The sequence below is a fragment of the Taudactylus pleione genome, unplaced genomic scaffold (assembly GCF_031769625.1).
Source record: "Taudactylus pleione unplaced genomic scaffold, aTauple2 ptg000817l, whole genome shotgun sequence".
Lineage (NCBI taxonomy): Eukaryota > Metazoa > Chordata > Amphibia > Anura > Myobatrachidae > Taudactylus > Taudactylus pleione.
In genome coordinates, this window is record NW_028285219.1 from 563,318 (window position 1) to 851,675 (window position 288,358).

The following is a 288,358-nucleotide window of genomic DNA, read 5'->3' on the forward strand; positions in this document are numbered from 1 at the left end:
CAGCCCAGCCAGCCCTAACTCCCACCCTCCCTCTTCACTGTCCACAGCCGAGTGAGAAAATGGCGCCGACGCGGGTACCTTATATAGGATCCAAAACCCGCGAGACCCGGAAGGCGGGATGATAACGTTTTGCCTCGATTTCAGATCCGAGTCAGGCGGGAAAAGTCGAGCCTGACTCGGATCGGCCTCGGATCGGGGGGGTTCGGATTTCAGAAATCCGAACCCGCTCACCCCTAGTTTGAACGATGAATGATGCACGTTCCCGATGGTCAGATAACGATATCTGACATCTGATGTGTTTGCAGTCAGTTTTGGACGATTCCAAGTCAAAATCGTTCGTAGTTCAAACCGTTTGCAAAATCGTTCAATCATTCACAGTGGCGTAACTAGGGCAGGGCCAGCAGGGTGCGTGTCCTGAGCACCGTTGGACCGGCGGCGTGGGGAGGCGCCGCCGGCCACGGTACCGGCCCGCCCACCCTAGTTAGCCAGTGTAGCGCCGACCGCAATGAGTGCGGTCAGCGCTACACATTTACACAGGACCGGTGCTAGGCTTCCAGCGCCTGTCCTGTGCTTCACACCTGAGCCCGTTCCCTCCCCCTGAGCGCTTGCCCAATAGCGCTAGGAGGCGGGCTCAGGCTGTGCATAACACACGCATCGCCGCCAGCGCTGGCGGCGATGCGTGTGTTAAACAGCAGCCAATGAGAGTCAGATAGACTCTCATTGACTGCTGCAGCACCCACTGCAAGAGCCGGACTTCAGTCCGGCTCCTGCAGTGGGTAATGGGACTGACTTCATGACGTCTGTCCCATAATGCTGAGCGCGCCAGCCCGGGCGGGAGCGGCGTCGCGAGCAGGACCAGGAGCAGAGATTCAGGTAAGTATATTTTTATATATATATATATTTATTTTTTAACCTATCTGCACAACGGGGGAGGAGGGTGGCTACTACTGGGGGAACCTCTACTGGGGGAGGGGTGGCTACTACTGGGGGCGCCATTGGGAGGACCTCTACTGGTGGGGGGCTACTCTACTGGGGACTACTACTTGGGGGGGAACTGCCACTGGGGGCATTATAAAAGGGGCCTACTACTAGAGGCACTGCACTCGGGGGACCACTACTGGGGGCAATAATAGGAAGGGCCACTACAGGGGGCACTGGATAGGGGGGATCATTACAGGGTGCCTGCATAAGGGGACCACTACTGGGAAAACTGCATGGGGGGGACTACTGCTGGGGGCATTATATAAAGGGCACTGCATAGGGGGGGACTACTACTGGGGGCACCATATAAAGGGCACTGCATAAGGGGATACCGCTACTGGGCGCACTGCATTGTGGGGACTGCTACTGGGGGCACTGCATAAGGGGGAACACTACGTGGGGCACTGCATTTGGGGGGCCACTACTGGGGGTACTGAGTAAGGGGAACTAATTGGGGGCTGTATAAGGAGGACCACTACTGGGGATACTGTATAAGGGGCACTACTATGGGCCTTCATAAGAGGGACCACAACTGCATACTGGGGGTACTGTATAAGGGGTACTACTGGGGTTAAGGTGCATATGGATAGGAATGTTCAGCGTGAAAATAAAGGGTTGTGTCATGTTGACACGCCCCATTTTTAAGTGACCACGCCCATTTTTTTTCAGCGCGCGCCTTCGATGCGCGCACATCTCGAGGTGTTGGGGGGGGTCCCTTTTCAAATTTGCCCTGGGCTCCAAATACCCTAGTTACGCCACTGATCATTCATCTGACACATCTGACCATGTGTATGCTCCATAAAACTAGTGGTGTTATTCTGTGTCTTGGGAGACACAGGCAAGAGGCTGACCCATGACAGGCAAACACGGAAACACATGTTCGCTCTCTGTTCAGAGTTACTTCCAGACGTGTGCAGAGGCATTGAAAGCTTTCTCAGGACGGTGATAACAGAATAAAATCCTTAAATAAACTATAGTAATATACACTACTATTTGAATAAAGATTTCTTTTTAATACGTAAATGTTTTTTTTAAATTTTTTCCCATTTTTAAAATAAATGTAATCAATTGTAAAGATTTTTGTATTTTTTTCAAGTGGAGACACAGATGACACATGCACACAATTGGAGAGTCTGGCCCAGAAAAGCGGTTAGTGATCTCTTACTAGTCCAGGCCAGGCCAGTCATTGCAAGAAAGAATCACTGACATGACAAAAATGTTTGTTAAATTGTGGTTAGAAATGTATTTTTTCCTTCCATGATCAATGGTGATAACTCCCCTCCACCATAAAAAAAAAAAAAAGTATAGTCGATACCAAAAAGGATATTTTTATAAAAGTTCCATTATGTGCTTAAATGTAATTTTCATCTTAGGAGGAGATTTCAGCTACCACCCTCTGCCCCTTCATCTATACAATGTACAGATTACAAAACAAAAGCAAACAGTGGGAGGGTTAGCTTGGATGGTATTCTTATAATGAGGCAATCTGATTCAATTGCCTTACACAGCAGATTTTATAATCATTTATTTTTGCGGTTTTACTTCATGGTCATATTGGACTTCATGGTCCCACCACCATAGGTTGTACCAGAGCCATAACTAGACTTGTTGGTGCCCTGTGCCAGAGAGAGCATTGGCGCCCCCCTCCCCCCATTTTTTAAATAGGAACGTAAGATAGTGCACCTGAAAAAGAGCCATGACTCATGTGGAAGGGCCAGGGAAGGCCAGGTTATGCTGGGGATAAAAGAAGAGCTAGCTACAAGTGAGAATGATAATAAACAGGAATATTGACAGGCCCAAACAGCACCCCGTGCCCTGCGGTGCCCTGGTCGCACCACCCTAGTTACGGCCCTGGGTTGTACCTGAGAAGTCAGTGCTGTACTACAGACATGGGGTAGTGTGTTCCACTCTCCTGGGAATGCACTAAGTGACGAGAAGGTTAATGCAGTCATAAAAAATAAATACAAATACAAGAATAAGGCTTGCAAAATATTTTATTAGAAATGATAAGAATAGTTAAAGAAGATACATATGTGCTGTCTGCACAGCTATCAAAATCTCTAAGTCCCATAATGGGGAGGAGCCTCTACTAGACTTAGGTCACTACATAAGTTCCCCATGTCAGAGTGTATGTACTGTGTAATGTACCATGTTTCAGTGTTTCTATCTCTATATCAGCATGGGTATAATAAAGCTGAGCTAGCAAAACCCTAGATAAAATCAAAATCACAAGTATAAGGAAAACACTATATATATATATATATATATTTAATTATACTTAGAGGGTATATACATAAAAAAATCATTCAATTACAGTGTAGCAGTGATATAAAACATAAAAGAAGAAATAAAATGATGGCTTAGAATAACAAAACACAATTTTGTTTAGTTTTTAGAGCTTTTAATGAGAGATATACAGTGGGTATATCCTGATTTCTTGTTTGCCTGTTACATCGCTATATTACTACATTTATTGCTTTGGATTGCTAATTTGAAAGCCATACTGTAATCTCCCAAGAGAATGAGCTGATATCTAGAAGCCCACTGAGGACAACATGAAGGGTGCTCAGGGTAATTGGAGATATTGCACTATGAGTCCAATGTACCAATGTTTTCATTCTCTAGAGGGGTTACTTCTCACCTCGGCTGGTAATACTTCATTGTAGAATCTGGAATATAGTATTTTCAGGCATTCCCATCATTTAAACACCATCAAATGTCAAAATGTTCCTTCACAACACCTTCTTCTACAACCAGCCTGCATACATTATGGTTTGTCTCCACTAATATGGGGCACTACATGTTGTATAGCTTCAGTTGCTCCTTCAAATCTCCTTCTGACATCATCCCAAAGGTCTCACGATTGCTCTCCATCATCTTAAAAATGGCACCCAGCTGTTCCCTCTGTACCCTGGCAAGGAGAACACACAACATGTCTACCTGGAATCATTTAAACTACATATAGAAGAAACTCCCACCTTACCTTGCAGAGCTTGCAATCTAACTTTGGTGTACTGGACACAGTCACCTCTTAATCAGCAAAGAGATGGTAAGTCTCTATTGCCTGGATAATATAAATTACACAGGAGAGAACATGGGGCATTCTTAATTTTTGCAACTGGCAAGCTTTTGGTTGAATACCATTTATAAAGTGTACCCATCTACAGCATACAGTTGAGTCAGCCATTTTGTAGGCTAAACAATTATTCCGCCTACCAATCCACTGACAACTAGTGACATTACAGAGTTCTAAAATTGCAGATGTTTCCAGTAAATGTTCAGCATTCTTGTGAATAATAGTTTAGCCCCAAAAAAATGCCGGCTTCCACCGTTTAGCTGACAAAGGTATATCTTCATGCTAGACACTTTCATGATTCAATGGGAACATTTATGTAAACTTGTGCAAAGATATTTATGCAGAAAAGGTTAAGTTCCCCACAACAAGCAATCAGAATCAAGCTGTCACTTTTCTTGTTCACAAAATAAAACACAAAATAAAAGCAAATGACTGATTGGCTACTGTGGCAAATGCCACCTTTTCTTCAGTAACCTGTGGAACAGTTTTGAAAAATGTCCAGCTATATTTTTTAATGAATCCTTGCTATATATGTTACAACTTGCATCGGTTATTATAAAATTAGTGTAGATCAGGACTATGTAAAGGCAGCTAGAGCAGCAAACATTGCAGTAAAGGCATTCAGCATGATACAGTATAACCGGTGTATAAAGTAGTGTGAATGGTGTTATAGAGGGAAAGATGTGTAAGATGTAGTGCTGATGATGCAAGACGGCAGTTAGTGAAGGCATTGAAGCACTTATATTCTGCAGAGGATTTTACTACCTAAAACATTACAAAGCCCAGCTAGGCAATTCTATAGCATTCAGCTTGCCAAAGAAATAGTGACATCAGTTCACACCAGGCTCCAGGGTCAATGAGACTGAAAGAATCTACCATTTAAATGTGCTGTGCCTGTCATGCCATTCAAAGATTATGTTTAAGTATTAAGCTACAATGTATACAGTATGTCAACATAAGGCATAATTTGCATAGTTTTAAAACCGGATATTGCACAGAAGGATAAATCCTGTCAAAGCTTTTTTAAAATGCAGGTATGCAATATAAACCCCTCTAAGATGAATAATGCACGCCAGAGGGTCTTGCACAATCCATTTGGCCTAGCTGACATTTCTCTATCAAGCGCTAGGTCATATAATACTGCGTTAATAGAAAGAGTGATTCAACCATTCACAATGTATGTCTCCTACAGACGTGAGGTGAGCAGGCCCAGTCCCGCTGCAGTACAGGACTATGTAAGATCAATCATTGTGCTTAGTGATCCCATCTTCCTTACAGCTATATCAATAATAGATTTTCTTTTATTTTCAGGTGTTCTCCTATAGAAGTGATTCATATTTTTGCATTTCTGACATAGTATTGTTGGGGTGGGCAGATCTGATCTTTTCAGTAAATCTCTTTAGCTGGACTGTAAGGGTAACTTCTTATAATCTTCAAGTCTGTAGAGAGACAAAAAAAAAAGGGAATGACTAGTTTCATATGAAATCTCTCATTCAGGAGAAATTGGTAAATGGACACGTGGGGCTTCCTAACTCTTCTAAGTGGTACACTCATATTTGTTTTCAGTGCTGGATTAAGGTTTGTGGGGGGCCCAGGTCAACCAACTTGTGGAGGCCACCACCAATAAAATTGTCAATATGATACTGTATGCTGACGATGTTATTAAAAAGTATTATGTGAAAAATAAAATATTCACAGCACCAAACGTGTTAAGCACACTGCAGTGACCCCCAGTTCACATCATGCCACACAAAAACCTCAGTTCACATATGTCAAAGTGCCCGCCCCTCCCCATGCTAGTGACGTAGCTTTATGTGGGGGCATCTCCCTGTGTGTGTGGGCCCCTTTGCGACCTCCCCAGCTACCCTGTTGTTAATCTGGCACTGGTTGCCTTTAGAGGATACCTCCATATTTTATTAAATGAGCAAGTAAACCCAGTTATGTACAACAATACAAAGAAAGCATTTCTAATATGAGATAAATAGTTTACCTAAAACATGTTTATATCTCTGCAGGGTGCACTACTGCTACTAATACTTGGCACAAGCAGAATGTACGAAAACGCTGCCCTATTTTCTTTCACAACTCTACAATTGTGTGTCAAAAGATTTGGATTGCCTAGAAGCCAGGTACAGAACTATAGTGATTGCAGGAATTATGCGGCTATGGGTCCTAGAGGGAATGGGTGTGTAATGCCGGCTGTCGGGATGCCTCCTGTCAGAATACCGACAGCGGCATCCCGATGGTTGGTATCCCCGACAGGTGTTGGTTAAACATATTTACCCTCCCCCCTTTCACCATAACACTCCCTTCTTGTAGCCTCACCCTCCCCACCCCGCACCCTAACCCTCCTTGTTAGTGCCTAAACCTAACCCTTCCCCCTTTGTGCATAAACCTAACCCTCCCCCTTCGTGCCTATCCCTCCCCACCCCGCACCCAACCCTTCCCGTTAGTGCCTAAACCTAACCCTCCCCCTTTAGTGCCTAACCCTCCCCAGGGGTGCCTAACCCTCCCCCCTAGGGGTGCCTAACCCTAACATCCCCCCGAGGCTAAGGCTAAGGGCACCCCAGACTTACCTAGGTCGAGATGACGTCCTTCGGCATTCCGGTGTCAGGATTAAGATAGGCGCCGGTATTTTGACGCCTACCTTGAGTCCATTGTCGGGATTTCCCTGTCTGTATCGAGACCAGCGGCATCGCGGCCGTCGATCTCATTACTACATCCAGTCATAGAGGCAGTGTCGGACTGGGACATGAAGGGAATACAGTGGTAGAGGCCCATGCTTAAGGGGTGTGGTCATGCATCAGAGGGGGTGTGGCCAGCCACTATAGGTGCTTGGCTAACCATTAAGCAAATCTTGGTGTAGTTCCTATAGAAGGGAACCAAGCCCCCATGTTGATCAGTGGTTCTGCTCCTCCAGGTAACTATGGGCCAAATGTAATAGGGTGAGAGTTTAGTGAGGGTTTAGCAGTAAGCACTTTTTAAACTCGGCCAATGTAATAAAGTATGAGAACATGCAAACTTGCATGTTTTTAGACTCAAAAAAACTCTCACAATTTAAGCCCTCATCCAGATGTTTTCCAATTTTGAAAAAAAATTTGACCAATGTGATAGTGTCACTACTAAACTCTAACATTTTCTAATCTCTCACTCTATTTGGCCCTGAATGTCGGTGCCCACACACATAGTGATATTTTACACGATCTGGCCGATTCCGACGAATCGTGACGACAGATCGTGTAAAATATGGCCAAATCGTGAGGAAATCGTGTGTCCTAACTCACGATCACGATGCGCGTCCCCGCTGGTCGCACATCGCATCGTCAGATCTGCCGTGCAATAGGGCAGATCTGACAATCTGGGACAAAATGCACTTGGAAAAAAAAAAAAAGTTAAGATGCACGATAGATCTTAAGTCAGATTGGATGCTTTTTACTCCAAATCGTGTGTAGGAGCTGCCGGGGAGCTGCCGGGGGAGAGTTCAGGGGAAATCGCACACATCGTGGGATCGTGTGCAGATCGGTATGTGTGTGGGCACCTTAATAGAGTAACAGTCTATAAATTTAGGTCTTGAACCTGACACCTCGAAGAGGGGCAGAGTAAGAACTGTGGAGGAGTATTTTGAAAATCCAAAAGACGCCTTGTTTTTTTTTGCTGTGATGTCTTATGCAGGGACAGTGGTTCTTGTAGGATGGATGGATGGATATGACAGACAGAGATAGATATGAGATAGATAGATAGATAGATAGATAGATAGATAGATAGATATGACATACATAGATAGATAGATAGATAGATAGATAGATATGACAGACAGATATAGATAGATAGATACATAGATAGATAGATAGATAGATAGATACTGTAGATATGACAGACAGAGATAGATATAGATAGATAGATAGATAGATAGATAGATAGATAGATAGATAGATAGATAGATAGATAGATAGATAATGATAGATAGATAGATATGACAGAGATAGATAGATAGATAGATAGATAGATAGATAGATAGATATCACTATGTATGCAGTATTGTGAATCTTGGAAAGTTGTAGATCAGTAGATTTGCCTTTTATATACTATATAACACTTCCAAAATTTAGCTCTCGAAGAGTTCAAACAGTAAACTCCTCACCTTCTCTGCAAATTTTTCTAAAGGTATGATTATATTTAATTGTGTAATGCAAGATTTTCCCTATCTTTGCAAAACCAGAGATCATTCAGAGGGGAGGCTTGTCCTGTTTTTTTCTGGAGTAGGTACTGGCACCAATGGTACAGTGGGATGTACTTAGGTGACCGCCGAATGGGATGCTAGCGCAGGAATCACAACATCAGTTGAGATACTGACGCCGGAATCTCGACAGCCAGCAACCCGAATGTATAGTATAGCGGGCCGGGTTAGCTGTTAGCCGTGTGGGAAGGGTGTGTCACTCGGAGGAGGCGTGGCTTGACCAGGCACCGGGATCGCTACTTACAGCGCTGTAGATGGTATCCGAAAAGATCCTGGCACCGTCGCCATCCAGGTGAAGGTGCATGTCAATAAATTACTAAAACAAAGGTGTCCTGTATTTATTATTTATTTAAATATTTTCTTAACAGAAGGACTACAGGTCCAGGGCTGGTTACTAATGTTGGGGGGAACCCTATGCATTTTTTTAAATCAACCTTTTCTTTAGTCTGCACAGATCATACTATGCACTGTAGCTCTGCCCCTTATTATGCAAATTTGTGTGTGAGTGACAGACAATTTTCAGAACACTGGGCCTGATTCAGACCCGCTCAAGAGCGCTGAGCACTCGCAAGCGGGTCGATGTTGGCCCAGTGCGCATACGCACGAGGGAGCCGGCTCCGTCGTGCGCATGCGCGAGACCCGGATAGCTCCGGGTCTCGCTACAAAGGGGGCGTGCTGTCGATGGTGAGTGACAGCACGCCCCCTTGGTGGGCGTGCTGGGGGCGTGGCTGGCCAGACAGAGGCGTTCCCATGGGAACGCCTACCGTCTGGGGCCGGCCCCACTGACATCACAAGTGATGTCAGTGGGAGTGCTCTCGGCTCTGATAGAGCCGAAAGCACTCCAGGGCTTGCGGCAGGCGAGACCTTAGCACAAGGGTCTCGTCGCAAGCCCGATGGTCACGATGGTCTTGACCATCACGACCATCTTTTTGGCTGCTCGCTATAGCTGTGGGTGGTCACCCACAGCTATGCGAGCGGCCAGGAGGCCACTCAAAAAAAACAGAGGGACGGCCCTGATTCAGAGCGAGCGCTCTGTCAGAGCGTCCGGCTCTGAATCAGGGCCTCTGGGGGTCATTCAGACCCGCTCGCGAGCGCAGGAAGCTCGCAAGCGGGTCGATGGTGCAGAATTGCGCATGTGCACGACAGAGAGAGCTCCGTTGTGCGCATGCGCGAGACCCAAATAACGACGGCCAAGCCGTCGTTATGGGTCTCGCACCAAAGGGGGCATGCTGTCGATGGTGAGTGACAGCACGCCCCCTTTGGTGGGCGTGCCGGGGGCGTGGCTGCCAGATGGAGGCGTTCCCATGGGAACGCCTACCGTCTGAGTCCGGCCCCACTGACATCAGTAGTGATGTCAGTGGGAGTGATTTTGGCTCTGATAGAGCCAAAATCACTCCAGGGCTTGCGGTCACCGAGACCCTACCGCAGGGTCTCGTTGCAAGCCCGATGGTCACGATGGTCTTGACCATCGCGACCATCATCATGGACGCTCGCTATAGCTGTGGGTGGTAACCCACAGCTATGCGAGCGTCCATGAGGCCGCTCCAAGTTGAGGGAGGAGGGCCCTGATTCAGAGCGAGAGCTCTGGTCAGAGCGTCCGGCTCTGAATCAGGCCCTCTGTTTCATCAGATACAGATTGGAGGTCTACTGAAAAATTGTTCTACTGAACAAGTGTGTACGCATATATTGGATGTAGAACATACTTGCCTACTTTTGAAAACTAGCTTGAGGGAGATTGTAGATGAGGGGTGGGGAACTTTTTTTCTACCGAGTGCCATTTTGATATGTATAACATTATTTGCAAGCACGGTACAAACCACGCCCCCTCTGTGTGATGTCAGACAGGGACGGGGCCACAATTGTCTGTGATTACAGCAATGCCCTGTGCATCCTCAGCATGCTCCGGGGAGCTGTCAGGGCAGTGGTGTGACCATCTGAAGCGTCCTAAGGACCAGTGGCGTAACTAGGGGGGGTCGGGCAGGGCGCGTGCCGTGGGCATCGTGGGACCGGCGGGGCGGGGGGGCGCCGCCGGCCACGGTCCGGCCCGCCCTAGTTAGCCACCAGAGTAGCTCCGACCGCAGTGAGTGCGGTCAGCGCTACACATTTACACAGGACTGGCGCTAGGCTTCCAGCGCCGGTCCTGTGCTGCACACCTGAGCCCGTTCCCTCACCCTGAGCGCTTGCCCAATAGCGCTAGGAGGCGGGCTCAGGCTGTGCGTAACACACGCATCGCTGCCAGCGCTGGCAGCGATGCGTGTGTTAAACATCAGCCAATGAGAGTCAGCTAGACTCTCATTGACTGCTGCAGCACCCACTGCAAGAGCCGGGCTTCCATTCTGGCTCCTGCAGTGGATAATGGGACAGACGTCATGACATCATGACGTCTCTCCCATAATGCTGACCGCGCCAGCCCGGGAGGACTGGCGGGAGGCGGCGGGAGCGGGGCCTACTACTAGGGGAACTGCACTGGGGGGACCACAACTGGGGGCAATAATAGGAAGGACCACTACAGGGACCACTGGATATGGGGGGGTCACTACTGGGGGGCCTGCATCAGGGGGACCACTAGTGGGATCACTGCATGAGAGGGGGGGTACTACTGCTGGGGGCACTATATAAGGGGCTTACTGCTAGGGGCACTGCACTGGGGGGACCACTACAGGGGGCACTAGATAGGGGGGATCACTACTGGGTGCCTGCATAAGAGGGACCACTACTGGGAAAACTGCTTTGGGGGGGGGACTACTACTGGGGGCACTATATAAAGGGCACTGCATAAGGGGATACCACTACTGGGCGCACTGCATTGTGGGGACTGCTATTGGGGACACTGCATAAGAGGGAACACTACATAGGGCACTGCATTTGGGGGGACCATTACTGGGTTCACTGAGTAAGGGGAACTAATTGGGGGCTGTATAAGGGGGACCACTACTGGGGATACTGTATGAGGGGCACTACTATGAGCCTGCATAAGAGGGACCACAACTGCATACTGGGGGTACTGTATAAGGGGTACTACTGGGGTTAAGGTGCAACTGCATATGGATAGGAATGTTCAGCGTGAAAATAAAGGGGTGTGTCATGTTGACACTCCCCATTTTTAAGTGAACACGCTCATTTTTTCCTGCACGCGCCTTCGGCGCGCGCACATATCGGGGTGATGAGGGGGGGGCTCCCTTTTCAAATTTGCCCTGGGCTCCAAATACCCTAGTTACACCACTGCTAAGGACGCTCCAGACGGCATTGCTGCATAGATTCTGACTGCAGGATACCATTCTAGGCACCCTGCTAGCCAGATGAGGCTAGCAGAAAACAGGTCCATGGGCCAGACCAAATTATTCCGGCGCCGATATCCTGACAACAGTCAGATTACCGGCTCCAGCATCCTGACCGCCGGCATCCCAACGGTATGTATTGGGGATAGGGGGAAAGGATTAGGCTGCTTTTGGGGCGATATATCGTACAATGTACTGCATAGTGTGTACCCATCTTAAGGAAATAATGAAAATATCCACTACATGTTGACATGTTATGGAATTTTAAAAAAGTAAAATATAAGATACAAGCAGTGAGTGCCAGAGAGTAAGTCGTGTGTACGAGATATATATATATATATATATATATATGTGTTTGTGCATATGCTATACATACAATGTATATATATAGATAGATAGATAGATAGATAGATAGATAGATAGATAGATAGATAGATAGATAGATATATCGAATATGTCTGCCGGAAGCACTCCAAAAATGTTCAGTAGGCACTGGTGCTCGCTTCAATTACATGACATCACTCCAAAATAAGGAAGGGAACTCAGAGACTTTTAAATGCATAAAAATAGGTGAAATGTATTCAGCAATGTTTCAGGGTGCGACCCCCTTTCTCAAGCCATCACCAACAGCATAACAACCTGTTGGTGATGGCTTGAGAAAGGGGGTTGCACTCCAAAACGTTGCTGAATACATTTCACCTATTTTTATGCATTTAAAAGTCTCTGAGTTCCCTTCCTTATTTTGGAGTGATATATACATATAAAAAATACACAAACAGCGAGTGCGTGTGTGTGCTTGTATGACATATATAAATATATATATATATGTACAGTGTGTGTACACACACATATACAGTATGTATATATATATATATATATATATACACATATATATATATATACATATATATACACACACACACACACACACACACACACAGTGCATCCGGCTTCACTGTTTCCACATTTTGTTATGTTACGGCCTTATTCCAAAATGGAATAATTTCATTTTTGTCCTCAAAATTCTACACACAATACCCCATAATGACAACTTGTAAAAAGTTTTTTGAGATTTTTGCAAATGTACGGTAATTTAAAAAAAAACTAAGAAATCACACGTACATAAGTATTCACAACATTTGCTCAATACCTTGTTGATGCACCTTTGGCAGCAATTACAGCCTCAAGTCTTTTTGAATATGATGCCACAAGCTTGGCACACTTATCTCTGGGCTGTTTAGCCCATTCCTCTTTGCAGCACCTCTCAAGCTCCATCAAGTTGGATGGGAAGTGTCGGTGCACAGACATTTTCAGATCTCTTCAGAGATGTTCAATCGGACTCAAGTCTAGGCTCTGGCTGGGCCACTCAAGGACATTCACAGAGTTGTCCTGAAGCCACTCCTTTGATATCGTGGCTGTGTGCTTAGGGTCGTTGTCCTGCTGAAAGATGAACAGTCACCCCAGTCTGAGGTCAAGAGCGCTCTGGAGCAGGTTTTCATCCAGGATTTCTCTGTACATTGCTGCATTCATCTTACCCTCTATCCCAGTTCCTGCCGCTGAAAAACATCCCCACAGCATGATGCTGCTACCACCATGCTTCACTGTAGGGATGGTATTGGCCTGGTGATGAGCGGTGCCTGGTTTGCTCCAAACATAACGCCTGGCATTCCAGCCAGAGAGTTCAATCTTTTTCTCATCAGACCAGAGAGTCCTTCAGGTGCATTTTGGCAAACTCCAGGTGGGCTGCCATGTACTTTTTACTAAGGAGTGGCTTCCGTCTGGCCACTCTAATTTACAGGCCTGATTGGTGGATTGCTGCAGAGATGGTTGTCCTTCTGGAAGGTTCTCCTCTCTCCATGTAGGAATGCTGTAGCTCTGACAGAGTGACCATCGGGTTCTTGGTCACTTCCCTGACTATGGCCCTTCTCCCCCAATCGCCCAGTTTAGATGGCCAGCCAACTCTAGGAAAAGTCCTGGTGGTTCCGAACTTCTTCCATTTATGGATGATGGAGGCCACTGTGCTCATTGGGACCTTCAAAGCAGCAGATATTTTTCTGTACCCTTCCCAGGATTTGTGCCTCGAGACAATCCTGTCTCAGAGGTCTACAGACAATTCCTTGGACTTCATGCTTGGTTTGTGCTCTCACATGCACTGTCAAGTGTGGGACCTTATATAGACAGGTGTATGCCTTTCAAAATCATGTCCATTCAACTGAATTTACCACAGGTGGACTCCAATTAACCTGTAGGAACATCTCAAGGATGATCAGTGGAAACAGGATGCACCTGAGCTCTATTTGAGCTTCCCGGCAAAGGTCGTGAATACTTATGCACATGTGATTTTTTAAGGTGCTTACACATGTAACGATTTTTTTAATGATTTGTCATTAACGACGTTGTTATCGTTCAATCGTTCAAAAAATCGTTCAGTTGCTGAGTTATAACGATGAACGATAATCGTTCAAGCGCGCTCCCATTTGCAGTTTGTAGTTCATCGTCCATTTCAGACTGTCCAACATAACGATTTTCATTAAGGGAAGGAACATTTTCGTTCATCATTGTAAAAATCGTTCATTACACTTCAAAATATTGTTCACTTTTTGAAGGGAAAAATCTGACAGAAAATCGTTGGTTACAAAATCGTTACTTGTGTGTTTAGTGGTTTCTTTTTAATTCAATTTGCAAAAATCTAAAAAAAAAAAACTTTTTACACATGTGTGTAGAATTTTGAGGACAAAAATTTATTTATTCCATTTTGGAATAAGGCTGTAACATAACAAAATGTGGAAAAAGTGAAGCGATGTGAATACTTCTTACTCAGCAGAGTGCAGTCTCCCTTTTCCTAGTTGCACCTTATGTCACAGGCAGAAGATCAGTGTTGGAGGCTGGCTACAGGGGTGGGGGGTGGACACTAGCTACAGGGGTTTACGCTTCGGCCAGCTACAGGGACCATAGATGGGGGGAGTGTTGGATTGGCTAGCTATAGGGATGCTCACAGCAGGGGGGTGGGGGAGCCTGGAGACTATCTACATCAGCTAATACTGACTATATCAGCTCACGCTGAAGGGAGGGGGGGTAGATTGGCTGCACACTGCGGGGGGGGTATGTAGGCTGTGTACATCAGATAACAGTCACACTGTGGGGGGGGGAGAAGCTGGCTGGTTGGCTGGCTACAGTTTCTCACAGAGTGTCACTGAATTGGGGAGGTGCTGAGCAGGCAGCGGTGCCGCAATGCTGTGATGATTAATCCCTGGGCAGTGGCAAACGCAGGATTTCTAGAGGGGGGTTTCCAAATACTTGATTTTAGAGTGAGTGTGGCCAGTCCATGAAGAGGGCATAATTATCACTTAATCAGCTTTATTATACATCATACAAAGTTTATTGTGTCATAATTCCAGCATATACAGGATCAGCGATCACAGTATGCCATTAAATGCAGCAGTAGGGCCATCCTGTCTGAGCTGAATATTTTTATTTCAAATGTGGGCCCCATTCCCGAGCACTGGAACTAATCCGGGCAGAAGAACCTAGCAGTGCCTTGAACATAACTGTACATATTGGTATCATCATACACTGGATAGTGTATTATTATATGGTATTAATAATTAACCCTATTGATGGTCTATAGCAGTGCTCCCCTAACAGTGCATGTTTTTACAGATCTCCATATTGGTGCACAGGTGTATTTATTACCGGCTGACACAAAAGATCCACAGGTGGTGCTAATTATTCCATTTGTTATGCTGAGAAGAACATGCAGCAGTAATATAATTCTATATCACTATTTATATAATGGACATGGTGTGGCCTGTGGAGAGGGGTCTCCAGGCAACCGGAACCCTCCCTGCGTTTGCCTATGCTGGGTGGCAGCTAATTGCTGGGGTCAGCCCCAGTTAGGTCTTGGCACATTACTAGGTCCCGTCCTCCCGTGGTAGAGGGCGGGGTTTAGAGTAAGTGTGGCTGGACTAATAAAAAAAAGAGGTTACCTTTCCCCTGAGGAGAGGTTTAAATGCACAGGTGCAACAAGTGCTTCCAGGCTGCCGGGCCAGCCCAAACGCTTTTAAGGAGCCCAGTGCAGGGGACATACTCCCCCATGTAAGGCAATGAGACTGCGTGCTGGGCCAGGGATAGGCGGCTACCACTATCCAAAACCCTGCGTGACCGGTGAAATTATGTCACGTCCTTAAGTGCAGGCCCCGAACCCAACCAACTAAAACATGCGCAGTGCTGACTGCTGAGATTGGATGAGGCAGTGGGGAAATCTGGGGGATCCCACATACTTTCCGGGGTAGCGGGAGCTCCCAGCTTATACCGGGAGGCTCCCGTGGAATGCGGGAGGGTAAGCAAGCATGGTGTAGAATCTGCGAGCAGGTCTGCAGAAGGATTGTATAAACAGTCTGTTCTGGAGTCTGATCTCCTGAGTATTGGACAAGTGTGTACCCTGTTTAACAAGAAGCTGAAATCTCAGTGAGTACACAACCTGTTGGCTGTGACCAGTGAGCAACCTGGAGCTGATCATTACGCTCCATCACTCAGTTCCATCCCATGTTGTGTTTGTTTACATCACATGAGCGGATCGGAGACAGCCCCAGCTGGTAAGTAGATTGGCGTTGTTCATTATAACCTGTACTCACTCACATTGTATTTATATGAGTTATATAATTATAGTAAAAGTAGGTTTGTCTCCATTTATTACTGATGACCATTACCACTGTGATTTTGTATTGTTATCCATTACTAAATAGAATGTTTCTGATCATTTGCATCAGCTGCTAATCAGCAGCCATCTTGGAAGGACGGTATAAAAGAGGATTTGGGCCAGTATAACATCACCTTTGAAAAAGCTGTGATTGCACATAGCAAAACGCGTCAAGCACTGGCATACCTACGCACCACCATCTTCAGCTCAGCAGGAGCCCACCTTATCCTGTCTCCATTGGCACATCATTCTCTCTTCAATACCGGCTGAACAGACCCATGCTCCAGAGGACACTATATTGCAAGACATTGCCAGTATTGCTAAAGGTACCCCATATTACTCCACACAGATCTGATAACTATACCATACATGCTGGATATAATCAGTACCATAAATACCAGGAGACTGCTTTAATTACTGATATTCACTTCATGGGCCATTCTTCAGTCACATGTCTTACCACTTGGAACTGAATGAATACTAGCATGGATGGGGTTGCTGCTGTCGCAAACTTTAATGTGATGCAATTTTTTATTTACACGTAGATATGTGTTTTATTATAACTTTATTTTAGGTTACTATATTTGTGTTTTTACAATTCTCATGCTGGCTATACGTGCTACAATTATCGGGGCGATCCGCCATGATATCGGCGGATTGCCCTGATAATTGTAGCGTGTGGGGGGGGCGACCGAGGGTTAAATATTGCTCGGTCGGGCATGCCAGATTGTCCAGCATGCCCGTCCGATGCGATATTTCCCGTTAAACTGTCGCCCGCATCGGGCAATGTATGCCCAGCCGCGGCCGACAGACAGACATTTCCTGTGTTCCTTCCTACGGACGGAACAGGGAAATGTCTCCTCCCACGGGGGCGGAGCGCAGATGTCTGCCGAATACACTGTGAGAGAAATCTCACAGTGTATGCTAGCGACATCTGCGGCTGGCAGCCGTCCAGATAAAATGTCTGTCGGTCTGACAGGCATTTTATCTGGCCGTGTATGCCCAGCATTAGATTTAAAATATTGGTATTGATTTTATTTATATTTCTGTCATTATTTGTTGTGCTGTAATTGCTATTTTGTTTACATTTGATTTTAGAGCCGGTGTGGCAATTCCATGAAGAGGACATAATTAGCACTTACCCAGCTTTAATATGTATCATACAAAGTGTAGTGTATATCATAATTCCAACATAGATAGGACTAGCGATCACAGTAAGCCATTAGATGCGACAGTAAGGCCATCCTGTCTAAGCTTTATGTTTGGGCAACATTCCAGAGTATGGGAGCAAACTGGGAGCCTGGGGGAACAGCAGAACAACCTAGCACTCCCCTGGACATATATGTATATATTAGTTTCTTTATGCACTGGATAACAGTATTAATAATTAACCCTATAGATGGTCTATAGCTGTTAAACCATAACAGTGCATGTTTTGCAAATCTCCTAGTTGGTACACAGGTGAATTAATTACTGGCTAACATATGTAAAAAGATCCACAGTGGGTGCTAATTATTTCATTTGTGATACTGAGGAAAACATGCAGCACTAGTAATATTCTCTGATTTTGTATTTCTATTTTGGTCATGGTATGGGTTGGGGAGGGGGGTTTCCAGGCAACCGGAGCGCTCCCCAGCCCCCCCCCCCGCATTTGCCTTTGCATTGTAGTGATGCCAGTGCACATTATGTCAAACAGTGTCACCAGCTCACATTATGCCACACACGAGGTGGGGACTAACCAGCTCCTACCTGAAGGGTACTTGCCTACTCTTATGGAATGGCAGGGAGACTCCTGAAAATCGGGTGGCTCTTCTGGCTGCCCGGAAGATTAGGCGAATCTCTTGGAGCCAGCCAGCCACTTGCTGAATGAAGCGGCGGTTCGGCCGGCCAATCACACAATTCACGCTGAATTACGTCATCGTGGCCCCGTCCCCCACTTCACAGTGCCGTTAATCGAGGTATTGTGTAGCAGTGGGCAGGGCAATGATGACGCAATCACATCATCCATGCCACTCCGCGCTGAGCCGACCTGTGTGCCCCCTCCTTGGAGCTCAATTCTGGCCCCCCCATCTTAACTAAGGTCGGAAACAAGGAGAAGCTTACTCTTCGACAGTGCTGGGCTTACTGATTAGCTCAACTGTGTCTGTGTCTGTGAATGTGAAACAGGATTGAGGGCAATGGATCATATCAGTGTGGAGCTTTACTGAGAGGGAGAGACAAAGATGGCTACTGACAATTCCCGCTTTTCAGGCCCGGACAATGGGCCAGATCCAATTTCTAAGCAGGCAATTTCGGAAACTTGGTTAGACAACTATATGAGCTGGGTCCGGGTCCCCCTAAACCTCTGGGTCCCATAGCAATAGTACCACTTGCACCCACTATAGCTACGCCCATGAAATAGAGTGCATGAGAGAACTTGATTGTAAGGACAGGTTTGTACAGTGGGTTTTTACGGGATGCCGGCGCACACATGACCGGCGGTCAGAAAGCTGACGCTGGAATCTCGATTGGTTTGCAATACTAACACGTGGAGGCAAGTTGTCTAACCCTTTCCTTAACCTTACCCCTACCCTCCCGCAGCCTAACTCTAACCCTCCCCTCCTGCAGCCTAACCCTACCCCTAGTGCCTAACCCCCCCCAACCCTAATACTTAACGTCGGGGTGTCAGCGGTCAGGATACCGGTGCCATGATTCTGACCCCTGACGGGATTCCGGCGCCGGCATTCTGAGCACCGGCATTCTGGCCGTCGGGATGCCCACTACATCCCGTTACAGCACTGTTATATTATCAGGATATTATGGAAAGCTATGCAGAGCTAGCACCTCACAATGAGCTTACAGGTGTGCACTCCTGCATTACAATCATGGCTATTAAAATCCTGAACTCTTAAGGGGGAAATATGCTATATATCTGCTTGCACTGTACAGATTTTTTAGACTGCAGTAATAAGTGTTAATAGGAGGACATGAGTACAGAAATATCTGTTAATCATTCCAAGCCAGAGGTTTGTGGGCCTCATTCAGAGGCGGTCGGAGGATGTAAGCGGTCGCTCAGAAACTGGGCGGCCGCTTGCATCCTGACCGGCCGCCTCTGTTTCGGTCGTTAGGCTGTGGGTTATCACCACCCCCCGCGGCCCGCCTTCCAAACGGGGCGAGCTGTCAATCAACATCGACAGCTCGCCCCCTTTGGAAAGAGACCCGCTACGACTGGCGCTGTCGGTCGTAGCGGGTCTCACGCATGCGCACGAAGGAGCCGGCTCCCTCGTGCGCATGCGCACTAGACAAACATCGAGGCGGCCGTGCGGTCGTAGACCGTACGGCCGTCTCTGAATAAAGCCCATTGTCCTTAGAATACATACCCACTGGCATTTGGATGTGTTTTACATCATGCATTTTTAATGCATGCATTCTGCTGTAATACTAAAAGAAACATTGTTCTAAGAACAACCCCATTTGCATTTTTACTAGCGTTGCATTGCATTTATCAGAACTCTATTTGTTCCATTTCCGTACATTTGAAGCTACACAATAAATTATAAAACACTAGTAAAAACGCATATCAGACATCAGTGGGTATGTGGCCTTAATATGGTGTTTTTCTGGGCTTGTGCCCTGATAAAATATAAATTAAAAGTGCACAATCACCTAACTCTGTACAATTATGTTATCAAGTAGAAAAATCCTTTGTGTATTGAACTGGGTTACATCACCAAGCAATAGCGTGAGTGTTTGTGGGTAAATCAGTGGAAGTGTCAAAACTGTTCTATTCTCCATGCATTGCATTAGTTTGCACATTGCATTATGGGTAGTAATGATCACATTGGATTAGCTTGCACAGTGCATTATGGGTAATGATCTGAGGGTAATTTTATGGTTAGGTCTAGAACAAGGTGCTGTACAGGACCTCTGACGTCACAACCACATGACCCAAAAGGGGGAGGGGCAAGGTTCAGAACTGGGGCCAAAAGTGACCCCTTGCAGACTCGCTTCGCTTGCCACACTTTGGGCACGTTGGCTCGCTTCGCTTGCCACAGGTTTATATTTCACCTCTGTGACCACATGGATAGTAACACTGGTAGCTGACCGGCCCTGCCGTAGCAGTCACGTGGTTGTGACGTCAGAGGTCCTTTCTCCAACTTGGATCTAGCAACAACCGTAATTTTACTCCTGGCATGATTTTCTACATCAAACACTCAAGTGCAATTAATAATTACAGCAAGTGAGTCACTACAATACCTTGTGTGTAAATAGGGAGGGTTGCACGGGAATCTGGCATTGAAGGGGTAAAGATTCTCCTATAAATTGTTTTACAGACCAGTATTTTCAAACCATTAATTAGTTACTGCTTATTGGACTTATGAAATACTGATGAAACAAAACAATTAAATTATTTGCAGTTAAGTGTACCAAACACATGAGGGAGACAAAGTTCCACTTAAACATATTCACCGGACGAAAGCATTAGTGCAGTATTGCAGCAGAACCAGAAGGACTGGATACCGGCCATGGAACATACAGTACCAGGGATTATTTTATGCAGAAATGGGTAACTTTTTGCAATTTTTAGAATAAACTGGTCTATATGACCATCAAAAGTGTTTGTAACTGTTTGTCTGTAGTAGAAGCTCTGTACTGGGTTTCTGTGTCAAGAGTTTTTTATTATGCATGTGTGAGGTATATATTATATATATATATATATATATATATATATATATATATATACACACAAGAATGTTAGGAGAATTTGTATGAAGGATGTACATTTTTTTTTTGTTAAAAGTACATTTTTAAAAGGAATTATTATGCAAGATTGAACTAAAAATTACATTTACATATTTTTGTATTAAATGTCTATTTGTGTTCTAGGGTGTAATAAAGGTATATTATAAACTGCAGTACAAATTATTATTTTTTTAATTCATTTGTATTTGACATGAACTAAATGACCAAATGAATGTGCATAAAAACACCACTGCAAATATTTATCACTAGCAGAAGAGAACCTTTAACCCTTTCTTTGCATAAGGTATAGTAGTGATGGGCATTAATGGAGGGTGGAGGGATACAGGGTTATATAACATACAGGTTAATGAATTTTACTAGAATCTAAATACTAACACATGGGGGGGGTAGCATCTTACCACATGTAACAGTGCGTGGGCACTGTACGTGTTACAGGGATGTAAGATCAGAGGTCAACTCAATCCTGAAAGGCAAATGCATGATGCTATAAAAAAAAAGCTGTGCATCACATGTGATACACACGTTACATAAATGTTATATGGGCATCTCAGTAATGTAATATGTTCCCTGTTTACCTGCCATATTGTCCCATTGGAGACAGACATTTTGTTGGTTAAATAAAGAATGCAGCCTATTAAGTATCTTGAAAGCAGTGACATCACTGAGACATGCAACATTTTATAATATGAATATTGGTCCAGGACACAAAAGGTCTGCCTCCAGCTGGTGACAATATAATAAGTGTCCCTGTGTTATGTAGAAATATGTCTGATACATGAATCTATTTGCTGCTAGGACAATTACACTCAGCTAAATGAAGTATTTTTTATCAAAAGGAGCATTTATATACGTGTATGTAAATAAAATATATTTTTGTCTGTGTGTCTTATGTTAAGGTCTGTTCTCTTGTTTTACTTCAGCTAAAGTGTAATAAAAAAAAAAAACAACAACCTGGCATACATTTTTATATGGTCATTTGTCACCACCAATGTCAGTCATACCCTGGGTGTATAGTATCTGTTCCACAAAACATATATCTTCTTTTGCACGGCTTACCAAGTCACATATATATATATATATATATATATATATATGTTTTTTTAAATAAATAACTCCTTCAATAACCAATAGTTGATTGCAAGCTCTAGCATTATGCAAACTTTAAAAAAAGGATATACTAACTAGCAATATTAACAGCAATGTAATGATTAAACATATTCTGTTTCTGGGCACAAACCTTACTGATGTGCAAATAGCTGAAAAAAACCCACATTATTTTATTAATGTACACTGTAAATTGCAGAGGGACACTTATTACTGTATTCTGTTTTACAGGATGATGACACGTGACTGGTTGGTTGTCTAAGCCGGGTACTTCTAAGCAGTATTTCACATGTCTGCTGCCAATAGCAATAAATGTATATCGGTCCAATCATATCGCACAAGGGCTTCTGGGACATAGCAGTCTTACCTCTGTTCTTCCTCTAGCTCATCCTTTGTGAACATTTTCTCATAATCACTACCTCGCAGTTTTCCTGGTAAATATTTAACAGAGAAATCCTCGTCATCTGAAAGTAATAATAGGAAAAAAGTAATAGTACCATACTACCATGGAACATACCAAATCAAGATAGTACATTGAAATATGATAATAGATATCACCGCTTCACTAAATCAACTCCTGAAATGTCCACATTACAAATAGTTTTAATTGGATTTAAAACCCTACTTCGTGATTTAATTGCAATATAACATGTCAAGGTATGGCCATATTCTTCTTCATTTAACATTTGCTAGGAGCTCAGCTAACTTTAGCCTATAGGAGCACAAGATGGGAAAACCCTTTTGAAGAACCATTCTTGCAGTGAAGCCTTGCATACGGGTGTTAGCATGCAGAGGGGCTGGTGACAACAACATGTAGTGTTTATTGTCCTTTAATAGCTACATATCTGATTGGTCTTTGCTAAATATTCTCTACTAAAAAAAGAAAAAAATGTAATTAACATCTTCCTACAATTCTTCTTTTGAAGTCCTGAAATACGGTTGTTTTGCAATAGTCTTTGTTTTCAGTCCTCAGAGATTATAACACATATAGCCTTGTGATGCACTGCTTCAGCATATGAGTTGTTTGGAATCACCCCAATGATGGTGTGAGTGCAAGTCCAGATAGTAAGTATGACGGCTGCGGAAGTAATAACAGTGGGCGGGATAGGCTTCCCCATGCAGTTGCATGGATTTTCAGTATACACGGACGGATTCTTGCATTAACATAACGAAGTTACTGTAAGTAAAATGCTACGGCTGAAGGGAAAAGCGGACGCACAAAGGTACAACTTAGAATCAGGCCCTATGTAGCTAACTAGGGTTCACTTTAAGAGAAAGAAGCTGTCTGCAATATTGGCTTTAGTTGTTGCAGCAGTATTGATCTGCCAATGATTAATAAAGGAGGTACTGAATACTACTGACACTTTCTCCTGGACACAGCCCAACGTAGATTACAATGGGTTGTGTCCAGAAAGTATACTGGTTTTTGGTGACTGTGTGTTTAACTTTGTGTGTAATTATATTGTATAGCAGAGGTTCCCAAACAGGGTGCACTTGTAGGGGTGCCACGGGTTGGTGGTCCATTACCAAATCAAATTATTTCTGGTCCATTTGATTGGCAAAACCAGTGCTGGTGGCTGCCAGTAATAAAGTTTGTGGAAAAACCCCATCCACCAACACATAACTGAACCTCAGGGTGATAAGTCAACACAATTTACTTAATTTAATATATTTTTTCAGAATTTCTCAATGAGAAACTTCTGGCCTAGGGGTGCTGTGAATTAAATGCTGATACTCTAGGGCGAAAAAGTTTGGGAAACACTGCTGTATAGAATAGACATCTAGATCTTAAGTCTTTTGTAGACTGTACAAGATACAACAAAACAAAGTTCAAGCAGGTTGCAGGAAAATGTTTAATTGGGCTGGGCTGGGCTGGCAGGCAGGGCCGGACTGGGACTAAAAATAGGCCCTGGCATTTAAAGCACACAGGCCCACCTCACGTCAGCACTTGGCTCCTGGCATAGACTCCTCCGCTTACTATCCTGACTCCTCCCACTTCTTAGTCTATGCTATTACAAATATAATTAACATTAGAGCAACACACAAGTGTTCATCATTCTCTGTATTAAAATACACACAACTTGGCTCATCCTGCAGGGGATTCATACATGTGCCATAGTCAGACATTCGGGGGTCTTTTTACTAAGCAGTGTTAGGAGACAGAGTGAAAAGTGATAAGGTGCCAGCCAATCAGCTCCCATCTGTCATCTCACAGGCTGTGTTTGAAAAATGACAGTTGGGAGCTGATTGGCTGGCACCTAATCACTTTTCACTCTGTCTCCTAACACTGTTTAGTAAATAGACCCCTTGGTATTCAGTTGGTTTTGTTAGGTATGATGTCACGATGCAGAAGTGTCTTACATAAACTCCACCCGCTGAGAGAGGAAAATTAAAAAGTAGGTGAGTATGGGCTATGCCCTTCGTCTTCTCATTTTTGAGCTGCCATATAAAGGGCCCTAACTAGACATTTTTGCTCCCTGGACGTCCTGTCCTTAAAAATCCTTATTTCCCGCCAGGATACCGAAGTTAGTATCGGGGTGTTAGGGGGGAGGTTAGGTTTAGGGTGTGGGGTCAGGAACTAGGGGGAGGGTTAGGGTTAGGCACTAAGGGGGAAGGGTTAGGGTTAGGCACTAGGGGGAGAGTTAGGGTTAGGCACTAAGGGGGAAGGGTTAGGCACTAGGGGGAGGGTTAGGGTTAGGCACTAAGGGGGAAGGGTTAGGTACTAAGGGGGAAGGGTTAGGGTTAGGCACTAGGGGGAAGGGTTAGGCACTAAGGGGGAAGGGTTAGGCACTAGGTGGAGGGTTAGGCACTAAGGGGGAAGGGTTAGGCACTAGGGGGAGGATTAGGGTTAGGCACTAAGGGGGAAGGTTAGGGTTAGGCACTAAGGGGGAAGGGTTAGGTTTAGGCACTAAGGGGGAGGTTAGGGTTAGGCACTAAGGGGGGAGGGTTAGGGTTAGGCACTAAGGAGGGAGGGTTAGGGTTAGGCACTAGGGGGAGGGTTAGGGTAAGGCACTAAGGGGGAAGGGTTAGGATTAGGCACCAGGGAGGTTAGGGTTAGGCACCAAAGAGAGGGGGTTAGGCTAGGGAGAGGCGGTTATGTTTACCCTTTCAAGGTGCCGGTGTCGGGATTCTAACAGCCGGGATCCCGAGCGCCGGCATCTCATATCGATTCCTCCTAAAGACCCAATAAAAAATGTCCTAAACAGATGTTAAAAAATAGTTGCCCAGCTCATCTTTCTGTTTTGTGCTTTTGTAAGATGATTACTGGTATGGTGTTCTGTGGATCCTATGTTTATGGATTTAACTCAGTTCGTCAGTAGTCAACTCTAATTCACAAAGTCCCTCAAAAAAAAAAAAGTAACTCTGCAGTGTAAATCACTTACCGTATATACTCGAGTATAAGTCGACCCGAATATAAGCCGAGGTACCTAATTTTACCACGAAAAACTGGGAAAACTTATTGACTCGAGTATAAGCCTAGGGTGGGAAATGCAGCAGCTACTGGTAGTAATCCCCCCCTGGTACTGTCCCCAGTAGTAATCCCCCCCTGGTAGTGCCCCCAGTAGTAATCCCCCCCTGGTAGTGCCCCCAGTAGTAATATCCCCCCCTGGTAGTGCCCCCAGTAGTAATACCCCCCCTGGTAGTGCCCCAGTAGCAATATCCCCCCCTGGTAGAGCCCCCAGTATTAACCCCCCCTGGTAGTGCCCCCAGTAGCAACATCCCCCCCTTGTAGTGCTCCCAGTATTAATCCCCCCCCCTGGTAGTGCCCCCAGTAGCAATATCCCCCCCTGGTAGTGCCCCCATTACTAACCCCCCCTGGTAGTGCCCCCAGTAGCAACATCCCCCCTGGTAGTGCCCCCAGTATTCCCCCCCTCCCTGGTAGTGCCCCCAGTAGCAACAAACCCCCCCTGGTAGTTCCCCCATTATTAATCCCCCCCCTCTGGTAGTGCCCCCAGTAGCGATATCCCCCCCCCTGGTAGTACCCCCCCAGTAGAAAGAAATGTAAAAAAAACAAACTTACCTGTAACCCCGCTCCTGGTCCCGACGCTGCTACAGGCTCCTCCGCCGCTTTGCATAATGGGAGAGACGTCGTCATGACGACGTCTCTCCCATTACCCACTGCGGGAGCCGGAAGATGGCTCCCGCAGTGGGAGCAGCAGTAGCCGCTGAGAGTCTGACAGACTCTCAGCGGCTGCTGATTATACCAAACACATAGCTGCCGGCTCCGGCGGCTGTGTGTTTGGCAGTGTGTAGTGCTGACCGAACTCCGTCCGGTCAGCGCTACACACGCGGTGCAGGCTGTGTCACAGTGACACAGTCTGCACCGTGGCCCGCATGGTACGCTACTCAGCAGCGTACCATGCGGGCATGACTCGAGTATAAGCCGAGGGGGTGCTTTTTCAGCACAAAAAATGTGCTGAAAAACTCGGCTTATACTCGAGTATATACGGTAAACGAAAAACGTAATCACACACAATTCCTATAGCAGAGTGTTCAGGATAAAAGGTTGCTTTGTGCTGTAAATGGCCTAACAGAGGGTGATGTCTGGCAGAGTATGACAGGAGAGAGGATGACAGGAGAGAGAGGTGACGGGGGATGTTGATGCCAGAGAAAGGCAGAAGGTGGCAGGGAGAAGGTGACAGGAGAGACAGTAAGTGACAGGGAGAGGGTGATGGGGATAGGCAGTAGGTGACCCCAGGGACAGGGTGACAGGCAGTCGGTGAGAGGGCACAGGCAGCAGGTGACAGGGAGAGGCAGTGGGTGATATATGGGGGGGGCACTTGACTGGGTGGGAAGGGGGCAATGAGATGGTGAAATGTGAAAAAATACCGGGGAAAGCCCTGTGATAATAACGCCACCTGGAGGTGGCATTATCCAGGGTCTCCCCCGGTTACCGGACTCCTGCTCTGCTCTAATGGACAGAGCAGAGCCCGGACCCAGCCCCAGTGATCAGCTGTGTGGGCTAAACAGACCATACGCTGATACACTGCCAAAAAAAAAAAAAAAAAAACGTAAAAAAAAATAAACTTACCTGAGTCCAGGGATCGTGATCGGGGCTCCGGTGATGTCTTGCCTCCGGTCAGCTGGTCTCCCATCTTGCACTGGGGCCTGGTCGTCACCTGACCGTGTCCCAGTGCAGGATGGGATGTCAGCTGACCGGAGCCACGGAGGACCGATCACTGCAGGTAAGTGTAATTAAGGGAGGGGGGGTCGGTGGGCAGGGGGATCGTGGGGGGTCCACGATCGCGGGGCTGGGGCTTAGTGGCAGCCGCATGCGTGGGCACTTGTCACGGTATTTTTTGCGAGAATACTGTGATACTGTGATACTGTGCGGAGGGGATTCGCAGGGACAGCGCTTTATCGCAAGCTCTGTCCCTGCAAGGGATTTTTAGTAAATCCCTGTGATATTGCCTAAATTCGCAATGCGAAATCAGTCACAAATATCACACTACAATCTGCATTCAAAATACGGATTGTAGTAAATAGAGCCCTTTGACCTGTTGTTTATTATACTGAATGTAGTACCTGTTATAACCTGCAGGTGTCATGGTTGTTGTAGCAGTTTATAACATGGACTAAAATGTCACTAGCAGCATCTCTAGAAAGTGCGCAAATATATCCTATGTATATGATTCAAACATTGTGCCCGGGAAAAGAGTACACTCTATCACACTGCTCAGCAGTGACCCGCCATTATAAGGGCTTCCCTGGAAATGAAAACCTGGCAGATTTTCTTTATACAGTAGATGTATAGGAGGTCTGTTTATGGGACTGTCCTGTGAAAAGGAGGTGACTGTGCAGTTGGTAAGAAAACAAGTCAGATGTTAAAGGGATGGACATCGGAAGCCCACCATCAAATGATGGCTGGGCTTCCACCATCAAAACTTTCGTTGCAATGGGAAGTAACCATCGCATCAAAAGTATTAGAATAAAAAAAAATTAATTTGAATAGTTTTTATTTTATCTAAAAGGGTATTGTACACATACGCAATAGCCCTATTTCAGGGCTGGCAGAGGACGGCAATAGGGGCGGGACAGCACTGGTGGCTGGACGAGGTGGGATCGGGGGCGGGACAGCACTGGTGGCTGGACGAGGTGGGATCGGGGGCGGGACAAGATGCCCGATGTTGAGAGCTGCAGGCAGTGACAGTGCAGCTCTCAGCATTAAATAAAAGAAAAAAACATCACACCACCATTGAATAATTACCCTTCGAAGGCGGCAAACATCGGAATGCTGCCATTGAATGGTAAAAGCACTAACATCACAAGAAACACATTGATGGTCTGCAAACATCGACCATTGATGTCCATCCTAGGTCTTATCTCAGTAACCAAACTCTACAGAGTCATTTATTTCCAGCCACAACACTGATAAACAGCCTATTGTGTACTGTAGAAGAGCTCTATTTATAGGGTCACTGATTCTAATCCAGACACCTACAGTGCAAGCAAAGACAAAGCTTCCATTGAGCTTCGTCCCATTAGCCGGATGACTGGGCATACCCACTAAGAGGACTTGTGGCCATTTACTTTCTCATCAGAATCTCCTGGCTGTCTCTCTTGGGTCAGAGCTGCCAATTATCAAACACATATACACTCATCTAATCCCTTTCCCTCAATCTCAGGCATGACAGGTATGCAGCAAGGACTTGTGTGTCCAGACACTGCATTCCAAAAATGGCAACAATTCAGGAATTGCAAACTTTCATCTGTGCCTCCCAGCTGGCTGTGCTATTTTGTAAATGCACTGCTAACCACACCTCTCATGGAAATGGAGTCAAAATTAAACGTTGGACTTTGTAGATATCTACATTAAAGCTTTACAGCATGGGAAGATTGTGCAATTTATAAGAATGACTGGTCATTGAACAGTGAAAAATAAATGTATTATTTACGTTACAGCTATAGCAAAGTGGGATAGACAAGACAGACAGACACACACACACACACACACACACACACCACAGTGCTCACTCTACATGTACAGTACACGTATCTCCAGACACACACTGTAATCACAGTGCTCACTCTACATGTACAGTACACATATCTCCAGACACACACAGTAATCACAGTGCTCACTAGAAAAGGAACAGTACATGTATCTCCAAACACACACTGTAATCACAGTTCTCACTCTACATGTACAGCACACGCATCTCCAGACACACACAGTAATCACAGTGCTCACTCTACATGTACAGCACACGCATCTCCAGACACACACACAGTAATTACAGTTCTCACTCTACATGTACAGCACACCTATCTCCAGACACACACACAGTAATCACAATGCTCACTCTACAAGTACAGCACATGCATCTCCAGACTAACACACAGTAATCACAGTGCTCACTCTACATGTACAGTACACGTATCTCCAGACACACACTGTAATCACAGTGCTCACTCTACATGTACAGCACACCTATCTCCAGACACACACAGTAATCACAGTGCTCACTCTACATGTACAGTACACGTATCTCCAGACACACACTGTAATCACAGTGCTCACTCTACATGTACAGCACACCTATCTCCAGACACACACAGTAATCACAGTGCTCACTCTACATGTACAGCACACCTATCTCCAGACACACACAGTAATCACAGTGCTCACTCTACATGTACAGCACACCTATCTCCAGACACACACAGTAATCACAGTGCTCACTAGAAAAGGAACAGTACATGTATCTCCAAACACACACTGTAATCACAGTTCTCACTCTACATGTACAGCACTCGCATCTCCAGACACACACAGTAATCACAGTGCTCACTCTACATGTACAGCACACGCATCTCCAGACACACACAGTAATCACAGTGCTCACTCTACATGTACAGCACACGCATCTCCAGACACACACACAGTAATTACAGTTCTCACTCTACATGTACAGCACACCTATCTCCAGACACACACACAGTAATCACAATGCTCACTCTACAAGTACAGCACATGCATCTCCAGACACACACAGTAATCACAGTGCTCACTAGAAAAGGAACAGCACATGTATCTCCAAACACACACTGTAATTACAGTTCTCACTCTACATGTACAGCCCACGCATCTCCAGACACACACATTAATCAGAGTGCTCACTCTACACGTACAGTACACGCATCTCCAGACACACATAGTAATCACAGTGCTCACTCTACATGTACAGCACACGCATCTCCAGACACACACAGTAATCACAGTGCTCACTCTACATGTACAGCACACCTATCTCCAGACACACACAGTAATCACAGTGCTCACTCTACATGTACAGCACACCTATCTCCAGACACACACAGTAATCACAGTGCTCACTAGAAAAGGAACAGCACATGTATCTCCAAACACACACTGTAATTACAGTTCTCACTCTACATGTACAGCCCACGCATCTCCAGACACACACATTAATCAGAGTGCTCACTCTACACGTACAGTACACGCATCTCCAGACACACATAGTAATCACAGTGCTCACTCTACATGTACAGCACACGCATCTCCAGACACACATAGTAATCACAGTGCTCACTCTACATGTACAGCCCACGCATCTCCAGACACACATATTACTCAGAGTGCTCACTCTACACGTACAGTACACGCATCTCCAGACACACATAGTAATCACAGTGCTCACTCTACATGTACAGCACACGCATCTCCAGACACACACACAGTAATTACAATGCTCACTCTACATGTACAGCACACACACAGTAATTACAGTGCTCACTCTACATGTACAGCACACGCATCTCCAGACACACATAGTAATCACAGTGCTCACTCTACATGTACAGCACACGCATCTCCAGACACACACAGTAATCACAGTGCTCACTAGAAAAGGAACAGTACATGTATCTCCAAACACACACTGTAATCACAGTTCTCACTCTACATGTACAGCACACGCATCTCCAGACACACACAGTAATCACAGTGCTCACTCTACATGTACAGCACACGCATCTCCAGACACACACACAGTAATTACAGTTCTCACTCTACATGTACAGCACACCTATCTCCAGACACACACACAGTAATCACAATGCTCACTCTACAAGTACAGCACATGCATCTCCAGACTAACACACAGTAATCACAGTGCTCACTCTACATGTACAGTACACGTATCTCCAGACACACACTGTAATCACAGTGCTCACTCTACATGTACAGCACACCTATCTCCAGACACACACAGTAATCACAGTGCTCACTCTACATGTACAGTACACGTATCTCCAGACACACACTGTAATCACAGTGCTCACTCTACATGTACAGCACACCTATCTCCAGACACACACAGTAATCACAGTGCTCACTCTACATGTACAGCACACCTATCTCCAGACACACACAGTAATCACAGTGCTCACTCTACATGTACAGCACACCTATCTCCAGACACACACAGTAATCACAGTGCTCACTAGAAAAGGAACAGTACATGTATCTCCAAACACACACTGTAATCACAGTTCTCACTCTACATGTACAGCACTCGCATCTCCAGACACACACAGTAATCACAGTGCTCACTCTACATGTACAGCACACGCATCTCCAGACACACACAGTAATCACAGTGCTCACTCTACATGTACAGCACACGCATCTCCAGACACACACACAGTAATTACAGTTCTCACTCTACATGTACAGCACACCTATCTCCAGACACACACACAGTAATCACAATGCTCACTCTACAAGTACAGCACATGCATCTCCAGACACACACAGTAATCACAGTGCTCACTAGAAAAGGAACAGCACATGTATCTCCAAACACACACTGTAATTACAGTTCTCACTCTACATGTACAGCCCACGCATCTCCAGACACACACATTAATCAGAGTGCTCACTCTACACGTACAGTACACGCATCTCCAGACACACATAGTAATCACAGTGCTCACTCTACATGTACAGCACACGCATCTCCAGACACACACAGTAATCACAGTGCTCACTCTACATGTACAGCACACCTATCTCCAGACACACACAGTAATCACAGTGCTCACTCTACATGTACAGCACACCTATCTCCAGACACACACAGTAATCACAGTGCTCACTAGAAAAGGAACAGCACATGTATCTCCAAACACACACTGTAATTACAGTTCTCACTCTACATGTACAGCCCACGCATCTCCAGACACACACATTAATCAGAGTGCTCACTCTACACGTACAGTACACGCATCTCCAGACACACATAGTAATCACAGTGCTCACTCTACATGTACAGCACACGCATCTCCAGACACACATAGTAATCACAGTGCTCACTCTACATGTACAGCCCACGCATCTCCAGACACACATATTACTCAGAGTGCTCACTCTACACGTACAGTACACGCATCTCCAGACACACATAGTAATCACAGTGCTCACTCTACATGTACAGCACACGCATCTCCAGACACACACACAGTAATTACAATGCTCACTCTACATGTACAGCACACACACAGTAATTACAGTGCTCACTCTACATGTACAGCACACGCATCTCCAGACACACATAGTAATCACAGTGCTCACTCTACATGTACAGCACACGCATCTCCAGACACACACAGTAATCACAGTGCTCACTCTACATGTACAGCACACCTATCTCCAGACACACACAGTAATCACAGTGCTCACTCTACATGTACAGCACACCTATCTCCAGACACACACAGTAATCACAGTGCTCACTAGAAAAGGAACAGCACATGTATCTCCAAACACACACTGTAATTACAGTTCTCACTCTACATGTACAGCCCACGCATCTCCAGACACACACATTAATCAGAGTGCTCACTCTACATGTACAGCACACGCATCTCCAGACACACATAGTAATCACAGTGCTCACTCTACATGTACAGCACACGCATCTCCAGACACACATAGTAATCACAGTGCTCACTCTACATGTACAGCCCACGCATCTCCAGACACACATATTACTCAGAGTGCTCACTCTACACGTACAGTACACGCATCTCCAGACACACATAGTAATCACAGTGCTCACTCTACATGTACAGCACACGCATCTCCAGACACACACACAGTAATTACAATGCTCACTCTACATGTACAGCACACACACAGTAATTACAGTGCTCACTCTACATGTACAGCACACGCATCTCCAGACACACATAGTAATCACAGTGCTCACTCTACATGTACAGCACACGCATCTCCAGACACACACAGTAATCACAGTGCTCACTCTACATGTACAGCACACCTATCTCCAGACACACACAGTAATCACAGTGCTCACTCTACATGTACAGCACACCTATCTCCAGACACACACAGTAATCACAGTGCTCACTAGAAAAGGAACAGCACATGTATCTCCAAACACACACTGTAATTACAGTTCTCACTCTACATGTACAGCCCACGCATCTCCAGACACACACATTAATCAGAGTGCTCACTCTACACGTACAGTACACGCATCTCCAGACACACATAGTAATCACAGTGCTCACTCTACATGTACAGCACACGCATCTCCAGACACACATAGTAATCACAGTGCTCACTCTACATGTACAGCCCACGCATCTCCAGACACACATATTACTCAGAGTGCTCACTCTACACGTACAGTACACGCATCTCCAGACACACATAGTAATCACAGTGCTCACTCTACATGTACAGCACACGCATCTCCAGACACACACACAGTAATTACAATGCTCACTCTACATGTACAGCACACACACAGTAATTACAGTGCTCACTCTACATGTACAGCACACATATCTCCAGACACACACAGTAATCACATTAAAGCCCCGATTACTTAAACATATCTTTGTGCAACCCCCCTTTTATCACTAAAGGGTCACCAGGTTACTACCACCTTTGTTACTCCTAATGTACCCACCCTTAGCATTCCTTTAAGCGGTGTACATCCCCATTGTCAGTGCCTCCACCCAGATTAATTATTTTAAATGTCAAAAGGGCTTACATGGAAAAACCCAGTGATAGAATATATAGTGTCAGTATAAGTTTTCTTTGACTACCATGTATGCTGCGTATATATATATATGTACATACAAATATTCGACCACCTGTTATTTCTTTTTTTTCAGGTCTCTCAATTCTCCACTGGTGACGCTGTTCCAGTTCCTAAAAGGTAAGTACTATGCACTACTCTTGAATAGGTTAACACTTTGGCCCTCATTCAGAGCCGCTCGTTAGCGGCAGTACGCTCGTTCCGAGCGATGTTTGCACATCTGCGCATGCGTACGGTTTTTAGTACGCATGCGCGAACCAGTCAGTGCGGCCGAAAATCGTTGGTACGCAATATAGCGAGTGCCTGCTATTTTGAGTGACAGAATGAGGCGTATGTGGGTGGTAACAGGGGAAGGTGCTTGAAAATGGGGAGTGGAGATCCGAACGCAGGCGTGCTTAAAGGTCAAAACGGGCGTTTTATGGGTGTGCATATTTAAAACAGCAGCGTCATTGACCACGTCACTGGGTTATTTTATAGCCAGAACTGCTCGCAAATTTGTGGTAGCAAACACCAACCACAAGAATAGCGAGCAGTTCATACGCTGGTCGATGTACTCGATTAATCTAATAAATAGCGGACATGACGTAGGATGCGAGCGGCCAGGGGGCGTTTTTAACAAATAAACGAGCGTATGTTTTGCTCGCTCGTTCAGACTTAGAGGTGTGAACAGACTGCAATGTGCGTACGGATCATTTGAATAGCCACCCCTTGTTTTTAAACGAGCGACCACAAATAGCGAACGGCTCTGAATGAGGGCCTTTGTATTATGTAATTCATGAAGCGAAATAACGCATATCATGACATGTTGCATAACAAACACAATATACTTTGTTTCCATATGCAAATGGAATATTCAATTACAATATAATCACTTAATTCTGAATAATATGCCCAACACTTAGCCTTTGCCTATGAGTCTGTTAGCGTAGAGAATACTGAGTGCTTAAAGGTCCAGAACCCTAGAGCATAAGTCCTGTTGTACTTAACAAAGTAAAAGGAAGTTCATATATTTATTCCAGTTCAAGCCTGTATTCTCTAAGTGCTGGGGTGAATAATATTGTATATTGACACTGACAAGTATTATAACAACTTACATGTGAGTCTTAAAAAATGCCTCATCCTTACAGCTAGAACCAGTGCCTCATCCTTACAGCTAGAATATGCTGTTTTCAGATAGTTATAGTAAGACTATATATCCAATATCTATATCCTATACTGTAATCCTCAGGTATAAGTTAAATTGCAGTATTATGTATTTAATTGTATCCTTCCCTCTCTTCTTTCCCTTATGCTGAAAGCTATCTCCTTTGGATATAATAAAATGTCTCATATAGACACTATGAATTCCTCTTTTTTTCCTTTTCTGTTCTTCCCTGAATGTAATCTAAAGATTACTGTAATGTTCCTTGAATGGCATATACTTCTTATTACCACTGCCACTATTTAGAGCATCATCCACACAGCTGACATGCGCTGAAACTCTCTCTCCATATGAGTGTCAGTACCACAACCAAGTATGTACTCCTTGTGGACAGAGTATATGGCATATTACTGCTCTTCTGTCCTCAACAGCGGTCTCTATATATGGGCCATATGTAGCTGTGTAGGTGCCAAGTACTATTTACTCACAGTCACCTCAACGTTGCTGCTTGTATAAGCGCTGCTCCTGCTTTCTCCTTGTCACCGCTGCTACCTCAGCACTGATCCCCCTGTCAGTGCTGCTGCTGCCGTCCTTTACACTGACACGGCCCCGCCTCCTGGCTCTCTCTCTCTCCCACTGGCTGCCGTCCTTTAGACTGACACGGCCCCGCCTCCTGGCTCTCTCTCTCTCTCTCTCTCTCTCCCACTGGCTGCCGTCCTTTACACTGAGACGGCCCCGCCTCCTGGCTCTCTCTCTCTCCCACTGGCTGCCGTCCTTTACACTGACACGGCCCCGCCTCCTGGCTCTCTCTCTCTCCCACTGGCTGCCATCCTTTACACTGAGACGGCCCCGCCTCCTGCCTCTCTCTCTCTCCCACTGGCTGCCGTCCTTTACACTGACACGGCCCCACCTCCTGGCTCTCTCTCTCTCCCACTGGCTGCCGTCCTTTACACTGAGACGGCCCCGTCTCCTGGCTCTCTCTCTCTCCCACTGGCTGCCGTCCTTTACATTGAAACGGCCCCGCCTCCTGGCTCTCTCTCTCCCACTGGCTGCCAGCCGAGCTCTCATGAGCCAAAGGAGGAGGCTTGTAGCTGACATCCTCCCTGTAACTACGGAGGTGCTGCCCAGCACAGCGGGGACTCACCAGGCACTGTCACCCACACTGGCCACTCCCTGATCAGCGCGGGTCCCTCCGCTCCTCTCCGCCGCCGGGACCACCTCCCGCAATGCCGCCTCTCCTGCAAGACAGGGTGAGTACCCCTGTCTCACCTTCTTCCCCAGCTCCGGCTGGGCTCCATCTCCGGCTCTGCCCCCCTGCGCCCAGCAGCATATTGCTGCTCACTGGCTGCCCGGGTCACAGGAGGGCAGGCACTGGAGGGAGGGATCAGGAGACTGCCCCTCAGCTGCTGCTAACAGCTGTTATATATCCTCCCTCTCACCGGATCCTTTTTTCCTGACAGGAACCAATTCACTCCCATCTATATTACTCCGCCCCCTTCTGCAACTATCACCAATGTCTGTGAAATGTATATCTGCAGCATGAAGCACCAAAGTCCACTGACATCATAGATATCTAACATGCACAGGGTACATACATTTCCACATATTTACTTATATTTACATCACATCACATATATCCCTACAGTATATTTAACATTTACCTCATAAATGGCATTTTGCTGTAAATAGATGAATGAAAATATATACCTGTTTCAATTGTATATATGAATTATATTTATATGTAATATATCTCCGTAACCCTAACCACGGTTACATTTGCAAATATATTTAACAAAGATCTCTGGATTTTTAATAATTATCATGTAGTAGTCAAATCTTATTGCTGGTATTTTTATTTTGCAGTGTTCTGGGGAAACATTTTTGTTTTCATTTTTTCTAGTCTATAATATGCAAAATTCCAGACACACACAGTAATCACAATTCTCACACAATGTACATCATGCACATCTCCAGCCACAGATACAGTAATCACAATGCTCACTATCAGCTATTTAGTGATAGCTGATAGTGCTGATAGCTAATTAGCTGATAGTGCTAATAGCTAATTAGTGATACTATAGCAGGGATGGGGAACCTCAGACCCGGGGGCCGTATAAGGCCTCTGGAAGCAATTGGTCTGGCCCTCTGAGCTTTTTTCTGCTAACTTCACTTCTAGAATGGCACCCTGTAGCCAAAACCTATGCAGCAGGGCGGCCTGGAGGGTCTTTAGGACGCTTCAGATGGTCACACCACTGCCCTTACAGCTCCCCGAAGCATTCTCAGGGTGCTCCGGCCATTGCTGTAATCACTGGCGATTGTGGCCCCGCCCCTGTGTGACATCACATGGAGGGGGTGTGGCCTGCACCAAATAATGTTATATATATCAAAATGGCCCTCAGCAGAAAAAGGTTCCCCGCCCCTGTACTATAGCTACCTATTTTATAATGCACAGGGTAGAGTCCTAAATTGGGCCTATATGGGTGTGGTGTAATTGGTAATTGTATTATTTTGTGGGATAATTTTGGGTCTGACTTACATGTGAACTCCCATTATTTGGGAACATACTGAGTACTGGAACTACTGCATCCAGCACTATTTCTTTCCAGAAGTTTTTTTAAAAATAGATAGAATCCAGATAAATACATATTCTAACTGTACATTGTGACATGTCAAAGTGCATGTTTACTTGCTCTAATTTGCTTTACTCCCACCTCTGAATCAGGTTCTAAATGTACACATTTATACAGAAAGGATATAGAGAGCATTCTAGTAACATTTACAAATAGAGAGTATTCTAGTAACATTTACACAGAGGACAAGGCCTAATATACAATTATGAGAGCATTCTAGTAGCCGATATTCAGTATACTATACAGAGTATTCTAGGAAGTCACCAGTGACCGATTGCACCTAGGGGCTGCGGGACTGCAGCCCCCCCAGTAAAATCCACCCCCCGCAGGGACTGCCTAGTCTAGCAGAGTGGTAGTGACTTCTCATTGGAAGCACACCCTGCTGATCACAGCCAGACAGGCAGTCCCAAGGGGAGGTGTTTACTCTCCCTGGGGCTGCCAGCCCAGACTTTAATAGCAGAGAAAGTGCTTCCCATGGGAAGCCACTCCTCTGCTATTACGACAGCCCTATTTGGCTCATAGGGGCTGCAGCTGATGCAGCCCCTAAAAGCCAGCCTGTCTGTTAGCAGCTCAGCTCCGGGCTTAAGCCACGCCTCTTATTTAGCCTCCGCCCCTCCCAGCAGCCAGACTTAAGCCCCACCTCCCGATGACATCAGCTGTCAATCACCGGGTTGGCAAGGGAGGAGAGGGCTGCATAGACTGCAGCCTATGATGTGCAGAACCCCTGCAGCTGCCACTGGAAGTCACTATATAATACAGCATTTGATAAACATATAATAGAAATAACATTCTGATGACATCTATAAAGTACAGACAGCATTCTTGTGACAACTAGTCAAAACAAAATCGATACTAGAGCCCACTACCCAATCCAAATCCTGTTCTGAAGGTTACTACATACTTGCCTACTTTTGAAAAAGCCTTTCAGGGAGATTGTGAAAGTAACACCTATGAGCACGGCGGTAAAGTGGGCGTGTACTGCTACATCTGGGAGGCGTGTCATAACATTGATTTACATCCACATGTAAATGAGCCCCAAAGCAGTCAGTAAGATCTACTTGTTGATGAAAACACACTGATACTTCTCAGAAAATACATGTAACCATAGGGAACATTGGCCCTGATTCAGACCCACTCGCGAGCAGCTGTCCGCTCGCAAGTGGGTCGATGTTCTGCACTGAGCATGCGCACGACGGAGGGAGCTCCGTCGTGCGCATGCGCCAGACGCGAAGAGCGAAGGAAAGTCCTTCGCTCGTTGTGTCTGATCAAAGGGGGCGTGCTGTCGATGTTGATTGACAGCACGCCCCCTTTGGTGGGCGTGCCGGGGGCGTGCCTCCCTGACGGGGGCGTTCCCACGGGAACGCCTCCAGTCAGAAGCCGGCCCACTGATATCACTAGTGATGTCAGTAGGAGTGATTTTGGCTCTGATAGAGCCAAAATCACTCCGGGGCTTGCGGTTGAAAACCTCAACCGCAGGCTCCGGCTCGCAGTTTCGATGGTTGCGATGGTCACGACCATCGCGGCCATCAAACTGCACGCTCGTATAGGCTGTGGGTGGTGACCCACAGCTATACGAGCGTCCAGGAGGACGCTCCATTTTTATGGAGGGCGGCCCTCATTCAGAGCGTGCGCTCTGCTCAGAGCGTACGGCTCTGGATGAGGGCCATTGTGCCTTATAACCAATGCAGGGAAATTATACTAATGATCCCATTTGAATGTATATATCTCTGTTTTATCTTTTATATAACAGTGTCATAATGGGGGTAAGGTGAAATGAGGGAGATTGGTAGACTCTTCAGGGAGACAGGGAGATTGCTGCTATTTCAGGGAGTCTCCCTGACAATGAGCTAGAGTTGGCAAGTATGGGTTACTATAAAATGCAGACCCCAAATCTCTAGTTACTTTACAATACAGGCCCACTAAATCTCTGCTGGTGTTACATTGCAATACTGTGATACCTTTGGCTTTATAAAGCAGATAATCTCAAAATGGGATGGGTACGGGATCCCTGCGATCAGAATCCCTGTCGTACGGTATCCTAACCCTCCCCTTCTTCCTACTCTAACCCTCCCTCCCCGATGCCTGAACCTAGCCTCCCCCCTTAGTCCCTAAACTTAACCTCCCCCTCCCTGCACCCTAAACCCAACCCTCCCCCCTTAGTGCCTAACCCTAACCCTCTCCCCACCCCAGCGCCGGGATTCTGACAGGTGGCGGGATTCTGGCGCCGGCATCCTGACTGCCAGAATCACGGCGGTCAGGATATTGCCCGCATCCCCCTCAAAATAGCTGTTAGTCTTACTATACAGACCTGAGGTTTCTGGAAGCTTTATAAAGCAACCATTCGCCCCCATCCCATCTCTGAATAAGTCTCCAGATCTCCAGTAGTGACTCAAACAAGTTACTCAGCCTTCCTGCAATCCATTCCGGTCTCCTGTTGTGCTGGACAACAGGTTTGGCTGTTCTGAGATGTTATCATATACACTAGATAGCTTTCTGCACTCTGATTGGTGGATAATTTCAGTCATCCATCCTCCCCAAACCCCCGCTCTGATTGGTGAATGACCAGCATATTCATAATTCAGTGTGCCAGGAGCTGTCTACTGGGTAAGACAGAATGAGTAAGTTCTCTCTTAGGGGCATATTTATTACAATCTGCATTTTTAATGTGGTTTGTGTGATCATTTCGCAATGCAGTATTTTTTTTTTGCAAGTAATATTAAAGATTTTAATATACAAATCTTTTAGCACAAAAGTAAACCATAATATCCATTATCCATGACCATATGCATATAAAATCAACCAGAATAATACAATTTACATACCATATGGATCAAATATATCCACAACCCAATAACATAATCTTACATAATCCATAATTTAGCAAAGTGCTAAAATAAAATAATTATCTAATATAACAAAAACAAAATAATAAAATAAGATAAAAATAAGGTAAGATTAAAATAAATATAAAAAACAAGAAAAAGAATGAGAACAAGACAAGGGTGGAGTGGAGGGAAGAGAGAGAGTATCCACCGGGAACCTAAGGACCAAGAAACCGGTGTGAGATGATCAAGGGCATGTGGAAATCAGAGTTATGAGACTCACATCAAGGATTTATAGCGTGCAGATTCGTAAAACTCCAACCAGTAGAACCATACCTTCAGGTAATACTTGAACTGGTCAGTAGAGGACAGTATATTATCATCCATTGAACTATATATTTCGATCCTATGAAACTAATCAACTAAAGTCGGGGGGAGATGGACTTCCATCGCACAGGCAGCACTATTAAGATATTTCAAAAGGGATTTTTTTATATGCAGATAAGTTTCTGGAGCCAGAATTCGGGCCCATCTGGGACATCTGATTCCAATGCAACAGAGACCACCCCATCCCAGAAAGGCCTCAGAACCAGACATGACCACCAGATGTAAAGGGGATTACCCAAGTCTTTGCCACATTTCCAAAAATTCGCCGATACCCCATGGTACATTTTGGATAAAACTGATGGACAGCAGTACCAACGAGAGATTACTTTAAAATGGGTCTCAATAGTTAGTATGTTGGTAGAGCTACTCCAGGATTTAAAAAAAACAGATGCACACTGAGTATCGCTTATATTTATACCTAGCTCTCTCCCATTTTTTAGTAAAATTAGGTAATGAGGACAAACGGGTCACATGGGTGGGGGAAGATGATGACATAACCAATTGCTCAGAGGACAAAAGGTTACGGGTCCCTGAGGAGGAGACATTTTGTGAATGGAGAAAATGTTTAACCTTAAGGTATCGCCAGATCTCCTTGCTGGGTAACTGCCACCAACGCAATTAAGTATTTTTATGGGGGTGCAGTTATTAAACCTACAGCCAGCGTCCCGGCAGACTAAATCCCGGCGCCAGAATGCCACTACCCGGAGGGAAGACCGGCGGTGGAATACTGACAGTAGTGGACATGCTGGTGTCAGAATACCGACAGCCGGGATGCTGATCGTAAGTATAGCGGGGCTGGATAGGTCTTATCCGCAGGGGGAGGGTTAGGTTTAGGTGTCACGAGGGGGGTGGTTATGCTAGGGGGGGGTTAGGCACCAGGGAGGTGGGTTAGGATTAGGCACCAAGGGGGGAGGATTAGGTTTAGGCACTAACGGGGAGGGTTAGGGTGGCGGGGGAGGGGTTAGTATTGGGATGCAAGAACAGAGGGTTAGGGGGAGAAGGGGAGGATTACCATACTTACCGGACCCTTGTCGGGATCCTGAGCATCAGGATGCCACTGTCGGTATATTGATGGCAGACATCCCGACTGCCGGGATTTCATACCAATTCCATTTTTATGTACTGCATGAATTTACCATTGCTGAGGTGCCAGGACAGAGATGGCGAGAAACCCATTTCCCGTCAAAGAGTTAGAAGCAAAGTGACAGCCAGTATAATGCAGTTTGAGCTGATGGGGGAATCCCGCTCCAAAGAAAAATAATAGCAGCCCATGGGCTATTATGGAGTAACGCCATCTGAAGATGCCCTAAGTAAGCTACCAGGACCAAGCTCTAAAAAACTTCACATTCCGAAGCTTGGTAAATTTCACAATTTATCGACCCTATAGAAACCTATGGGGCCTGCTTTTGCTATTGAAAAAGAAGGGACCGCAGAAGATTCAAAAGATTGCCGTGGTTCAAAAAAGTTTGGGAACCACTGGCCTACACATTGCACCCAGCAACACTCACCTGCATCGTCTGCTTCACTTATCTTCAGGACTTTATCACTTTCTGTATCAAAGTCTTCTTCCTGCAGCAGAAATATAAACAGTATTTAAGTATTTATTATGCTTTATTCATACATCGACAGCATAGTGTGATGTACAGTACACTTAGTGAATCATAATACAAATGGCATGAAATAAAAGGTAAAGATGGTTCTGCCCAAATGAGCTTACAATCAAAGCAAAATATAAAACAACTGACATAAATGGAAGTGTGTGTCTCCATTTATGCCGGGTATACACTTGGCTGACAGACCAATTTAGTGTGTATGCAGGTCTACATACAGTGTTACCGACTGACTGATATGTCTGGTCTTAGGAAGCAGTAGTGATGTCATTGTTGGCCAGTGGCGTGCGGTGAGGTCATTGGCTGGGGAGGCACACATGGAGATGGATCTGAACGCTGGGAGACAGTCTCACCCCTTACTTACTGTAACTCTCCCATCACTACACTAAGCTTCAGTGTCCATTGATTCTCCTATCTGCATCACTATGTCTTTTCTTGCTGCAGCTGACTGAGTTCCGATCTCTAACACTGCAGTGCACTTCCTGGTCACATGACACATCCAAGATGTCCATCAGTGCTCAAGGCACGCCTCCTCCTACTCAGAGGCATGCCTCTATTAGCTCTTTCTGTGCAGCTTACTGCCCGTGGTGTGGCCCCGCCCCCAACTCTACAAGCAGAGTCTGACTATACAGAAGTGAGGCTGAGCTGTTGCTGCCTCATCTCTCGTTTCCCTGCAGTCCCAAGGAGCGCCACAAAGCTGGTGAGTTTTAACTATAAAAATGATTTCAATAAACAAAGAAAATGTTTATAAGTTATAAATATCTTCTTTGTATTATGCTAATCATTTTTATATCAAACTGCACCTCCCTGTTTTTGGCGGTTCCTGCGGCCGGCGTATGGGTTGGTAGGTCAGTCTTCGAAGACAGTGGCTGTGTTCTTGGACGCAGCTTCACTGGCTTCGGCAGCGTGACTTCACCGGACATCCTGAGTCACCTGAGGGTTACTCAGATGACCGATGTTCATGCAGCTGAACCGATGCTACATCTTCAGATGCAGCAGCGGACCACAGAAGCCGGCAGGGGGCGTTTTTTTACTTAAGACGCCACCTGTGGCTTTTGCATAATTTAACACAGCCACTGCGACTGCGTACAAAGCCATAGCAGCTGTGCTATTATGTCCACCTCTGAATCAGCCCCAATGTCTTTCCCTTAGATATCCATGCCAACATCACATCACATCACTGTTTGGTGTGAAATAATAGCAAGTCCAGGCTCTGCCAAATATGCCCCAATAATCGCTCTTCTTCAACCATAGTGTACAAACTATTTAAGCAAATGGGCCTAAGCATGATTACGATGTTATTTACTATTACTGTATTTACTATTTTCAAACCTGTGCAAATTACAATAGCTGTTGTATTTCTCATTTATGCAAAGTCTTTTACTTTAATAGTACCAGTGTGTAACTTGCATCCTGTGCCGTTTGTTTTCTACTATGCAGGTCACTACAGTATATAATCATCTACCTTTCCTATAAATTGCCCTTCATCCCTGCCCCACTGTAATATCATTACTCTTATTATTCCATTCATATTGTACAAATTGTTTCTTGCCTGGGTCATTGAATAGTGACCCTGCCCCAGTCATGTCACTTTGTTCTACTTGTATTGTTCTCTGCTTTTATCTGTTACTTTCTTCAGGCTCCAGTGGTCGCTCTTGATTATTTACATGTAGCAGTCATGCCACAAAACTGTTTTGATACTTTGAATAGGGAAAAATGTGCTGTCACGGTTCGTCAAAAACATTCAAAGACTGGGCACTGCACACTGACATACTGTAAAAGTCTGTGCCACATCACATAGGTCAGTGGTTCCCAAACTGTGCGCCGTGGCACCCAGGGGGACCTCGGGAAACTTGCAAGGGTGCCTCAGGTTGGTGGTCCAGCACCAAATCAAATGATTTAAGGTCAATTTCATTTAAATATGTGAACAAACAGAAGAGCAAACCTGTCCACCACATAACTGAACCTAAGTATAACAGATAAGCACAATTTACTTCACTTTACTACTTTACAACAAAAAATTCTGAATCTCTCAATAACAAACTTAAACTAGGGGTGCCGTGAAAACAATGATGATACTCTAGGGTGCCGTGATTCAAAAAAGTTTGGGAACCACTGACATAGGTTATTCAGAAGCAATGCTGTAAGCAAAGTGTGCCACCTGCATACAAATCACAATAAAACAGATCATAGTGAAAATTAAGTAGTTGCATTATTGAAGAGTTTTGCTTTTCTTACAGCACAGTACTTCTTCCATTACAGCTGCTAATCAGGTAGAGATTTCAAAATGGATGTAAGTGTATCATACTTACCAACTCCCCCTGATTGTCAGGGAGACTCCCTGAAATAGTAGCAATCAGGGGCGTAACTAGGTATATGAAGGCCCCATAGCACAGGTTTGTAAGGGCCCCTATGAACCACACAATGGTGAAAAATTTATATAACACATGTAACTTTGACAAGGAAGATGGGCACCCCTTGCACCTATGGTAGTTACGCCCATGACTCCCTGAAGAGCCCAGCAATCTCCCTAATTGCACCTTACCCCTATTAGCTGTTACATATTTATATATACATATATATATATATATATATATATATATATATACCATCGCCGGAATCTCGACACCCGGCATAATGCCAATGACGATATGCCGAAGGAGATCAGGATACTGGCATCGGCATCCCGAACGCAGGAATCCCGAACGGCCAGGGTACTTACCAGCCCAGTCGGGATCTTCACTGTTCGGGCTTCCGGCGTCTGTATTGAATAGCCGCCAGCATCTCATACCCATTCCATTCAAATGATATAATCAGTGCCATTTCCCTGCATAAGGCATCCCTGTGGCTACAGGCATTTTCTGTAAAGTATCAGTGTGTTTTCATCAACAAGTAGATCTTACTAATTGCTTTGGGGCTCATTTACATTTGGATGTAAGTCAGATTCATGGCGCGCCTCTCAGATGAAGCAGTACACGCCCACTTTACTGCCGCACTCATAGGTAGCGCTTTCACATTCTCCCTGAAATGCTTTTTCAAAAGTAAGCAAGTATTAAGTGTATATTAAGCACCCATTTGTCACATTGACATTTATGAATATACATATCTCATACATAGGAGCTGATTTGCAGCTTATGATTAAAATAACTTATAATTTGTCACTCCAGTGTGTCAGGCCATACATAATATTACATTTAATTAACTGTATGTACTGTCTTCTAGGTAATGTTCTTTATCTGGGCTACATCATCATCATCTTGGATTCATTATCCAAATCCTAAAATTTAATGTAGGAGTTATTAATTTGGGTGTTTCCCACACACCACCCAGTTCTTACTCACTGTACAACTAGCTAATTAATTCATATGCCGCCTTATGTTTGTCTTCCATTTATGTGAAGGGTGCTAAAAATGACTTAAGCACGTAAGATGACTTTTCAAAAGAGTGGTGCTCAATATAATATTTAAATAATTAAGATTTAATAGTGTCGGGGTTTGGAAATGGAATGAATTTCAATTATTGCAAAGTAAGTCTACATAGAGAATAATGTTTTGACACATGCTTTCTTCTAGTACAGTACTGTCCACATTTTTTGTGATAGAGGATCACATTTCTGGACTGAAAATAAATGGGTGAAGATACCATGAGGAACCAAACTGTATGAACAATAGGTAGCATGGAAAGTGCAGTGTGCAAGGCACAAATGTATATACTCAATGTGTGGTTTGGCAGTAAAAGACAACTAAGATTTAAAAAAAAAAAAAAACAACACATGGAATTTAAAAAAAGTAAATGTTGAGTCTACCCCGTAGCTGGAGCCCCAGCAAATCACTTCAGTAACCCAAATTTAGTGGGAGGACCAGTCACACAAACTGCAACTTGTGATTGGTCCTTCCTACTCACTCCCCTTGTAACTTTACATTTTTGGACAGAGCTGTAAAGGCACCCACACAAAGAGCAATATAGCGGCCGATCCGATGGATTGGAACGATATTGCAGCTATATTGTTCCGTGTGTGGGCATAATATCGGCCACGTGAGGTCGTCCGTTGCTCCTCCAGATCTTTCTGTCTGCACAAGAGATCTGGAGAATCGACGTTCGATCTCATGCTAGTCTGTGCGGTGGGGAGGGGGGCCGGCATATTTGGCTGTCGGGCAGCAGATCGCTCCGTGTGTGGGGACCGCCCTATATGTCGGCCGTCGGATCATGCATCGCATCGCTGGGTACACATCACACAGTGTATGGGGCCCTTAAAAACAGAGGTGTGTGAACCATGGCTGAACAGAGCAGCCCTCAAGGCTCAGGCTAGAGAGAGGAGCACCATAATACTATCCTTTACTAGGTTTTTAAAGCTGTAAATATGCTTAATATATTTATGAGCAGACCACTGTTAACATACAGTATGTGTACATGTAAAGGGGCCCATACATCTAGCTGCTATCACGGTAATTCCCCGTTCTGCTTATGGCGAGTTTGGGGAATCAGGGATATTTAACAAGTTAAACATTCTCGATTCCCCGATCCCTACCTGATAAATGGTAAGAATCGGCAAGTCTGGGATTTTAACATTTTGAATTTCCCTGATTCGTCAACAGATCACCGATCGTCGATGTCCGCAGATCATATCAGCAGAACGGGGAATTGGGGCCGTAGATGTATAGCCGCATTAGATGCTTTTTGTCTTGGTACATAGGTTTTTCTTTTAAATACGTTTGGAATATATAGTTTAAATGCCTGAAGGGTGGTATTTGTGGAACTGGGAGAATCTACATGTTCTTTTTGCTTCCAATTTTGTTGCACCACCTATGGCACTGTGCTGCGCAAGTCTTGCTTTTTGCAGGTGCATTCAATTTTACTATCAGTATGTAGAAAAACAAGAATATGTTGAATAACAAAAATATGTATAATAATTATATCGTAGGAAACTCAATGTAAGTAATAGTGTAGGGATTATTCGTAAAGGTTTGCCCTATAGTGGCAGCCATAGTGAGCCATTGTCTGACCTCACAGAAAGTAGTTAGTCTCTTGTCATTAGAATTAGCTTGCAGAGAAGATTTAAATGGTTTAATCTATTCCAGTCTGTAATCTGTTTATTTCCTCTGGCAGGTCCCAGCCATACTACATACTGTACAAAGCACGATAAGCCTGGGTTCCAATGCAAAGATCTTTTATGTGACAGGAACATTGAAAATGCACACTGCTATTCTGATAGGATTATTGTACCAAAGGAGCACACGTGAGAAGTATAATGACACCAGCACAGAGAATAGGAGAAGGGAGTCTGATCTCTAGGTAAACTAGTACTAGTCTAGAAGAGACAGGTTACTGATATCAGCAGATTTGTAGATGTAGATGACACAATGGGTCAATAACTATTTATTGCATATTGTAGCAAAAAAAGGGAAGACTCTGAACCATGGTGAGTCAAAAGCAAGTGAGGATCTTTGCCTTGTAAGGCCAGATTTCTGCTGCAGTGACTCATTTGGGAATGAGAGATGCATTAACCCCTCAAACGCAGCAACACACAAAGATCCAACTGAGACTACTATGTTAACCCTTTTCTACTGTAATGTCTCACTGGGTGTGAAATGTAGGTCACTACTGCTGTGATTTAATTGAAATAGACTGTACTAGTTTTTTGCACTGCACCAATGCAGAAGGAGGGGATATATTCACCAACACAACAAAATACATTCGCTGCATAAATAATAAAGTGAAATGCATAAGCTTTGTGGCTTCTTGCAGAAGGAAAATGGGTCTGACTGAAGCTATCTGAGTTTATTTATTCTAATTATGTACTAAATTTTATGGAAAACAATAAAGCAGCACTGCAAAAAACTTAGTGAACACATCAAAGATTAGGATCCAAAAATAGCAGCTGTTTAGGAGTTCCCAACTTACACAAGAATGATGGGAAACATCTGTTGTTGAAGTGCAATAAAAAAAACAACAACAAATAACATTCGTGGTAATAAACATAGCTACCTACAGGTATTGCCTGCAGTAACTACTATCTGGGAGGGGGGTGTTAGATCCAATTATTGTCTTCACAATTTTAGTTCCACCAAGCAGTGGATTCTTACATCCGCTTTCAATTTATGTTTCTAGATTTATTTTAATATTTGTGTTGTCTCCATAATGAAATATCTTGTTTAGTAAATAATATTGTCATAGTAGATTATTTCATAGAAAAAAGGAATTATCATTCAGTTCACACGCTTGTAAAAGTCACTTTATCCAGGTAATAAAAATAGGATTTATGGGCCTATGAATCAAAGCTTGATGAGAGATAAAATTGTGAGAGAAAAAGTATTAACCAATCAGCTCCTTTCATTTTTCAAACACAACCTATAAAATGTAAGTTAGAAGCTGATTGGTTGGTGATTTATATCTCACAATTTTATCTCTCATCAAGCTTTGATACATAGGGCCTTAAGTACTAGATAAACCTTATATGCATTAATGTGGATTTGTGGTATATACCCCTTCATGTTCCTCCTTTTGATGGGCCGAATAAAGAGACTTTTGCCTGAATGTACACCATACTTGCCGACATTCAGCACCCTCCTTCCGGGGGGGGCGTGGCTGGGTGATGATGAAGTATTGGGGGCAGGGCGGGGACGTGACTGTGAGATCGCATCATCATGGCCTCGTCCCCTCTTCACAATGCTGAAATTAACGACATTGTGAAGCAGGGGGCGGGGCCAGGATGACGCAATTCATTTCTATCGTTACTGCGGGAGGCCTGTCTACTTTTCTGGGGGTCTGGGAGCGGCACACGATATTCGGGAGGCTCCCGGCCAAATCGGGAGGGTAGGTAAGCCTGATGCAAACACTTTATTCCCAGGGTGGAGAAACCGGAGAGCGCATCAGATCACAGCAGAAGGTAAAGCTGGCCACACAAGCTGCAATGTCATTGGAGATATCAGCCAATCGCTTAGTACATTGAGATACAACGAGGGTAACTGCTATCACAATTGAATCATATCCACTTGGGCTACCCATGTGATATTTCACAGCGGATAAAGATTTAAATGACGGTACAACATACATGCCTAATTTTGAAAAAGTATTTCAGGGAGAATGTGAAAGCAACATCTATGAGCGTGGTGGTGAAGTGGACGCGTACTGCTACATCTGAGTGTGCCATAAAATGTATTTACATCCAAATCTAAATGAGACCCAAAGCAGTTAGTAAGATCTCCTTGTTGATCAAAACACACTGATACTTTTCAGGACTTGCTCATGTATTGTGTATTACAAGAGGTTCCATATAAGTGGCCAAGAGAAACCTTATATGAAAATGCATTTAGCCATAGGGATCATTGTGCCCTATAACCAATGCAGGTAAATGGCACTGATTATACTATTTGAATGTATATATACGCAGGGGCAGAACTAGTGGCGGTGCAGCTGGTGCCTTCAGGCCCGCCAAGAGCCGTGGCGGGCCCCGGTAATAGGGGGCGTGGCCTAATAGCAGGAGGTGTGGCCATGCCCCCTTGCCGATAGGAAAAAAAAAGCGGTGCTTTGGTGCAGGGGCCCATGGCCATCTGCATCCGACAGCACCGCTGCCCGCCGACCCGGTTCCCATTAAGTAAATGGTTGAAGCCGGAGCGGGCCCGCTTCGGCCGCTCCGGCTCCAACATGACAGACACCCCAACGCGCACCGTGTCACCGTGTTTTGACACGGTGCGCGTGGAGAACGAGGCTGACATGCTGGGACTGAGGGGGGAGAGTGAGGCTGACATGCTGGGGGGAGAATGAGGCTGACATGCTAGGGGGGAGAATGAGGCTGACATGCTGGAGGAGGAGAATGAGGCTGACATGCTGGGGGGGGGAGAATGAGGCTGACATGCTGGGGGGGGAGAATGAGGCTGACATGCTGGGGGGGGAGAATGAGGCTGACATGCTGGGGGGGAGAATGAGGCTGACATGCTGGGGGGGGAGAATGAGGCTGACATGCTGGGGGGGGAGAATGAGGCTGACATGCTGGGGGGGAGAATGAGGCTGACATGCTGGGGCTGGGGGGGAGAATGAGGCTGACTTGTTGGGGCTGGGGGGGAGAATGAGGCTGACTTGTTGGGGCTGGGGGGGAGAATGAGGCTGACATGCTGGGAGGGAGAATGAGACTGACACACTGGGGTTGGGTGGGGGAATGAGGCTGACATGCTGGGTTGGGTGGGGAGAATGAGGCTGACATGCTGGGGCTGGGGGGGAGAATGAGGCTGACACACTGGGGTTGGGTGGGGGGAATGAGGCTGACATGCTGGGGTTGGGTGGGGGGAATGAGGCTGACATGCTGGAGTTGGGTGGGGGGAATGAAGCTGACATGCTGGGACTGGTGGGGGAGAGAATGAGGCTGACATGCTGGGGGTATTGGGGCAGGAATGGGCGGGGGGGGGACCAATGCATATTCTTGCACCTGGGCCCACCACTCTCTAGTTCCGCCACTGTATATACGTATCTCTGATCCCCCCACCCACCCTAAGTATATAACCGCTACATAATGGGGGTAAGGTGCAACCAGGGAGTTTGCTAGACTCTTCAGGGAGTCAGGGAGATTGCTACAATTTCAGGGGGTCTCCCTGACAGGGAGAGTTGGCAAGTATGCCGTACAACAGTAAGAACTTATAGGTATGAGTGTGACTGTAACACATATGCCAAATAAGGCATCTCTACAACACCATGGTTATGTAATGTTATATCTTGTGAAACAGCTGTATTCATTATGACCAGCCAACAAAGCAGATGTATCAAACATGGCTTTTTGCCATCTAATTTGACACCACCCAGTGTTTACAGATTCTGCTGGCTTCTAATCTCTCAGCTTCTGAGGAAGTAACTGTATTATTAAACACTGATTAGTGGATGTACTAACTTTTGCTCTATATATGTTTAAATGCTTAACAATTTTATTTTAAATAAAGGCTGCAATATGCTCAAATAATAATTATATAATGTGCATTTTGTACGGTCTGCATGTAGGAGAAATCGTTGCATAGTTTCAGATCCTCTATAAAATGTTCTTATTTTGCCCTTAATACTTTTGCAGTTTGAGAAGCCGGTGATGCCTCACAGTACGAAGGGAATGGGTTACTGGGTAGGAATGTGGACAGGAAATGAGACTGCTCCTGTGTATGAGACCAAAATTCCAAAGCCAGAGGGCAGAATTTAACATCATAAACTAGGCCAGACAGACTGACATAAGGGGCAGAACACTAACAACACAAGTGAACTTAGGAAGGTGAGAGACAGAGAGCTATACAAACACATTTCAATCTGTTACACATTCCACTATTCTCCAGATGTACAAACAGAGACAAGTGCAGATATAAACAGACTGGACATTCAGAAAAAAATCACACAGTACAATCTGCACAAACAAACATGTATTCACTTGGGTGAACAAAATAAAAAGTAAATATTTTTGTACTTCCTAAAGTAAAATACTTCTGATAGATTAAACTACACCACCTTTTATTCCCTGTGAACACTACTGCTCCACTGCAACTCCATTCCTCCACACCAAGTGCTGTATAATACATTTATAATTACATTTACAGCTGTGTAGGAGGTGCACCCCATTAGGACTGGATGAACTGACCGTTGTGACATCATTTTGTCCAGTAACAAAACATATTGAAAATCCACTTACACAGCCAGTCAGCCAGGGCGGGTACAGACAACTATGCACTGTCTGGATGCCAGTTACACGCTGGCACCATTAGTCCATCTGCAGCCATTTTAAGTGGGCCCTTTTGTGCTACCCACTAGTTAAAAATAAAATGAACTTAGACATGAAACATGGAATGCTTTTAGTGAACATTTTTACTCACCTAACATCGTTTAAGATATCTTGGAAGCGCCATTTAAAATGGAATCAACTCAAAGTGCCCATGGGACATCCCACCAGCTTGTACAAATAAAGGGGTATTCCAACTGGCATATATCTGCCATGTGAGTTGGGAATATGCCCATTAGAAGCAATACAAGCTCTTTGGTCTAGGCAATGAAGTTGAACGTTACATACTATATTTAGCATGTTGTTACTTTCTGTCTGTAACTGAAAGGGTATTGTATCTACAGTCTTACCTTACTGTCCTCCTCTTCCTGACTAGATTGGCTGGATGGGGTCCTCTCTTTGGCTGCACACTCATCTTTCTCTATCTCCTTCACTTTTGCCTCTGGCAACTCCTCAACTGTCCCAACATCTTCCACTTGGATTGCCTCCCTTTCAGTCCTCTTACTCCCTTCATCCTCTGCTACATTATCCTTGTTGACTTTCTCTTCTTTTTCTAAAGGTTCTGTCACTCTCTCCTCCTCCTCCTCCTCCTCTTCTTCTTCTTCTTGGACTACCTCAGACGGCTGCTTTCCTCCTGCAGAGTAGAGTTTGATTAAAACGGTGGCTAAGATGACTGCTAGTGCAGTGAAAACCAGAGGAATTGTAATTGAGAAGTCCACGTCTTGATCCATGCTGATTGGGAAGAGAAGGCTTTTGTTCTCTCTTCTGGCAGAAGCTGCTGTACAGACTAATCCTCTCTCTCTCCTCCCAGCTATCCATCCACAACACAGCTGTCATTGCACTGGCCCTTCCTCTTCCTTTAGGATCCATCACACTCCAACTCTCCGCCTACCCATAGTGTGCTGCTGTGTAACAAGACAGGCAGTACAAACCCATCAAGTCTTCTTGCACGTCTTATTAAAACCTGAAGTGCACTGCATTATTTTTAACCTAAGTGGTTTTATTGACTTTGTTAGCCTTTACATGTGCTGAAAAGCTCTTTTAACTCAAGCATCAGCTACTTTTAATTGTACTTAGACTTTTTAGACATCAAACAGCCAGCCAAACTTCAGATACCCTATTTATGATAATTATTCTGCTTTATGTAACAGCAACATCATACAGCAACGCACAATTAAAGAACAGGATTATGACACATCAGTCTACATTTTTAAGATAAGTTAAAATATTATATGGTCAGCTTTATATAACAAGCTGGCATTAAACATTATTCATGGAAGTGGCCAAACCATGAAAATACAGTACATGATTTTTTGTTAATTGTGCTTTTTTTTTTTTATGGGAGAAAGACAGAAATGTAAGAGGAATTTGTATGTTATGTTCAAACACTGCATTAACAAATGTGAACTATATAATCTATAACTCTCTACTAAACACTATTCCCTTGTAGCTGCTGTAATGTTGAGAAAATAAAAAATAAGGTTAAAAAGGCAGAAGCAAACAAAACTTGTCATTGCAATAGCCATGCCTTTATCAACCTAGTAATAGATGTAGCCAACGAGGAGGGCTACTTCCTCTTTCTATACAGAATAGTGACTTTTATGGCAGCACATCAATCTGCATAGGTACAATTCAGGGCAGGGGTGTGTGAAGCACATAGACCAGACATTTGCCATGGCTTGGATGTGTATTATTTGTTCCCAGTTATTTATATAGCGCACACATATTCCGCAACGCTTTACAGAGAATAGTTGGTAATCAGTCCCTGCCCCAATGGAGCTTACAATCTATGTTCTCTATCACATCCGCACACACATACACACTAGGGTTAATGTTTGTTGGGAGTCAATTAACCTACCAGTATATTTTTGGAGTATGGGAGGAAACCGGAGTACCCGAAAGGAAGCCACGCAAGCACAGGGAGTATATACAAATTCCACACAGGTAGGGCTGTGGTCGGAATCGAACCCACGACCTCAGTGCTGTGAGGCAGTAATGCTAACCATTACACATTCTGTGCTGCCCATATATGATATATACATCAACATATATATTTATTGGTTGCCTCACAATATTGGGAAAACAACTGTAGGTCATGTAACATCAGACATAGGATATGTTTTCTCTATAGAAATATATATCCACACATAATTTAACAAAAATATGAAATAAATAAAAATATATATATATTTATTTATTCTGACAGGGTCAGCATTATTCCACATGAAGTGAACATGAAGTGAATATGGAATGACCAGATGTCTCAGGTTTGGCAGAGCAAAGGCAGTAGGACTGAAGGGTCCAGTTCAGTTGTTGCCTCAATCAGAGTCTGGAAAGGCAGCAGATTACAGACACCTATGTGAGGCTGGTGAAAGAGCTGCAGAGACACTGGGACACTGATCCTGACGGTGAAGTAGTCGCCCAGGTTATAAGCCCGGGGGTGACTAGTGTTAGGGATCCTGGACCTGTGAGTCCACTAAAAGAACTGTATCACTGTTTGGAAGATTCTGTTTACCAGCCTGTAACATCTTGCCTATGAAAACTGCACTGTCCTGTATTCCTGCCTGTGATGAGAAAATAAACATCTGTTGGATTTTACCAGGTCTATGTATTCTTGTCAAATTTGGCACCCAAATCCTTGCTGGATACTACGCAGCAAGAGCCCAGATACAGTGACCGGATCCACCCACAGCGGAAGTGAGACACATTGCAGGATGCTACCCGCTGCACAGCGGCTTGATGAGTCTGAGTAGCATTACTAGCAGCTGGGTAGGTGAGTGTGGCAGGCCAGCCATAAAACAGCAATTGTTCATAGTGCTAATCTGTCCATGTGTATATGCTAATAAAAAAAACTCTTAATTCCTGTGTATGTGGCTAAAAAAGTGGGAGGCACATATAGAAACCGTTGTAATTCCTACACCGTTCACCTGATTTGGATGTAATTACCCTCAAATTAAATCTGAAAGTCTGCAGTTAAAGAACATCTTGTTTGTTTCATTTCAAAGCCATTGTGGTGGTGAATAGAGGCCAAAATATGAAAATTCTGTCAATGTCCCAATATTTATGCACCTGACTGTAGTTCTTGGTTTACCATGGTTAACTCTACATAACCCTCATATTGATTGGACTTGTTCTCAAATTCTTTCTTGGAGTCCTAAATGCAAATTAAATTGTTTGATTCCTGTGGTACCATTGGCTGAAGTGAAAGTAGCAGCCTTATCATGAATTTGCTGATGTATTTTCTGAGCAGGCGGCAGACGAACTTCCACCGCATCGTCCCTGGAATTGCCCTATTGAACTTATTCCTAGTAAAATGCCACCCAAAGGTCAAGTATACCCTCTCTGTTCCTGAGACTCAAGCCATGTCAGAATATGTGCAAGATAACCTACGAAAGGGGTTTATCAGGCCTTCTTCATCTCCCGCTGGAGTGGGCTTCTTTTTTGTAAAGAAAAAAGAAGGTGGTCTTCGTCCATGTATCAACTTTAGAGGTCTAAATGAGATCACGGTAAAAAATAAATATCCTTTGCCTCTCATTACAGAATTGTTTGACAGAGTTAAGGGGTATCGACTGTTTACTAAACTTGATCTAAAGGGAGCTTACAACTTCATCAGAGTTAAAGAGGGTGATGAGTGGAAAACTGCATTTAATACGCGAGATGGCCATGATGAGAACCTCATCATGCCTTTTGGTTTATGTAATGATCCTGCGGTGTTCCAGGAGTTTGTGAATGAAATTTTCCGAGATATACTTTATCAGTTTGTTATTGTTTATCTTGATGATATTTTGCATTTTTCCAGGAATCTTTCTGATCATCGTACCCATATTAAAGAGGTATTAAGTCGTCTTCGAGCTAATAAGCTTCATGGTAAGATCTCCAAGTGTGTTTTTGAAGTCCCAGTGATACCCTTTTTGAGGTATATCATTTCCGGTTCTGAACTTCAGATGGACCCTGAGAAGTTAAAGGCTATTCAAGATTGGGTTTTGCCCACTTCATTAAAGTCTATTCAGAGATTTTTAGGCTTTGCCAATTATTACAGAAAGTTTATCAAAGCATTTTCAACGATTGTAGCTCCAATTACTGCTATGACAAAAAGGGGCTAATCCCAAAGTGTGGTCCCCAGAGGCATTGGATGCCTTTCAGACTCTCAAAGATGCATTTTCCACGGCCCCCATTCTACTTCAACCTGATGTTGAGAAGCCATTTATGCTAGAAGTGGTTGCCTAGTTCTGAGAGTAATTACTCCATCGGGGACCAAGAGTTGTTAGCTATTAAGTTAGCTTTGGAGGAATGGAGATATTTATTAGAAGGCGCAAAGCACCCTGTTACTATTTTTACAGACCATAAAAATTTGTTGTATTTGAAAACTGCCCATTGTCTGAACCCACGACAAGCTCGTTGGGCACTCTTTTTTCTCGTTTTGATTTTGTCCTCAGGTATCGTCCAGGTTCATTGAATTAAAAGGCAGATGCACTTTCACGCTCAATGTTGGAAGAGAAAGAACAAAATGAGGATCAAAGGTACCCTATAATAAACCCTTTGGCTTTTTCTTCAATTTCCATCTCTCCTGATCCTCCTCCTGGGAAGATATTTGTGGCACCAGAGTTAGAGGTAAACTTCTTTCCTGGGCTCATAATTCTCGTTTCTCTGGACATCAAGGGGTTCATAAAATGTACTAATTTTTGCAACGTTCCTATTGGTGGTTTTCCATGAAAAAAGATGTCCAAGAGTTTATACGTTCTTGTTATAAGTGTATACAACAAAAGTCCTCCCGGCAGTCTACAGCTGGTCCTCTCCATCCACTACCCATTCCCACCCAACCATGGACCCATCTTTCCATGGATTTTATTACAGATCTTCCTGAGTCTAGGGGGTGTACAGTTATTTGGATAGTAGTGGATCGTTTTACCAAGATGGCTCATTTTTGTCCTTTGGCTCGAATTCCATCAGCCCCCAAATTAGCACAAATATTTATCAAAGAGATATTTTGTCTTCATGGACTTCCTTCTGAGATAGTGTCTGATCGGGGTGTCCAGTTTGTTGCTCGGTTTTGGAGGGCTTTATGTTCAACATTGCAAATTAAATTACAGTTTTCTTCTGCATATCACCCTCAGTCAAATGGACAAACCGAAAGAGTGAACCAGGAGTTGGAGACCTTCTTGAGAATGTATATTTCTTCTTCTCAAGATGATTGGATGGATTTCTTACCTTGGGCTGAGTTTGCTTATAACTTTCATTATTCGTCTGCTACAGGTGTAAGACCTTGTTTCACGAATTCTGGTCGGCATCCTCGAGTTCCTGAGCTTCAGTCAATTCCTACAGTGGATGTTCTAGCAGCCAAAGCTACCCTCCAACATTTTTTGGGAATTTGGAGACAGGTACATAAGTGTCTTAGGAAAGCCTCTCATAATTATAAGGTCTTTGCTATTAGAAAACGTTCGGCTGTTCCTAAATACTCTGTTGGAGATTGTGTCTGGTTGTCTACTAGAAATCTTTGACTTAAAGTACCTACTATGAAGTTTGCTCCCCGGTATATTGGTCCTTTTCATATTATAAAAATGATCAACCCAGTGGCATGTAAGTTACAGTTACCTCCAACTATGCGTGTACCTAACTCCTTTCATGTCTCCTTGCTTAGACCATTGATTCTTAATCGATTTCATGACAGTTTGCCTAAAGTATCTCCCATAACAACTGCTCGAGGTGTGGAGTTTGAGATCGATAAGATTCTGGATTCACATAAGCAAAATCAATTCCAATACCTTGTAGACTGGAAGGGTTACGGCCCGGAGGAGAGATCTTGGATTAAAGACTCTGATGTCCATGCTCCTAAGTTGATACGTAATTTTCATGCTAAATTCCCTTTAAAACCTGGTGGGTGTTCGGAGACCACCCAAAAACGGGGGGGGGGGGGGGGGGAAGGGGTACTGTCAGGACTGCGACTATTTCAGTACATAAAGATAGATTACTTTTTCCAAAGTTCCTTTGTGGTCGTTGGAGGAGCTATCCTGCTTGCTGGTGTTCTTCACATACAGGGAATAGAGAGTTAAAGTGATCATCTGTTTCCAAGGTGTTGTCAGGTTGTGGGATTCCTAGGTTGCTCATTATTTCAAACCTGATTCCATTTGGGTCACATGTTCTGAACTTCCTATGGATCACGGACCTCTAGTATAAAGCCTGTTACTAAATGTGTCTCAGTGTCTGTGCAACGTTACTTTCAGGTCCTTCTTGGACTCCTGCCAGATCCCTGCTGTGCCTGTGGGTTGCTGTGAACTTTGCTATATCTCGGCTCATGTTCCAGCTAAACTTCTGATGCCAGTTACCAGCCGCACTACAGAGCTCAGCATAGCCATTGCCTAAGTATTGCTTTCTGCTCCACTGCTGTGGTTTCACCTTTTGCTGCACTATTTACTTTGCCTATTGCCTTTCATTCCTGGGGACATCGAAACCATCTTCATTACAGTTGTCAACTGCACCGTTACAGTTATCATCACTGCATCGCAGGTCTCAACCCCGCTCCAGATTCTAGTTACACCGCAGGGCTCAACCCTGTTCCCGGGAACCACACCGCTTCACAGGGCTCAACCCTGCTTCAACCTCATCGCATCACAGGGCTCAACCCTGCTCCGACCTCACCGCATCACAGGGCTCAACCCTGCTCCGACCTCACCGCTTCACAGGGCTCAACCCTGCTCCGACCTCATCGCATCACAGGGCTCAACCCTGCTCTGACCTCATCGCACCACAGGGCTCAACCCTGCTTCGACCTCATTGCAATCACATGGCTCAACCCTACTTCAACCTCACAGCATCACAAGGCTCAACCCTGCTCCGTCTTTCACCGAATCACAGGGCTCACTCTGCTCCGGATCTCCATCACTACAGGGTTCCACCCAGGTGAAGCTCCTCGATACCATCCTGAGGTGTTAGCCTCATACTGGACTCGGGGTTCCTTACCATATTAACTTTTCTGTGTTAAAGACTATATGGGGGGTTTTCTCCTATACTCATTATTGTTTATGTGAACCTCAGTGTTGTTGAGACTTTATGTGAGACGTTGCTATTATATTTCTCCTGTGAATAAATTCTATTTACTTTTATTCCGTGCTATCGAGATTTCATGAAAAGGTCATTCCTAAAGCCACCTCAGTTTATTGTGCCTAGTAGGCCTGCCTCCTCCCAGGAGTCTCAAGTGTTGGCAGCCGTGACAATGGTGATGTAATAGAATGCCCCGGAGTGCACCTCCCGATAGTGATAAAAGGGCGATCTCTGAAGGTGGTAGCCGCAGTAGCCACCAGACCACCCTACCCACTTATCCTAGGTCGGGACTTTCCATTATTACAAGAGGTGGTTACATGGCATGATGACAGAAGAAGATCCACATCAGAGGTGTCCCAGGAGCCAAGCTCTGCTGTGTCCCAAAGTTTGGTGGCTGTAACACCCTCCCTGGCCAGTGAGCAGCAGGAGGGGAGTGAGACTGAGGCACAGTGGGTGCCTATTTGCAAGGAAGTGTCTTTGCAGGACTTTGGCCAAGACCAACAGAATTATGGGAACTTGATAAATGCATTTGAATATGTTGTACAGATAAATGGTAGAGTAATCATGGCTTTACCAGCAGAGGGTGTATAATATTTTGCATTGAAAAATGATTTGTTGTATCGTGTAACATATTTGCAGGGTAAGAGAGTAGACCAATTGTTGGTTCCTCGGAAACACAAGCAGCTGGTATTGAGGGTGGCTCATACAAATTGTGAGGCGGCCATTTGGTGGAGGAGAAAACTCTCCAGCGTATTCAGTTAAGATTGTTCTAGCCCAGCATTCATGCAGCAGTAAAAAAAATACTGTCAGGAATGTCCAGTGTGTCAGAAGACAGCACCCCGGCCAGGGTTTCAGGCACCCTTGGTTCCACTCCCTGTCATTTCTGTACCTTTTGAGAGAATTGGTATGGATCTGATAGTGCCGGTGGAAAAATCTGCTTGTGGGCATCAATACATATTAGTGGTAGTAGATTATGCCACAAGGTACCCAGAGGCCAACCCGCTACGTAACATGAAAGCTATCACTATTGCCCAGGTGTTATTGATGCTATATACCCGTCTGGGAATACCAAAAGAGGTCCTGACGTATCACGGCACCACTTTTGTATCTAAATTGATGAAAGATTTGTGCCAGCTGTTAAGGGTAGATAGGATTACCACCTAAGTCTATCACCCGCAAACAGATGGCCTAGTGGAACGCTTTAACCAGACCCTTAAACAGATGATAAAGAGGGCGGTGTCACAAGAAAAGCGAGATTGGGATCTACTCCTGCCTTATTTGATGTTTGCAGTTCGTGAGGTGCCCCAATCCTCCATGGGGTTCAGTCCCTTCGAACTCCTCTATGGGAGGCAAGCTAGAGGGATTTTAGATGTGTTAAAAGAAGGGAGAGAGCAACAGCCATGCCAAGATCCTAATATCGTTCAGTTTGTGTCCCAATTATATGGCAGGTTACGGCAGATTGAGCCACTGCTGAACGAGCATATGGACAGAGCTTAACAGCGTCAGAAATGCAATTATGACGTTACCACAGTCAACCGGTCTTTCAAACCAGGAGACAAGGTACTGGTGCTTGTGTCTACTACTGAGAGCAAATTGTATGCTCAATGGCGAGGTCCTTATGAGATCATAGAGGCGGTGGGACCTGTAAACTACAGAGTACGACAGGAGGGTAGAAGGAAGGAGGCACAAATTTACCATATAAATCTATTAAAACACTGGAAAGTGCCAGTCAGCCCTCTTTAGTGGCAAAAAAATACCCCAGACTGTCAGGTACCCGTGGAAGTCACCCTCCGTTTTAGCCAAAAACAGGAAGTGGTGAGCTTAGTAGCACGAAACCAAGATGTATTCTCTGCTATTCTGGGAAAGACCCAAATCATACAGCATGATATTGTTACTCCTCCCGGGGTGATAATAAAGCACAGACCCTATCGCATAGCTGAGGCAGCGGTAAAACGAGAGGTGGAGGAGATGCTGCACTTAGGGGTCATAGAGGAGTCAAACAGTGAATGCAATAACCCCATTGTCTTAGTGCCTAAGCCTTCGGGGGCTTTAAGATTCTGTAATGACTTTCGCAATTTAAATAAAAGTTTCTCAGTTTGACTCCTACCTTATGCCCTGGGTTGACGAGCTGGTGGAGAATCTAGCAAAAAGGGTCTCCGGCAACTTTCCAGAGAGCTATGAACAGGTTGCTGCGACCTCACATGGATGATGCAGCTGCATATCTAGATGACATAGTCATCTTTATCCCTGATTGGGAGTCACACCTTCCAAGAGTAGAAGCAGTGTTGCAATCTTTACGGGCACATGGGTTTACTGCTAATCCCGAGAAGTGTGCCATTGGAATGGTGGAGGCAAAATATTTGGGATATGTTGTAGGCAGAGGGCAGGTAAAACCTCAGCCCAGTAAGGTGGAGGCGGTCCTCACATGGCCTAAACCCAAATGTAAATCCCAGCTCAGAACATTCCTTGGCCTAGTAGGTTACTACCCCAAATTCATTCGTGATTTTGCCACTAGGGCAGCACCATTAACTGAGTGTCTAAAAAAAACAGTTCCTAGACAAAATAGTGTGGTCTAGATCAGCAGAAACTGCATGCCAAGATTTGAGGCATGCCTTCTGTGCAGAACCTGTTTTCAGGCTCCTGATTTCAAGAAGAAATTTATACTGCAGACAGATGCCTCAGGAACAGGATTGGGAGCAGTCTTTTCCCAAGTGGTAGAAGGGGAAGAGAAACCCATTCTCTACCTCAGTCGGAAATTGCTGCCCAGAGAGCGCAAGTACTCCACTGTGGAGCAAGAGTGCTTGGCAATCTAGAGGGCAGTAGACTCGTTAAAATATTATTTGTTGTGGCGGGAATTTTTGTTGGTTACAGGTCATGCCCTTTACAGTGGATGCACACGAACAAAGTGAATGCTCATGTAACCCACTGTTTTTTTCTTTGTAGCCATTTAAATTTGAGGTACAGCATCGTCCAGGGAAACAGCACCTCAATGCTGATGCCCTTTCCAGAAAATTTGTTGGGCCCGATCCTCCAAACAGTCCTATGGTGAAACTAGGGGAGGTGGGGGAAGGGGGTGAAGATTACGAAGTTTGGAAAATGGTAGAATGTTGTGTGCCCAGACGGATGGTACAAATAGATGTGGGCGAGGCAGGTAACTCGTCTGAAAGTTTCTTAGCGCTTCCAGGGTGGTTGAAGCTAAGTGGGGAGGAGTGCAACAGGGCTAGCATTATTCCACATGAAGTGAATGTGGAATGTACAGATGTCTGAGGTTTGGCAGAGCAAATGCAGTAAGACTGAAGGGTCCAGTTCAGGTGTTGCCTCAATCAGAGTCTGGAAAGGCAGCTGATTACAGACACCTGTATGAGGCTGGTAAAGCTGCAGACACACTGGGAAACTGATCCTGACAGTGAAGTAGTCGCCCAGGTTATAGGCCTGGGGGTGACTAGTGTTAGGGATTCTGGACCTGTGAGTTCGCTAAAAGAACTGTATTACTGTTTGGAAGATTCTGTGTACCAGCCTGTAACATCTTGCCTGTGAAAACTGCACTGTCCTGTATTCCTGCCTGTGGTGAGAAAATAAACATCTGTTGGATTTTACCCGGTCTATGTGATTCTTGTCACTACTTATGTGTATATATATATATATATATATATATATATATATATATATATATATACACACACAGTCAGGTCCATAAATATTGGGACATTGACAGAATTTTCAGATTTTGTCTTCTATTCACCACCACAATGGCTTTGAAATGAAACAAACAAGATGTGATTTAACTGCAGACTTTCAGATTTAATTTGAGGGTAATTACATCCAAATCAGGTGAACGGTGTAGGAATTACAACTGTCGTCATTCTGAAGACAGTTACATAAACTGAAACGTTAACTTACCCTCACTAGCAGTGTCTGGAAGTATTGTCCGTGAGTGCCGCACCTGTTTGAACTGTATGTGTAATATATATATATATATATATATATATATATATATATATATATATATATATATATTTACAGCCACAGCATATATATTTTTATGCATGTGAGTAAGCTCATTACAAAAGACAAGGCCATGCTATTGGACTTTAATCTTTTGTGATATGTTAACAAAGGAACCTTCTATAAAGCCGTAAATTATAATATTAGACACCAACTTACTTGTACAAATGGTCCTATTATCTTCTGCCCATATGGCCTGATTTATGACGCTAGACTTAACACTAGCAGAGTTGTACAGTCAGCCGCAATTACATGCACAGAACTAAGGGCCTGATTCAGTGATTGTAGGTTAATCCGATGATTAACGTACATCTCCAATGTTGGGGGGCCTGCTCCTGCACAGGACCCATTCTCTGCATGTGCAGAACGGGTCCTGTGATTTCGTTCACAGACCCCCCTCCCCACACAAGCACATCCACAGCATGATTTACATGCTGCGGCGTTTGGGGGGCCATTGGCCGCAGTGCTGGAATCGCACATGCAGCAAGGAGGTATCCGACACACCTTCTGCATTTGCATCTGAGATGGACAAAATTGAAAAGCCTCAGTGCACGCCTCTGCAAATCCGTTCATCTCTAAATCAGGCCCTGAGGATTTTCACCCCCATGGCAAGTTGTATACACCTATGTGAGCACACCATACCTTCCCCCTCAGGATTGGTTTCATCGCCCTCATCATTATCAGCCCTATCCTTGGGGCAAGAGATCCATCTGAAATCAGATGGTTCACCCAGTTAGGCACCTTCAGCCACAAGTGGAGATATGACTGAATCGTGTACAATTCCAAATTGTCTGTAGATGTGTGCGCTCCACACCGGAGCATGCGCAAATGCTGAAATATTATAATATATATTAAAAAAATGAATAATAAAAAAGGCTTTCCAATACCACTGATACCAGGCCCAGTTACATATCTACTCCAGTTTCATTCTATTGGCCAGTTGGTTACATAGCTGGGTACACAGAAGTTTCATCAGTGACACATCTTCCCTCAATCGATGTTATCGGGCTGCTGCCAGCATTAATTTTATAAGCTATGACTTTAAACCTATTTGTCGCAGGAGCTTTATTTTACAGTGGGCCATTTGACTATTTCTTTATTTTTACAGTATATGTTAACTCAATAATGTATTATTAGCTTTAATCCTGTGGTTTATATCTAAGAAATAACCGACCCTGATGCATCTCGGCTGTCACCATGGGCGTGTTTATAATGGGTGCAGTGTGTGCGGGGCACACGGGCCCCTGGGTGCAGGTGGGGCCCGCACCGCACATCCATATTATACTTACCTCTCCGGAGTCCCACGTCGGTGATGGTGTCGGCACTGTAAAAACACCTGGCAAATGTCCGCAGCCATTTTGCGCATGCACAGTACAGGGAAAATGGCCGCCGCAGCCATTTTCCTGGTGATCTGCGCATGCGCTATAGACTCTGGGCACACTCTAGTGCCCAGAGTCTATCAGTGCGGCGTTGGTTGCCGGACTGAGAGGAGGGGCCTGTGACGGAGAATGCACACGGTCCCCCTCCTCTTGAAATGCCCCTGGCTGACACTGTAGAGGTTATCATTGGTTACACCAACAGTTGTAAACATTGCTTTGCCTGGATAAAAGATCTAACAAAATGTAAGGAATTATGTATCTAAGCAGTCTTGTAAGGTTGTGGTACATTTTGTTGATATCCATCATGGTGACACTGATGAAATGTCAACAGGATTAGAATGTCCACAAAACATTCGGGTTGGTTGAGTGGTGACTTACCCAGTCCAGCGGTCTGCTGCTGAGGAATTCGTTCTAATATTGCCACACTTTCGGGCTGTGAGTATCTCTAGCCCTCCCATTAGTGCCTAACCGGAATACTTCAGTCCCTACAGAATGTTGACATTTCACATCATTCATTTATTTTTTTATTACTTAGTCTTTTTTTCTTTCTTTGGAATCTGGGGGAAAACATACCTCAGATTGAAATCTCATCTTGTTGGGAATGGATCTACTGCTTCTGCATAGTTGTTAATGTAGAATGAATACAACTTACTATACAAATAACTGTCACCAGTGATATCACTGTTGCAGGAGGAAGCAGGAAGGCAGCCCAGAAGCAATACAGTGACACGGTCTGTCTCCATCTGCAGGTCTGCACTATTGAGGCAAAGGCATATAAGGGCACTACTTACTGTGGGGGACAATGGCATATAGATAGGGGCAGTTGGAGACAGTTTGTAATTAATAAAAACAAGGAAATATTTCTTATAATAACAGTATCTATTATAAATGCATGTTTTCAGTTCTCCTCACAAGTGAAATAATTAGCTCCACCTGTGGATCTTTTAAAATGTGTCAGTCAGTAATAAATACACCTGTGTTCCTGCATTATTGAAACCATGTACTGTTAAGCTGGCCACACACTAGACCACAGGTTCTCAAACTCGGGCCTCAGGACCCCAAACAGTGCATGTTTTCCATGTCTCCACACTGAATCAAGTGAAATAATTAGCTCCACCTGTGGACCTTTTAAAATGTGTCATTGAGTAATGAGTACACCTGTGCACCTGCTGGGTGACCTGCAAAACGTGAACTGTGTGGGGTCCTGAGGACCAAGTTTGAGAACCACTGCACTAGACCAACTTACATCCAACTAGTTGATTGGTTGGAATGAAAATCCGGTAACGTATGGGAGTAAATGATGATCAGCAATTTGCTCCCAAACGCCAGAAAATGGACAAAAACTGTTATTTGAACAAATTGTTTAGATCAAACATTTAACAAACTTGTCTAACGACCATTTTCATCTGTTTTCTGGCATTTAGGAGCAAATTGCTGATCATCATTTACTCCCATACGTTACCAGATTTTCATTCCAACCAATCAACTAGTTGGATGGTTGGATGAAAGTTGGTCTAGTGTGTGGCCAGCTTTAGTGTGTCCCACGGACTGGATTTGAGAAGTACTGCAATAGAGAAATGGGGTGGTTTAGGAAGAACAATAATGCATGCTGTGTTAAAAACAGGAGGGGTAGCTTAACAATTTATTATAAAAGAATTAAAAAAGGCAGATAGATAGGAAGTGACACTTGGAGATAAATCTTGTAAAAACTCTGCACTCAAAACATCAGGGCCCAATGTTTTCCCAATAGGCATAGGGGCAAATTCAGCCTTTAACGGGGGTGAAAAAGGGAGGTAGCATGGGGCTTATTTAACTGAGGCTATTCAATTAGCCTCCCTTTTTCACCCAAGCCCCTTTTTAAGTCCATGATAATTACACCAACCTATCCATTAACCGGGTGTTTTCACCCATTAACTACACAGCAATCGGAGATTTCTTTTCACGTCAGGAGGACCAAAAAGAAATCTCTGATAAGCGTGGCTAATTGAATATGGGTTGGCTTTCAATTAGCACCCATTCAGTTTGCAGGTCTAATTGAATTCCTCCCAAAGTCTTAATAAGAGGAGTTGTACCTTTAGGAGCAGTTCAAGTTGGAATCAAATTTGAGTGTAGTTTACCTGATCAATTGCCCAATGAAAATACTTTTCTGACAATCTAAACCTAACAAAATTCACTGAGAGCATAAATCATATAACTCTTTGACATCTTTATAATCCTTGTCGGTCAAGCCAGTGAGATGCTGCAATCAATTTGAATAAATGGCGCTACTACAGCACTAGAAGTCTGGAACCTTTGTAACAGAACCTTTTTTTATGTTATGAACAACATGGGCAAAGATCTAAGAACAGGTATAACAGCTGTCCAAAATACATTTCTATCATGTGTATGAATGTATATTAGCATCAATATAGTTTTGAAAATGTTGGAACCTACAATTAAACAGGGAGCTAATAGGAGAGGTCACCTTGAGGGCAAACTAGATAGGGGTGCAGCCAGAGATCATGATATTATCAATGACAGAGTCTTAAACTCTATAAAGCATGCTGGTAGAAAGTAACAAACCAATAGTCTATTCTAGTAAAGGTACAATAAGAATGTGAATAAAACAAGAATTTTTCAGAGATGGGGTGTTGGTAGCACCATGGGCCAAATAACTGATGACAGATTATTTTATTGATTGCTATGACTTCCTAGAACTGGAAACATACTTTGAATGACAACAACATTCCTCAGATATCTTATGTCAGCTGAGCTATGTGTTTATGCCACAGTCACACACTTGCTGTTGGACTGTCTGATGACTACAGTGGGCAACTCATCCGGGCTTGCTTGCAATTCATAATCGTGATTTCTGAAACACTTTTCTACCACCAGTGTGTCTACCTTTGACCACCGTTGGCGATCTCACCATGGTTCTCGGAATCAATTGACGTGGAATATTGACACCTCAGGGCCACTCTGACAGAAAGCAGTTTTTAAGATGCCGCTTAGGAAATATTGCCCAGGGACCAAGGCTTTGATGGCATGAGTCCTAGTAATCTTAAACCGATCTCAGTTGTGTCCCTGTGACTTGCTTTTAGTTATAGTTGCAACTTCTTGAATAAATACATAGCTTACAAATGTTTTCCTTTGTAAGGGGTCTAGACAAATATCTATATATTTTAGTATCTGGCGACTCTTGTCCTTGTTGATCAACTAACCAAAGATGCTGTTTTCAGAACTTGTACAATCTGTGTTGTTACCTGGGCTGCCTCTTTGGCATTTATCAGAATATCATCCAAGTTACACCATATCTGAATTGCATATGGTCTAACCTTGCATTGTTTTGTGAAAATCCGTAAAGTTGTTGATAATCTCAAAGTAAGATTCTATTTTAAAAATGCTGATTTATGCCAAGAACTCAGGAAATTTTTCATGTGATGGTGAAATTCATATATGAAGTTATGTATAACTCTCTGTACAGCACTGCGAAATATGTGTGCGCTATATAAATAACTGGTAATAAATAATGCATCAATGAGGGTGATGCTCACCTTTCAACTCCTGGTTTAGCAATAGGTGCACTGTCCAATATAGTCAATCTTTCTTGGTTTTAATGGATCTATGTATCCTACCAAGTGGTGGACATTCATGAATAACATAACTGTTGTCAAGACCGGTATATTTTTAGTTGTTAAAATTCATTCTTCTTAACATTTCTTTTATTCATCAGAGCAATAATGCATTACACAGCATATATTAAAACAAAAGAAATAACAAATATACATCTATACCCTTAATGGGTCATTGTTCTAAGTAATCAGAAAAATATTTCCATCAAAAGGCAAAAGCAAAAAATGGCACATAATATCCAGAGCATCCATTCTTCTTAAAATTTGGTGATTCTGCCTTTTACAATTGTATCCAGGAAAATTTAAAAGAAAATTTGGAAGATGATTTAGGGGCATATGTATCAAAGCTTGATGTGAGATAAAATTGTGAGATATACTGTATATCACCAACCATTCAGCTTTTAACTTACATTTTTTAAACACAGCTTGCAAAAAGTAAGTTAGAAGCCGGTTGGTTGGTGATATATATCTCACATCAAGCTTTGATACATATGCCCCTAAGACTCTGTTTACCTCTATGCAACTGAAATACTTTGTTTGAGGTTCTTGTGTGGCATGGTCTGTTGCAGTTTCTTTCAGAGGTAGGCATTGTTTGGACACTGAAACCTCTCACTGTAGAGACTACCCCTGAAAAGGCAACCACAATATGTTCTTTAGTTGGGCCAGTCCTATGGCAACCACACCCACTTAAATTTGAAATGAGAGCCACAATTTTCTCAAAAAATGTACTCCTTCGAACAGAGGCAATATAAACCTATTTTTTATAATAATGCCATCCATAAACCCATTTCTAAAGCTTGAGGGGGGGGGGGGGGGGGTTACCACAACAGATTGTATCTGTCTCAAATAAACATGCAAAGAGTAACTGAGTTTATTTGAGACATAAACATGCAAAGAGTAACTGAGCTTATGTCTCAGATAAACTCAGTTATTCTTTGCATGTTTTGCTGTTACCATCCTTAAGAGTTAATTTTTGTTAACACGGGCCTGATTCACTACGGAACGCAACTGCAATAGCGATTATGCATGCAGTTCAACTGCGATAGTATACTAATCCATTGCGATCGCGATCCCGTCACAGCACTACATAAGGATACCCACTTTACTTCGCACTAGGGGTGTGCACTGGCCACTTTTCGTGTTTTGGATCTGGATTGGTATTGCAAAAACCACCCCTCCGTGTTTTGGGTCTGTATTTAAAAAAAAAAAAAAAAACAGCATAAAAACAGCTAAAAATCAGGATTTTTATTTTGTTCTGTTCCTACGCTATTATTAACCTCGATAACATTAATTTCCAGTTTATTCTAATCACCTTGCACAATATTGTTTTTAGGCCAAAAGGTTGCACTGAGGTAGCTGGATGACAATGCTAAGCAACATAAGTGGGCGGCGCAAACACGTGGCCCATCTAGGAGTGACACTGCAGTGGCAGACAGCATGGCAGTTTTAAAAACTAGGCCCCAAAAAGTACATAATGCAAAGAACAAAAAGAGGTGCAAGATGGAATTGTCCTTGGCCCCTCCAACCCACCCTTATGTTGTATAAACAGGACATGCACACTTTAACAAACCAATCATTTCAGCACCAGGGTTTGCCACACGACTGTGGCTGAAATTATTGGACTGTCTGATATGCCTACTTGGATGCTGCCACCGATATAATCCTCCACCATACTGTCAATGGTGACAGTATCATATGCAGTGACAGTAGATATGTCAGAAATTGTTGGTAGGTCCTTCAGTCCGGACCAGATGTCCAAACTTGGTCCTGCCTACCAGCGGGTTGCTTAGGATATCCAAGTTGTTTCCTGGCAGCCCCAGTTGTGGGAGAAAACAAAGGTGCTGTTGACGTGTCACGTTCCGCTTCAGCTAACAGCGTTTTCACCAGCAGGTCTTGTGCCCGCCGGCAAGAGAAACACCACGTAGGCAATAAACCTAGGATCGAGCAAGGTGACCAAAATGTAGTGGTCTGATTTCAACAGATTGACCACCCTCGATTCCTGGCAAAGCAAATGAAGGGCTTTATCCACAAGTCCCACATACCGAGCGGAATCGCTCCATCTTAGCTCCTCCTTCACTTTCTCCAGCTGCTTCTGCAAAAGCCTGATGAGGGGAATGACCTGACTCAAGCTGGCAGTGTCTGAACTGACTTCACATGTGGCAAGTTCGAAGGGCTGGAGAACCTTGCACAACACTGAAATCATTCCACTCTGCGCTTGAGTCAGGTGCATACCTCCTCCTTTGCCTATGTCATAGGTGGATGTCTAGGCTTGAATGGCCTTTTGCTGCTCCTCCATCCTCTGAAGCATATAGAGGGTTGAGTTCCATCGCGTCACAACCTCTTGCTTCAGGTAATGGCAGGGCAGGTTCAAGAGTGTTTGTTGGCGCTCCAGTCTTCGGCACGCAGTCGCTGAATGGTGAAAGTGGGCAGAAATTTTTCGGGCCACCCAAAGCGTTTCATGCATGCCCTTGTCGTTTTTCAGGAAACTATGCACCAACAAATTTATTGTGTGAGCAAAGCATCGGACGTGCTGGAATTTGCCCAGATGTAATGCCCGCACAATATTGGTGGCGTTGTCAGATATCACAAATCCCCAGGAGTGTCTAAGTGGGGTAAGCATTGGGCAATGATTTCCCTCAGTTTCTCTAAGAGGTTGTCGGCGGTGTGCCTCTTACTGAAACCGGTGATACACAGTGTAGCCTGCCTTGGAACAAGCTGGCGTTTCTGAGATGCTGCTACTGGTGACGCTGTTGTTGCTGCGTAAGGCGATACATCTACCCAGTGGTCTGTCAGTCATATGGTCCTTAGTCTGCACAGTTCCACTTGTTCCTTGGCTAAGTGGATTGGGTACAACCGCATTTTTTAGGACACTTTTTCTGACGTCTCTGTACATTCTCAGTATCGCCTGCCTAGTGAAGTGGAATCTAGACGGGATTTGGTACCGGGAACACACTACCTCCATCAATTGTCTAAATCCCACTGCAGTAATGGCCTCAGTTATCCGCTTTGCAACAGGATGACTGCTGTCGTGCTTCATCCTCCTCGTTAAGGACTGTTGGAGGGTCAATTGCTTAGTAAAAGAAGTAGTGGTGTTCCAACTTCCTCTCTGGGATGAACGACTCCCAGCAGCAAGAGCAGCACTAGGCGTAGCAATGCAGGATCCTCCAGAGGAATCCCGGAGAGGAGTCAGTCATGCCAGTGACATGGCCTGCAGGACTACGTCCGATCCTGACTGAGGAGGAAATTGACAAGGAGGGAGTTGACGTTGTGGTTTGCAGGCGCTTGGATACAACAGGACAAAGGGATTTAGGTGTCCCTGGACTGCTTATGGTCTTAGCCACAGTTTCTGAACTTGGCAGTCACACTTTATGAACGTGCTGCAGGTAACATATAAGGGAGGATGTTCCTAGGTGGTTAATGGCCTTAGCCCTACTTATTACACCTTTACATATGCAACATATGGCAAGACAGGAGTTGTCTGGATTTGGACTGAAATATTTCCAGACCAAAGAGGTGGAATGTTTGGTTTTCTGCTCAGGCATGACGATGGGCTTTCTCATCCCACGGACAACAAATGTCTCCCCCGGTGCCTAATTTAAACAAACCACATCACCATCAGAATCCTCCTCATCAACTTCCTCTAAAGTGCCAGTTACACTAATATCCTCATCCTGTTGTACTTCAACAGTGACATCTTCAATTTGAATGTCAAAAACTGGACTGTAGGTGCTCCTTCCAGCACTTGCAGAGGGCACGCAAATGGTGGAAGGAGCCAACTCTTCCCGTCCAGTGTTGGGAAGGCCAGACTTCGCAAACGCCCCCACACTTGGACTCTCCTTGGGGATTTGTGATATCTTCTTAGAACGCACAGTTCTTTGCTGTGCTTATGCCAGCTTAACTCTTAATTTTTCTAGCAGGAGGAGGGGAGCTTCCATTGTCATGTGAAGCTGAACCACTAGTCATGAACATAGGGAAGGACCTTAGCCGTTCCTTGCCACTCCGTGTCGTAAATGGCATATTGGCAAGTTTACGTTTCTCCTCAGACAATTTAAATATATTTTTTTAAGGTCATTTACTGAACTTTGGCTTTTTGGATTTTACATGCCCTCTACTATGACATTAGGCATAGGCCTTGGCAGACGACGCTGATTGTATTTCATCGTCTATGTCAGTGGTTCTCAAACTCAGTCCTTAGGACCCCACACAGGTCACATTTTCCAGATCACCCAGCAGGTGCACAGATGTAGTCATTACTCACTGACATTTTAATAGATCCACAGGTGGAGCTAATTATTTCACTCGTGATTCTGTGAGACCTGCAAAACATGCACTGTTTGGTGTCCTGTGGACCGAGTTTGAGAACCTGTGGTCTATGTCATGACTAGTGGCAGCAGTTTCAGCACTAGGAGGAAGTGGTTCTTGCTCTTCCCCTATTTTATTTTTATCCTCCAATTTTTTGTTCTCCATTATTTTATGGAGTGAATAGCCCCTGTAAATATTATTTGTAAGAGCGTACCCCTACAGCAGACAGGGCAGCCCCTGGACAACACAGCACGACAGCCAGCCAGCCCCTATGGACAGGACAACAGCCAGCCGCTATATGGACAAGGACAACAGTAGCCAGCCCCTATGTATTGTATATGAAATTATGAATATATGATTGTAAAACAGTAGCCAGTCCCTATGGTCAGCAACAGCTCCCTCTTCACAGTAGCCAGCCGTACTTTATTTTATTTATTTTTTATAATAGACTAGGCTGTCTAACACACTGAGCTCCCAGCTCCCTCCTAACTCACAACCGGAATGAAAAATGGCGGCGATCGCGGGACCTTTATAGAATCCAAAACCCGCGAGAATCCGACAGCGGGATGGTGACGTTTTGCTCGATGTCAGTTCCGAGCCAGGCGGGAAACCCAGAGTCTGACTGTTCCCGGCTCGGGTCAGGGGGGCTCGGATTTCAGAAATCCGAACGCGTTCACCCCTACTTAGCACACATTCATAATGTTTAGCAAGACTGCGAAACCACCGATACAAATGCAGCCTCACATGCACAAGCTCTGACCTTACTCAGGAATTGCTAACTTCATCACACGTTATGAGACCTCAGGCTGCATGGGCCATCACAGTGGATAATCTATGCACGTCCCTGCAACGGCATCTGAGCGTAGTGGCATGTCTGTGTTTCGCCAACCACCCTTCCATCACCTCCCACAAACGGCACTACCTGTCAAACACTCTGCAATGGGTCTGCGTAGTCACTCGATTGCAGTCCCCATCGCAATGGCTGGTTTGCACACTGCGACGCAGTACACACATATCGTCACATTGCGTGCATATTAGCAACTGCGTTCCTTGCTGAGTCAAGCCCACTGTCCAGTATTTCCGGTCCATTGCTGCAGATGCGCAGGGCTCTAGCCATTTATACTGTCAGCTTTCATTTTTCCGTCAGTGGTATTGCAAACTATCCTTCAAATACTTTTTTTTGAAAGTCTAACAATAGATGAATCTGCCTTATGAGGCACAGCCCCCAAAAGAGGATTCCTTCATTCACTGGGAAACAGATCCTGTATGACTCAATCTGGTTGCATCCGTTTGTCACTTGCCTAAGTATCTTTAATTGCATTGTGTATTGGAAAGGATATCCAATAGCAATTTTTCAGCAACTTCTTTCATTTCTATTGATTTAACAAGGCAGTCTACAAGATCGGATTTGAAATTGTTTTCTGCAATCTCTTGTGATTTACCATCCGAATAATCAAATGTCAGATTCTTATTGCGTTAAGATGTCACAATTGGAGCCAACTTCCTGTGTTTAAGTTTGCCATAGAACAGGATTTTTTTAGACTACAGTATATCTGCCAACAACTCACTTCAGTGAAAAAAAAAAAAAGTCTGCCAATTTAGTTTTCATCCACATGATCATTTCTACCACAAGGAGGTACACAACTTGCAGACTGCACAAGCGAGAGCCATTTTTTCAGGATTTTCTAATGGCTTTGTAGTATGGGATGATCTGCCCATTACAGATAAGCATTCCAAAACCCTATCTACAGAAAGTGTCAAAGTCAAATAATTGGATATGATCACTTGCAATTATTATCTGACGATCTAATCGTCTATGGTCTGACGATGGGTTACCACGACGCTACTTTGATTCGGTGCAATCTGATGCGCACAAATGCAAATCCACCACACACACATACACTGATGTACATAACGCACACACAAACTTATATGCATACACAGAGACGCTCATATGTGTATCCACATGCGTACACATAGACGCTCACATACTACACATACATACGAACACTTCCTATTTCAATATACAGACATACATATGCAAACGCATATGAATAAAATGGTTCCCACACAGTATAAGTTAATAACAAGTGTTATTAAAGGTTTAGTTTGTTGATAATTATGATATAAAATGTACTTAAGTAAGATCTAAGGTTTAGAATATAGTGGACATGTCATGTTTGGTATCATACTAAATCCCTGTTTATTTGCAGACTCCCGTATCTATCGGCAAAGTCGCATCTTGCGTCCGCTAGTTATGGATGATAGGGATTTATTGCATAGATTGTTATTACCTATCTGCAGTCTTGTAGCTAGTTTTAACCAGTTGTTCGGCGGGAAACTACACAATGTGACCATTTGAGGACTAAGCCATACCCTTGATAACACCGTATGAACCGACCAATGATCAGATTATCCAGAAGCAAGAACCAATGGAAACTTGTCAACTAGTCCCTCTGAACTCTGTAAGGTATATAGGCTGTGTCCCGATCCCAGTGTTCAGACATCCTCTTTGATGAACACAGGCTTCTGAATTGATGACTGTATACTGGGACCAGTGCGGATGCGTATGTATCAGCTTGTACTATTTTATTGCTTTTTACTCTAATTGGTTACAAAGCACAAAAAGTTATTTATGTAAAGAAAAAGTAACTCAATGAAAGATTTAATACACGATTGGACTGGAAAGCAATTATTGCTTAAGCGACTTACACCGCTAAATAGCGACTATTAGGAATCAATAAAATATACTAAAAACAAACGGGTTGGGAACGGGATGCCAGCGGTCAGAATCCAGACGTCGACACCCGCAGTTAGTATCCTAACCCTAAACCTCCCTCCACAGCCTAAACCTAACATCGCCCCCCCTGCAGCCTAACCCTAAATCTTCCCCCCACCCCCACAGCGTAACCCTGACCTTCCCTCTAACCATAATACTTGCCGTTGGGATGCCAGCATCCCACCAGTCTGGATATAAACTACATCTCCAAGGAACAACATCCCCCAGGCTTGCTCAGAATTGTGGGCTTGGAAACTTTTCACCTATATGCTGCCGCAGGAGAAATGGAAACTATACACTGCAGGGCTTAATATATCACTGTCTATTGTGGTACATCACAATTATCACATATGTACATAACATGAACATTGCAGTTACAAAGTGTAGGTCCCAACAGCTTCCTCAAACACGAGTACTGCTGTGCAAGGCCGGTTTGCTTCTGAAGAGAGCCCTCTCCTGGCAACTGGACCACATTTACCAAGGCATTGGGGCAGATGAATGGTAAATGTATTTGCAGTAACTGCGCACGTTATGTGCAGCAGTTACCACTTCCCTGCATGTACCTAATAGGGTGCCGATCAGGATTCGGAAGTTGTGGCACTAGCCATTCAGGCATGTGCATATAAGTATTTTGCCAGCTTTATCTGTCGCTGGCGCACACAGAACACTGGCCCTGGCTGTCGGAATATGCACAAAAAATAGTGTTTTTTTTTTTCTTCCCAAAAGTTGCTATAGATACTGTCAGTCGAAGGTGCCGCTGGAAAGTTTAGACCTGCGCATGCGCAGAATCACTGCAAGCACCAGTCAGAATTGCCAGAAAGATGAGTTAACTCTCTCCCTCATCAGGAGCTTTATTTAAATTACAATTCATTGATATTTGGCCCTGTTTCGTCTTGATAATGAGCAAAGCAGGGCCTCTATTTAACGATCTTTACAATCAAGGATAAGAGCATTAACCAATATAGTAATGCACAATACAAAACACCTCTAACTTATGGGCTTACATCAAGTAGATGCTTATTGGCTGTTTGAGATCGGACTCAGGCCCCATTCTGCTCCAAATGGTGATCCTCAGCATCTGTTTTAGGAACCGGGAACACAATTAAACTATTCTATCTCCAGCCTGGACTTCTGTATCTGGCACCTGCCTATAACAGTGCACAGTGAACTCATCAGCTCCTTTGACCTCCAATATCAACTCTATGCTGATAATACTCAGATCTACCTTACCTCCCCAGACCCTTTCCCCCGCTCTCCTCACTCATATCTCCAACTGTCTCTCTGCTATCTCTTCCTGGATGTCCCAGTGATTTTTTAAACTTAGCGGGCGGGCTGCAGCAAAGGTCGAAATGCAGTCAAACCACAAAAATGCATGTTTGACCGCATTTCTCATATGCACCAAGAACCGAAATGTGGGCCTATGGGCTTCTATCAGGAGAGTGGATCCAACCAGATCCCTCCCAGCACCCCCCGCGGCATGCACAGAAGGGCGCCAGAGGGGCTTCTAGGTCATAGACCCGGAAGTCCCTCCATCGCAAAGAGCCGCTCTTACTGAGAGCCACCGGTGTTACCAACGCTGGCATGCATGCGGAGAGCAGCGGGATGCATCGCATCCCGTCCAATACTGAGCTGATCATCTTTCAAAGGTCCTGCATAACCTCACTTCCCACTATTTAATTGTAAATTGATGGCACAACTATCTCCTCTAGTCCCAAAGTGTGCTGTCTTGGAGTTATCCTGGACTCTTCCCTCTCATTCAAACCACACATTCAGCACCTTTTGCAGTCCTGCTGTTTCCATCTCAAAAATATTTCCAAGAGCAGACCCTCTCAGGATGCTACTAAAACCCTTATATACTCACTGGTCATCTCCAGATTCGATCTGTCCTCGCTGCTCGGCTCATCTTCCTCTTCAAACATTCTAACATCTGCCTCCCCTTGCACCTTCAGAGCCCAATTAAAGGTGCTTACACTCACTTTCAACGCTCTCACCCATTCCTCTCCCATTTACATCTCTGACCTCATGTCCCTTCACTCTCCCGCCTGCCTTCTTCGCTCAACAAATGCTCATTTCCTCTTTTGCCAACTGATTACTTCCTTCCACTTCCGCCTCCAAGATTTTGCCCGAGCTGCTCCCTACCACTGGAACGCTCTCCCTCTTCCTATCAAACACTCCACCTCTCTACAAATCTTCAAACAGGCTCTCAAGACCCACTACTTCATCAAAGCTTTCCAGCTCTCATCCTAACCCGCTGCTACTTGCTCGCTCTATCTACCCCATTTGTGTCACACCTGTTTGTCTACCCCATCCGTTTAGAATGTAAGCTCTCACGAGCAGGGCCCTCTTCCCTCTTGTGCTACTCCTTACTTAGACACCGAAGTGAGGAGTAGATGACAGTATAACAGCTGGTTGCTTACGCCCTGTTGCTTATTTGAGTGTTATGATCACTAATGCAGCAATGTATATAAACCTTGTCCTGCACTGTATTGTACTATAAGTCACTTGTTGCTTGTTCACTTATTTGTCTATGTACTTTGTAAGGCGCTGCGGAACACTTGTGGCACCATATAAATAAAAGGATAACAATGATAACAACATGAACACACAGAACACAGACATGCTTGTTGAATTTCACAACCAAGTCTGCTCCTAGGGATTGCAGACTGGCATTCCCCTGCAGCCGGGTCCACGGCTTTTCTAAACAAATGGAGGATCGCCGGGACCCAAGAAGTATAGAAGCCCCAATACTACAGAAAGGAACAGGAAATGCATTATCCACTATCTGAGGGCATTTTCATCTAGCATGTTTCAGTCTATCCTAAAAAGACATTATAATGGCTGCATTTGAGGATTGAAAAGAAAATGGTTTCTGCAATTATCTGGTATTTCCAAAGATAAATGTTCTTGCATTACTAAAGTCGACGATATCTTGTGATTGTGCGCACTCACATAATATGAACCAAGCAGCCAATAACAGCCTTGAGTTCTGTTAATGTGGTCAGAAACCGATGTTTTAGGTGAAATGGTGACTGTACATAGCACTTAAAATGAAAGGTGTAAAGATAAATGCAGAAGCATAGACTTCCTTTTTGGTTTAGAAAACATATTGTGTGTAGAAGAGATTAACAATATGTAGTACTGACCATTCCAAATTCATCTTTCAATGACGTACAGTACAGATAGAGAACATCAGCCCTGCTGCATGACAGATGCAAAATATCTGAAAAATAAAGTTAATATCGTGCAATGTGCCACCTAAACAACCGCACAATAGGTTATCTGCTGGGTGCTTTGGAAACCTTTTGCACATTTCAGCAGGACAATCACACAGTTTGTACAGAGAAATGATTGACTGGTCACGATCCTCTGAACAGACATCATTTGGATAACAATGATGGTTGTTTAGTGTGTATGAATGATATAATTTGTGCACGATTGGTCGGTAGTTACATTGTTCAAGTGTGTACCCCACATAAGAAAAGAAAAGCTGCCGAGATCTATTACACATCACTACTGCCTGTTTGTAAGTAATTATGGATCCAGTGTAACCGGTTCCTCGATTGGAGTTGCATTAATTCTACAAAGACTAGTAATAGGAAGGCCTGAGACAAGCTCCACTGGTTAAAGTGAGCTGGAATAAAAAAATTATAATATTAATAATAAAAAAAGACAGACATCAAACTGGTTTGCTTGTAGAACCTATAACTGCATCATACCTTACATAAAAGTTATGGCAGCTCATCCAAAATCCAGGTTGCAGTAAGTCTACTAATATTTGTCCCTCTGATGAAATAGTAAAAACTAAAAAATTGAAATACCAGGCAGCAACAGCCCTTAGTGTAACTCCCCTTCCCATACAGCCCCCTTCCCTCTCCCACCACCAAAAACAAACTGCACTCAGCTTTGACTACACCAACTTTATTTTTATTAGAAAAGCATATTTAAAAAAATAATAATTACACTAATTAAGGAAAGGGAGATTAAGATAACAATGAACAGACTGTAGTTTAAAATACACATTTCTTATTTGTTGTTATAACTAATGAAGACACATATGGCTGGGATCCAGTAAAATTCGTATACTTTGCCACTCAGAAAATATCTGGGCTTATCCAGCTGCAGCAAGAGGATTCCTCCATTCCTGGAGGGTAGTTAGTTCTGTAAGTGTAACATTTTTGATCTTCTAGGGGACTTATTAAAAGTTCAACACTGCAGCCAGCAGCTGAAACAGTTTTGTTTGCAAAGATCAAGAGGAAGATATTTTATCATTCGGTTTATATTTTCAATGAGTAAAGAGGTTAATTACACCTCAACATATACTGTATATATCCATACCAAGCACTGAAGTAGATCTATATCCGTATACTATCATCTCCTATGTCAAGGGCTGTTCTAACCTATATGGACTGAGTAGATCTAGGACCTCCTCTGAACTTCTGCATGTAAAGAACTGTGAATTAATATTTGTCCAATAACATCTATTCATAACCATGTATCCTCCTTAGTGGCATAAGAAGCTACATGTCATCTTTATATATTACTAATATTCCCCAATGCAAGATTGTATGTTATAGTATATTTATATTTGCCAGTAGGCTCCACACATGAACTAGACAAACACATAACTTAATGGCTGAAAGAAGCGCTGTCTAAAAACATTACTAACAATTTTAAAAGGGAAAATATCAAAATGTTTTATTACTGTGTTATATAAAATGTATTCGAACAGCTTTGTCTGCATATGTTTGCCAACTATAAAGAGAATTTTCCACCAGCAAAACAATCTTCATAAACAGTAAGGCACCACCTAGTGGTTAGGTTTTACTGCACTTTACCGATATTGCAACAAATCCTTTTTTTAAGCAATCAAGTACCCTTTCTCCTAATCAGAAATAAATCATTCAATGTATGGATTCCTAATTCTAAATTAGTAAATGGACTTCTTGCAAAAAAAAAAAAAAAAAAGTGTATAAATGTCTCCAAGCTTATATATAAAGTACTCAACCCCAGAAAGAATTCAGCTGAAAGAACTCTGGGGAGGATGTACTAAACCTTGGAGAGTGATAAAGTACCAACCAATCAGCTCCTAACTCATTTTTCAAACAGCCTGTAACATGGCAGTTAGGAGCTGATTGGCTGGTACTTTATCACTCTCCAAGGTTTAGTACATCCTCCCCTCAGTCTATATTATAAAATTTAGTGAGTAGACAGGAACTAAGAACTCTGGAATCACATCTTGAACAGACACTTAAGACACTTCTGTTAGCTCTAGATTACTAGGGGCAGCTCTGTAAGTCATTCCGGGGCACACCACAAGTGCACATCATTTTTTCCAATGCTTCAACAGAGAGCTCACTATGGGACTAACACAAAAATCTCAAATGTTGGAGGGGAACGTTTATTTTCCTCTGGAGGCAACCAAATAAAGTTTGACTGAATTTTATACTAAATGCAAGGAGAAAAGATTTTGTAAGAAATCCAGTTAGAGACCAAGGACAATCAAGGAAATGAGCAAGTAGAACATTCTGTCCCAGCTTCAACCTTCCCTATGCTCATTCTCTGCAGGACATAGGAGTTACAATCTAGGTTCATACAGTAAGCAGCCTGGAATCAGCACTGAGAAATCCATGTACACTACATTACCTCTTACTTTGCTGCACATGATGTTGGATTAGGGCAATTTTTTCCACAATGATTTTTTTTTTTCAAACTATAGATTTGGGCATATTCACTCCCCAGGTATTCAACCATCTAAGACCAACTGGGTTTTTTGTGCCTCTAGCAGTTGCCATCTGAAAGAATCACTAAAAATGTGTGCGCGTGTATAATATTCTATATATAGATTTATTACACACACACGCATTTAAAGTATTTCATGTGCAGTTTATTATATAAAATGATGGCACTTTATTACTCTGCAGGTTCCTAGCAGCAGGTTAGGGAAGTCCGAATGAACAATTCTTCCTAGCGAGATCACATACAGAAGCCATTGCTGTCGTAGTGGTTCTGTCACCTGGAAGAGCTCCGTTCTTTGCTGACGCAGTCATCATGTGTGGTGCTGTCTCCATTACCCATCTCACTGCATGTTCTCCTCTTTTTCTTTCGGTGGGACATAGTCTCTGCTCCAGAGCTCGATTCATCCTGCGTGTACAGTAATATTAAAATACTGCATGGTCGTATACTCTGGCAAGAATGTGAACATTAGTTTGCTTGGAAATACTTAAAATAACAAAGATATGAAATATATATATAGCAGCTGCATGCTGAATCTGCTAATCATGTTACTTTCACTTCATGCAATTTGTAGCTGCAGGACTTAGCTTTACCAGACATCTGTCAGCGCAAATCAACTCACTGCCCAAAAACTACTTTGTACATATGTCAAGTCTGGTAATGCTAATAATCATGAATTGCCAAGTAACTAAAACCTACTCCAACTCCTCCTATGGTTGATAAAATAATTGCTCTTGCAGAGTTTTATCCAAGTAGATCCCATTCATAAACCTCACCTCAGAGCCAGATTCTGAAGAACTGGAGGAAGAGGAACTGGAGGAGTCACTGGAAGAGTCTGATGCAATTCCTGTAGATTCCTGCAAATCCACAGTATCCGCCAACGCAGCGAGCTCAGGACGTTCCTGCTTTAAGATCCTATGAAGATGAAAATGTTGGAAAAGGATAAATATTATTTATGTCACATAAATTACCCCTTGTTAGAGGTCAGGACATACCAGAGCACATTAGAACCAACACCTAGGTGGTAGATTAGTGGATGTTCTGGACAATCAATCAAAAAATGGCTCAAAGGGAGCAAATCAGACAGTATAGCTCAGATTCCAATAAGTGTAAAAAGAAAGCTACTGAGGGCAGTTGTAAATAGTCCACTGGATTCAAAATAATGAACTTGTAAGGAAGTTTGTTCCAGGTAAATTAATTGTTTGAAAAAGGAGAGCTACGGTAAAACGTACCCTTGTTAACTCTTTCTTCGAAGTCCACAGGGGAGACAATTGGGTGTAGGTGGGACTTGGAGTACCGGACACCAACAGCAAAGCTTTTCAATCCCAAGATGCTCAGGTCCTTTGCCCTATACCCCGCCCACAGCCTGAGGACAACTTGTTTTGTTAACAAGCCCAAGGCAGGAGCAGGGTAGGAGAGAAGGAAGACTGGTACACTGAAGAATCACACACACACACACACACACACACACTCACAGGGAAGGAAACAAATGACCAAGAGAAGAAACCCATAGAAGCCAGGTGTGCCAGGGCTAGTGCCCTGTGGAACCTATGGGCTTTGAAGAAAGAGTTAACAAGTGTAAAATTTGCCATAACTCTTTTTCAGGTTCCATAGGGCTCCACAGGGGAGACAATGGGGGATGTCCCAAAGCAGTAGTTCAAGGGTGGGGAGGAGAACGCGGCGCCCGAAGGAAGCATCCCGAGAGGCAAATGTATCAAAGGCATAGAACCTAAGAGAAAGGTGTGGGACAGAAGACCACGTGGCTGCCTTGCATAACTTTTTCCAGTTGATCAGCCAACCATGTGTTTGTAGAAAGGCAATGGTTACCTGTAGATGGCGGTGAAGAAATTCTGGGGAGCTGGCCAACAGCAAGAGATTGTCTAAGTATGGGAGCAGTCTTATCCTTTGACGACGAAGATAGACCACCATAACTGCCATGATTGTGGTAAAGTCCAGAGGAGCCGTTGAAAGGCCAAAAGGCAGAGCCTGAAATTGGTAATGTTGCTGTAGTATAGCAAACTGGAGATATTGTTGATGAGAAGGCGCTATAGGTACATGTAGGTAAGCATCCTGAATGTCCAGAGACACCATAAAGTCCCCAGGCTCCATAGCCAGAATAATACAGTGGAGGGTTTCCATACGAAAACATGGGTACCCTAATAAGCTTGTTCAGAGACTTGAGGTTAAGCCGATGACACCCGTTGGGCTTCTGAACCCAGAAAAGGGTTGAATAATAGCCCTTCCCTCGCTGTGAGGAGGGGACCGGAATTATTACTCCTGAGAGCAGTAAGGACTGAATGGCCTTTTGGAGCAGCAGGGCCTTGCTTGGGTCCGATGGAGGCCCTGTACAAAAACTGCTGGGGGGGAGGCAGGGAGAGGCCCAGCCCATCAGGCTGAAGGCTTGTCCTCAGATTTGGTAGGTGGACGTCTAGTAGCCCCGTCTGTTTGGTCCTAGGCTTGGATGCCTTAGTTGATGCCTGATGCCTTGGAAAGGGATGACCTTTAGCATTTCCTTGAGGATGAAAGGACCGAAAGGATGACATCCGGGGCTTCACATTATATGCAGAGGGCAGAAGACAGTCTTGGAAGCTGCCAAGGTAGTCACAATTTTGTCCAATTCTGGGCCAAATAGGATATCCCCGGAATAAGGCAGAGACTCTAATGCCTTTTTAGAGTCAGAATATGCCTTCCATGAGCGGAGCCAAACAATACGGCCGGCTACTACAGAAGTGGCAGATGCGTTGGAGGCTAGGAGAGCCGTATCCATAGCTGCTTCACCCAAATAGGAGGCTGCATCTCTAATGTGAGATACGTAGGACAGCTGTTCCCTTGAAGCATCAGAGGGAACATGTCTCTTTTGGGGCCTCTGCCCAACTCTCAATGGCTTTTGCCACCCAGGCCGTAGCCCTAGCAGGACGAGTAATAGCTCATGTAAGAGTACATAGATTTGAGACAAGCATCCATCCTTCTATCCGTAGTCTCCTTCAAGGAGGTTGCAGTATGGATAGGTAAGATAGCATTCTTGACCGGACGTGTCACGTGGGAATTCACTGCTGGGGGAACTTCCCATTTAGTGCAATCAGTAGCGGGAAGAGGGTAAAAGGAACGTAAACGTTTAGGCAGCTGAAATCTTTTACTGGGCATATTTCATGCCTCACTCATATGAGTGACACGCCCCCTGGACGCCGGGACCTGCGGGCAGACACAGGTGATGGTTGTTCAGTGTGTACTAACAACCATCATCTGCAGATATATCTGTATAGTGTGTACCCACCTTTAGTAGGTTTACTAGGTAAGGGTCTCTCCTTTTGCAACATTTTTTGAAAAGCTGTAGAGGTATCCTCCAGACTCTGCACTGAGGTAGAAAGTACGTCTACCGATGGGGAAGGCAAAGGAGCTGCAGGGAGTACCTGCTGTGGCCATACCACAGGGGGAGCTACCACAGTGACCATTAGGTGATACGCAATTTTTGCTAGCACCTGTGAAAAAGTAGCCCAGAGTGGGTCCTGAGGAGAGGACGCCAGGGCTGATGGACCCGGGGCAGGATAACAAGATGCACAAAGACCATCCTGAATGAGCAAGACTTACAAGACACCAGACTGAGAGCAGCAGGTTTTTTATTATTCATGCCTCTGCCAGACATAGCTGCAAGAATAATGTAACACACAGACACAGTGCAGTGAGCAACCCAGATGTATGTGTGTAACATGGCACAGTGTAGTGCGCAACAGCAGTATATAGTATGTGATAGCCCTCACAAATTAAGGGAGATGTGAGGTACAATGAACCCCCTATACTTTAGTTTGCCAGGGTTATAGTAGAATAAAGGGAAAGGTATAAGCTGACAGTAATAGAAAAAAAAGAAAATAGACAGCAGTGCTAGCACAAGTCACATACAGATGCAGAATAAACAATATACCTGCAGTGGGCACTAAAATCAACTACAAAGACCACAGTGGCTGGTAAGATATATGACTGTATAAACCTGGCCCTTTGGAGAGGTAAGCAAGGATACTGGACCCAGCTTCCCAGGAGACCTGATTGCAGAAAATGGCTGCCGTCTCAGAGCGGGCGGAGGGTGAGGGAGGAGCAGCAAGACCGCAGCGGAAGGGCGCCCTGAGCTGGGGGAGGGGCTGCAGGGAGAGCGCCTTCTCCCTTATGTTTACATTAACCACCGGATCCCCTGGCTTTAAATTGGGTCCTGCGCCAGTGCTTGTATCGCATTCGTGGTCTAGTGGAGTGCCGGGCGAACCGGTGTCCACATCAGCGCCTCCGGTCTGTCTCCCAAGACTGGAAGCAAGACTGCGCATTAGACGCGGGTCCCCACCTTACCTGTCCCCTTGAGTCCTGGCTGCAGTCTGGGGAGCCTTGCTAGCTAGGTCCTCCTCAGAGCCCCGCCAGGAGTAACAAGCCAAGGGCTGGTGTCACGGCGCCGTAGAGGGGTGATGGAGCAACAGTACAAATGTCCAAAGGACTGTCTCGTGCTGCTACTCAGCAGTAAAATAAATGAAAATAAAATCATAAAAATAAGCTTGGGCTACTTAATAGCAGCCCCACTGTTAAAATGGTGAACCAGATCCTGCTGGACACCAACGAAACAGAGTTGTCCTCAGGCTGTGGGCGGGGTATAGGGGGAAGAACCGAAGCATCCTGGGATGGAAAAGCTTTGCTGTTGGTGTCCGGTCCTGTAAGTCCCACCTACACCCCATTGACTCCCCTGTGGAGCCCTATGGACCCTGAAGAAGAAAAATATTTTACTACAATGCAAAAGCATAAGCTGTAGACCATGTGTCTCCACAACATCACACCATGGATACCATAGCAAATGCAGTATCAAATAAAATGAAAGCCAGAAACCTCTGACGTTGCCTTTACTCATAGAGCCTTGAAAGTTAGAATATTCTGTAACTCCTTTTTTAAGAATGGATATGCCTTTCTCACCTATACCATTTTCTTGAAAGTTTAGGTCTCCCTCTCACAGTCTTGTGCCAAACCACTGGGAAGTTGGTACAGCTGGCAAAGTTTTGGGTAATAGCGATAGCAGTGTCCACGTTCAGTACAACATGCCACCAACCACCTAAGGAGAACAGAATTTTTTTTCATAACTTCACTGGTCTTTAACTCAGTGATAAACCTCAATAGTAGCGTAATTGATTATCCCATTAAGGAATGATAGGCATATGGTGCAGATTGTAGGACAGATGTATCTTAAAGTGTCAGGAAAATTATTCAACACAGAAAAGTATTACACATCATATTCTTCATTGAGTCTAGCTAGCGGGGAAGTAGACATCTGAAGGAACTATTTCCTAAAGTACATGAAAGAAAGGAGCGGAAGAGAGGGAGAGACACAGACAGACTGAGATAAGAGATGTGCCTTAAAATAAAATATTAACAGTTTTACAGAAGAGCGTTGACACGGATATACTGGGCTTCACTACACATACGCTGTCTCCAGTACATGATCAGGAGAGCAGAAGGGGGACCTTCAGAAAGATGGTCCAGAATATACCGGCCGGCCGCTATAGGGCTCAGTGGTGTGGAGTTTGTATATTCTCCCTGTGCTTGCGTGGGTTTCCTCCAGGTACTCTGGTTTCCTCCCACACTCCAAAAAATATACTGGTAGGCTGGCTCCCAATAAATTAACCCTGGTGTGTTTGTGGTTGGAAATATAGATTGTAAGCTCCACTGGGGCAGGGACTGATGTGAATGGCCAAATATTCTCTGTAAAGCGCGGCGGAATAGGTGTGCGCTATATAAATAACTGGTAATAAATAATGATGTGTACTGCCCCTGCTGATATACACAACTTTCCTGGCAACAAGTAGAAACTACCAACAGGAGATGCACAAGAATATGTTACCCTTGCAAGGAATACATGAAGACTTTAGTTTTATTTAAAATAAAATGAATTCACCTGGCACAAATACAGTCTCCCCAGGCTTCTGCAAGATCTCCAATGGTTTGAATTCAGGAGGCCAGGTGGGAAGCAATGTACGAGGGTAAATCACATTAAACCAGGTGATGGCTTCATCCTGCTGATTACCGCCTTCATCCCGTGTTACTTTGATCAGCTCACGTGGGGTATTGGTGGGAAAGAGGCACCAACGCTTGTGCCCGTGGACGAGGGAGTTCCAAGCACTGGTTCCTAGTGGATCAATGTGAATTCCTGTTCCAGAACGGGGAGGACCCATCACAAACCATCTGTAATAAAAAATATATTTATGCTACTGTATATTTGCAGTTGCCATCTAAAATTCTAAGGACCTGAGGTCTCCACAAGGAACAAATAAAAAGTGCAAAATGTTGTTGAAGTAGAGAAAACACTGATGCAAGTGTTCTTCACTTGCTCAGTCATCCCCATTTACATAGTCAGGTACAACGATTACACTAGTGACCGCCCTCAGTACTACGAGAACATTAAGGGTGCAGTACTGCAGCTCCCTCACACAAGAGGTTTTCATTATGTTTGTTTCTGGAGAACAATCTGCAGAAAAAAAATATTACAGTATGAAAGTCTACAACGGGAGAATGGATTACTCAGTCTCCCCTCTAAAGCACCAGCAAACCTGAATAACCCCCTACGATGGAAACATGCATCCAGATTTTTTTTTTGTGAGCATAGTCTACAAAAGTGTTATAGCGGGGAGACATCCAAGTTCTAACTTTTAAAATTAGTCCCAGTTATAATGACGTGACAATGGACCTAATTCAGAGAGATGTAAGCAAAGCAAATTAAGTTTAAATATCTGCGCAAGTGCAGGTCTTTTTCTGCGACTACAGTCGCAGTGCCCCTAATTCGCAGCATGACTGACATGATTTGAAGGCGGCGCTGGGCTGCATTGTCCATTTTCAGGGAGTGCCAAGGCCAGTGTCTGCATTTTCTGACGCAGATTAACTGGCCCCGGAAGCGTCAACAGCCTGGCCATCCCGAGTAACATGAGGGTTACTCAGATGGGCGATGTTCACGCAAACATTCCGAAGCTGCGTCTGGACGCAGCACCGGATCACCAAAGAGGATCTGAAATGAAGACCTGCCATCCAGGAAAGTCAACTGTACAGCTAAGATAGTTGCACTGAGAGAAGATTACACTGTGCTGGAGGTGATGGGGCTAAATGGAAGGGGCCTCCAAAGTTCTGCCAATGGGCTACACAGAAATGTATACTAGCAGAACCCCCTTTGAACAGACACATATGCCAGGTTATCATCCAATAGCTGCTGTTATATAACAGTATGTCACTGCATAAGGGTTTATTTTAGGGATGTGCAGACTCGGAGAGGTTCGAATTTGCACTCCAAAAATCGGGTCTCAGAAAGAGGCAAAACGTCATCTTTCATGGACAAACAATCATGCCTTGACAAAAATCCATGGAAGATGATGTTTGTCCATGAAAGATGACGTTTTGCCTCTTTCTGAGACCCGATTTTTGGAGGGAAAAATCCGAACTCGGCGTGCAAATTCAAACCTATCCGAGCCTACACATCCCTAGTTTATTCACACATGCTATACAACCCGTAATTCCGCCCAAGCACATACATGAAATTTTATACAGATCTACTCATACAATTACCCATAAAATCTACATGGATATATCATTGCTGCTCCAAATTCCCCCCCCCACACACACACACACACACCAGCCAGACCTCCTACTACACCCAGTCTGGAGCCCACAAAATAAGATGACCATGTTGTGCAGACAGCACTGCTCTATATACTCCTACTACATGTGCTGTGTGTCAATCCCTGTATTGAGCAGTGGTGATCACAGAAGCTGGCTACTCCCATCAGGTTCAGTCATAAATGCTGCTTTACATATTGTGGTGAGAGGGATTGTCCACAATCTGGTGAAATCAGCTCCCTCCAAGGGTTCTGCTTTAGCAGTGGAGGTGTGGAATTCCAGAGTTTCACATTTACACAGACCCAGCTGGAATAATCACTGGAGCACAGGAAGGGTTTAAGACTTTCACACACCAAGGGCTTTATTCAGAGGCGGCCGTACGGTCTACGACCGCCTCGATGTTTGTCTAGTGCGCATGCGTGAGACCCGCTACGACCGACAGCGCCGGTCGTAGCGGGTCTCTTTCCAAAGGGGGCGAGCTGTCGATGTTGATTGACAGCTCGCCCCGTTTGGAAGGCGGGCCGGGGGGTGGCAGCCCAAACGGAGGCGTTCCCATGGGAACGCCTGCCGTTTGGGGGAGGCCCCACTGACATCACTAGTGATGTCAGTGGAGAGCTTCCGGCTCTGACAGAGCCAGAAGCTCTCCGGGGCTTACGACAAGTGAGACCCTACCCTAGGGTCTCGTCGTAAGCTCCGATGGTCGCGATGGTCAATGACCATCGCGACCATCACCCTAGCGGTCGTTAGAGCTGTGGGTGTTAACCCACAGCCTAACGACTGAAACAGAGGCGGCCGGTCAGGATGCAAGCGGCCGCCCAGTTTCTGAGCGACCGCTTGCATCCTCCGACCACCTCTGAATGAGGGCCCAAGTACCTACCTGTCTGGAGTCCTCATTTCAATACCCCATGTTACTGTATAAAGTAGAGAATGTAGTGTAGGAGCCACAGGGGAAACGCTCGCTGGATTGTTTATTGCCCATTACTGTATAACAATGCTCGCCGAAGTGCGTTACTACATTTCTGCAAGATGAATTGTCTTCTGCATACAAAGATTGGTCTTGATGAGTGCCAAGGCATCAGACTGTAAATACTTGTGTCGCTATAATTGTGGGGGGGGCAGGGTCCTTTACCTGCCATGCAATATTGATTTATGGACGACCGCTCTTATTTCATTAAAAACAAACATATTGAGTTTATTGTGTTAAACACATATAAATTTATTTCTGAAGGCTAATGAATTATAGAATTATATCCCTACCTGTATGGCGGCCTGCGTTTCTCACCCGCAAATTGGAAGAGGTCATCGCGAAAATACTTTGGAACATCATAATCTTCTAGTAATTTTCTTCTTTTAGGGTGTTCCCCATAGCTGCTATCAAAGATGTACAGTGGACTATCGTCCCGGGTACCCTCCATATACTCAATGTAATATTTCATCTTCATCTTAACAGAATACCCATCATTGTCTTCTCCACATTTGAACTTCTGATTGCGGTACTTGCGTTTCAGCCTCTCTAAGGTCCATTTCTCTTGAGCTGGCCAACCTAGTGTGCCATTGACAATCACTACTGGCTTATATGGCTTTTCAAAGCGCTCAATAAATTCTTCTGTGGTCAGCTGCGTAGCATCCACACGTTCTACATTATCCTGTAGGATAAAAGAGGGGAAAAAAATAGATTTTCATTAATACTGTTTTACCATTAAAGCACAAGGAAGAGTTCCTATTTAATATTGTGCCTATTTTGCCAATACTGCTTCCTAGCATTTTCCTCAAAAACAAACACTATTTTCATGTTTTTGGTGAAGATCAACAAGGCTACATCATGAATGGTTCAGCTTACATGATGATAGAAGAAACAAGTACTTCAAGACCAATAAATCTAAATGCATTTGACTATAAATGGTGCAGTACTCCTACGCCCACTGTGTTTTTAACACAATTTAAGGCTAAAAAAAAAAGGGCCTTTGGTAATTGTTGACGAGGACAAATACTCACGAAGCAATGTTCTGCCAATGCTTAATGGTTCCAAGGTTTGTCTCCTCTCTGCTACAAAGGAATAAAAAGGCAAGTAGCAGTAGCACAGAGAAGAGCATAACTGGACTGTTTGAGTCTTCATAGGATCGGCAAGTTTGCAGTAACGACTCATTATACTACAGATAAGGAACATATTGAACGCCATCAAAATCTTAACTGAGCAACAGAGTTCAACTGCTAGGAAGCAGTGACATCCCTGGAAGAACTGGGGCGGGATGCACCAAACGGAAAATGTGGTAAAACCCCCCGTTTACCGCATTTTCCGTATGCAGCAATCTCCTGGCCGACGGGCTGCGATGCGGAGGGTGGCGTTACCCTATAGAATCCTATGGGCTTCTACCGCATCGCACTGGTATGAGGGATGTGTCCGGATCCCTCCCAGCATGCCCCGCGGCCGTCCCGTCACTGCAGATGGACTCCCGGGTCATAAACCTGGAAGTCCAATGTGCAAGAGAGATCGCAAAGGACAGCTCTTATCTGAAGAGCTGTCCTTTGCTGTACAGATCGCATATGTTAGTGCATATGCAATGTGTAGAATAGCGATGTCCGGCGGTAAGGATTACTGCATCCCGCCCCTGATCTCAAGTAATATCACTAGTTCCCACGTTGAGCTATAGTCTTCCTACATGTACGGGACAATAATGCACCTCCTCTGCCTACGATTAGGTACTTGGTATTGCTATACCTAAGCTGCTCCCTTCCCATTTTCATGCAATACATTCTGTCTTACCCTTTTGCTGTCGAGCGTTTTTGTCACCCCTGTGCTGAGACCATTTTTCAACGTTAGCATTCGTTAAATTCCAACATCAACAGAACCGATTTTTATGTGGTAACCAATCAAATATACCTTTTCTTTTTCATACAGGAGACTTTGTATCCTCAGAAACTACCACTAGTATTTCTGCTCATTCTAAGGAGAGTTACACACACACACACAAACAGTTTTGTCCGGATGGCAAAAAAAAATATCATTTTTTTCCTGTGGATCAGTCCCTTACACAAGCAACGGATTTGTGCAATGTGTAATGTTATTGTCATGGGTTTGAATCTCTTTTCAATCTGTTAAACTGAAAACAGTGGACAGCAGCCGTTCTAGCCAGTGGTTATCACGACTGTATCACGGCGACCGTGCAGTGTGAAAGCCCTAATGTATTTGTAACTTCCACTGAAATGAAACAACGGAAAAAAAAAACAAGGAACAAATCCGTTGTGTGATAAATAGCCCTAATGGAGGGTACACACGATCAGATTATCTGGAAGATATGATCGATAACGATTGTAAAAATCGTTATATCGTTCATATTGTTGACATGTATCGACGAACGATGCACGTGCCCGCATGTCAGATATCTGAAATAAACTGTGTTTGCAGTCAGATTTGGACAATATCATTAATTTAAATACTGTCAGAAATCGTTCATCGTTATTGATGACCTAGCAAATCTGACCGTATGTGTATGCACCATAACACAGTGGTCCTCAGGACCCCACACAGGTCACGTTTTCCAGGTCACCCAGCAGAAGCACAGGTGTATTCATTACTCAATGACACATTTTAAAAAATCACTTTTGATGCTGTGAGGAGACCTGGAAAACATTTAAGTTTGAGAACTTGTGTTCCAACACATCGCTGAAAGTGTGTACACATTGCACAGATATATCTGCAGATGATGGTCGCTCATACACACTGAACGACCATCTGCTTCTGGCCGCGTCCGCCCCCCTCCCCTCGGCCTGGGCTGCATGTGTACGGGTGGTTGGCAGACTGTCCGTACACACTGCCCGATGGACAGTTATGTCTGCCATCAGCTGTGCAGCACAGCCGTCGCGATATGTCTGTGATCGACGTTGTTCACAGACATATCGCTGGTACACACTGGCCGACGGGCACCAGATATATTGGCCGAACACTTGTTCGGCCAATATATCTGTCAGTGTGTACCCAGCTTTATTCACACATCTAATAAAAAGTAACCACAGACGCCATAAAGAGTATGTAGTAGCCTAGCAGGCCCTACCATTTTTTAAAATAGACAACTTACACATTGAATGAGTGGACCCTTTTTTTTATTTAACACAAGTTGGGGAATGTTTTGGGTGTTCTAAGCAGGGTGTCCTCATGTGTGTGCGGTCAGTTTGAGGGAGATAGGGCCCCCATCTATGGGAAAAAAAAATTCTGTAGATTTTATGGGGGCCACATAATCGGAAAGAGGGCACTCCCTTCTTTTATATGTGGGTGCCTCCACACTATGTAAGTTTAAGCATGGTAGTGCTCTCAACAATATATGGAAAATGCCTATTTTCCGTACTGCAGGGTGATAGGTCTGGTGTACACCAGGCAATAGCTACTAGTGGGCCCTGTAATGTGAAAGAGATGACTGGCCGCTTTCAAATATGTGTGCAGGTAGCATTATGGGAGTGATAGAAAAAAGAAAAATTAAAGAAAATGGTGTGGGGAACAAAATATTTGTCCTTCCATCTCCCCCACCATATAACCTAGAAAGATGGGTGTTCCCTTATTTGAAAGAGGGGAGCTTCCTCCTTTAAATAGTGTGCCAACATAAGTTTGTCTAGTGATAACACTGATCGCCAGTCATTAACCCCCTACAGTACAGAAAAATTAATGTAGTCTAGGCATGGGGGAAGATATCCCCAAATCTGGCTTCCAATAATGGGCACCTATTTTACAAGAGTGGAAACCCCTCTTTCAAATGATGGAGCCCCTTAGTACTTATTGTTTGGTCATCACTGGACAACATTACCCCACACTACGGAAAACATACTTTTACATACAACAGTGCTGCTTGGCGTGCATGTCTGCACCGGTGTCACTTCTGCACTCAGTCCCAGCAGCTGCAGGGAGTCACATCGGTCATGTGGACAAGGTAATATTTGAGAGAGGTCACTCTACCCGCTGCTGTGGAGGACGAGAGAGGTTCGACCTCTGCACAGTGGGTGCATATGCAAGGATGAGCCCCACTTGTCCTGTGCAGAGAAGGAGTTAATGCAGTGTTGGCAAATCTGTCCTAAGCCTTTCATATAGACAAGACTACAATTATGGCTAAATTATTTATTGGAGTAGCAGACATAGGGGAGTTGTCACATTTGAAGACTGTGCCACAGTTATTGTGATGTGCCATAGGGATCGGTATTGTCTCCTGTCCTTTTAAAACTTATTAATAACCAAGCAGATGGCCTAGAAAGTAGGCTGCCCATATTTGCTGATGAAAATAATCTATATTGTATTATTAACATGGAGCAGGATATTAACGTCATACATCCCATGAAATATCATATGATCTTTAAGCTAGATAAAGGTAGCATTACGCCCACAGGTCACAGTTATAACTATGCTACCCCTACCTAGACATTAAACGGAATACAATTGGTGGAATCTGAGATGGTAAATGACTTGGGACTACTGGATGACAGAAAGTGTATAAACACACAGGTCCAGAATATGAAACAAAACCTTGGGATGCACAAATTGGGGACAAATGTAAGTGCTACAAACAATATTGCCATTGTAGAAGTCACTAAACTACATCTCTAATATAGGGCACAGTTGTGAGCAAACCACTCCAAGAAAGACAAAAGGAGAACCAAATGGCAGCAGAGACAGGCAAACTCATTTATGAAGAGAATACTAAATTATGAAGACAGGCAAGAAAAACTAGTTTGGATGACCCCAGGAAATATAGGCAACAATTTGCAGTGTTCTCCATTTGCACGTCCCTCATTGTAGAAAAAATTAACTTTACATAGTTTGAAAATCTACTTATAACTATACGCAGACCGATAAACAGCAGCGATTACTGCTCTGAACAGACAAATGTATTTTCTCCTTGGTATAGTGTTAACACAAACCTGAATGCTCCAGACTGAACTGTCAAAGGTTCTACTTTTGTGTAAAGGTTAATCATTAGCAGCACCTGACTCGTTACGTTGTTTATTGATATGTACATATAAAAGGAGTGGTTACTTTTCACACATGGCTTTATCATTTTTGCCTTTTTTTCCCCTTGAATAATGGCAAAAGTAAAATCTGTTATGGCTAAAGCTGCATACACACGTAATGATTTTGTAACCGATTGTTTATCTGTCAGATTTTCCCTTGAAAAGTGAACGATTTTTTGAAGTGTAATGAACAATTTTTACAACGATGAACGAAAAATGTACCTTCCCTTGATGAAAATAGTTATATGACAGTCTGAAATGAACTACAAGCGGGAACGCGCTTGAACGATTTTCGTTTATTTTTATAACTCAGAAACTGAATGATTTTTTGAACGATTACGACGTCGTTATAGTTAAATCGTTCAAAAAATCATTACGTGCATATGCACCTTTAGTTGTAACATGATGATTATATTGAGTAGATGTTAGTATATCCTGATATGTAAAAACAGAGGTTTGAAGGCAGATGTATTTTCTTTTACACACAGAAAACATGGAGCATGTAAATGTCACCAAATGCCTAGGAATTAATCAATTAAAAGAAAAAATTATGACATTGAATGACACCTAGAGATGCCTACAGGTGTCTGATATGGTTGCGTATCAAAAACAGATGTAAGTAATGGTGGACCATTCTACCTAACCCATGGGTCAACCATTAAATATACTGAGACTTTGGTTTCATTAGCCAAAATTATTAGGATATTTAAGCCTGGTACACACTGTGCAGATCAGATAAATGAGGCTTTCCTCGGAGCGATTATCTGATCAATGTGCACACCGTACATACCAAGCTATTTTTAGCTCAATGGGCGGAATTCAATTGATTTTGCGGCCCGCATCTCCCGTCTAAAGTGACAGGAGATCGCGGGCCGCTATTAAATAGGTGCCAACCAATTAACAGCCTCTTTTTTACTGCTTTGGTGACCTTTATATCGTATAGACCACAGGTACTCAAACTGGGTCCTCGGGATGCCAAACAGTACATGTTTTCCAGGTCTCCTCACAGAATCACAAGTGAAATCGTTAGCTCCACCTGTGAATCTTTTAAAATGTGTCAGTGAGTAATGAGTACACCTGTGCACCTGCTGGGTGACCTGGAAAATGTGACCTGTGTGGGGTCCTGAGGGCTGAGTTTGAGAACAGACCAACTATATTCCAATATCTAGTGTGCTGGTGTTGTGTTTATTTTTGTTCACATAACTATCAATGGCACTATGGGTAATTTTCCCAGCAGTTCTTAATGCATAACTATTGTCAGTGTATAAATGTACCCCATAGGTATTCACATAGGACTCAAGTACTCTATAGTAAGAGCATAAAACACCATCAATATCAGAACACTGCTTATAAATAGGAGCTACTGGGAACCCATGAATAGTATATGGGGCAAACACTCTTGTGCAACACAGGGCAATGTAAAGGCTGTAACCATAGAAGAAGCACGTTCCCTGACATATATGATGTGATTGTCACTATGCACCAGTCTCGTCGGCCCCTGCCTGCAGTATATTACATGCTGGCCAGCACGGCCCCCACCGACGCATAACGCTATGTTCTATGGATGGGAGCTCTCACCGGCACGCTGCCCGGGCTCAGGCGATACACCTCTATATAGTTATGCCGGCTCCAGTCCTGCGAGTCCTTCAACTCAGGTCGAGCGCTCCGCTTCGCCTCCTTTATTCGCTTCTTACTCTTGTGGTTCATCCCCGGTGTCTGCGGGCAGTATCACCCTGTATTCCGGTCACCCCCACCGCTCACCAGAGCCCTCGCAGTCGCATCCCGCCCACATGTCTCTATGCCCTGTTCCTATTGGCTGAGAGAGACCAGGAAGTAAGGCGCCCTACTGCACGCTTTGTCTTTATTACGTATACATTATGCGTGGGGCAGGAGGGGAGCTGCTGTCACGACTAATTGGTTCTAAACACCATGGAATAATGATGGCATCTAACTTCTTATCAACCCGAAGTTGTTCGAATGTTTAATTCGGTACATATATCCTGACACCACAATTCTCCTGACTGTGTAGTCAGTGACGACAAAAAAAACCTGTAGATCCTCTACCAAGATGGCCGCCAGGTTCCACCACAGAAGATCGCGCCATTAAAGTGCGACAGTATGGGGGCCCACGTGCAACAGTCCTGCCCATGGTGGTGTGATGGCCGGGTCTAGAGATGAACGGAGAACGAGAGCCTCGAATCGTGGTCAGGGAGTATGTCTTCCAGCAGCAGGAGGAGAGAGATGAGGACCGAGCGGAACCCGGGGGGCTCACGCTCCTCATCCCCGAGGTGCTTGTTCTCATACTGGCACATGGTGCGCCATGGCTTACGTGCAGAGCTGCAGGATGCGCATTAACCCAGTGACTGCTGGGGACCAAACTAGCCTTGTTCCTTGGGAGGGGGGTGGGGTCTAAAATACTTTGTCATTAGTGGCCAAATGCACTGAATCTCTAATTGCTGATGATCAGATATCTTTAGTGACAATTTTGAGAATAGTCTACTGGAGTATTAAGCATTCACTTTGTATCAATTGTAGTTTAAAGTCTGTTTTTCCAGTGTTCCCCAATATAAGGAACAGCAAGACACTGCAATTTTAAAATGTGTAAGTGGGTATACAATTTTGGAGGAACATTAAAAGGCATAAACTGATGACCAATTTTCCAGATTAGTCTAATAGTTATTTAAATACTGTTTTCTTGTTGAAGAAGAATCTCAAACAAAAACAGTGCTTGTCTTTAATTTGGCAAAGGGTATAATTATGTTCTAAATAGACTACGTTCAGTTCATTGGACTAGTGTCATCCTTTTAAATAGTGCAAACATATTTTGCTGTGCTGTAATATAAATAAAACACCATGAAAAACATGAACCCAAAGTGGAGAGGGATGCTATTAATTAAGGAATGCAGAAATGGCAGTTTACTTTTCAGGTCTGGTGCAGCCACTACTAGGTAAACATTAGAAGTGTCTGGCCATCATCTCTCTGTAACCTTTCCCTTCCCCATCCAAGTCCACTTTCACCACATGCAATCTCAGCACACTTCCTATAGTCCTATTTTCTTTCTCACTTGACGTACATTTCCCCCATCTACACACTAACTTGCCTTGACCAGGCTCTATCGATTTACAAGTCACCCACTACCTCCAAAAATGTTCTTGCAATGCTGAGTGACACTGAGGAAGTCACACTCTCTGCCGACTTCATAATTTCAAATTCATCGTATGCTCTACCTCTACCATCAATCTTTTTAAATACATTAAATATAAAAAGTAATGTGACTATGTTTCCTCTCTTTGCAACCTTCAGCACACTCCTCTACCACCTCCTCTGTTACCTTCTCCCCTCAGTGCCCTTGATTTTGCACCTTTTTTACATCCAAAATTGATGCTAGACACAAGAACTTCTCCCGTCAGTCTCTTCCTGCCCATCTTCTCTTATCGTGAACAGCATGTCCACTCTGTCTTCCTCCTTTATCACTGAGGATGAAGTCTATGCCCTTCTCTCATCCTCTACCCCCTCTGCCTTCACCACTGGCCCCATTCCCTTACTCCTCCTCTGCTCCCTGCCTCCAGATGCCTGCTCACACCTTTCTCCCCTCTTTAATAGGTTCCTCTCATATGGCACTTGGCCCTCCTCACTCAAGTATACTCTTGTCACACCCATAATCAAAAAACCCTCTTGACCCTGACTCTCCTACTATGGTCCTATCACTCGCCTTCCATTTGCCTCTATGATCCTTAAGAGATTTGTCTACAGCACCTTCACTAATTTTCTCTTCTCCCACTCTTGACATACTCCAATCTGGTTTCTACTCCATCCACTCTACAGAAAGTGCTCCCTTTTCTCTTTATATCTTCTCCCTTGGAGATCTCATCAACTTCTTTGGCCTCCATTACCAACTATATACATTGACATTTTAATCTACATCTTTTCCCCTGGCCCCACTCAAACTCTCCCCTATTTCTCTCTCCCTCTCCCTCTCCCTCTCCCTCTCCCTCTCTCTCTCTCCCTCTCTCTCCCTCTCCCCTATGTCCCAGGGATTTTGCAAACTCAGCATGTGTAAAACCGCACTTCTTATTCCCTGCCTCCCCATTCAGGACTCTCTCACCTGCCCCACTCTCACTATCCGCTGAAATTTACCTCTCTCCTCTCTGTAAAGTGCTTCAATGGCTCCCCATTCACCACAGAATACAGTTTAAACTCCACACCCTCACATAAAAAAGACCTCAGTTGTGCCACTTCCTCCTAAATTTCCAACCTCATGTCCACACTCCCTCCCTCCCGTCCTCTCTTTTTCTCACCTCCAGTCTGATAACCTCCTCTCATTCCCACATCCAAGATTTTTACCATGCTGCCTCCATGCGCAGGAACTAACTCTAGCAGACTATCGGTAAGCCTCCACATCTTCAAACTTCCCTCAAGACTCACTACTTCACGTAAGTCTATCAGCCATCATAACTCTTAAGTACTTCTGACCATCCACCTGCCCTCACTTCCAGTTCATCCTCCTGGTTACCCTTTCCCACATTCTCTCCTCCTAGGATTGTCCCTGTCACGAGTGTGCACCTGTTCTTCCCTCTGGTGACATTGATCCACACTGTCCACTCACTTATTGGGTACAGGATCTTTAATTGCTGTTTGCTCCCTATTCCACAATGAGCGATCCATCATTGCTTGCTTTGCAAGCCTTTGTGAGTCACTCTATCCTACCCTCTACCCCCAATGTCATTGGTTTATTTGGGTTATGGCTACCCTTTGTATTTTTGCAATAATTATATAATTTATTTTTCATTGTACGGTGCTATGGACATCTTGTGGTATCCTATAAATCAGTGGTTCCTAAATTGGATGCCGTGCATTGGTGGTCCGGGACCAAATCAAATTATTTATGGTCTATGTGATGGGCAAGACCGAGGTGGTAGCTGCTAATAATAGAATATGGGAATTCCAACCATATTCACCACCACATAAACGGACCCAAGGATGACATATAAGCCCAATTTGCTCAATGTAATGTTTGCAGATTTTCTTGATAAGAAACTTTTGGCCTAGGGGTGCTGTGAAAAGAATTCTGCTACTTTATGATGCTGTGATTCAAAAAAGTTTTGAATGAATGCTACAAATTAAAAGTTAATAAGTCACAGGCCAAAATGTTTTTACTGTTCCAGCTTAGAAAATGGTGTTGAACTGGACAATGCTCCTTAGGCCCGTATTCAACTTGAGGCGAAAAGTCTGGATCCGCGATACTTTTTTCCCGATTACGTCCTTTTCGTATGTTTTGCTTTTACACTGTATTCAATTTGAATGACTCTCTGCCTAGGCGGACAGTCAACGCAATGTACTAGGCGAAAAAGCTTTGCTTATGAAGAGCAGGCGGAAAAAAGTGCAGGTTTGGGGTGCAACGTTGCGGGAACCCCCGTGCAGCCTTCAGACAGTCCCCCAAAGGTAAACTGTGTAAAAAATAAAAAACTTAAGGACACTCCAAAAATGTCTTTGAAAAAGGGGGCGAAAAAAAAAAAAGTTGGGGTACAAAGTAAAAAACTAGCGAACTTGACTCTGAAGGGGTCCCCAAGTATGCCCCAAGTGTTTTTTTTGATGGCAGGTGGATTTTTCAAGTTTTTTTCAACTTCACTTTAGCAACTTTTAAACATGCTGACCCCCATTTTCAAGTACCCCAAATTTGCTGGGATAAGTTATTTTCAGGAAAAAATACTCCTGGCTACTTTTCTTCACCACTTATAGAAAAACGCTATTTAGCAGCTATTGAGCCCGTTTAAAAACACCAGATACATTCAGCAAGCCAAACCATAGTGAACCCCCATGTCACAGCATCTTTTGGGGGGTGTCAGGCTGATTTCCCCAATTCCGACAGTACTTTCCGCCTGTTCAATTGTCGCTTGATCCCGTTTTCGCATACTTTTCAAATTGAATTACGGGGTAAAGTGGGCACGCGCGCGATACTTTTCCGCCTACAAATCAGGTGACGTAGGCGAAAAGTCCGGGCCGCAAAAAAGTGTTGTGGCTCGGCTCAAATTGAATACGGCTCTTAGACAGTAGATTTTGAAATAATTTTTCCTTGATTCTTATGACCGCAAAATTAATATAACTAGCTACTAGGCATAATCCCAATAATCTCTTGTCTACCAATATAAAGTTTCTGCTAAATGTAAATTACCCTCCAATGTTATGGGATTTAGAAAGTAACATTGAATATGTCCTATATGTTACTTCTGTGTCTACAGGTTTTTATTATTAGATACAGTTAATAAGTTCATAGGTGTTTTTATAATGGGTGCAGGGTGCGCAATGCACACTGACCCCTAGGTTCAGGGGGACTTTGCACAACTCACACTGCAACCAAAGTATTCTTACATCCCGATGCGTATCATTAGCCCCACTACAAAGTACTGACACCCGACATACCGAACGAAGGTCTAGCCGCGTGGGGGGAGGGTTAGGTTTAGGGACCCCCGGGGGGGACTTGGGGTGAGGCACCCCCTGGGAGGGGTAGGGTAGGGAAAGGGGGGAGTTAGATGTGGATAGACAAGGAATAAAAAAACAAAAACACTTGCTATAGATAACGTGCCGACATCGAGAACAAATAAACTATAAATCTACCACCTATCATTTTTTCAATATGCGTGAAGTGGGAGCCCCCGAATTAATGCACTTAAATAGTATAATACCGCTTTAATATAACATCAATCTCATATAAAAGCCAACACCGACATTACAAATAAAAGCATGAAATCCTGAAGTAGAGAGACTGCATGCCTACCAGATTGAAGGTAAAGTCCAGTGTGATCAGGATTAGCCAGATGGAATCAGCCTGCTAATTTGTACCTTTTTTTTTTTTTTTTTTACTTTTTTTTTTATCTTTATCCCCTCCAATGTTATTGTATCATTGCAGTGATGGGTGACACTTTTAGAAGGAGACCTTAGAGGCAGCTTTTTCCATGTGTACTTGTTTAGAGACCAGTTCACTTTTGTCATAAGAGCACTCCATTCATCCCACAAATAAAGTTTTAGCTTTTGAAGCGGACCTTGCCTTATGGCATAGCTACAGATTTGTCACAATAGAAGCAATCTGAAGTTTGCCCTTTAACAGTGTTTATTCTGTTTATGATCTGATCTTCTAGGTGCTGGATGCTGAGTATGGAATGTATGTTTGGCCCAGTGCACTGGTTCTTGCACAGTACGTTTGGTTTCACCGAACATTGCTGACTGGCAGGAGAGTATTGGAGGTAATTCATGCCATCACTTCTGTGTTTATTCTTTTATAACTATTTTATTTCTAAATACTGGTTTTAGAATACGGTTAAATGGTACACACAGTGCTTGTCATGTAAAAAAAACAACAAAAAACAATATATACATATCACTAATATAATAAGAACGTTGTGTCTGTTTGTTCCAAGTTGATGAAAAAAATTGCTGAACTGATTTTCATGAAAACTACATCATTTAGTAGTGGAAACTCCTAGAAATAACCTGCACTTTGTTTTATCTCAATCCGTCAAGTTTAAGGCTGAGCAAAAACAAATTTATTGACATCATCGGCGATGTGGCACCATGTGCGTGGCCGGTAAGTGGTGAGGAGTGCTCTGAGCCAGTGTTTACTTGACTAGGATAGTCTACATAGCAGTCCGTGCACAGGGCACACAGTGACATTGATGTGAGTTGTATACAAAGCAATACAACTAGAACACCTCAAATAAAAAAATGTTAGCAGAAGCGATTTCATCACGTAGGAAGCCAGCCGTGGGCAACAGCATGTGCCATCAGGCAAATACTAAGCCTCCCGGTACTTTAGGGACAAACTATTCTTCAGTAGCAGAAGTCCCATTAACAGCCATGTGTTTGCATCATCTGAGGTGTAAGTGTCTCAAGTTGCGGGATTTACAGATGGTGTAAACTGACTTGGCCAAATGCTGAAAAGCTTTGCATTTTGGCATTTGGTACATAAGGCTGATAATAATGGGGACTGCAATCTGCAGTGCTAATTGGCCCTCTGCTGGAGATTTCTGTGAAATCTCCATTACACTATTAGTACATAGCAACGGGATGTAGTTGTGGCCGCCGGTCTCAATACCGACATCAGAATCCCAACAAGGGATTTAACAAAGGCGTCAAAAAAACGGCGCCTATCTTAATCCCGACGCTGGACCGAACGAGGTAAGTTTGTGCGCCCTTAGCGTTAGCCACGGGGGAGGGTTAGCTTTAGGGAGCGTAGCACGGTTAGGGATAGGTTTTGGGGAGGGTTAGGTCCAGGCACCCCCAGGGGGTGGGTAAGGGTTAAGCACCCCTTGGTCAAGGTTAGAGTACTTACCTGCCCTGTCGGGATCTTCTCCCTTCGGGATATGAACCCGCCGGGACTGCATACCAATTCCCATAGCAACAATTCGCAAAATTATGCAGAAATGGCAGTTTCTACATAATTTAATATTAAAAAAAAAAGCTTGATAAATAGGCCTTTAAGCCTGTATAAATATGTTCCCAAATAATAGACAAGTGACTGGAAATTTGTTCAATTGTACATGTATGATCACACAGATAGGACCGACTAATCCTATGGATATTCAATACACAAAAAAAATGTGTAGGCATATAATGTAGTTCACTTTAATTCTCTTGTTTGCTAAGTAATTCACACATCAGAAGCAATTTAATTTGTCATTTTTATCACGATAAGCCAGAGGTTCCCAAACTCTGTCCTCAAGGCACCCTAACAGTCCAGGTTTTAAGGAAATTCATGCTTGACCACAGGTGACTTAATTAGTACCGAAGTCAATTTGATTTAACCACCTGTGCTCAATCATGGATATCCCTACAACCTGAACTGTTGGGGTGCCTTGAGGACCACGTTTGGGAATCTCTGCACTAAGCTCTTCTATACTTCACGAATATCCACAAAAGCGTTTTGTCTTTGCCAAACTTGCAGAATATAACAAATACCTCCTTTTAATATTTTATCAAAGATTAATTTCTCCTCTTTCCCTAACTTGTGCACTGAACAGCAATGAAGCATCTACAAAATGCCAAACCGAGTCTGATACAGCTAAAATAAAGCGACACTACCAACTTCTCTCCAACCATGACACTCTTCTTTGCTGCTATTCACGTGGAAAATATTTTATAGATATTTAAAGGACGCCGCGCAAAATAGATTTCTTCTCTAAAGGACTTAGGAGAAGTTCTGTGGCTGAATCCCAGTCCGTTATCTAATAACTGTTTTACTAGAAGCTGGAATGGTGGAGCAGCCGGATGAAATTCAAATATTCATCAAGAGGAAGAGTGCACCAATGTGGATCACTGTGACATTTGTCTAAGCAGGTGGCTGATCCGTGCATATTCTCCGTTGAAAAAGTACTTGGAATTTCATCTAGCGGTTCCATCTTTCCAGTTACTAATAAGCTTGTTAGTTGGCAGCTTATGTACAAGTGTATATTGGTCCCTTATACTTCAGGTTACCTGCATAAAGTTGACATTAATTAGTGACTTTATGTCAGGCTCCATATAAGCATTTGTTTATGCACGTTTTCTTTTTGTAGGTTGGTGCGGGCGTGAGCCTCCCTGGTGTTGTGGCTGCTAAATGCGGTGCTGATGTTGTATTGTCAGATTCAGCAGCCCTGCCACAATGTTTAGAAAACTGTCACAGAAGTTGCGTACAGAATAATCTGGATGGAATACCGGTTATTGGGCTGACGTGGGGTGAGATATCACCGGATCTCCTTACCCTCCCTCCTATTGATATTGTTTTGGGATCTGATGTTTTCTATGAACCAAAAGGTAATGTAGGACACTTGGAATTCATCCAATATGCTAAACAATAATGTATTTACATGTTCATTTCTTTATAGATTTTGAGGACATTTTAGTAACTCTGCGTTTCTTAATGGAAAGAAACCCCAAAGCTACATTCTGGACCACTTACCAAGTTAGAAGGTATTTTATAGGCCAAATAAATGTGATTTTAAATATGCATTTATCTCAATCTGGTCTTCAACTAATAACTGGAAAAATATGGCATTATGAAGCTGTAACACACCACCATAATGACAGCCTAATATACTGGAGTTTTCAGAAGGGCTCATTTACTAATATTTAATTTAGGTGCATAATGAGCACTAACCAGGGCCACCATTTGTACATTTGCTTTCTTTGTATAACTTGCGCAAGACAGATTACAGCTAATTGTTTGTCTACTGTAGTTTAGTGCACATTTTGCATCCAAATCCAGTATTCATAAGTAAGCGATAGTGTTAACTGTAACCTACCTGCGTGCTTCGTTTTCATGACTGCGGCACCTTCATCTGACCCTATGGAATGCAGCATAACACTAGAGACAGACTGGTGCCTTTTGGGAATTGTTCTGCCCAAAATGTGGTGTTTTAAAGCTGTTAATGCTTACACTTATATAGTACCCGGCGTTGCCCTGGTTTAAATCTTCAAGCTATTAAGTTTTATTATGTGATGTTGTTCAAATGCATCCAGTCGAAAGCCCAGAACACGTTCCATGGGTCAAAGTTTTGCCCGGCGCACTCCGAAGTGTGGTCCGACCGGGACCCCAACCACTCCATTAGGCATCCCAGACCATTTGCCACCCCTCTGTGAAGTTTTCATCAAAATCCATCCAGTGGAAGGCCGAGAACAGGCTCCCTGGGTCAAATTTCTGCCCAGCGTACACGGGACCCTAACCCCCCCCTAAAATCTGGCCAGGATCCAACTGGACCACATCGCAATGGTTTCATCCTAATCGGCCAGGATCCAACTGGACCACATCGCAATGGTTTCATCCCAATCAGTGCAGGGGTGTCCGAATGCATAACTGGACAAAAATACAAATGACTAATACAGACCAATGACTTATGCTGGGCATACACTATACAGTTATCTGTCAGATATTTCTCCAATCTGGTTGGTTGACATGAAAACCTGGTAATGTATGGGAGCAAATGACAATCAACCATTTGCTCACAAACACTGGAAAACAGACAAAAATGGTTGTTCAGACAAATTGGTTAAAACACACGAATTTAAACAATTTTTTTTTTGTCCGTTTTCCAGTGTTTAAGACCATACGATCGACTGTCATTTGCTCTCATACATTACCAGGTTTTCATTCCAACCAGCCAGCTTGGACAGATATTTGGCAGATAATTGTATAGTGTATGTAAATGACTTGTTTAGAAAGAGAAACATGTCATACATGCAGAAAAATATTTAATTGATTGTATGTATTTAATATTGTGAAACTTGTGCACACAGCTCAGCGAATGCAGTGGTATTTCTGTAGTTTTGTTTTTGCATTGTCTTTTTTTTTTTTTTTGACTGCTAGTAATTGTTAGGTGGGGAACAAAAATGGACAGCACAGAATAATATGGCGCACAACAGTGCCCTGGATGAGATTTGGGCACTGTTAATGCACAGTTTCCCAAACTTCGCAATTACAGTCCAGGTTTTAAGAATATCCATGCTTGAGTAAAGGTGGTTACAGAAAATTGACTGAGGTACTATTTAAGTCACCTATGCTGAAGCATGGATAGCCTTAAAACCTGGTCTGTAATGGCGGAGTTTGGAGACCTCTGTTAATGTATACCTAAAGATAACATTGACCAATCCACTTTTACATTCATTTACACCAGTTACTTAAGTGAGCAAGGGGATAAATGATCCTGGCTAGGTAATCAACAGTATTACTGGCCAGGTCTTCGTGGTGTAATAATATCAGTATTTCTTCTTCAGGGTCCATAGGCTCCACAGGGAGACCTTGGGGTGTAGGTGATAGATCTGGAATCCGGGCACCACGCAGTTAAAAGCTTTCAGCTCCCAGGATGCACTTTGTCCACTCTCCGTATACCATGAGCCAGAGGTACCTCCGTTTTGTTCGTGCCCGGCCGGAGTTGGTCACCATAATGCAGGGGGCAGCCCTTATGCTTGTTGTTTTTATTTATTTCGCTTTAATTTTACTTCACTAGAGCGCGCAGTACCAGACTGTTCGTGGGATGTCTGCGATGCCAGTACTGATCTGGGGATCTCTGCGGGCATTCTGGGGGTCAACGCTAGCCAAGGCCCTCGGGGAGGACCCGGACTGCAGCCGGACACTAAGGGGACAGGTAAGGTGGGTCACCGCTCGCGGAGAGATTGCTGAGGCCTCTAACCTGACTCACCGCTGCAAGAGGCGGAGACTAGGTCAAATATTAATATTCCTGCCTTGGTGCGTGCTGTCAGATCCATATTGGTGATAGAGGATGACGAGCCAGCCCCTCAGTCTAAACACCCTCAGTTTAAACGGGTCAAGGTGACTTCGGCAGTATTCCCTCTATCAGATCAGGTAGTAGATAACATGGCTGCTGCCTGGCAATCATCTGGTAAGAGGTATCAGCCTCAAAAACTTTTGGCTTCATGTTACCCATTTCCTGAGGCTCATTGTAAAAATTGGGAATCACTACCCTGCGGTGGATTCTCATGTTACACGTGTCATAAAAAGTGCTACACTACCTATGCCTTCCATTGCTTCCTTAAAGGATCCTACAGATACAGTGCCTTTGCATTTTTCATGTTTTGCCACACAACCTGGAATTAAAATGGATTGTTTGAAGGTGTACATCATTTCATTCACAGAACATGCCGACAACTGTGAAGTTGTGTTTTTTTTATATTGTGAATTAAACAACATTTAGGACAACATAACAAAACTTCAGCGTGCATAATTCTTCAGCCCCCTAAAGTAAGTACTGTGTCGAGCCACCTTTTGCGGCAAATACAGCTGCAAGTCTCTTTGGATAAGTCTCTATGAGCTTGACACATCTTGCCCCTGGGATTTTTGCCCATTCCTCAAGGCAAAACTGCTCCAGCTCCTTCATGTTGGATGGTTTCCGCTTGTGAACAACAATCTTCAAGTCTGACCACAGATTCTCAATTGGATTGAGATCTGGGCTTTGACTAGGCCATTCCAACACATTTACATGTTTCCCCTTAAACCACTCGAGTGTTGCTTTAGCAGTATGCTTCGGGTCATTGTCCTGCTGGAAGGTGAACCTCCGTCCCAGTCTCAAATCACAGGCAAATCACAGCAGCATCCATCTTTCCCTCGACTTGAATCAGTTTCCCAGTCCCTGCTGCTGAAAAACATCCCCACAGCATGATGCTGCCACCACCATGTTTCACTGTGGGGATGGTGTTCATCTTGGGGTGATGGGATGTGTTGGGTTTTCGCCAGACATAGCGTTTTCCTTGGTGGCTGAAAAGTAAAATTTTAGTCTCATCTGACCAGAGCACCTTCCTCCATACATTTGGGGAGTCGCCCACATGCCTTTTGGCAAACTCAAATTGTGTCGTCTTGGTGATTAAAAATTAGTAATGGCTTTTTTCTGGCCACTTTTCCATAAAGCCCAGCTCTATGGAGTGTACGGCTTATTGTGGTCACATGCACAGATACACAAGTCTCTACTGTGGAACTCTGCAGCTCCTTCAGGGTTACCTTTTGGTCTCTGTGCTGCCTCTCTGATTAATGCCCTCCTTGCCCGGTGTGTGAGTTTTGGTGGGCGGCCCTCTCTTGGCAGGTTTGTTGTGGTACCATGTTCTTTCCATTTGATGATGGATTTGATGGTGCTCTGGAGAATCGTCAAAGATTTGGAATTTTTTTTTTTTATAACACAACCCAGAATTGTACTTCTCAACAACTTTGTCCCTGACTTGTTTGGAGAGCTCCTTGGTCTTCATGGTGTGATGCCTCTTGCTTAGTGGTGTTGCAGCCTCTGGGGCCTTTCAGAAAAGATGTGTTTATACTGACAGATCATGTGACACTTAGATTTCACACAAGTGGACTTCATTTCACTAATTATGTGACTTCTGATGGTAATTGGTTGCACCAGAACTTTTGAGAGGCTTCATAGCGAAGGGGGTGATTACATATGCACATGCCAATTTTCAGAATTTTATTTATAAAGATTCTTCTTTTTTTTTTTTTTATATATATAATTTTTCTCATTTCACTTCACCAAATTAGACTATTGTGCAGATCCATCACATAATTATTATTATTTTTTTTTAATCTGAATTTTAACAGGTTGTAATGTAACAAAAAAGGTATAAAGCCATGGGGGATGAACAATTTTACAAGGGAAGATGGAAACTTGCCTGAAATCGATACTCTTTCAGGAACTGTTGCCCGCCCATCCATGGCTATCTCATGGGTAGCTAGCGTTATAGAGAGCTGGGCTGATGCACTTGAGGACTCCTTCCCCTCGGAAGCTCCTGAGAATAAAGTGTCATTGGTTGGCCACATTATGGATGCGGCTGCATATATTGGTGACGCTGCTCTGGATGCCATTCTACTGACCTCCAGAGTCGCGGCCGTGTCTGCTCGCCGTTCCCTGTGTCTGCGGTCTTGGAGGGCGGATGCTGATTCTAAGGAAGGCCTCAGGAGATCTTGTTTGGTCCAGACCTGGACAAGATTGTTGACACAGTGGCAGCATCGAAATCTGCGTTTCTGTCTTCAGCATCTGCCCCTTCAAAGTCTCGAACTTCTTTCGGTCCTTTTGTCCCCAAGGAAAATCCAGAGCAGTCCTTTCCTAGACAGTCAACTGCCAAGAAAGCTGCCAAACCTAAGAAACAGGCCTGAAGCACAAGATGCCCTGCTTCCAAACCAAAGGATAAACCCTCAGCCTGACGGGGCGGGCCTGCCTCCAGAGTGGGAGACCGACTTCTTCCGTTCCGCCAGTGCTGGTGTCAAACCACCAAGGACGCTTGGGTAAGAGAAGTGGTCTCTCACGGATACGCCCTCTCATTCCTTCTAAGACCTCCCCACCAGTTTTTCTGCACAGGCCCTTCTTCAGAAATGAACAATGTCTTACAGATCCAGAAGGCCGTACAGTCCTTGCTGTGGGCAGGGATAATTGTGCCAGTCCCACTATCCCAGCAAGCGACTGGTTATTCTACTCCTTCTGGTACAGAAGCCGAATGGGTCTCATCGGCTTATCCTCAACCTCAAATCCCTGAACAAATTCCTCAGGGTTCCCAAGTTCAGGATGGAAAACCTACGCTCCATCATACTGGCTATGGAACCTGGGGATTTTATGGTATCACGGGATATTTAGGACGCATACCTACATGTCCCTATAACGCCCTCTCACCAGCGTTCTCTCTGGTTTGCTATACTACAGCAACACTGCCAGTTCTTTGGCCTGGCCACAACTCCAAGGGTGTTTACCAAAGTTATGGCTATCATGGCGGCCCATCTGCGGAATCAGGGTATCCGGCTAGTACCCTACCTGTACGACCTTCTCCTGTTGGCAGGTTCTCCAGGAGTGCTTCCCCACCACCTGCTACTGACAATTGCCTTTCTACAGGCGCACGGGTAGCTAATCAATTGGAAGTCCTCCCTGAATCCCTCACAGAGGATGATGCATCTGGGGGCCCTACTGGATTCTCAACAGCAGAGAATCTTTATGACTTCAGACAAGATCTCCACATTTCAACTACGAATACGCAGATACCTCCACAGTCGCCGGGCTGTCAATTCACTCGACGATGCAGGTTCTGGGATCCATGGTGTCCACCTTCGACATGGTGGAATATGCTCAATTTCATACCAGGCCTCTGCAGGGGCTGATCCTCTACAGATGGAACAGATTGCCCCACCGGATCAAAGCTCAGACAATAGTGCTCTCTCCAGAGATGCGTCTGTCTGTCTTGGTGGTTACTGACGTCTCGTCTAACCAAGGGTCGGCCCTTTTGTATCCCGGACTGCGTACTCCTAACAATGGACGCCAGTCTCCGGGGCTGGGGCGCAGTGGCCGGTCCGCACTCTTTTCAGCAGTCGAAGCAACACTCCCAATCAACTTATTGGAACTTCGGACCGTGTACAGGACCTTCAAGATTGCCAAACACATACTTCACGGAAAACGCGTGCAGGTTCAGTCCGACAACTCCACCACGGTAGCTTACATCAACCATCAAGGAGGCACTCTAAGTCGGGCAGCAATGATAGAAGTGTCACGCATTCTGACATCTCATCTCCCGGCCATTTCGTCAGTGTTCATTCCTGGAGTTCTCAATTGGGAAGCGGACTTCCTCAGCTGTCACTATGTGCATCCAGGGGAATGGTCTCTTCACCAAGAGGTGTTTCAACTCCTAGTGGACAAATGGGGCCTCCCAGAGGTGGACCTCATGGCCCCCCGACACAGTCACAAATTACCAGTGTACGGGTCAAGAACAAGAGATGCCGAGGCAATTTTGGTGGACACACTGTCAGTGAAATGGACCTTCCAGTTTGCGTACCGGTTTCCTCCAGTCTCCCTTCTTCCTCGAGTTCTGCGGAAGTTCAGACAAGACTGAAGCACTGTCCTGCTGGTGGCTCCAGCCTGTTCCAGGTGTCATTGGTACGCAGATATTCTGAGTCTCTCCATCGACACGCAGTTCCTATTGCCTCAACGTCTGGACCTGTTATCTCAGGGTCCTTGCCTTTTACCAGGACCTTGATCATCTGTCTTTGATGGCGTGGCTCTTGAGATATCCCTCCTAAGGTTCAAAGGATTCTCTCGCTATGTCGTCAACATGATGCTTAGAGTGGTTAAACTAGCTTCTGCTAAGATCTACCACAGAGTGTGGCATACAGATATCCAGTGTTGTCATCCCAGAAATTATGACCCTGAGGTGTTTCGGATTTCCAGAGTCCTGGCCTTTCTACAAACTGGATTGGACCTCTGCCTTCGCCTGGCCTCGTTGAAAGTGCATGTCTCTGCTCTGTCAGTATGGTTTCAACAAAGACTTGCTCTGCTACCAGATATTCACACCTTCCTCGAGGGTGTCCTCCCTTTGTCCCACCCAGTGGCGCTGTGGGATTTGGCAGTAGTTCTTAGGGCCCTCCAGGGTCCTCCATTTAAACCACTAGATTCGGTGGAACTCAGCTGTTAACCACTTAAGACTTTCTTCTGGCGATTGCATCTGCCAGGAGAGTGGTTAGAGTTGGGGGCGCTCTCCTGTCGCTCCCCTTTTCTGATATTTCACCAGGACAGGGCTGTGCTTCGGATTCGCCCTGAGTTCCTTCCTAAAGTTGTTTCTAGTTTGCATATTAATGAGGAAATTATAGTCCCGGCCTTTCAATCACCGGACTTCTCTTTGATAAAGTTGTGGTTCTAACACAGCGAAACGTGTCAGAACCTGGTTGTGTTTCCTCTCCACCACTTTTTTTATGCCAAAGGAGTGCTATCTATATGGTTTATTGGCCTACCATTGGAATTATACCAGCTCATCGCCATACCCGTGCCCAGGGGCCCCGACCTTTTGCAGAGGCCTGTCAGCACTGCTAATTAGGACCCCTTATTCAAGTTGGACATTGGACTTGGTAATTATTTTGTCTGGATTTATCCTAAACAATTGAGTACACTCTTGGAATTCTATTTAACCTATTAGCACCCATGGAACATTTTTATATGGTGGATTGGATGATGCATCTTTAATTGTGTCTATATTGATTTTATTGTTACATGTTTACATGTTACTAAATTATATTTTTGTGTAAATGTCAGATTAGCGCTGTGATTTGTGTATTTTTTTCTCGGCAGGTGAGGCCTCTTTGGATGTGGTCCGTGTACTCCAGGCTTTATGTGGACCGTACCAGTTCCCTCCATAAATTGGATTCCTTATTTGTGCTTTATGGATTTCACAAGAAAGGATGGCCAGCCAATAAACAAACATTGGCTAGATGGCTTCGTATGACTCTCAGAGGCTTACACCCAGGAAGGCCTTCCTGTTCCGGCTTCTGTTAATGCTCAATCCACTCTGTCTGTGGGTCCCTCATGGGCAGCTCAGCGTGGCGTCGCGGCTGTTCAGCTGTGTAAGGCAGCCACGTGGTCTTCTGTCCAGACCTTTCTATGGTTCTATGTCTTTGATACCTTCGCCTCTCAGGATGCTTTCTTGGGGTGCCGTATTCTCCTCTCAGCACAGGAGCGTCCCCCATCCTTAAAAGGACTGCTTTGGGACATCCCCACGGTCTCCCTGTGGCGCCTATGGGCGCTGAAGAAGAAAATGAGTTATGGTAAGAACTTACCTTTTGTTAACTCTTTCTTCAAAGTCCATAGGGTACACAGGGCACCTGGTTTCATATGGGCTATGTTGCTGGTCACCGGTTTTTCGTCTCCTTCTTTGTGAGAAAGTGATTCTTGAGTGTACCAGTCTTCCTTCTCTCTTATCCTCCTCCGGCATTTGGCTGATTACAAACTGAGGTGCCTCTGGCTTGGGGGCAAGGTATAGGGAGAGACTAAAGCATCAAGCTTTTAACTGTGTGGTGCCCGGATACCAGATCCATCCCCTACACCCCAAGGTCTCCCTGTGGACCCTATGGAATTTGAAGAAAGAGAGTTAACAAAGGTAAGTTCTTACCATAACTCTCATTTTGTCCACAGTGCTAACTGGTCAATCGAGGCTCTGCTCTACAAATGGAAACTTAAGTGTTCAGACATTCCACTGAAGATGTTTAACGCTGACAGAGAATGTTTGTCAGGATCCAAACTTCCAGGGAGGCACAGTATTCAGATGCTGATTATCACACTAAATACAGACCCCTCCAGCTGATCAAATGGAATATCAGCTGGAAAGGTCATTTTCAAAGCTATTCTTCTTTAACATGAGCAGTTGCAAATTGTTGGTTTTGTTTTAAGGATTATTAAAGAAATGCTCAGATGATCTTGTTGCTTATTCTGAGGATCCCTAATGAACATCTGACACAATGTTTCATCTAAAAAAGACAAAAGTCCAATGGATTTTTCAGTTAGTTGGGTCTTGCTGAACCAATGAAGACGAGTCTATAGATCGACAGTAAAAAGGTTGACAATGTCAAGATAGACATCAGATGTTAGACAGTCAATAGGTTGAAATGTGCAGATGGTCGACACATTTTTTTCTGGGTTAGGCACTTACCATGACGAACAGGAGGGAGTGTTAGGCATTATAAGGGATGGTTAGGGTCAAGGGGAGGGTTTGGGTGATTAGGGTTAGAAAAAAAAAAAAAAAAAGGTGTCAACCCTTTCGAGCTGCTTACATTTTGAAATTTACTGTGTCAACCTTTTGTCCCTATTGACCACCTTCACAACTGGTGTCTGTCTAGACATTGTCGGCCTTTTCTTTTGTTTTTTTAACTATCTTTCAGTCCACTCCCATTCAGTAGAGAAGTGATCCTGCAGACTCAAACTGTAAAAACTTTGTTTTCCCTCCTTCGGCTTACTATTTGCTTGTATAAGCCCTTATGCCCTTGGCATTTTTCAGGCATATTCTTATATCTGGCAAGGTTGTTCATTTTGTCTGCCAGTGATGTGATATGACACAACTAACACACTAGTTTTAATCCTACTGCTACCAGGGATCCTGTCAGAATTGTTCAATAGGAGGCTGAACTTTGTTTTGCATTCTGCAGCATGACGGCGTTAGCAACATCCCCCATTGGCCTGGAGTAGGGCTGACGGGCGGTCGTTAACGACCCGCGGGAGCGTGCATATAATACTAGACTATGTACCTGATGTGTCGCTCTGATCCACGGGATCAGGATGACATCGTCTAGTGTGTACCGACGTTTAAAGATGGAATCATTAACATAATCCTAGACCAGCGCAACGTCAACCATGACGCCTAGTCATTGCTGTCCTGAATGAGTGTGGGGAGAGATCCCCCTAATAACTCCCATGGCGGCGTGGCTTCAGTAATTTAGATAAGATTTCTAGCTGGATTGGATTTCTGATTATTCATGGGCTGTCAGCTTACCTCTCCCCTGCATGGCAAAATTCAGCAGTCCATCTCTGGTAATCTGTTCTGGCTAGTCTGAGAGCTTTGGGAAGATCAAAGTGGATCCCACTTCACCTAACACAAGAGCAAAATTACCTTATGATCTGGACTATGGGATGAAATGTATCAAACCTTCTATAGCGTGGACAAGTAGAGATGTTATCCATGGATAACCAATCTGCTTCAAGCTAGCTTTATCAAGTACGGTCTATAAATTAATAGATAGAAGCTGATTGGTTGCTACGAGTAGCTTCCCAAGTTTTGATGATATCTCCCCCTATATCGTAACTCTTAGTAGCCATTGTTGGAGAGAATGGGCCCCGAGCTGACCGACGCTTTCAGCGCAAACTGGCCTATGGCAAGTGGCAGTAGACACGTTTCTAGTCAGTGGCCGACTCAGCTTCTTTCTTCCAATTTGCTAGATGTCCTGTTATCCACAGGTGATGCTAGCTCTTTTCTGGAACATGTTTTGGAATCTAGCTGTGTCTAGTAAACCCACCTGGAGACATTTATGAACAATACAACACTGTAAACACAGTATGTAATGTAACACGATCAGAATAGTGCACAACTGGAGACACACACACACGGCTGGTTCAATAAATAAGGTAATGTCTCATTATGTACATTTATTCAACTTGTACGTATAATCAATAGTATGGCCTTGGTACCAATTATTTTTCCACATAGTCCCCATACTTGTCTAAGCATTTGTTCCACTAAGGCATCGATCCCGGCATAGAAGAAATTAGTGTCAAGCACCTGAAGCCAAGACATGATGGCTTGCTGAACAAGCCATGAACAGGTCTTATTGAACCACACTTGTGTATGTGTATAATTAAGCCCTAGAATGCACACAATTTCCCTTGAATAATAGGTCCCACTTATACCTTATAAAGTCAGGGCTTTGACCCTTTTACCTGGGTTGTTGATCCTGGGTCACAGCTCCTAGACCAGTGTTGGCTAACCTTGACACTCCAGCTGTTATGGAACTACATAACCCAGCTTGCACTGCTAGTTTTGCTATTAAGGCATGCTGGGATATATAGTTCCACAACAGCTGGAGTGTCAAGGTTAGCCAACACTGTCCTAGACCTTTCACACTGCACCTTGGTACTGGGTTGACCCTTTTCACACAGAACCCATTTTTTGCTCCACCAAATGAGTCATTAGAAGTGAACATTTTGTGACAGGCTCACAAAGATTAGTCATGATAGTGCCAGCACTCCTGAACCACCAATGAGATCCTAAAAAGGGTTGAATAACCTGGTTAAACCTTTAACACTGCAGCCTACCTGGGTTGACTTGTTTTCCCCCACGCGAATATCCTGAAGGGTGGTATTAGTCAGCTTCAGACTATGTCTCAGTTACTTCAAAGCTTACCTATGCGTAATGATTTTACTCCATATTGCTGTGATAAGTACACTTTTTTTTTCATATCAATGTCAGAACTACACCATTATGTGCTTGTTGAACATCTCATTTCAAAACCATGGGCATCCATATGGAGTTGTATCTTTGCTTCTGTAACAGCCTTAATTCTTCTGGTAAGAATTTCCATTTTTTTTGGGACATGACCGAGGAGATATCTTCGAATCCATTTTGCATTGAGCAGAGTTCAGGTACTGAAGATACTGTCTTTCCTAGTCACTGTCCAGCTAATACTTTTCTTTAATTTTAAGTATACATTTCATTGTCATGATGATATTATTCCACTATTGTTTGTAATTGTTTTATTGTTAATTACAATATTTGTGTATGTGACACTTGATGCTCCAATAAAATAAAAAAAAAAAAATACATTTACATTGGCGTAACTCTGGCAATGCAGTAAGAGTGCATGCTTTAAGAAAATTTCTATTGGTGCAGAATATATTAAGACAGCCATATGCTGTGCAATTCTAGGCTGATTGGGCAACTAATTGCAGTGTATGGTCACAACCATGGCAAATCTTCCAGCCTGCGTAACAGCTGCAGTAATTGGGTGTGTGGATCAGACAGATAGACCAATCTGGCAGTGCCAGATTGGTCTGTCTGATTGTAAGGTGCTGCAGAAAAGGATAATAAAGTACATAAATAATTTGACAAGCAACTTATAGTACAAAACATAGGACATTGATAATATACATTGCTACATTAGTGACCATAGCACCTAGATATACAACAGAGCATAAGCACCCAAGAAGTAGATTAAAGTAAGGAAGCACAAGAGGGGAGAGGGCCCTGCTTGTAAGAGCTTACATGCTAAAGGTTGGGTTGTGCAGTGCCTTCTCCCTGGGGTGGAAGGGGTTGCAAGCACTGGCTCCTGCCATTCACTTTCTGTATTTGCTTGAATCTTGCTTAGGGCAGGCAAGTCCTCAGACACATAGCTACAGTCCATAACACTGTCAGGGTATTACAGTGTAACATATCACAGCATAAACTAGAAGGGGATATTATGTCAGTCTTTGCTACCTGTGTGCTTCATTTCACAGGGTACATACCAGCATTTAGATTGCAACTCCTTATTTTTCAAATAGCTAAGTGGGAACAATTCTTCATAACCTTTAGGTCTAATGGAGAGGTTTATTTCAGTGTATGGGCTAGCATTAGTAGTTGCCAATTATTGGGATGTGGGCAGTGTTATTTTTTTCCTGCTCAACGTTGGAACCGTGCTTTGCTGTATGCATGTACGTATAAAACTGAAGTCTGCATTTATCCGAGAACTTCCCTTTACCTGGAACTGGGCTGTCCATCACAGCCTATGATTCCACTGTCTGATGTGCCCAATCAATTGATATTTTCAGATTGGTCACCTGCATACACTGTACAAATATCTGGCCAATATCAGGTAGCTTGACCCCACACAGTTGACGTTTTGCAGGTGTAATCATTACTCAATGACATTTTAAAAAGGTCCACAGGTAGAGCGAATTATTTCACTTAATTCAGTGTGGAGACATGGAAAACATGCACTGTTTGGGGTCCTGAGGACAAGAGTTTCAGAACCTGTGGTCTAATACACAGGTCCTCAGGACCCAGACAGTTTTAGAGTTGATGGTAAGTGCAATGTTCTTTACAGCATCTGGTCTCAATACTTAAAGGACTGTCAATAAAACTTCCATTATGCACAATCACTTTGGCAATAAATAACCTTTTGAAACAATTTTTCACCCCTAATAGAAGTGTTGTCATTCAATTGTGGTGCCTCATAATGGATATTATAGCTTCTGTTTAGAAAAGTTGTACAGCTATGCATCACATCTGTAATATGTATAGAACTACTACTGTTTAGTAAGTTTTATAATTTTGATCTCTTGGCCACAGGCCTGAATAGATTTGGTGTAATTTTTACAATTTTCTGTCAGATATCTGTCTTATCTGGCTACTTGGAATGAAAACCTGTAATAAGAGTAAATGATTGTTTTAAACCAAAAAAAAAAAGTTCAAACTTGTGCTTCAACCAATTTGAGCCATTTTTGGCTACCTTCCAGTGTGTGAGTAAATGGATGATTGCCATTTGCTTCCATACATTACCAGGTTTTCCATCCAACCAGCCAGATATTTGACTAACTGCATATAAAATAAACAAAAGATCAAAGCACGGGTACAAATTCAAAAACTAGCAAGATTGGGGGGGGGGGGGGGGGTTTCCAAAGTATGCCCCAGGTTTTTTATGGTTTAGCAGATTGCTGAAGATGTACCCCAATTTGATGGGAGTTATTTTCACACAAGAACCAAAAGCTGTTCACCATTTGTGCAAAGACTGTTTGGCACCTATTGAGCCCATTTAAAAACACCAAATACCTTCAGCAGGGCAATTCAGGGGATACCCATAGTGATCCCCATGTCAGCATATTTTGGGGGGTGTCAGGTTGATTCCCCAAAAATGACCACTTTTCTCCAATTTGGAATTCAATGAGGGGACGAGCGCAATTTTCACGCAGAAACGCTGCAAGGAGTCCAGCAGCGGACTTTTCGCTCCTAATTGAATATGGGCCTAAGTAGGATAAACAAATGTCTTAAGACATTTGCTTATCCCCCCTACTTACAAACCCTGAGTGCTGCCATAATTTCATAGTGCATATGTATGCATATGTATCACTGCCAGGTGGCGAATGGTGTATAAAAACAAGTGTCAAATATTTATAGCATTTGCTTCTACTAACAGAAATATTTTTAACTTGAATGGGAAAACTATTTGTTTCACACCTAAAGTGGTATAAAACTGCCTTTGCTACTGTGAGTTTCTAATCATGCTGTGTTAAGAGTGCAAGACATCCTATTACACTTCATCAGGGCTACACAAGTCAATTTACTGTTCTTCCTAAACCTTAAGGTTTCTTTTAGACTTATTTTCCCCCAGAAATATGGTGTTAAAAATTAAGATAGGAGCCCCATACTTAAGCTTTTTTTATACAGCACCTCAACAAATTGTAGAATGTTTTCCTTAGAGTGTCAAAGAAAAATATGAATATTAATTTGTGGTTATAGAACAAACTTACCTACAAGATGTACATTGTATCTACAAACTCAAAATCAGTCTTTTTAAAGAAATTTTTTTTATTAACTACATAAACAGTGGTTATAGTACAGAATGTTTGAGCCAAATATTTGAATCAGTACATACAAAGGAATGACACCTGCATGACATAGAAATAATCAGATTTATCAGGTACTGAAAAATAAAGGTGTTTATCATCAGATGTGCTCACTGTATGCTCCATTATTTTATGCATGGCCCGGGCGACTGGACGTGCAGTTGTCAGGCATTCTAACAAACTGGACAGCCATTTGTTTTTCTGCGTTACACAGGAGCAATCAGGAGAAAACAGGAAACAGCCAAGCACTCTGCACTGCAACACGCCACCTTAACAGCTAACCAGCATTACTCAACTGCTACACAACTGCGCCTAGTGCACAAAAATACACAAGAGAAAAGATTAGAGTTGTGGTCAAACAAAAACACTCCCTTGAAACATTGTTACATGAGCATTTTATACAATATACAGTTGCATTTAGGTAGCACCCATTAAAATGCAGTTACATACATAACCTTTGTTTCAGAGTGAAAATTTTATGATTAATGAAGTTTCATATGTCCAAGCACAGGCAACTACAGTTAAGTGAAACATTGACATACCATCCAACAATCCCTTGAGAGTTGAAAGACCCTTTATTAAACAGACAAATTACCTCAAATATCCAAAGAAATCGGTTGTCGTTCACTAAATTACAAGAAATTTGAATAACAGCAACAAAATGGCACATAAAATATAAAGTCTGCCACACAAGGCGCAACTTAAACAGGTAAAATTTTAGAACAAAAATCATACAAATAACCACCTTATCGGTAGGCTGTTGCTTGCTCCATGAATGTTTGAGGGGTATACATCTACTGAACGATCATCACAGACATGTCCAGTGTGTTGAATTCTTTATGATGACTCTGGAGGTGGTGAGAATAAAAGAAATAAGGGACAATTAGGACCTGAATTAAACAGCAGTCTTAAAACTACAGTACACACAAGTAGAGTTACCAGACACTTCACATTGATCTGGGCAGGGGTAACACTCTGAACTGCAGGATTACCAGCAAGTGTAGTCATCCTATGTTGTGGTAAATAAGATGTGAATTACATTTGGCATTTTATTAATGCACTCCTTATGTGGTTTGTACATTAACGTAGGGATTCTGGAGGCATTTGTAATTAAACTCAATGCACAGCTGAAAGACCAAACAGTTGAGATTAAAGACACACTATCCTTGAAAGGGAGTCCCTAAGACTTATTAACCTGTTCAAGTTAGGCAAAGGTAATTTCTGACGATGTGTTATTTTACCTGCTTGAAGGCATGATAAACCAATTAATGTGTTCAGTAAGGTTACAAAACTAAATCCCTTGCATGGTTCAGATGAAATTTCACTTGAAATAAGAATTGCTGCTTCACCCTCACAGTACTTGAGCCTGACTAAAAAGGAGTAACATGAAACAGTGTCTGACAGATTCCAGGATAGTGCATCTTTAACAACAGACACAAACCTGCTCCATTACACGCCCACAGAAACTGCTCCCTGGAGGATCAGGAAAAACCACTTAATATCTGCAATACAGCTCACTACTCCTTAAGCAACTGGAGCCCGCAGCTTTGAGGGGAAAATGCAGATATTGGTTTAAACAGTCAGCAAATGGATACCCCAAACAGAAAACATTTTAAAATACCACATAACACCCAGCAACCACCTGCTAGTGGTTACAGTAACTGAAACCTGGCAAATAAAGATTGTCCCAAAAACGGGTGGTTTTAAACGACTGAGAACATTACAAGTTTGTTTAGAAATCTTTAAGTCAATCCTAAATTAAAAGCCCAAAGTTCAGACCCTTCGCAGAGCACGTGCTCAAGCACATTACCTTAGGCCTAAGACGACACTGCTCCTTCCTCTTCTGGAGACTTGGGGGGAGTTGGGGACCTTGATCTGGACTTTGAGTTCTTTGGTGGAGGAGTAGTATTCCTAGTTCTAGACCTGGAGCGAGACCGTGATCTGGATACAGATGAAGACTTGGACTTTGACCTCCGGGCAGAGCGGGATTTGGAAGTGGAGCGTGACCGGGACCTGGTGCGGGAACGAGACTTGGAGCGGCTGTAACGTGATCGACTGCGTGACCTTGATCGACTCTTGCTTCTGGATCTGCTGCGTCGTCTTCGCCTTGGACTGAAATAAATAAAGCACACCAATTACAGAAACCAAAGTTAATCTAGGTTATACCTTTATAGTAGTGGACATCAAAAGGTCAGTATTGAATTGTTTCTGCCATTGCATAATCCAATTGATGGTATTTTACCATTGTTCAGGAACCATTGATTGCACATGCAAAGGAGACTCATAATCTGTTAGTAGATTAGTAGAGCTCCTGCTAGGCTAGCAAGCAGGCACTGTGTACAAATCTGAGAGGCTGTATAAGTGAATAGCTGAGGGGTAACCATCACGTCTGCACTAGTCATAAGTGGCAAACACAATGCTGCACTGCACACTGTTCATAAGTGGAGAACAATGCAATGCTGCCACTGAATTTCTAATTTCCTCTGAAAAAGATATCAGTTGTCCTTAACCATTGTCCATTCTTACTTTGCAGTACTATAGATACAATAATAATCTATAAAGTACCACATATTGATTTGGAGACTAGATTCAGGGGGTATGAGTAGTGCCAAAGGGTACCTTCCAGCCTGATAAGTTTCCCCAACCCTTAGGGTACAAAATTAAATAAGATTCTCCAGCTCTGGGAGGGTACAAACAAAACGTGTCAGACACATGTTTCATAATTGTACTCCCAGAGCTGGAGAATCCTTATTTTGCTTTCTAAAATTCTCTTCTCCTTATGGATCCTAGTTAGGGGGAAAAAAAAAAAGTGCACAGCTATTCATACTGTTCTGTAACCATACGTATAACATTACACCTACATTTTACTACCCTAACAAGCAAATTTATATCCACTGGAATAAAGACAATATTCGATTAAGTTCAGAGCAATCCCAAAGTAGCAACAGAAATCTGACCAAAGACAAAGGGGACTCACTGGCATAGGGCGCAGACACTAGTCTGATAGTGACTGCCCTAGTATGCAGCGTCATTCGCAGACAACATCTAAACAGTTAACCATCGTTACTAAATAGTAAAATGCAGAAAAATCAAGATGCCCAACTTGACCTGATATGCTGTACGCATCAGAACACATACCAAACACATGTATCCGCACATTCATTGCTACACAGCATTTACAAGAACATACATCATGAAATCATCCTTTACCTACACATCTACCACAGATCGGTGAAACATACAAAGGCCAACTATAAAGAGCAGTAATGCTATAGAAGCGGGAGATTGCATATGGAAAGTGAAGGCGGCGCCATCTTTGACGACCCGCATGGTCATCTAGGAAAAGGCCGCGTCCCGCTATCAGGCAACTCAGCGAGCGGAGACCCAAGCACAGGGCCCGGGGGTGGCAGCGTGCGGCGGAGACCCAAGCACAGGGCCCGGGGGTGGCAGAGACCCAAGCACAGGGCCCGGGGGTGGCATCATGAGGTTTAAGAGCAGCAGTAACACACCCGGGTGCAGCACCAACACTCACCTCCTACTCCTGCGGTCGTAGTTGCCGTATCTGCGGGGCGGGGGTCCTCGGCGCCCATGATGGGAGTCGGGTGGGCGGCCATAGCGGGCCATCTGCACCCTCAGCTCCCGGCCATCTAACACTGCCCCATCCATGGCGTCCATCGCGTCCTCTGCATCTCGCTTGTCGTGGAAACGGACAAAGGCGAAGCCGCGGCTCTCCTTGGTGTAGCGATCCCGGGGGATATAGACATCGCCCACACGGCCGTACTTCTCGAACACGCGGCGCAGGGTATCCGGGGACGTCCGGTACGTTAGGTTATCTACTTTGAGAGAAGTCATGCCTTCCACGTCTGGTGGAGGCCGACCGTAGCTCATAGTGGTCGTTCTACCAAATTAAGACACCGAGTTATCGGTGTAATGGACTTTGCGCCGCGGGAGGAACCGCTCACACGCCGTCCTGCTTCCCCGTCTCCGCCTTTTAGCGGCTGCCAGCCCTAAAATGAAATGAGAAAGACAGAGTTGACCGAGCCCCTTGCTTATAACAGAAGGCTCTGCTACAAAATGGCGGCGGCTGTTAAGGTAGGCTTGTCGCTTTCCCACCCTCTCTTCGGAGCCAATCAGGACATTAGAAACTGCTCTGTGCGGGCGCATCATTGGCTACCTACAGTGTAGCTCCGCCCATCCCAGGCTCATCTGCTGATAAGATGGCGGATACTTCTTGCCTCATGTCGTAGATAATCTGCATTCCCGCCACAGAGCGGCAGCCGGTTTGCTGTATTTGCATAGTACTTGGCGCCTCCAGGAAGTATATTTATTCCGAAAATATTATAACATATATATTTCCTGAAAGGGCCGATGAAGCAAGCAGTGATGTGCTAACGAGCATTAAGAAAAATTATACGAGTATACATGGACAATAGCTGAAGAAATACAGCGTGTATCAGTATTTACATAGGTTCTTGTGAATGTTATACTTTAATAGTGCTATAACAGTAAGATAACTGGTAGTTGAATGCCATGTCATGGTCAGCTATGTAACAATTAGCAATCCTTTCAGAAGTAGAATCTTCCTGAGGTTTATGCCCAATAGTGCAGGATAGCAGAAGTTTTAGGGAAGTCCATTTTTTCGCCTAAAGGGGAAAATTTATTTAAAATCACAGAAGTGCAGTAATATTTCAATGACCAGCGCAGCAGGTATAATAATTTTTTACATGGTTAGATTATTCCTTCTATGTACTTAGTGTAACTTGCAGGGACAGCGATAACCCTTGCCCTGCAAATTGCATCCTGGGGGTATCGGAGGAGTCTCACATTTTTTAAGGACTCCGTCCCACCTGGGAAATTGACACTGGGCCTGATTCAGAGTTCTATGCTAGTTCTGCTGCTGTGTACGTGTATACAGAAGATATGCAAAAATATGCTAATGTTGCAGACGCCAGGATTTGAACGGAGATGCCAACAGGTGCCACCACAAATCCAAGCAACGCCGTACTAATATAAAGCTGCATGCGCAGTGACTATGGGCGGTATTACTTGTATCGCCCCCCCCTACGCGACCGACAGGAGCTATTCAATTGCTAAAATGGGCGAAAAGTGACTTGGTTGGGCGGCCAAAAAGCACTTTTCGCGCCCAGCACTGTAGGCGGGGGTAGCTGTTTTATGCGGCTAAACCTGACCACTATGGGCATGATCAGCACGAAAATGGGCATCAATTGAGTAGCGTCCCGCGATCTGTCACTTTAGACGGGAGATCGGGCGCGCTTAAACAATTGAATACCGCCCTTTGGTTGCGCAAAATGGCCACCTGAACTCAGACGCTGGAGACATGTTTTGTACATACAGTCGCGACATGCCTTCATTTTTGGCAGCACACCCCATTACCCCCTTAACTATTAATTACTCTGAATAAAAAGTCGCTGCTTACGACTACGGTAATGGACTTTGACTTGTCTAGTGCGACTCAGACGATGAATAATTACTCAACTGTGAATACATCCGCATAACGTACAACTCTGAGTCAGGCTCCCTGTGCATGTGCACAGTGTCAGTTTCTGGAGGCTGCAGCAGAGGCTTTGCAAGAACCATTTCCTCCGAATATGCCTCTATAGGCATAATGTAGTTTACATAATCTGAGGAGAACACTCAAAGCCATAAATTGACACTATAAAATAAAAGCTGAGCGGTGATCTTCAAATGTAATGCAGCTCGGTATCCGGATAACAGATCGACAATAAAAATGCAGACAGTCAATAGGTCGACATCAAATGGAAATAAGTTGACAGTGCAAAATGTCGACATGGATAAAAGGTCGACAAGTTCAAATGGTTTACACGTTACGTTTTTTTTTTTTCCAATAGTTTTAGGGGTTAGGCACTTTGGGGAGGTTTAGGCTGCTGGAGGGGACGATTAGGGTTAGGAACTAGGAGGAGGGTTAGGTTTAGGCGCTAGGGGCAGGTTTAGGCACTATGGGGAGGGTTAGTATTAGGGTTAAATAAAAAAAAATATATGTCAACCATTTGTGTGTCGACCTTTTGCACAGTTGCCCTTTTGTACCCGTTGACCATTTGTTGTCTACCTTTTTATTGTCAATCTTTTATAACACACCCTGGAGCCCAGGCATGAGAAAACCGCCTCCTGGTTGGTGACAATGGGGGACATGTATCAAGTCTTTTAAAGAGTGGACAAGTGAAGCAGTTGCTTATAGCAAACAATCAGCTTTTACTTATTATTTTATAGGGGCAGATTCAAAGTTGCGGGCTTTACCACGTGGCTTTAGATCTTAGGTTAAGTACCCTCAGCTATTCAATTACTGCCCGTGACTAGCCCTGAGGGTTCACTTAATGCAGATTTTTTTTACTCACAGCTTCGGAGGCTGCAAGGAAAAAATTAGCAGTAAGTGGTAGTCGCAAGCTTACTATGGCCAGTAATTGAATACCTCCGACACTTAACCTGGGGTCTAAAGCTATTTGCGGGCTAACTGTGGGCAATAATTGAATTAGCTTCGGGCTGTACTTGTTATACAGCCGCGAGCCCCCCCCCACTCTCACCTCTGGTGATCGGTGCTCCGGTCAGCTGGTCTCCCGGCCTGCACTGTGACCCCGATCAGCTGTTCTATGCAGCAACTAACCAGGTTCACGGCTTTGCTCTGCCTGTAAGGCCAGTTTCACATTTGCTGGTTTTGGCGGGCCGGGAAAGAACCTGGCGGTAGCCAGCCGGGATTTTTCAGGTACTCAGTGCCTTTCACAAGCAGCGGCTTTTTTGCCCGCTTTTAATGTGTTTTGTTTCTTTTTCTATTGGGCATGCGCAGCAGCAACTGCTGCTGCACAAGCCTGGCCGGTACAAGCCCATGTGTGCGAAAGGAAACATTGTTTCCTTTATACCACTGGCGTGCAGGGACGGCACGGGCATGGCATGGCAACCGTCCTGCACAGTGGATACTCCCGGCTGTTACACGGCAACCGTGCCGTGCCTGGCCCTTCTGAAAGGATTCCACCTCTTCTCTGTTCAGGGGCGTATCTACCCATTGGCCAGGATGGCACTCGCCAGGGGCGCCGACCAAAGGGGGGGCGCCGCCCAGCAGTGCCACCAGTAGCCAAGGAGTGGAAAAGTCCCTCTGCCCCACAAGTGTAGGGCAGACCGCAGTGAGAGCGTCATACAGACTCTCATTAGCTGCTGCGTCGTCCGCGGAGGGAGCCGGCTGGAGCTCACTCATGAGCTCCGTGTTCCGGCTCCCCCCGCAGCATGTGATACGTCATGACGTCTCTCCCATGCAGGAGAAGAGCGGGCCGGGACTCGGGCAGCGGCGGTTGCGTCAGGAGCGGGGACCAGGTAAGTTGAATTTGTTTTTGTTCTTTGTGTGTGTGTGTGTAAGCCTGGCACTACAGGGGGGGGGGGCACTGAAATAGGGGGTGTCCGCTACTGGGGCAATTTATGGGGGGGTGCCCGCTACTGTATTGGGGTGGCCACTACTGGGGCAATTTATGGGGGGTGGCCACTACTGGGAGCACTGTATAGGGGTGGTCACTACTGGGAGCAATGTATGGGGGTGGCCACTACTGGGGGCACTATAGGGGGGTCTACAGCTGGGGGCACTGTATAGGGGACTACTACTGGGGGAACTGTATAGGGGTGGCCACTACTGGGGCTCTGTATAGGGGGACTACAACTGGGGGCACTGTATAGGGGAATACTACTGGGGGCACTGTATAGGGGGGCTACTACTTGGGGCAATGCAGCATAGGGGGGATTACTACTGGGGGCACTGTATAGGGGGGCTACTACTGAGGGCACTGTATAGGGGGACTAATACCTGGGGACCAATGCAGCATAGGGGGGATTACTACTGGGGGCACTGTATACGGGGGACTACTACTGGGGGCACTGTATAGGAGGAACTACTACTGGGGGCAATGCAGCATAGGGGGGATTACTACTGGGGGCACTGTATAGGGGGACTACTACTGGGGGCAATGCAGCATAGGGGGGATTACTACTGTGGCACTGCATAAGGGGGGTAGGGGGGTGCCAGTACATTACATTGCCAGGGGCACTTGAATCCCTAGAAACACCCCTGTCCCTGTTATCTGGTTTTCAAACCCGGCAAAAAGATCAAAACCGGCAAGTGTGAAACTAGCCTTAAGCTGGCCACACACTAGACCAACTTACATCCAACCAGCCAACTTGTTGATTGGTTGGAATGAAAATCTGGTATGGAATTAAAGCAAATGACAATCAGCAATTTGCTCCCAAACGCCAGAAAATTAACAAAAACTGTTGTTTGAACAAATTGTTTAGATCAAACATTTAACAAACTTGTCTGACAACCATTTTCATCTGTTTTCTGGCATTTAGGAGCAATTGCTGATCATCATTTACTCCCATTCCTTACCAGATTTTCATTCCAACCAATCAACAAGTTGGCTGGTTGGATGTAAGTTGGTCTAGTGTGTGGCCAGCTTAAGAGTAGAGCAGGAGTCATGGAAAACCCTAGATAACACCATCTCCAGGTGGCATTATTAACACAGGGCTTCCCCCAGTATTTTTTTTCACATTTTATTTTTAGTAACTCTGGCCAGATCACATTTCCCATTACAATTATGAGAAATGCGATCTGCTTACTAAAAATATGTTATAATTAGGGTTTGGAGAAGAATTTTATGAATTCTACTCCAATTGCCCTTTAGTGATTTATGTGAAACTAAAATAATGTGTGAAACATCACCCTTGTTAATAAATAGAGCCCTAAGGGGTATATTCAGCAATAGTGACGATGTTGCCCAAAATATTATATGGCAACATCGTCACAATTTTTTTTTCAATTATTGAAATTTATCGAAGCTATTCAGCAATATTTTGAGCAGGGACAGCGGTTACAGTAATACACTGTCCCTGCAATGTTACAGAAGGCATTGTTATCGGTTTCTGAGCATGCTCAGTCATGCGCTCAGGAACAGTGTCCATCCATGCTATGAGGTGACGGCCGACGGGTAAGTCCAAATACTGCCTGTCCAAATTCATTGACGTGTACACAGGCTTTATATTAGTCTGTATACATGTATATTTATGTGCTGTTATATTTAACATTTATATATGTTAAATATAATAGCACATAAATATACATGTATACAGGCTAATATAAAGCCTGTGTACACATCAATCTATTTAGGCAGGTTTGACAGGCTGGAGATATACTTACCCTCGGCGGTCACGGCAAAGCAAGGACGGAGACTGGGCAGTTTTCGGGGAATTTAATGTATTTTCTTCATATAACGCCAGTCGGAGATGGCGTTATATAAAGTAATGATTTTTCAAGTAATTTAAGGCTTTTTGCTTTGCTGAATAACAAAAAGCACTGCAGAGATCAATGCATACATGCCTACCCTTACAGATATCGGGGGAGGGTCCCGATTTTTCGGGTAACCCCCTGCACCCCCAGAAGGGTAAGCACTTCTCCTGCATTCTGCCCACTTCCTAATGAAGTGGGCAGAATCCGGAGAATTTTCTTGCGGACCGGCAGGTCTGCAAGTAGGGGGCATGACCTAATGACGTGATTCTAAGAGAATTACGGAGTTTGGCCCCACCCTCTTAACTAAATATGCACCATTCGCGGCAAATTTCAGTAAGGGGGCGGGGCTAGAAGACGCAAATTATCCGCCCCCAACAACTCCCACCTGCTTCTTCTCCTGGGGAGGAAAAGTCAAATGTCGGCAAGTATGGGTCAATGGCTGATCCCTACAGTGCGGTACTCTGCGAGATGGGAATTAATGGAAAAGATAATTGCGTTTAACCCATTACTGAATAGTGAATTTACATAAAATACATGCGGAAAATATGATTTCCGCATTTTTTATGTAAAAAATACATTGCTGAATAGACCCCAATATGTGAAAGAGTGTGAAAAAGTCAGATTTCTTTGGTGATTTTGCTGAAGGATTGGTGGGTGTGTACAGACGATATATCTGTGAACTATGTTGTTCACAAACATATCACATCTGATCTGCAGCACAGCCGATGCCGATATATCAGCACGTCTGGCTGTGTGTACGGGCGACCCGCCGCCCGCCGTACACTTGCTGCAGGGATCGCTGGTGACTGACGTCTACCCCAGTTGTGATGTCAGCGCAGACGCATCAGCCGAACGATTGGTAAGTGTGTATGCACTTACCAATCGTAAGAGGTCGACAGGTCGGCTTGGTGAGTACCCAACTTAAGTATAAACTTACAAACAAGCAATGATCACCTTTATATAGTGGTTATTATGAGGACACACATGCAGAAAAAACAGATAAAAAAATGTAGCTTATTGTTCTTTTGAAATAATTGAATCCCTGTGCCATACAGCAGTATAAACATCTGTGACAATATATTAATGAAAACTTGGAATTAATATTTTCTTTGCACTCTACACAAAAGAATTTACAGGGTAACTCAGATTCAGATAGCAAACTCTTGAATTGACCACATGGATATTATCATTGTTAATGGTACATTGTGAGCCTAGTGTTTTTAAAAACTACTACAAGCGTTAAAAGAATAACTGAAGTAATATGCAGATTTCAGTGCAGTTATATGAGATAAATAAAATAGCAAAGCCATTTGCAAGGCGTGTCAAAAGTCTGCAGTGCCGCACAGTCAGTAAATGGCTGATTTATCAATATCCAGATACTTAGTGCAATATTAATAACCATGATCACATTGGAGTATGCGATATTAGCCGTGGAATGTATTAAATTGCACATGCAGGGAAGGGCTCTGAAGTGACCACATCAGCAGTCTCTTCACTCCTCTATCAAGACTACTGGCTACTGTAGCCTATAGGATACAGCAGCACAACACCAAATGCCATAAGCTGCGGGGCCCAATCTCCGGAGTGCGGAGCATTCCAGAGCTTGCTAAGTCCGACAGCATCATAGGATGGAGGTTGCGGCTGCTGCCATACCTCCATAATACATCTGAGAATACTTAATATTTGCGGGTATCCCCCGAAAAGGGGTGTTATCTGGGAATATGCCGCAAATACTTAATGATAAATGGGCCCCTAGATCTCACTTATGTGCACTGCCTTGATCCCCCTTGACAACATATCCTGTAATACCTTAAGTCTATTTGAAGCTAGCAGACTAGATGGATAAGGTTGGTTTTTGGCGTAATACATTTGTAAGTTATGCAACCTGCATGAACTGCAGCCAAAACAATTACCCATATACCTTTTCAAAATATTTGTTGGTTAAGGGGTCTTAAGGTGCCTACACACTTAGCGATATTTTATACGATTTGCCCGATTCCGACTCATCGTGATGACAAATCGTGTAAAATATGCCCAAATCGTGAGTGTCCACTCATGATCACGATGCCGATGCGCGTCCCCGCAGGTCGTACATCGCATCTTCAGATCTGCTGTGCTGTAGGGCAGATCTGACAAACTCAGTCACGATGCACTGGAATAGTTAGGAGGCACGATAGATCGTTTGTCACATTGGACAGTTTTTAACACCAAATCGTGCCCACGACTGCCAGGGAGCTGCTGGGGAGAGTTCAAGGGGAAATCGGACATGATATCGCATTGTGACCACATCGCCAAGTGTGTAGGCACCTATAGCATCTTTCAATGGCTCCTGGACAAAAGACATAGGGCTAAATGTACTAGCCTGTGGACTGCAGGCATCGATGAATTCTATCCGAGACTACCGAATGTTTTAAAGTAGCCATCATTTAAAAGGCAAGGTGGAATACAGTACGCAAGAGTGCGCACCGGAAATGAGCATGCGCAGCCTAGTTCAGACTACTGTATAGAATTAATATACAAGGGGGTTTCAAATATAAATATATATTTATATGATATAAAGATGTACGGCACTCCGTTTGTAGAAAAACACCAATGTGTTTATTAGGCTTAAATCATAGCCAAAGACAGTTGCTATCTTTGGAGCTATGCTTTAAGCCTAATGAACACATTGGTGTTTCTTTACAAACGTTGGAATGTCGTGCATCTTTATACCATATATTATTGACTTCTCTGGCTCCCTTTATTGATGTACCTGCTGAGTGGAGTGACAAACTACTCACCATATATATATATATATATATACACATATATATATTTTTAGATTTAACTGCGCAGTTAATCCGCACAATGGTTAACGTAATCCCGGATAATCTGGGTTCTACTGTACAACATATGCATATGAGTCTGACAATGGGTGCTTCTTGCTCCATTCATTGTGTAGTAATGCAAGTTTATCCTGTTGTGAAAAAAAAAACACATTGTCTAGGTAAAAAAATAAGAACAAAAGTTTATCTGCAGAGAACAGAGAGAAAATACTGGATCCTAACTATTATTAAGGGGGAAGTGTATGACAGTAAAGCCGGGTACACACGGGAGCAATACCGGGTCGACATGCCGTTTCGTAACGACATGTTGTCTATATTGCTCAGTGTATACGCATGATAGCGCGCTGCCACGGTTGCCAGGCTTGATGTGCTGCACATCAAACCTAGCGATATCGCTAGCGGCCAGTGCAGTTAATGAATGGCATAATGGCGATCGTTACGTCGTTCATTAATGTCGCCCATTGTGGACGAACAATCACAGACCCTCCAACACGTGTCTCATCAATGACCTAGTTCAACACAGGTGACTGCAATCATACATTAGGTGGGAAGTCCAGGAGCAGAGAGTTTTGTTCCTTATGGAACGGGTCATGTCGGAGGGTAGGCAATCACTGTTCAAAGGCATTTGTTCCAATGTCGGAACGTCGCTCCAGTGTGTACCCAGCCTATAAATTAACTGGAAGGAGAAGGGCATTAACCCCATAAGTATGTTGCTATGATGAATACCAGGAAATAAAAATTCAAGTTGTCAAGTCTGTAGCCGTGTTGCGCATTCCCCAGCCCTGGCTATGAATACCCCACATAGTTGTGCAGCATTTTAGTAATGCTAACAGTAGCAAATGAACACTTTTTGTTTTTAGTGTTGATTTCATCTGTGAGGCTGTGAGTAGATTTGTATCTAACAAAAAAGAAAATCCCACACGTTAATATGTTTGTGGAGATGAACGAGTTAAACCTTTCGGCATGATGATGTGGCACTGGCAACAAGCAGTGATTCCTGGGAGATGTAGTACCAGCATCAGTGACCAGACAGTGAAGCTGTAGTTCTTTGTGCCTTTCAGCAGTCAGCAGACATTGTATTATAGCGCCTACGTCTCCTGCAGTAACCTGAATATAGCAGACACTGTACTGCCCTACAGATTATCTGCAGGAATTGTGTGTACGTCCTACAGCGCAGATACATAGGTAGGGTTGTCGTTTTCACTAAAGGTGCTGCTAAATAGCCCCTCCTCTTCCTAAACTGCTGTATGCTCTGGTGTCATCATTTGACTCTATTTCCCAATATGCTCTGGGAGGAAGATCCTCCTCTAGTAGCAGCTGACTGTCTGACTCTATCTATGCTAGAGGAAGTAGTGTGAGTGGTCTCTGTCTGGTTACAGATCAGCTGACTAGAGATCGTCCCGTGTTCCCATCATCAGCCCGGCAGGCACACTTCCACTTTCCAGATGCTCTGTGCTATGGGCCAGGGATGCAGAAGCTGAACCACCTGCAAAGAAGGTAGGGATGAAGCAGCGAAGCTTCATATAACATAAGTTTGATTTCACGTGTTGTGCAGTATCAGGAAATGGTCCCTTCTATGGAAATACAGGTTTCTGCTCTCGCTGTCATTATCTTCATTAGACTGACTTGTCATTCTGTCATCGCCCCACCCACATTTACAGTTAGAATTTCCAAGTTAAATGCAATTATTTATTTAACTTTATTATTTAGCGCATGCAACCCCTTTTTGTTTTGTTTGCTTCCCAGCCCCCCTCACACCCAATAAATATGTAATAAACTGCATTTTCAAATAAATTTTGTTCTGTTCTTCAGGAGCAATGCTAATTATCAAACTTTTTTTTTTTTCTTTACTTTTATTCTTGGCACACATAGGAGAGTTTCTGAAGTTCAGTGTTTGAGTAATCAGAGTTCGAATTTGTAGAAAAAAAAAAATCAGCAAATTTTGTCACTTATGTTTGTACAAATATCTAATTTGCCAGGATTTAATTATTTTACTAGCGAAACACGAATAGTAACAATGTTGCCCTTTTAAATTTTGGACAAAAACAGAATCGGAAGCTCTGGGTTTCTGGAATTCTGACGCTTAGTAAATAAACCCTAAGCTGTGATAAGGCCAAAACATTTCACTGTATCCTGAATAGGGAAAAAACATGACCTGCCTCAGATTCAGTGCATAGACCATAACAAAAATAGTCAAAAATTCCCTTTTGGATGTTCTTGCAGATTCTTTTAAAATAGTCATTCTGTGGTCAATGTAATAGTTTGATAGATGGAATCTTTTGTTGATGTGTGTAATAAAAATTGCACTATATTATGGCAGCCTGTGTGTGTCACTTTCTCCTCTCCCCTTTTATTCCAGTCACTGCCGTATGAAGACTGTTCTTTTATGTTTTAAGATTGTCCATAACAAATTTAAATTTGGGATTTCATTGAGAACTTCTATAGTAATTAAGTTTTCAGTTTGAGGCCAGGAAGGTGTTACATTGTGCAAACGCATTTCTTTATCTTGACTGACCACCTTCTTGTATCCTGTGTGAATATTCATACTGAGATTAAGCATACGAATAGTTTTTTGTTACACTGCAGACTGCTGTTTACATCCAATTTTGCATAATGTGTTGCTGCCAGTGCTACCCACTGATGTATTAATGAATCAATTTTAATATCAAATATGTCAGACCAAACATCTTGGTGCCAGGCAGTGCTGGTTTTAGACCAAGTGGAGCCCGGGAAAGAAACTTTGTTTGGCACCTCTTCCCCCCCCCCCCCCCTCCCCCCTCCCCAACATACAAAAATTTACATATCTTAGTTTAAGCATATCGATACCTGTGCAAGTCGTGTTGCGGGTCACTCGTATTGGATCTTTGCCTTTTTTTTTGGTCCAAATTGCGTTCTTTTTCCTGTGTTTTGCATCATAATTCAATAATAGTGCCCTAAGAACTTGGGATTAGTATTTTTAGTGACCCCTCTGTATCCTACATTACATTACTGACCCCTACATACCCTACATTACTGACCCCTCTCTACCCGCCACTACATTACTGACTCCTCTATGCCTGCCACTACTAGTGTTCACTCTAGGGAAGGCAGGGGGAAGCGTAGCTAAGGGCACTATGAAAAAGGGATGTGGCCACTCAAAAAGGGTGTGTGGCCTTGAGATGCCCCCTTTTCATTACTGTAGGGGGTTTGCTCAGCACTCAGAGATGCTGGGCTGCCCCTAAGCTCTCCCTGCAGTGTGAATAGATGCAGCCCACATGCTCTGAACACACCCCCTCCCTCTCATCCTCCTCTGTGTGCTTACAGCCCAGGCAGTTCAGATGCTGCACTGGGAACACAGCAGTCTTAATTACTGTTAGAGAGGGGGGTCTGAGGCATATCCCCCCCTTTTAATCTGGCTCTGGGACCAGAGGGCCTGATAAAGCAGAGAAGAGGCAGGCACAGACCAGGAGGGTAAGCAGAGGAGAGGCAGCAGCTGAGCAGCTGCGGGACGAAGACTGGGTACACACTAGACGATGTCTACTCAGCCCGACCTCGGCAGTGACGGGACCCGGCATACACACTTGCCGATGTGGGCAGCGACGGCGGGGCCCATTCTGCAACATGGCCCTCGCTAACGATATCCCCTGTCGGCCCTGCATGTTGCTGATGGTGCGCAGGGGCGTGCATAGTCTGCGACATAAAGGGTACACACTAGACCATGTGCCCGATATGTTGCTCTGATCCGCCGAATCGGACGACAAATCGTCTAGTGTGTACCCACCATAATTAGTGTTTATTCTAGCACCCTGCACCTGTCACAAGACTGGTGTGCTTTGGCACAGTGGTTGAAAAACGCTGCTATAATGGGTGTAGGGTGTGATGTGCACACAAGTCTAGGGGGATCCACACCGCACACCCTGCACCCATTTATTAAATAATTACCTTTCCGGAGTTCCACGTGGGCGGTACCATCGCTCTACAAATCGCCTGGTAAATGGCTGCCGCTGCCATTTTCTCGGTGTTTTGTGCAGGCTCAATAGGGAAATCACTGGGAAAATGGCTGCCGCGCCATTTCCCCAGAGACCTGCACATGCGCAGTAGACTCTGGCATTACACTAGAGTCTACTCTGGTGCCCGGAGTCCGCTATGCTCAGTTATCTGCCAGCTGCCGGACAGAGAAGAGGGGGTCCCTGACAGACTGAGCACAGGCCCCCTCCTCTCTTAATATGCCCCTGGGTACACACACTTATCATCTTTTTCTCTGTTTTATCAGAATTTTAGAGCATTGTATTTGTATTCATTTTCATGTCCACTGTAACACACATGTCCAAGAAAAACATTGGAAAATGTTATGTTACACACTGTTATGTAATAGTATTATGCTGAATTGTAAAACAAATGTTTTGGTTCTCTCCTACAGTTGGTGACTATAAAGTTTGTATCCAGTTTTATTGAATCAATTTGATCTGATTTAAAAATCAAAAATGACTCCAGAACAGAAGAAGTTTTTAAACATTTTCATTCTGGGCTTCGCCTTCATGTTTATGTTTACCGCCTTTCAGACATGCGGCAATGTTGCGGTAAGTCTTCTGGAAGCTTCAACACTCAGTGACATTTTGTCTGAATAGCTTCATAGTGACTGTAACACTAATGATGTACTTGAATTACTTGTATGTCCTGTTTTGGCAAGTATCCTTTCCAAAGGCATCAACAGCTTTTTATTATTATTCCATTCTGCAAAAGTGTCGCTATCCTCAGCTGAGGAGAAGTAATGTGTTAACACGTATACAATTTATTAAATTTGTCAAAAATAATAAGGGAGAGGGTGGAGAAGGAAGTAATTGTCTTTTGAAAGTGACATGTACTGTACGTAATTCTGATTGTTTCTCTCAATAGCTGGAAAGAGTATGGCAGGGGCACCCTAACAGTCCAGGGTTTAAGGATATCCATGTTTGTGCAAATATGGTTTAATCGCACTGACTGAGTTATTAATTACGTCACCTGTGCTTAAGGATGAATATCCTGAAAACCTGGACTGTTAGGGTGCCTTGAGGACCGAGTTTGGGTATCACTGGTCTATGGAATACCTTGATTTTTGTCAGAGTAGATTGTTAAAAAATAGAAACAAATGCATTTCCAAAAAGTTTATGGAGAAGGTAGAAATCTGAAAAGTTTGTGTGCAGAAAATAAACTCTAATCATGGATCCCATAAACTTACTTCTAATTGTTGGAGCACAAATGGGGGTTCTTAGCACTCATTAATGCTGTGGGGTATGTTTATGTGTGTGTGGAGATGGTTTGTTGGCTTATGGGTGGTATGTAATTTGGGGATGACAATTGCCTGCATATTGGGGAGAATATGACGAATATAGTGCAGAATGACAATAAGATGTGGAAATGAATTTGTATTGAGGCTCATATTGTAAGTTCCTAAGCTAGAATATCAGTCATAGTGGGGCGATTCAATTGCGGCACATGCCCACTGCTGGGCGTCTATGCGAATAAGCGCCCGATGGAGCAATTCAATTGTTTCTCCGTTCGGACGCCCATTCGCATTTACTATGCCAACAAGGCTAAACCCGTCTAAAGAAGTGGTTAGGGCGCCCAAACCACCATTGGGACGCCCAAAAAAGTGACTTTAGACACAGCAAAAGAATTTCACCGCTTGCAGATGGTACAAAACGTAACTGCCAGGCTATTAACAAACCAGCCCCGTTCCAGCCACATAACACCCACTCTCTACTCCCTTCACTGGCTGCCTGTCAGATTGCAAATTGTTTTCAAGATTGGCTTACTAACTTACATAGCCCTACATGACCATGGCCCAAGGTACCTAAAGCAGCTTCTGATTCCTTACCGTCCCACTCGATTACTGCGATCTGTTGATGAAGGACTATTAACAGTACCTAGAATCTCCCGGAATTCGTCTGGGGGTCGAGCTTTCGGTTTTGGGGCTCCAACCTTATGGAACTCACTTCCCCGCACAGTTCGAGAGGCCTCCACTCTAGAATCCTTCAAAATAGACTCAACACTTACCTATTCACCCAAGCATTTCACTAATGTCCCTTTTTTAAGCTTATTATGTATTTTGTACTGTAAAGGCAAATGTAAAGCACTTTGAGTCCTTTAGGAGAAAAGCGATATATAAATAAAATTATTATATTTATTATTATTATTAATATTTCTTGTCACACCTTAGCAGGCTGCGAGAAGGAATGTGTCCCCTCACAGCTTTAGACGTCCGAATGGAGCAACAATTGAATTGCTCCGTCGGGCGCCTATTCGCATAGACGCCCAGCAAGGGGCACGCCGCAATTGAATCGCCTCCATAGTGCTTTAATCCTAGTTCTCTCATAGAGCTTTTGGTTTTTGCCCATATGAATGACTGACAGCAGTCTCTTGGAGTGTCACCTAGTTTCAAAGGACCTTGTTAACATTAATTTCCTTCTGGAGGAAACTCCAAGATACTGTTAATCAGCCATATAGACAAAAACCAAAATCTATGGGAGAACTGGGATTATTAGTGCACTGTGAGATTCCACCACATTCCAGTTATGGGACTTATAATATAAGCCTTAATATAAACTGAATTGATCCATCTACTATTGTTACATGTTTCTTTCAATTCTGCACCTACACTTAATCATATTCCCTTTCTCCGAATATACAGACAATAGTCATCCCACAATTAGATACCACCCACAAGATACACACACCCATTATCCAACAAACCAATATGTACCCTTAAACATATCCCACAGCATAAGTGAGTACCCGAAACCCCCATTTTTGTTCATAAATATGATTAATAGAGACCTGTTACCCCTACACTCCTCAGCTGCTCCTAGCAACCTATCTTTCCCCCACCTTACATAACAAGGCACCTGAGAAGTACATGAGAAGAATTATTAATTTATTTTCCTAATAGTAGCTTTTATTTGTCAATGCACTGCCTGCATGGTGACAAAATACTTGAGTGGATGTGATGTAATTTGTCGTGTCTGCAGTGTGTAATACACACATTCATTTTTTTCAATATCCCTTTTTAGAGCAGCGTACATGTACTATACAGTGGAACATTAGCATAATACAACCATGTTCTGAACAGCAGATAACCTCCATTCTTTCCAGCCAATAGCCGTTGTAAAGATACCTAGCAAATAGTGACCATCATCATATCCAGCAAGTTTTTCCCTCTGACGTATCAGAGCAGGCTGGACAAATCCCAAAAACTAGGTTACAAATGGGACCTAAAGCCGTACTGCTGACACTTGTTTTCTATTGTCCTTTACTATTAATGTCGGTAGATGGATATCTTCCTTGGCTCCTTAAAAAAATCATGCCTGTCTTGGATTTCACTGACTGGTTCATGATTCTACTTTCGTTTGTCCATCTCTAAATGAGGATGATTAATAATACTAAAATCTATTTTAATTTAAGAGATTTGCGCCTCTGCCTTTGCAGGTAATGTTGTGAAATGTAAATTCTTCCAGGTTATATATGTTATCTATTGTCTTAAGCTGGTTACACACCTTTGCGACAACTCGGCTGATCTGGTTAAATGCTCCCAATCAGCGGGGTAGTATGTACCTAGCTGGACCCCCTGTGACCCTGCTTACACTGAGATAGAAATAGTTCAGTGGGTACGTTCCTCTATGGTAAGGGGCCAAACCGGTCCTCAGGGACTCCTAAAGCTGGGTACACACTAGACAATATGTCACCCGATCCGACGGATTGGGCTGACATATCATCCATGTCGACCATGCGTACTCTAGCGGGGTTGTTCATCGCATCACCAGATCGAGCCTACATGCTACTCAGTCTATCAATTTGACGAACGACCCTATGCTTGCGGAGACGGCTGGTGAACAACATATCTTGTGGTCCTTCACAGATCATGCAGTGTCAATTGACTGCACGATATGTTGTTCATCGCATCGTGCGTTGGCCGGGTACACACATTGTCTAGTGTGTGCCCAGCATTAGTTCTTTTTTTCCAGACCACCAGTGGTAGTAGAATGTGTCAGTTAGGAATGTAATGTAGCACATCTTTGAAAATGTGACAGTTATACCACTTTTAGACATAGCAAGATTCCCGAGTTTTTGCTGGGGCTCGGCCAACCTACCTGGGTCTCGCTTATGTCTGAAAGGCACTGCCACTGCTTTTGACGAGGGTTTTTTCCAGGACTCATGTTCCGGGTAGGCAATCCGGGTTATGTGTGAATGGTGCGACCTGGGCTTTACTCCAAGGTCGCCCATAGAAGCTCCTGATTGGTCAGCCAGAGCTGAAAGATGCATGCTGATGAGAGAGAGAGAGAGACGCTGCACACACGCCGAGGAGAACAGTGCCAGTGACAGTTGTGAGAGTGGGTGGAGAACAGTGCCAGTGACAGTGGGCGGAGGAGGCCGGCTTATGTCTGAAAGAGGTCTACTCAGGAATTACCCGGATCTCAGGTGTAGTGTGAAAGGGGGTCTCCAGCAAGAACCCAGGATTTTGCAGAGGTGAAAAACCCGAGTCTGAGCAGGGAAATTCCCAGGTTGTATGTCTGAAAGTGGTATTCGTAATGACTACATTTAACCCCCCTTTACCCTCTAAAGGGTCACCAGGTTACTAACTCCTTTGTTACTTCTAATGTACCTACCCTTACCCTCTATTGGTGGTGTACGTCCCCATTGTCAGTGCCTCCACCCAGGTTAATTATTTTGAATGTCAAAAGGGCTCACCTGGGAAAACCCAGTGATAGAATATATAGTGTATAGATAATGTGTAATCACATACAATACTGTATCATTTCACTTCACATTTACCACCAATGTCTTCTCCTTCCATGGATTCCGCAGTAATGGATCTCCCACCGTAATCACTCCAGGTAAGTAAACACACAGTAGTTAAAAAACATTAAAGTTACGCTTATAAGGAATATAAGTAAAGGATCTTCACTTGTACTTTGCATATAAACTGCTGTTAATATACAGAGGATAAACACAACTCCATGTATTACCTCAATACATTGCTTAATATACAAAACCCTTAAACTTAAACAATGTTATAACATTAGTTAGGAGACTATATTTATAAATAGTTCCAATCCAGAGTTTATAGTCCCGGTTCAGTTTCTGAAGTGTAGATATTGTCTTTGTTAATTATCCTTATGGGGCTTTTCCTCTAGCAAGCCTTCACTTTTCCTTGGTCGTATTATAGACTTTGTCATGCCATAGATTAGTATAACTGGACTCCCCTCCACAATATATCTAAGTCCATATAATGTGCTTATGCTGGTACCGTGGTAAGTATATAAGCCTTGCAATATCAACAAATATAGTCCTGTGGGGTTATTCCATCACAGTCACAATGAACATAACTATTCATACTCCAAAATAATTATATTTATGCAGCAGTCCTGCCAATGCAAAAACCCGAGTTTGGTGCTGTGTGCTGTGGATTATAAGTGTAACTGGCACTATGTTAGATAGTAGATGCATACACCAACTCCCCCTGACTTATATCTGCCTCAGGCTGCAAATTCTTCCTGTATTCCCTGAGGGAAGAGCTTTTTTTCCTAAATCCCAGTCTCTTATAGATATTGAGTTATCTATCCCTTTTGGTCCCTCCTCTTTGCTGCCTCAGCTTGCTAGTAAGTGGGTTATATGATTAGGCAGAAATTAAGCCTTTGAGTAATGTCTGAGGGGCAGCTGGTGATTATTGTGAGTGTGGTGCTTGTATTTGTACTCACACCCCTGCGGTATAGAGATACAGCCTCCGGGCTGTCCTTTGTAGTGGGAGCTGCTGCTTGCTTCAGCCTCTGCAGTCAGCCTGAATTCAGGCTGATTTGCCTGCCCAGGACCCGCCTCTCAGACCTCCATCACAGGGGGACTCCTGACAGCCACCTCCTGGCCAACTGTAGCCGGCGCCTGCTCCATGACGCCGGCAGTCCCACTGCGACCATTGGCCTGCTGTCTGAGCCAGCCGCCTCCTCTCACCAGGGATCACCCAGATCGGTGCGGGTCCACCTTCCACGACGCCGCCTCTCTGGCATCATCGGCAAGACAGGGTGGGTGCCACTGTTCCACCTTCTTCCCCAGTTCCGGCTCTGCCCCCCTGCGCCCGGCAGCTCATAGCTGCTCACTGGCTGCCCGGGTCACAGGAGGGCAGGCACTGAAGGGAGGGATCAGGAGACTGCCTCTCAGCTGCTACTAACAGCTGTTCTATATCCTCCCCCTCACCGGATCCTATTTTCCTGACATTAACCGATTCACTCCCATCTATATTACTCCGCCCCCTTCTGCAACTATCACCAATGTCTGTGAAATGTATATCTGCAGCATGAAGCACCAAAGTCCACTGACATCATAGATATCTAACATGCACAGGGTACATACATTTCCACATATTTACTTATATTTACATCACATCTATCCCTACAGTATATTTAACATTTACCTCATAATGGCATTTTGCTGTAAATAGAGGAATGAAAATATATACCTGTTTCAATTGTATATATGAATTATCTCCGTAACCCTAACCAGGGTTACATACACCTGTGCACCAGCTAGGTGGTCTGGAAAACGTGAACTGTTAGAGGTCCTCGAGGACTGGATTCTCCACCCCTGCTGTATGAGATTGGGAGTTTGACATCTAAAATATTATACAGCACATAAGATGCGACCTCTCGATTTGATAGTTGCAGGAGTGTTTTTTAGCCATTTATCGGCTACTGCTCCTGCATATACACCTATGCAATTGCTAGGTCAATCATCTGATATCGAGTGATCAGCCCGACGATTGTAGATGTGTACCCAGCTTTAAATGTAGATAAACTTTTAACATAAATGTATTTTGTTGAAGCTGTTTGGCTAACTTGCAGTAATTGTTATTATTTTTTATATTTATGTAATGCTAGCATATTTCCTTGTACTTTACAATGATCTTTTTCCCCCCCACAGCAAACAGTGATCGCCAGCTTGAACAGCACAGAATTTCATGGCAGTGGTTACACAAGGTACGCGGAAGTTAATTATTTGGATTGGTTTATAAAGAGTAGGCACTCCATACAGGAGTGTGTTTGATTGTATGTGGTGCCGATGAACATTACTAGAAATAACAGTAGAGCTACTCCGCCTTTTGTGTTTATGGTGTATAATGTGTGTTGTTGCAATTGAAACTTGTTGAAATCATGAGCATTCCAGCAGCACATACTGTAGCTCAAGACTGAATTGGAGTATAAAATACACAGATCAGCCATAACATAAAAACCACTGAAAACTGAAGTGAATAAATTAATTATCTTGCTATAATGGCACCTGTCAAGGGGTGGGGTATATTAGGCAGCAAGTGAACACTCAGATCTTGAAATCCACCTCTGAATCAGGCTTTGAGTGTCCTGCTTAATGTCTATTCAATAAAACACTTTCGTTCCTACCAATGTGAGTGCTGGTCCTTCCTTCTCCTTTTGATCTGGTGAGTGTCTCATTATGGACCTTGCACCGGCATTCTTCATTACTATTTCATTATGGTGTGCTGCCCCTTACAAATTTATATATCTCTATCTGTCTGTCTATTATCTGTCTCTCTCTCACTCTAATTTTGAACATTCTTTTAATTCAGAGAAAAGTATTATTTTACAAGCACATGTCTTGTTACCAAGTTAAAGTGCTCTCAGATATTAGGTCTGTTCCAAATGTATTACTTGATAAAGACCAACTTACTCCACTGTTTTTTTTTTTTGTAAGTACATCAAAACAGGATGAGTTTGTATATAGCTGACATCAGCTTTTCCTGCTTCCTTGTGACTAGTGGCTGTCCTTCCATGTCACCTGACCAGTAGAAATCCACAATGCAGAATCTGCTATATGCCAATACTAACATGGATTATATGTTCAGAAATTATACAGAGAGCTGCCTCTGTATTCATATTTATTAAGGTGAATGGGAGCTGCATAGTGCTGATGAAGGCAGTGGCACCATGTAACAAGAGTTAAATATTTGATTCTTTTTATTCATTATTTATCTATTAAGTTATGTATATAACGCAAGCGCACACATATTGCGCAGCACTTTACAGAGAATATTTGGCCATTCACATCAGTCCCTGCCCCAGTGGAGCTTACAATCTGTTCCTTACCACATACGCACACATATACACACTAAGGTTCATTTTTGTTGGGGGGCCAATTAACCTACCAGTATATTTTTAGAGTGTGGGAGGAAACCGGAGTACCTGGAAGAAACCCACACAAGCACAGGAAGAATATACAAACTCCACACAGTCCCTATTACCAAGCAATTACATTTAATCGACTTTCTTCATACCTTTTTAAAGCAATGGTTTTTAACCTTTTTTAGTGCTTTTACCCCTTCAGTTTTCATATTTTTTCTTGTACTGGGAAAAAAAAACATCCCTACCTGAATGAACAATTCACCGAAAACTAAATGAAAATCACCCATTCATCCCAAACCGATTATCAAGAAAAGACAGACAATCACTCAATATCAAATAGTCGTGTGTATGGACTTGCCGCATACCGGGTCTCGTCGTCGGCGATGTTGTGCTGGGTACACATCGCTAAGTGTGTACCCAGCATTACTGTCACATGGCACACGAGCTACACAAAAACATACAGTAACCATCAACTCTGCAGTCTAAACTAGCAGAGTGCAGAAACACTGTACCCCTGCCTTAGAGTATTCTTGTTTAATTCAGCAAGCTAAATACAAGAAATCTATTGAATTAAATCCTATTTTATCTCTGGTGTTTAAGTGACTGCTGTTTGAATCTGTAAATATTTTAAGATGAGAACGGGAGAAGTCTAGAAATGTGAGTTTTGTGTTTAGAATAATATTATAATAACTTTAGTTATACAGTGCTTTTCTCCATTAGGACTCAAGGTGCTTAACAGCTAATATGAACATAGAGGTTTAGATAAAAAAAAAAAATAAATACGGAAACTATGAACATGATACAGAGGTTTAGATTCACATGAAAAACGGAAACCATGAAGATAATACAAAGGTGTGGCAGCTATTTTGGGTCTTCAATTGTAAGGATGCTACCTACGAAGGACCCAGGTGAGGCAGCCATTTTAGGCACACTACATAGGGTTACACTGGGCAGAATAGGCAATTGGCATATAATGGGGGAGATAAAAAAAAAATACTAGGCAAGATCCTTGCAAAATCATCATAACAATACATTGTTCATTCTACACAACAGAGTACCAGACGACGCAGCCATGTTGGGCGCACTACATTGGCTACAATGTGCGATTAGCAATACATGGAAATAAGACATACAAGGATAAAAGGACCAGTGACTAACAAGATGCCCACCTCATAGTTCAATGGGTTGTTCATTCTGCCCTTGAAAGTACCAGACAAGGCAGCCATCTAGGGCACACTACATAGGTTACAGTGGACAGGATGAGCAATTCATAGAGGTATAACATGCAGTGGGAAAATCTAACAAACGTTATGTTGAAGTGGGCAAAGATGCTGGGTAAGTGGGTTTGGGAAGAAGGGAGACTGGAGGAATGTTGGGACGGTAAGGGGAGACATGCAAATCAGTCAGTATATCACACATAAAAGTACAAAGTAATAAAAAAAATAACATGCCATATTTCAAAATGTGTAAAGACCGAATAAAGTAGTCAAATTACCATGTGAGGTTGCAGGAGGTGGAATTGAGTAGTAGCATGCAGGGGTTGTAATGCTTGAGAACTTTTGGTATTTTTAAGATTAGAGATTTTGGGGGGGGGGAACAATTTAAACTCCATTTATAACTATGTATCTTTTGGAATGACATCCTAATGCTGGGTACACACTGGCCGATATATTGGCCGATCAATTGATCAGCCAATATATTGTGCCTCCATCGGCCAGTGTGTACAGACGATATGTCTGTGAACAACGTTGTTCACAGACATATCGCATTGGCTGTGCTGCACAGCCAATGACCAGATATGTCTGCAAACATATCTGTCCATCGGCAAGTGTGTACGGGCGATCAGCGACCATCCATAGCAGCCCAGCACACGCTGCTGTGTGCTGGGCTGCACTGGAAGACTGTCCGAGGCTGCTAAAGCATCAGCCCGAGCAGTCTCCTATGCCAAAGGGGGGAGCGATCACGCTGATCGCGCCCCCCCATTGGCTGTGCGCCGGGCTGAGGGGCACACAGCGCCCGCCACCCCAGTGCGCAGTGCCGCGTCGCAGATGTGGGGGGGTTTCCCCAAAGGGGGCGTGGCCACGCATTCCACAAGTAGGCGACGGCCCCTACCCGCCTCCAGTCCGGCCCGAGCTGCTGCAGCATTTAGATGAAGGTCGTTCAGTGGGTATGAACGACCATCATCTGCAAATATATCTGCAGATCACTCGATCTGCAGATATATCTGTCAGGTGTGTACCCACCTTTTAGAATGCAGCTTTCACAACAGCAGACCAGGGCCCGATTGAAGGTATTGAAATTCATTATCCTGAATACTACACACTGTATCAGCCAGCACATGGGAGGGTGTGCTTGATCAGTATGAGTCAGCAGTCTAATTAACAGAGGAGAGGGGTGCATTGGAAACAGGAATACAGTTGCAGACCAACAAACATTCTTGGGGTGTGAAAAGTGTATAAAAAATAATGTGTACAGTATATGACATACCTGTGTTTTTCTTCACAGCATGGCTATCATATATGGAGTGTTTTCAGCCTCCAATCTTATAGCTCCTTCTGTGGTTGCATTGATTGGTTGTCAGCTGTCCATGTTCTTTAGTGGAATATTTTATAGGTGAGTAATGGCATTTAAAAAGGTACAGTCATACTAGGTGCAATATAATGAGAGGATCATCCACACAATCATTCACTCTCTGGAATTAGGAGTATCATACATGTCTTAGCCTAGAAGGAGCGTATATAGGTCACGGAAGCTGTATGATTTACCGCCGGACCCATGCCCGGCGGTTGGAATCCCGACAGCGGCCTCCCGGCAGACGAGGAAATCCCGATCGTCAAAGATAAGTATATACTAACCTATCTCTACCCCCTAACCCTTCCTTGGCGGTGCCTGGCTCCCCCCCCCCCCCCACCGCCTAAACCTAAGTCCCCCGGGGGGGGTGTCTAACCCTAAGTCCGCCCCGGAGGTGCCTAACGCTAACCCCAGCACCCCCTAGCCTAAACCTAACCTCCTGAGGTGTGCCTAACCCTAAGTCCCCCCGGGAACCCTAAACCTAACCCTCCCTCCCCCCCCCCCCCCCTACCCCACGGCTATCCTCGCCCGGCGTCCCTTTGATCGGGATGCCGGGCGTTGGGCTCCTGGCGTATGTCTTATGACAGGCATCGGCATATCGACGCCTGTCTTTAGACCCTTGCCTGGATATGACAGCCGGCTTCCCGACTGCATACCATAGGTCACTGCAGGTATCTTCATTACAGCCACATATTGCTCAAATGCAGCAAACATGGTTTCCAGCCTAATGGGGCATTTTATATGATTTTTTTTTTTTTTTAACATAACAAAGTTATAAAAAAGAGATGTCCAGATTGGTCTAAGTTCTGCCTGATCTCCCACATTCCAGGAGGCAGCTTTCAGTTAAGCTTCACAGGGGGGGAAATAATCCTGCTGTACACCATAATCTTGTTGTCATAAATGTAGAATTATAAATCTTGCTTTTTGCTAACTATGGCTGCCATAACTCTGTTGATTTTTAAAGCTATAACTTTATCACACAGACTAGATCTGACCTTTGGGGGATCAGGTAAAATAGGTTAATCTTGCTAGGCACAATTAGTGGGTTTGGCCAATGATTACACACATCGATCAATTAAACCATTCATGGCCATCTTTTGTGGTCAAAATTTAAATTGTGTGTCCAAGTTTAATTAAAGATCACTCAAACCTTCAAAACTAGAGTATCGTGCCAGACAAATTTAATCCAGCAGTAGCTTTCTACCTAAATTAAAACCGCTTTTTCACCTGTTGTGGCTTCCAGTTTGGTCACATGCAGTTGGCTAAATCTGATAAATCCAGGGTTTCAGCACTTGAGCCATGGACCATGGGGGGCCTTCTGACCAGATTTTACATCCGTTTATTTATATTTTTAATGTTTTATCAAAGCATTTTTTTTTTATTTGTTGAAAGTAGAACAAAACTGAAACTGTAATTAATTATCTTGGTTTTCCTGCCACTGTGTGTTTTTATTAAAATGTATTTGTTTTTCTTTCTTTTCTTTCAGCGCTTATATTGCAATGTTTATACAGCCATTCACATGGTCATTTTACACTTTATCAGTTTTAATCGGGATCGCAGCTGCTGGTAAGTTTTTGTTTTTCTACTTTTTAAACTACTTTGCTTATCATAAAAGTAATAAAGGGAATGTTTATAGTATAGAGGCCCTGATTCAGAGCCGCTCGTAAGCGGCCGCTCATTCGTTCTGACCGATGTTCGCACATCTGCGCATGCGTACGGATTTTAATACGCATGCGCGAACCAGTCAGTGCGGCCGAAAATCGTTTGTTCGTTATATAGCGAATGCCTGCTATTTTGAGTGACAGAAAGAGGCGTATGTGGGTGGTAACAGGGGAAGGTGCTTGAAAACGGGGGAGTGGAGATCCGAACGCAGGCGTCCTTAAAGGTCAAAACGGGCGTTTTAAGGGAGTGCATAATTAATACAGCAGCGTCATTGACCACGTAACTTGTTTTTTTATTTACTCAGAACTGCTCGCAAAATAGCGGTTGAAAAAACCAGCCACAAGAATAGCGAGCAGTTCATACGCTGTTCGATGTACTCGATTTAATCTAATAAATAGCGGACGTATGGTGCGAGCGGCAAGGGGGCGTATTTTTCAAAATTACAACTGCAAGTTTTGCACGCTCGTTCAGACTTAGAGGCGTGAACAGACCGCAATTAGCAAACGGTTCATTTGAATAGCCACCCCTTGTTTTAGAACGAACGACCACAAATAGCGAGCGGCTCTGAATGAGGGCCAGAGTCAGTATAACATTGCCATACAAACCTTTTTTCTTTATCTATAATACGCCACTTGGAACAAGTGTTGAGATTCTGAAATGATAGGCATGCAAGAAGAAGGTTATGACCCTTACATTACATATGCTGAAATGTAACAGGCTTAAAACTAGAAAAAAGTGTTGTACTTGCAACAGCATTACAAAGTCTTGCATTGCAAAGCAGCTCACACCTGGTTATTTCTGAATCACTCTGGTACATGTTAATGAGCACATACAGGCATATTGCGATCCTCTGACCAAGTTTACCAACTGCTAATGATCTGATTGTTTAAAATATATTTTGGTGCCTGAGATGGCTGACCAATTGATTGTTATTGCCATTGTATTCAGTATCCTAGTGGATGTACAGGAATATAGTCTATGTGAACATTTAAGGAGCTTTTCTCTTTCATCCATGGGAGACCTTGCTATATAGAGTGGTATGGATGGATATTGTCAAAATGTCGACAGGCAACGTGTTGATATGCTGACAATTTCAACATTAGTGTTAGGCTGTGTGTGTGTGCGGGGGGGGGGCGGGTTAGAGCTGGACACTAAAGGGAGGGTTAAAGGTAGGTGTTGGGGATAGTGGAAAAATGCTTATCGGAATCCCGGAGGATCGGACGTCTGATTCGGAAGTGATGATTACATGACTGCCAAGACCTGGAAGCCGCGCTGCAGCCACCCGGAGAATGCAAGTAGATGTTACAATGTCAACATATCGTCATTGCATTCTCCAAGTCCACAATTCACAACAGTCTACATGATGAATGTCGTCGGCATTATGACAATGTTAACACGATGAATGTTGACATATCATACACCTGCACTAGTGACTTCAGTGCATAGTCTCCTTTTAGGGACAGCTTTAGGATGTTCCCAGTGGTCCAGCGTCGCCATGGCTGAATGACAAAGTGGGATTTTTATACTTATGTTAAATCATTTTCTCTGAAACCATTGGGGATTAATGGACACTGTATGCTCTTTTGTTCTTGTTTCTGTTATTGTTCATTGCTTTGGTTTTTTCCCACTATTCTCATTGGAGAGTATTGATCACTCCTCTTTTATTCTGCTCTTCTGGTTCTTGTCCTTTGTTAGAAAAATATTGAACTCCCAGGCATCCAGTATATGGGTATACTGGCATAAAGTAAGCAAACCTTGACCTTTTGGCCAGTAAATTGAAAGAGCCTATGCCCCTGCACTGCACTCTATATTCCAATGTCCCATAATGTATTGAGAGAGAGAGGATTTTAACAAGTAAAAAAATTCCATTATCACAATGGAAGATGTTTTAGATAAAGTTATGATCTTGAAAACATACAGCAGACTTCCTGTCTGTAATCCAACTGAAGAAACTGCAGTAAGCCTTGTTGATCACCATTTTGGTGATAATAGTTCAGGGCAAGCTATTATTATTATTATCTATGTGGCAAATGTAAATACCGCTTAAGTTCTGTAACTTAAGCGGTATTTACATTTGCCATTTAGTTATGAGGACTTCCTACATGTGTAGTTATGAATATTTATATAGAAATATAAATGAGGACTTCCTACATGTGTAGTTATGAGGACTTCCTACATGTGTAGTTATAGCCAACTCTGAGCAGGCGTATAAAACATTACATATACAGGTTTAAGCTGGCCTTACACTGAACGAAAATTGTTCAGCTCAGCTGATGAACTGTTCACTGTATGGAAATCGACAATAATCATTTACAGCCTGAAGATTGAAAACGGTCTGGATCGTTTGGTTTGGTTATCAAACCAGTCTGATCCTCTAGACCAGTGGTTCTCAAACTCGGTCCTCAGGACCCCCACACAGTTCACGTTTCCCAGGTCACCCAGCAGGAGCACAGGTGTATTCATTACTCTCTGACACATTTTGAAAGATCCACAGGTGAAGCTAATTATTTCACTTGTGATTGTGAGGAGACCTGGAAAACATGCACTGTGTGGGGTCCTGAGGACCGAGTTTGAGAACCTGTGCTCTAGACCATCATTTAGCCAACTGCACTCAGTGAAAGGAGATTGCCTCCATACATCTTGCAGTATATGGAGTCGCTCCCATTATTGAGCCATCGCTCCTCTTCATGCGTCTGCCGTGTTGTCTGTACTAATCGTGCAGTCAATGGCCGGCTTTATTTACAGTTCTCTTTCAGCTTATTAGGTGTTGTCTTTCTAGTTATATAAAATATATATAATTATATACATGTTTATCAGCTGGCTTCTTTAATATGTATGTGCCCCAAAGCAAAAAAAACCAATGCTAACAGCTGACATTTCTTTAGATTAAGTGACTTGATAAAACATTTCTCCAGACACCAGGACTGTTAAACACCTATTTTCTTATGACTGTGACTTAAATAGCAAGCAGAGCACAGTATCACAGTATATGTTGTTAACAGCCAGGATAGCATCAAGATATGTTGGTGTGACTAAACAATTGGAAAATTCCTCATATGTTCCTGGAAAACCAACAATTTATAAAAATGCATTTTCTTCTTCAGGGTCCATAGGCTCCACAGGGAGACCTTGTGGTATAGCTGGATCTGGATCCACGGGCACAACACAGTTAAAGCTTTAGCTCCCAGGATGCACTGGGTCCATCCTCCTCTATACCCCGCCCCCGAGCCACAGGTATCTCAGTTTCAGTTGGTGCCCGGCCGGAGTAGGGTCACTGTTTGCACAGGGGGGCTGCTTAGCAGCCCCTAAGTTAATTTTTTGAGTTTAATATTTTTTATCTTTACACTCAGAGTGGCAGCATTGGACGTCCACGCTACCGCTCCTTCACCCCGCCAGCGCTGTGACGCCAGTACAGATGTGGGGATCACAGCGGGACCCCAGAGTCTTTACTAGCCGGGCTCTGGGGGATCCCTGGACTGTGGCCGGATCGACGGGGATAAGGTAAGGCGCGCGGGTCGCCGCTGCGGTGACCCACGTGTACAATCTGCAGTCCTCAGCCTCCGGTCTCTGGGGAGAGACCGGAGGTGCTTGTAGTGGCGACAGGCTCCCCCCTCTTCTGAGACATGGCCTGCGCGTCAACTAGACCACCAGGGAAATATGGCGGTAAGCGGAAGCCGGCATCCCAGGAGTTAATGTCTGGCCAGGGGAGGCAGCCTTCCCTGTTTAGCGGCTCCTCCCCTCAGCTCAGCGCGCCTTTCCTCTTGGGTCTGGCAACGCTGTGCTGCTCTCCTCCTGCGGCCACACCTCCAGTGAGCTCTCCGGTGGCCATATTTCCCTGGCACATAGCAGATCTCTTGGGCAGCGCGTGGACCGGTCCCCCTGTGTACCTCTCCCCTGGTAGGACAGTGTACACAGCACTATAGCCCTCCCAGACACTGAATCTGGGCAGGTTGAATGTAGTGGCAAGGTGTAGTGAGTATTACTTTCTGCATTGTATGTGACTTTTGCTAGTGCTGACTGTCTGTGCTTTACTTCTAAATACTGTCAGTCTATACCTATCCCTTTTATTTTTCCTACAGCCCTGGTAGGTGTGGGTGGGAAGGGCTTTTCTTGGACCTCATTTGCATAAATTCATGTATTTGTGAGGTCGGTCACAAACGGTTGCGTGCTACACGGTGCCATATCTGTGGGCTTGTGTTCTGCATGCTTGTGGGTACGCCAGGAGTAAATCGCTGTACTTCCCTATTGTGCTGGTATATATCTGTATACATACAAATATTTTATCATGTCTGACGAGGAAGTTGAGCGCTCCGTGGCTCCCACTCTGTTATCCTGCAGACGCTGCGTCGCAGGTGTGGTGCCAGCAGTTACCTGGTCCCTCTAACCCCCCAATTTCGGGACAGGAACCACCTTGGCCTGTGTTTTCTCAGATGCTGGCTTCCATAGCGGACCGTCTGGCGGTCCCGAATGCACTCTCCCCTAGGGGGTTTACTCCAACCAGCCATCCCCCTTTCTCAGGGTATGCCGCATCTTTTGCAGTCTCCCTCTGGGTCTGAAGCTGTTATTCCATATGCGGGGGTACCCATGTATATTCAGTCCCCTCCAGTGACGCAGCAGTCCGTCATTCCTTTTCAGGGCCAACCACCATGAGTGGATGTACTCTCAAGTTCAGTTCAGAGTTTGGCGGCCTCATCTTCGGCCTTTCAAACTATGCTACGAAGTGACAAGCCTCAGAAGGCGCCTAAACGCCCTGTTGTGTCATTGTGTCGCCCTATTTGCGCAAGTATCAGACTCTGAGGCGTCCTCTGATGAGGGGCAGGTGCCTGAAGACTCTGACTCGGATTCCCCTATCCGGGAGGTGGAAACTAGATCTTACATTAATGTACCGGCATTGGTAAGGGCAGTGCGGTCTATTCTTGATATAGAGGAGGACGCACCGGCCCCTAACTCCAAGTATTCAAATTTCAAACAGACAAAAGTGACTTCGGCTGCTTTTCACCTTTCTGATCAGCTAACTGATCATATGGCGGAGGCCTGGCAATCGCCTAGTAAGAGGTCCCAGCCACAGAAACGTTTAATGTCTAGTTATCCGTTTCCGGCAAGTCATTGCAAAAAGTGGGAAACCCCGCCTGCGGTAGATTCTCATGTTACGCTTAATCGAGAGTGCTACCTTACCTATGCCGTCCATTTCATCTCTAAAGAATCCCACAGACAGGAAAGTGGAGGCTTGTTTAAAATCAATTTATTCCCTCCCAGGGGCAGTAGCCCGTCCGTCCATGGCCATCTCCTGGGTGGCTAAAGCCATTGAGAGCTGGGCCAATGTACTGGAAGATACCTTTCCTGAGGATGCTCCAGAGATGCAGAGAACTTTAGTGGGACAGATGAGGGATGCCGCTTCCTACATTGGAGAAGCATCTTTGGATGCCAGTCTTCTGACTTCCAGGGTATCGGCCGTAGCGGTATCTGCTCGCCGGTTTTGTGGCTGCGCACTTGGAGAACTGATGCAGATTCCAAGAAAGGCCTGGAGGCCTAACCTGACCTGACCTGGACAAAATTGTGGATACTCTGGCTAAGTCTAAGTCAGCTTTTCTACCTTCGGCAGCTGCGCCTTCTAAGGCTAAGACCTCTGCATTTCGGTCCTTTCGTTCTCAGGGAAAGTCCAAGGGACAGTCTTCCCGAGACAGTCTGCATCCAAAACCGCCCCTAAACCTAAGAAGCAAGCGTGGAGTGCTAGACGCCCTTCTTCCAAGCCGGAGGATAAACATTCTGCCTGATGGTATGGGCCTCCCTCTGGGGGATCCCAGAGTGGGAGGCCGACTTCTTCAATTCGCCCAGTGTTGGTACAACACCACCACGGATGCCTGGGTTCGAGAAGTGGTCTCTCAGGGGTACGCCCTCTCTTTTCATCACAGACCTCCCCAACAGTTATTTTGCATGAGTCCCTCTCAGGACAAGACCGAGGTCTTGCAGATTCAGGAGGCAATAGAGCCCTTGCTGAAAGCAGGGGTCATTGTTCCCATTCCGCCTTCTCAACGCGTTTCTATTCTACTCTGTTTCTGGTACAGAAACCCAATGGGTCTCATTGGCCTATCCTCAATTGATGTAGCTGAACAAGTCCCTCAGAGTACCCAAATTCAGGATGGAAACGTTGCGTTCCATCATTTTGGCTATGGAACCTGGGGATTACTTTGTATCCCTGGATGGACCTACCTTCATGTTCCTATAGCGCCTTCACACCAATGGTATCTGAGGTTTGCTATACGGCGTCAACATTACTAGTTCCAGGCTCTGCCCTTTTGACCTCTCCACGGCTCCAAGGGTATTCACCAAAATGATGGCGGTCATGGCTGCCCATCTTCGGAGCTTGGGTGTTTGGCTTCTGCTGTATCTGGACGACCTCCTCTTGCTGGCAAGCTCTCCGTAGGTACTTCTACAACATCTACACCTGACGATCGCTTGTCTGCAAGCGCACAGATGACTGGTAAACTGGAAAAAGTCCTCCCTGATTCCTTCACAACGGATGGTTCATTTGGGAGCCCTGCTGGATTCTCATCAGCAAAGGATCTTTCTGACTCCTGAAAAGATTTCCTCCTTACAACTGCGGGTGCGCAGTTGCGTGAAGAGTTGCTGAGTATCTGTTCACTCAGCAATGAGGGTTTGGTGTCGACATTCGACATGGTGAAGTATGCCCAGTTTCATTCCAGGCCCCTGCAGGGGCTGATTCTATCCAAATGGAACGGGTTACCACACGGATCAGGACTGGTGTTGTCTCCAGAGGTGCGCCTGTCACTTGCTTGCTAGCTTCCAACATCACATCGCCCCTTTTGGACCCCGGACTGGGTTCTGCTCACGACAGATGCCAGTCTCCGGGGTTGGGGTGCAGTGACTGGTCTACTTTCACTTCAGGGCCGTTGGATGGTGGAGGAAGTGGTTTTGCCCATCAACAATCTGGAACTTCGGGCCGTGTACAGGGCCTTCCAGTTGTCCGGTCACGCTCCTCAAGGAAGGGCCGTGCAAGTTCAGTCCGACAACGCCACCACGGTGGTGTACATCAACCATCAGGGGGGACTCGCAGTCGAGTAGCGATGTCAGAGGTGTCACGTATCCTGTCTTGGGCGGGATGCCACCTTCCGGCCATCTCAGCAGTCTTCATTCCAGGAATCCTCAATTGGGAGGCGGACTTCCTTAGCCGTCACGACGTGCATCTCGGGGAATGGTCGCTTCACCCAGAGGTATTTCAACTACTCATGGACAGGTGGGGACTGCCGGAGGTGGACCTCATGGCCTCCCATCACAATCACAAGCTGCCCGTGTACGGGTTCAGGACAAGAGACGTAGGCGCAAGCCTGGTGGACGTGCTATCAGTGAAATGGACATTTCAGCTGGCGTATATATTCCCTCCGATATCCCTACTGCCTCGGGTCCTTCGGAAATTCAAACAGGAAGGCCACACGCTTCTGCTGGTGGCTCCGGCGTGGCCCAGATGTCCTTGGTACTCCGATCTTCGGAGCCTCTCCATCGACGCTCCGTTCCCTTTGCCTCCACGTCGGGACCTGTTGTCTCAGGGGCCCTGCCTTTACCCAGATTTGGGTAGCCTGTCTTTGACGGCGTGGCTCTTGAGACGTCCCAGGGTTTTTCTAGTTCAGTCATCAGCACTATGCTACAGGCGAGCAAGCCTGCTTCCGCCATATTTACCATAGAGTGTGGCACACTTATTTTCAGTGGTGTGAGTCCAGAAACTACGATCCTCAGGCGTTTCGTGTTTCTGGAGTTTTGGCGTTGCTTCAGTCTTGTTTGAACCTAGGCTTACGCCTGGCTTCTTTGAAGGTTCAGGTGTCTGCGCTGTCTGTGTGGTTCCAGCGTAGGATAGCTACTCTGCCTGATGTCCGCACCTTTTTCCAGGGTGTTCTCAGGATTCAGCCTCCCTTTGTTCCCCCAGTGGCTCCTTGGGATTTGGCGGTGGTACTTTGGGCACTCCATGGTCCTCCATTTGAACCTCTTGTGTCAGTGGATCTCAAGTGGTTGACGGTTAAAAGTGCTTTTCTTCTGGCGATTGCTTCGGCCAGGAGGGTGTCAGAATTGGGGGCGCTTTCCTGTCGTCCTTCTTTTCTGATTTTTCACCAGGACAGGGCGGTGCTTCGCACTCGTCTGGGTTTTCTCCCTAAAGTGGTTTCTAAGTTCCACATTAATCAGGACCTCTCAGCTTTTGAGGCTTCTAAGGATGTAGTCCGTGCTCTCAAAGTTTATGTGGACAGGGCAAGTTCCATTCGGAAGTCGGATTCCTTGTTCATCCTCTTTGGTTTTCACGAGGGGTTGGCCTGCTACCAAACAAACTTTGGCCCGTTGGCTTCGTTTGGTTATTTGTGAGGCTTATGCACAGGAGGGTTTGCCTGTTCCGGCCTCTGTTAAGGCTTGCTCTACTCGGTCTGTGGGTCCTTCGTGGGCTGCTAGCCGTGGCACCTCGGCTGTTCAGCTGTGTAAGGCGGCCACGTGGTCTTCCATCCAGACCTTTCTGAGGTTCTATGTGTTTGACACCTTCGCCTCTCAGGATGCATCCTTCGGGCACCGGATTCTCCTTTCAGCACAGGAGCTTCCCCGCCCTTAGTTGAACTGCTTTGGGACATCCCCTAGGTCAACCCTATGGACCCTGAAGTAGAAAACAAGAGAGATGGTAAGAACTTACCTTTTTTTATCTCTGTTTCTACGAAGTCCATAGGGTCCACAGGGCTCCTGCCCTGACGCACCTGTCTTCATATGGGCTATGTGGCTGGTCACTGGTTTCCCGTCTCCCTTTCTGTGAGTATGGTTCTTGTGTGTTCCAGTCTTCCTTCTCTCTGTTTTTCCTCCTCCGGCCTTGGCTACTTATCAACTGAGGTGCCTGTGGCTCGGGGGCGGGGTATAGAGGAGGATGGACCCAGTGCATCCTGGGAGCTAAAGCTTTAACTATGTGGTGCCCGTGGATCCCGATCCAGCTTTACCCAAAGGTCAACCCTGTGGACCCTATGGACTTCGTAGAAACAGAGATAACAAAGGTAAGTTCTTACCATATCTCTTGTTTTTCCTTTTATCTGCAGAGCGTGCAGCAACAGACTGTCCATAGGACGTCTGCGCTGCCGCTCCGTCACCCCGCCGGCGGCGCAACCCCAGTACTGACCTGGGGATTTTGGCGGGACCCTGGGGTCTGTGCTAGCCGGTCCCCGTGGATTACCCAGACTGCGGCTGGACGCATGGGGACAGGAAAGGCGAGTCACTGGCTTGCGGTGACCCGCGTATTAGAAGTCATACCTCCGGTCTCAGGGGACAGACCGGAGGTGCTGAGTTTGGAAACAGGCCTCCATACCCTGCGCACCACCAGACCACCAGGGACATTTTTGGTGTGGGAACCAGCGTCCCAGAGTTTAATCATCAGCCAGAGGAGACTGCTTCCCTGTTTTAGCGGCTCATCCCCTCAGCTCAGCGCGCCTTTCCTCTGAGATCTGGCTTTGCTGAGCTGTTTCCTCCTGCGGCCACGATCCCTCTGAGGTCTCCGGCGACCATTTTCTTGGATGGTACATCGCAGATGTCCTAGGACAGCGTGTGGTCCAGTCCCCCTGCGTACCCATCCCTTGGGATTAGTGTATACAGCGCTATAGCCTTCCCAGACACTGAATCTGGGCAGTTGAATGTAGTTCCATTTTGCAGTATATCATATTTCTACATTGTATGTGACTGTATCTTTTTTCCCTACTGTCAGTTTATATCTATCCTTACCTTTTACTATCTGCCCTAATACAGGTGTAGTTAGGGTGGTTCTTGGACCTCACACATATATAGTTGACAATATTTGTGAAGTCTGTCACATACTGTTGTGTGCAGCACGGTGCCATATTTTAGTTGGACCACTGAGTTGCATACGTTGACTGACAGCTAATCCTAGCGTCAGTCAAGACCACTATAGCGCTACTTGATATTTCCACAGATATGTATATTTCTATATTGTCAGTCAGAGGTGGCTGACCAGGATATCGAGCACAATACTGCACCCACTCTGCTATTCTGCAAGTTATGTGCTGCAGGTGTGAGTAAGAAGGATTTAACTCAGGATGGGTTATGTGTGAGGTGCTATCAGTTGCCCGGCCCCTCAAACCCCCCAACATTGGAACAGGATCCCCCTTGGGCGTTTTGCTCTAAAAGTCCTGACCTCCATTGCGGGTCACCTGGCGGTCCCGGACGTTTATCCCCATATGGGGTTACCGCAATAAGCCATCCTTCCTTCTCAGGGTATCCCGCAATTTTTACAGTCTACTCCTGTACCACAAACTGTCACTCCCTACCAGAGCTTACCGCAGTACATGCAATCCCCTTCGGTGCAACAACAGACTCCTTCCCTTTCAGGTACTACCACAAGTTGTACAGCCACCCTGGGTGGATGTTTTATCTAATTCAGTACAAAGTTTGGCATCTTCCTCTCTGGCCTTTCAGACCATGTTACAGAATGAAAGGCCTAAGAAGGCATCTAAGCGCCCTGTGTTGTCATCCCAGTCTACACAACTATCAGAGACCGATATGTCGTCAGACGATGGGGAGGTGGATGATGCGTCTGACTCCGATTCCCCTCCACAGGAGGTAGAGCCTAAATCAAGTATTAATGTCCCAGCTTTGGTGCGGGCGGTCAGATCCATATTAGTTATAGAAGATGACGAACCTGCACCTAAATCTAAACACCCTCAGTTTAAACATGTAAAGGTGTTCTGCAGTTTTCCCCCTCTCTGACCAGCTGGTAGACCACATGGCTGAGTCTTGGCAGTTGCCTGGTAAGACAAACGGCCACAAAAGCGTTTGGGTTCATGTTATCCATTCCCTGAGGTTCATTGCAAGAAATGGGAATCGCCTCCTGCGGTGGATTCTCATGTTACTCGCTTGATAAAAAGTAGTACGTTACCTGTGCCTTCCATTTCTTTCTTGAAGGATTCTACAGATAGGAAGGTGGAGATGTGCCTAAAATCGATTTACTGTCTCTCTCAGGAGCTGTTGCTCCCCCGTCCATGGCCGTCTCATCAGTGGCTAAGGCAATTGAGGGCTGGGCCAATGTTGTGGAGTCCTCCCTCACCGAGGAGGCTTCTGAGGCTCAGAGGTCTTCGATGGGCCACATTAGAGATGCGGCTGCTTATATTGGTGAGGCTGCTTTGGATGCCAGTCTACTGTCTTCCAGAGTCTCGGCCGCGGCCATGTCTGCTCGCTGGTCCCTGTGGCTGCGCTCTTGGAGGGCGGATGCTGACTCTAAGAAGGGCAAGGAGGCCTTGCCCTACAATGGGGAGATATTGTTTGGCCCGGACCTAGACAAGATAGTGGACATACTGGCAAAATCTAAGTCAGCATTTCTACCATCAGCATCTGCGCCTTCAAAATCTAGAACCTCTTCCTTTCGTTCCTTTCGTCCTCAGGGAAAGCCCAAGGGACAGTCTTTTCCTAGACAATCAGCTACCAAATCGACCTCCAAGCCTAAGATACAGGCCTGGAGTGCCAGACGCCCTACTTCCAAGCCAGAGGATAACCCCTCCGCCTGATGGGCCTTCCCCTGGGGGATCCCAGGGTGGGAGGCCGACCTCTTCAGTTCGCCCAGTGCTGGTGTCACACCACCAAGGATGCTTGGGTAAAAGAAGTTGTCTCTCAGGGGTATGCCCTCTCATTCCATCGAAGACCTCCCCATCAGTTTTTGTGCACGAGCCCTCCTTCCGACAAGAACAAGGCCTTGAAGATCCAGGAAGCCATAGTCCTTGCTGAAAGCAGGAGTAATTGTATCAGTTCCGCTATCTCAATGAGGGACTGGTTATTATTCTACTCTTCTGGCTCAGAAGCCGAATGGGTCTCACCTATGCTCAACCTCAAATCTCTGAACAAGTTCCTCAGGCTGCCCAGTTCAGGATGGAAACTTTACGTTCCATCATACTGGCTATGGAACCTGGGGATTACATGGTATCCCTGGACATTCAGGATGCTTACCTGCATATCCCCATAACGCCTTCTAACCAGCGTTATCTACAGTTTGCTATTCTGCACCAACCCTTCCAGTTTTTGGCACTGCCCTTTGGTCTATCCATGGCTCCAAGGGTCTTTACCAAAGTTATGGCTGTCATGGCAGCCCATCCGTGGATTCAGGGTATACGACTCCTGCCATACCTGGATGACCTACTCTTTCTGGCAGGTTCTCCGGAGGTACTTCAACACCACCTACGCCTGACAATCGCTTGTCTACAAGCACACTGGTGGTTGATCAATTGGGTAAATTCCTCCCTAATTCCCTCAGAGAGAATGGTTCATTTGGGAGCCCTTCTGGATTCTCACCAGCAGAGAATCTTTCTAACGCCGGGAAAAGATCTCCACGCGGCAACTGTGAGTGCGCAGGTGTCTTCGCAGTTGCTGAGTGTCAGTACACTCAGCGATGCAGGTTCTAGGATCCATGGTGTCCATATTCCACATGGTGGAATATGCTCAGTTCCATTCAAGACCCCTGCAGGGGCTGATCCTCTCCAGGTGGCTTGGATTACCCCACCGGATCAAGGCTCAGACCATGGTGCTCTCTCCTGAGGTGCGTCTACCTCTGTCTTGGTGGCTCCTGACATCTCAACTTACCAAGGGTCGCCCCTTTTGGATCTCGGACTGGGTACTTCTAACAACGGATGCCAGTCTCCGAGGTTGTGGCGTAGTGACCGGTCTGCACTACATTTCAGGGCTGTTGGACAGTGGTCGAAGCAATCCTTCCAATCAGCATAGTGGAACTTCGGGCTGTGTAAAGGGCCCTCATTTTGGCCAAACACAGTCTTCATGGAAAAGCCGTGCAGGTTCAGTCCGACAACGCCACCACAGTGGCTTTCATCAACCATCAAGGAGGCACTCGAAGACGGGCAGCAATGACAGAAGTGTCACGCATTCTGACATGGGCAGAATCTCATCTCCCGGCCAATTCGGCAGTGTTCATTCTGGGAGTTCTCAATTGGGAAGCGGACTTCCTCAGCCGTCACGACGTGAGTCCAGGGGAATGGTCGCTTCACCAAGAGGTGTTTCAACTCCTAGTGGACAAATGGGGTATCCCAGAGGTGGCACTGTCCTGCTGGTGGATCCAGCTTGGCCCAGACGTAATTGGTACTCGGCTCTTCGGAGTCTCTCCACCAACACTCCGTTTCTGCTGCCTCAACGTCTGGACCTGTTGTCTCAGGGTACTTGCCTTTACCCAGACCTGGATCATCTGTCTTTGATGACGTGGCTCTTGAGACATCACTCCTAAGGCCCAAAGGATTCTCTAGCTCAGTCATTAACACAATGCTTAGAACGCGTAAGCCTGCCTCCGCCAGTATCTACCACAGAGTGTGGCATACATATTTTCAGTGGTGTCGTACAAGTGTTTCTTATTTCCAGAGTACTGACATTCAGTGGTGTCGTACAAGTGTTTCTTATTTCCAGAGTACTGACATTCCTCCAAGCTGGATTGGACCCAGGCCTATGCCTGGCCTCACTGAAGGTGCATGTCTCTGCACTATCTGTGTGATTCCAGCACAGAATTGCTCTGCTTCCGGATATCCACACTTTTCTCCAGGGTGTTCTCCGGATTCAACCTCCCTTTGTCCCTCCTGTGGCTCCTTTGGGATTTGGCAGTAGTTCTTCGGGACCTCTAGGGTCCTCCTTTTGAACCACGAGATTCGGTGGAATTTAAGTGGTTAACGGCTAAGATTTTCTTCTAGCTATTGCATCTGCCAGGAGGGTGTCGGAATTGGGGGCGCTCTCTTTTCGTCCCACCTTTCCGATATTTCACTAGGACAGGACTGTGCTTCGCAATCGCCTTGAGTAACTTCCTAAAGTGGTTTCTAATTTCCATATTAATCAGGAAATGATAGTTCCGGTCTTTCAATCACCTGACCTCTCGTCCGGTGAGGCCTCATTGTATGTGGTCCGTGCTCTCGAGATTTATGTGGACCGTACCAGTTCCCTTCGGAAATCAGACTTTTTGTTCGTGCTCTTCGGATTTCACAAGAAGGGATGGCCAGCCAATAAGCAAACATTGGCTAGATGGCTTCGTATGACTATCTCAGAGGCCTACAAGCAGAAAGGCCTTCCTGTTCCTGCTTCTGTTAATGCTCATTCCACTTGGTCTGTGGGTCCCTCATGGGCAGCTCACCGTGTCATCTCTGCTGTTCAGCTGTGTAAGGCAGCCACGTGGTCTTCTGTCCAGACCTTTCTAAGGTTCTATGCCTTTTGATACCTTCGCCTCTCAGGATGCTTTCTTGGGGAGCCAGATTCTCCTCTCAGCACAGGAGCGTCCCCGCCCCTTAAAATAACTGCTTTGGGACATCCCCAAGGCCTCCCTGTGGAGCCTATGGACCCTGAAGAAGAAAATGAGTTATGGTAAGAACTTACCTTTGTTAACTCTTTCTTTTTAGTCCATAGGGTCCGCAGGCCACTTGCCCTGACGCACCTGGCTTCATATGGGCTATCTCACTGGTCACCGGTTTCCTGTCTCCTTCTTTTGTGAGTGTGAATCTTGAGTGTTCCAGTCTTTCTTCTCTCTCTCTTTCCTCCTCCGGCCTTTGGCTACTTACCAACTAAAACTGAGGTGCCTCTGGCTTGGGGGCGGGGTATAGGGAGGATGGACCAGTTAATTCTGGGAAGCTAATAACTGTGTGGTGCCCGGGATCCAGATCCATCACCTACACCCCAAGGTCTCCCTGTGGAGCCTATGGACTTTGAAGAAAGAGAGCTAACAAAGGTAAGTTCTTACCATAACTCTTATTATTTGTTTGTCAATTCCACACAATCTCTGTTGTGTGCCTTATCTTGAATATTGTGGCATTACACCACACATACAAATGTGTTTTGGTATATAGTTGGTACCAGGGTTTGGACCATGTGTTCATTGCAGTAACTAAGGGAATGGACCAAGGAGTGTTTAGAAAAATCCTCCTAAATGCGAGTGATAATGGGGAAATACAAAAAAATTAGTTCTGTTTTCAGACTTGTTTACTTCATAAGTTTAATGAAAAAAATGGCACTGGGTATGAGATCTAGGACAATTCCATGGTATATTCTGGCCACACACACTGCAGTTTTGCAGCAGATATCAGGCATTTGGATTAATTATGAAACGTGTATATCATAAAATGATGAATGTCTTCTAATGATCCTATTATAATAAGTGGGCTCATTTTCCAACTGCACAGGCCCTAGTGATGTTAGAAGTGGTGATCAGCAAGTTTTGCCATCCATGTATGTATTGCCAAATTGTACAGTGGGGCTGATTCAGAGTCGCTTGCTCTGACAGAGCGCTCGTTCTGAATCAGTGCCGGGCTTTTTTATTTTTGGAGCGGCCACCCACAGCTATAGCGAGCGGCCATGATGATGGTCGCGATGGTCAAGACCATCGTGACCATCGGGCTTGCGACGAGACCCTTGTGGTAGGGTCTCGTTCATCGCAAGCCCCAGAGAGCTTTCGGCTCTAACAGAGCCGGAAGTTCTCCACTGACATCACTTGTGATGTCAGTGGGGCCGTCACCAAACGGCAGGCGTTCTCATGGGAACGCCTCCGTTTGGGCAGCCACCCCCCGGCCAGGCCACCAAAGGGGGTGAGCTGTCACTCAACATCGACAGCTCGCCCCCTTTGGTGCGAGACCCGGAGCGACTGAGTGCCCGTCGCTAGCTTGTCATGCGCATGACAGAACCGGCTCCGTCGTGCGCATGCGTTGTGGGCCACCATCGACCCGGTTGCGAGCGCTCAGTGCTTGCGACCGGGTCTGAATCAGGCCCAGTGTTCCTATTGCTTGCTTTCCAGGCCAAGTGGTAGCATCGCAGCATGTATGGCAAATTTTGGAGATTGCTTGCTTTATGCAGCAGGCAAGCATTGTACATGGCACCAGGGGACACTCTTCTTGTGGAGTCTGTGGTATCTCCCAATGGAATGCTCAGCAGAACTTCTTTTTTTTTATTTTTTTTATTTGGGTTACATGTACTGTTGGAGTAAATAAAGTATATTTTGAAAATTAAGCTATTAATAAAGTATCTAACTTTAATTTTAGCCTTATTATGTTGGCTAAATGTGCAATATATGCATATATTTTATAGCCCTAAGCTTAAAATAAGTGGATTATATTGTAAAATAAACATGAGCGAACACTAATGTTATGATTGTAAAAACTAGCAGTATTTTATAATAGACAAAGGTGTTATCAGGTCCCAATGACCTTGTTTTTGTTTTGTGTCTCATGCCAGCTACAAAGCTAAAAGCCCAATACAAATACCAGTAAGTTCTCTTCATTTGGGGGAGATGCAAATCTAGACTGCGGAATTATTTTATATTTATGTCTTGTTTAATGGTCACTTTTGCTGTTATGTCAGTGCTCTGGACTGCTCAAGGTACCTGTTTGACTATAAATTCTGATGACAAGAACATTGGGAGGAACAGTGGGATATTCTGGGCACTGTTACAATTCAGGTAAACAAGTGTTTTTTTTTTTTGTTCCCAATTTGCATTCTTTTTGTTGGTAGCATTAACAATAGAATGTGCTAATGATTTCTCTTTTCTCACAGTATGCTTTTTGGAAACCTCTACATCTATGTGGCATGGAAAGGAGAGGCCAACATATCAGGTATGTTGTGTCGTATGGCTCCCCAACAGTTCAGGTTTTAGAGATGGTTGAGCACAGGTGGTTAAATCAAATTGACTGATGTACCAATTAAGTCCCCTGTGGTCAAGTATTGATATCTCTAAAACCTGAACTAATGGGGAGCCTTGAGGACCTCATTTGGGAACCTCTGGCATAGCCATAAACGAGAATTACTACAAATTACTCACCAGAGGGTACTTGGTTCCAAAACGCCTTCATCAAATTTATCCTAATGCCTTTTGACCCATGTTGGAAACTGTGGCCGCAAAGGTTTGTTTTTTCATATTTGGTGGTCATACCCAAAAAGTACCTCATATTGGGCTATGGTTGAAATTCTCGTCACCTCTGTGATGGGCCTTGATGTCCCCCTCTCTTGAGTTAACCTCTTGCTCTGTGCCTCAGTTCACCAGATAGCTAATAATCTCATGCTGCATATTTCTTGTGCTGCCAAATATTAAGTGGCTCGCCACTGGAAGCGACCTGATCTTCCTTCCCATCAGGAATTGTTGAACAGGAAATGGTTTGTAGCACAGATGGATTATATTACCAGTCTTCAAAACAATGCAGTAGCCAAGTTTCATTTGGTTTGGACCCCCTGCTATTTATATCATAATAAAACTCTTACTGTACTTGCTTGATAGTTTAGTCTTCTATCCATACCTTGACCATTTCCCCCTCCACATCAGCTTGCTTTAAACCCCCTTCCCTTTCCTCAACTGGGATGCAGTCAGGAAGCCGACGTTCGAAATGCCGACCGCCGGCTTCCCGACTGTCAAATCCCGGCAGGGTACTAATGACAGGTGTCGAAATCTCAACGCCTGTCATTATACCTATGCCAGGAGCTCGACGCAGGGCATACCGAAGGAAGGTAAGGCGGGAGCGGACAGCCGTAGAGGTTAGGGGCTCCCGGGGGGGACTTAGGGTTAGGCACCCCCCTGGAAGGGTTAGGGTTAGGCTAGGGGAAGGGGGGTTAGTTTTAGGCACTAGGAGGGGAGGTTAGGGTTAGGCACCCCTAAGGGAGGGTTAGGGGGCCGGGTAGGGTTAGTTATACTTACCTAAATCCCCTGTCGGGATTTTCACTTCTGTCGGTCTGCCCGCATCGTCATTCATACTATTTCCTCTCAATTCACCTCCTCCCACCTCTATTAATTTTTCGTCTTCTCCTCTCCCCCACCTCTCCTAATGTCTTCTCTTTATAACATGTTCTTGCGCCCCTCTATCCATCTAGCTTCTCACTGTTTTCTGCTATTTTTTTTTCTCGCCCCTCTTCTCAGTGGTTAGTTATTTTGTTTACATGGGGCTACTATCATCCTCTTTATTGTTATTGTTGCATAACCTGGCATACAACTTTGTGTAACCATCTTCTGTTTGTAACCCAATTTTAGTTATTGTCCTCTCTCATTGGTTACTTTTTCATCTTGTTATAGCTTGTGAATCTAATAAAATTGTAAAATTAGGAATAAAAACAAAATATATTGACTAATGGGGGCATTTATCAAAGACTGGAGAGCGAGAAAACCATGAGAGACAAAGCACCAACCAATCAGCTTCTAACATTTTACAAGCTGTGTTTGAAAAAATACAGTCAGGAGCTGATTGTTTAATACTTTTTCTCTCACCATTTTATCTCTCATCAAGCTTTAGTACATAGGAGCTGATTCAGACCCGCTCGCTAGATGTGTTCACTTGCAGCCTGCTTATGTAAATCCAGCGCACGCCCAGTAAGTCAGGCAATTGCAAGGCATTAGCATGCCCACTATGTCTTGGCGTGCGATCACTTTGTGCATGCAGATGCCCACCAGTCATTCCTAAGATGCCCACTTGCGCACATCATCTCCTGGAAGTGCATGAAAAATTTGGTACATCGGATGCGATCACAGCGCTTGAGGTTGACTATACCCTGCCGCAAGCACTGCGATCACTACAGTGTGAAATACAACCAAGTGACGTGTACTATGACGCCGCCTTTTAATTATGCACGCCTCTAAAACGGCGTTGAAACACTCAGGCACACCTGCATTTGCACCTCCACTCCCCTGTTTCTAGTGGATTGCCCCTGTCACCACCCACACACTGCTTCTCCAGTCACTCACTCTTCTGGGCTGTCTATGCGCAGCGAGTGATTGCTTCCCGAGTGTTCGCGCACACGCATTACGATGCATACGCAGATTGCAACTATCGGCCAGCTACGAGCGATCGCATCCTAGCGAGCGGGTCTGAATCGGCTCCATAGACCCCTAAATTAGAGCCCTAACACAAAAACAAACTCTGAAGTAGAAACTGGCCTTCCATAGGGGTCCACAGGGTGACCTTGGGGGTATAGGTATGGCAGAGTCATCCGAGCACCATGCAGTTAACTTTTTCTCCCAGGATGCATATACCCCTAATGTCACCCTGTGGACCCTATGGACTTCGTAAAAAGAGAGATAACAAAGGTATGTTCTTACCATATCTCTTAATTTTTTTTCTTGGTTCAATCACAATTTTAAATGTCAAAGAAAGGTATTTTGCTAAAAAGTAAATGGGACCTTTAGTAACCTATATATACTGTGTGATAAATAACTTTCTTAGGAAGACGTAGGACAATCCTCAAGTACCACAACAGGTCATGTTTGTCTGTGGAAACAGATGGGATAATTACTGACACAGCAAAATAGACAGCTCACTTGTGCATGATTAAAGACATCACCACCTTTTGGGGTACTTGAGAATTGTATTTAAAAACACCTAATGTAAACCTTGGTACACGCTATACGATGTGTGTACCCATTGATGGATCAAAGCGTTGTAATGTATATCATACACACTGCACGATCCGGTGTACAACTGCACATTATAGTTACATGCTGCATGTAGCAGCATGACGTCGTTCATAGCATCGTCCATCTGTTGTGCAGCACAGCAGATGGGAGGATGCGATGAACGACCCTCATGAATGCGCAATCGGGCTTACACACTATACAGTCCACACAATATATTATTCCAGTCCGCAACAGATCGTATAGTGTGTATCCAGTTTACAGTGTAGTTACAATTATTATTAATGCCTCAGTTCTTGCATACACAAGTACCATTTTATGTGCCAATGTAAATTCTTTTTCGAACTACCAGTTTTTTCACTGAATAAGTGAGAAATGTTTAAGGTGAGTGTCCCAATATAAGAACTTTGCTTTTAATCTGTATTTTATTTATTTATTTTTTTAAATAGAAAGAGATCGCAGAACGGTGTTTATAGCTCTCACAGTCATCAGCTTGGTTGGGACAGTCCTGTTTTTTCTCATCAGGACTCCGACTTCAGACATGTCACAGCTGAACGAGGAGGAGGATGCGAGTTCTGACGTCCTGGAAGAGAACTTGTGAGTGTATTATAATATATTATTGGTCTGCAGCTGTGGAGGATCAGCTTTCCAATGAATTTCATGTGTACAATATAATGGAGGGGAAAATAAATAGAATACATTTTTAAAGGCCAAAATCCTTTAGCACTTTTATGACTATTACCCACTCAAAGTAGCCTTGCAACCACTAATATTTATTCCCCTGTCTTTATTGTTTTTTCTAAATAATATCTTTTATATTATCATTGGGATTAGTTATGATTTCTAAAGATCTTTGATGCACACGAGACCATCCACAATTTATCAGACTCAAAGAGCAGCTCGAAATATTACTGAGATCTGTAATGATATTAGTCATTTCTGACCAACAGGTTAATGATGGTATGTTTCATATCCTGTACTCCATATATATACAATTAATTTCATTATCCTACTTATTATAGCACATATCATTTTTCTCTCACTAATCTTTATGCTTGTATGTTAATAATAAATCCATATACAGTGTGCAAAAGTTTTAGGCAGGTGTGGAAAAAATGCTGCTTTCAAAAATAGAAATGTTAATCGTTTGTTAATCAATTAACAAAATGCAAAGTAGTGAATGAGCGGAAGAGAAATCGAAGTCAAATCGATATTTGGTGTGACCACCCTTTGCCTTCAAAACAGCATCAATTCTTCAATTCTTCTAGGTACACTTGCACACAGTTTTTAAAGGAACTTGGCAGGGAGGTTGTTCCAAACATCTTGGAGAACTAACCCAGACAGACTCAATGATGTTAAGATCAGGGCTCTGTGGAGGCCATATCATCACCAGGACTCCTTGTTCTTCTTTACACTGAAGATGGTTTTTAATGACATTGGCTGTAAGTTTAAGGTGGTTGTCCTGCTGCAGAATAAATTTGGAGTCAATCAGACGCCACCCTGATGTTATTGCATGAAGGATAAGTACCTGCCTGTAATTCTCAGCATTGAGGACACCATTAATCCTGACCAAATCCCCAATTCCATTTGCTGTAATGCAGCCCCAAACTTGCAAGGAACCTCCTCCATGCTTCACTGTTGCCTGCAGACACTCACTATTGTACCGCTCTCCAGCCCTTCAGTGAACAAACTTCTTTCTGTTACAGACAAGTCTTTCAACTTTTGACTCATCAGTCCAGAGCACCTGCTGCCACTTTTCTTTTGTGCATAGTTGAGTCGCTTGGCCTTGTTTCCACATCGAAGTTATGGCTTTTGGATGCAATTCTTCCATGAAGACCACTTCTGGCCAGGCTTCTCTGAACAGTAGATGGGTATACCTGGGTCCCACTGGTTTCTGCCAGTTCTGAGCCGAAGGGCTGGAGAGCGGTACAATAATGAGTGTCTGCAGGCAACAGTGAAACATGGTGGAGGTTTCTTGCAAATTTGGGGCTGCATTACAGCAAATGGAGTTGGGGATTTGGTCAGGATTAATGGTGTCCTCATAGCTGAGAATTACAGGCAGGTACTTATCCATCATGCAATAACATCAGGATGGCATCTGATTGGCTCCAAATTTATTCTGCAGCAGGATATCGACCCCCAAACATACAGCCAATGTAATTAAGAACTGTTTTGAAGGCAAAGGGTGGTCACACAAAATATTGATTTGATTTAGATTCCTCTTCTGTTCATTCACTTTGCATTTTGATAATTGATAAAAATAAACTATAACACTTTTTGAAAGCATTCTTACTTTTGCACAGTACTGTATTTGCCGTTTTTAGATTTATCTGCTAAAATCTTATAGTATTGCTGTGAGAGATTGCGGTATAAAATAATATGCTTCCACCCAATAGTTTTATCCTGCTTGTTAAAGCATATATCATTATCCTTTCACTTATGATTTAATTTCTCTGATCAGAAAATTATTTGTTTTCACAAGTGCATATTATTGCCTTTTTAATCATCTATCAATATCCCATGGTACTGGTACAATATATAGCGGCATGAATTACTATCTTATCTATTCAAAAAGTTTTAATAGCACCCTCATTGTGATTGACACATACAGCCTAGAACATCCTTTTATGAAGGGATGGGAGGTGGGCACGCCAGGCTGTGATGTGAGCAAGCCAAGGACAAATGCATGTCATCACTAGGGATTCCAGTCCTGAAATTATATGCAAATCTCAGGATTACCAGGCTCCAATCTCGGGATTAGAAATGATGGAAAAATATAGAGTTATCGTAGACTTAAGGTGCGTACACACTAGGCGATCAGGAAAGACAGTACGATTACGACATCTTAATCGTACCGTCGTTCCTGATCCCCTGTAGTGTTTGCACTGAACAATCAGTCGTTCAGTGCAGGCACTGTCCATCATTCCTGAACATGCCAATCTGTCGTTGTCGTCAGATTGTGCTGCATGTTCAGACGATGGACAATGTGAGAAACGACCAGCGGGAGTGCGCATCGCTGGTCGTTTCCGACATAAAAGTGCACGATTACTGAGCGACTGCACGATTACAATGTCGTAATCGTGCAGTCGCTCAGTAATATTGCCCTGTGTGTACCCACCAATACCTAGATAACTCCGTTTCTTCGAGGTCCATAGGGTTCACAGGGATACCATGAGGATATTATGGTTGGAAGACCAGGCACCAAACAGTTAATGTTTTGGCTCCCAGAATGCCCCAGGGCCTCCTCCATATATACCCCGCACCTAGCCATAGAACTTCAGTTTAGTTAGCGTAAGGCAGGAGAAGGAAAGAGGAGGTGGAAGAACACTCGTACACCAGAAACACTCTTACACAAGATGAGGGAATCTGTGACCGACAGAAAAACACCCAATGAAGCCAGGTGCGTCAGGGTGGGTGTCCTGTGGACCCTATGGACCTCAAAGAAAAGGAGTTATCTAGGTAAGTCTACCATAACTCTATATTTCTTCTTCGGGGTCCATAGGGATACCATGGGGGCGTCCAAGAGCATTTCCCCCAGGGTGGGGGACACTCCTGAGCAGAAAGGAGAACTCGTCGCCCAATGGAAGCATCCTGAGAGGCAAAAGTATCAAAGGCATAGAACCTAAGAAAAGTGTGGACTGAAGACCACGTGGCAGCCTTGCATAATTGTTCAGCAGAGGCACCACGACTGAATGCCCACGATGGCCCTACATACAGAGTAGAATGCGCTGTCACTGTGCTTGCGACAGAAAGATCAGCCTGTGTTATACACCTGGGAGATAGTCATGCGTAGCCATCTCACCAGAGTCTGTTTACTAGCTGGCCATCCTCGTTTGTGAAAACCATATAATACAAAAAGAGAATCTGATTTTCTAACAGAATACGTACGCGCCACATAAATACAGAGAGTACGAACTACATCAAGGGAAGCTTCACCTATAGAAAGGTCTGGAGCCTGAAAATGTGGAACAGCAATTTCTTCATTCATATGAAAACGGGACACTACCATAGGAAGGTAATCCTCCCTTGTACGAAGAACAGCTTTATCCTGGTGAAAAATCAAAAATGGGAAGCGACAAGAGAGCGCTGCCAAATCCGAGACTCTGGGAGCAGATGAGATAGCAAGAAGAAATATTGTCTTTGCTGTCAACCACTTCAAATCTGCAGAGTCTAAAGGTTCAAACGGTGATGCCTGTAACCCCTTAAGAACCAAAGACAAATCCCACGGTGCTACCGGTGGAACAAAAGGTGGGTGAACCCGTGGAACTCCTTTGAAAAAAATTCTAACATCTGGTAATGATGCAATCTTCTTCTGGAACCAGACTGATAGTGCAGACACCTGCACTCTTAAAGTAGTGTAGCCAGACTGAAACCAATGTCTAATCATGCCTGCAGAAAAGCCAGAATCCTGGAAATTCTGAATACCTTAGGATCATAGGGCCTGATTCAGAGCCGCTCGTAAGCGGCCGCTCGTTCGTTCCGAGCGATGTTTGCACAACTGCGCATGCGTACGGATCGTAATACGCATGCGCGAACCAGTCAGTGCGGCCGAAAATCGTTTGTTCGCTAAATAGCGAATGCCTGCTATTTTGAGTGACAGGAGGAGGCGTATGTGGGTGGTAACAGGGGAAGGTGCTTGAAAACGGGGAGTGGAGATCCGAACGCAGGCGTGCTTAAAGGTCAAAACGGGCGTTTTATGGGTGTGCATAATTAATACAGCAGCGTCATTGGCCACGTCACTGGGTTATTTTATAGTCAGAACTGCTCGCAAGATTGCGGTAGGAAAAACCAACCACAAGAATAGCGAGCAGTTCATACGCTGGTCGATGTACTCGATTAATCTAATAAATAGCGGACATGACGTAGGATGCGAGCGGCCAGGGGGCGTAGTTTCCCAAAAAACGACCGCAAGTTTTGTTCGCTCGTTCAGACATAGAGGCGTGAACAGACCGCAAAGAGCGAACGGTTCATTTGAATAGCCACCCCTTTTTTCAGAACGAGCGAGCGCAAATAGCGTCCGGCTCTGAATCAGGCCCATAATCCTTATGGGAACACCATTGACCAAAGGAATGCCAAACCCTGGCAGAAGCAGACTTCCTTGCCCTAAGCATTGTCTGAATAACCAAACTGGAAAACCCAAAGCTAGACGGGGCAAGTCCGGATGTCGGCAGGAACCTTGCGTTAGCAGATCCTGCCACATAAGAAGAGGATACGGACTGTCTACTGACAAATTCTGTATGTCAGTGAACCAATGATGTCTGGGCCAAGCTTGAGCCACCAGTATTACTGTTCTGCCTTCCTGCTTGAATTTCCTGAGAACTCTTGGAAGCAGGGAAATTGGAGGAAAGAGATACGCCAACCTGAAGTCCCATCTTACTGCCAGTGCGTCCACAAAGGCTACTGATGGGTCTCTGGACCTGTACCTGGGGACCTTGTGGTTGTGGCGTGATGCCATGAGATCTATCTCTGGTAGACCCCATTTGTTTACCAGGAGCTAAAACACTCCCGGATAGAGACCACTCTCCGACGTTTGTTCTGCGACTTAGGAACTCTGCTTCCCAATTGAGTATTCCCGTAATGATTATTACCGAGATGGCCGGAAGATGACGTTCTGCCCAAATGAGAACCTTTGTCACTTCTTCATGGCCGCATGACTTCTTGTGCCTCCTTGATGTTTGAGGTAGGCAACTGTCGTCGCGTTGTCAGACTGAATCTGGACAGGCCTGCCCTGAAGCAGGTCCTGTGCCCTGACAAATGCTTTGTATACTGCTCGCAGTTCCAGAATGTTTATTGGCAGATTACTTTCTTGATCTGTCCATCTCCCCTGAAAGGTGTGATGACCTGTCACTGCCCCCCATCCGTGAAGACTGGCATCCGTGGTGAGGAGCACCCAATTTGGAATCCAGAATGAGCACCCTTTTTTAGCCAACACAAGAGGGAGTGACTAACCCTTGAGGTGAGAAAGATCATCTGGGACCGTATTGAATGATACTGTCCGTTCCACCTGGAGAGAATCAACCTTTGCAGAGGCCTGGAATGGAACTGAGCATAGCCCACCATGTCAAAGCTCGATACCATTGATCCCAGCATCTGCATTGCTGACAGAATAGATACGCAGGCAAAGAGTATCAGCTTGTGTATCCGCATTGAGAATGCCACTATCTTGTCCTCTGGCAGAAACACCCTTTGTGCCTGAGAATCTAGCAACGCTCCCAGATGAATCATCTGCTGTGTTGGAGAAAGTGATGATTTCTTCCAATTGATGATCCAGTCGTGCCTTTGTAGGCAGACTATGGTCAGCTGAAGATGTTGTTACAACACCCCCGGAGTCTGTGCCAATATCAGAAGGTCGTCCAGATATGGCAGTATTTTGACTCCTTGACGCCTGAGAGAGGCTGTCATGACCGCCATTACGTTGGTGATTACCCGGGTAGCTGCAGAAAGGCCAAACGGTAGAGCCTGAAAATAGTAATGTTGCTGAAGGACAGCAAACCTTAAAAATTGCTGATGGGATATTTGGAACATGCAGATATGCATCCTGAATATCCAGGGAAACTATGTAATCTCCCTGCTCCATAGCCAAAATAATTGACCGGAGAGTTTCCATGCGAAATTTGGGAACATGGATAAACCTGTACAGGGTTTTTAGAAATGGATTTGAATAATAACCCCTTACCTGTTGAGAAATAGGGACTGGAGATATCATCCATGCCTGCAGCAGGGTGTGAATTGCTTCCTGAAAAGCCAAGGCCCTGCTCACAAAAACCTCTGGTGGAGGTGTCTCCTGAAAGTGAGGGCATACCCCTGAGAGACCACTTCTCGGACCCAGGCATCTGTAGTTGTTTGATGCCAACAATCCGCAAACTGAGGAAGTCAGCCCCCCACCCTGGGATCCCCCAGGAGGAAGCCCACTCCATCAGGCCGAGGGCTTATTGTCTGACCTATAAGCTGAACGTCTTGTCTGGCCAGACCCCTTAGTTTGTCGTTTTGACTTACGAAAACTATTTGGCTTGGAAGAAGTCTGTCTTTTGGTTTTCCACTGAGGACGAAAAGACTGAAAAGAGACTTACTTAGTTTTACTATATGACATAGTTGGCAGACCTGCTGTCTTTGAAGCTGCCAGAGTAGAGCTTTTTATCCAGCTCAGCTCCAAAGAGTATCTTTCCATAAAAAGGTAAGACTTCCAGCGCCCTTTTTGATGCTGTATCAGCTTTCCAAGACCTTAACCACAGAGTATTACGTGCAACTATGGATGCTGCTGATGCCTTAGAAGCTAAGATTCCAACATCCACTGCAGCTCCTCCCAGATACGAAGCTGCTTCCTGTATATGGGAGATATTCATCATCTGTTTTCTGGTAGCATTTGGTAGGGAATTTTCCAATGCCCCAATCCATTCTTCAACTGCTTTAGCTACCAAGGCTCCAGCTATAGCCGGACGGGTAACCGCTCCAGATGATGAAAAAATCGTCTTAAGACAATCTTCAATCTTTTTTTATCTGCGGAATCCTTCAGATGAGAAGCTGATGGAACAGGCAATGTAGCCTTTTTTGATCAGATGTGTTACATGAGCATCCACAGTAGGAGACACCTCCCACTTAGCGCATACCGAAGGTGTTAATGGGTACAATGATTTTATTCTCTTATCAACATAAAATTGCTTATCAGGGTTTCCCTATGCCTCCTCAATAAGCTCAGTGAGCTGTTCAGACTCAGGAAATACCATTTTGACCACCTTTCGGTGGTGATTAAACATTGGAGGCTTCTTACTATGAGTTGCTTCCCTTTATTTTTAGACAAGTTTAAAGTAAAGGCAACAATCGCAAAGTAATGTGACAGCCTTCACAAATTGTAAATGAATGTGAAGCACTCAGAAAGAAGTAATAGTGACAGTTCTAATTGACAGAGAGAAATCATAGTCGGTCAGCAGCTAGCAGCAACAGTCACATACAATGCATATGCAATATAATTATAATGGGCTCAAAATCAACTACAGCAACGCAAAGTAATAGTAGGATATAGAGCACCGTATACTTTAAACAAAGGAGAGGTAAACAGGGAGACTGACCCAGACCTTCCTGAGACCAGCAGCTACCTGGTGCATTCCATGGACCGTGAGCGTCTCAAACACGTGGAAGGTAGGTGGAGCAAGCCAGGCGTGCAAAACCTATTTATCAGGACTGCGTCTGGGTCGGGGGAGGAGCTGCCGGGGGAGCACCTACCTCCTTAAAGCTGCATTAACCAACCAGGTACGCTGGCCTCGTGGCAGCAGATATGCATCTGCTGCTGATCCCCGGCGTCTGACGATAAGGCCCCGGCTGGTGTAGTAAGGATGCGGACAATCCCTGGTACTTACAGCAACGACTTCTTTTGCGTCTCTACACAAGAAGCAAGGACTGCCGCACGCAATTCCCCGCAAGCGAGGAATCTCCTTACCTGACATATCCGAGCATCCAGTGCAGTCCAGGTCGCAGCATTGCTGCTAGCTAAGCTCAGCCACGACCTGCCGAAATCACCAGCACAATTACTGATGTTGCGGCCCGACGGAGGTAGATGGAGTCGCAGCCCGTGCATCTTAATACAGACGCTTAGTACTGCCAACGCAAGAAAACATGAAGTAAAATAAATCATAAAATGAAAGCTTAGGACTGCCTAAGGTGTCCACTGTACAAAAGGTGCGTCTGAATCCTGCCACACCAAATGAACAAACTGAAGTCCTATGGCTAGGGGCGGGGTAATATGGAGGAGGACCCTGGGCATTCTGGGAGCCAAAGCTTTAACTGTTTGGCGAGTGGTCTTCCAACCATAATATCTCCATGGTATCCCTGTGGATCCCTATGGATCCCAAAGAAGAAAGGGATAATAAAAGCATTATATCTTTTACATTTATATTTTTCTTTTCCACCCCAGTCTTCCCTGCTCTCAATCTCCCCCTACTGTCCTTTCTGCCATCTGTTCCCCTCTCTCCTGTTCCCCTCTCTCCTCTGCCATCCATCTCCCCCTCCTGTGTTCTCGGCCATCCATCTCCCCCTCCTGTCCTTGGTTGCCATCCACCCACCCTTTCCTCTCTGCCATCCACCCCCCCATTTTATCCTTCATGCTATCCTTTGCCCCCATGTGCCACCTGATATCCTTCTTTCCCCCACCCCCTGCTTTCCTTCTCCCTTGTCTCCCTCTGACATCTCTCGCTCTCCTCCCTGCTCCTCTTTCACTTACCTTACTCACATAGAGGCACTCAGAAGGGGTTTCGCTTGTTGGCTGGTCATCTCCCAGGCAAAGCTGCAGTACAAGGACTGGAGTACTGGGATGTGGCTGCTCTCAGTCACTGATTGGCTGGGAGTGCGCTACACACACAGTGATAATGTCACCATGCAGTGCGCTCGCAGCCTATCCGTGACTAAGACCAACTGCATCATGGGACTCCCATCTATGCTACGAGCAGCTGGCAGAACCTGAGAGGACCAGAAAATGCAACCTGAATCCCATTGGCCCCTGGCAAAAACCATAGTGTGTTTTGAAACCCGTAATACCGAGGATTGGAATACTGCGTCATCACGCAGGAGTTATGCAGCACCAAACACTGCTTCTGGGAAAATCACATGAGTCTGAGATACCTCCTGCCGCACCAACACCCTCACAGGGACTATCCTCTTCCAGTCAGAAATATTTCACGCTCCATTTGGAGAACCGGTTTGATCATCCCTTACAATATAATACTACAACAGGGGTGACTAACAATGCATGTCTTTTGTGCCTCTTTTCTGTGCTGATCTCACTATCCTCTCATCACCTGTCCACTTCTTGGGCAAACAGATCGACAGCAGAGGCAAGAGCCATCCCAGCACCTGGATGTCTTTTTCTCCACTACAATTCACACCGTTATATTATGTGGGATATTTAATCCTGGTTAGAGTGACCAGCATTAGTAATAGTACACAACTTTCTTTTGGAATGTTTAAAGGAGATTTATAGCTGATGTCATGCGGAGGGGGCCTGGCCTGCACCCGGTGACGGGAGCTGGTGATTACAGCAATGTCGCCTATGCAAAGCTATAAATAAGCTTGAAATTTTTGCTAGCTAATGCTATGTACTGTATGTTTTACATGTTTGAGTATTTTTGCAATTTTCAAATGTCATTCATTAAATTTTGTTTTAGCTAATTATCCTAGAGTGCACCACAAATCCTATCTTTCATTCACATTCTGTGAATATCCCCTTACTGACTAGTTACCAATAATATCCATAAAGTTAAATTACTCTTCTGCAGTTTTAATATAAAAATATTGTGAGATATTCTGCACGGAAATTAACAAGCCAAATTAGAAACGGAAACAGGGAAAATATAACCGCATTGAACATTATGCGATGCATTGGCACAAAATGGTGATCTGAAGTAAATAAGACTAAACACACAAGGACACGCCAAACGTAGACACCTAAATAAATGAACTTGTATGCATATGCTAATGAATGGCAATTGAATACAGTTGCACAGGTTATTTATCATATATTGTTTGTAATAGAGTGAACGTTGGGAGGTTCCTGAGGGTGTTTCTTTTGTATTGTATTTTGTGTTTGTTTGTTTTTTCTTTTTGTGAAGGTAATGCAAGTATAAAGATATACCTGTATATATGTAATCTACAATAGATTGCATATGTATATTTAATTTAGAGATTGAACAAAACATTAGTAGGGCGACCTTTCAGTCCCTTTTGAAAGGATCTTTTTCAGGACCACCACCATAAAAGAGCAGGGCTGACTTAAAATTTCCTAAAATTTATTTATTAATTTATTATCAGTTATTTATATAGCGCACACATATTCCGCAGCGCTTTACAGAGAATATTTCACCATTCACATCAGTCCCTGCCCCAGTGGAGCTTACAATCTATGTTCCCTATCACATGCACGCACACATACACACTAGGGTTAATATGTGTTGGGAGCCAATTAACCTAGCAGTATATTTTTGGAGTGTGGGAGGAAACCGGAGCACCCGGAGGAAACCCACGCAAGCACAGGGAGAATATACAAACTCCACACAGGTAGGGCCGTGGTGGGAATATAATTATCCTCTGAGTTCTATAAGTGGGTTCCAGCATTCCTGGACGTAAGATGGAAATTATGTAATGTGTTTCAACCTGGAACGCACATTTATACTATAAAGCTTCTAATCAAGAAGTGCCATTACGTTCCACTTTGGGACTGCTACCAGAATTCTCTGCTAACAGATAATAGAATGTGTCCCAGCCTGGAACATAATCTGTACAAGATACACACATGGACCCATTGTGTTGTAACGTCAATTGAAGATAAGGGGCTTATCTACTAATATCTAAAATAAAAAACCTCTAGTACTTGCCTTCTGTTAAAGATATCTCTATCCAGGTAAAAATGCATGAGGCTTATCTACAATGAAACCATGGTGTAGGCGCGTTTCCTGAACTCCTGCTGGGTAAAAGTGACTCCACTACATTGGAGATGCTTATTTCCTACATTTAGAGCTGAAATCTAATACTATTACATTGTTGCTGTCACTGATCCATTTCTGTTAACCATTGCGATTGTCAGTATAAATGCATACAATATTATTTACACCTGCTCATACATGTGTTTTATATTTGTTTGAATTCTTGCATTTTGTGAATACTGTGTGTATGAATTCTTGCATTTTGTGAATGCTGTGTGTATGAATTCTTGCATTTTGTGAATGCTGTGTGTATGAATTCTTGTATTTTGTGAATACTGTGTGTATGAATTCTTGCATTTTGTGAATACTGTGTGTATGAATTCTTGCATTTTGTGAATACTGTGTGTATGAATTCTTGCATTTTGTGAATACTGTGTGTATGAATTCTTGCATTTTGTGAATACTGTGTGTATGAATTCTTGCATTTTGTGAATACTGTGTGTATGAATTCTTGCATTTTGTGAATACTGTGTGTATGAATTCTTGCATTTTGTGAATACTGTGTGTATGAATTCTTGCATTTTGTGAATACTGTGTGTATGAATTCTTGCATTTTGTGAATACTGTGTGTATGAATTCTTGCATTTTGTGAATACTGTGTGTATGAATTCTTGTATTTTGTGAATACTGTGTGTATGAATTCTTGTATTTTGTGAATACTGTGTGTATGAATTCTTGTATTTTGTGAATACTGTGTGTATGAATTCTTGTATTTTGTGAATACTGTGTGTATGAATTCTTTGTTTAACAAAAATATTCAAGCCAATTCTCAGAATTTTCATACTTTATTATTAATTTGAATTGTAGCTATCTCCTATTTGTTTGAACATAATAAATCTTTATCAGTTTGGTAGAAGGTTGAGACTTTATTGTCTTTACTTCCACTGTTTATAGAAGCAATTTTGTGCTGGCTTTTATGTTTAAACTTCGAAATAGGTGTCTGAAAAAGCCCCCTGATCTGTATCCCAGTAACAGTTGTGTTTTGCCTTCTGTTTTCCATACAGGAATGGAAACCACTTTCTGGCATGTAGGTCTGTTGTGACCAATTTGCTGCTGGTTCTGTATGTATTGTTTGCTGACAGAAGGGGGCACTGCTAAGCCATGGATTCAAATAAATTCCATTTTATGTCGTTTTTGCAGTAATGACCATAATACAGCTCTGTGTAGTGAGTGAACATCAGTGCCACCTTAGCTCTTCCCGCTTCCACCTTTTAGGATTGCTGACTTCCAAGCCTCTGGAATGCCCTCTCACTTACCCAATTACACTTACCAGCTTCTTCATCCAATCCTAGCACCCCTCCTCCTAACTCTGAATTATTTTCATTCCCCAATTTTGTTCCCCCTCCGTGTGTCCATTCATATTTCCTGTAGAATATAAGCTATTGCGATCAGGGACTTCTGTTGTCTCCCTCTGTATTTATATAATTTGTGGGTTGTAATCTTGTATACTTATACGTTTTTAAACTTGTCCATAATTGTCTAGTGTACCTAATGTAATTTTGTTGAATGTTCTATCCTCTATGTATAACACTACTGAACCCTAGTAGAGCCATTTCAATAAAAATAATCGAGAGAAGATGGACAGATAATATCTTTTGACCAGTATATCAGAGATTCTAACGGATTCTACAGAGGAGGAGGTTCAGCATTTCTGCCATTTTGTCTGCAAACCATTATACCCAGTTTAATCTGCCTATGTTTGTTTGTCTGCAGTTAAGTGAGTGTCAGCCACATTCCAGCCTTAAAAAACGCTAGGATACAGCTTCCCTGCTAGTCATATTAAACAGGCATTGGGGCATATTTGTATATCTTGTACAAATCAGTCACTTTATAAAATAGTGCACCTTCACATTTTCCCTTATTTGTCCAGCTATCAAGGCCCTTTAATAGATCAGTCACATCACCATCCCTCAATGCTAGCTGTAGATAAAGCTAGTAAGAAGTCCAACCTAACTCTTCAAATTATGCTGTATATGTAATAACACTTACTATGACATAAAAACCTATCCGGCATGCAGCCTATGCCCAACTTATTTTGTTTTAACATGTTTTAACCCCCTACTGACCTCTTGTCCCCTACCCTCCTATTCTGTTTTCTCACCCCAATATTTGGACTGCTCCCACTGTTATAATTTGGACTCTACTTCTACAAAAATTTGTATTATTGGACTCCCCTTTATGTTGTCCACTTTGAGTCCTGTGGGAGAAAAGTGCTATATAAATACTATTATTATTATTATTATTATTACACATGCTTTATGCCACATTTGCTACATATTAGAACTATTATTTTTTTTTTTGTTTAAATTCTGTTGTATTTCTAAATGCCCTATTCTGATACTGCCACCTACTGTCTCTCCTTACCGCTACATCATGGACTCCACCTCAGCTGTTCCTTTTCTTTTCTCTGTGATTTCCCACTGCATGGTACACTTCTGTGAATTGCTCTTCCTGCCCTAATGTAACCTATGTAGCGCGCCCTAGAGGCTACCTTGCCTGGTACTTTCAAGGGCAGGATGAGCAAACCAGTGATTTTATCTTCTATGCAGTGGGTATCCTGTTCACTGTTCATTTTAACTTTATTTCTATGTAGTGCTTATTTGCAGATTGTAACCAGTGTAGTGTGCCCAACATTGCCTGGTGCTCTGTGTAGAATTAAAAATGCATGGTTCTGATCAACTTGCAAGGACCTCGCCTAGTATTTCTATCTTTCCCCTTATATGTCATTAGTTCCAAGCATAGCCTGTTCTGTCTAGTGTAATCCTATGTAGTACGCATGAAATAGCTGCCTGACCTGGATCCTTCGTGGGTAGTAGGAATAATCCTCGCAATTGATAACCCAAAATGGCTCCCTTTTGTATAATCTCCATGGTCTCTGTATTACATGCAAAGCTAAACATCTTTATTATGCCCATAGCGTCTCTTACTGTATTCTCTTCATACTGTCTGTTAAGCGCTCTGAGTCCTATTGGAGAAAGAGGGTTATTATTATTAAATGTTTTGTGAAATGGCTCTTCCTGAATCTTTATTTTCCTTTCAACACAGGTATTCACAAAGCAAAGGTTCAATAGCTCTGGAAGCCTTCAGTAAGTGCCTATAACTTCTGTTAGCATCTGCTTGGTCAAAGTGAGCTTCTAACCTTCCTCATTCCTTATGATTCTTTTGCAGCAAAGTCTTTGAAGTTGTCGATCACAAAAGAAATGTTACTGCTGAGTGTATCCATGGCATATACAGGTAGGACAAGTGGGTGGGTTTTACTGTGTATTGGGTGATATGTTTTCAGAAGCTGGAAACCTAAGCCATGCAAAATGCTCTTGTATTTTATTAACGGGCAGAGAAAAGATAATAGTGAGCATTTAGTGAATAGTCCATGAAAAAAGCATGGAATAGAACTCCTGGAATGGATGAGACAAAGCTCCCTTTACTGTAAGGTGGTTAGAGATGACACGCCTGTGACCACGTAACAAATTGTGACCAGTATTAAAGCGCTCCAACCAGCTATGACAAAACATTGTAGCCACAGTGTTACACAGTGTTATGTGTGCTTATCACATGTGAAATATTCTAATGTATGGGGGTGTGAAGGCAACATTGCATTTTTACATATTTTTTGGGGGGTAAACTAGCGTGTATACATGCATACATAAATACATTTTGGTATATTAATTTCTACTGTGTTAATACAACAATAGGAACACTATGCTAAATGTTCTATTTATGGACATAAGTGACTTAGGGGCCTATGTATCCATTTTTGTTTTCATAAAATTATGTAGAATCTGTAGTTTGTGCATAATTGTATGTATTGAAGTTATGTACTAATGGCATAATGCAGGAGAGTTCACAGAAATCTCTGACAAAGTGCTAATTAGTGCTGCAGATCCCAGTTCCCATTATCTTCAATGGGACTATGATCTGACCCCTATGTACTAAACTCCTAAAAATGAAGCTTTTCAGAGTTTAGCCCTGTTAGTTTACACTATCCTCCTCCTACCCTGTGACAAGTATTTATTTATTTTAATTATTATTATTTGAAACCCCCCGCTCCCCCTTCCAGCCTCGTATTACTTTAATTTACCCCTCCCCCACTGATACTATATCCACCCCAGGGGGTTCTTCCCTCCCCCACATGCAGAGCGCAGTTGAGCATGTGTCAGGGGGGACTGATGATCAGTCCCCCCTGCTGCAGCTGATCTCTGCTCTTGCACGAAGTTCCCCTTCTCACACTTTGATCACCCGTTGCATGCGCTTCAAAATGCAGTTTGCACAGCATTCTGGGGCACGATTCCAGCAGTGATGTCGGCAGTCACATACATCTGCATGGGATGTAGTTATCAGACCGGCGGACGGCATGCTGCCGGTATGAATCCCAACGCTGAAAGTCAGACACGGGACTTACTATAGGCATCGAAATACCGACGACTATCTTATGCCCGATGCCGGAATACAGAAGGTTGCCAGCCCGAACGTGACAAGTCCGGGGCACCCTTAGCTGTTAGTCGCGGGGGGAGGGTTAGGTTTAGGCAGCGTAGTGGGGTAGGTTTTTTTTTTGGGGGGGGGTTAGGGTTAGGCACTAAGGGGGAAGGGTTAGGCTTAGGCACGAATGGGGGAGACTTAAGCTGGCCATCCACTATACAATTTTCTGTCAGATATCTGTCATTTGCTCCCATACACATTACCAGGTTTTCATTCCAACTAGCCAGCTTTAGGTTTAGGCAGTAATGGGGAGAGTTAGGGTGCAGGTTGGGGGGAGAGAAGGGTAAGTATACTTACCAGACCCCTGTCGGGATACCAACCATCGTGATGCTGCTGTCGGCATTTTGACAGGAGGCATCCCGACACCCGGCATTACATACCCATTCCCTCCGCATCACTGCTGGGGGATCTGGGGAGTCAGAGCAGATCCGTTTTGCACTTGTGGCATGATAATAAATAATAAAAAGAAAGGTTGAAAAATAAAAACCTGACTTACTGAGACTGTAGTTCCACAATGGCTGCATAATAGATTACTTACACCACTTAAAGGCAGTCTTTCCCTAAAAACTACTGTATTTTGCTAGCAAGACAGCAAAATGTTTCTTGACCAGAACATTGCATGAATACAGAATGAGTCTGTGAGCCTCATTTTTTTTAATGACTACCTAGGAGTTTATGTTGGCTTTCTGTAATAACCTTTTATGGGATAAGCTGCTAAAATGATATTTAATGGAACAGAGTAAGACCAGGAGATTGTTTGAAAACAGAAGCACCCAATAGAATGGAAGGATGCATTTCTGTGCAATAAATGGCGGTCTTCACAATCCATTACTCGCTATTTGGTGATTATAGTGAAGCCATACATTCTTATTTCCATTGAAATGTGGAAAGCTGGCAGTCTGAGATTATGTGGCATTTTATCTTTTGTTGTTTTTTGTGCTAATATTTCAATTGATGCTCTAAAAATTTTTTAGCAATGTTCCTGACAACACTTACCTGTCATGCTACTTTTTTATAAAATTACATGACTGAGTGTTTTCATCTTTGGCTGCTACAGATTAATCACAAATGGTGGTTTATACTTGATTTTGGGTAGGAGCTTTACAGAAGTTGTTTATTGCTGTGTAGTTTATGTATGCAGATATGCAGCTTCAGTTGTATAATCATCCATCCCCTCATCTACAGCGAAAGCACTCGAGAGGAAAATAGCATTTATGAACTACCATAAATGATGAAATGTGATTTATTTATTTTTTTTCTTGTAATCCTTGTATACAATTATTGGCAACAATGCTGTAAAATTAGCCCCACCTTCCCCTTCTATGCTATTGCCCAGAGTTATCAGTAGGATGCTATGGAAAGATGTTTCGATAATATGATGTATCAAAAATGAATTACCAGCTTCACACCCTCACATTACAGTTCTGCTGAAAAAAAATATATATTTTTATTTATATGGAGATGTGATTTCTTATTTTTAATTTTTTATTTATTTTTTTTTAATTAAATTTACAAAAATCTCAAAAATACTTCTACACGTTGTCATAGTGGGGTATTGTGTGTAGAATTTTGAGGACAAAAATGAATTTATTCCATTGTGGAATAAAGCTGTAACATAGCAAAATGTGGAAAAAGTAGTGAAGCGCTGTGAATACTTTCCGGATGCACTGTATATATACAGTGTATGTGTGTGTGTCATATATATATATATATCATACAAACTCGGCACTCACATGCTCTTCAAACTCCTTTGAATACAGGGAATGTTGGTTCCAAAATATTGCAATAATTTGTTAAGCTGACCACCACTTCACGGTCATTCCCATCTGGCCAGTCTCTACACTGATTCTCAGATAAATGATCTTGGTCTGCCACCCCAGATGGTTGAGTGCCGTGGATTAAGCCTGTCGTTTATTTACATTTTGTGCTCACGCTTGCTAGGGCACCCTGTTTTTCAAATGTAAGACAAACTTTTTTTCTTTTCTTTTTCCAGATGCTTATTAACTGATATCCCTGGGTGTGGTCCTGTCTCTTTAAGCCAGGACCCATATTCATGTTTAAAATGTATGCAAGCTTGAGCCAAAGGTGGCAGACCAAGATCATTTATCTGAGAATCAGTGTAGGGACTGGTCAGATGGGAATGACCGTGAAGTGGTGGTCAGCTCAAAAAATTATTGCAATATTTTGGAACCAACATTTCCTGTATTCAAAGGAGTCGCAGTTTGAAGAGCATGCGAGTGCCGAGTTTGTATGATATTTTTTATGTAGATGGTGTGGTCACATACCAAGGGCACCCCAGATTGTTGAGTGCCATGGATTAAGCCATATATATTATAAATTTATTGCAGTGCTATAGGTCCAAGAAATGGATATATTATTTCATTGTATTATATGATACCCTGTTATCACATTCTATTTATAACGCGTCACAAAGTGTATATGGCATCATGCAGGCAAACAGAAAATATTTTATAGTAACGGTGTATCCGAGCATAAGTACAATACACAATGGCATACCACAGTGTAACTACATAGCAGCAGTATCAAACATTAATATAACGCCACAGACTCGGTATGGCACACTTAATAATTTCTAACCTGCTTAATAGTCTATACCAGTGGTTCCTAAACTGGGCGCCACAAGGCACTTACAAATTATTTATGGTCAATGTGATAGGCAAAACCAGTGCTGGTGGCTGCCTATCATAAAATATGTGGACAAACAGAAGCACGGCCCTGTCCACCATCATATAACTGACCCCAAGGATGACCGGTAAGCACAATTTGCTTTTTTAATTTTTTTCTGAATTTCTTAATAAAAAACTTTTGGCCTAGGGGTGCCATGCAAAAAAATGATGTTACTCTAGAGTGCCATGATTCAAGAAAGTTTGGGAACCACTGGTCTGTACTATGTATGGGGATGCATTCTAATAGGCTCAGAAAACCCATAACTGGTGAGCTATATGGGAGCTTTAGTTCCATGATAAGTGTTTGATTTTCTAGCTTGATAAGTGCGTCTCATGCAGTGTTTTCAAAATGTCCTTTCAGGTTTTGAGCTCACCTTTTACTCTGGCGTGTTTGGCACATGTATAGGGGCTATTAACTGGTTCGGAGCGGATGCTAAAAGCCTTATTGGACTATCTGGAATATTTGTTGGACTTGGAGAAGTTTTAGGTTGGCTATTCTTATTTGGTTCATGCAGTTTATCTTTTTTTTAAAAAACCTGTTCAAATAGCCAATCTTTGTACTCTTATCTAATTAGTTACACATTCTCCATGTATTCTGTACAGGTGGAGCTGTCTTTGGATTGCTCAGCAAGAACAGTCGATTTGGCAGAAATCCAGTGTTCCTCCTGGGGCTTGTAGTTCATTTCCTGGCTTTCTACCTTATATTCCTCAGTGTTCCAAATGATGCACCCATTGCCTCAGGTGATGGAACATACAGTCGGGCATTCATAGATCCTAGGTATTCACCTCTGTTGTGTTTTTAATTTACTTTTATTGTTTATAAATTGTGTGTATTGATGTAGTCTTGCAGAATAGACAGAGAGGGAAAAATGCTTCTTGTGTCTTTTGGAATGCTTAGTGGAAAAGATAATGCTTAGTAATGCAGTGCTCTGCGATATTATACATGATATTATGACATGCATATTTTACTGGGGGAGATCAGGGGTAAGGTGCAGAGTGAACTATGGGATGCTATGCTAGTGTTCACTCTAGATCCGGCGCCGGACCTAGAGAAAGGGCACTTCTGCACACGCCCCCGAAAAGGCGAAATCTACTGTTCTCTCTAGCAAGCCTGGAAAATAATATTGCAACCTCTCACTGTACCAACATTAACATTTTCTAGTGAGACCTTCTTAAAACATTTGGGGCCGTATTCAATAAGCCGCGAAAGTGGCGTTTAGAGAAAAGTTATCGCCGATTTGCACTTTTTGCCTGTTTTCAAAGTATCTCCATAATCAATTCCCTGGAGTTTTTCGCCCTGCAAAAACAAGCGAAAAAGTTTCTCCATCAAAAGGCAGGAGAAAAGAAGTGCAAAATCCATATTTTGGGGTACAAATGTGGGGACTTGGTTCAGAACCCTTTGGACACCCCCTAATGACTAATTAGGCAAAAAAAAAAATTATCAACTTATTTCACCCCAAAAAAAGACATTGTTATGTTTGGGGCGAAAATGAAAAAAAGTGTTGGAAAATGGGAAAAAAGTGGGGGGCCTGGTACTTTGGGGGGCTATATGGTTGGGACAGGTGTTTTGGGGATTACTGCAGCCAGTGTTATTTTGAGATTTTTTAAATCTTCAATTTAGAGACCTCAGAATATAATGGTACCCATTTTCAGGTACCCCAAATTTAACCTCTGTACTTATTTTCTGAAAAAAACATTGTTTTCTATAATTCTTCCACACACATGCAAATATGCATATAACAGCCCTTTGCAACAAAATAAGTACACTAAATACTTTTCTTCTTCAGGGTCCATAGGGCTACACAGGGAGACCTTGGGGTGTAGGTGGTGGTTGACGACTGGGCACCACGCAGTTAAAGCTTTCAGCTCCCAGAATGCATCGGCCCCTCCCCCTATACCCTGCCCTCGAGCCAGAGGCACCTCAGTTTCGTCTGTGCCCGGCTGGAGTCTGGTCACCATTCTGCAGTGGGCTGCTTAGGCAGCCCAGATAGCTTTTTTGTTTATGATTTTGTTTATTTTTTGCAGTTTTTCTGCTGAGCGGGTAGCAGCAGACTGTCCACAGGACGTCTGCGCTCCCGCTCCATCACCCCTCCGGGCGCCGCAATGCCATCTGCTACTGGGGATTTCGGAGGACATCCCGGGGACCTTACTAGCCGGCCTCGCGGACGGACCCAGACTGCATCCCGGACACAAGGGGACCCGTGGATTGGCAGTCTTACCTCCGATCTCAGGGGACAGACCGGAGGTGCTGAGAGTGAACACAGGCTTTGTCCACAGTGATCCACTAGACCACCAGAGTACATATGGAGTTGGAATCCAGCGTCCCGGTGGTTAGTAATCAGCATGGGGAGGTCCGCTTTCCCCGTTAAAGCGCCCCTCAGCTCAGGGCGCCATTCCTCTGAGGTCTCACTTCCCTGAGCTGCTTTCCTCCTCCGACCACGCCCCCGCAGAAGCCTCCGGCGGCCATTTTCTCAGGCTCAGCCACAGTGCTCTCAGGGAAATGTTGGATCCGGTCCCCTACATACCTCACCCTGGAGTCAGGTTTTGTAGTGCTATAGCCTACCAGATGTTGAGTCTCTGACCACAGAGTCTGTGTAGTTGATTGTAGTGCCATTCTGCAGTTCTATTGTATTTCTGCATTGTATGTGACTTAAGCAAGCGCTGCCTGTGTGTATATTTCTCTATACTGTCAGCATATATCTTTCCCTTTTTTTCCTTACTTTGCCCTAACATACAGGTGTGTCCGGGGTTTTCCTGTGCCTCACATCTCTTGTTTTTGTGAGGGTTGTCACATACAGTTGGTTACTGCACTGTGCCATATTTGTGCTGTGCGCTCCTGCAGCTTGCCCAAGCATAAGACAGGATCAGTATATTGTATTCCTACTTGTATTCTACATACCTAGTGGTTGCATTATACCCAGTGCCATATTGTGCGCTGTACTACTCTGCAGCTATGTCTAGCAAGGGCAAGAGTAGCAAGCAAGCAGCAGGCTTAAGTGAGGAAGATTTGATACAAGATGGGTTATGTGTTAAGTGTTATACCCCACCAGGTCCATCAAACCCATTCTCAGGTGCTGGCTACTATTGTGGAACGCCTAGTGCTAATTCCCCCTATGGAGTTGCCACAACAGGCTCAGACTATACAGGTACCTCCTGTTCAGCCTTCATGGGTAGACTTATTTTCTAGCTCAGTACAGAGTCTGGTGGCTACCTTTTACAGCCTTTCAAACTATGTTGCAAGGTGAGAAGCCCCTACCCAGTAAAATTTCTAAGCGTCCTGTGTTATCCTCACAGTATACGCAGCTCTCAGATTCTGAGGTGTCATCGGAGGAGGCAGAAGATGCTGATCTCTCTAATGGTGCATAAACACGCAGCGATTTTAAAAGGACGATTTGAACAATAATGATATTGTTACCGTTATCTTTCAAATCGTTCTTTTTAATGGTCCCTACCAACTTACCTTCGACCAGCAATGTGCGGCCACGTATGGACGATAGCGATATAGTCCATCGGCCGTGCATGCCGGTCAACTTACTCGAATTTGAGCAAGTTACTATAGGGACCCACGATCGCGGATCGTTCTAGTCGGCGGTTAGTTGGTGGTGTGCTGGATGATCGATATTGATCATCCAGTATACCAGGGAGGGCGCATAACGATCTGCCAGCGATATCGTATCGCTGGCAGATCGCTACGTGTGTAGACACCATAACACTGACTCCCCTCCGGGGGAGGAAGAGAGTCAGTCAATAATTAATATTCCTGCTTTGGTGCGAGCTGTTAGATCCATCTTACTAAGAAGATGACGATCCAGCACCTAAATCAAAGCACCCACTGTTTAAACGACAGAGCGTGACTTCAGTAAAATTCCCTCTATCGGATCAACTAGCTGAACACATGGCAGCAGCCTGGTAAGAGGTTTCAGCCCCAAAAACGTCTGACCACCTGTTATCCATTTCCAGCGGCTCATTGTTCAAAATGGGAGACTCCCCCTGCGGTGGATTCCCATGTTACGCAATTAAGAACGCTACATTGCCTATCCCTACAGTATCCTCTCTGAAGGACCCTATGGATAGAAAGGTTGAATCTTGCCTTAAATTGATGTACACTCTTTCAGGGGTTGTTGCTCATCCAACCATGGCTATTGCATGGGTGGCTAAAGCAATAGAGAGCTGGGCTGACGCACTTGAAGACTCTTTTTCCCTCAGATGCATCTAGGGATCAGATGTCTTTCATAGCTCACTTACGAGATGCAGCTTCCTATATTGGAGATGTGACATTGGATGCCAGTCTCCTAACTTCTAGAGTCTCATCCACAGCGGTGTCTGCCCTCCGTACCCTGTGGTTATGCTCATGGAAGGCCAATGCAGATTTTAAGAAGGGCTTAGAAGTATTGCCCTACAATGGTGAAATCTTGTTTGTTCCAGACCATGACAAGATTGTAACCACATTGGCGCCATCAAAAACTGCATTTATGCCTTCAGCGTCTACTACTACAAAGCCTCGGTCTACATCCAGTGATTCCGAACCTCGGTCCTCAAGGTACACCAACAGTCCTAGTTTTAGTGATACCCATGCTTGAGCACAGATGGTTAAATCAAAATAACCGAGGTACTAATTAAGTCACCTGTACTATGGCTATCTTTAAAACCTGAACTGTTATTGCGCCTTGAGGGCCGTGGTTGAGAACCCCCTGGTCTACATATTTTAGGTCTTTTCGTCCTCAAGGAAAGCCTAAAGGTCAGTCCTTTCCTAGGCAGTCAGCCTCCTCTAGGGCTGCCAAGCCCAGGACCAAGCAGGCCTGGACCACCAGACGCCCTGCTTCAAAATCCGAGGACAAGTCCTCAGCCTGACGGGACGTGCCTTCCCCTGGGGGACCCCAGAGTGGGAGGCCGACTTCTTCAGTTTGCTGGTGTCAAACCACCACGGACGCTTGGGTAAGAGAAGTGGTCTCTCATGGGTACATCATCTCATTTCTAAGACTGCCACCCCACTAATTTTTCTACACAGACCCTCTTTCAAACCCAAACAAGGCCCTGCAAATCCAGAAAGCCATAAAGTCCTTGCTGCAAGCAGGGGTAATTGTGCCAGTCGCGCTATATCAGCGAGGGATCGGTTATTATTTTACTCTTTCTGGTTCAGGCACCAAATGGGTCTCACCGGCCTATCCTCAACCTCAAATCCCTGAACAAATTACTCAAGGTAACCAGGTTCAGGATGGAAACCCTACGCTCTATCATCATAGCTATGGAGCCTGGGGACTTTATGGTATCTCTGGATATTCAAGACGCTTACCTGCATGTACCTATAGCGCCCTCTCATCAGTGATATCTCCGTTTTTTTTATACTACAGCAACACTTCCAATTTCAGGCTCTGCCCTTTGGAGTATCCACAGCTCCACGGGTATTTAACAAAATTATGGCTATCATAGCTGCCCACCTGTGTGGTCAGGGTGATCGCCTGCTACCATATCTGGACTACCTCCTGCTCTTAGGATACCCAGAGGTGCTTCAACGCCATCTGCAGCTAACCATCGCTTTCCTTCAAAAGCACGGAAGGTTAATAAACTGGAAAGAGTCCTCCCTGAATCATTTACAAAGAATTTTTCATTTGGGAGCCCTGCTGGATTCTCAGGATCAGAGAATCTTTCTAACATCAGACAAGATCTCCACACTGCAAATACAAGTGTGCAGATTCCTCCACAGTCGCCGAGTGTCAGTCCACTCAGCAATGCAGGTTCTGGGATCCATGGTATCTACCTTCAACATGGTGGAGTATGCTCAGTTCCACTCCAGGCCTCTGCAAAGGCTAATCCTCTCCAGGTGGAACGGGTTACCCCATCGGATCAGAGCTCAGATGATGGTGCTCTCTCCAGAGGTTCGTCTGTCCCTATCTTGGTGGCTACAGACATCTCATCTAACCAAGGGCCGCCCCTTTTGGATCCTGGACTGAGTACTCCTAACAACGGACGCCAGTCTCCGGGGCTGGGGCGCAGTGACCAGTCAACACTCCTTCCAGGGCCATTGGACATCGGTCGAATCAACCCTGCCAATCAACATATTGGAACTTCGAGCTGTCTACAGGGCCCTCACACTGTCCCAGGACATACTTAAAGGAAAACCTGAACAGGTACAGTCTGACAATACCACAACAGTGGCTCTACATCAATCATCAAGGAGGCACTGGAAGTCTTGCAGCAATGGCACGCATTCTGACATGGACCCAGTGTCACCTCCTGGCCATCTCTGCGGTGTTCATTCCGGGAGTTCTCTATTGGGAAGCAGACTTCCTCAGCCATCATGACGTGCATACTGGTGAAGTGATCTCTTCATCCAGAGGATTTTCAACTCCTAGTGAACAGATGGGGCCTACCAGAGGTGGACCTCATGGCCTCCCAGCACAATCACAAACTGCCGCTGTACGGCTACAGAACAAGGGATGCCGAGGCAATCTTCGTAGACGCATTGTCAGTGAAGTGGACCTTCCAGTTAGCGTACCTATTCCCTCCAGTCTTCCTTCTTCTTCGAGTTCTTCGGAAGTTAAAACAAGACGGAGGCGCTGTCTTGCTGGTGGCTCCAGCTTGGCCCAGACATCATTGGTACTCAGATCTTTGGAGTCTCTCCATCCACACTCCGTTCCTGCTGCCTTAACCTCCGGACCTGTTGTCTCAGGTGTCTTGCCTTTACTCGGACCTGGGTCGTCTGTCTTTGACCGTGTGGCTCTTGAGACATCCCTCATGAGGTCCAAAGGATTCTCAGACTATGGTCCAGAGTTTGCTCAGAGCACGTAAGCCAGCCTCTGGTCGGATCTACCACAGAGTGTGGCATACCTATTTCCAATGGTGTCGTACCAGAAGCTACGACCCTCAAGTGTTTAGGATTTCCAGAGTCCTGGCTTTCCTTCAAGCTGGATTTTACCTTGGACTCCGCCTTGCCTAGCTGAAAGTGCATGTCTTTGCTCTATACATTTGGTTCCAGCGTAGATTTGCTCCACTACCGGATGTCCACACCTTCCTCCAGTGTGTCCTCCGTATATAACCTCCTTTGTCCTTCCAGTGGCTCCATGGGATTTGTCAGTAATTCTCCGTGCCGTCCAGGGTCCTCCGTTTGAACCCCTGGAATCTGTGGATCTGAAGTGGCTCACAGCGAAGACTTTTTTTTTTTTTTTCTTTTTTTTTTTTCTTTTTCTTCTATGACGTCTTCCAGAAGGATATTAGATTTAGGGGCGCTCTTCTGTCGCTCCCCATTTCTGATATTCTATCAGGACAGGGCTGCGCTTCGGACTCGCCCTGGTTTCCTTCCTAAAGTTGTTACTCGTTTCTACATTCATGAGGAAATTGTAGTCCCGGCCTTTCTATTGCCAGACCTATCGGCAGGTGAGGCTTCCTTGGATGTGGTTCGTGCCCTCAGGATCTACATGGACCGTACCAGTTCTCTTCGGAAATCGGACTCCTTACTTGTGCTCTGTGGATTTCACAAGAAGGGATGGCCAGCCAACAAACAGACATTGGCTAGATGGCTTTGCATGACTATCTCACAGGCTTACATGCAGACAGGCCTTCCTGTACCGGCTACTGTTACTGCTCATTCTACTTGCTCTTTGGGTCCCTCGTGGGCAGCTCGCTGTGACGCCTCAGCTGAACAGCTTTGTAAGGCGGCCACGTGGTCCTCTGTCTTTACCTTTCTGAGGTTCGATGCCTTCGATACATTTGTCTCTCAGGATGCTTCATTTGGACCCCGGATTCTCCTCTCAGAGCAGGAGCAGGAGCATCCACACCCTTGAATAACTGCTTTGGGACATCCCCAAGGTCTCCCTGTGTAGCCCTATGGACCCTGAAGAAGAAAATGAGTTATGGTAAAACTTATGTTTGTTAACTCGTTCTTCATGTTTCTGGTCACTGGTTTCCCGTCTCCTTCTACGTGAGAGTGTGATTCTTGTGCATACCAGTCTTCCTCTCTTCTCCTCCTCCGGCCTTTGGCTTGTCACAAACTGGGGTGCCTCTGGCTCAGGGAAGGGGGGGTAAAGGGAGAGGGACAGATGCATCCATGGAAGCTGAAAGCTATAACTGCGTGGTGCCCGGTCCTCAACCACCACCTACACCCCAAGGTCTCCCTGTGGACCCTATGGACTTCGAAGAAAGAGAGTTAACAAAGGTAAGTTTTACCATAATTCTCATTTTATTAGGGCTACCACTACTATATTATATTGATACCTAGGGGCACTGAAGCTTTTTATGGGGTACAGACGGATTTCCTCCAAAAAAGATGTCCTTTTCGCTAGTTTCGCTTTGTAGAACATTCGCCTATCTGCGTTTTCCCATGTTTTACAATTGAATAGGGCGTAAAGCGGAGATGCGCATGGAAAAAACATTGCAGTAAAATAGGCGAATGAGGCGAATTCAATCAGCTTTTCGCCAGGCGGCACTTTTCGCAGCTAATTGAATTTGGCCCTTAGTGGAAATACCTAGAAAATGAATTAAGTTCTGTCATAAACCTTTCTGTCCTAAGCACAGTGAAAGGGTGTATCTTTAAATGACTAGAGGGTTTAAAACTTCAACCAAATATATTAAGCAGAAAGGGGAATAGACAGGTTAAATCCTCAGTGGGTTATAGGCATTCCAGCGAATCTTCACCTGCAGCCCTAGCTCAATGCTGCTGTTCTTATTCTTTATAACAGGGATGGGGAACCTCAAGCCCTGGGGCCGTATAAGGTCCCCCGGAATCATTTGGTCTGGCCCTCTGAGGTTATTTTTCTGCTAGCCTCATCTGGCTAGCAGGGTGCCTAGAATGGTACCCTGCAGCCAGAATCTATGCAGCAGTGCCACCTGGAGCATCCTTAGGATACTTCAGACGGTCACACCGCTGCCCTTACAGCTCCCCACCCCTGGATTAAAGGTTAATGTGCAGCCCTTTTAAAGGTTGGAGGGCCGTTTAATAGAGTACTGAGTGTGATTTAAAATAAAAATAAAAATAAAAAAAATATATATATATATATATATATATATATATAATAAAAATAATTTTTAAAAGGATAAATTGGTATTTTGGTATTTGCATATTTTAAGGTTGCATCTAGAAAGCAAGGTATAATGGGGTTTAATGCATTACTTTCCTACGGTCTGCTGGTGTCACTATTCCTATTTGTTGAGAGCTTTTAGGTGATCACTAAAGGTAATCGGGCAGCTTATAGTAGCAAGAACATCATAGAATACTAGACAACATGAATAGGATTGATAGTGCAACAACATATTTATTTTCAGAACTGTAATCAAACCCTTTTTACAGTTTTATAGTTTAAAAAAATGAGTTTCTTCTTCAGGGTGCATAGGGTCCACAGGAACTACCTTGGGGGAATATGTGGTTTGGAGGAAACCTGGCACCAAACAGTCAATTCTTTCCGGTCCCAGGATGCACTGGGTCCTCCCCCTTATATACCCCGCTTCAGGTACTCAGTTTTTAATTTTTTAGTGCTGCAGGAGACGCACCGTTGTAATAAAAACTTAGGACTATTTTCAGTCCCGTACTTTGTGTTTTGTTTTTTTTTTCTTCCCTTTCAACTCTGAATTTAGCAGCAGAACCTGTGCTGCGACTCCATCTACCCCTGCCGGCGCCGCAACACCAGTAACCTGTGTGGTCTGGTGATTTCGGCAGGGTCGTGGCGGAGCGTACTAAATTGTGATGTCGTGACCTGGGCTGCAACCGGAGGACACGGGGAAGTCTGCTGCAGTGAGGGCCCGGTTCGCCGCTCCCAAACTAGGCCATCGGGACCATATCGCCTGGCGCCGGGCTTCAGACGCATTCTGTTGCTGAGAGGCCAATGTTCCTGATCAGTTTGTGCAGCATAGGGGAGGTAAGCTCTCACCCCGGCAGCCCCTCCCCCGACCCAGATTATGGAAGTTTTGCGCGTCTGGGTTGCTTCGCCCACCTCCTGTATATGAAACGCTAACTGACCACGTTTCTGTGCTCTGTGAAAGCGGCTTGGTCTCAGGAGGTGTTGGGATCTTCCTGTACACTTCTCCCCCAGGGCCAGGTATATAACACTATATCCTATAAATAACTCTGTTAGGGTTTTGAGTAGTTGATTCAGAGCCCATGTGCAACTAAAGGTTGTATCTGCATTGATTAGCGCTGCTGTGTTTATAAACTGCCTTTATTTCTAAACTGTCAGTTATAACGATCACTGCTCTTTCTCCTCATCCCTTTGGAGGGTATAGGGGTTTTCTTTGTACTTCACATTTACTAGATATTTGTGAAGGTGGTGACATTGCCTGCAGGTTTATTTGTGACTGTCAGTTATAGCTATCACTGCTATTGTTCCATTTAACCTTCAACTATAAGGTGTGTAGGGGTTAAGTTATACTTCACATATACTTGTGAAGACTGAGCTGCCCATTCCCCTCTCTCCTAATTAATGGAGATGCTCAGCTGCAATTGAGTAATACTGAGGAGAGATTTTGGCTCTCATTCTCTCTGAGTATACCTTTCTCTTCGCACCAAGGTATATAGCACTGGAACCCTAACAGCATGCTTGCCTACCCTCAGAATTCTGCAGGAGCCTCCCGAATTAAGGTGGGAGCTCTCGCTACCCCGCACAGTAGATGTAATCCCCAGCTTTCCTCTCTGCACAGAAGAAAGCCCGGACTGCGCATGCACGAGTCCAAACGTAATGGGGGCGGGGCCAGGGCTTCAATATGTGAAGACGCAGTGGCAGGGAGTCTGTTTACTACAGAGAGATGTCTCCCCGACCAAAGTTCACACAGACTGCTGGGAGAGACTGACGCTCCCAGCATTCCTTGCCCAGCCATAACCAAGGAGGACACATGGAGGAGGAGCTGATGCCGAGCTGTCTGAGCCTGAGGAGCTGTGTGTGAATGTTTCACAATTCAGAGGCTGAGTCAAAAAACTCTGTGACATCTGTTGTTGTCAGTGCTGCAGGAGAGGGGAGAGTGTGTGTGTGTATATGTATATGTATATCTGTGTTGTGTCAGTGCTGCAGGAGAGGAGAGGGGAGTCTTTGTGTTTGTAAGGGGTGGGATCTATTAATGTGAGTGTGTGGGATCTGGTAATGTTAATGTGGTAGGGGGAGATCTAGTAATGTCAGTGTGGCAGGGGAGAGACATATGGGGGGGGGTCAGCGGGGGGGCTAGGGTGTCATTGTATAGTAAGATGTGTTATTATATTTGTGTGGTCATCTATTGAAGAATTTTAATTAGAATGGTTGTGGGGGAGCAGATTCTTATTTTGTCCACATTTCCTTTTGCAAGGCCCTCTTATGCCCGTGTCTATGGAAATACACTGACATAAAATTGCCTCTATGTCAGCAATACAGAATATTTTGGTGACTTAGTGTCACATGCCAAGTGTTTACATAAAGTAATTTTAATTTAATTTGGACCAGAACACACCCAATTGGCAATAGATACGCCCATAGGTGGATCTAGACACGCCTTTTGGGTGGTGCTGGACACACCCCTCAACGGCATGCGGCACTTTTTACTGTAGTATGTAATCTCCCTGAAACTACTTTTCAAAAGTAGGCAAGTATGCCTAACAGCTTTTCTGCTTGTATAAAGTTGATTCAGTGCCGATTTGTATGCATTGCACTTGTATCCTACCAATGTGACTATGATTTAGTGCCCATGTGTAAATATATTTCTATGCATGTAGATCCTAGAAAACTTATGTGTTTGGGTAGTTGATTTTAATGCCCTTTTGCAAATATATTATATGCATTTTTATGTGACTTATGCTAACTCTGACAAAGGAAACCGGAAACTGTTGTCCCTGTGCTAGTTTCATGTAAGGCCTGTGCTGTAGGCCTCTCAGGATTTCATACAGGGTGGACTGTGAGTTGATTGCTATACACCACAACAGTCCACCTCGCCAGCACCCGTTCAGGGGTCATCTTGAATGACCTCCGGTCTAAGGTTATGACACAGTTAGTGGGCAGCCCCCTACATTGCCTCCCACTTTCGATTTCCCACAGTGATTACAGCCTGTTATGTTTTCTCTTCCTATACATCCTTACTGGATGGAGGGTAATGTCCACTCAGTTCAGAATCTAGCCTTTTAGCATCTACCTATCTGCAGATGTTACAGGCGAATAACGCATCAGCCGTCTAAGCATATAAATGGACTGGACCATCCAAATCTTAGTCCACCCTGCTTTCAGGTTCTGATATATCATCTGAGGATACACGGGTTTCTCCCTCTGGGCGTCTCTCAGAGAGGAAGAGGCATCAGTGGATGTTCCTCTCTAGCAGGGGCGGTTAATTAAATCCTCATTTTAGAAGATAAATTAATGGCTCCTAAAGCCTAATAAACCTGGTATTCAGACACCAGAAGGTGGTTTAGGCTGGATTACCTCAATCTGAACAGCTCACTGAGTTTATGGGGGAAGCATGGAACACTCTAGATAAACTGTTCCAGATTCTCCAAAAATTGTGTCTTTTTACCCTCTCCCACAGGGAGAGTGCATTAGGTGGGAAATCCCACTCCCTACTGGGATTCTTTATGTGACACCTTCCTAAGGGGTTACTCCCCAGGAGATTGTTTGCACAACTTCCCCATCAGATTCTATCTTGCCCTCTACTAGACTCTACATCCAAATCACACTGGACATTCCTGATCTCGTCATGTTTTGGAGGCTATGCGGTGTTGGGCTTGGATGGGAGACCCCCTGGTTATATCAGGTGCTGTAGGTTATTTTCCATTCATACCCTGCTAAATTCAGGGCTAATAATCCAGGTTCTTTTGGTTAACAAGGCAGGAGTTAAGGCCCCCCTACATCAGCAATTGATTGCAGCAATCGTGCAATTTGCAATCGATTGTGTATAAAAATCTTTCCCTTTTTCAATCGATTGCAGAATTGCCACAATCAATTGAAAAAGGGAAAGATTTGTATACACAATCTATTGCAAATTGCACGATTGCTGCAATGAATTGCTGATGTATGGGGGCCTTAAGTTACTCAGATTTGTTTTTTTGATTCAGAAGCTAAATGGGTCTCATCGCTCTAGTCTGAATCGAAAAACTCTCACCAGATTCATCTATGGGCCCAAATTCCGTATGGAGACCCTACGGTCAATTATGCTAGCAATGTAACCTGGGGATTTCATGGTTCCCTGGACATACAGGATGCATATCTGCATGTACCTATTGCCCAAGGGTTTCTGAGTTTTGCTGTTCGTCAGACCAAAAGGTAACGGTAATGTTGCTATTACCAAGATAATGGCAGCCATGACTGCTCATCTCAGACAAGGAATCAGGATACTGCCATACCTGGACGACCACCTGATATTGGCACAGTCTCAGGATGTTTTACTCCATTATCTCCAGCTGACAGTGGCCTGCGTAGAAGAGCACGGCTGGATTGTCAATTGGAAAAAGTCGTCACCGTATTCAATTAGAAGCAAAAAGTCAGTTTCGGCGATACTTTTTCGCCGATGACGTCAATTTCGCCCGTTTCAACCTATCCCCGTATTAAATTGTAGCGTCTTTTCACCAGTGCGATAACCAAATGCAATGTAATAGGCAATAAAGTTTTGTCTATGAATACCCGGCGGAAAAAAGTGCAGAATTGAGGTTTTGGGGTGCAATGTTGCGGGAACCACCCTGCACCCTTTGGACACCCTCCCTGATGCTAACTGCGTCAAAAAATGCAAAAAACCCACAAATGACACCCCAAAAAAGCACTTTGATTTTTTTCACCCATTTTTTCAAAGTGGGGGGTACAAAATAAAAAACTAGTGAAATAGCCTTTGAGGCGGGCTGGAAGTATGGGGGAGGTGTATTTTTGATTGCAGGTGTTTGCTGAAGATGCGTTTTTGGCGCTTTTTAATGCTTTACTTTAGCAACTTTAAAATTTGCTTACACCCATTTTCATGTACCCCAAATTTGATGGAAATACTTATTTTCCCAAAAAACATTTGCTAAATGTTATTCTTCACCCCTGTCCCAAAGACGCTAAATAGCGCTGATTGAGACCATTCAAAGAACCCAAGTACCTTCAGCAGGGCTAATCGGGGGTACCCATAGTGAACCCCCATGTCATCTTTTGGGGGGGTGTCGGGCTGATTTCCCCAAAAATGACAGGACTTTTCGCCTGTTTGCCTTTCGCTGGGTCCCATTTTTGCCGATTTTCAAATTGAATACGGGGATACGCGGGGACGTGCGCAAAACTTTTTTGCACCTGGAACTAGCGATGATGGCAAAGTCCGGCAACTGACTTTTCGCTTCTAATTTAAAACTGGCCTCAGCGGATGATACATCTGGGAGTGCTCCTGGATTCTCAGACGCAGGGGATCTTTTTGCAAGTAGAATAGATTTCAGCTCTACATTTGCAGGTGCGCAAATTGCTTCACAATCGAAGAGTATCAGTCCATTCAGCAATGCAGGTCCTGGGGTCCATGGTTTCCACCTTCGACATGGTGGAATACGCCCAGTTCCACTCCAGGCCCTTGCAGCTATTGATTCTGTCTTGCTGGAGCAGTCAGTATCAGTGGATAAAGTTTCAGACGATCCTTCTCTCTCCAGAGGTTCGGCTCTCCCTGTCCTGGTGGCTTCAGGTGGCTCATCTAAACAAAGGTCACCCTCTGTGGCATCCGTGGGTACTATTTCACGGATGCCGGTCTTTGAGGATGGGGCACGGTGACAGGGAAGGTGGACGTCTCAGGAAAGTCACCTGCCCATAAATATCTTGGACAGTATGCAGGGCGCTAGTTCTAGCACAGGGCCTCTTTCAAGGCAGGCCTTTACCTCAACCATCAGGGAAGCACGTGAAGTCGAGCAGCCATGCGGTGCGAGAAGTGGCAAACATTCTAACTTGGGCAGAATGTCATCTTCAGGCAATTTCAGCAATATGCATCCCAGGAATCCACAACTGGGAAGCAGACTTCATCAGGACATACATGCCGGAGAATGGGCTCTCCACCCGGAGGTCTTCCAGCTCCTAGTAGACAAGTGGGGACTACCAGAATTACAAGGTCCCCAGATATGGGTCCAGGACAAGAGACCCCTCAGCCGCTTTCGTGGATGCGCTGGCAGTGGGGTGGGATTTCAGGTTGGCTTACCTGTTTCTGCCATTCTCTCTGCTACCAAGAGTACTCAGTAAATTCTAGCAAGAGAGCGGCAGGGTGATTCTAATAGCTTCGGCTTGGCCCAGGCGCCATTAGTTCACCGACCTGATATCTCTCCATAGATACTCCGCTAACACTCCCTCTTCAGTCGGATCTGCTAGTATAGTACAGGGTCCCTTCCTACATCCGGACCTACCTCATCTGTCTTTGGCGGCTTGGCTCTTGAGTCTTCCGTTTTAAGAGCCAAAGGGTTTACGAATTCTCTAATTCATAAGATGCTTGAAGCAAGAAAGCCTTCCTCTGCCCACATCTATTACAGAATTTGGCATTCCTTTTTTCTATGGTGTTCCCATAGAAAAGTTGATCCTAAGATTTGTAAGTTCTCGCTTTCCTCCAGACTGGATTAGACCTTGGTCTCCGCCTGGTCACATTGGGGGTACAGGTTTCTCCGTTTGATTTCAGCTTAGAATTGCTCCCTTGCCAGATGTTAGAAATTTTTTGCAGGGTGTTCTCCATCTGCAGCCACCTTTTGTTCCTCCGGTGGCACCGTGGGATTTGTCGTTGGTTCTCAGGGCGCTACAGGCTCCCCCCTTTGAACCTTTGAATACAGTGGACTTCAAGTGGTTGACAGCGAATACACTTTTCTCCTCGCTATCTCCTCAGCTCGCAGAGTCTCTGATTTGGCAGCACTGTTGTGTCGCTCCCCATATTTGATCTTCCACCAAGATAGAGCAGTCTGCGTACATGGGCAGGCTATCTTCCATATCCCGTTTTTATATAAATTAAGAAATTGTTGTACCGGCTTTCAAGTCTTCAGGCCTCTCTGCTGGTGACTCTTCATTGGATGCACTGTTTGTTTTGTATGGCTTTCACAAACGTGGTTGGCCAGCTAACAAACAGACTCTGGCTCGGTGGCTGCGTATTACTATTTCTCAAGCTTACACGCAGGCTGATCTTCCTGTTCCCAGCAGGGTGACAGCACATTCAACTCTGTCTGTAGGACCTTCGTGGGCTGTTAGGCATGCTGTCTCGGCTGAACAGCTGTGCAAGGCAGCCACTTGGTCTTCCGTCCATACCTTTATCAAATTCTATGCATTTGATACTTTTGCCTCCCAGGATGCTTCCTTTGGGCGGCGGATCCTCATGTCGGCTCAGGAGCATCCCCACCCTTAACGGAACGGCTTAAGGACATCGCCAAGGTAGTTCCTGTGGACCCTATGGGCCGTGAAGAAGAAAATAAGAGTTATGGTATAACATACCTTTTGTTAACTTTCTTCAAGGTCCATAGGTTCCACAGGGCACCCACCCTGACGCACCTGGCTTCAGTGGTATCTGTTCCTTCTTGTCACTGATTCCCTCTTTTATTGTATGAGTGTTTCTAGTGTAATGTGTAACTTCCTTCTCCACTTTCATACTCCTGCAAATGGGCTTGTTTACAATACTGAGTACCTGAGGCCGGAGGCGGGGTATATATGGGGGAGGACCCAGTGCATCCTGGGACCGGAAAGAGTTGACTGGTGCTGGGTTTCCGCCAAAACACATATTCCCCAAGGTAGTTCCTGTGGACCCTATGGAGGTCGAAGAAAAAGTTAACAAAGGTATGTTATACCATAACTGTTATTTTTTTTTTCCCCGATTAAGGAACAATGAAGCAGGTTACATTAACAATTTCACTACATATTTCAGTATTGGATTACTTCTTTATTTGCAGCAAAGTCCTGGCTCTCTTCTGCAGCTTCCTGCTGGGTCTAGGAGATAGCTGCTTCAATACTCAACTCCTGAGCATCTTAGGGACCCTATATGCAAATGACAGCGCTCCCGCTTTTGCAATCTTCAAATTTGTGCAGGTAACAAGATATGCAAGAAAATACTATTGATATGTATGCATTACATGGATATCTATCCATGTATCAAACCTTATAAATAGGACAGATTAGGAAGATACCCATTGCAACCAATCAGCTTCTAGCTATCATTTTGTAGAATGCACTTGATAAATGCTAGCTAGATTCTGATTGGTTGCTATGGACAACATTTCCACTTGTCTTATTAAAAGGTTTGATACATTCTTGTAGTGCCTCAGTTGGCATCTGTGCTTGCTGCATAAAGCAACTGCATGTAACCACCTGAGGGTAACTGTACTTCTGTCCCCATGTAACCGAGAGGGATGGCCTGATCATTGTTTGTTAAATGTATTTGTAGCTACCGTTTGCTCTGAATATGGTGTATGCATGCATAGTGAAACACATAGTTAAATGTTAACCATTATATTAACAAAACTTTTTAATATTTTAGGAAGTAATCTGTCTATGAATGGCTTCTATTTAAGCAGTCGATCCAGAATGTTTAGATTGTGAACGTAGTAATCAGCAAGTAGCTATTCATTCTGATTAACATGCATCTGCTAATGATTTTTGCTTCAGTGTGCATATATTTATAGACATTTTAAGTTATTCAAGGCAAACTGATGCATGTTAATGAACTGTATCCATTATCCATTTTTTTTCAGTCCATCAGTGCAGCTGTTGCATTCTTCTACAGTAACTACCTCCTCCTGCAGTGGCAGCTGCTAATCATGGTGCTATTTGGATTATTTGGAACCATCTCCTTTTTCTTTGTGGAATGGGGAGTGGTCAGTTTGGATCCACGAGAGACTCGCTATGGCAGCATTTGATGTCGTCCTTCTGTTCCACAGCTGGTAGCTCACAGGGCACCAGATTTGGCATTTGTCTGACACCTGAAAGGTTAAGTAATGAACAACAAGATCTGCGCTGGCCGCAGGGCGTTCCCCAGATCCAGTCTGCTGATTTTCAAAGTCAGGACAACTATGATGTGACCATAATGCACTTTGTCCCAATGACTTTTGGGAGAAAAAAAGAAAACCACGTGGCAGGGGTTGTTAGACGTTGCCGGTGCGATAGCTGCTAAACTCCTCGGGCTGCTGTCTTATTTGCTTATTACTGTTGCTTGCCAATTAGGAGAGGAGTAATTACATTCCCCTGACTGCAATGAACTTCAGATGTAACACTCCCAACCGCTACATACTGTGACATTTTTAAGATGTGTTGTTTCTTTAACTTCCTTTCAGGGTCACCAGATGGCCCTATACCGTAGCACGGCTCAAGCAGAAGTCACTAGTTAAATGGCTAACAAAACCCCCCAAAAAGCAGTTTCCGTTCATTCTGATTTTTACTTTTATGTTTATTAGTGCCAAATGAGCCAATACACTCAACACTCACTGTGGGAGATGCACTAAGCCTTGGAGAGTGATAAAGTACCAACCAATCAGCTCCTGTCATTTTTTAAACACTGAGCTGATTGATAAAGTACCAACCAATCAGCTCAGTGTTTAAAAAATGACAGGAGCTGATTGGTTGGTACTTTATCACTCTCCAAGGCTTAGTGCATCTCCCCCAATATATTAAGCTGACGCTTGTTTAGTATGTTATACACTGTTCCCACTTACTGTGTAAATTGTGTACACTCATGTCCGTTAGAACTGTTGGTTGGGTTTTTTTATGGTATGTGTCATGATTTAGGCTAGTGAGCCAATGTTCCCTACAGTAGAGCTGTGTATGGTTCTAAGATATGAGTTGGTCAGCGGGTGCAGTAGCCTCTTGCACTAAATCATGGAAGGCTGTGATCTTCCTATTTTGAAGAGCATTCAAAGGGCCTCTGTAGGTTTTCACAAACCAAGTGATAAACATTTAGTTCTCATTCACTTGATGGATGACTCTGTGCAAGCTTGCTGTAGGGTATGCTTTTTGACACTAGTACCAGAGACATACAGTAGCACTACTCATCTGCTAACTGTGCCATAGGCAAATCTAGATGCTGCTCGTCACCTGTGGAGGAAAATCCTTGTGCTGAATATATCCATCTGGTCTCTGAGATAGAACTGTGAGGAGATTTCATTTGGTAATAACAATTTCATTTGTGCATTTTGAAAGACGTCAGGGGTAAATGAAGTATTCTCTTAAAGTGGATCAGTCTTGTAAAATATTGATCAATATTATTTGAAGTTAAAATAAATTGTATTTTATTTTATTCAAATCCCTACTGGAAAGACTGGAAAGTATGGTTAGTACATTTGGGGATTTTTTTTTTTTATCAGTCCACTTTAGTTCAGGCTCCATTCTTTACTAGGTTTCCAAGATCTCTTTGGTGGTGGATCTGTTATGAAATAATTTGCTATGGGGGAGGGGGTCGGTGTTAGGTGATTTTTGTTAAAGGTCTCCATAGAAGGATACAGTATATGTGATGGAAGCACAATATTTTGCTTGATGCCTCTGGGTTCGGTTAGCAAAGAGAGAGTGTAATAACTTTATGTAAGTGTTACTAGAAACAAAAGTGTTTGAAATATATTTAATTTAAATTAAATTCAAATTCCTGTCAGTACCACCTTATCTATATACAATTTATAAACAATGGATAGCTGATGAGAACTGCTACCTACAGACGTATCCACATACATCTTGCCTCCGTGCACTACAAGTCGCATTAAACATAACGCGTGAGCGCTGTACGAGTCTGTAACAACATGCATATTTTCATGCATCTTTTACTTTCAAATGTGTCTTATTTGCAAAGTGATGTGAATGGGATGCACAAGCCTTCTGCTGATTAAAATGATATACGGCATGCCTATATTCTGTGTGCAACTGTGACGTAGCATTTTGCATACAAATCACTGATGACTGGCATCAATAGAGATTACCCTGTTATTAGGGCTAATTAGTCATATCCGCCCTTACTCTTGGTACTTTCACCCATTAAGTACAAATTAACAATTTTTTTATGTAGAAAACATATAGAAATAACCAAATTAGGGTTATTATTTTGAACATTTAAAAACAAAGACTTGTATGATGAAATAAGTGGATATGAGCATCAGTGCTCCCACTTGTACTCAAAATAGCAATAAATAAGTGTCACACAACACATCAATACTGCATGCTGAGTGTCCATTTAACATTTGTAGATTTACAGTGAAGAGATAAATATCAATTAATGTCCTTTTTTTTTCTTTCTTTTTAGTAGGTGATTATTTGTAAAGTCCTTGGTTTGTATCTCCCAATTTATGTCATGAAACGACAAAAAAAAAAAAACATACATAATACAGTGTATTGTTAATGCAATAGATGAAATGTAAGTGGAAAATAGCTTAGTGTCAGTGGCTTCCACAAATAAAATCATCCTGTGTACCCCCATTATGAACGGAGGGGCGAAGGTTTGACAATAACACGATCTGCCGGACATTGAACGTGAACTGATTGTTGGCACTCTCGGCAGCGGTGCGAGCTTTACCAAAACGGCTGCACTTTTGAATTGTTCAAGGGCGGCAGTTGTTAAAGTGTACACAGAGTAGGCCAGAAGACACACAAAAATTGGTCCGAGTACAAGGCCTGTGGCTACTGGATGCTCGAGCGGAATGGAGAGTGGGCAGATTTGTTCAGTCCCATAGATGGGCAACAGTGCATCATATTATGGATAATCTGAACTGGGAGCAAATTCAGAGGGCCTCTCAACAGACAGTACACCACACATTACTTCGTATGGGCTACAGAAGTAGATGGTCTGTCCATACACCATTGCTATCTGCTGCAAATGGGGTAAAACGCCTCCAATTTGCTGAATAACACATGAATTGAGCAGTAATTGACAGGTCTGATGAATTCTGTTTTCAGTTACACTATGCAGATGGTAGGGTGGGTATATGGAGATAACATCAAAAAAGCATGGAAAGGAAAATCTGGCCTAGCGTTTACTCTAGGGTGGGTAGGGAGCATAGCGGCGTTATCAGAGAAGGCAGTCCTGTGCGCATGCCCGAAAAAGTGGTGTGATCACTCGAAAAGGGGGTGTGGCCCCGAGTTGCGCCCCCTTTTCATCACTGTAGGGGACGTGCCCAGCACACTCCAAGATGCTGGGCTGCTCCCAAGCTCTCTCCACAGTGTGAATAGATACCGTGCACATCTATTAATCGCTGGTGATTGTTTCACCGGAACTTTTCCCCGCAAGAAACTGCAGCCTGCTATTTGAACAGGGCGCTGCCATAAGGGCAGTGTGCTATCCAGTGATTCAATTCGGGAAGGATGCGGCACCCCTGCTGAAACACCGTAGCGCGAACACTATGACCAATGGAACCGCTAACATCAAACCTTCAGGCACTGGAGATGCAGTGCATTGCATTTGGGCTAATCTTCCCCACAAAAAATGCAGACAGTAGAATCCATGCCAATGTGAATTCAAGCAGTATTTAAGTGCAAAAGGTGGCCTAGCAAAGTACTAACTCAGTGGTCATAATAATTTGACCACTCTGTGTATATCTCCGAAGGCCAATGTTTTCCAATCTTGAGCCTTTCCAGGCAATAACAGTCGACTGGATCTAAAATTCTAAAGGGTATTTCACGTTTAGGGAGAGAAAAGAATAAACACTGAAATAATAAGTTTTTCTGTAATGCTTTAATGTGCTCCTATAATAAAATCATACAGCACAATGCATAATCCCCTACTGGTAAAGCAAGTTTCCATACTGAGTAGCAGATTTTATATTGTGCAGACAAGCAAAGTGCTAGATGTAATCCTGGAATGAGACTTGAAGTACCAGGTAAGAGAGTGTGACCATCAAGGCATTTAAATCTTCCAGTCTTTATCAAAGCAGTGGTGAAATGTAGCACTCCAGCGCTTCAAAAATCAAGATATAACTCCTGCATATCACAATTCCAATGTTTCAGTTTCTTAAACATTCATCAGGGACAGACTTAACATGAATAGAGCAATATTCCCGTAACTTTAACAGCTGTTGCTACCAACAAAGCGGTGCCTCTATCCACTATGACAGATCATGTGACGACCTGTCACCAAGAGTATTTGAAAACCTAATCCTCTGTGCTCCAAAAGCAATAGTGAATAATATAGCCTCATATCAAATAGCAATTTAATAGTGGTTCATCTGAGGTCTTTAATGTGAAGCATGATCCTCCAAGATAACTTCAATTGGACAGATATTCCTTGAGTAACCTCCAAATGGAGGTTATTTATTATAAACTAGCTGGGATACCCGGTGTTGCCCGGGTTGAAGACTGGACCTGAATTACACCTGCAGCCTTTATTTGTTTAATTTGGCCTCACCTATAACCCCGTTCCATTGATCCTGAAAAGGGCCCCACTGTTTTGCTAACATGCATGCAAACAGTGTCGTAACTACCGTGGGTACAAGGGATGTGGGTGCTATGGTGCCCGAGCTGCCTTTGTAGCCCGCCACTCCCCATGCACCCAGTGGCGCACACAAGTTAGGCCGGTCCAGTCAGTTGGAGAATGCCGGTTCTCGTGACTTACCTGCCTGGTGATCAGTGCTCTGGTAAGGTTCTCTCTCTGGGCCTCCGATCAGCTGACCAGGATCATAGCGCAGGATGGTCTCCGCGCAACTGACCGGAGCCCCAGATAGAGGATCGCACCAGAGCCCCTATCACCAGGCAGGCAAGTCACGAGAACCGGAATTCTAAAACTTAACAGCGAATTGAATAGCTCTGGGAGCTCCCTCCTGGGTCTGTTCAACATTGCATTGAATTGAATTGCGGCCAAAGTTTATTCCACCTGTGAGATTAAAAGGATAGATTTGTAGCTGTCACACAGGTTTTTGACAGACTGCCAGCCTCGGATCATGTGTAATGTAAGAGTGTTACCAATTTTAGGGATTGTCTGACAGCGTATGGCCCTGACGAAGTTCTAACCTAGGCAAAAATCTAATCCTGGTTAAACTACACCACCATGCCAAATTTGGTGGAGCTAGGTCCAAAACTCTGGCCGTTCATAAAGGACAAACAGACACAGACATGCTTTCTTGCAGTGGCGTAACTATGGAGGGTGCAAGGGGTGCGGTTGCTATGGAGCCCGGCGGCTTAGGGGGCCTCGGCAGCCCAGCAAGCATCCCCGCCCCTGCTGAGTGTTTATTACTTTTTTGGCCGTTCCCCGGTGGGCCCCACTCAACCATACCTCCCCTGCCAGCCGATCCATCACCAGCATGACATGGTTGACTACTTTTTTTTTTTTTTAATAGTAGGAAGTGAACTCTGCGCGGCAGCTGCCTGCTCTGCCTCTTATCCATGGCCCTCCCAGGCAGTTCCAGTGGAGCACTGAGTGAGAGCCTCTGGATGATGACTCACTGACTGTAGTGTTTGTGTTGTATTCCAAAGCCGCAGATGTGTGTTTTTCATGTTGGGGGGAGGGGCGCGAGTAGGAGGGGGGAGGGAAGCTCTGTCAGTATGTGTGTTTGTGTGTCAGTGAGGCTGTGTGTCTGTGTATTCAGGAGGTGGGGCTGTGTGTCTGTATCAGTGAGTGACAGTGTGTGCCTGTATCTGTCTGTATCGGTGAGGGTGTGTGTGTCAGTGAGGTTGTGTGTCTGTTTATGTGCATAGGTGGATTCAGGAGGGGGAGCACAAGGGGGGGGTTACCTGTGTGTCAGTGAGGTTGTGTGCCTGTATCTGTCTGTATCAGTGAGGGTTTGCATATGTCAGTGTATGTGTGTCATTGTAATTATTACCTCCAAACCGCTCACTTTGTTATGTTAACCCCACCATGTTAGCGGGCATATCCGCCCTCTTCTTCCCATTCATCATTCCCCTCCATTTCCTTGTTACGATAGCCATGCCATGCTTCCTCACATTGCGGCTCTCCACCCAGCTCATACAACTGATATTCTACACTCTTGCCTGTCTCCTTCTATTTGTCTGTTTTCAAGTTGCCGTGTATCTCTGTATCCCCCCAATCACTCTTGTCCCTACTCCTTCTCTCCTCTCCTGATCCCTCCTTGCTCTTACTGGCTCACTTTCAACATCTTATCTCCTGTCATCTGTTTATCCCACACCCATCAACCTGCTGACCACTTAGCTGGTGGTGTGGTAATCTTTCTCCCCAGTGCTCCTTTTTGAATCCTACTCCTGGAACCCTCCCTCTCTCCTAGCATCTTAAATGGAGTTTTATAGTATTATTTTTTTTGTTTTTATTATTTTTTTAGTACATGTATACCAAATCATTTTTAGCTAGTTAAAATATAAACAGATAGCCAGCTTCTCCCCTCTCTCTAATTCTCTGTGGTAGTTGGCCCTCTGATGACTGACCACACCCCTTCGTGGTGGGCCCCAAGTATTGTTTCCCCCCTGTGGGCCCCTCATGTAACAGTCCGCTACTTGGTTGGGGTGGAATAATAGCCTAGGTGAAGGGCAATATAGTGTGTGACATTACTGTGCGTAGCATAATGTGTATGGGGCATTACTGTGTGTGCCATAATTTGTAAGGGGAACTACTATTGTGAGGCATAATAAGGGCGCTACTACTGCGTGGCATAATGTGTTATAAAGGGCACAACAACTGTGTGGCATAATGTTTATAAGGAGTACAACTGTGGCATAACGTGACTGAGGGCCCCTTAAAAATTTTGCCATGGGGCCCCCAAAGTTCTAGTTATGCCCCTGCTTTCTTGCTTAAGATGTAGATAAAAATAAAGCTAACAAACTCAAACTAAGAACACTTGTAAAATAGTTTATCTGACACAAGGTAGCTGGTTTTCTAGGTGGAAGACGATTCCGTATGGTGCCTGATAGTGTTCCCCCTTGGCTGGCAGAAGGGGGATTTTGGATTTACATCTTTGACCAATATCTTCTGTCAGATAAGCTATTTTACAAGTGGTCTTATAGTGAGTTTGTTGCCTCATCTTTTATATAATGCCCTAAGTGGTTACAATGTGTTACAAATTGAAGTAGCAGCCAAGGCGGGACTGCCTGGTACACATTTCAAAGGCCAGCCATTCATACTCCTAGCCAGGAGCCAGGAAGGTTACACGGCAACACAAAGCAATATTTTGGTGCTTTTTTACCAAATATAATTAAAGAAGCAAAAATGTGTGATATAATTTTCATTTATCTGGCTCATTTGGGAGACTAAGTTTCATGAATAATCTATAATACAACCATATCATAAATCAACAAGATTTTCATAAATCTACATGAATTCACATACAGCGAAACAGGAAAACTTAATTCAGCTCATACAGTGGTAAAAACGTAAATGTTATTCAAACCTGCAGATATGCCTCTTGCGTTACTTAAGATCGAGTTTAATGAGAAGCAGCAGAATATAAATGTTGGATGAATGATTGAGTCCCTTTGATGTTTAATCTTTGTATTTTTTTATACAATTAAAGTGAAATAATCAGGGAGGGAGCAGCCAGGTATTGCAGAGAAAGCTGAGGTGCTTTGAGATAAAGTTGATATATAACGCTTGTACGGAATATGCACCTATTGGCTGTGGTTGGCTGGTTTGGGTGTCTCATTTTTGTTTTGGAAAATAAGTCTGTTCCCCTCTGACTCATTCTCGTAATTCATATGCTGTATATTCCCTGGAAACATGGCTGCATGTAGAAGCTCTTGAGGTTAGGTATAAGGGGGTATGTTGGCAAATATTTTCTTAGCTATGAGGTTTAAGGTGCTCTACCAGCTATCACATATATTATTTATTTTCAATCACTTGTATTGCACAACTAGATTACTCAGCTCTTTCCAGAGATTTTAGAATAATTTGCTGGGCGCCATGTGCCTATACAGATAGGCCTATCATGTTTAATTTATTTGTGCTCTTGGCTTAGAGTCTTAAGCTGCATACACACACACAACAATTTTGTTACCAACTATTTTATGAACGATTTTTTGAACTACAAACGATTTTTGCATATTCCCTTAATGAAAATCGTTGAGTTGACAAGTCAGACTGAACTACAAACGTGAACACGCATGAACGATTATTGTTCATCGTTTGACTCAGAAAGTGAACGATTATTTAAAACGATTATCGTTTAATGATAATCGTTCAAAAAAACCGGTGTGTGTATGCAGCTTAAATCACGCAAACAAACGTCAATGTGGTCAGCATCCAATTTACCTACCAATGCAATAAAAAACATCCACACAGACGGTGCCCTGGTATAATGTCAAACCCAGTGGCGTACCTAGGGTATTTGGAGCCCAAGGCAAATAAAAAACAGAGCCCCCCCCCCCAAGTAGATGCGTGCGCCAAAGGTGCGCAGTGAAAAAGTGGGCATGGTCACATGCCACAAGGGGCATGGCCACTGGAAAATGCACTGTATCTCGGCACTCTGGGAACATTCCTTTCCATTTCATATGCACCTTAATGCCCCAAGTAGTAGTGCCCCTCTTGCAATGCCTACTGTAGTGCTCCTTATGCAAATACCCCCTGTAGTAGCACCCTTATACAGTGCCTCCAGTAATGCACCCTTATACAGTGCTCCCAGTAGTAGTCCCCCCCCCATATTGTGCCTCCAGTAGTAGTGCCCCCCCTATGCAGTGCCCCCAGTAGTAGTCCTCCCCCCTGGAAGTGCCAAACAAAGACACAAAACACCAGAATCATGAGTGAGCTCCGGCAGTGTGCGCAGGGAAGCAGCCAATGAGTCTGTCTGACTCTCATTGGCTGCCCAAACAAACACTGCCGCCGGGTAGTAAGAGTGTACTAGCCTGCGGCGGTGTTTGTCACTGCGCAGTGCAGACTGCACTACACTGACCAATGTCCTGGTCCGCGGCTGGCGGCGCACCCCCGTTCAACCACCCGCGTCACTGGTTTGATGGCGCCCAGGGCACGAGCCCTGCTCGACCCCCCCCGTAGATTTGCCACTGGTCAAACCCCAATGCTGAGAGGTGGCAATGCCACTCATACATGTGTGTGCTGGAATTGGTATGAAATACCGACTGAGGCGATGCCGGCTGTCAGTACAGTGACAGCGGCATCCCGATGGTTGGAATCCCGACGGGACGGTGACTGCTGTCCTATAAATAAAATGACTGACAAAAGAGCTCAATAGCTTGCACTCAGTTGAACAGCAAATGTAATAGGATGTGAAGCCTTTTATATACAATTATTTTTATAGCGTACATATACTGTATTATACAGTGCTTTACAGATAACATTTATTCATGTCAGTACATACCCCTGGGGACTTTGTATATATGTTCATGTGGTAGGGAATATAGACACACACTAGGGTTAATTTTAATCAGAAGCCAATTAATCTACCAATATGATTTTGGAGTGAGGGAGAAAACCCAAGAAAACACTGGGAGAACATACTAACTCCACACAGATAACGTCCCCACCAGGGCCTTAACTCATGACCTAAGTGCAGTGAGGCAGTAATGCCAACCACTACACCACCATGCTGCAAATACATCTCAAGTTCTGTCAATGTATTAGAACCTTTACATAGAGATGTTGTTAGCCACAGTTTTGTTATTTTTACTGTGTGGACTACTGAATAGAGAGAATGATCCCTGTATGCAATCACAGATTTTCCTATAGATCATAATTTCTTTCACATTATAAGCGTGAAAAGAAAAGGTTGTCTTTCTTGTTTTGGAGATCAAAGTGTCTGAGCACACGACACTAGAGATAATTCTAAGAACGTCTTAAGGTGGGTACACACCTGACAGATATACACACTGAACGGCCATCGGGACCTGGCGGCCAGTGGGCAGGTCGGGGACGCGTCCCGCCCCTCTCCTCGCAGCTGCTGCTATGTGTGTATGGGCGGTCTGCCGACCACCCGTACACACCTGCCGATGGACAGATATGTCTGCAGACATATCTGTCCATCGCCTGTGTAGCACAGCCAATGCGATATGTTGGTGAACGACGACGTTCACAGACATATCGTGGGTACACACTGGCCGATCAATTGGATCGGCCAATATATCTGTCAGTGTGTATTCAGCAGTAAAGTACTGTATCACGGGTTGGGTATGAATTACCGCCGGACCCCCCCTTTCCCGCCACCTAAACCTGTCTCCTAACGCTAACCTCCCGGGGGGGTGCCTAACCCTAAGTCCCCACCGGGAGCCCTAAACCTAAATCCACCCCCCACGGCTGTCCGCGGTTGGCATCACTTCGATCTGGGTGCCGATCTCCCGGCGTCGGTAAAATGACAGGCATCTAGATTTAGACGCCTGTCATTTAACCCTCGCCGGGATAAAAGTCGGGAAGCTGGCCGTAGGGATTACGTCCGCCGGCTACCCGACTGCATACCCTGTATCACATCTCCAGGGTAAATATGTGAGGATGGCATATCGGTACACTAAATAGTGAGTGCCACTGGTTCGTTAACCACTTAACTGGCTTAATATTTTTTCCAAAAACCACTCTAAAATTGTTTGTTTTTTTTATTGATTTGAATTAGGTCAAGAACATGTAATTATAAATTATCCAAAACAATTTTATTTAAAAATTTATATTTTTTTTAAAACACATAAAATTATTGATTTTAACATTTCGGTCATCGATATGTAGGACTATCGATGATCAGGTCATCGAGACTTCACAGTTCCCTTAGTAGCCACTCCTCTGAGCAAGCGGCCAGAAATATACTTGGGGGGATGAGGGCCACCAGGTATATCCTGGGGGGATGAGGGCTACTTTATTTACATTTCCCCACCAGTTGCTCCACCCTGCAGCCACCGGCTGAGGGTTCCTGCCGTGACCCCCCCAACCTGGCAGTGATCAGCAGCACAGCAGACACTGGGGGAGATTGCCTGCCGGGATACAAAGCAATCATATGAGGCAACAGCCTGGCATGGTCGCAAAGCATGCCACACTAAGCTGAATTGGCTACGTTTTTTAAAATGTAAATTGTAGTCAAATTTTATTTAAATTATATTTTACATTTCTTTTTGGATAAAGGATATTCCCACATTAGCGTTTTGTATTGTGCAGACTGGTAAATACAAATATTATACCATTTCTAGTACCTTATGGCGCTATTCCAATCTATGGGCAATACAATATTATGTAATGGTCATGCATGGCAGCTTCCACTCATACTAGGCATTCATAAGCTTCTGTATGTAAAACAAAACTTTGGGGATCTTGCCGATGACTGCATTTCGCAGGCCATTACATTTACCCCTGAGAGTCTGGTCAATGTTTTAAAGGGACAATCATTTAAAAGGCAAAACAGGTTGATTGTTTTTTAAACATGATTTGCCAGAAACTAGCCGATGCCTACAATTCGCAGGCCATTACATTAACCCCTTATACTCTTCTTACGTATATAGAACAGTGAAGTGTTAAGCTATGAAAGAGCCACATAACTTCTTTTGTGTTATTAGTAATTATCTCTTATTTCCAACGCCAACTCCAGAAAATGACTCAAAGGTTTAGGAAATTATTAATGTAAGAAATTAAAATATGATTGTAAAATGCTATAAGGTTTAAACTATTCACAATTGTTTTAATTACAGATAAATGTTCTATCAGCTCTTGATGACCTAATAAATTTAAATCAATTTTGGTTTGTATGCATCCGAGGTACAAAGACCAAGAAGCAAACACTGTAAAATTTGGTGACCTCATTTACGTAGATTAAAACATATGTTACAAATCAGCATGCATTTTACTAATTGGTTTAGGCACCACACATTTCCTATTGATGGCGTCCTCTGGGCTAACGTGACTGTGTAAAGTAAATCAATTGACCTTTGTGCTGTTAACTTGATCTGTAAGCATGTATGTCTGACGTTATCAATACATCAGTCAATGTTTCTCTGCTGGTGGAAGTTTCTGTCTTAGGTATTTAAAGTAGACTTGGATGTCAGCTAGAAAACCCTCTGCTCCAATCTAAAATATTCTTTGTGCATCGGTTTAGGTTATGGATATTATGAAACTTGCCAGGTTCCATCTAGTGCTTGTCTATTTTTTTATGATCTGTTATATTCTTGATTTATGGTACTAAGTAAACTTGTAGCAGAGGTAATCATTAAATTGGGGTTCTTGTGTGATCTTTCCACAAAAGAGAGATACAAATCTGCACATCTCAGGGGAAGACATGAGTAAAAGGAAGTGCAGAGTGTACTACAGAAGTTCCCAAACATCGCCATTAAAATCCACATGTCCATGCTTGAGCACAGGTGACTTCATTAGTACCTCAGTCAATTTGATTTAACCATCTGGACTGAAGCATGGATATCCTTAGAACCTGGACTGTAATGGCAGAGTTTGAGCACCTCTGGTGTACTATATTTAAAACCACTTTAATAATAGAATAATTTATGTACTTCTAGATATCGCTTACTGGAGTGCATCTTTGTTCAGAAGTTAGCATTGGTATCCAGAAATAAGCGCCTCTATATTTAAATGAACTTCTTCAATGTAGGCCAAAGGAAGCACTGTAGACATGTCATACACCACCAGAAACTCCGGGATACTCTTGTAGGGTTTGGAGTATCATTTCCCCTCTCTGTTGGGAGTCTTCAGGTCACCTCTGCCTGTCTTTGGTCTGTTCTCTAGGGGTAGGTGCACAGCATTCCTAGCTTTTTGTAACCATGCTCAGTGCTGATTAAATTGGACTGATCATCCCTATTTAAACACCTCTCTGATGCTAGCATGCTGTATAGTGAAACCATCAATGGTTCACAACCACGCAAAGGAAAGGAGACTCAAAAGAGAACTAATTAGGTCCCTGCCAGTGAATGGAAAAAAAAACAACATTCCGATTGGCAACAATTGATGTTTCGAGTCCAATCATTGACCATCGATGGACAAACCCTATGCCTGAGTATTATGTTCACACACCTAGGGGTAGATTTAATATGGAGCGGTTTACGACTTTGACTGATGGTTTCAAAACAGCAAGTGGAACCAATTCTAAACGAGAGATTTAGCTTTTATTTCTATTGCTGAATTAAAACTATCAGTCAAAATCACCAATTTATAGTTGATAAACGAGGGGCTCATTCAGACCCGCTCGCAAGCAGGTCGATGCTGGGCCCTGCGCACGCACAGCGGCCGCACTCCGCGTGCGCAAGCCCTGGAGGGGGAGAGAAATTCTCTCACTCCGGGACTCACTACAATAGGGGCAGCTGTCGATGGTGATCGACAGCTCGCCCCGTTTTGTAGGTGGGGCGGCTACACAAACTGAGGCGTTCCCGACGGAACGCCTGCCGTTTGGGGGGTGGCCCCACTGACATCACCCGTGATCACCCGTGATGTCAGTGGTGAGCTTCCGGCTCTAATAGAGCCGAAAGCTCACTGGGGCTTGCGGTAGACGAGTCCCTACCACAAGGGTCTTGTTGCAAGCACCGATGGTCTTGACCATCGCAACCATCAACCTGGCCGCTCACTAAAGCTGTGGGTGGTCACCCACAGCCTAGCGTGCGTCCAGGAGGCCGGGTCACAAAATACATGCAGCCGCCCTCATTCAGAGCGAGGGCTCACATTTTGCGAGCGCCTCTGAATGAGGTCATGAATTTTAAACCATAGTAAAATAGTGACATCCAAGGAAGTCAGTCTGAGCACAGTCTACCTTACTTTATGTGGATGAGCGGCTGTAAATATTTAAAACCACTTTAATAACAATAATATATTTACTTAATATAGAAAACTCTTATCTGGAGATCTTCTCAGAGTCCAAAGTACTGAATTAGTAGCGGTTACTTTTCAGAAGCGGAGGGTAAAGGTGTGTACACACCTGACAGATATATCTGCAGATGATGGTCGTTCATACACACTGAACGGCGATCATCTGCTTGTGCCCTCGTGTCCCGACGGCCGGGTTGGGTGTGTGTCTCACCCCCCTCCTCGCGGCTGCCGCTGTGTATGTACGGGTGGGCTGCTGAACGCCTGTACACACCTGCCGATGGACAGATATATCTGCAGACATATCTGTCCATCAGCTGTGCAGCACAGCCAATGCGATGTTGGTGTACGCCGATGTTCACTGATATATCGCGGATACACACTGCCCGACGGGCAGCAGATATACATTGGCTGATCAATTGATCAACCAATGTATCTGTCAGTGTGTACCCAGCTTTAGAAATCTCCCATTGTGAAGTATTGAAATTTAAAGAGAAGGCTTCTCATCTCGTCCAGTGGGCACCAAAGCAAGATAATACGTATCGCCAGAACGATTGGTACAAGTGTATGTGCCTGCACAGTTAGCGCTGACGTCACAAGTGGGCGAGCATTTTAATTTGCCTGCCCAGTTGAGGTGTCACTCACCACCGTGTCCCTGCAGCATGTGTATGGGCAGTTGGATATGTCTGAACGACGTCCGTTCACAGACATACGCTGTACACACCAGCAGATGGACTATAGATATATTGCCCATTCAGTGGAAGAAGCGATATATCTACCATTGTAATACACCCACTCTTAAGTAGTGTATACACTGTGTGACAAAACAAGACTGGGAGTAAAATTCATGTTTAACAAGTGGGGAGATTATGGAAGGGCACAATGTGTGACAAAGGGACTATGTATGATGTAAGTGGGAGGTGTCATGGCATGCATATTAAATATTTTGAATATCCTATATATCAGTTGCTAGACAGCTCTCTGTATACTAAGCGTATCCCAAACTCTGCAGGAGGACGAAGCACACACCGCTGCGCTGCATAGCAGAGCAGCAGGAGAATAGAGGCCATGCGCAAATGTAGTGGAGGCCTGGGGCAGCCCAGCATCTCGGAGAGTGTATGTTTCAATGTGTGACCCAATGTATGTGTGTATGTATGTATGTATGTATGTATGTAAGTGTATGTCTTTTGCTCACATAAGAGGTGATTATTGTAAGAGACTCTCATTTGATTTTGCTAGTGTTACATTAGCGTGAGAAGTTCCAACAGAACCATAAAGCTAATTGAATCTATCCCTTGGCTTAGGGGTGCCGCAAAAAAATTCTGAGACAGTAAGGGTGCCACCAACAGAAGGTTTGGGAACCACTGCCATAGAGATTAGTGGACGTTTTCAAGTGTGGCTACATGAAATCAAATAAGAATGGGCACAGCATAAAATGGGCTTTATTTTTTAATGTGTCCGTATGTAACCCAAATTAAAAGTATAAACACACCAAGTTACTTAAAAAAAATAAAATAAACTGTTGAGTACATTGTATAAAATGCTAGCCAGAATCTGATTGGTTGGTTGTCTGGGCACGGTTTGATACATCTCTATATATTGAATTGTATGCGTAAATGAAAAAACACTCATTGTGCCTTATCAGAGGTGGGCACTGCTGCGCCTGCTAATGCCAAAGTCCCAGCAAGTATAATATGCCAATGCTAATTTCAGCCCCTGGTGTAGTATCCTGTGTCTTAATGAGCAAACCCTATCGGCGTCTCTACATGATGTAACCGCAGCAGTGATTCCGGACACACAACCATCAGCACATGATCGATACTTGCACCCAGGGGCGTCTTAGGAGAGGAAGGGGCCGTGTGCACTCCCCGTGCGGGGCCCCCTTCTCTCCTTCCGGTGGCCGGCAGCCGACTGACGTGGCTGGCCAGCCACCGGAGCATTAGCAGACTCCAGGCACTAGAGTGTGCCCGGAGTCTACTGCACATGTGCAGAACACCGGAAAAATGACCACGTACAGGTAAGTTTAAAATAATATGGGTGCAGTGTGTTCGGTGCGGGGCCCCCCTGGACCCAGAGGCCCATGTGCCCCGCACACACTGCACCCATTATAGATACGCCACTGCTTGCACCAGCCCTATGGCATGTGCAGTGTCTGTCTGAACATGGCCTCTGCAACTGCGGCTCTGTGTCTTAAGGCGCACATCCACTAGACGATGGGGTAACAACAGCACAATTACAACATTGTAATCGTACAGTCGTTCCCCATCCCCTGCAGTGCCTACACTGACCATGTTAAGGGATGAGGGAGGGTGCCTACACTGAACGACTAATAGTTCAATCTGTCATTATCGGCAGATTCACCGGCATGTTCGGGCGATGATTGATGTCAGAAACGACCAGCGGGAGCGCGCATCACTGGTTGTGCACGATTAATGAGCGATTGCACGATTACGTTGTCGTAATCGTGCACTCATTAATATCGCCTAGTGGCTGTGCACCCTGAGATCGTAACCAATTTTACTGACATGCCCGCTACACTCCAATAACACACTAATGAGACGTATTTGTTTTTGCATTTACTTCAGGCCACCTCCCAGTCAACATTCAGAAACACCAATCAGTTTGCTGCCCCGTTTCTACTACTTTGTTTAAATTATCCTCACCTATAACCCCATTCCATTGGTCCTGAAAAGGACCCCACTGTTTGCTAACATGCATGCAGTCAGTGGCGTAACTATCGTGGGTGCAAAGGAAGCAGCTGCTATGGTGCCCGAGCTGCCTGTGGCCCACCGCTCCCCCTGCACCCGGTCACTCATACAAGGTGGGCTGGTCCAGTCAGGGCCACCAAAAGGCGCCCGGGTAGCAGCGGTATTGATTTTGGTGCCGGCTAGCCAGCTGATTACAGTTAGCGCACTAGCAGGCAGACATGGAGAGACTGCGCCGCCGCTCTCAAGGCAATCAGAGCTCGTGGACTGAATTAGGTGCCCCAGCTATGCAGGAACAGGTTACCTGAGAATATAACGTCATTATCTTCACAGTTACTGCCAGAAGTAGTAAGGATCAATTAGGGTTGAGGTAACAAGAACCACTTGGCCCATCTAGTCTGCCCCATTTTTAAACATTATCTGCCGTCAGATTCTATGTGTCTATGGGAATCGGTATGGAATCCCGGCTGCCGCATGGCCGGCAGTTCGATTCCCGGCAGCGGCAGCCCGAAAGATCAGCAGAGCCTGGCAGCGGAAGCCTGACAGCGCTTGAAATCCTGATCGTCCCTAAGGTAAAGTATAAACTAACCTAACCCTCCTTAGGGGTGCCTAACCCAAACCCCCCCCTTCCTCGCTGCCTAACCCTAACCCTCCCGGGGGGTGCCTAACCCTAACCCTCCCCCTCGGGTGCCCTAAACCTAACCCTCCCCCCCCCGCGGCTGTCCGCTCGCGGCACCCGGTAAATGACAGGTGTCTAGATATAGACGCCGGTCATTTATCCCACGCCGGGATAAAGCAGCCGGGAAGCCAGCTGTCTGTATTAAGGCAGCCGGTTTCCCGACTGCATACCGTTTCTATGTGGGGGATGCAAAAAAAAAAAGGGTCATTGGCTCATGGGGAAGGGCCAGGGAAGAGTTAGGGGAGGCCAGGAGATGCTGGGGATGGAATAAGAGGAAGCTACAAGTGAGAATGATAATAAACAGAAATTTTACAGGTCCAAACAGCGCCCCCTGACCTGTGGTGCCCTGTGCGATGACACCGGACGCACTACCCTAGCTACGGCCCTGTGTATATATATATAATTATATATATATATATATATATATACTGTATATGTATATTATACAGCTTGAGTCTCCCATATCCAAAATGCTTGGGGCAAGGGGTATTTTGGATATCTGAATATTACGTGTTTTGGAATATTTGCATAATCATTATCAAGTATCTTGGGAAAGGTACCCAAATCTAAACACAGAATGCATTTATGTTTCATATACACCTTATACATACACCCTGCAGGCAATGTTATACAGTATTTTTAATAATGTTGTGCCTTAAATAACGTTTGTGTACTTTGAACCATCAAAAGGAGAGAGAATGTGTATTTTTTTTTTTTTTTCAGGTTATTAGGCAGTTCCTCAAACAGCATATGTTACAGCAGTACAGGTTCACATCAGCTCACAGTTGCACAGGAACATGTCAGTTTATCAACATAGCAGCACCAGATTATACCATAGCCCCTTTCTTGCTCTGAACACATTCTTAAAGGCTGATTACAGGTGCAGTTTAATTTAGATGGCAACTGATTGTGGCAACACCTGAACTGGAGCCTTCAGTCATACTGCTTTTGCTCTGCCAAACCTGAGATATCTGGACATTCCACATTCACTTCATGTGGAATTATGCTGACCCTGCTACAAAATATATATCCTGCGCAGAGATGGGGCATGAGCAGTGTTGGACAACTGAAAAGACTGAGGGCCTGATTCAGCTTGGATCGCTATTGTGATCACAGCTGCGATTATATGCTAATCCATTGTGAGCGCAATGCTCTCGCAGCAATGCACAGGGACACCCACTTTACCTTACACACATCCGTAATACTTAGCAGAATAGAGAAACCATCGGTACAATTGAATACCTTCGCAGCCTCATGTACAGTTGCACAAGCCCTGACCTTACTCAGAAATTGCTAATAGCCACGCACGCTAGGAGACCTCACACTGTGTAGGCTATTGCATTGGATAATTTATGCACGCCTCTGAAACGGCGTGCAAATGCACAGCCATGCCTGCGTTTGGCCGACCACCCTCCCGTCACCACCCACAAACGACACTTCCTGTCACACTGCGATGGGTCTGCGTAGCCTCTGTGATCGCAGTGGCTGGTTCGCGCACTGAGATGTATACGCAGGCGCAGAACGCAACAATTGGCCAATTGTGTGCACATTAGCAAGTGTGATCCAAGCTGAGTCAGGCCCTGAGTGTGGGGACGTTGCAGGCACGTGTTAGTGCAGCCACTGACTCTCAGAAGATTAGTGCTGATTAGTGGGGAAAATGGTAAAAATTGCTGCTGAATAGACCCCTATGAATAGTAAACTGAAGATACCAACTCCTAAAAATCACAGTCCTCTCTTTATGATATCCTGATGTACTGTTCATTGCTGTCTTAACCTAAATTCTTTTGGCCTTTTTCTAGTAGTGCACAATTACATGACCCGTTTCAGCCTGTCATGCACAGTGGTTAAAAATCACCATCTGGAAATAATGCTCCTTAATGTATTTTTCTAACGCTTCTATTTCAGTGGTGTCAGAAAATGAAACCGGTGAAGAATATGTATTCTGGATGAATGCCTCTACATGGCCTGTTGTCTCTCTCTATAGCTAAAGAACATTACTTAGTTCTGCAGAAATGCATTGCACTGCCCCATAGCAAGCTAACTATTATACAGAATTTATTTTATATATATATATATATATATATATATATATATATATATATATATATGGCTCAGTCATAAGCCATAGTCTTCATTGTTCATGATTCAGGTGAACAGCTAGCCTCAGTTTCCTGAAATGAAGGCATGTCACCGCCTTTGGGGGGGTTGAAGAGGCCAGGATCTCCATCGGCTGACCGAGATTTCCTAGCCTCTTTCTCTCATCTGTGGCAGCCAGCTTGCGTGACCCCGTGGGTCACTTAGCCGTCCGATGTTTTTGCAGGTTATCCGATGCTGCGTTGTAATGCAGGTGTGATGCCTCATGCTGCGTTACCATAATTGCAAGAACGGAATTGCAAAGCTTCTTGTGTGCAGCTTTGCAATTCTGTCCTAAGCTGATTCAGGCCCTGTGTTCGCAAAGATGTTCCCTTATAGCCTGATATGTACAATTTAGTAATGGGGTAAGGATTTATTAAAACTTTTATTTTATTTATTATAAGTCCTTTAGGAATCATAATAAATAAGTTGTGTTTTAATTGATTTAATAAATACTTACTGCATTACCCCTAATTTACATACAAATTCGTAAGTGAACTGAATAAGGAAACTCCTCCTTTTTCTTCTTAGACTAATATAAGAGGCACTCCAGTCTGATTGACAGGATTTGTTTGAAAAATAATAGATATCAGATCTTTATAATATATACAAATACCCCTAACATACCACTTATAAAAATTAAAAACAACAATTGGTTTAGCTGGCGCGGAAATATAATTTTCTAGCCTGATATGTACCTCGACCTTCAAGTTGGCAAAAGATGAGGGCCCAGTAAGCTAATTATTACTATGTAATAAAGTGTAGAATGCGATAAATCTCCTCTCCACTTTGCAGTTACAAACAAGATAAAGTGAAGGAGGATTAGATAAGTTTGTTTTATCCTTCAAAAAATATATATTAACTGGAATGTTCACCTGTCTAGATTCTCTTACCTGAGCTTATAGCCAGTGGCTTTTTAAAATATAAATATATCCTGTTTGTGTTCGATTCAGATACTAATTTTGTTTGTTTGCATTTCAATACATTTGAGCAATTTTAATAATACTTTTAGATTCCTCCATCTCTTAAATGGTATTTTAAATATTTCATATGTCTCTGTCAATTTTCTGAGTGAACAATATGCAGATCCATTGTTTAAAATCAACATTACATTTTTAGGTTCATTTTAGGTATATCCTTAGCACTGTAATAATCACATGAAAGCTTCCACAGGTGTTCCAAAACTTTTTTTCCAGTATTTAAATGCAGTAATTTCAAATATACGTTCTTGATGTTGGCTTCTACCTTGATATCCACAGATGTTTTCCATAAACTATCCTGTTTCTTTATGTGAAAGTTGTATATATAGTTTCCATATTCTCTTTTAGGATTAAACCTAAATATGCTCTACTTGCATATACTTTTAAACGTATGATCGGTAGGTCATTTATACAACCACTCATTTATCCAAAATGTTCAATCAAGGGAACATGTACCAACAATTAAAGTATTTTGCCAGGAAGAATACAGAGTAACCTAATTTTCAAGAATCTCCTGTATGCATATTACACAGGTGTGAAAGTATAGAAAACCATGCCAAAATAAGGACTTCTGCTGGCCTCTAGTGGTAATCTCCAAGCATAAAGTTATAGGGTTATTACTAAATAATCAGGTGGAATCCTGTCCACAAATAGCCCAAACTAGGGGTGAGCGGGTTCGGATTTCTGAAATCCGAACCCCCCCGAGCCCCCCCGATCCGAGGCAGATCCGAGTCAGGCTCGACTTTTCCCGCCTGACTCGGATCTGAAATTGAGGCAAAACGTCATCATCCCGCCTTCCGAGTCTCGCGGGTTTTGGATCCTATATAAGGTACCCCCGTCGGCGCCATTTTCTCACTCGGCTGTGGACAGTGAAGAGGGAGGGTGGGAGTTAGGGCTGGCTGGGCTGTGTAGTGTAGTGTAGTGCAGAGTAGTGTTGTGCTGTGCTGCGCTGTGCTGCTGTTGTCCACTACTTCAAAGTCCATAGGGGCTGGCTGTGTTGTGCTGTGCTGCTGTTGTTAATAGGGGCTGTGTCCACTACTTCAAAGTCCATAGGGGCTGGCTGGACTGTGTTGTGCAGTCAGTTGTCCATAGGGGCTGTGTCCACTCCAAAGTCCTGTGCAGTGTCCCAGTCCTAAAGGGGTGCTGTAGTGTTGTCCAGGGGGTGCTCTGTCCATCAGGGGTGCTCCCCCCAAGTGCTAAAAAAAAAAATATTTTCTGTGTTTGTGAATTGTGTGCGCAGTAGCCGCACGTGCATCAACAAAGTAGTGCCAAGCGTGCGCCTGTGTCATAAGTAAAGGGCCGGCTGGCTTGACCGTTAATGGGTGCTGTAACCCCCAAAGTACACTCCAGTCCCAACCAAAAAAAAAATTATTTTCTGTGTTTGTGAATTGTGTGCGCAGTAGCCGCACGTGCATCAACAAAGTAGTGCCAAGCGTGCGCCTGTGTCATAAGTAAAGGGCCGGCTGGCTTGACCGTTAAAGGGTGCTGTAACCCCCAAAGTACACTCCAGTCCAAACGAAAAAAAAAATTATTTTCTGTGTTTGTGAATTGTGTGCGCAGTAGCCGCACGTGCATCAACAAAGTAGTGCCAAGCGTGCGCCTGTGTCATAAGTAAAGGGCCGGCTGGCTTGATCGTTAAAGGGTGCTGTAACACCCAAAGTACACTCCAGTCCAAACCAAAAAAAAAAATAATTTTCTGTGTTTGTGAATTGTGTGCGCAGTAGCCGCACGTGCATCAACAAAGTAGTGCCAAGCGTGCGCCTGTGTCATAAGTAAAGGGCCGGCTGGCTTGACCGTTAAAGGGTGCTGTAACCCCCAAAGTACACTCCAGTCCAAACCAAAAAAATATATATTTTCTGTGTTTGTGAATTGTGTGCGCAGTAGCCGCACGTGCATCAACAAAGTAGTGCCAAGCGTGCGCCTGTGTCATAAGTAAAGAGCCTGCTGGCTTGACCATTAAAGGGTGCTGTAACCCCCAAAGTACACTCCAGTCCAAACCAAAAAAATATATATTTTCTGTGTTTGTGAATTGTGTGCGCAGTAGCCGCACGAGCATCAACAAAGTAGTACCAAGCGTGCGCCTGTGTCATAAGTAAAGGGCCGGCTGGCTTGACTGTTAAAGGGTGCTGTAACCCCCAAAGTACACTCCAGTCCAAACCAAAAAAATATATATTTTCTGTGTTTGTGAATTGTGTGCGCAGTAGCCGCACATGCATCAACAAAGTAGTGCCAAGCGTGCGCCTGTGTCATAAGTAAAGGGCCGGCTGGCTTGACCGTTAAAGGGTGCTGTAACCCCCAAAGTACACTCCAGTCCAAACCAAAAAAATATATATTTTCTGTGTTTGTGAATTGTGTGCGCAGTAGCCGCACGTGCATCAACAAAGTAGTGCCAAGCGTGCGCTTGTGTCATAAGTAAAGGGCCGGCTGGCTTGACCATTAAAGGGTGCTGTAACCCCCAAAGTACACTCCAGTCCAAACCAAAAAAATATATATTTTCTGTGTTTGTGAATTGTGTGCGCAGTAGCCGCACGTGCATCAACAAAGGAGCAGCACCAAGCGTGCGCCTGTGTCCCATAAGTAAAGAGCCGGCTGGCTCATTTCTTAAAGGCTGGTGTAACCCACAAAGTGCACTACTCTCCAGCAAAAATAAAGAAATATTTTCTGTGTTTAGCCGCACGTATATATCAAATCGATATAACATAAATGGAGGACCAAACTTTCTCCGATAAAAATAAGATAGAGAAAGATCAAGAACCACTTCCTCCTAGTGCTGAAGCTGCTGCCACTAGTCATGACATAGACGATAACATGCCATCAACGTCGTCTGCCAAGGCAGATGCCCAATGTCATAATAGAGGGCACATACAATCCCAAATGACAAAGTTCAGGAAAATAACCTTAAAAAAAACATTTAAATCAGCTGAAGAGAAACGTAAACTTGCCAATATGCCATTTACGACACGGAGTGGCAAGGAACGGCTAAGGTCGATCCCTAGTATGTTCATGACTAGTGGTTCAGCTTCACATGACGATGGAAGCCCTCCTCCCACTAAAAAAATCAAAAGAGTTAAGCTGGCAAAAGCACAGCGAAGAACTGTGCTTTCTAAGAAGATATCACAAATCCCCAAGGAGAGTCCAAGTGTGGTGGTGGTTGCGATGCCTGACCTTCCCAGCACTGGACGGGAAGAGATGGCTCTTTCCACCATTTGCACGCCCCCTGCAAGTGCTGAAAGGAGCACCCACAGTCCACTTGCTGATATGCAAATTGAAGATGTCACTGTTGAAGTACAACAGGATGAGGATACTGGTGTAGCTGGCGCTGAGGAGGAAGTTGGCGAGGAGGATTCTGATGGTGATGTGGTTTGTTTAAATCAGGCTCCGGGGGAGACAGTTGTTGTCCTTGGGATGAAAAAGCCCATCACGGTCATGCCTGGGCAGAAGACCAAACATTCCACCTCTTTGGTCTGGCAATATTTCTATCCAAATCCGGACAACAACTGTCTTGCCATATGTACCTTATGTAAAGGTGGAATAAGTAGGGGTAGGGACGTTAACCACCTAGGAACATCCTCCCTTATACGGCACCTGCAGCACGTTCATAATAAGTTACTGTCAAGTTCAGAAACTTTGGCTAAGACCGTAAGCAGTCCAGGGACACCTAAATCCCGTTGTCCTGTTGTATCCAAGCGCCTGCAAACCACACCGTCAACTCCCTCCTCGTCAATTTCCTCCTTAGTCAGGATCGGAAGTAGTCCTGCAGGCCATGTCACTGGCATGACTGACTCTCCTATCCCGGATTCCTTTGGAGGATCCTGCATTGCTACGCCTCCTGCTGCCGCTGCTGCTGTTGCTGCTGCTGGGAGTCGTTCATCATCCCAGAGAGGAAGTAAGAACACCACTACTTTTACTAAACAATTGACCCTCCAACAGTCCTTAGCGAGGAGGATGAAGTACGACAGCAGTCATCCTGAAGCAAAACGTATAACCGAGGCCGGTTCCAAATCCCGTCTAGATTCCACTTCACTAGGCAGGCGATACCGAGACTGTACAGAAACGTCAGAAAAAGTGTCCTCAGTGTCCTGAAAAATGCCGTTGTACCCAATGTCCATGGACATGTGGACAAGTGGAACAGGGCAGACTAAGGACTATATGACTGTGACAGCCCACTGGGTATATGTATCACCTTACGCAGCAACAGCAGCAGCGTCACCAGTCGCAGCATCTCAGAAACGCCAGCTCGTTCCAAGGCAGGCTACGCTGTGTATCACCGGTTTCAGTAAGAGGCACACCGCCGACAACCTCTTAGAGAAACTGAGGGAAATCATCGCCCAGTGGCTTATCCCACTTAGACTCTCCTGGGGATTTGTGATATCTGACAACGCCACCAATATTGTGCGGGCATTACATCTGGGCAAATTCCAGCACATCCCATGTTTTGCTCACACAATAAACTTGGTGGTGCAGAATCTTCTGAAAAGCGACAGGGGTGTGCAGGAGACGCTTTGGGTGGCCCGAAAAATTTCAGGCCACTTTCGCCATTCAGCGACTGCGTGCCGAAGACTGGAGCGCCAGCAAACACTCTTGAACCTGCCCCGCCATCACCTGAAGCAAGAGGTTGTGACGCGGTGGAACTCAACCCTCTATATGCTTCAGAGGATGGAGGAGCAGCAAAAGGCCATTCAAGCCTATACATCCACCTATGACATAGGCAAAGGAGGGGGTATGCACCTGACTCAAGCGCAGTGGAGAATGATTTCCGTGTTGTGCAAGGTTCTCCAGCCCTTCGAACTTGCCACACGTGAAGTCAGTTCAGACACTGCCAGCTTGAGTCAGGTCATTCCCCTCATCAGGCTTTTGCAGAAGCAGCTGGAGAAAGTGAAGGAGGAGCTGAGACGGAGCGATTCCGCTCGGCATGTGGGACTTGTGGATGAAGCCCTTCATTCGCTTTGCCAGGATTCCAGGGTGGTCAATCTGTTGAAATCAGACGACTACATTTTGGCCACCGTGCTCAATCCTAGGTTTAAAGCCTATGCGGTGTCTCTCTTTCTGGCCGACACAAGCCTGCAGAGGTGCAAAGACCTGCTGGTGAACACACTGTCAGCTGAAGCGGAACGTGACACGTCAACAGCTCCTTCTTCATTTTCTCCCGCAACTGGGGCTGCCAGGAAAAAACTTAGGTATCCTAAGCAACCCGCTGGCGGTGATGCAGGGCAGGCAGGACCAAGTTTGGACATCTGGTCCGGACTGAAGGACCTGGCAACAATTTCTGACATGTCTACTGTCACTGCATATGATACTGTCACCATTGACAGAATGGTGGAGGATTACATCGGTGACAGCATCCAAATAGGCATGTCAGACAGTCCATACCTGTACTGGCAGGAAAAAGAGGCAATTTGGAGGCCCCTGTACAAACTGGCTCTATTTTACCTGAGTTGCCCCCCCCCCTCCAGTGTGTACTCCGAAAGAGTGTTTAGTGCAGCCGGGAACCTTGTCAGCGAAAGGCGTAGGAGGTTGCTTCCACAGAATGTGGAGAAGATGATGTTCATCAAAATGAATTATCAGCTCTTCCAGGGAGACCAGCCTCCAGAACGTACAGAGGGACCTGTGGTGGTGGATTCAAGTGGGGACGAGTTAATACTTTGTGAGGATGAGAATGTACACACTGAAGAGGGTGAGGAATCGGTGGATGAGGAGGATGAGGATGACATCTTGCCTCCGTATAGCCAGTTTGTGCAGGGACACATTAATTGCCAGCTTGTTTTGTGGGGGCCCAAACGAACTAATCATTTCAGCCACAGTTGTGTGGCAGACCCTGGCGCTGAAATGATTGGTTTGTTAAAGTGTGCATGTCCTGTTTGTACAACATAAGGGTGGGTGGGAGGGCCCAAGGACAATTCCATCTTGCACCTCTTTTTTTTCTTTGCATTATGTACAGTTTGGGGCCTAGTTTTTCAAACTGCCATCCTGTCTGCCACTGCAGTATCACGCCTAGATGGGTCACGTGTTTGTGCCGCCCACTCGTGTCGCTTAGCATAGTCATCCAGCTACCTCGGTGCAACCTTTTGGACATAAAAACACTATTGTGAGGTGTGAGGTGTTCAGAATAGACTGGAAATGAGTGGAAATTAAGGTTATTGAGGTTAATACTAGCATAGGAGCAGAAAAACCTACAAATTCTGTGATTTTAGCTGTTTTTATGCTTTTTTTCAAAAAAATACAGATCCAAAACACAAAACCCAGAACCCAAAACACGGAAGGGTGGTTTTGGCAAAACCAATCCAGATCCAAAACACGAAGAAAGATCCAGATCCAAAACCAAAACACAAAACACGAAAAGTGGCCGGTGCACACCCTAGCCCAAACACTCTCTTACCAGTAGTCTTTACATCAACCATGCAATTAATTAATACTATTCAGTGATGCACTTAGGCTCATTGCTAAGCATTTATCACTGACATTCGATCCAGCAGAAAAGGATTAACATGGTCAATAAACAGATATTCTGTAAGAAAGGTTTGTAAAAGTGTTTAGTTCTGTAGCTCTTGTTGGAAACTTGTTTATACTTCTATTTATAGATTTAATTTATTTTTATTGTGTATATATGTCCTTAATGATCACAGGATAATTATGATAATTTTATTGTTTACTGCTATATTTGGGTGACATATCCCTGTTACTCATCCCCCTTCTACATATCCAATTTCATCTCAGTACACACTCCCTCTAATGCAGCCCATCCACTACAAGATGCGGGGACGATGGCACAATTACGACGTCGTTGTCTCCCGCGGGGTGAAGTGCACGTTCAGTGTATGCAGACCAGTCATCCCCGAACATGATAACCTAAAGGCAGTCGTCAGGTTGACCGTCATTTTCGGCGATGATTGATGTTAAAAACTACCAGCAGGCGCACGCATCGCTGGTCATTTTTCACATTTTACTGCCCAATTTGCGGGCGATTACCAGGCGATGGAGCGATAACGACGGTCGTTATCGCTCAATCGCTAGGTTTAATCGCCTAGTGGATGGGCAGCATAAAGGTGGGTACACACCTGACAGATATATCTGCAGATGATGGTTGTTCATACACACTGAACAACCATCATCTGCATGCTGCAGCAGGTCGGGCCGGACTTGGGGCTGGTAGGGGGAGTGGCCTAATCGAGGCAGGCATGGCCACGCCCCTTGAAAATAAATTAAAACATTTTTGCTGCGCGTTGGAGAGTGGGGCGCTGTGTGCCCCTCAGCCTGGTGCACAGCCAAAGGGGGGCGCGTTCAGCGTGATCGCTCCCCCCCTTTGGCATAGGAGACTGCTCGGGCTCCTCCCTCGGGCTGCAGACATATCATATCGCATTGGCTGTGCTGCGCAGCCATTGAACAGTCTGTGAACGACGTTGTTCACAGACATATCGTCTGTACACACTTGCCGACGGGGCCACGATATATTGGCCGATCAATTGATCGGCCAATATATCGGCCAGTGTGTACCCAGCATTACCCTCTCCACTCTTCCTCTGACTGTCACCTATCTTCTGTGCTAATTGCCTCCTCTGACTCCCACATTTAAGACTTTTACTGTGCTGTTCTCTGCCTTTGGAATTCTTTCACCCACACTGTAAGACTATGTACCAGCTTACAGGTACTCTCACCTACTTGTTTTTCTAAAATACTTTATTTTAGAGAGAGAACAAAAGAAAATATACAGCGGTTATGGGGGAAGAGTTTTTTTGGCTGAGAGCCAGGGGCTAGCCTCGCTCAGCCAATGAAGGTCAGCCAATACATTTCTATGGGAAATGCTGCGACTGAACAGTCATTCGGTAAGTACTGTCCTTAGAGGAAAGTACTGTGACCGGTGGTCTCCGTGATTTTGGTTTATAGTTTACCAAGACCCTGGATGCCTACATGGACCGAGGAGGGCCTGAACCAAAGGGTGGATGAGTATTTTCTTTTTTTTGTTTACAGCAATCAGGAATGCTACTGGACAAGAGGTCAGACCGGTGCAAGTAATAAGTATGTAGTGTGAGTGAATGTGTAATGAAATACTTAAAACACACACAGCGAATGTCTTTATTTTAATATATATTTTACAGGAAGACAAGATAGAGGCACTAGCGGGCCCTTAATGCACCTCATACTGGTACTTAAACTTCCACAAGTACTGGCATGCAGGGGAGGCTTGTTGGGACCTGTAAAAGACCATATTAGTTTAAATCTGTTTCCACTGGCCAGGGAAGCGGGGGATGCCCCCAGGCTTCAGTTCCGGCTTACCCATTGTCGGGTGATGAAGGCTTCGGCCAGGGGGCACCAGGAAGCATGCCCCCCGGCAGCGGCATTACAGCCCTCGCTAGTAAGAACCCTGTGCTGGTTGCTGAAAATACAGGGGACCCCAATGCCATTTCCCCTCGTATATTCACAACCAGGACCGGCTCACAAAGCCCGGTGCTGGTTATGCATTGGGGGAGGTACACACTACTTCGGTTTTTATTCTTAAGGTGCCTATACACATGGCGATTTTTTTACACGATTTGCCCGATTTTGACGAATCATGACAACAAATCGTGTAAAATATGGGCAAATCGTGAGTTTCCACTGATAATCACAATGCGCATACCCGCTCGTACCTTGCATCTTCTAATCTGCCGTGCTGTAGGGCAGATTTGCCAATCCGGGACACGATGCGGTGCCTATCATGAGTACTTTTCACTCACGACGTATCTCACGATTAATCGTACGTCGCGGAATTTGACAGACAGGACACTGTACATGCCCAATCGCCATTTTGTGCAGCATCATGGATAGGAGGATGCACGATTGAGCCTGCACGACTAAAGTCTCGATTTTTGCAGTTTGGCGAGTATATTGGTACTGTATTGATACAAGCCCACTGCCCACCAATGTGTGCCACCCACCTATAAATGCATGACCCAGCCACCACACGCCGAAATGAGGCAGGCAGTGGCTGTGTTATGCATTAACCTCCCATGTCCACCAATGTGTGTGTGCCACCCAGCTATAAATGCATGACCCTGTCACCTTCTGCCGAAATGAGGTCGGTGGCTGGGTCATGCATTAATCTGACACGTCCACCAATGTGTGCCAGCCACCCACCTATATATGCATGACCCAGCCACCGCCCGCCGAAATGAAGTGGGCGGCGGCTGGGTCATGCATTAACCTCCCATGTCCACCAATGTGTGCCACCCACCTACCCACTCACTGCCCACCAATGTCACGGGCCACCTAATACCTAGAAAATATGAAAACACTACAAATATATAAAAATTTCATAAACGAATATATTACACCAACATAAACAATTCCATTACAACAACATAAATACATTACATCAGCATAAACAAATGTTTTAAAATCCAGTAAAAAAATATATTTTACAAAACAATTAAAAACACATTACATTCCTGTAAAAAAAACATTATAAAATACAATTTAAAACACATGACATTCCTGTAAAAATAAATACATATTAAAATACAATTAAAAACACATTACATTCCTGTAAAAATACATATTAAAATACAATGAAAAACACATTACATTCCTGTAAAAAAAAATACATTACAAAATACAATTTAAAACACATAACATCCTGTAAAAAAACCCATATTAAAACATCCTTATAACTGCACAAAAAACATTAAAACACAAAATAATTTACAATTATAGCTAAACATTTATATGTCCTTTTTTATTCTTCCTAGGAATGTTTATGGATAGTGAGCGCAAGTTTGTGATTGAATTCATCAAGATCCTACAGTCCAAAGAATTTCTATGGTGGATAAGCTGTAGACAACACCATAATAAGTCTCACAAAATGGCAGCTTTAGAGGTCTTGTTGGAGTACACCAAAAAATTGCGGATGCTGACCTGAAAACAGTACGCCAGAAAATCCAGAACCTGAGTATGGTCTACATCAAGGAGATGAAGAAAGTGGATGATTCAAAAAGGTCTGGAGCAGGCACCGACGATGTGTATCATCCAACGCTGTGGTACTATTATTTGATGAGCTTCATCAGCGATCAGGAGCCGCAACGCCAGTCTGTCGTCTTAATGGCCAAGCGAAAGGGAGAAGAGGAGGCGGCAGTAGCGAGCGGACCATCTGAGGAAGTTTTGTTAAGTAGAGAGACAGTTCATAAACCAAAACTTTTTTGATCAATCCCAATTGTCCACTATAGTCAGTTATCTCACAGACAGTCCTCCTGCCATGACACTGCACCAGGTCTGTTGAAATAGGCCATATACTCCTCCCTCACTTCTTTGGCACGTGCGGTTGATGTTGTTTGAATTGGAGGTGCAGACACTGATGTAAACTGGGCAATCTCCTCCGGATGTCCTGCATCTTCTGGTCTAGCTGTGACTGGTCCTCGTTGTGTAGTTTTTCTTCGCAGAAAGTTATGCAGCACATAGCACGCCATCACGACCCAGTCTATCTTGTCCACACGTAGGTTTATGGTGGTGTGGAAAATGTAGAACCGGTTGCTGAGTATTCCAAACGCATTTTTCACAATGCGTCGTGCACGGAATAGACGATAGTTGTAGATCCTCTTCTGTCTGGTCAGGTCCCTCTGTGCAAATGGCTTCATCACATGTTCATGTAAAGAAAAAGCCTTGTCTGCAAAGAAAACACAATTTAGGCCGTGCTATGTCTCGTCCAGTGATGGCAAGTTGAGGGTTTTGTTGGTGAGTCTCTGGTAGAATGCAGTCTTTTTAAAGGACCCACCATCTGAAGCACGGCCATTCTTGCCAACATCCACAAACAAAAATTTGTAGTTGGCATTCACCACTGCCATGAGAATGATGCTGAAGAAGCCTTTATAGTTGTAGTAATATGATCCGGTGTTGGCAGGTGGGTTGATGCGTATGTGTTTTCCATTGATGGCTCCTCCGCAGTTAGGGAAATTCCAACGTTGTTCAAACTCTTCAGCGATGAACTTCCACTCCTCTGAGGACTCACACCCAAGAGCCTGATATGTCCTCCACGCCGGACCTAAGTTTGATCGGGGACAGCAAGGTGGATACCACTTTCCCAGTCCAAACAACCACTGAACCCCCCCCTCATGTTCCGCACCTCCCCAACGGAAAAAAAAAACAGGGGAAAAGGCAGAAGCAGTACACAGGGCAGTAGGACATATTTCTGCAACAAGCGGAATGCATCCTTCAGAAGCAGCCGGATGACATTGATTATTTCACAGCGCATATAAATAGTAGAATGCGGAAAATGGATGACCCAACTAAGATAAATTTCCAAAGGCTCGTGTATGAGCTTTTAATAAGGTCACTAAATAGTAATTTACATGGGTCAACTTACATTGCAGACCCACCTCTCTATTCACCTGCCCCAAGGTGAGCCCCCCCAGCCCAGTTGGATGTTACTCCCCCACCCAGTACCCCATCCACAAGCCACACTATTTATACTGCTCTGCTGGAGTCAGAGGAAGATTTGTTACTCGTAATTTTTAGGTTTTTTTTTTTTATTATTGTTGCCTGTACTATCACCAAATTGTATCACTCCCAATAGGTGCTGTATGTTATACGGTGGTGATGACGCTGATTGGACAAGGTCACTACACACATGGTGTAAGTACAAATTGATGGAAGCCGGAACCACAATCTGTACTTGTGCCATGTATGTATTGGCCTGTTCAAACTGGCGTCTGACCCACCGTATAACATACAGCAACCTACCTATAGGGATTGATAAAATTTGGTGATAGTGCTGTTTTGTACATGTTATATGCATGATTTTACATTTATATATTTAAAAAAATATATATATATTTTTTTTATTTACTACTGTGCAGTGTTATAGCACAGTATTGTTAATGCAGCCTTATCGGTTGTCACGGTTATATAAAAAGTTAAATAAAAAAAATAAAAATAACGAAAAACTTTTTTTTTTTGACAAGATAGAAATGTGCAGTGTGTTTTTTTTTGTTTCTTACCTTGCGATACTGGTACTGCGGCACTTTAACAATAGCCTTGCAGGTCTCTGGGATGATGATGCCCAAGGACTGAGGTGAGATGAGGGTCCCAAACTTCAGGTCTTCCAGTGACCTTCCTGTAGCCAGGTACCTCATGGTAGCCACCAGTCTTTCTTTAGCAGGGATTGCCCTCCGCCACTTTATGTCCTGCCACCGGATGGGGGGTTCTCCATACTCAACAACTCCTGGAAAGTGGCGTTATCCATGCGCAGGTAGTTGCGGTAGTCGTCCGGGTTGTTCTCCTTGATCTCCATCAGCAGGGACATTTGAGAGTGGGTAACCCTTTGCAGCAGCCACTCCTTGGTCCATGCTCTCCTCCTCCTCACACGCTGGGCCCTCTCCTGGATCACCTTGACCCCAGCTTGGACGACCAACACTTTATACTGACAGCGATCCATCAGCACAGAATTCAGGAACAGGATAGAATGCAGGTAGAACACACTTTGTAAAAGGCAAGCCAAATACAAAGCAGAGCACAGTAGCAATGTACAGGGTTCAGCAGGTATACACCTAGCCTCACTAGTAGCACAGCAGAATGTGCACAGGGTTAAAATGGTGCCTGCTTTTTATACCCCCTAGATAGCCCAGCCCATTATTTACATTTCCCACCAATCATGAGGATTCTTGTGTGTTGTTAACTCACGATCTATCGGGCACGATTTCACGATTTGGTCTTCAGACACGTTGCACGCTAGATTGTAGAATTGTGTGTCAAATTGGCAGCTTTTTTGACCTAATCGTGCTCACGACTGCCGGGGAGCTGCCGGGGAGAGTTCAGGGGAAATCGTACATATCGTGGGATTGTGAGCACATCGCCATGTGTGTAGGCACCTTCAAACTAGCGACCCACCCTGGCTTTGCACAGGAGTAATTTCATCTCACCACAGCACCCTGCATCTCATAACCTTCGCCATGTCACCACAGTCCCTTGCATTTCACAACTGGCTCCTGCTACTCACTACTGCCCTCTGCATTTTACCACAGCATCCTATATTTTCACCACAGCCCCTTGCATCTCACCACAGGCTCCGGCTTCTCACTTTTGCTTCTTAACACAGCCCTCTGCATCTCACCACAACTCCCTGCTTCCCACTTCTGCCCCCTGCAGCTCACCAGTGTCACCACAACCCCTCCTGCTGTTGCCCTGCAGTTGACTGGGGTGGAGAGGAAGCACTTCACAGTGGAGGAGTGTTGGCCGGAGTCCGCCTACAGGTTCAGCGTAGGGATGGACATCAGAATCCAATGGTTACCATCGATGTTTGTGTCCTGATGGTAGTGTTTTTATCTTTTGATGGTGGTGGTCCGATGTTAGCCACCATCGAATGGTGTTCCGATGGTTGGTTGTTTTTTATTAAATTCCTCATAGCTATGCCTCTCCAGGCTCCTTCCTGGCTACAGTGACTGCATCAGGGCATCTTTATGGGTTTGTTGTAGGCTGTCCCTCACTCTCTGGGCCTAATTCCGATTTGGTAATAGAGTAAGATAGAGCAACTCACTCTGTACCTGGACAAACCATGTAGCAATGCAAGAGGTGCAAATCAGGGCTGGCGCTACCATTAACCAGCTGCCTAGAGCGCCGGCCACTGGAGGGCGCCGCTGGGCCCCAGTCAGTGTAGCGCGGTCCGCACTACACAGTTACAAATACACATGCCGGGTAGTACACACTTACTAGCCGGCGGCGGTGTACTTGTTTTAGAAGCAATTCAGAGTTAGACAGCCTCTCATTGTCTGCTGCGCCCACTGCCGGAGCTCACTCATGAGCTCCGTCTTCTGGCTCCCGCAGTGGGTGATGGGAGAGACATCATGACGTCTCTCCCATAGTGCCGAGCGGGAGGACAGAGGAGCGGCGGGGGCTGGAGTGGGGATTTAGGTAAGTTATTTGTTGTCTGTGTGTAAGGGGCACTGCATAGTGGAGACCACTACTGGGGGCACAGGATAAGGGGCACTGCATAGGGGGGGAAATTACTGGGAGCACTGTATAGAGGGGACCACTACTGGGGGCACTGTATAAGGGCTTGTATAGCTATCCGAGGGAAGGGGGGTGCTAGGCTGAAGCTATGCCTAGGGTGCCGAGAAACCTTGCACAAACCCTGGTGCAAATACATACTTTTTTTTGCATGTGGGGTAAATACTGCCTGCTTTTGCATTTAGCCTACACATGCTGGACAACTTTATTTTTAATCTGGAATTAAAATTTCAGTTTGGACACACCCTCCCAAATCTAAATTTCTCAGCACATTTTAAATCTGCCCCACCTGCAGTGCAGCATGGTTTTACCAAGGTGCAGTTACTTGAGCTTTCTTAATCTATTTCCAAATCTGAATCAGGCCCACTGTTTGCCTCAGAGGTGATCCTGCTGCAGTCCCTGACTCACTCCCCTCTCTAGGCTGCTGCTACGCAACAGGGAACATTGGCCCTGATTCAGAGCCGGATGCTCTGATCAGAGCGCTCGCTCTGAATCAGGGCCCACCTCCATTAAAATGGAGCGTCCTCCTGGACACTCGTATAGCTGTGGGTCACCACCCACAGCATATACGAGCGTCCAACAAGATGGTCGTGATGGTCTTGACCATCGCGACCATCGGACTTACGAGTGAAACCCTGTGGTCGGGTTTCTCAACCGCAAGCCCTGGAGCGATTTTGGCTCTATCAGAGTCAAAATCACTCCCACTGACATCACTAGTGATGTCAGTGGGGCCGGCTTCAGACGGTGGGCGTTCCCATGGGAACGCCTCCGTCTGGCAATCAATCAACATCGACAGCACGCCCCCTTTGGTGCGAGACCCGGAGCGATGGAAAGTCCTTCGCTCGCCGGGTCTCACGCATGCGCACGACGGTTAACCCATAATTACACTTTTAACCAATTAACTGGTGAGGTCATATGGGATGCAAATGCAGCCAGCTGTGCTTCAGCAGACAGGGTGCGACCGTACCTCCCCATTGTGTTTTGAAGAGGAAATTTGTTCAACACATGTGCAGAATGGATCTCCTCTATCTCCCGGACTCTGCTGCAGACCTGGCAATTTCTGACCGGTTTTGCTGGAAAAATCACAGCTAACACACTCCTTTATCACTTATATAAGCACACAATCAGGGCCAGCTCTAGGGGTGTTTGACCTGTCCGGTCGCACAGGGGCCCATAGAGGGCGCTCTCCTCCCCAACATCCAGATTTCAGCAGGACCCCGGACACTCAATGGATGCTGCGCGCGACATCCATTCAGTGACGGGAGAGGCCCAGCCGGTGAGGCTCGCCCCAGCCTGACGTTATTTGGAGGCGGACATGCCTCCTAATAATGTAATGTAGGGGCGTGACCTATGGTAATTAGACCATACACCCATTTTTGGACACGCACGAAGATATGGCACACTGGAGAGGGCCGGCACAGGGAGCTCCGACCCCTAGAGCCGGCCCTGCACACAATACAACTAACACCTAGCATGAACAACATGAGAAGCCTGGAGCTAAATCTGGACTTTACGGAGGAGTGAAAGTGTCAGATCTGCAAAGATTGAGAAAAGGGCCTGTTTGGGATTGAAAATTGTACCCTTCACGTCAGTGAATGGAGGGGAGATCGGGCACCTAGTGAGTTTATTGAGATATCTAATTCCCCTAGATAGTCATGACTCAAAGGCAGCGTGAGTACAAACTGGGGTTATTAAATAAAGGAATAAGGGGCCCAGGAGATAGTATTTGGGATAGAGCTAATGTTAAATTTAAATTGGCACTAAGGGAAAAATAAATGATGGGATGGGTAAGAGCAGAGGTAGGATAATTGGGTCTGGGAAGCCACAGTGGAGAGGACACCGACCACACTCCAATAGATTCCTCCACGATCGGTGGCCAAATCCTAGTTTGACGAGGGCTGTTCCAGAGGACACATTGGTCAAGCTGAGCCGCTATATTGTAATGCTTAATGTCAGATATACTCAGGTTACCACCTCATGTAGAGCATTGAAGAAGTTTAAGGTGATTTCTAGGCTATTTGTATTGCAGTCAAAAATCATTCAAATCTTTGGTAAAATCGTTCAACTGACAGATCTGACCGTGTGTATGCACCATTACAGCTGAGATGATGTCACAAATCCTCCAGTGCCAGGCTCCTTTGAGTAGACAGACAGTTTTCTTCACTTTTGTTAAATTGAGACTGAATGAGGACAAACTGGAGCTCCCAGCTCATCTGTCCTGCCTGCAGAGTCCTCATTGTGATGCGCTGATGACATCAGATACCCAGTTTGAAGCACACATCAGCCCTGCTCAGACATCAGCACCGTCCAGAGCCAGCCCAGACCCCATTACTATTGGGGACGTGGCCTAATCATGGGAGGCGTGGCCATGCCCCCTTAGGAAAAGAAAAAACACACTGGGGAGGTGGGTGCTTTGAGTCAGCCCTGCTGAAATCCAGGTGGGGAGTGAGATCAGTGTGATTGCTCCACTCCACAGGCAGAGAGGAGAATGCTGCTTTCTCCTTGGTCTCACATTGCAGCCCTGCCCACAGCATGTGCTGGGCTGCTGAAAGGCAAGAGGGAGGGGGGGGGCAGCGTTGGACCCGGACCTCTGCCGGGCCCATCAGTCAGGCCTGAGTAATTAGTACCCGCTCCCCACCCCTTTTGGCGCCCCTGGTCCCATCTGCTACGCAGGATCAACGGAGGATTGGGATTCTCAAATACAGCCGAATACACAGCCCAAACTTATGACGCCTCCGTACAGGCAATGACACTTTCTGTGGCTACTTTCCTGCCCCATCCTATTCCTATTAGAAGCAGGATGTCAGGAGGAGGTTGGGAGGTAGCCACCGCCAGACTAAGTCCCACACTCCACACCCACCCTGGACGGAGTAGAGGTGGAGAAGTCTGAGCACAGTGAGTCAGTAAACACCCAGTGGCAGCTGGATGTTCAGGAGCAAACACTATTTTGGGTACACTGGCCTGTTCGTCGGCACCTCTCTCTGATGTTCCTGCCACGGCACCCAGGGCATGTACTTTGCTTGCCCTACTCTAGTTACACATCTGCATCAGATCTTTCCAGTGCTCGAATAGAGCTACGGCCATTTGGAAACCGAACAAGGACTATATTTCTCATGCTGCATATGGTGGAGACTCAGGAGTGGGAGCATGTGCACTTCAGAAGCACAGAAGATTAGGTTTATATCAGGGGAGTCTCGGGAGCATTCACATGTATAATCTAGAAGCATGGAAGAGAAAGTTCTTAGCCCACAATAGAAACCTGCTAAAGTCCAAAAAAGAAAAACCAGGTAGCTGGAGATGGGGGAGTCTTGCCAGATGCCTATGGTAGGGGGGCGAGTGCAAGCCCAATAATATTGTGGTTTAGATGGTCAAGATGAGGGTATGTACCAAGCATGAACAAATAATTACACCTACTGGGTCCCTCTCTCCTTCAGTTGGCCAAGTTTGTGTCTTGAATGTGCATAAGAAGAAATGAAAACTGTCATTATATGTATGTGCCATGTATATGTATTTGACAGAGAGAGAAAAATGTAGGGGTATATTTACTAAAGTGAGCTTTTAAAAGTGGAGATGTTGCCCATAGCAATCGATCAGATTCTACTTTTATCATTTTTATCTAGCACCTTCTAAAAGATAAAAAGCTAGAATCTGATTGGTTGCTATGGGCAACATCTCCACTTCTAAAAACTCTCACTTTAGTAAATCTATCCCTTACTCTCTTCTATTGAAATATCCTCAGAAAAGGAAAAACAGATAGACCCAAGATGATGTGTTACCCTTTATTACCACACTGTATAAAATCTGATATATGAATCATATGGAATATATGCAAGCAAATGAGAGTAATACCACGCCTGAGATGTATCAGGGTACCCTGCTACACATTGCCCCCGAAGATAAATATCCCCTGCGGCGAGGTGGATACTTAATCACCGGAGCAATTCAGCGTTGCTCCGATGCGGGGATAGTTGCTCTGCGATCTGTAACACTGCTACTTCTGTAACAGTGTTACTTACCTCTACTGTCTTCAACTTCTGCGCATGTGTGACCTGAGGTTACACAATCACAGAGCCACTGGTCACGCAGTGAGGAAGTGGCGGAGGGACTCGCTCGGATCCCTCTTCTCAGATGCCCGACTATAGACAGTAAACAGGTAGACAATGTCTAGATAGACAAGTTACTACTTTCGTTTTCTTTGCTGCCAACTGTGATCAGCGCTATATATGAAACACAACTATTATCTTGTTCCTATTATAGAGAAGTTGTAACATATTCTGTCATATCATTATAATATACGCTATATAATAACGTCATGTGCTGAGCATTTGGTTCTGGTCTGCAACATTGATATCTGTCTGTGCTATAGCCATATCAGAGTATGTGATCCTGAGGGTAGGGTAGTGTACGGGATACCGACGCTCGGGATCCCTGTGGTCAGAATCCTGACAGGGTTAGGATACAGACACTTGTCGGTGAATATACTAACCCTCTCCCTACCCCTAACTCTCCCTCCCTGGTGCCTAAACCTAACCTACCCCTCCCCGCACCCTAAACCTAACCCTCCCCCATTAGTGTCTAACCGTAACCCTCCCCCTCCCCCTAGTGCCTAACCCTAACCCGGTTATCTACAAACCTTATCAAATATACCTGTTTACAGAACAGGCCACACTTGTCTTTAAGCAAAGCGTTTTTCCTTTTTTTATACCCACCCCACCCCACCAAAGAAAAAGACAAATGTGGAATGTTCCCCTATAGAAATGAGCTGTTTGCCATTTAGGGATTTCTCAACATTTTTTACACAAAGCACATTGGTCTTGGGGACTCAGTACAAAGTTTCTGGCTGATTATATAGATTGCAATAGTAATCTGTAGAATGTTCCCTGGAGTGGACTTCCAGTTCCGACACAAAGGAGATGGCTGCAGCCTTATCCTGCATAGCCGCAGCAACATCTCCGTTCATGGACCTCCCACGGGTCAAGTAAGTCGAACCAAGCCTACCACCGCTTAGGGGAGTACCTCCCCGGTCTATGGAGAGGTCCTCCCCCATGCCTAACAGGAATCAGCGCCAGCGATGAGAAAAGGAGAGGCGTTAATCCAATATGGCGGCTGCGTCTCCCACTGCCTCTCCTTCCTTCTTTTCAGCCCCCTCCTTACTTTCTCTGTCCACACATGAAGAAATTAACCCAGTACACATGCCATCTTATGCACATGTAGTGCGGGCAATCAAGGAGGCAATGGCATCTTTGATGCAAGCACAGGCAGACTCCTTTAAGCAGGCTTTGTAGGCGGCTAATTACATTATACAGCTTACACAGTGGGTCCAGACTAATGAGTTCAAGCTGAGGGAGACATTTCATGATGTTTCTACATTAAAGTAGAAGTATGACACACTTTACAAGCAGCACCTGCAGGTTTTAAATAAAGTGGATGATCTTGAAAACCGCTCTCGATGGAACAACCTGAGAATCGTGGGCCTTCCTGAATCCATTAAAGGAGATGCCCTGATCAATTACTGTGACCAAATGATTAAAGGTTCATGAGTCCTGCACTAACATGTTTGTGGAATGGGCCCATCGCATAGGACTCCCCCGTGATACCTCTGAAGTTCGCCCCAGAGTGACAATTTTTGTTGTCTTACCTTTCTTCACAGTGAGGGTCTTTGGCAGGCGTCCAGGCGTAACCGATCCACTGCCTGGGAGGGGCACAAATGATTCCTCTTCCAAAACTACTCAGCAGAGGTGACTAGGGCCAGGAAGGCTTTCTATGAGATATGTGGGTTTAGAAAAAGAAAACAGTAATTTTGCCCTGTTTCCTGCTCGTTTACTCATTTTCATGGAGGACTCTTCCGTGGGCTTCTCCACTGCTGAGGATGCCGCTGCCTATCTTTGGCGAGGATGGCCTTCCCGTATGGACTCACAGGCCTGATACCTGAACACCTGTTGCACCCTATTCTACGACCCCCCTTTTTTGGTGTTGTGGTATTGTATGCTCATTTACAGCTTTAAGTCATTGGAAGGAAAATGTATTTATTTATTTTTACATAATTTGTTTTATCTTTGTTCTCCCCTCATATTGCCAATTTATGTTCTTTTTCATTTCACTATGTTTATATACTTATACTCTTATAAATTGCTTTTAAACTATAGTTATACTGTGTGAAATGCTCTTTGTTTGCTGCGGCTGCCTGGAGCCCTTCTCTCCGTTACACTTTAGGTGTTTTACTACAATTATATTTTTATTCGCCTGGTTGTCAGATTTATAATTTGATGGCTTGCGGGAGACTTTTGTCCCTGTTCAGATTTGTTTGTTGTTCAAATCTGTTTTTGTGCGTTTTAGTTTTACCCTTTACCTCCCCACCGCCATGTATCCTCCTTTTTTCCCTCTCCCAAGTCCCTTCCCTGTCTGATACTAGAGGGCAATGATATACCAGTTTACCTTTTGGTTGGTGGGCACATGAGGCTGTTAAGCTCAGGTCTATTGCTTCCTTATATATCTCTATGGATGTTTCCGGGTTATTAATGTTCACATCCTCTGCCAAAATTTCTATTTTTAGAATGTTACTTATTTTTAGACCATGCCTGATGTATTGTCTTAAATTTGTTTTGATAAGTCTCCTTTGAAAATCTGCTCTTAAAATCTTGGGGGAATAATTTCCCCTATTAAGAGGGTAAAGTTTTACAAATATACGTAAATTAGGAATGGATGTGGTAATGTTGCAAGAGAAGCATTTATTACAACACGAGATCCTGAAGCTGAATATTTTATCTTTTGCGGCTTATTCCTCCAAAAATTGTGGGGGGGGGTCACACTAGTTAAACAATTGGCTCCGCAATTACACAGATCTATAGTTGATAATGCTGGGAGGTATGTCATATCAGAGGTTACTATCCAAGGGGACAATTTTACATTCTATAATTTATACGCAACTAATTCCTACTCAAAACATTTCTTTCAATCTTTATTAGCCAAGCTTAGTCCCTTTGTGGACTCCTCTCTGATTGTGGGGGGTGACTTTAATATTGTTTCCTCCAATTACATGGATTGCCAGCACTTGCCTTTTAGGCCCCGCTGTCCCCCCTCCCTTGGTATTTCCCATCTAGCTATTGACCTTCAATTGTTAGATGTATGGAGGACATTTCACCCCACAGATAGGAAAAATACCTGTTTGTCTGCCGCTCACACCACTTTGTCTCATATGGATTACATCTTATTGTCAAATAAATTGATTTTCCGGGCTAATGATTCAAGTATCGAACCTATTGGACTATCTGGGACAAGGGAAAACCATATTAGGGCATGATCAGTCACTGATAGAGGTTCTTACAGATCGATTCCGCTCCTACTTAGTGAATTTGGTTAAATTCTGAAACATGCTAGAGGCTCTACTGACAGGCAGCCAAATCTGTTCTCAGGGGGGAAATTATAGCGTATACTTCTAAACATAAAAAGGAATGCGCTCAGTTATATACAGTCAGGTGCAATAGTATTGGGACTTTGACATAATTTTCATATTTTGGCCTCTATTCACCACCACAATGGCTTTGAAATGAAACAAACAAGATGTGCTTTAACTGCAGACTTTCAGATTTAATTTGAGGGTAATTACATCCAAATCAGGTGAACGGTGTAGGAATTACAACGGTTTCTATATGTGCCTCCCACTTTTTAAGGGGCCAAAAGTAATGGGACAAACTAAACAATCCTAAATCTAACTTTCACTTTTTAATACTTTGTTGCAAATCCATTGCAGGCAATTACAGCCTGAAGTCTGGAACGCATAGACATCACCAGACGCTGGGTTTCATCCCTGGTGATGCTCTGCCAGGCCTCTACTGCAAATGTCTTCAGTTCCTGCTTGTTCTTGGGGCATTTTTCCTTCAGTTTTGTCTTCATCAAGTGAAATGCATGCTCAATCGGATTCAGGTCAGGGGATTGACTTGGCCATTGCATAACATTCCACTATTTAGCCTTAAAAAAACTCTTTGGTTGCTTTTGCAGTATGCTTCGGGTCATTGTCCATCTGCACTGTGAAGCGCCGTCCAATGAGTTCTGAAGCATTTGACTGAATATGAGCATATAATATTGCCTGAAACACTTCAGAATTCATTCTGCTGCTTTGTCAGCAGTCACATCATCAATAAATACAAGGGAACAAGTTCCACTGGCAGCCATACATGCCCACGCCATGACACTACTCTTCTCTTCCCGTCACTCTGGTACAAGTTGATCTTTGTCTCATCTGTCCATAGGATGTTGTTCCAGAACTGTAATGGCTTTTTAGATGTTGTTTGGCAAACTCTAATCTGGTCTTCCTGTTTTTGTGGCTCACCAATGGTTTACATCTTGTGGTGAACCCTCTATATTCACTATTGTGAAGTCTTCTCTTGATTGTTGACTTTGACACATATACACCTACCTCCTGGAGAGTGTTCTTGATTTGGCCAACTGTTGTGAAGGGGTTTTTCTTCACCAGGGAAATAATTCTTCTGTCATCCACCACAGTTGTTTTCCGTGGTCTTCCGGGTCTTTTGGTGTTGCTGAGCTCTCTGGTGCATTCTTTCTTTTTAAGAATGTTCCAAACAGTTGATTTGGCCACACCTAATGTCTCTGATGGGTTTCTTTTGATTTTCAGCCTAATGATGGCTTGCTTCACTGATAGTGACAGCTCTTTGGATCTCATATTGAGAGTCGACAGCAACTGATTCCAAATGCAAATGTTACACCTAGAATCAATTCCAGATCTTTTTCCTGCTTAATTGATAATGAAATATCAAGGGAATGGCCCACACCTGTCCATGAAATAGCTTTTGAGTTGATAGTCCCATTACTTTTGTCCCGTTAAAAAGTGGGAGGCACATATAGAAACCATTGTAATTCCTACACCGTTCACCTGATTTGGATGTAATTACCCTCAAATTAAATCTGAAAGTCTGCAGTTAAAGCACATCTTGTTTGTTTCATTTCAAAGCCATTGTGGTGGTGAATAGAGGCCAAAATATGAAAATTCTGTCAATGTCCCAATATTTATGCACCTGACTGTATGCAGGCCCAAGCTTAGCTTACTGCTTCTTTTCAAGACTTTAAGTCTTGTCCCTCCCCCTCTTCCCGTGAAAAGTATCAGAAAGCCACGTCTCACTTTGATGGAGTATTGGACCAGCTAGTTTCCCGTCACACCTTTTGCAAGAATTGCCAAAATGATAAGCACAGTACGAAAGCTGGTAGATTAATGTCTACTTTGTTGCAAAGCCATACTGCCTCCACTTCCATCTCTACTCTCCGGGCCCCTAACGGTATTAAGGTGCAGAATGGTCAAGTCATTGCTGACCTCCTCAGAGATTTTTATGCAGGCTATATTCTCCACCTTCTATAAATTTACAACAGAAAGCCAAGTTTTGGGGTAATGTGGTCTTACCTTTGATATATCCAGATCATGCTGATATGTTAATGGTTCTCAAAACGTCTGAGATGGTTACCAATGCCATTAAAAAATTTAAACCCTTGAAAGCCCCAGTCCCAAATGGTTTCTCGGGAGAGTTCGTTTAGATTCTTAATAAAGATATTTGTCCTCCTCTTCTTTAATTCTATTCTTTGTGAACTTTATGTACCACAACATTTTAATTCTGCTGTAAATCAACCTGGACGGCATCCGGAATTACCTGCATGTTATTGACCTATATCTCTCCTAGATGTCGATTTAAGAGGTTTATGAAAATAATTTCGGAACGGTTAAAGTTGATTCTACTTTCTATTATAGCTCCAGACCAAACCGGTTTTATCTGGGGTCAGCACTCCACTGTTAATATCCATAAGGTGATCTTGGTTATTCAGCCATCTGACCTGTCCTCTGACCCTTCTCTGCAAGTTATTATATCTATCGATGCTGAGAAGGCTTTCGACTTGGTCACCTGGGGGGGGAGGGTCACCCATATTATACAGTACATTACTTAAATTTTGTTTTCCTGCTCAATTTACTGCTCTTCTCCAAGCATTATACTCCTCCCTTTCTACTCAGGTGTCCAGCAGTGGCTATCTGTCCTCTTCATTTCAGGTTCACCAAGGTACTCGTCAAGGTTGCCCCATGTGCCCTTTGCTCTTGAGCTGCTGGTGGTAGCCTTACGCTCCTCAGCCAATTTTAAAGGCATTATTATTGGCCATGCAGAGTTTAAGTTGCGACTCTTTGTGGGTGACATGTTACTTTTTCTTTCAGACCCTATTTCCGGCTATTTCCTTGTTGTCCTCTTTTGCAGATTATAGAATTAATCTCCATAAATCAGAGTTGTTACCATTTGGAGGCATCAGTAATACTGATTTACAAAACCCTGCTTTCTGTAATTTCCGTATTACTACTACACATTTTAAATATCTTGGTATTACTAATCTTTCATGATACTTATTTAGTATGGAAATCTATTTGTTCCAAATTGTCTCTGCTGAATGGGTACACACTGACAGATGTATCTGTCCAATCTGTCTGGTGGGAAAGAAATCTGGTAATGTATGGGAGCAAATACCAATAGAAATTTGCTCCAAAACCCTGGAAGACAGACCAGATTTTCCTTTCCACCAGACAGATTGGACAGATATATCTGTCAGTGTGTACCCACTGCATCAAAATATCTCCCACTGTGGAGAAATCCTCTCTTTAATCCAGGGCTAGATAACTCAACCTTTCTTCAGAGAGATAAAGGCATTTAAAAAAATCAAAGATGTATTTGATCCCGGTGGTGTGATTCTCCCATTTAATGTTCTCCATGATAGGTTCCACATAATCAATTTTTTTATGTACCTACAGGTTTCTCATTATGCTAGATCCGTTATACAACAGTTGCCGGAATCGACCTCTCCTGATGTTATTCATTCCTTAATGTCCTTTCTTAGCTCAGAATTGGTGAAATGCAGTCCTGCAAAGGTTTGGAAACAAACTGTGGTAGCCTGAGAACGGGATATACCCTCTATGAGTTCCTCGGACGCTCTGTTGCTTCATTATGATTCCACATTGAGATATTTATGTTATTCCTGGTTGCAGGAAGTTCATATTAAAACAATTAACCGTGTTTATATTTCCCAGGCACGTAGAAGCCAAATGGTACTGGAGGAGTCGGGTGAGTTCCTCAAAATGTAAGCGCCCAAACGCAACTTTTTTCCACAACATTTGGTTGTGTCCTGCGATGCAAAAGTTCTGGGGTAAAGTTGTGAATTATATTAACGGCATTTTACATTTACAGCTTCAGATGATCCCAGCTGCTCTGCTTTGTGCTAATTTTTCAGAGTGGTACCTTGGGTTGAATAGAACTCTGATTATTCCTTTATTGACCGTAATTGTTACGATTGCCAAGTAGCTCATTCTATGCAATTGGACCTCTTCTGCCCCCCCCCCCTCCCCTTTCTGGAAACTGTGTAATCCCTGCTGCTTAAAAACACTCTATTATGACCGACAAGCTCTTTTTCTGGCTTTAGAGACTGGAGTGGCTTCTTTATATAACAAGTGGGGCCCATTTGTTGAATCACTTGACTCCTCTGTCCAAGCTAATATTTTACAAGTCTTCAAAACTACTTCCTGGTATTTATATCGCAACCTGTCTTATGGTGGATACACACTACACAGATATATCTGCAGATCGAGTGATCTGCAGATGATGGTCATTCATACACACTAAACGGCCGTCATCTGTGTCTGGCTGCGGGTCCCAGCACCGGTGGGCGTGTCCTGCCCCCTGCAGACATATCTGTCCATCGGCTGTGCAGCACAGCCGATGCGATATATCAGTGAACTGCGACGTTCACCGACATATCGCGGGTACACCCTAGCCGACGGGCAGCAGATATTTTGGCCGATCATTTGATCAGCCAATACATCTGTCAGTGTGTACCCAGCTTTGTTAGCAAATGAGCCTCCATCGCTCCCTGTGAGTCTGATTCTTCTTGGGAAACTATTGTTTAACCCGTATCCATTTCTATTTAATATTGATAGAATTGCCTGATTTCAACACCACTATATATTTCTATTGCACTTTAGTGTTGGTGTTATTTGCTTCTACCTTATTCCTGATATTTCCCCCCTCTCCTTTACTACTTCTTCATCCTTTTCCCTCTCCCTTTATGTGCACATTATATAGGCCTCTCACATTGGTGCTATTGACTCCTTTTATTACTATGTATGTTATTTTATGTACTTTTCATTGAAAGTTGATGATTTTGTACATATTCTGTTATACCAATGTATGTTACCTTTTATTCCTTAAATTTGCTGTACTTTTATAGGCTTTTTTTTTGCATTCAATAAAAAGATTTAAAAAAAAAAATTGTCCCTTGGAGTACTGTGCCCCTAATTCACATTAAACCACATAGTAGTGTCCCTTATTCATATTATGACACAGCAGTGCCCCTTATACACAATGCCCACAGTAGTAGTGCCCAAGGCTGGTGCAAGGTTTCTAGGCGCCCTAGGCAAAACTTCACCCTACCACCCCTGTTCCCCCCCAAAAGAGTTTACACACATAGGCAGGTTACGTGTGTCCCATGCATATGGCACTTGTGAAAGAGCGACACAGACAAAGTGCGGGATGTACTAAGCATCACAGTAGCGATGCGGTACATCCCGCCTGTCTTCAGGTACATACTGCGGTTCATTACTGTGGTATGTACCAAGAATATCGCAAAGGACAGGTCTCCTGAGAAGAGCTGCCCTTTGCGATGACTCCGGACAGAGGGACTTGTGGGTGTAACATCCAGAAGTCCCTTGGGCCGTGATTGGAGGGATCCGATCGGATCCTTCCCAAGAGCGAGCATCCTGATAAGAAGCCCATAGGCATTATCCATCGGGACCAAGCACCTGAATGCATCGCATTACGATGTTTAGTACATTTGGGGAATGCAGTAAACCCCCCGAAAACTGCATTTTCGGCGGTTTTACTGCATTTTCACCTTTAGTACACCCCGCCCATAATTAATCTTACTTGGAGGTGGGGATGTATTGGGTCTTCCAAGGAGATAGGTTGAGGCGCAGTGCTGCTGGGGAGCAAGGTGGGGTGGGAAAGAGATGAGTGAGTGGGGGAGACAAGGTGCATGCAGGCAGTAGAAATGGATTGCGAGAGGACAGGTGTGTTGCCACACATTTACACATAGATACACATAGTGCACTAACACATACACTGTATACACACACTAACACATACACACTAATTCATGCATTGTATACATACAATAACATATACTTACACATATTTACACAGTACGCCAACATACTTACACTATTGATGCAGCAGCAGCTGCAGTTTGCTAATGGGGCCCCCTCTAGAAACGATGCCGCGATTCGCGGGTGATATATGGATGGGGCTTGTCATATAGGCTCCTCCCCCTTCTGCCAATGTCAATGGGGGAGTTTCTAGGTACTGCATGAACTAGAGAGTAGGCTGCAGCTCGGCGGGCTGAGCCTGTCAGTGGGGATGCAGGGGATGTGCTGGCGCCAGGCTCCGTCTCTCAGTAACGTTCAGAGCTGCATCCCCTCACTTGTCTCCCTCAGATGCGGCCCTGACAGAGCACTGGGACATGCACTAGCGCTGCTACATCAGCGCTGACAGACCTGGTGCTGGTGGCTGCAACAGAGACCTGGCACTAGCAGTAGGGTTAGTGTAGCCCTGGACAGCGGGACTGTGCGGCGCCCTCTAGGGGCCGGCGCTCTAGGCAGCTGCCTAAAGGTAACGCCGGCCCTGGTAGTGCCCCTAATATACATAATGCCTGCAGTAGTAGTGCCTCTTATACAATGCCCACACCAGTAGTGCCCCTTATGCAGTGCCCCCAGTAGTGGTAGTGCCCCTTATGCAGTGCCTCCAGTAGTGGTGCCCCTAATGCAGTGCCCCTAGTAGTGGCAGTGCCAACAGTGGTAGTGCCCCTTATGCAGAGCCCACAGTAGTGGTACCCTTTATGCAGTGCCCCCTATGCAATGCCCCCATTAGTAGTGTCCCCAGTAGTCATGCCCCCAATAGTAATGCCCCAGTAGTGATGTCTCCTGTAGAAATGCTCCATGGAACTATGGGAGAGATGTCATGACGTCTCCCATAGTGCACTGCGGGAGCCGGAGCTCAGGTGTGAGAGCTCCAGCCTCCGGCTGGTGCTATGGGGAGGGAGCCGGGCACCTGCTGCTAACAAAATCTCAGTGGGCACCCGGCTAATGGAGCCTCCCTGCGGCGCCGGGGTTAGGTGGGCTCAGAGGAGGTGGAACTGGTTCCGTCTCCCGTTCCGGCCCACTTTAACCCCTGGTGGGTGAGTGGGCCCCCTGTTGCCCCCCTTTAATCCGGCCCTGTGTAGTATATTCAATGTGAATGTTAGCATGTAAATCCGAGCACATTTGATAATTATCTCTAGAAGACAACCTTGACATGTTTATAAAATTATATACATTAGGATGCTAGTGCTATCATTTTTGACCCTAATCTAATTAATTGAATAGTTGCTTATTACAGTCAGTCCAATTAGGTGCCAAACAGTGGTTCCACAGTTACTAATTCTATTAACAGGGCAGTCGGGCATTATAAGGGTGGTTGTATAGTGACAAGATCACCTACATGTCTGTCAATGACAGGCTAGGAGAGAAGTAACACAGAGTCTTCTGATCATTACACACAGCATAAAACGTGAATGCAGTGTGCTCACTACTAAAATACTATTTAAAAAAAATTCCCATGACATCATCATATGACATTACATGGCTTGCTTGCCATGCAGAGTAGAAGTCCACTCTTACTTGCATAGAAGACCTGAATCAGTCATCATAACACATTAGAAATAAATCCATGCAAAATTGCATCAGATATATAATAGTGAAAACAGAGAAAACTCTCTAGGCACTTTTTCTTCTGTAAAAAAAAAAAAAGTGTGTGGTGTCGGCAGCAAAACCCATACACCACCTTACGGGGCAGGGTCCCTGGTGAATACCTGCACCTCGCTAGCATAGTAGTGTGGAGGCATTTTTAGTGTACAACGTTTCTACTTGTATCATTAGCAGGATAACTTTTTAAGAGGTCAGAAAACAGTCACCTGGAATCCAAATGGCTAACAGCAAATCATTAGAGGGAACCACGTCTCATGAAGCAGGGTTTATGAGGCAGATATATGTTCCCTGGAGTATGGGAGACAAGCAGCTCTTAAACAGTCACTGATAGAGACCGAAGCTGGAGAAACAAGACTTGTTACTGAAACATGATTTTCAATAAATAGCAACAATAATGTAACTAAAAAGTAAAAGATGATGCAAATTCTGATTATTCATGACAGGTACTGAGGTTCCAAGGGCTAATGAACTACTAGCATATAATGTGTACTGCATCCAGTGGCCTTGGAAAATAAGCAAGTTGTATATTGCATTATTAAATAGATACAGTAGTATGGTTCCTACTCTTCTGTAATCATAGTTGTAGCTATTACTGCCATACAGAGACTAATAAGCAGCGCTATCATTGTCTGACATACTCTGTCATACAAAGCACACTAGCCTAAAATTTTGTACATGTCTAAAACTACAATAGCCCTTCAGCACACGCAAAGGCTACAGAGGCATGTGCCAAGCACCGAGCACCAGGGATGTAGCTTTAAGACGTGCAGGGTGTACACAGGCCCTTGGGCTAAGGGGGACCATCAGCGTACACCCTCCACCCGCTGAACAAGGTTTTATTGTGCTAAGGCCGGCAACTAATTTTCTAGTGATTGCTTAATAACTATGGCATTAGTGTAGAAGTGCTATATTTCTGAAGAAAGCACTGGAAATATGGGGCATGGGAAACTGATGAGGAGGACTCTGGCACTGTACTATAGTCATTACTATCTTCTGCACATAGGGTGGTGCCATTTTTCAGGGGGCCCCACACAATTTTTGTAATAGCCACTGCTCACAGCTCTAGCTGGCATTACTGTAATTTTCTAAGTAAAGTAAATTAATTTTATTTTAGTGGTAAACAAGATACAGAAGATGGAGATGACAGCCACCAAATAAAGTGCAAAAATAAATGTTAAAGTGTTTGTACCAATAAAAATGTTTAAGGTGTAAATGATTTCAAAAGAATAAAAAAATCTGTTTTATCCTCAGGTAACAAGGAACAATTTCATTAGAAATTCTGTAACTGTCTCTTTAAAATTGTACAATGCGGCTGCCTAGCAACCGACGCTGCCCCACTGCCACTCTACAGCTGTTTGTGATGTCACAAGTAGAGGCCAGAGGCTGGTTATGAGCCAATGGAACGTGTGTTCTAGAGCTGTTTAGACACAGGAGAGTCAGGGTGGTTTTTCTGAACAGTCTCTACTTTCTATAGAATTTATCTATATTCATAGGATATATGACTTATTTAAAACTATATCTAAACACCTGATGTAAATTTATATCTGGACAGAGAGTATGGCGAGGGTTGTCACCCTTTTTGAGTTGGCAAATTTGGCCACTGAGACATCTGAAATTGGGGTGGTTAATTGCAGGGCTCTGCAAACCCTAATTCATGCCATACTCCAGCACATGGATATAAAAGAGGAGAAGGTGGTAATTCCAGAAGAGGACTGGAATATGTACAAGCCCCCGGACGGGTTGGCTAAGTATGAGGAGAAGAGACCTAAAGTACATGAGGACATCAGTACTGTGGAGGATGAGTGTCTGACTGAGAAACATCAGGACGATGAGGACACAGTGTATGAGGTAAAGAAAAACCAGGGTGTACTTCCATTATTATTTCCAAGTCATCCTGCAGTTCAAATGAACATTGTTGCTGAAAGGTGGCAGTTTGCTATGTGACGCCCCAGTGAGGGCTAATCCAGGTGTAAGGTAAATAACCTGGCACCAAAAAAATATCTGTCCCTAAGCCTCCACCCGGCATAGCCTAGCCACATACTAATGTATGCATCATGTACCAGTGACCTGAATTATCTACAATATATAGTGTAGATAGCAGTCATAATCATATAGAAGTGAGGAAAGGAAAATCTGCACTAGATATAATCTTACATAGATGTATTTCACCGTTGCCCAGAATATACTCAATAAGAGGTAAAGTTACCTATTAGACAGATATCGGGGGTTGCTCCCTAGCATAATGTATTATAATTACTACAAGAAAGAAGAAAGTATTGTATTGTGGGTCACATGCAGACACTGGTGATATAACAAATTTTATTAATATTACATTAAAAAGCAAATTATAAAACTTAAGTGATGTATATTATTATTTTTTTAAATAAATGTGTTCAAATATGGGTAGAGATCTACTCATTATGAAATAATTGTTAATGGCAAAAATTTTGTTTTAAATTCATCATTTTTTTAATATACAAATAATGCAATTCATTAATTTATCATAATGTTATCACTTCCGAAAAGCTGCTCTTTATGCAGAGTCAGCATTTAGGAAGTGGGAGACTTTTCTCCTGCTGCTCCGGTCTTTGTAAGGTAAGGTCAACGTATTTCCATCCTCATGGGACCTCTCTCAAGACTTGAGTATGGCAGTTCTGCTTCTTCTGTCTCACTCTCTTTCTAAGATTATGGAGAAGCTCCCTGGAAGAACTTATATGTCAGGGTGATATAGCAAGCATTTAACACGTATGATTTGAAACATGCTTGTGTAATGTGCCAATTAGCATTAAGGGCTCGATCCAATTAGGTGCGAATTGCAAGTAGCGAGTTTCTTTAAGCTCGCACACTTAGCCGTGAAGCGCGCTCCCGAGAATTCTCCAATCCAATTAAAAATGCCTATTCGCACTACTCGCAGCAGAGGGGTGCGAATTGACTGCTAAATGAGAGTTGCGAGAAATGCATGAAAATGTGGGGAGACCATCCTGGACCCCCGAAAATGGATAATTTCATTAGCAGGACTGAATAGACGGCTGTTTGTGGCCATTAGGAAGTTACTGTAGGTTTTGAAAGGGTGTCAAATGGCTGTTTTGTGCTTTTTTTAAAAAAAAATGCAAGAAAATTATAAAAAATAAACTTCGTTTAATCTCAAATGAATTAAATGAAAAATGCAAAAGAAAGTAGGAAAAAGGGTGATTTTGGGATACTTTGAGAGCACATTGAAAAAAATTATAAAAACAATTATCTTTCAACTAAAAAAATATTGTATTTAACTTTGGGGTGCCTAAACTAACGAAAAAGTTGATATTGGGGTAATTTGAGGACATTTCTTTTTTTTACCCCAAAATAATGACATGTAATTTTTGAAATAATTAAACTAATTTAAAACTTCCAAATGCCTAACTAGTCATTAGGGGGGGTGTCCAAGGAGTTCAGCACAGAGTCCCAACATTTTAAGTTTAAAATAAAGATTTTCCTTTCCATCTCTCACCCTCAGGGAGGTGCGAGTGGAAAGTTGCGAATTCAGTCTGAACTGATTCAGGGGGTCATTCAGACCCGTTCGCGAGCGCAGGACGCTCGCAAGCGGGTCGATGGTGCCCTACTGCGCATGCGCACGATGGAGGGAGCTCCGTCGTGCGCATGCGCGAGACCCGGCTAGCGACGGGATAGCCGTCGCTCCGGGTCTCGCACCAAAGGGGGCGTGCTGTCGATGTTGATTGACAGCACGCCCCCTTTGGTGGGCGTGCCGGGGGCGTGGCTGCCAGACGGAGACGTTCCCGTGGGAACGCCTACCGTCTGAAGCCGGCCCCACTGACATCAGTAGTGATGTCAGTGGAAGTGATTTTGGCTCTGATAGAGCCAAAATCACTCCAGGGCTTGCGGCAGCAAGACCCTACCGCAGGGTCTCCGTCGCAAGCCCGATGGTCGCGATGGTCTTGATCTGGTCAGAGCGTCCGGCTCTGAATCAGGCCCTCAGTGCGAGTTGCTAATACAGTACGCGAATTTCGAAGTGAAAACCACAACTCACACCTCGCAATTCGCACCTAATTGGATTGACACCTAAGTGTGCTATTTCTTGTCCATTTTCACAATGCAAAATAACCACATTTGCCTAATGTTTCTTTTGTACCCTGACTGAGTATATATGATGCATATAGGGGTATTCAATATGAGACGATAACATCGTTTTTTGCGTTAATATCGCACTTTTTAACGTTTTGCGTTAATATCACTTATTTTAGTTTTACACCGTATTCAATTTCAAAGACTTATCGCAGTTTTGAAAAGTCTTTGATAAAAAACGGGGATAACTTTTCACCATTGAATAGGTGTCGAAAAAAAGTGCAGAATTGGGGTTTAGGAGTGCAGGCTTAAAAAAAGTAGCCTGCACCCCTGGGAATTACATTTAAAAAAGAACTGTGTCAAAAAAAGTTTTTTAAAAAAATAGGGACACCCCAAAAAATGTATTTAAAAATTGGGGTGCAAAAAAAAAAAATGGGAAAAATTGTTAAACAATAGGGAAATAGGTTCAGGGCTATTCTGCAAGTATGCGGCAGATGTTTTCTAGATTAGAATTATAGCTGCAGGTGCACAAATGCAGAATTTAAAAAAAATTACTTTAGGGACACCAAAATATGCTAGTACCCATTTTCATGTACCCCAAATTTGATGGGACCACTTAAAAAAACGAAAAAAATAACCTAAGTGCTCTTCTGCATCACTTCTTCAATGTCGGAAAAAAAACACCTGCTGCGGCTATTTAAATCCCCGACTTTCAATTAAAGGCTAAAACGGGGGTACCCATAGTGTTCCCCCATGTTTTTACAACTTTAGGGGGGTCTTACAATTATTTTAAGGAAAAATTCGTAACTTTACGCAAATCCAACTTCGGAGTTTCCCGTTTTCATTAATTTTATTTTGAATACGGGGATAAGCGGGAGCGCGCACCATACACTTTACGCAGAAAAAAAAACTCCGATATGAAACGTTAACTTCGCCAGGGAAGTTAACCTTTCATATTGAATGCCCCTCATAGTCTGCATTAAAAATTTTGTGCTATAAGTAGTCTCCTCTCCTTTTCTTAGCAGGATTCCCAAACTAACTGGGAAAGTGATAAAAATGATGCAGACACAGGACTCGGACTGCAGGGAAGTACAGGTAATGCTTGTTTAATGCACTTATACAAACATTGTAAAAGAAAGTTGGGTTTATATGTAACAAAGCTATTGAAATTGTTCATTAGCCATCATGAAAGCCGTGACCATATTGTGTGATTGCTACTGATGATGGAAATCCCAGCTGAATTACACATGTGTAAAACTACATCTTGTTATACTGTATGGTGACCTATCTTGCCTTTTCTTCATTGGCTGAATAGCTATATTTCAAGAAATTATTTAGAAGTCAGTCCCTAATGAAAAACTCGCCTACATACCACACTAATTACTACACGTGTTGTAAATTTACTGAGGTATCACTAAAGTTTATCATCTTAAGCCCCCAGTTGGGCTAATTTGAGTTTTCAGATTGTGAATACTGTATGTACTTACATTTTGTACTTGGTGGAAAAAAATAATTCTATTTTACATATCAGCAGATTTAAAAAGCAAGTGATGATATAGATATTGCAGAAAGAAATGTGACACTAGAATAATAATTGCGGGATAAAAACATAAGGGAATATCACTGAACACTTCCAATGGAAGTGAGTCCATTGGTTATATGGACGCTACACTGGACCTTGTCCGCAATAAGCCTTCTATGGAGTCTTTGGAACCAATAAGACTGGAATATCTCCTCTGGCCTTGTGCTCTTGGGTGTGGATCAATAGACAGTGCCTAGATAGACCTTGTCGACCTTTAATGTGTCAACCTTTTTGTCCCAGTTGACCTATTGACTGTAACATATGGTGTATATCTAGAAATTGTCAACCTTTTTACTGCCTATCTATAGTCCAGAACCCATGCTCTCTGCAGAGAGTAATGTCCTCTGGTATGTGAGCCCCTACTAAATTGCAGACTCCATACCACATCTTGTTAGCTAATGTGCAATATGTAGTGTAATTATGACTACAATGAAAGACAGTACCCCAAACCAGACTTTATATGGGCAAAGAAACATGTAGCACACTGCTGGACCAAATGGTCATAAACCACTATGCCATTAGTGGGCAATAGGCAGATTGGAAAAATACAGGAAGACATTCTTACTGGTGAGGATGAATCACGCATGCTCCCAGTCACTTTGCCATCAATAACATCATCAATCACCATTTTGTGATGCTGCTGCCCATCCAGCAGCCAAATACAGACAAACATGTTCCCTGCTATAGGCCACAGTGCTGAGTGGTCATTTCTGGCCTGATTCAAGTATAAAGTACATGTTGCTGACATTGTACTAAACATTACTATAGGGCACTAAACTGCAGAGCAGGTTATACAGACACTTGGTTTGTGTATAAGATTTAAAATAATCACACTCCATGAACACTGCACGACCACTTTGGGAAGTTGTACAATACACCATCATTTCAAAAACTTGGCATTATAACATGACTTAAGTGAATCTTATTTTGATTTATCCTTCCAATAAAGAGGGCCACCCAGAGCAGCCATGGGCTCAGGTTCTGAGGGGGGCATTGCCATGCCCCCTCAAAAAAATAAAAATAGTTTATTTGGCACTGCAGCTACACTCACATTTGTCCCCCTCAGCAGTGCTGCTAAGAGGGATACTGTCACCTATAGCAGCTGACCCAGGCCCACCCCAGGCCCCTCAAATTAACCCTGGTTTAGAGAATTAGTATCTTCTCCCTTCCCTCTCTGCACCCCTGCCAATAAACCCACATATTCAGAGAGGATTTCTAGTATGAAAGGTGTCTACTCATTTAAAAAAAATACCAACTGTAAAACCAGACTTTGGTAGTATTTTGGGCACTGATGCAAACTGGAGCAACTTAGCATCATCCCACCCCCACACACAAAAACTAAAAAAACTGCCTGATCACCCTTCCCATTTTACCCTCAAAATAACGGTCTATGTTACAATGTAGCATAGGGATCAGCACGCATACCCTGACCATGCTACCCGAATAATTATGTTATGTAAAACTTACTTATCTCTACTTCCAGCTGATGACACCAAGGAGTTCCCTGACCAGCAGGAGAAATTGAACTCGGTGCTCAGAGACCTTGACAATCTGATCCAGGAACTGGGAGATTTCCTAACACCGGTGAGATAGTGGCCTCTTTCTCAGCCTCAGCTGATCCATTCTACACCCCTAACTCTCACAGCTATTCTTCTTTTACATAGTCTCTTCTAAATTACCAGTCACTACTTCGTAAAATTTCCTCTACCTGTGAGTTACCACTGACTTTCATACAGTTCTGTGTATTACTCACATACTGCTCCTTTCAGCAGGAACAGATACAGGAAGAACTGGATCCATCAGTGACCCAGAGGTCAGAAAGTGATAACCAGGTGGAGAATATAAATGTAATTAACCTACAGCGGAATCACATCAGGTGAGAGAGGAGATCGGGAGAACAGAGTGTCTATGGCAGAGGTTCCCAATCACGATCCTCTAGGCTCCCCAACGGTTCAGGTTTTAAAGATATCCATGGTTGAGCACAGGTGGTTAAGTCAAATTGACTGAGGTACTAATTAAGACACCTGTGCTGAACCATTGATACCTGAACTGTTGGGGAGCCTTGAGGACCGCGTTTGGGAACCTCTGCTCTATGGGGTTGATTCAATTGTGCCTGTGATGTACCAATGCAACAGCATGGAAACACCAGTAACAAATTACCCCGATTATACACCAATTACGCTGCAATCTTGGGGTTGCCAGAAGTGCGTCATATGCACACACTTAATTGCAGCATCACTCATAATTAAACTGACCTGTATGTATTACTATGCCAGAGAGAGAGTGCAACTATGTGGATAATTGAAGAAGTGAAATAAGAAACAAAAAAAAACCATAATTAACATTAGACAGCATAATACTGAAAGATAGAGACAAAGATGGGGCTGGGAGTATGTGAGAGAATAATGAGAGTAGGGAAAGCAATAGACATACATTGGGGAGGTCACTAAGCGCAACGTTGCTTCACACATTTCTACATGTCACAGTAACATCACTCGCAGATACTGGGAAGGTCCAGCCCATACCATCAGGATTTGGCTTCCAGTATCCAGCACATATAGAAGGCAGATATAATACAGAAATTGGATATTTAAACTTGAAAGTCAATCCACGTTAGAGAAAAACACATATAATAAATATGCAGGAGCTCCTCCTATCCTACCATGACAGCTCTGCATTTATCCTTCCTGTGCTGTCTGGTTTGTATGGTGGATGGATTCGGTATGATTTACCACCGGCCGCATGGCTGGCGGTTCAAATCCCGACAGCGGCAACCCGACACAGGTGGAAATACCGAACGTCAGAAGGCAAGTATAAACTAACCTATTGTACCCCCTAACCCTCCCTTAGGGGTGCCTAACCCTAACCTCCTCCCTAAGTGCCTAACCCTAATACCACCTCTAAATGCCTAAACCTAACCCCCCCTTCCCCACCGCCTAAACCTAAGTCCCCCGGGGGGGGGTGCCTAACCCTAACCCCCCCTTCCCCTAGCCTGACCCTAACCTCCCAGGGGAGTGCCTAACCCTAAGTCCCCTCCGGGAGCTCTAAATCTAACCTCCCCCCCGCGCGGCTGTCCCTTCGATCGGGATGCCGGGCATCGGTCTCCCGGTGTGGGTAAAATGACATGGTTCGAGATTTCGACGCCTGTAATTTAACCCTTCCTGGGATTTAGAAGTAGGCGGTCGGCATTGCGTCCGCCGGCTTCCCAACTGTTTCCCTGGTGGATGAGAGTTAGTGAGAAGAGAGAGAAATATTTGGAACAGGCTAGGCAGATTAGCATTGCTGAGCTATCCCTTCAGGACCTGTTTAGTCACTGAGGGCCTGATACAGAGATGCACACACAATGCCCATCACTGCAGCAATCCAATATGTAGCGGACTTGTGAAAATAAGGTAATGATTAAGCGGCCTTTTTTTTTGGACTGAGTTGCCCAACTCCTGTGTCTCCCATACAAATCCTTTTAGCAATCCCATGCTGTCTCAGAATGAGCATCTTACCTAAGATGCTGAGGCCTTTGCAGCTGTAAATGAATATGCAGAGGCTCACTACAGCATGCCCAGAAGATCCCGACACGACTGCGTTTTTCAAACCTCCTCCCGATACCTCCCTCATACACGACTACTGTCACTCACTTTGCAAATAAAACCTCTCTGCAACCGCCATCACTAGTCAATCGCAGCGCGTGCGCAGTGTTGCTTTGACGCAGGCCCTAAGTGAGAGTTACCTATTGGTTAATTTATTTATTAATGCACTCAAATTACACTTAGTATAGAATAATATTGATAGAAAATAATAGTAACAACTAACTGGACATCATACTACACAGCATTTGCCTAACCCCCAGCCTGTTATATGGAGGTCCTGCAATATGAAACTGATGTCCTGTCTCTGTATGGGAAGCTGAGAAGCAGCAGGTAATAAGTAATAATACAGACACAGTAATATGCCAACCGGGTGATTCGGGAACTTCTTAACTGTAAAACTGATTTCACGTTTTTCCAGATTCTAATTTGATACCAGAAATAGGAGACAGGACGTACTGTAATGATGAAGTGCCAATTCTCCTTAGATCCTGTGTAGAGGGGAAGCAACCATATATATACCACTTAGGAGGTGTATCAATTGCAGCGGCTTTCTCCCATGTTGTAGAATGCGGAAATTATGCATTCTACATAAAATGCACAGTCACATTCATCTTAAGATGCCTGTAGCTCTGCATATTACACAATTCTATGGAAGAAATGTATGCTTACACACCTACACTCAACTCTACATGAGCCCCATTGTGTACAGTATATTTAGTTTGGAGTCGTACACTTGCTCACCTCTAGGTATAGCTAAGTAAGATACAGCAGTATGAAAGCTTCCACTATGTGCGAGGTGGCGCTATGAGGAGGACGACTGTGAGAAATGATGGGACTGGTTTTATCCTATGTGTCTTTATTTATTAGAGAAACAATACCTGAGTCACCGGTGTCTGGAGACATGTCATGCTCCCAGAGCTGGGGTGGCGGCCACACAGAGGACATCCCTTACCAGGATTACATCAGGCTGCAGAGTATCAGCCCCTGTGCCCCTCAGGGAAAAGACAGTGTGGTAAGAGAAAGGAAACATGAGTGTAATAATGAGGATACAGGCATGTTACTGGCAACTACATGTAAAAACAGGTTACATTTTGATCGCTATACAGTTTATTCCTGTCCCTTTACTATATTTCTCACTCACTATATGTACTTACTTATACTGCTTTTATGGCATCTCTTATCTACCGCACATAAACTACAGTTATTTATCCCCCCATAACCTGTCTTCTCCTACTCACTTCTCTCTCCTGCTCACATTCCCCCATTCTATCCTTTTTACTTTTCTTTATTTTACTTCTAACCAGCACCAGCTGGGACAGGTGGACATGCGAGATATGGATGAGAAAACCTATGAGAGCACAGAGGATTCATATATTCCCTCCACTCACACCGAGGATGGTAAGAAACAACCTATTATTTACTCATCATAAAGGGAGAGATAAGGAGGGGAAGGTGTAGGAGATGGGAACCTGGAGGGGGAAGAAATTCTTCTTCAACATTTTCACCACTGCATCTATGGGAGGAAGGAGCCTATGTAGTAATTTTCCTACCCTTACTATTACTGTATATATGGCTGAATTTCTGATATGAAAGCTACCTACTTATGTCATACTCGATCAACTGTAGAAAAGTTGCAAACAGGGGTAACCCAGCATTACCCCTCCTTTGATACCCCCCCAAGCACTTACATACATCTATATGATCTCCCTAATTGCCCAAGCCTTTTTACCCTCGGCAAAGAACTTTCCATGTTACCATGTAGCACAATGTACAGTATGTATTCCTTGGGCATGCTACCCAAATAATGATGTTTGGTAAAACTTACCTCTCCTTCCAGCTGACAACACCAAGAACCTTCCAAACCTAGATGAGGAGTGGAACTCTGTGTTCAGACTCATTCATAAACTGAAAAAGGAGGTAAAACCAGTGAGACAGTGGCCTCTTTCTCAGCCTCATCTGATCCTTTCTATACCTGTAACTCTCACAGTAATTAGCTACTCTTACTTACATAGTCTATTCTGATTTACCAATCCCTTCCCCACCATCTCCACTATCTGAGCTATCACTGACTTTCATATAATTCTATGGGTCACATGCTGCTTCTTTCAGAAAGAACAGTCACAGATAGAACTGGGCTCAGCATTGAACCAGATGTTGGCAAGTGATGACCAGGTGGATAACATCAGTGATAGGAAGCTACAGCTGGGTCATTTCAGGTAAGAGAGGAGACCCGGGAGCACAGAGGAGCTGAGTCTAAGTTGAGCAGCCCCAAAGTCTCTGTGTTACCATGCCAGAGACAGAGTGGTGCTATGTAGTGAATTGGAAAAGTGGAATAAGAAACAGGGTAAGAGATAATGAAAATTAGACAATATAATAATTACAGATAAAGGCAGACGTAGGGCTGAGAGATCACGTGAGAGAATGATGAGAGTAGGGGATGCCAAACATTTACATGGGGGGGGGGCACTAAGCACAAAATTGCTTCACACATTTCTAAATGTCACAGTAACATCAATCGCAGCTACTGGGAAGGTCCAGCCCATAGCATTAGGTGCATCAGGATTTGGCTACCAGTAACCAATACGGAGGCAGATAGAATACAGAAATTGGATATTTAAAAGCCAATCCACGCTAGAGCAAACACATATAGATATAGTAAATACTATAGAGCTCCTACCATCACCCTGACAGCTCTGCTTTTATCCTTCCAGTGCTGTCTGGTCTCTGTGGTGGATAAGAACAAGTGTGAGAAGTGGGAATAGGCTAGGCAGATAAGCATTGCTGAGCTGTCCCTTCACCACAAATCAGCTGTCAGAAAACAGTTTTGCTGTCTCTTCCTTTGTCTAACACTATGAGAAATTAGTTATTTATTTAGGGACATATAATAGTATTCAGTTTTAGACCCAATAATTATAAATTGTTATCACCACGTATCACAACAATAAGGAATTAGGGCTCACTCCGATGTAGCAAACAACACATGCAGGGATAGAGGCTCAGGGAGCCCGTCCCAGCAATGTGTAAGAAATGAAGTGATTACTATAGCAATCACTTCACTTCTTCTTCAGGACCCCGGCGCTACTGCACATGGGCGGCCATTGCTGGGGGAGATCCTATAGATCCTTTTCCCGGTAAATAGTACATTATGCAGCCCACAGGCTACAATGGTTATCGCCACCTGGAGCTTGGTAAATTCTGCAATGAAGCTGCACCCATAGAAAATGTGGTAAAAAATGGAGGATTGCAGCAGGTACCTTTTATATATGCTATGGTCACCCCTTCATACTTCCCGGGGATACTTAATAGCGGGTACCCCACAAAAATAGGTGTTTTAGTAGGTAACTCCTATTCATAGATAAATAGGCTGGTGAGTAAGTTAATCCCATATTGGTTAATTTTATTTATTTATTAATGACCTCAATTTACACTTGGTATACAATAATACTGATAGAAAATAGAAGTAATTAGTAGCTGGACATCATACTACATAGCATTTACCTAACCCCCAACCTGTCATATGGAGGTCCTGCAATAAGAAACTGATGTCCTGTCATTCTATCGGTTGCTGAGAAGCAGCAGGTAACAAGTAATAAATATAGATACAGTAACATGCCAAACAGGTGATTTGGACTGATTTCCAAATTTTCCAGGTTCAAAATTGAAACTAGAAATAGGAGACTGGACATTGTAGTGTGAAGTGCTAATGCTCCTTAGGTCCTGTGTAGAGGGGAAGCAGCCATATATATATTACTTATGAGGTGTATCAATTGCAGCTGTTCCCTCTCATGTTGCAGCATCTGGAAATTATGCATTCTACATAAAATACTCAGTCACATACACTTTGACCACTTGCCTGGTGTGGTTGAATGAGATATGACCACACCAAGCTGGGCTTTCACTGACCTGGTCATATCTGATGAGACCACGTCAGAGGAGTCTGCCAGTGCCTGCAGGAAACTAATCTTCCAGCAGCAGGGCTCAACCCACCTGGCCGGCTGATAGTAGGGTCAGTGTCTCCCAATAGCTTGGACTAACTGCACTGCAGAAGCCCCCCTACCCCTGTGCTCTCCCCCTCCGAATCAGCAGTAAGTTTCCCTGTGGTTGGCTGCTCTTCTGGCAGGACTACGTAAATTTATTTAGTGTAAATAAATCTATTATATTTATATATATATATATATATATATATATATATATATATTTACACATATACCTCTCTGCTCAGCACAAGATCTGCGTTTCTCATCCCCACGCATTACTTGCTCCCGTTCACGGTTACAGGACTTTCTTCTGGCTGCACCCACTCTATGGAATGCCTTACCATGCACAATACGACTTTCCTCTAGTCTCCAATCCTTCAAGGGATCCCTGAAAACTCACCTCTTCAGGCAAGCTTATCAGATCCCAGAACCACCCACATAACCTTCATAGCCTCCATATGTAATTACATCCCCTTTCACAGTCCACACACAATCTCACACATCATCTTTCTCTCACATCCTCATGACATTTGGCCGACATTCCGGTGTAAATGGATCATGCTGCCCACCAAGAAACAGTGCATTCTGGCTGGACCAAAATGCAATATATAGCACCTATCCTTGTGTATCAATGCCTATTTCCCTATAGATTACACGCTTGCGAGCAGGGCCTTTCTACCTATATATCTGTCTGTTATTACCCAGTTTTGTTCTATTAATGTTTACAATTGTAAAGCGCAACGGAATATGCTGCGCTATATAAGAAACTGTTAATAAATAAATAATAAATAAATACATACATAAAATAAAGAGGGCGTTACTCCAATTTTCAATAATTTAAATAGGAACTTCTAATGTCCAAAAAGGTATGACAACGCATTTATATCCACAGCAGAATTCAATAGAATATACTTAAGTGAATTCTTTCAAGTTGTCTGTCGACTTCAGTCCTCTCTCAGGCCGTTCTAGACCAGTGCAGTACACAACTTTAAATCCATATTACATGTAACTCCGTGACCGACCCCATCTGAGCCAAACTGCAGCAAAGTTGGAGTCAAGTGTTCCAGCAAGTGTGTGCTTTGCTGCGGTTTAGCCCGGGTGCGGTCGGTCACAGAGTGACATTTAATATGGTCTGCTGGTGGGTCATAGTCGCATCGCATTGCGACTTAGATGCATATTTGCAAAAAAAGATATCTGACGCTAGCACAGTAGCACAGGTCCTGGCGGCTCACCTACGCCAGGCAAATCATGCGCTGTGTGGCATATTGAGGCTAGATGTACGAGGACACATCTGTAACTAAATTAGATACAACAATATGAAAGCTTCACATGTGTGAGGAGGTTTCATCCTCGACGTCTTTTAATTTTTTTTAGTGAAATAATTCCTGAGCAATCAGTATCTGGAGACATCTCAACCTCCCAGAGCTGGGGTGACAGCGGCATGAAGGACATCCCTTACCGATATACCACCCTGCCGAGCATCACCCCCTGTGCCCCACAAGGGGAAGACAGTGTGGTGGATGACCTGAAGGTAATAGAGGAAACATGAGTGTAATAATGAGGATATAGCCATGTTACTGTCAACTGCAACACATGTAAAAAGAAACTCTTACATTTGAATCACTATACAGCTTATTGCTGTCCCTTTGTCATGTTTCTGTCACTCACTGTGGGTCCCATTTGTCATTAACTATTTGCGGCATTTTCTCCGGAAAACATCAGTTTTCGGGGGATATCTGCAAATATGAAGTATCCCTGCAATGTATTATGGAGGGACCGCAGCAGATATTCCCACAACTAATGCCATCTAAAGATGGCGTTGTGCTTCTGTAGCCTGTCAGCTACACATCACAAACAAACTGCGAGAGGGTTCCAGAGGAACTCTCCACAGCAATGGGTGCCAGGCATGCGTGGTCTGTAGAACACACATGCGTAGGACCCCACCACAGGAGTGAAGAGACGGTCTCTTCGCTCCAAGCACCTTGCAGCAATGGGCTCCTTACAGAGCCCCTGTGCGCTATTCGATACATGCCAGCGCTAAGATCACATCTTGCAATGCAATCATGGGCGCTAATAACATGCCCAGATCGCATTTCAAATGTGATTGTTGATAAATGGGCCCCTATATGTCCTTTCTTATACTGTCTTTATGGCATCTCTTATCTACTGCACATAAACTACAGCTACAGCTATTTATCCCCATAACCTGTCTTACCCTACTCACTTCTCTCTCCCGCCCTTATTTTCTCAGTCTATGATTATTACGTTTCTTTATTTTACTTCTAACCAGCACCAGCAGGGACAGGTGGACATCCAATGTTCTCATGAGACAATCTATGAGAGCAGGGAGGAGTTATATATTCCCTCCTTTCACACCAAGAAAGGTAAGAAACAATCTATAATATATTTACTCATCATAAAGGGAGAGTTCATAATGAGCGGAAGGTATAGGAGAGGGGAACTTGGAGAGGGATAAATTATTCTTCAACATATTCCCCAGTGCATCTGCAGACTCACTCTGTGGGGAAAAGGAGCCTATGCAGCCATTCCCTACCCTTATTATTACTCTATATATAGCTGAATATGTAATATGAAAAATATACCTGTTCATGTCATACATGACTAACTGTGGAAAAGTTGAAAACAGGTGTAACCCAGCATGACCTTTCCTTTGACCCCCACCCACATACTCCCATACATACTTAATATATATGTATAATATATGTATATACTTAAACATGTCTAATTGCCCCAGCCTTTCCTCTTTTGTCTCAAATGGGGGATACTTTCACTCTGCGTTAAGTGGGAAGGCTGAGCACTAGAAAACTATCGGAGCTGAACACCCCAACTCCCCCCAACCCCCCACTTCCTCCAGCTAATCAGTTTTTTAAGTGCCTGCAGTGAGAGGCATGATATATTGGAGCCAGGAGTATGTTTATTTTTTACTTTCTAGTTTTGTTTTTAAGGATAGCCTGAATCCCCATATTTGATCATGGAGTATGGAGCAGGCATCAGTAATAGCCCCAGCAGCTGGCCACTACACAGCCCGCTACTGGCAGAGGGTCACCAGGCACCCGCAGGCACTCTGGGACCCCATATACAGTGGCTACCTAACAGAGGCATGAGAGCCTGTATTTGTTTTTCAAGCCGCACCACATCTTGGTGGCTGCAATCACACAGCAGCCTCCACAGCCTACAACAGGCAGTACTGGGCAGCCGGAGTGGTGGTGGGCAATTCGCTTGGAACCGGAAAAGGTAAAAATACCTCTGGTTCTAGGTACAGGGTGGCGGGCGGCTGTGCTCCTGGTCTTACATTGGATATCCCAGGCACCATCTAGCAATGGCAGATGCCATTTTCCCAGCACTTCCTGAGATTGGGTGGGGCTTAGCCCATATCCTTTTAATCTCAGGGCCGGCAACTGAAATCACGGGGCCCGATACACCCATTCTTTTAGGGGCTCCCCATTCCAGGCTCCCTGGCAGAAACAGGCCAGTCACTTGAGAGTCTGCCTTACCTATATGTGGTTTTTCTGGGGAACCTCTGAGCCCCCATAGTTTCCCCCCATGCCCTCACAATGTCACTCCATGCCCCACACTTACCTTACTCTATGTATGCCTGCCGCAGCATCTTTGCTTGGGTGTCTTTCCCTCAGCTTGTCATGCGCTGGATCCCTTATGGTCTCTTGGTGCTGGCTTAACTCTGCTGGCTACTTGATTCTCTAAAGACTTAACCTAAGCAGCATGGGGCTGGTATTTGCTCCTTTGCATAAGCATATGGATAGATATTATATATATATATATATATACATATACATATATACACACACACCTCATCCCACAATGTGGTCTCCTATTCCCCATTGTGACCACCATCCCACCTTGTGCGCTCTCCCATCATCCACTGTGCTATCCCATCCCACTCTCACACTGTGCTATCCCATCCCCCTCTCACACTGTGCTATCCCATCCCCCCTCTCACACTGTGCTGTCCCATCCACATAACAAATTTTGTTTCCCCCTCCTCCAGCATGCTGCACTTTCCTGCTTCAGTTTTCTGAGCAACTTCTGCTGAGTCTTTCTCCATCTGCTGCTGCTGGTCGGGACTGGAGAGGCAGAGCACTGTGGTGTGGGCGGGGCTGCCTAATGACTGCTTCTATCTCTCAGCCAGTGATCTGAGGAGACAGTTATGGTGCGTACACACTACACGATATGCTCCCTGAGCGATATCGTGTAGTGTGTCCCCGGCAGGCTGTGCTCAGTGTCGTTCATGACATTGAGCACAGCCGCTGAACGATATCATTAACGATATCGTTCAGCGCCGGGCTCTCTCCCCCATTCCCCAACATGCAGCAACCTGACGAGATCGATGAACGATGATGACGAACGACCCGCGGGAATGCGCGTCGTCGTTATCGTTCATCATTTTGGGGTTAAAAATGGACGATAAAGTGGATGACTGAACGATAACGATATAGTTATCGTTCAGTCGTCCACTTTATCGCCCAGTGTGTACGCACCTTAACACTTACATCAGATTTCTCGAATTACTGGCTGAGAAATTCGAGTAGTCATCAGGCAGTAGCCCCCCCACCACAGTGCTGAGCCTCACCAAGCCCCTACAGCAGCCAGCAGTGACTCAGACCAGGCTGGCGCTGCTAGTATAAGTAATATAATGTATGTGCGGCATTCGGCAGCAGGTAATTTCTGCAGATGACACCCTGCCTTCACCCCACCACTGGACTTGCTGCTGCAGTGATCAGCAGGGGCTCCATACATGCCTGCACCCTGCTGATTACTGCAGCAGCAGTGCAGGCAGCGGTAAACTATGGGGCACCCTAGGACCTCAGAGCCTGGTACAGTTGTACCCCTGGGCACCCCTTCGCCAGGTCTGTTTACCAGGCTGTGATGTCAGGCGCCAGTAACCCTGGGGGTTCGACAGCAGGGAGTGCTGAGGAGTAAGGCTAGTTTCTAGCCTGTAGTTACAGTTTAGTTATACAGTAGCTCGATTATTGTAGGTAGTGTCACATATCAAATTAATCAGCACAGTCTCCAGGTGCATCCTTGTCAGATTGCGACTTAGAAGCATTCATGCCGTCATAGGTCCCACCTGTTCCCCCTTGAGAGCTGCCAAGACTACATTTATGTCCCAAGCCTCTGCAATTGTCACTTGGAAAGTGGCTTTTCTTTTAGTCATCTCCTCTGCTTGGTGAGTCTCAGAGTTGAAAAGATAAGAAAAATATCTGCACAGATCACTCTATAGAAGATTATCCTTCCCTATTCCATATTAATGTTCATATAAATATGATAAAGTCAATGAGTAACTATTTTTGGACGGAGGTGCTCCCAGGAATATAATGTAACCATGAAATGAACAGAAGAAGCAAAGTATTCCTATGTTGGGGCACTCACGGATTAATCATGATGAACTCCAGTGACCATACAAATAATAAAACATAACTTTTATTACGTCCTTTAAAATAAAAAACAACGGCGAAATATAATTAAAAATATATAAAATAGGTGTTCTCCTCTGCTTGGTGAGTCTCAGAGTTAGCAGCATTATCAGCTAGTTCTCCTCTTCTAATTTTTTACTCTGCCCGTGCAGTGCTGGGTACTAGGCCATCTTTTCAGCCTAAGGTGGTTTTTCATTTCCATCTGAATCAGGAGATTGTGTCACCGGCTTTTCATCCTTCTGATTCCGATAGCCCTCTCCATTTCCTATATGTTGTCAGGGCATTGTTGATTTAAGTTGACCGAAGTGCGGCAGTCTGGAAGTTGGGCTGTCCCAGAGTCACAGGATCCCCCAACTGAAATGAAAGAGGATTTTTCTGTACTTACAGCAAAATAAATTCCTCTAAGTTCATCTGGGGGATATATTGTTATTTGTTAACTTGATTGTGCCTCTGGCTCTTTTTTTCAGTTACACCATTTATTTTCACTATGTTGTGTTCTCCTTTCACTTTATTTGAAAAATAACTGATTAGCTGGAGGAAGAGAGAGGGTTTAAGGGGGGACGGTTCAGCTCCTATAGTTAACTATTTAGTGCCTACTGCACAGCCTTCCCAATTAAACCAGTATCCCCCAGATGGACTTAAATAAATTGATTTTGCAGTGAGTAGAGAAAAAATCCTTTTTTTAATCTGACAAATAACTTTCCATGATACAATGTACCCGAGGACCAGTATGCATATCCTGATTCTGCTACTCAAATAAAGATGTCATGTAAAACGTTCCTCTCTTCCAGCTGATGATATAAATAATCTTCCTGAACTGCGGAAGAAGCCAAAATCCATGGATAGATGGATTCATGACCTGAAAACGGAGATAAAACCGGTGAGACAGCGACCTCTTTCTCAGCCATAGCTGATCCATTTTACACCTCTAACTGTATTTAGCTACTTTTTATTTGTACTGTCATCTAATGCTGTGTATTACTCACATACTGCTGCTTTTAGCAGGAACAGTTGCAGAAAGAACTGCACTACGCAGTGAAACAGAGGCCAGCAACTGGTGACCAGGTGGAGAACATCATCAGTAGGAAGCTACAGCCACATGACTTTAGGTGAGAGAGGAGAGCGGGAGCACACAGTCTATGGGTGGGATGTATCAAGCATCGCATTTAGGATGCAATACACCCCGACATTGATCTCATGCATACTGGCGTTAATAACACTGGTATGCATGTACAATTTCGATTCAAATCACAAAGAACTCTCTTTCAAACTCTCCGGGTTTATGACCTGGGAGTCCTTCTGCGCATGTGCGACCGTTGCCCCATAGGCTTCTATTAGGCAGCTTTATCTAAAGATGGCATTGCCGATCAGGTACAAGATCCAGAAAGTATTACTTTCCGATGCTTTGTACATATGGAAAATGCCATCAAACCTAAAATGGCAGTTTTCAGAGTTTTGACTGCATTTTAGCATTAGTACATCTGGCCATCTATGTATTACCATGCCAGAGTGGAGCTATGTAGTGCATTGGAAAATTGAGGTAAAAAACAGGGAAAGAGATAATAAAAATTAGGCAACTTAATAGTGAAAGATAAAGAAATATATGGTGGTGTGAAGAAGTACATGAGAGAATGAAGAGAGTAGAGGAAGCCATAAACTTACACTGGGGAAGTTCACTGAACACAACTTTTCTTTACAAATTAATACATTTCACAGTAACTTCACTCACAGTTGGAAGTTCCAGTCCATATCATTAGGGGCATCAGGTGTTGAGTTCCATTATAACAGAGGCATATATACAGTAATACAGAATTAACAAATTACATAGCATGGCTACACCCCCTGTAATGTAATACCACAATTTGAGACATTATGTCATGGACAGCAGTGTTGCCCACTTTTTACTGGTTTATTTAAAGTAAATTAAACAGTCAAAAATCCAATATTATCACTTACATGCTGCAAATTGTAAGTATGGCCAAAGCCGATCAGGGCCATTGTAAAGCAGGTTTGGGAGCATGGCGTAGCTAAGTAAGAAAACTTCTACCATGTGCGAGGTGGAGCTATGAGGAGGCTGACTGTGAGAAGTGATGGGACTGGTTTGATCCTCTGTCTTTTTATTTATTAGAGAAACATTCCGCAGACACGAAGAAGACATAGATTACAGTCTTTACATAAGGCTGCCGAGTATCAGCCCCTGTGCCCCTCAGGGAGAAGACAGTATGATGGATGACCTAAAGGTAAGAGAAAGGAAACATGAGTGTAATAATGAGGATACAGGCATGTTACTGGCAACTACATGTAAAAACAGGTTACATTTTGATTGCTATACAGTTTATTCCTGTCCCTTTACCATGTTTCTCTCACTCACTATATGTCCTTTATTATACTGCTTTTATGGCATCTCTTATCTACTGCACATAAACTACAGCTATATATTCCCCCATAACCTGTCTTATCCTACTCACTTCTCTCTCCTGCCCACATTCCCCCTTTCTATCCTTTTTACTTTTCTTTATTTTACCTCTAACCAGCACCAGCAAGGAAAGGTGGACATCCGAGGTATGGATGGGAAAATCTGCCAGGACAAGGATTACCTTTTTCCACCAATTTACACCAAGGGTGGTAAGGAACTATTTAGTATTTACTTATCATAAATAGAGAGTTCATAAGTAGGGGAGAGTGTAGGAGAGGGGAACCTGGAGGGGGAGCTACAGGAGGTGTGGTATGGTTGGGATGAGGAGATACAGAGGAGACATAAGGTTATGAAACTGATGGGTCATAAGACCATAAACAAAGAATATCTTTACCTAGAAGATATATGTCCTACATGAAATCTCATCTTATCTCTGGATTCTGTATTGCTAAACAATTACCAGGAGTCATTATGGTAGCAGCGCATCCCTAACCCCCCAAAATTAAATGCTGATAAAGACTAATTGAATGCAATTATCAAAAGTTTATTAAGGAAAGTCTGTACCATAATCTTATACTCATACACACACACCTAACTTGCCATAGTGTCCTTCCTTACACAGTAGGCATTATCAACCAAACACAATATCATTCATAAAGTTTCGTTTGAATTAGAGTGAAAACATATATTTAAGATTTAAGGATTTTTTTTTTACATTTTTAACTTTATAGCGGTGCATTTTTAAACACATGTATTACAAGGATAAAATTCACAGTGAATACAAATTAAAGTTTGGTCTCAAATTCCTCGCACCAAGCCCATGAGACATTATGAAGCACAGAATACAACTGATACAAATATATTAATTTGTAAATAATTAAATCTCGGGGAGATACATACAAAATAGGCCTCAGTGTGAATTGTAGTTTTGTTAATCCTAGAAAAGGAATGTGTTCCCAGGATAGATGGGGGGAGATTGTTACACCAACCACAACTGACAGATTCGGCTACAGATACAGAGAGACAATAGGTGATATGTGTGACACGTTTGATATTATTTTTCTGTAGGTAAAGAAATTATTATTTGAAATCTCAGAAGTTACATTTTAAGATGAACAGGAATAAACAAAAAAGCATGGCTTAACTATTAATTCATCAAAATATCTAGTTCTGATCTTCCAATAAGCTCCATATTTTCAGAATACAGGGTGTATTTACTAAAGTGCAGGTTTTTAGACGTGAAGTTGTTCCCACAGCAACCAATCATATTCTACTTATTAATCTAGCAACTGCTAAAAGATAATAGCTAGAGTCTGATTGGTTGCCATGGGAAACAACTCCACTTTTAAAAACCCACACTATAGTAAATTTACCCCTACTAGTCTCCTGGAATATTTTTTTTCTGATCAAACTGATGGTTTTCAATAGTATTAATTTTACATTTTTGCTAATTATTTTTATCTAAATTCCATAGAAAAATCCATGCTCCTGAATTGTACTCAAGGATCCGGAAAATCTTTGCCACCATATATTAGCAGGATGCCTCACCCACCTCAGGGTCCAAAGCCCACTGGACGGAAATCAGGTATCCTATTTATACACAGATGTGAGGAACTTGAAGCTAAGTGAATAGCAATAAAAGACATGTAATATCACGGTCATTAGATGTTGTGGCAAATGGAAATATGTGATAATTATGTGTCTGTGAAAGATCAACATTCAGCCAATTTCAAGTATAAACTATAGTCAAATAACTTAATATCCTGTAATATTCAGACACTTTGATAGATCTCTTAAAGTTACACATATTGATGTACTAAAAATTCTTGATAAAATTAGCTGCAGGTTGAATGGTGCGATCTGCTCTGTCCTGTATCCTCTCTGTCCCCTGCTCTGACCCCCACTTTTATGCTGTCCTGCTCTGCCGCCCGCTCCTCACTGTCATCCCACCCGCACTATCCCGCCCCGGCTCCATCCCACTCCCATAGATACTGCATTCCTGGCAGTTCTGGTACTTGTCATCCTCCTCTCCTTCTAGCCTAGGGTCTGTTCCATCTCCCAAGTAATGCAAAATGTATAATCCTGGTACGCAATAAACAGCCTATGAATACAAAAAGAATGGGGCCATACCTATAGTCCCCAACACAAGAGATAATAGACAAATAATCAACTGAATTCACTGGCGCTACATAATAAATACACTAACCACACTTCCCTTGTGTGTTTTTGAAGGTTTGTGCATCTTCAGTCTCGAAGGATTGACACATATAAAATAAAGAGAATATACAAAAAAATCTTATGTAATAGAGTTAAGACATAAATATAACGAGTATTTTTCCTTAAATACTGTAATTAACGGTTAATGGAGATGCCCCCTCACCATAGCACCCACAAGAAATGTAAAGAACTGTGTATATCAAAATAGATTGTTAATTTATTCATATTCACCATTTGTGTGTTGTCGGGGAAGCCTCCTTCCGTAGAACACTTACGACTTGTTGAAATAATATGCACACATCAAAGGTTCTTTATCCCATCTGTTAGAGGAGTTTTTTCTTTACAAGCAATGGATCAGCACTCTTAATCACTGGAGATTATGACACCTATATAAGAAATGTGCCACAGGAAAGCAATCCATAAAAAGTATATTTATTCCAACATGAAAAAAAAGCAGACATAGATTAAATAATAAAGATATATCATACCCAAGGATTAAAGAGTCTTCAAGATGTTACAAAACACAAGGCCTCATTAGTACTCCTCATAGAAACATAGAATTTGACAGCAGATAAGAACCACTTGGCCCATCTAGTCTGCCCCATTTTTAAACATATTATTACCTCAACCCTTATTGATCCTTACTTCTTCTGAAGGATATCCTTATGTCTCCTCCTCCTTTGTCTGTTTCCTTTCTCTCCTGGTCAGACTGCCCCCACCAATGGATTTCGGTAAGAATACAAATATTTCTCAAGGTATGGGGCAGTCCACCAAATCTACAATTTATATCCTACTCCAGTGGTTCCCAAACTGGGTGCCATGGCACCCTGGGGGTGCCTCAGGGCACTTGCAGGGGTGCCTCAGGTTGGTGGTCCAGTACCAAATAAAATGATTTTTAGTTAGTTTGAAAGGCAATACCAGTGCTAATGGCTGCCAATCAAAAAATGTGGACAAAAAGCGCAGCATTGTCAACCACCACATAACTGAACCTAAGGGTGACATACTGTATTAGCACAATTTACTTTATGCAATTTATGCTGAATTTCTCAATAAGAAACTTCTGGCCCAGGGGTGCCATGGAAAAAATGCTGATACTGTAGGGCACCATGATTCGAAAAAGTTTGGGAACCACTGCCCTACTCCATGAATCAATTAGTTAATGGACCTGCACCAAGTGTGGGTCCTTACCTATACTGCCCCTCACCCTGTATGCAACATAACCCGCCATAGATGTATCAAGTCCAGTGTTCATACAAAACATTGTGCACCAGCTCCCAACGCCGTTCGCAACCCCTTGGACACCCCCCCACTCCAATGACTAATTAGGCATTTGGAAGTTTCCAATTAGCTTAATTAGTCCAATAATTACATGGCATTTTTTTGGGTTAAAAAAAAATAAATGTCCTCAAATTACACCAAAATCAACTTTTTCGTTAGTTTAGGCACCCTAAATTTAATTACAATAATATTTTAGTTGGGAAAAAAAAATTTGTTTTTAGAATTTGTTTTAAATTTTTCAAGGTGCCCTCAAAGTACCCCAAAATCTACCTTTTTCCTACTTTTTTTTGTATTTTTCATTTGAGAGTAAACGAAAAAATTATTTTTATAATTTTCTTGCATTTAAAAACCCCCCACAAATCAGCCATTTGACACTATTTAATAACCTACAGTACCTTCCTAATGCCCAGAAACAGCCTTCTATATGATCCTGCTAACGAAATTATCCATTTTGGGCGGTCCAGGATGGTCTCCCCACATTTTCATGCATTTCGCTCAAATCTCATTTGCCAGTCAATTCGCACCCCTCCGCTGCCAATAGTGCGAATAGGCATTTTTAATTGGATTTGAGAATTCTCTGGAGCGCGCTTCGCTACGAAGTCTGCGAGTTTCAAGAAACAAACTTGCTACTCACAATTCGCACCTAATAGGATTGATCCCTATAAGCTTTAAAAATAATGTGGAGATAATAAAAACTAATCAAGTAAAGGGATATACTACAAAAAAACACTTTGATTTAAAATCTTGATTCAAGACTATTGGACTTTAGGTTCTATAATTGTATATACATTTCATTTCAGTTTTTGCTAAAAGTTTTGTGACATCTTTCATTCTTTCTGTAGCATTTACAAGTCTAATCCCATAAAAACATTTGACATCACAGACAGAGCAGTTGTGGTCTCTTTTGAAGTGTAATGACAGCAAATTGTTCCCCAATCCTAACTTTTCGGGGTCTACTTTTTCACCAATATAGAATTTGCCGCAACTGCATTCAATAGCATTTAGAGGTATTGCAGGTGATAAATTCTTCAATTTTCAGTTCACTAAGGTATCATATTTAGTGGTCTTATAGTTGCTGATATTCCTATACCCTATGCACATGCCACATCTATAGAACCCTTTACACCTGTTATAACCACTTCTACCCATATGTCTTGAAAGGACACTTTTTACTAGTTTTGTTTCCTAATTTTCTGAATCTCAGAAGTTACATTTTGAAATGATCAGGATTAAACAAAAAAACATGGCTTCAAATATTCCTTCTTCAAAATATGCCAGTTCTGATTTTCCAATAAGCACCTTATTTTCAGACTACTAGTCTCCTGAAATATTGTTTTCTGATCAAAACAGATGGTTGTCGATAGTATTAATTTTACATTTTTGCTAATTATTTTTATCTAAATTCCATAGGAAAATCCATGCTCCTGAATTGTACTCAGGGATCCGGAACATCTATGCCACCATATATTAGCAGGATGCCTCACCCACCTCAGGGTCCAAAGCCCACTGGACGGAAATCAGGTATCCTATTTATACACAGCTGTTGTAGTTAGAGATATATGGAGGAACTTGAAGCTAAGTGGATAGCAATAAAAGAGACATGTAATACAACAGTCATTAGATGTTGTGAGAAATGGAAATATGTTATAATTAAGTGGGTGTGAAAATATAAATATATAAATATAAACTATAGGCAAATAAATTTTAATGTCTTGTAATATTCAGACACTTTAATAGATCCCTTAAAGTTACACATATGGATGTACTAAAAATTCTTAGGGGCTGATTAAATTAGCTGCAGGTTGAATGGTGTGATCTGTACCCTCTATCCCCATCTCCGACCCACCCTCTGGCCCCCCTCTCCCCTCTGCTGCTGTTCCATTCCCCTCCCTCCTCCCCCTTCCTCACTGTTGTCCCACCCCCGCTTCATCCCATTCCCATAGTTACTGTATTCCTGGCAGTTCAGCTACTCATCATCCCCTTCTCCTGCTAGGCTAGGGTCTGTTCCATCTCCCTAGTAGTGGAAGCCATTGGGGCATGCATGTTGGAGAGGAGACAGACTTAGCACATTATGATATACAGTAGATGAGCTCCCTGGGAAAAACCTATTTAAAAATAAAAGAAACACCAAAGTCTTCGCAAAACATGATAGCTACATAAACAAGTGAACATACGCTAATCAATATAGAATATCCATTTGAAAAATCATTAAATACCGGTATGGAAGAATAAGTAATGTTCAAGAAACACCAATGCAAAGTAAAATACAGATTTAAGACAACATACAAATGTACAATATTTTAAAAAATTAAATATAAAAAAAATCATTAGATTGCAGCTGATAATAAATAATCCAGGTCACATATATGCTCTAGGAATAATAGTTCACGCTGTGTGTTTGTGGAACTACAAGTCCTAAGAGTATGTCAGGTCCTCTCTTTTGAATACACCCAAAACTTTTTTACATGCATATATTCACAATTTTGTTAAATTAGCACTAAGGATGAAAAAAAAATTATTTTAAAATATGATATCTAGGTAACGGTCTCCTTGCCAAATACTGCACCAATCCATTATAATACTTTGCATCTCTCATTATGCCTCACACCTCCACTATAATGTGAGAGGAGGTGTATGTCTATGAACTATGGGCCTGATTAAGAGCCGGACCCTCTTTAAGAGTGCTCGCTCTGAACCAGGGCGTTTAAATTTTTTGTTGCGGCCTCCTGGCCGCTCGTTAAGCTGTGGGTGACCACCCACAGCTTTTGCGAGCGGCCAGGTGATGGTCGTGACCAACGGGGCTTGCGACGAGACCCTTGTGGTAGGGTCTCGTCCATCGCAAGCCCCAGAGAGCTTCCTACTCTAACAGAGCAGGAAGCTCTCCACTGACATCACTGGTGATGTCAGGTGGTGCCTCCCTCTAACGGAAGGTGTTCCTTTGGGAACGCCTCCATTTGTGTAGCCACCCCCCTCCCTGCCTACAAAACGGGGCGAGCTGTCGATCAACATCGACAGCCACCCCTTTTGTAGTGAGTCCCGGAGCGAGAGAATTTCTTTCTCGCTCCGGGGCTTGCACATGTGCGCAGAGCGCGTGTGCAGTACCCCACCATCGACCTGCTTGCAAGTGCTATGCGCTCGCGAGTGGGTCTGAATCAGGCCCTATTTTTCCTTGGGACATACTCCATCTTGCCCCTATAATGATCACTACCCCCTGTAGTGCTCTTTCCTATTATAGAAACATGGAACACTATAGGGCCTATTCATCATCACTTAATTTATACAATTGCAGAAGAAAATATTAATTTTCACTTGCTTTTGTAAAAATTAAGTGTTCGGGCCATTCATCAAGAAGGTTTCCTCTGCACATCTGACCTTGGGGAGATTATCAGTTCCTTTGGACCTTCCTACCACCTTTATGCCCAAAATGTCCTCTGTTGCCCAGATCTCTCTCCCTCTGTCCTCTACCATCTGTCAGGCATCTCAGCCTGGATGACACGCATCATGAAACTAAAAATTTATAAAACTGAACTCCTCGACTTTCCCTAAGCCAAGACGTCTCACTCTACTCTATTCACCAAGACACATGCCCATGCCTAGGTGTTATCCTTGACTATGCCCTTTCTTTCTCCTCCTACATACAGTGCATTTCATAATCCTGCCATTTCAACCTCCACAATACTTCCAGAATCAGGCTCTTCCTCACTGCGGATGATATTAAATCTCTCATCCATACTCTCATCATCTCTCACCTGGATTACTGCAATCTGCTCCTATCTGACCTGAATCCGTCTTACTATTCTCCACTCTATTCTCAATTCTGCTGCCAACCTCATTTTTCTCTCTCATGGATCTACCTCTCTGCCAGTCATGCCACTGGCTCCCTATACCAATCAGAATTAAAGCAGAATCAAACACCTCTCTCTCACCTACAAAGCTCTCAAATTTACCAATCCTCCCTATATCTTCAGTGTCATTTCCTCACATACCCCCTCAGTTATTTCAGGAATACTATTTAATTCAGTAATACACAAACTTTAGACCAGTGAGAGCCAATTTATATTCCAACTCTTCCAAAGACCTGCACAATACATATAAGCATGTGTCTCTGCCACTGTTGCCATATTCTGCTGTCACTCACCCTACACAATGTAAAGCTAAAGTCTTAGGGCTGCATGTCCTCCCATGGACACCAGTATTTTGGGTTTAGAGCAGTTAATGATGTGATGATGTATTAGATACCTATGTTTCAATAGTTTGTCAACTTGATGCACTTAAATGTTCCACCCCTTTTTCTTTTAATCCCTTAGTTACGTCATTTCAGGAGCACAATTGTACCAGCTTTTTCTGCCCTTTACATCGACAGGGTTCTAACCTTGGCAAGAGTTTAAACATCTAGGACTCACAGTGTGGAAAAGCTCCTACCATCAAATAAACTGAATTTATACACAATTAAATTTTATTACAATTACAAGTTGAGATTTTATAGTCAATGTTACACTGGGATGTTGGGTGGTATTGGCACAAGAACGTGACTGCAGTAGACTTTGGGGGTGATGTATCAAACAGTGAAGAGTGGAGAGGTGGACCAGTTGCTCAGGGCAACCAATCAGCATCGAGGTAACATTTATTAATTACATTGTATACAATAAGCAGAAGCTTATTGGTTGCTATGGGTAACTTCTCCACTGCTCCCTGTTATCACTGCTTGATACATCTCCCCCTTTATCTGGTAATGCTTTGCATAGAAGGTGAACCAGTCACTATCTGAGGATTCATGTGAACTTAGGGCCTGATTCAGAGATGGACGGTATTGCACAGCCACAAGGAAGCGACTGTCCTATAACATCCAAGTCGAATGCAAATGCAGCAGGTGTCGTCTGTGGAAAATAGACTTGCTACGACTGCGATCGGAGAGATCAACATCCGTAGACGCTGCTTCGGATCACTATCGCAACCATGACCAGGCTGCGTAAGCAGAGACTTACTCGCTCCTCCCAGAAAACAGAGACAACACGCCACCGGGAAACAGTGGCCAGTCATGACCCCCCTCCGTCCCATAAATGCTGCAACATGTCATTCATGTTGCAACTTGGGGGATCTGTGAGCGAGATGGAAGGACAGATTCTACACATGTACAGATCTCAAAATATAGGAGATGTATGCAAACCATTGGGTTTGCATACATCTCTAAATCAGGCCCTTAGTCAACAAGACCTGATGTGTCCAATAAATTTTTGAGAATTTGTATTATACAAATAATACAATATACATGTGGTGCACTGCAGGTACCCAAGAGACATAAACCAAGCAACCAGAATAGTATGTCTACTGCAAACTAAACACAGAGGGGCTGATTCTAAGTTGGATGCAGCTAGAGAAACAAACTCATCTCACAACTTTCTGCTGACTGCGCATGCAGTAGGAGCAGCACACAGGGACTGCGATTGTGTCTGCAGTAACAAGTGGCTTAGTCAGAGCTGCATCTGGAGAGGACAGAGCATAATGTGAAATAGGTATTTCATGGCAGCAACAGGTGGTGACTATTTGGATGCAGTAAATAGTTGCATCTTGTGAGAAAGTCATGGGCTGCACCACGACTTACATGCTTGTTTCAGATGTCTGGACATGGCTGGGATGCCTAAGTCAGGCAGCATGGGGTGGGTGCAAGTACAGATACTAATGATGTGACTGAGGATGGAAAAACAGCAGGCGGCGTTACTCGGACACACGTGGACAGGCGAATACTTGCATTATCTTAACAGTATAAGCAGACTGCAGTGGCCAGACACAATTGATCACAAGACAATGACACACATGCACACAGATACATAAATAAGAAAGCCAGCTTGGGTTACTTCTAAGACCTTTTCTATTTAGTAAAATTTTGATTGACCTCTGGATATATGTGAACAATTTAGATTTTCTTCATACATTGTAGTATTATACTCTGAGATGGCCTACTTATAGTCCCCATATATGAATTCACTAGCTGATTGTTTTCAGATGTTACACAAAACCAATTACACTTTGGACACTTGATTCCTGGTGAATAGTCCGTTTATAATACTTGTGTAGAAAAGGCCATGGAAAACCCTATTGGGTCCGTGTGTACAACAGAGATAGAGGGGAGTATGTGGGTAGTAATGAACCTGGCACCTATATGAGATCCATTAATATATGGGACCAACCTAAAGTAGAACGTGTTTGCCTAGAACAGCAAAGTATTACTGGTAAGGAGACAAACTAGAAATGTAGTTAGAAACAACAGGTGTTCTACATTGAACAGAAAAGATGCTCAGGGCCTGGTGGAACAGGAATAATCAGATAACAGAATTTGGAATGGACATAGCATCTTGACATAGCCTAGATAGCATAATGAAATCACAAGGGGCTGACAAATATTCCACTCAGAGTCAATGAGAACTAAAAGGATACTGAAATAAGTGACAGAGGACCTCATTCAGAGGCATTCGCACGGAACGATTGGACGTAGCGAGCGATGTTTTTTTCAACTGCGCATGCGTGTACATGGCAGTGCGCGTGCGCAAGCCTGTCTCCCCGACCGCAATCCTCTTGCTCGCTAGTCACTACGAGGTCGTAGCTGTTATTGACATTTCGTGCCATTTGTGGGTGGTTACAGGGGAAGTGCTTGTGAACAGGGGTGTGGTGGTGCGCACGCAGGCGTGGTTGACCTTAAAAAGGGAGTTTTAAGGGCGTGCATATATTACTGAGTGAGTCATCACACACGTCATCTCGTTCCAATAACGACGCTACTGCTCGCAGAGCTAAGGGTAGCCCAGGGTCTACCTTATGCATTGTGAGTGCTGGCGATGGTTTCTGCCTCAACTGCTGTTTGTAGGCAATTAACACTGCAACAGGTGTTAATCGTGCTGACGTAGGTTGCCGCCTGCGACCGACTCTGAATTAGCCCATAGAGATAGGAGGTGTGCTTTCATTGTTGTGGGTGTTTCCACGCTTACGATGTGCGTTGCGACTGAGCGCTTGTTTTGCATATTCTCGATCACTTTGGGTGCTACCGATCGCTCCCGAGCAACCGCCTCTGAATGAGGTCCAGAGTCCCAGATTATGTAACTTCCTCCCTGCCCCCAGGCACAAAGTCCCTGACGGGTCTATATCTGGAACCTCAGACTTGCTGTCAAGTCTGCTTACGAGGCGGTAGGGGCACATTAGTGTCCGAAAGGTCCAGCCAACTAGGAACCAATGCAGCAGAGAGACCAAGGGAAGCACAAAACTGTGGTACAAAACTGTACTACATGGAGCTTCCACTTATGCTAGAGGTTCTCAAACGTGATCCTCAAGGTTCCCCAATAGTTCAGGTTTTAGAGATATCCATGGTTGAGCACAGATGGTTAAACCAAATTGACTGAGGTACAAATGAAGTCACCTGTGGTCAACCATGGATATCTCTAAACCCTGAACTGCTGGGGAGACTTGAGGACCACGTTTGGTAACCTCTGCCTTATGCATAACCTGGATACTGAGTGGTATACCCCCAATGAAATTTAATATCTTGCTTGCAAAGTTCGTCTGTTTGCGGAAGGAGCAGACACCTCTACTGGAGTGTGTTCCAGGAAAGATCTGCACCGAGAAACTGTTAATGTAAATTTCTTTCACTTGTCTAGTTTTCCGCAAAATCTCCTCCATCACGGTATAGTCATGCAATCGGCAGATAATGTCTCTAGGGCTTTCAGAGGGCATACCTTTAGGGTGCACGGCACTGTGAGAACGTCCGGGTCAGCTTGCAGGATTTCATTAAATATTTTAGTGACTGCATCCTCAATTCTAAATGGCTTCACGTCCTCAGGGACACCTCATACCCACAGATTATTTCTTCAACCCCATATTGTCAACATCATCCATACGCAACTGCATCTCTTTAAGCACACAGGAACGATAGGAAAGAAACAGGTTAAATTCAACAAGCTGGGTGTCAACAGTTTCCACATGTTCCTCCAAAGAGACCCCTCTCCGCCACCTGGGTGAGGTCCGACCAAATGTAGGCGAGGTGGGTCTGGAAAATTTCTTGTATCCTCTTTTCTAATAGTTGTAGATCCTGCTGAATGTCCTGTCTGGTTGGTAAGGAACATAGATGTTACAATATCTTACCAAGATGAGAAGAACCATTATTGACAGGTGGTTTTAAATGCTGAGAGTGGAATTCTGGGGTAGAGCCTCCCTCTGAACCTCCTGAGGCCATATAGGGAGAGTTAGGTCCTGATAAGGTAACAGCTGTAGATGTAGAAACACCAGAGTGTGGGATGCAGTGCTAGGTGAAGGTTTAGTTGGGGTTGCAACTGGATGTTTAGCACTGCTCTGTCTTCCCATGAGGAAGCATATCAGAGATAATCCAAGCAGAAAGCAAGCAGGGGACCTCGTAAGCTAGGTGCCATAACTCAGGTTCCCTTCATCTCATAGTAGTTATATCATGGCTGGAGCTGTCAGAACCTAGATTTTAGCCCCAGTTGGATACAGGATGGCCACCAATCCTCCAAGGTAATACAGCTATGGGAGCCTGACTGATTGCTGCCATTGGGCAGCAGAGGAGAGTCAGAGTTTATCAGGACCCACTTTACTGACTGCACGAAGAGTCTGATTCAGAGATGCACGTTCATCAGAGGATGAAAGTACATCTCTGATGTTGCAGGGTCTGCGCCTGCGCAGGATACATTCTGCGCAAGTGCAGAACCGGTACTGCACTCGCTCACAGACCCCCCTTGTCTGAACTTTTCGAGGCACTCGAGGAAGCAGGGATATTGGAGGGAAGAGATATGCCAAATGGAAGTTGCTTTTCACTGACAATGCGTCTATGAAGGCCGCGTCGTGGTCCTTTGTTCTGGTTCCATACATTTGAAGTTTGTTGTTGTGTCTTGAGGCCATGAGATCCACTTCCGGAAGACCCCATTTGTCAACTAGAAGCTGAAAGACTTCTGGATGTAGAGACCACTCCTCCTGCATGCATGTTGGGACGGCTGAGGAAATCCGCTTACTAATTGAGAATCCCCAGGATTAACACTGCAGAGATGGCTGGGAGATTGCATTCGGCTCATTTGAGAATGTGGGACACTTCTGTCATTGCTGACTGACTTCGAGTGCCCCCTTGGTGATTGAGGTAATACACAGCCGTGGCACTGTCAGACTGTACTTGTACTGGCCTGTTTTTTCAGAATATTCTGAGCCAGAGTGAGAGCTCTGTAGATGGCTCGATGTTCCAGTATGTTGATTGGTAACACTGCCTTGACTGGGGACTATCAGCCCTGGAAGGAGTGCTGGCCGGTTACTGTGCCCCACCCTTTGAGGCTTGCGTCCAGGATCCAAAAGGGACGACTCTTGTTCAAATGGGAAGTGTGTAGCTACCAGGCAAGGGACAGGCAAACCTCTGGAGGGAGGCTCATCATCTGGGATTTAAGCAGATGGGGTAGCCCGTTCCACCTGGAGGGGATCAGGTGTTCCTGTAGTGAAACTGGGCGAACTCCACCATGACGAAGGTAGACACCATTGATCCCAAGGCCTGCAGTGCAGAGTGAATTGACACTCGGCGATTGTGGAGCAGTCTGCATAGTTTGTGCTGGATTGCTGAAATCTTATCCGCCGTTAGGAAAATTCTCTGAGGGAAGATTTTTTTCCACATGATAAGCCAACCATGCATTTGAAGAAAGGCAATGGTTACCTGCAGATGGCGGTTTAGAGTCTCTGGGGAGCTGGACAACAGCAAGAGTTCGTCGTCAAGGGATCAGACGATCAGAATGCTCCCATACTTGGACAAAAAGAAGCCGTCATAACTGACATGATCTTGGCAATGACCCGGGGGGCTGTTGAAAGGCAGAACGGCAGAAACTGAAATTGGTCAAGTTGCTGTAGTATAGCAAACCTGAGATATTGTTGATGAGAAGGTATTATAGGTACATGTAGGTAAGAGTCCTGAATGTCTACAGATACTATAAAAATCCCCAGGCTCCATAGCTAGGATAATGGAACAGAGGGTTTCCATACAAAACCTGGGCTCCCTGATAAACTTTTTCAGAGATTTGAGGTTGAGGATAGGCCGATGAAACCCATTTGGCTTCTGAACTAAGAAAAGAGTAGAATAATAGCACTTGCCCCGTTGTGAGGAGAGGACCAGAATTATTACTCCTGAATTCAGTAAAGATTGAATGGCTATTTGAAACAGCAGGGCCTTGGTTGGGTCAGATGGAGGTCCTGTGCAAGAGAACTGCTTTGGGGGGTCGCCCCAGCAGGAAGTGGGAGACCACTTCCCTTACCCACGCATCTGATGTGGCTTGATGCCAAATCTGGGCGAATTGAAGAAGTTGGCTGTAGGCTTGTCCTCAGACTTGGCAGGTGGACGTCTAGGAGCCCAGGACTATTTGGCCCTAGGCTTGGAGGCTTTGGCTAAAGTCTGCTGTCAAGGAAAGGACTGACCCTTGGCAATTTCCTTGAGGGCGCAAGGACCGAAAGGCTGACGTCTGAGGCTTTGTATTATATGCAGAGGGCAGGAACACCGTCTTGGAAGCTGCCAAAGTAGTCACAATTTTATATAATTCTGGATCAAATAGGATGTCTCTAGAATAAGGCAGAGACTCCAGAGTCCATTTTGAGTCTGAATCTGCTTTCCAATAACGTAGCAAACAATACGGCAGGCCTCTACCAAAGTGGCAGATATCCTGGAGGCCAGGAGAGCCGAATCCATAGCTTCTTCACCTAAATAGGAGGCTGCATCTCTAATGTGAGATATGTAGGACAGCTGTTCCCTTGAAGCATCAGGGGGAAATGTCTCTTCTAGGGCCTCTGCCCAACTCTCAATGACATTTTCCACATAGGCCATAGCCCTAACAGGACGAGTAATAGCTCCTGTAAGAGAGAATTAGAGTTATGGTAGACTTACCTTGGTAACTCCTTTTCTTCGATATCCATAGGGTCCACAGTCATACCATTGGGTAATGTGGTTGGAGAGATCCAGGCACCAAACAGTTAAAGCTTTCAGTTCCCAGGATTCCTCGGGTTATCCTCCAGATATACCCCACCCCCAGCCAGAGGTCTTCAGTTTTATAGACAAGCCTCAAGGCAGGAAAAGGAATGAGAAGGACAAACAATTGTACACCAGAAACACT

At 44.2% G+C, this 288,358-nt stretch overlaps 5 protein-coding genes across 12 annotated transcripts; 2 read left to right on the forward strand and 3 right to left on the reverse strand.

The window, feature by feature from the left end:
- Nucleotides 1-2,957: 2,957 nt before the first annotated feature.
- Nucleotides 2,958-53,333, reverse strand: MXRA7 (matrix remodeling associated 7). Of its 3 annotated transcripts, XM_088458217.1 has the most exons (5): nucleotides 52,896-53,333; nucleotides 42,702-42,762; nucleotides 22,486-22,582; nucleotides 21,413-21,477; nucleotides 3,803-5,496 (listed from the first exon to the last, which is right to left on the reverse strand). In XM_088458217.1, the coding sequence occupies exons 1-4, from the start codon at nucleotides 53,274-53,276 to the stop codon at nucleotides 21,444-21,446; spliced, it is 573 nt and encodes a 190-aa protein (XP_088314343.1). In that variant the 5' UTR covers nucleotides 53,277-53,333; the 3' UTR covers nucleotides 3,803-5,496; nucleotides 21,413-21,443. The 3 variants fall into 3 exon arrangements, with proteins under 3 accessions (XP_088314341.1, XP_088314343.1, XP_088314342.1); XM_088458215.1 differs by lacking the exon at nucleotides 21,413-21,477 and having other exon boundaries at nucleotides 2,958-3,892; XM_088458216.1 differs by lacking the exon at nucleotides 21,413-21,477.
- Nucleotides 53,334-79,561: 26,228 nt separating this feature from the next.
- Nucleotides 79,562-96,925, reverse strand: JMJD6 (jumonji domain containing 6, arginine demethylase and lysine hydroxylase). The gene is made up of 6 exons (XM_088458228.1): nucleotides 96,585-96,925; nucleotides 90,273-90,661; nucleotides 87,310-87,596; nucleotides 86,334-86,469; nucleotides 82,169-82,307; nucleotides 79,562-81,800 (listed from the first exon to the last, which is right to left on the reverse strand). The coding sequence occupies exons 1-6, from the start codon at nucleotides 96,711-96,713 to the stop codon at nucleotides 81,669-81,671; spliced, it is 1,212 nt and encodes a 403-aa protein (XP_088314354.1). The 5' UTR covers nucleotides 96,714-96,925; the 3' UTR covers nucleotides 79,562-81,668.
- METTL23 (methyltransferase 23, arginine) lies at nucleotides 96,905-117,950 on the forward strand. Of its 2 annotated transcripts, none has more exons than XM_088458230.1 (5): nucleotides 96,905-97,294; nucleotides 102,144-102,248; nucleotides 104,556-104,715; nucleotides 104,865-104,949; nucleotides 113,415-117,950. In XM_088458230.1, the coding sequence occupies exons 1-5, from the start codon at nucleotides 97,181-97,183 to the stop codon at nucleotides 113,581-113,583; spliced, it is 633 nt and encodes a 210-aa protein (XP_088314356.1). In that variant the 5' UTR covers nucleotides 96,905-97,180; the 3' UTR covers nucleotides 113,584-117,950. The 2 variants fall into 2 exon arrangements, with proteins under 2 accessions (XP_088314356.1, XP_088314355.1); XM_088458229.1 differs by having other exon boundaries at nucleotides 96,907-97,294; nucleotides 104,556-104,793; nucleotides 113,415-117,949.
- A 1,360-nt stretch (nucleotides 117,951-119,310) lies between these two features.
- SRSF2 (serine and arginine rich splicing factor 2) lies at nucleotides 119,311-123,446 on the reverse strand. Of its 5 annotated transcripts, none has more exons than XR_015872858.1 (3): nucleotides 122,899-123,446; nucleotides 120,808-121,478; nucleotides 119,311-120,214 (listed from the first exon to the last, which is right to left on the reverse strand). XR_015872858.1 is itself a non-coding variant. In XM_088458227.1 (3 exons), exons 1-2 carry the CDS (start codon nucleotides 123,252-123,254, stop codon nucleotides 121,184-121,186), a joined length of 651 nt encoding a protein of 216 aa, XP_088314353.1. In that variant the 5' UTR covers nucleotides 123,255-123,446; the 3' UTR covers nucleotides 119,311-120,214; nucleotides 121,177-121,183. The 5 variants fall into 5 exon arrangements, 3 of the variants coding, with proteins under 3 accessions (XP_088314353.1, XP_088314352.1, XP_088314350.1); XR_015872857.1 differs by having other exon boundaries at nucleotides 119,311-119,678; nucleotides 120,112-121,478; XM_088458227.1 differs by having other exon boundaries at nucleotides 121,177-121,478.
- A 371-nt stretch (nucleotides 123,447-123,817) lies between these two features.
- MFSD11 (major facilitator superfamily domain containing 11) lies at nucleotides 123,818-204,263 on the forward strand. Its single transcript, XM_088458223.1, has 15 exons — nucleotides 123,818-123,834; nucleotides 132,869-132,986; nucleotides 135,889-136,048; nucleotides 142,416-142,471; nucleotides 146,135-146,242; nucleotides 147,687-147,766; nucleotides 164,225-164,321; nucleotides 164,417-164,475; nucleotides 167,702-167,849; nucleotides 181,766-181,806; nucleotides 181,889-181,954; nucleotides 186,245-186,370; nucleotides 186,487-186,661; nucleotides 202,670-202,805; nucleotides 203,468-204,263. The coding sequence occupies exons 3-15, from the start codon at nucleotides 135,953-135,955 to the stop codon at nucleotides 203,630-203,632; spliced, it is 1,353 nt and encodes a 450-aa protein (XP_088314349.1). The 5' UTR covers nucleotides 123,818-123,834; nucleotides 132,869-132,986; nucleotides 135,889-135,952; the 3' UTR covers nucleotides 203,633-204,263.
- Nucleotides 204,264-288,358: the final 84,095 nt, after the last annotated feature.

What these genes read in the sequence shown, in the direction of transcription:
- MXRA7 (XM_088458215.1), bottom strand. Translation starts at nt 53,276, where the DNA reads ATGGATCAAGACGTGGACTTCTCAATTACAATTCCTCTGGTTTTCACT. An exon ending in AAGTGAAGCAGACGATGCAG is followed by an intron (nt 22,583 to 42,701) that starts GTGAGTGTTGCT and finishes TATTACTTTCAG; the next exon opens with ATGACGAGGATTTCTCTGTT. An exon ending in GAGCTAGAGGAAGAACAGAG is followed by an intron (nt 3,893 to 22,485) that starts GTAAGACTGCTA and finishes TCTCCTTGCCAG; the next exon opens with GGTACAGAGGGAACAGCTGG.
- JMJD6 (XM_088458228.1), bottom strand. Translation starts at nt 96,713, where the DNA reads ATGAACCACAAGAGTAAGAAGCGAATAAAGGAGGCGAAGCGGAGCGCT. An exon ending in TGAGCCCGGGCAGCGTGCCG is followed by an intron (nt 90,662 to 96,584) that starts GTGAGAGCTCCC and finishes TTTATCCTACAG; the next exon opens with GATAATGTAGAACGTGTGGA. An exon ending in CTTCAGAATCTGGCTCTGAG is followed by an intron (nt 81,801 to 82,168) that starts GTGAGGTTTATG and finishes CTGTACACGCAG; the next exon opens with GATGAATCGAGCTCTGGAGC.
- METTL23 (XM_088458229.1), top strand. Translation starts at nt 97,181, where the DNA reads ATGAACGGAGAACGAGAGCCTCGAATCGTGGTCAGGGAGTATGTCTTC. An exon ending in TCACGCTCCTCATCCCCGAG is followed by an intron (nt 97,295 to 102,143) that starts GTGCTTGTTCTC and finishes CTGATCTTCTAG; the next exon opens with GTGCTGGATGCTGAGTATGG. An exon ending in TGTTTTCTATGAACCAAAAG is followed by an intron (nt 104,794 to 104,864) that starts GTAATGTAGGAC and finishes ATTTCTTTATAG; the next exon opens with ATTTTGAGGACATTTTAGTA.
- SRSF2 (XM_088458227.1), bottom strand. Translation starts at nt 123,254, where the DNA reads ATGAGCTACGGTCGGCCTCCACCAGACGTGGAAGGCATGACTTCTCTC. An exon ending in TACGACCGCAGGAGTAGGAG is followed by an intron (nt 121,479 to 122,898) that starts GTGAGTGTTGGT and finishes TATTTATTTCAG; the next exon opens with TCCAAGGCGAAGACGACGCA.
- MFSD11 (XM_088458223.1), top strand. Translation starts at nt 135,953, where the DNA reads ATGACTCCAGAACAGAAGAAGTTTTTAAACATTTTCATTCTGGGCTTC. An exon ending in AGACATGCGGCAATGTTGCG is followed by an intron (nt 136,049 to 142,415) that starts GTAAGTCTTCTG and finishes TCCCCCCCACAG; the next exon opens with CAAACAGTGATCGCCAGCTT. An exon ending in CGGGCATTCATAGATCCTAG is followed by an intron (nt 186,662 to 202,669) that starts GTATTCACCTCT and finishes CTTTATTTGCAG; the next exon opens with CAAAGTCCTGGCTCTCTTCT.